Source organism: Mercenaria mercenaria, chromosome 1 (assembly GCF_021730395.1).
Source record: "Mercenaria mercenaria strain notata chromosome 1, MADL_Memer_1, whole genome shotgun sequence".
Classification (NCBI taxonomy): domain Eukaryota; kingdom Metazoa; phylum Mollusca; class Bivalvia; order Venerida; family Veneridae; genus Mercenaria; species Mercenaria mercenaria.
Window position 1 is genome coordinate 65,084,405 of NC_069361.1, and position 288,358 is coordinate 65,372,762.

At 35.8% G+C, this 288,358-nt stretch overlaps 5 protein-coding genes across 12 annotated transcripts in view; 2 read left to right on the forward strand and 3 right to left on the reverse strand.

Annotated features, from left to right (window-relative positions):
* Nucleotides 1–6,728: 6,728 nt before the first annotated feature.
* On the reverse strand, nucleotides 6,729–95,654 carry LOC123566034 (exportin-5-like). Its single transcript, XM_053549677.1, has 32 exons — nucleotides 95,496–95,654; nucleotides 91,352–91,473; nucleotides 88,017–88,089; nucleotides 86,161–86,298; nucleotides 85,040–85,222; nucleotides 83,107–83,325; nucleotides 80,697–80,773; nucleotides 77,354–77,453; nucleotides 75,481–75,570; nucleotides 48,166–48,291; nucleotides 47,124–47,214; nucleotides 36,184–36,306; nucleotides 34,287–34,456; nucleotides 33,491–33,586; nucleotides 32,879–33,010; nucleotides 31,720–31,826; nucleotides 30,453–30,545; nucleotides 29,079–29,178; nucleotides 27,842–27,907; nucleotides 26,279–26,394; nucleotides 25,864–25,964; nucleotides 24,699–24,795; nucleotides 23,612–23,748; nucleotides 22,762–22,859; nucleotides 21,372–21,418; nucleotides 20,549–20,640; nucleotides 16,986–17,110; nucleotides 16,210–16,314; nucleotides 13,451–13,591; nucleotides 12,092–12,160; nucleotides 8,915–9,013; nucleotides 6,729–8,649 (listed from the first exon to the last, which is right to left on the reverse strand). The coding sequence occupies exons 1-32, from the start codon at nucleotides 95,586–95,588 to the stop codon at nucleotides 8,491–8,493; spliced, it is 3,585 nt and encodes a 1,194-aa protein (XP_053405652.1). The 5' UTR covers nucleotides 95,589–95,654; the 3' UTR covers nucleotides 6,729–8,490.
* Nucleotides 95,655–95,661: 7 nt separating this feature from the next.
* Nucleotides 95,662–132,426, forward strand: LOC123535587 (uncharacterized). Of its 3 annotated transcripts, XM_053549680.1 has the most exons (3): nucleotides 95,675–95,707; nucleotides 115,540–115,878; nucleotides 118,470–122,998. In XM_053549680.1, exon 3 carries the CDS (start codon nucleotides 118,482–118,484, stop codon nucleotides 121,011–121,013), a length of 2,532 nt encoding a protein of 843 aa, XP_053405655.1. In that variant the 5' UTR covers nucleotides 95,675–95,707; nucleotides 115,540–115,878; nucleotides 118,470–118,481; the 3' UTR covers nucleotides 121,014–122,998. The 3 variants fall into 3 exon arrangements, with proteins under 3 accessions (XP_053405663.1, XP_045174239.2, XP_053405655.1); XM_053549688.1 differs by lacking the exons at nucleotides 115,540–115,878; nucleotides 118,470–122,998 and adding an exon at nucleotides 129,705–132,426 and having other exon boundaries at nucleotides 95,662–95,707; XM_045318304.2 differs by lacking the exon at nucleotides 115,540–115,878 and having other exon boundaries at nucleotides 95,663–95,707.
* Nucleotides 132,427–152,595: 20,169 nt separating this feature from the next.
* LOC123535581 (uncharacterized) lies at nucleotides 152,596–177,656 on the forward strand. Its single transcript, XM_045318281.2, has 2 exons — nucleotides 152,596–152,744; nucleotides 174,622–177,656. The coding sequence occupies exon 2, from the start codon at nucleotides 174,673–174,675 to the stop codon at nucleotides 176,974–176,976; it is 2,304 nt and encodes a 767-aa protein (XP_045174216.2). The 5' UTR covers nucleotides 152,596–152,744; nucleotides 174,622–174,672; the 3' UTR covers nucleotides 176,977–177,656.
* Nucleotides 177,657–179,402: 1,746 nt separating this feature from the next.
* LOC123535560 (inositol-trisphosphate 3-kinase A-like) lies at nucleotides 179,403–267,482 on the reverse strand. 5 transcript variants are annotated; one of them, XM_045318252.2, is made up of 12 exons: nucleotides 267,415–267,482; nucleotides 245,697–245,763; nucleotides 232,659–232,709; nucleotides 231,044–231,187; nucleotides 227,574–228,818; nucleotides 193,293–193,392; nucleotides 188,388–188,528; nucleotides 186,739–186,866; nucleotides 186,371–186,520; nucleotides 185,407–185,508; nucleotides 184,523–184,594; nucleotides 179,403–184,288 (listed from the first exon to the last, which is right to left on the reverse strand). In XM_045318252.2, the coding sequence occupies exons 4-12, from the start codon at nucleotides 231,173–231,175 to the stop codon at nucleotides 183,923–183,925; spliced, it is 2,436 nt and encodes an 811-aa protein (XP_045174187.2). In that variant the 5' UTR covers nucleotides 231,176–231,187; nucleotides 232,659–232,709; nucleotides 245,697–245,763; nucleotides 267,415–267,482; the 3' UTR covers nucleotides 179,403–183,922. The 5 variants fall into 5 exon arrangements, with proteins under 5 accessions (XP_045174187.2, XP_045174168.2, XP_053405678.1 ...); XM_045318233.2 differs by having other exon boundaries at nucleotides 193,293–193,395; XM_053549703.1 differs by lacking the exons at nucleotides 245,697–245,763; nucleotides 267,415–267,482 and adding an exon at nucleotides 242,414–242,755 and having other exon boundaries at nucleotides 193,293–193,395.
* Nucleotides 267,483–271,578: 4,096 nt separating this feature from the next.
* LOC123535544 (serine/threonine-protein phosphatase PP1-beta catalytic subunit) overlaps nucleotides 271,579–288,358 on the reverse strand; it is a 32,614-nt gene continuing 15,834 nt past the window's right edge. For both annotated transcript variants that reach the window (XM_045318227.2, XM_053549719.1), the window contains exons 7-8: nucleotides 280,884–281,018; nucleotides 271,579–279,149 (exon numbers count right to left, since the gene is read on the reverse strand). In XM_045318227.2, coding sequence (XP_045174162.1) covers nucleotides 279,051–279,149; nucleotides 280,884–281,018 — 234 coding nt within the window. In that variant the 3' untranslated portion in view covers nucleotides 271,579–279,050. The remainder of the gene's footprint in view (nucleotides 279,150–280,883; nucleotides 281,019–288,358) is intronic.

Here is a 288,358-nt window from a genome sequence, read left to right on the forward strand (position 1 = left end):
TCAAGGTGGACAAAATCCCCCCTGTGAAATTATCAAGGTGGACAAAATCCCCCCTATGATAAATTTTTGAAGTGGACAAATCCCCTGTAAGACACCATTGACCCTCAAGACAACTGGGGTTCAAGATTTGAAATATTTTGAGGTGTTCCAAATGCAAAGATGAAGTTCTGTTATTTTTTTTTTCACGGATTTATTTACACTAATTTTTATCATTGCAAGTTTTTCATTATTAGTTAATTTTACCATTTAGCTTTGTCTGTTATTACTACTTCTAAATTTATTGTACTTAGATAACAATTTCTAGTAATGGATGGTTCACATTGAAATATTTCATTTGCATATCTGTATTGGAAAAGATTGTCTTAAACCACAGAATATTTAATTTGACAACTGTTGAAGTCATTATACTAAAACAATCAATAATTATAATAATTATCAATCAATGTGCTACTGGTTTGCCTTTAAGTAGTATATTCATTATCCATTTACCACTTGATGTTTGGTATGTCAGGATTCACTCAAATATTATTTTGGTAAAGTATATAAAATCACGGTGGGGAAACCAAGAATGCAACGTCATCAAAAAGCAGCGCAAATGAGCTGGCCACACACAAATTTACGTCGATTCAGGTAAGAAAATTCTTGTAACTTTTTTATTACTGCAGCTTTCGACTCGAGATAAAGAGCACCGTACCCGGCCTGGAGTATACTATTCTGCGGTAGTGTTCCATATTGTACGTATAGCTTGGTTTTTGCTCGAAAACGCGAACAGTTGGCAAAGAGGGTATGAGCTGTACCACACTTTTGTCTAGGAAAGTGAGTTTTGACCGTATTTTTGTGAAATGATAACAGATTTGACGCTCATTTAATATCAGTGACGAGCATAATAGTCAACCATTGTTTTATTTTGCTATTTACAAGGATTTCTGATGATATTTTATTCAAAACAAACAACATTATTAAAATGAGAACATCCACACTGACGACTTTGTTGGAGAACATCCACACTCTTAGGTTTTAGGCCCATAATAGAGTACCTTCTTTTTGAAGAGTATTCAATTCCTACCATAAACCAACTTTGACTGCAATTTTCAGGGGGGCGTAGGTTCAAGCCCCACTGGGACCAAATATTTTCCCCTTATTTTCCTTTTTTTCTAGTAAGTTTTCACTTCTTTCAAGACTTGTTATTAATTTATTTCATAAAAGTGGAAAAATATCATTTGATAAGCGATTTCTTGCAGTTCAAAGTGAATTTACCTCTGAAACAGAAGGGGTAGAGTTAGACATCTTTAAAAATACTGAGTTTAATACATACGGTAAAAGTTCTTTATTTTGCCTTCATTCTTTAGATTACATATTGTGGAAGAAATATAGGTAGGTTTTACTTCTACCCCAAGCTTATTTTGAGTGAAGTGAGCAAAATTCAAAACAGACCCACAGCATTCGACCTTAATTTTTCAATGTTGGAGTTAGAATTCTGTCTCATTAAATCCGTTTACTTGAGGCACCTTAGAAAAAATCATATTGATAGTTTTATTTAAAGTTTTATAATTGTTTACCAATAGTTTGATGTTTCTTTCATAAAAAAAAATGGTATAATGAATTCTCTGCAAACGTTTTAGATAAAGGCCATCACTTTGAAATTTGTCTCTACTTAATTTGAGGAAATACCTTAAATTACACAAAACTGATAAAAAAGGCACGGTAAAAGTTTTTAAAAATTTGCAACATAATGTAAAGCACGGTCAGCTGTAAGAATATACCAAGCAAATGCCATTTTTAAACATTATTGTTAGGGGCCTAATACCTTAATTACCATTATTGCAGTTATGCTTCCTAAAATCTATGTCTTAGGCAGCCAAGCTACGTTGTTCAACAACAAATGTCGTCTATACATACAATCAGCAGTTCTAACCATTTACCGCGAGGCTATAGACCAGTTAAAATAGATCTGCCAAATCATATAGCAATGGCTGAGCACATGTTAGGCTAACATTAATCTCTGTGTATAGTGTGGCATAAGGACACGGTGTTAAGATTGATTGCATTTTAGGAAAAACATTATTTTAAGATAACAAGACAAATTTGCATAAAAGTCCTGCAAACAAAGTTTAAAAGCAAATAGAGGATTGGAATAGTTATTGTATTGTTATTTTGTTTATAACTATATCCACCCCAAAGTGCATAAAACACGGATAGTTAGTACTCTAACTAAATATTATAACTGTAAGATATTTTAAATCTTATTTCAGCAAATGGAAGTCTCTTTCAAATATCAAATACAATCCAACCTTATAAATAAAAAGGGCATTATCATTTAAGGTGATTATGCACATTTGATAAACCGGCAGAAAGACATACAATGAATTATCATTACGTAGACTAAAGCCTGGGTTCTGCATACGGAACCGAAATTCATTTATTGAATGGCAATCCCATGACAACAATATTATATTTCTAAAGATAAAACGTGATAATAAAATTGTTCGAACATTAAATAGTTCTAAATAGTGTCTTTAAATCAGCTTGAAATGCGCTGATCTCTTAAAATAAAGGCAACGTCTATAGCCTAGTGGTAGAGCGTCCGCTTCGAGCGCACGAGGTCGTGGGTTCGATCCCCGGCCGCGTCATACCAAAAACGTGAAAAATGGTACCAGTAGCTCCCTTGCTTGGCGCTCAGCATTAAAAGGGAAACTGGCCTCTCCTCTCATACCCTCGTGGCGATTGATCCTATCAGGAATGAGGGGTCGAGAGTGAATAATATAAGTTGTAGAACTTCCTTCACAATCGACCTAAAATGAATTCTGTATAAATTAAAATAAAGTCACACGTAAGACCGTAGCTTATATTTTCGACTGAGAAGATTCATTAAAAGCTTCATTGGGGACAATTCACTTTTGAAAAGATAATTTCATATAGGCACATATTACAAAAAGTTACTTAAGGTCAAAACATTTTGTTAAGCAGAAAAATCACATGACACGATCAATTTACATTTGCCAAAAGTTGCAAGTTTATTCTATAACTTGGAAAAAAAATCGGAGTTTAATCAAATTTTAAATCAGTGAAGAAAAAAAATCGACCCGAACTTGTAGAACTACCTTAGGCATCATACGGGAAAGATTTTCATGTGACGCCTTAAACTTTCGTCAGTATTTATACATCTTTCCACACTCCTCACATCCTTGGTTTTCTCTCTCCGCTGTGACTGTCTTAAGTGTTCCCGCAGAGCAGGTTTTCCGGTTAGCCCCTAATATCGCACTTCAATCAAATGCTGATTTATTAAAATAAATTTCCCATAATTTGAAATGTATTGCAATGCCATTGGACAAAAAATAATTTCAGACACTAAATACTGTTACAACTGTATTAATAAATTTACTAGTTGCTTGACGTAGCTTGACTGCCTAAGACATAGATTTAGGACGCATAACTGCAATAATGGTAATTAAGAGTGTGGATGTTCTCATTTTAATAATGTTGTTTGTTTTGAATAAAATATCGTCAGATATCCTTGAAAATCGCAAAATAAAACAATGATTGACTATTATGCTCGTCACTGATATTAAATGAGCGTCAAATCCGTCCTCATTTTACGAAAATACGGTCAAAACTCACTTTCTTAGACAAAAGTGTGGTACAGCTCATACCCTCTTTGCCAACTGTTCGCGTTTTCGAGCAAAAACCAAGCTATACGTACAATATGGAACACTTCCGCAGAATAGTATACTCCAGGCCGGGTACGGTGCTCTTTATCTCGAGTCGAAAGCTGCAATAATAAAAAAGTTACAAGGCTTTTCTTACCTGAATCGACGTAAATTTGTGTGTGGTCAGCTCATTTGCGCTGGGTTTTGATGACGTTGCATTCTTGGTTTCCCCACCGTGAATAGGGAGAGCGCAGATCTACGGATCGCGGGGTCGTGAATTCGATTTGAGCCCTGGGCGAGCGTATGTTTTTCGTGACGATTTGATAAAAGACAGTGTGTCTGAAATCATTCGTCCTCCACCTCTGACTCTGTGGGGAAGTTGGCAGTTACTTGGAGAGAACAGGTTTGTACTGGTACAGAATCCAGGAACACTGGTTAGGTTAACTGCCCGCCGTTATATAACTGAACTACTGTTTAAACAGCGTTAAAACCCGAAACAACAAGAACAACCAAACTTAGAGAAAAATACTGAAACAGAATTGAAAATTTCAGCTTAAACATGGTTAACGTTCGTATTACCTAATCCGTTTTCTCATCAGACAGCTAATTTCAGCCTTGCATCTCTTTTACATCAAAATATAAACTTAACTTCTAGTGGGTAATACACTTGTGTTATTGGTCGAAAATCAGTTTCGGGGACTATATGATTGCGCTTTTCCGTCCATTCGTCATTCCGAGCAAACGAGCAAAAGTTGTTGGGTACTGAGGACAATAGGTAACGTTAAAATCTTTTCATGTCATACTTTCTTTCACTTGTTTGGTACTTTATATCAAAAGAAATACCAAATAAAGGTCCGTTCCTAAGAACTTCCGTCCGTCCACCATTTCGTGTTCGGTCCATTCATCAAGGGATTTTAATATTACTAGGCACAAATGTTCTACATAATGAGCCGACGTGTCTTGTGCAAAACCCGGAGCCCTACCTCAAAATCACACTTGAAGGTCAAAGGTCAACAGAGGGTTTTTTCCTGTCCAGTCAACAATCCTTTAAGAAATTTAATTTTACTTGGCACAAATGTATACCATTTTAAGGCGATGTGTCATGCACAATTTTTAGACCCCTAGCTATAAGGCCAATGTCACGCTTTGCGGTCAAATGTTAACATGGCAGGAACAGGGTCTATTTCGTGTTTGTTATCCATCAGGTGATTACAATATTGCTTGGCATAGATATGCAATGTAATCAGACGACGTTTCGTGCGCAACACCCATAATCCTAGCTGAAAGGTCAATATCACACTTGGAGATCAAATGTCAATTTTTTTCTCCTGTTCGGTCTGTAACTTTGTAATTCATCAAGGGATTTTCATATTATTTGGCACAAATAATGTCATGTATGAAACGAAGTGAAACGCGCTAAACATATACCCTTAGCTCGAAGGTCAAGGTCACACTTGGAGGTGAAATGTTCCTGTCCGTTCTATTACTCGAACAGTTAATGAAGGAATTTTAATATTACAAATGTACTTGGTACAAATGTACTCCAAAAGACAATGTGCCATGCACTATTTTCAGACCTGTAGCTAAAAGGTCTGTAACTCAGCAGTTCTTAAAGGGATTTCAATATTACTTGGCACAAATGTACCCAATAATAAGACATGTCATACACAACAGCCAGACAGCCAGAACCCTAGTTCAAAGGTCAAGGTCACACTTGGAGGTCAAAGGTCAAAAGAATTGTGTTCCAGTCTGGTCAACAACTCTGTCATCTGTTAAGGGATTTTAATATATTACTTGACACGAATGTTCCCAATGAGACAATATCACGACCCCTGGTTCAAAGGTCAAGGTCGCACTTGAAGGTCAAAGGTCTCCAGTCTGTAAAAGATTTTAATAAAAGCTTATGTGTCATATGGGCCCAATTCAAAAACTTTGTAATCCAAATGGTGTGTTATAATACATTGTATATAAAGTACAATATTGTTAATACATCATTGACAGATATCAGATCTTTGTATTGCATGGCAATACTTCATTCACTTATTCACATGTTCTTTTTAGAATACACTTGATAGTTAATAGCCATCAATGTAAGCCAAAGGTCAGAAGTCTCATGGGTAACCAGCAAGCCATTCAATGAATGCTTTATTACATAAGAAATACATTTCAAACTTTTGTAATTTCTGTTGAACTGCAGACTGGTCAATTGCACAAAGTAATATTTACTTTGTCAAGTAACAAAGTGTTTGTAAAATACAAATTCCCTTAGCATTCAGATACAACCAGGTACCATTTTGTTGGCTATGCTATGACCTAGTCCTTTGACCTTCGGACCTCAAGAAACAACTGGTGATCTTCTATTACAGACTCTTTTCATCCATCATCTATGAAGTTTGAGGGCCATAGGCCTAAAGTTTCTCTCCCGTGAATGATTAGAAAATGTTTTCAATCTGAAGGTCAGAGTTTGACACTTGAGGTACCAAAAACAATAAGGGTCATTTACTAAACACAGGCAATCACCTGAAATTAATTTGATATCTGTAAGCCCAATATAGCTCCAGAAACAGTTTTCAGTTTCAATATCACTGTGACTTTGACCCCATAAATATTATGGGCCATCTTTGAGGTTAAACAGCAGTAAGTGCAGGCATTCTTCAGCTGTTTGCAGAGTCAATGCCATTGCAATCTAAACCTATGACTCTTAGATCAAAAGGGTCATCTTCTCACCACTGGCAATTATCCTATAAAATTAGAAGAAAGTATACCAAAGGAATCTTTAGCTATTGAGTGGAAACTATTTTCAGTCTCAAGGTCATTGTATCACTGACCTTTAACCCACTGACCCATAAAACGAAAGAGGGTTTTCTACTAACCACAGGTAATCAACCTATGAAGTTAACTTCTGTAGGCAAACACATGCTCTCAGATTGACAATGGGTAAAACCATGTACTGCCTATTTTTCAAAGGACATAATAACATGTAGTATTCAGCAAGAATTCATTTTGTTAGGGTCATTTGTGAATCTATTGAGATGGTTGTAATCCAATGAAGTTAGGTGTAGAAAAATAAAAACAAGAAAATAAATTAATTACTTATTTAATTTTTTGGCATTTTATGCCCATTTTTTTGGTACAAAAATCAAAAACAAGGATCAAATTATAGATAAACGTATTTTACACTGGTGATGAATAGATAATATAGCTGAGTTGTGTATCTGTATTAGGCACAAATGCAGTTAAAGACCCAACACAATCTAGTGACCTACTCACCTCACCCTATCCACCATACAGTTCATAAAGATCAATCTAATTATACATAATATGTGAGTTATGCCATAACATGACAGGGGGTTACTGGAGGCTTTTCCTGAATTAATATGTTTAATGTCTTGCACTATAAAACACAATGTTGTCAAATCTTATTTGAATACATTAGGTACTGTGCATACTGCTATATAAATTCAATACAATGTTTAGACTTTAAACACATTGTTTTGATGAATATATGCCATTTTCAATGTGTGACTAGGTACTTGTATTTCTCAATTTTTCTTATGCAAATCGTGTATGATTACCATTATGGAAAAACAAAAGGATAGTTATTCTGTGGTGAGTCTTTACTGATTTGTTATTTTCCAGTTACTGACTTGTTATTTTCATTTCAGGTTACCGAAGTTAGCTGAATTGCAAAAAACAACAAGCAACATTTTTGTCAAGGTCTTTACACATACATGTACTTTAAGTTAATTTGTTAAAAGAAAACAAGCACTGCTAAAGATTACCTGACTAAATATATTCCAGTTTGCAATTACTAAGCATTTATACAGAATGAGCCATTCACCTATTAGTAAGCAAACCTGATAAGGATTTGTTGTATAATTTTATTTATTAACCATCTCCTTTGTGTTATAAATAACTGATCATGGCAATCAGCTAAGCTTTAAACAAGCTAGACAGTTCAATTTCACTGTGTTCTAAAATTAATTATTACAATCAGCTTCAGATTTAGACAGGCTAAACAGTACAATGTCACTGTGATCTAAATGATCAACCATCACCGTAACAATCAGCTCCAGATTTAGAGAGGCTTAACAGTACAATGTCACTGTGTTCTAAATGATCAACCATCACAATCAACTTAGATTTAGACAGGTTAAACAGTACAATGTCACTGTGTACTAAATATATAACCATCACAATCAGCTTCAGATTTAGACAGGCTAAACAGTACAATGTCACTGTGTTCTAAATGATTAACCATCACTGTAACAATCAGCTCCAGATTTAGAGAGGCTTAACAGTACAATGCCACTGTGTTCTAAGTGATTAACCATCACAATCAACTTCAGATTTAGAGAGGCTAAACAGCACAATGCCACTGTGTTCTAAATATTCAATCATCAAAATCAAATTCAGATTTAGACAGGCTAAACAGTACAATGTCACTGTGTTCTTAATACAATCAGCTTCAGATTTAGAGAGGCTAAACAGAACAAAATCACTGTGTTCTATTTAATCAACCATCACAATCAGCTCCAGATTTAGACTGGTTAAATGGTACGGATTTCCAATGGTACAATTTTATTGTATTCCACCTCTACAACTGCTGCCATCTTCTTCCAGATTGAACACATTACACAGTCTGATTTACATGTGATGTGTAAAATTAACTATAACCAATGACCTAATTTAAACAAGCCAAACAGTTCAATGTCATTGTGTTCTATCTCATCACCTAATGATGTTTACTTCAGTCTGAACATGTTACAACAGTCCAATGTACCTGTGATGTAAAATTAACCATTTCTAATGACTTCAGGTTTAAACATGGTGTTCTACAACATCAACTATCACCATTAGCTTCAGGTTTGAACAGGCTGCACAATCCAATGTCTTTGTGTTCTATATCATCCAAAGTAGGTTGACGGTGTCTGATCCGCCGGAACAAATTCGGTAAACTCTGATAATGTATTTCTCTTTTGAACTGTTGCCCAACATACTTCTGCAAATAAAGAAATATTTTTGTGAAAACAATACGAACAAGCCTTGATAAACCGATAAAGATGAAAATTAGGATGAAGTCTTAGAAACCATAAAAAAGATGATGTCGCCTTAAAGCCATACTAAGCATGCTATGAAAGTGAAACCACAAGTGCAGGATGCAGCTCTAATTTATGTTACATAAGAAAATGGTACTATTTTAGACCCCCCTATCTCATTTTAGGAGGGAGGGTATAAAGAGAAACAAATGATCATTGTTCATTTACCCCTATAGCTTCAGCAACAAGTTTCTTGTAAGCATCCTTCTTTTTCTTCTCGCCCATTTTCTGGGTAGGTGTTGCTCCTAAAATCTTCTCATCAAAAACCTACAAACAATACAATGAAGTAAAAACACCTATCAAAATGGACATGCTTGCATTATAAAGTGATCATACCTGATTTGCTCTGAAATTTCACCCGATGCAAACTGTTTGCAAATACTTAACAGGACAAAAATATCCTGGGGTGAAAGCAAAAGAAGTCTTATCACATTTTTGATGTTCTGGGAGTGAAATAAAGCCGTTACATATTTTTTAAATAACACTTGTGTAATATTTTTTTAAATCGTTTCATGTATAGAAGACAATGACTGAACTGACTGTGCCTAAACAAGATATGCCTAAACTTATCACCTGAAGAGGACCTTTTTTGATAAACATCCATTAAGTAGCTCATTAAAAAAATTAATTAAGGTGGGGTTTTTTCCCCTATTTTTCTGCAATGGCACCCACAAAATGGTGCCAAGTGCCCATATTTGAAAACAAAATTTGGGACAGGACCTTATAATGATGCTACAGACCAAGACTGAGATCCAGAAAGCGCCTGAAAGGGGCAAAGTGCCTCTATTTGAACAAATCTTGGATAGGACTGTACAATCGGGTTAAAAGCCAACATGATGAGGATCCATCATGTGGTTCATAAGAAAAAATTGTTTAAAGGTTTTTATATACATAACTTTATTGCCCCCTTAAGGGGTCAAGCCCATCCATTCAAATAAATTTTGAAGACCTCACTATGATGCTACAGGCCAAATCTGATGACCACTCATCAAGCTATTCATGAGAAGAAGTCATTTAAAGGTATTTTAATTTTAGCCCAAGTGGCCAATAAATGAGACTGACAGCTCCCATTTGAAAAAGGGAACTGGGAGAGGTCCTTATAATGATGCCACAAAACAAGTCTGATAAAGGACCATCAAGTGGTTCATGAGAAGAAGTTGTTTAAAGGTTTTTCTATTTTTAGCTCTGACTGAAATGTTTGAAAAAATTTAACAAAGGTCCATGTGACTGGGATGCTGCTGACCAAGTTTGGTGCAATTCTGAAGTTAAAATGGGGCATAACTCTGTCAAAATTCAAATCAGAGTTATGGGTTATTGTACTCCTGGTGTAGACTTTGATAGTAAAAAATTATGTTTAATTGCAAGTCAAAAGCTTTGATAGTAACAGAGATATTTGACTTTATAAAAAACTTTAACCAAAAAATTCTAAGTTAAAAAGAAGCATAACCCTGTCAAATTTCAAATCAGAGTTATGGGGATTGTTTCTCCTGGTGTAGACTTTGATACTACTAATAGTTTGAAGCCAAAAGCTTTGATAGATATCTGACTTTATCAAAGTTTTTAACCAAAAAATTCTAAGTTAACTAGAATGTGTCTGTAGGACACAGGGTGTGCCCCCCCCCCCTCCCCCCCTGGTACATTTGTCACAAATAAGAGGCAATAATTCAAATGCAGTCTTAAGGGGGTATAGCCTCAACAAACATTTTACGAAAAGGATTCATTATTCTAGGCCATATACCTTTTGAGCTATGAGCATCACAAACAAAAAAATTTTGGCTATTTCAAGGGCCATAACTCTGTAATAAGTGCTAAGATTCTCAAGTGTGCAAGATCACATCATGATAAAGACTCAAGCAATGTTTCATGAATTTACATCAAATAATTTTTGAGCTAGGCACATATTAGGTGAAAATGTGCATTTTTGACTATTTCAGGGGCCATAAGTTTAAAAATAAGGGGTGGAGCCAGCCAAAAAATAAGAGGTGCGCAAGTTTATATCATGATAAAGACTCATGCAAGGTTTCATGAATCTATATCATATACTTTTTGAGCTAGGTGCATCACAAGATGAAAATGTGCATTTTTGACTATTTCAGGGGCAATAACTCTGAAAATAGGGGGCAGAGGCAGATAAAAAATAGGAGGTGCTCAAGTTCATATCCTGATCAAGACTTGCAAGGTTTAATCAATTTATATGTAACACTTTTTGAGTTAGGCGCGTCACAAGGTGAAAATGTGTATTTTTGACTATTTCAGGGGCCATAACTCTGGAAGTTAAAAAGGGACATAACTCTGTCAAATTCAAATAAGAGTAATGGGGATTGTTTTTCTTGGTGTAGACTTTGATAGTAAATAACTATTTTAAGTTTCAAGTCAAAAGCTTTAATAGTAACAGAGATATTTGACTTTATAAAAAAAATTAACAAAAAATTCTAAGTTAAAGAGGGGCATAATTCTGTCAAAATTCAAATCAGAGTAATGGGAATTGTTTTTCCTGGTGTAAACTTTGACAGTAAATAACTGTTTTAAGTTTCAAGACAAAAGCTTTAATAGTAACGGAGATATTTGACTTTATCAAAAATTTTAACAAAAAAGTTAAAAAGGGGCATAATTCTGTCAAAAATCAAAATCAGAGTTATGGGGATCGTTTCTACTGATGTAGACTTTGATGGCAAATAACTATTTTAAGTTTCAAGTCAATAGCTTTGATAGTAACAGAGATATTTGACTTTATCAAAAACTTTAACCAACGGCGACACTGATGGCGATGGCGATGCCAGGGTGAGTGCAATAGCTCTACTTTTTCTTCGAAAAGTCAAGCTAAAAATTAAGGTTGATGCAAGACATCTATACTAACACCTAACCCCAAACAAAGTTCAGGTGAGCTAAAAAGCTAACATGTGATGAAGTGACTACTGCATTTGTATCTTTCTACACTAAATTCATTAAACTCATTGCAAAAAAAGATTGATAAAATTCTTGGCACAGCCCGCATTCATCAATTTTGTTCAACTTGTTAAACAATTTCAATATGAAAAAAACACTCTGTACATTGTATATATCCAACTTAAATTATTACTTTATTGTAAACCTCCTTGTTTATTACCTTAATTGTAACAAACTTTGTTTCTTACTTTATTTATTGTAAACCGTCTTGTTTCTTACTTTATTTATTGTAAACCGTCTTGTTTCTTACTTTATTTATTGTAAACCGTCTTGTTTCTTACTTTATTTATTGTAAACCGTCTTGTTTCTTACTTTATTTATTGTAAACCGTCTTGTTTCTTATTTTAATTATTTTTAAGCTCTTTAATTACATTAATTATCAACCTCTCTGTTTCTTACATTCAACGCTTCTTCTGTACATTTTGGAATTTCCAACATCAGTTTACGCACTTCAGGAAATAAAGGACGCTGAAAACATAAAACGTATAATTTTGTCATTCGAGTTTTACATCTCTTCATTATTATTCAAACTAAAGGTCTTTAACCTTAGCCTGCTGGTGGCCAGTGAATATGCCTTTGTGACCAGTGTAGACCAAGGTCATCATTGTCAGTAAATTTTCAGTGCACATCCCTTTAATAAGTGGTACTGCCCAAATTGATGGACCAGTCCATTTTAGAAATATAGCAAGGTAAAGGTTAATGGTAAAGAACATATTTCTATTGGTTTTTGTTGGAGCAAAAGTTTTTCTTCAAAACACTTCCTAAAGATAGAATCTATGTTCTATTTACTAGATTTTATTAACTGTCAGTCAATCAAACAATAATTTTTCATTTTAATAGCAGATTTAAACAGAAGGGCCATGACAACCCAAATTTGCTCGCCAGTTTCACATCTCTGACATGTGTAACAAGAAACATTTCTGCCAAATAACTTGGCCTGCAGATTCAGACACACAGCCCTAGCAGCCATTTTGATTTTCTGCCAAATCAACATGTCTTTTAATAATTTAAAGTAGAGGGTCACCCAAGGAACATGTCTGTTAAACTACTTCAAAACTGGATAAATGGTTTAGGAAATACTGTGTTTCAAAATGTTTTAGTTCTGGCAACCATGAGAAGATTTTATAATTTTTCATCTATATACATATGGAAAATTTACCATGCCCCCTAAGGTCCATGTTAGCAGACAAATCTGAAAAATTTGAACATCACTCAAGGAACATTTGTGTGAAATTATTATAAAATTGGACCAATGGTTTAGGAGATACTGTTTTAAGATTTTTCTGTTTTCAGCTCTGGCTGCAATGGTTCTTCAAGAATCAGAACAGTTTGACCATTCTTAGCAAAGCATCACCCATGATCAATGGTGTAAACTTATTTTAAAATAAGGCAAGCTGTTTCTAACACAAGAAGATTTTTTAAGTTTCCCTCTGTATACAGCTGCATTTTCTAAGTTTTTCTTTTCTGTCGCCATAGCAACATGAATTTGACACAGAATAGAATTACTCTGAATTACTCTTTGAATTACTCTGATAGAGCACCATCTAAGGAACATCAATGCCAAGCCTCATGACCTTCACCAAGTGACTTTAGAGGAGATGTCATTTACAGAAAATGTTGACAAACGGACAATGACAGATGGTGAGTAACCACAATGGCTCACCTGGAGCATGTGTTCTGGTAAGAAAAAAACATAAAGGCACAGGACTTCAGCATTAATTTCTAGTAACTAAAAAGCTTTAATTTTTCTTATCTTACCAGTAATTCATAGGTCTGCAGTCCCAGTCCCAGTAGCAAAGACTGCACACCTTCAAACTGACCCTGATGTTGTAACGACATCACAATGTTGCCATAGAAATGGTACGCTGCAGATCCTGACATCTTATTGTCTGCTATAAGCTGTATAATACAAGAAATAATACAGGTGTTATAAAATGTATATTTTAACATGGCCCAGTTTATTTCCCTATATTAACAAAGAAGACTTGAGTGTGCTGTTATGCAGCACATGCACTGTTTTTACATCACAATTATTATGTCATAGGTTCAAAGGTAATAGTTGGCACACTGGAAAAGAAATCTATACAAAGCAGGTAAATATTTGGTGAATAAAACTCCTTGATAACATGTTAGAACAAGAGCACCGCCTTGCGGGTGCTGACGCTCATCTGATTTTTTTTGTATAATAGAAATATTGTCCTACCCATGATTTTCTAAGTCTAAAAAGGGCCATCACGCTTGCAAAAAGCAGGATAGAGTTATGTTTCTTGATGTACAGTGTCCACTTATGATGGTGAAAAACTGTTGCAAGTTTTAAAGCAATAGCTTTGATAGTTTATGAGAAAAGTTGACTTAAACATAATATTCAACCAAGAAAATGATTTTTCTAAGTCCAAAAGGGGCAATAATTATTGCAAAAAGCAGGATGGAGTTATGTTGCTTGCTGTACAGGGTCAGCTTATGATGGTGAACAAGAGCTGCAAGTTTTAAAGCAATAGCTTTGATAGTTTAAGAGAAAAAGTTGACCTAAACATAAAACTTAACCAAGAAATCTGATATTTTCTAAGTCCAAAAGGGGCCATAAATCTTGCAAAAAGCAGGACGGAGTTATGTTTCTTGCTGTACAGGGTCAGCTTATGATGGTGAACAAGTGTTGCAAGTTTTAAAGGAATAGCTTTGATAGTTTAGGATAAAAGCTGACCTAAACATAAAACTTAACCAAGAAAACTGATTTTCTAAGTCCAAAAGGGGCAATAATTCTTGCAAAAAGCAAGATGGAGTTATGTTTCTTGATGTTCAGGGTCTGCTTATGATGGTGAACAAGTATTCCAAGTTTCAAAGCAATAGCTTTGATAGTTTAGGAGAAAAGTTGACCTAAACATAAAACTTAACCAAGAAATCTGATATTTTCTAAGTACAAAAGGGGCCATAAATCTTGCAAAAAGCAAGATGGAGTTATGTTTCTTGCTATACAGGGTCAGCTTATGATGGTGAACAAGTATTCCAAGTTTCAAAGCAATAGCTTTGATAGTTTAGGAGAAAAGCTGACCTAAACATAAAACTTAACCAGGCAACGCCAACGCCGACGCCGACAACCGCTCAAGTGATGACAATAACTCATCATTTTTTTTCAAAAAATCAGATGAGCTAATAAAAACAATTTATCTCAAATAGTGATTTGCTCTTGAATAAAATCATTGCCGCTCAGATGCATATTATTATATCACTTGGGTTGTGTTCTTTGCATCTGAACTCCAAACAATGATTTTTTTCAACGGTAATTTTTTTAAAAATGAGATATATCATTTCTTACTTAACAAGTAACTTTCTAACACCTAGTGGCAATAAGAATACTACATTTACTGCAGCTGATCCTTAGCTCTCGGATCAACATCCTCAGTTAGAGTTACAGATCTAGATATTTTTTATATTTACGCACATCTGAAAATGTGTACCTCTCTCAAATAGATTTAATCAAACCGATTCTGACTCTTATTTGCTTGGTTGCATTCTATGCTTGCAAAGGCTCTTTTTATAGATTTTATTAGTTTTCACAACAGCAGTCACACTACACTTAGACTCGGTGTTTGTTATCCTCTCTGGTCCTTTTAGATCACGAAGTCTCCTCAGTGTTTCTATTCATTTCGTTTAATCTAGTGCTAGGTATGTTACACATTTCAGTGCTAGGTATGTTACATATTTCAGTGCTAGGTATGTTACACATTTCAGTGCTAGGTATGTTACACATTTCAGTGCTAGGTATGTTACACATTTCAGTGCTAAGGTATGTTACACATTTCAGTGCTAGGTATGTTACACATTTCAGTGCTAAGGTATGTTACACATTTCAGTGCTAGGTATGTTACACATTTCAGTGCTAAGGTATGTTACACATTTCAGTGCTAGGTATGTTACACATTTCAGTGCTAAGGTATGTTACACATTTCAGTGCTAGGTATGTTACACATTTCAGTGCTAGGTATGTTACACATTTCAGTGCTAAGGTATGTTACACATTTCAGTGCTAGGAATGTTACACATTTCAGTGCTAAGGTATGTACACATTTTCGATGCTAGGTATTTACACATTTCAGTGCTAAGGTATGTTACACATTTCAGTGCTAGGTATGTACACTTTCAGTGCTAGGTATGTTACCACATTTTAGTGTAGGACGTTTCCATAAATCAATTGCTGTTACTTTAAAATGTTTAGTCTCAAAAAGTAACCAAAGATCTTTTATGTTTTGTTATAGTGTCTATGAATCAAATAATCCAACTGATGTAATAAACATAGTGTCAACATTTATTTCTTAGCTTCTTGGTAGAAAACCAAGTTGTATGCAGTGTATGTTTCTTGGAAGAATTATCCTTGGTAGAACCAATATCTGTAAGAGTGAATGATTTATTCCAAATAAAATTATCAGGGTTATACTGTAACGGTGATCAATGCACTATTGAGCCCACCCCACCCTACTTCCTTCTTTTAGTAAGACATAATATAAGAAGTATATACCTACCTGCTTTAGAATTGGGTTGGCTAGAGCCATACATTTGACACAAGTGGGCGTGTCCATCCAGCATAGACCACCAAACGCAGTAATTACTAATGGTTCACATACAGACTGAAATGAAAAAGTAAAGGCATGACAGTGGATGTGATTTGATTTTGTGTGTCTAATTAAATAACATTTTTCTATGATTTTGAACTCAGATAACCCATTTTTGAAATTGCTCTACATTTTAAAGTGACACCTATTTTGACAAACTGTTATGAAGATCAGGTAGATAATGTAGCCTCTTAGAGTGTAAACAAAGTTTTCCAATTCCTTGATGTAGTGACCTAGTTTCTGATCCTAGATAACCAAATCTCAAACTCATCTGAGAATTTTATAAGGGACGCATTCTGATCAAGTTTCATCAAGATTGAATAAAAAATTGTTACCTCTAGAGCAGCTACTGTATAACTGTCGACAATGAAGCATGACCACAGAAGGGGGATCACATCAGCTCATCTTGAACACTTTGTGTCAAGGTGAGCTAAAAATCTACATCAGTGTGTTGACAAAGAGCGAATTAGGAAATTAAGGTAGGATATTGTTTATGCAACAAATTGGCAAATATTAAGAACTGATAGTAGGACAACAGACACCCAATGCCAGGTCCAATAATGATCATAAAAACTATTAGGGCAAAGCCTTTTTTTTCTGTCAAATGTAATTGAAATCTACAAGTTAAGCAGATCGGGGAAGCATACAAACACACGATTCCTATGAGAAATCGTACAAATACGTACTTCAGTAAGCAGACATAATTTTCCAAGTTCACCAAGTTCTCGTGCTTGAGGTTGGGTCGGAGTTTCCTCTTCCTCTAACATTTTTTCTTCCACTGCAGCACTACTTTTCTTGAAAAATACTGTTCCTGTAAAATAAATCATGTACTGAAGGGCAATATGTGATGTAAGTTCAATGGTGAATGGGTAGAAGTGTTTAACTGACTGACAAATGTTCCTGTATTTCTAAAATGTAATAAATATATCCTTTAGAAACAATAAAACCACTTAAAGGAAGGTGCATTTATGTCTGTTGTCATAGGAACCACTTTTTTATACAATGAAACTAAATTAATGGACTTACAAATTCTCAATACCAGATTTATATAGCGCCCTTTTCATGATCAATTTCACGTTCAAAGGCGCTTTACATAGTTCAAATGCAGCCACAAAGGGCGCATAATTCATCCTCTACTAGTACAGACACAGAGCGATCTGACCAGAGGGACAGAGTGAGACAAAGCCCCCACGACAGAGAGATCAGAAATCAGATACAGGCTTGTCCGGCTAACTTAGCCTAGCTCGTTACGGATAGACAGCCTGGTTCTTTAATGTGCCCAGTGTATAGCACTGATACACGCAAGGATTGCCTGGGTTCCTGACCAGTACACCTCTAGTTGAGTGGGAAGCACTGAAAAGCGTTTCTGAAAATTTCCGAGTAGCTGCCGGGGATCAAACCCCCGACCTCAGGATTGGAAGGCAAGTGTGCAAACCACTGAGCTAACTGTCCACCCTGATTTCTGATCTCTCTGTCGTGGGGGCTTTGTCTCACTCTGTCCCTCTGGTCAGATCGCTCTGTGTCTGTACTAGTAGAGGATGAATTATGCGCCCTGTGTGGCTGCATTTGAACTATGTAAAGCGCCTTTGAACGTGAAATTGATCATGAAAAGGGCGCTATATAAATCTGGTATAATAATAATAATAATTGCACTTAAGGACAAGAAGGTCAAAAAATCATAATCAAAGTCCAAAGGACAGGAACAACAAAGGAAGAAATTTAACCAAAAAGAAAAGAAAAATTCTTACAAGGTACAGATATGTCAAAATACACCTAAAAATTGGAGGTACCATCCATGTTGTACCACAGAAAAGTGGTCTTGGTTTTTCCCTACGGCCAATAATATATAAAACTTGGGACCCCGGGGGCGGGCCTCTTTTCACCCCAGGGTAATAATTTGAACAATCTTGGTAGAGGACCACAAGGCAATGCTACATACCAAATATCAAAGGCCTAGGTCTTGTGGTTTAAGACAAGAAGATTTTTAAAGTTTCTTCCTATATAAGTCTATGTAAAACTTGGGACCCCCCGGGGCGGGGCCTCTTTTCACCCCCAGGGGCACAATTTGAACAATCTTCATAGAGGACCATTAGATAATGCCACATGCCAAATATCGAGGCTCTACGCCTTGCGGTTTTTGACAAGAAGATTTTTTAAGTTTTTCCTTTTGGTTGCCATGGCAGCCAGAGTTCAGAATGGAATTCAATTCTTTGAAAATTTTTTAAAGAGGACCATCCATGGAACATCCCTGTGAAGTTTCATCAAAATTGGCCTGGTGGTTTAGGAGGAGATGTTGTTTAAAGGAAAGTGTGGCCGGACGGACGGACGCCGGACGGTGAGCGATCACTATAGCTCTCCCTGAGGGTGAGCTAAAAACTGACCACGCCCTCTGGCTGCCATGTTTTTTGACAAATTGGAACACAAGAGCTGTCTGTGAGGCAGCCAGACTTATGGGACAGGATGCCATCATCTAGTTTTATAGCCCCGAAGACACATGTGAAGTTTCAATTCAATATCTGCATTAGTTTTGTAGATAGTAACTTGCATGTACAACTTTAACCAGGATTTTCTAAGTCCAAAAGGGGGCATAATTTTCTCAAATTACATGTGAGAGCTATAGGACTTGACCCAGTGAGGTTTGTTATTGGCCTAGAAAAAGAAACAAGAGCTCGCGCTCGACTATTCTCAGTGCTTGATAGTATAATATAAGCAATGAGTAAATCTTTAACATTACAATAAGCATATTCTAAGTCGAAAAGGGGCCATAATTCAGTCAAAATACTTGATAGAGTTGCCTCCTCCTTTTTACAGACTGGGGTCATGATGGTAAACAAGTATGCAAAATATGAAAGCAATACCTCAATGGACTTGGAAAATACTTGGGGTGGTACGCAAACTTTAACATTTATTCTAAGTCGAAAAGGGGCCATAATTCAGTCAAAAGGCTTGATAGAGTTGCCTCCTCCTTTTTACAGACTGAGGTCATGATGGTAAACAAGTCTGTAAAATATGAAAGCAATATCTCAATGGACTTTGAAAATATTTGGGGTGGTACGCAAACTTTAACATTTATTCCAAGTCGAAAAGGGGCCATAATTCAGTCAAAATGCTTGATAGAGTTGCCTCCTCCTTTTTACAGACTGGGGTCATGATGGTAAAAAAGTATGCAAAATATCAAAGCAATATCTCAATGGACTTTGAAAATATTTGGGGTGGTACACAAACTTTAACATTTGTGTGACGCTCACGCTCACGCCGACGCCGGGGCGAGTAGGATAGCTCCCCTATTCTTCGAATAGTCGAGCTAAAAATAAGTTTCAAAGCTACATGCCTTTAAATAATAGCCATATGTACTTGCATGCAAAACTTAAACCAAGGTGTGACATGGACGCAGGGTGACCAAAATATTCCCTAGTTAACTGGCGTGTAGATATATCTTACCTAAGAAATCTATATATTCCCTAGTTAACTGGCATGTGGTTATTTCTTACCTAAGAGTTCTACATATTCCCTAGTTAACTGGCGTGTAAATATATCTTACCTAAGAGTTCTACATATTCCCTAGTTAACTGGCATGTAAATATATCTTACCTAAGAGTTCTACATATTCTCTAGTTAACTGGCGTGTAAATATATCTTACCTAAGAGTTCTACATATTCCCTAGTTAACTGGCGTGTAAATATATCTTACCTAAGAGTTCTACATATTCCCTAGTTAATTGGCGTGTAAATATATCTTACCTAAGAGTTCTACATATTCTCTAGTTAACTGGTGTGCAGATATATCTTACCTAAGAGTTCTACATATTCTCTAGTTAACTGGCGTGTAAATATATCTTACCTAAGAGTTCTACATATTCCCTAGTTAACTGGCGTGTAAATATATCTTACCTAAGAGTTCTACATATTCCCTAGTTAACTGGCGTACAGATATATCTTATCTAAGAGTTCTACATATTCCCTAGTTAACTGGCGTGTAAATATATCTTACCTAAGAGTTCTACATATTCCCTAGTTAACTGGCGTGTAAATATGTAAATATATCTTACCTAAGAGTTCTACATATTCTCTAGTTAACTGGCGTGTAAATATATCTTACCTAAGAGTTCTACATATTCTCTAGTTAACTGGCGTGTAGATATATCTTACCTAACAGTTCTATATATTCCCTAGTTAACTGGCATGTAAATATATCTTACCTAAGAGTTCTACATATTCCCTAGTTAACTGGCATGTAAATATATCTTACCTAAGAGTTCTACATATTCTCTAGTTAACTGACGTGTCACTTGTTCCTCTACAACTTCCTGGCTTTCTTGGTTATCATCATCAGTATCTCTCCTGTAACAATACACATACATTACATGTAACTGGTAATTTATTTACTACACTGGAAGTTCTAGATATCCGCCTGTTAATTTCTGGAACTGTTTTCAATCTCAAGGTCACTGTGACCCAGGCAATTTGATTACTGTAGGATAAAGTATTCTCTAATTACCGACTGGAAAGCAAATTGTCTAGGGACAAACAGACACACTAGATAGACAAACATGAGCAAAATGATATACCCTTTTTGCTTTGATGGGGATCATATATGAAATTTGACCATTCTAGGCAATAGCATTTTCTAGTTATAATGTTCTTCTATTATCAATTCGGAACAAAATTGTGTACTGACTTAGGTAACAACAGACAAACAGGTGGAAACATTGTACTCTCTTCTCTTTGAAAGGGTGCATAAATGAAGTTTGACCACAAGTAACTGCCAACTTCCGCACGAGTCAAAGGTGGAGGATGAATGGTTTCAGACCCTATGTCTTTTATCAAATCATCGCAGACAGCCTGTGCCTTGCTCAAGGATCAAACTCACAACTCCACAATCTTTGCTCTCTCTATTCAGCTAGGCGGGCAGGCTCTACTTTGAATTAATGTTGAAACATAAATCATACAATTATCAAACACTTGTGAAAGCTTAAAGAAAATGCTGAATTAGGGAGGTGCTAAAGCACATTCCTTGAAGCCTCAACCTCTTCATATGCTTTTTATTTGTTTTCCTAGACAACTGTTCTTACCTTGTCTGACATCTCTCATTTATATCTTGCCATTTCTTCCCAAGCCTCTGAAAAACCAACAAGCACAAGAATTACACAGTCAAAGTTGTTAATAAAGGTCATGTTTGGTACAATTAGAATGAAATCTTTACCTGTTAATTTATGTTCAGGTTAAAGTTTACTACTTCTTTTTAACTAAAAATGATACAAGACTCATCAGGGTCAAGATCAATCATCACATACAGTAACATAATATGTTGTGACTTTGAAATGAGTCACGCCATGAGAAAACCAACATAGTGGGTTTGCGACCAGCATGGATCCAGACCAGCCTACGCATCCGTAACTATGTTGGTTTTCTCACGGCACGGCTCATTAATATTTTCAAGCTTTTCCAGCTGTTGCTTTGTGACATCTTCAATCTGACCAATCTGATTCGACCCTGACATGACAGAGAAACACTAGCCAATGCTACATAATGAGTAACAAAATTATCTTGCCCTGTTTCTTCAAAAATTTCTTTGTTTTATTGAGATTTAAGTCAAACCGACACAATTATAGGTCATATGGCAAATTTCCAGTTTTTCATGGTGGAGTAAGACCCCAGGGATTATTTCAGCACAGGCGGGCACATGGGTAGAACCACTGACCTTAAATAAGCCAGCTTCATGGCTTCCACACATTAATTTAAAGAATTCTGCAACCAAAGCGAGATTTCAAACTTGCAGCAGTATGGTGTTAGTGATTTTAAAGCTTTCCACTTTTAGAGAACATTTCTGTAATTAACATTTTCTTTGTATAACTCTTTGTGTAACTAGGTGTTAGCCCCAAATTAAGTTTCAGCGCCCTAACATACCAGTAAACAAACATTTGAGAGAACCAGAAAATCTAACAGTGGTATGACAATTGTTTCATAGTACACATTATGGAATGTGTCTACCAAATACATTTATGGACATACACTGTTTAACACAGGCATGACAGCAACTGTGTAATAAACACAATAACATATACTTACCAAGTACATAAATGGACACACATGGGCCAACACAGGTATGACAGCAGCTGTGTAATACACAAAATGATATATATACTTACCAAGTACATAAATGGACTCACATGAGCCAACACAGGTATGACAGCAGCTGTGTAATACACAAAATGATGTATACTTACCAAGTACATAAATGGACACACATGGGCCAACACAGGTATGACAGCAGCTGTGTAATACACAAAATGATATATACTTACCAAGTACATAAATGGACACACATGGGCCAACACAGGTATGACAGCAGCTGTGTAATACACAAAATGATATATACTTACCAAGTACATAAATGGACACACATGGGCCAACACAGGTATGACAGCAGCTTGTGTAATACACAAAATGATGTATACTTACCAAGTACATAAATGGACACACATGGGCCAATACAGGTATGACAGCCGCTGTGTAGTACTCACTTGGACAATGCTGTATGTATGGCTTAAGAAACACACTTAAGATGAAGTCAAGGTACATAATTCATACAATATAATTATAATTCACTGACGAACACAGCCATATTTTTTACTTATACTCTCACAGTCTCTTTGAAAAAATATGTTTTAAGGTAACTCTTTTGCATGTATACTTATTTTCTGAATATTTGGAACAATATAATTTTCTACAGCCTGACCAAGAGGAGATCTGAAATGATTCAAAAATGCAAAACTATTTAAAGCAACGAAAATGTGTTTATATAAGCATAAAAAAGCCTTTGATGGTAAATAAAGGTCCCAGGTGCTGTAAAAACAGAAATTTTTGCAAGGGTTTAATTATTGCTATATTCAGGAGGCCCTACATCTCATGAAAATTAATCTTCACGTAAATATTTGCCATTAGTATAACTCAAATTCAAGTACGATACCATTTTTACAATTTCGCGAATATTTAACCTCGCGTACATACTCAAAATTTCAAATTTGCGAAATTCTGACCCAGCAAAAAATATATGCTTTTACAGTATACATGTGGGCATTATTTTAGACATAGGCAGACATTGGGGTATTTGGATGGTGTCCGTGCGTGAAAGAATTCTACGTTCCTTAAGGGGTTTCCAAACGGCATCAGTGACAGGCAAGTGATTCAAAGCCAGCTACCTTAACCACACTGCCTTGGCAGCCCTATGTAGAAAATATATTTATCTGAAAGTTTCTATTTTTAGATCAAAAATAATTTCCGAGTGGTACAAGCAATTTTCAAAGGATATGAATGATAGGTCTCAGTCTGTAGTCTGGTACAACATCTAGGTTCGATAACACAGTCTGTATCATAGACTGTGCCAGGTTTGGTATGGCGTAGAATTCACTTCCAAGACACTGACCAGCATTGCCCAGAATATGAAAACTAAAATATAAGAAAGTTATTCTTTCCTGTACTGTTGAGAATATAAAAACTGAAATTCAAATAAGGCAAACTAATGGTTTAGCTAGGTGAAATCCAAAACAGAACACCAGGTGCACAACTTCATATGCTATTTAACAATCCTATAATGTTCTATAACTCTAAGTCAAGTACTTTTTGAGATAAATGTGACATGAACTTATATGCCCTTTATGCATATTTTTTACTTAATCAAGGGCCATAACTCTAGTCTGACTGAGAGAAATCCCAAACTAAAGTCCAGATGCACAACTTCACATGCTGAATTGTATAGCTATTGTGTTTCATGACCCTATGTCCAGTATGTTTTAAGATATATATGTGATATAAACTTTTATGCTCTTTTATGCTTATCTTTTAATACGTCAAGGGCCATAACTCTGGTCTGGCTGAGTGAAATCTCACATGCTGAATATTCCTGTAATGTTTCTTAATCCTGGGTCAAATACTGTTTGAGATACATGTGACACAAACTTTAAGGCCCTTCTTTGCATAGTTTTGACTAAGTCAATAGCCATATCTCTGGTCTGGCTGAGTGAGATCCCAATTAAAACACCCGGTGCAAAACTTCACATGCTGAATGACAATCGTGTCTGAATGAATACACTTCTCAATGTTCAAACAAACAGTACTTAAACTTGTTTATTGGTCCACCTGCACATTATTTCTTGCACAATGTGTAATTTACCTTTAGCCTACTAAACTTCTAAAATGGACTGGTCCATCATTCAAATTGGGCAATACTATTTATCATCTGAAGGGTGTTCACTGAAAATTTACAGACTGAATCTCGAATAGTGCAGACCATGACAAGCCTGCATGGATGTGCAGGCTGATCTTGGTCTGCACTTGTTGCAAAGGTAGAATCATTGTCACCAGCAGACTATAGGTTTTGAGAAAATACTGACAGTTACCATATTTCATAAGATATTGTGAGAAAATTCTGCATTCTTTCTATTGGCTGTCTACTCATTGTTAAACTGGTGTTGTCTACATGAGGTTGTGGTATACCTGAAACAAAGTTTAAAATTCATGACAATACGTGTTCTTATGATTCAATCTGATAATTAAAAATTATATTTCAACAACAGATGTTTAATACCGTATTTACCAAGATACTCAGCAACTTCATTTGAATTTGAAATTTTATCTTTTACTTTCACAGAAGGAATGTAAGAATTTTATTAACCTTACAATGGCATCCTCTTGATTCTCACTGAAATTTTGGTAATTTCCTTGTTAATCAACAAACTCTGTTTGGTAAAAAGCACCAAGCACCATGCAGTTAATACCGTAAAAATAAGCTTTTTAGCCAGGCTAAAAGTTTGCTGTATCAAGAAATGGACCTGGTTCACTTGGTAGAATATTTAGGAAATATGGCCAACTTGTGAGACATACAGTGCTACTTACAACAGTAACAACTCATTCATGAGTATTAAATTACATGAATACGGACAGTTAGCATACATCATGATCTTTTTTTACTTGACAGTACATGTATATTCATTATATTTGAAGCCAATTCATAATTCAGTACTATGCTTACATTGATCAGTAACTGATAAAACAAAATTGATAAAAAAAAAATTTAAAATTATCCTTTTTTAATCTGAATGAATTCGGTGCAAGGCCACTTAGGGAACATGAGTGAAGAATTATTTTGAAATCAGGCCATGGTTTCAGAGTAGATTTCAAGTTTTCCATATAGCCATATAATGAAAACAAGGAACATCCCTATGAAGTTTGGTTAAATCTGACTTCGTAGTTAAGGAGGAGATGTTATTTAAAGAAATTGTGGGAGGAAAGATGACAGAAGATGGATCCTCGATGCTAGCTATAAGTACTGTAAGCTCAGGTTCAGCATAAAATCATTCAACCAGAAAAAGTCCATGATATTACAAAACTAGCTGAAATGTAGTAAGTACATTGTAGTTTCAGAGAAGAGGTCCTGAAAAATATTTGAGACAGACAGACGGACAGTCACAGACAGACAGACAGTCAGACTCAATATAACATATATGAAGACATAATAAGCTATTAAGTACTAATTGACCTCATAAATCTTTTACAAAGTCCTACCTAAAAGGGAATGTATTTCATTATCTGGTAGATCATATGCCTTCGAGTAATCCGGATGACGCAGCCTCATAAACTCCTCACAGAACAGCATATTCATTGCCCTGAAACATACATCATACAACCCAGTTCTGTTTTTAGCATTCAGATTCTATCTTTTGGCATAATGATTAATGCTTGATATAAACTTGGCAGAAGACTATATAAATTATAATTCATTAAACCTGGAGAGGAAAGACATGTATACACAGTGTGTAATAATCTACAACCTCTACAAGTACAAATGCATGAATTTTGCCAGAAAACTTGCCCACAAAGTATTGAGACTTTAAGAACTAATAAAAATTACCTGTCAACAACAGCAAAAATATTCACCTTGCAGATAAACTTATCATGAATGGCAAAACTGGTGACTTACTTGAGTAGAGCAAGAACATTCTCCAGTAGACAAGTGATATGAACAGTTGCTGGATTCCTCATTATACTGTCTCCATTTTTTGCTGTTCCTATCACAAATCCTCCATCTTTTGCAATCTGCACAAATTTACAACGAAATACATACAAAGTTCAAATGTTACATATACAGGATGATAACTGGTAGTCAAAGGGACTATTCAACACAATTTTAGCAAAAAAATCATTTCTCTGAAAAATCCATAAAAGTGACTAGTGGTACAAACTTACTGACATACGATTTTTGTAAGATATTCCTATAAATAACCAAAAATATTGTGCAGAAGCCAGTAAACCATTGCAACACTTTTGAAATAATGCAGAAAGTTTACATTCTACTTGCATTTTTACCAATATCTAAACTTTATTTTCAGCAGCTTTATCATTTTCAGTGTCAAATATACATTCTATGCCAAACTTGGAGGAACTGTACATGCTGAAAACTTTCACCCAAACTGTGGGCAAGTATCTTTAACACCGACGATCTTAGATAGGAAATTATACCCCTGTATTAAGTATTTTCATAATTGTAATAAATCCAAGGTCTAACACCAGTGTCCATATTCCTAAAAACTTAGTTTATACCAATTTGTATTAGCTAGACTGAGCTTACTGGAATCACTCTCGAGTCTGCTTCCTGGAAAAACCAGTACTGGTGTCATAAGAAGCCATGTTCATGACCTCAATGGGGCTAGTACCCATGACCTCTGGATTTACCGGCCAACACATTATTGACTAGACCACCACTCCCCTGAAACTTAGACAGTGGGTTCTGTAATTTTGCTCAGGCAGTATAAAATATGCATAGATTACAAGGAAACTTGGCAGGAATCTTCAATGTGCAGCTACCGACAGCTCAATTAATTTCCACAGTATAAATATGCTATAGACAAAGTTAAAGCATTCTATTTGTCCTTTTTCAGACTAAGTTTCCGACTTCAAATGTTCTTGAATTTCAATTTAAAACTTGACCACTTCCGATAGTCTAAAATCATAATAATCCACCAACTGAAATGACTGGGGCCTTTTTCAAGGGCTTGGTGGAAAACTGGTGTATCTCCTTTATTTTAAATGAGTTAACACCAATTTGCAATATGGCACTGAAGTTTTTTTGCAAGCATGTAATAAATTATAACAGCAGTAAAACATTGAGCTACTGAACTCCAATTGGTCACAGAGCCAATATTTTACTGTTCAGTTCATGTAAATGAAACTATTAAGAAGAAAATCCTAAGTCTAGCCACGGATAGAAACGCAGTAATCCGTATCGATCCGTACCTGAAAGTAGTAATCCGTATCAATCCATACGGCTCGAGTACAAATCGATACAGATTACTAACTTTCTATCCGTGACTAGACGTAGCTATACATGCCATATGTGTGACTGAGGTATTAGGAATTAATATCCACTGTCGGAAAATATCTAAATATAGTAACTTGTTGAAAGCTTGCTTCTGTTAGTAAGCTAATGGGCAGAAACAGATCACATTTTGGCAGGGTTTAAGAACTTCTATAGACACCAACTCACCTGTACATCATCAGGCCATTTGCTACGTTTTATCACAGCCAGGATTGTATGAATACAGTAACTTATCTGAAATGAGATATATGTCACAAGCTATTAAAAATTAAACAGTTAGTTCTTATGAATGGAAGTTTCAATTTTTAAAACTCATTTACTTATGTAGTATATACTTTATCAAACAATAAACAACAATCAGCTCTTAAAATGAAGAGGGTTTTGGTCATTGCTGGAATTTACCAATGGAGCAAAAAAATTTATATTTACAGTCCAATTTATCTCCCTTTGATGAAAAACAATACTTGCTATTTTTTTCAAATGCTACTGATAACTGAAATAATTAATATATATTTGTGCGGGAATAATTTTTGCAGATTTCATGGTTGAGTCAAAATATGAAATTTTATTCTCAAAAATATGTAAAATTTCACATACATTTTACCTTCAAAAGTTGAAACCAACCAATGTTTATCCCCATGAAATAGCCTTTCTGGGCAAGACCATGTAATATTATGCCCACATAATTTAATGACTTCAAAATTTTATCCATTAGCCTGCTTAGTTTCTAAAAGAATATATCCATCATTCAATTTGGGCAATACCATTTATTAATCGAAGGGGTGTTCACTGAAAATTTACTGACTGAATAAAGAACAGTGCAGACCATGATCAGCCTGCTGATCTTGGTTTGCACTGGTTGCAAAGGCAGAATAACTTGCCGCAAGCAGGCTAAAGGTTAAAATGATCCCCAAGATGGAGCATTGCCCAGATTACTATACTGGACTGGCTCATTTTCGTATGAGATTTGTTTGTTTTACTGGACTGTGTCCATGACTAGTGTGCATTATGATACAATGTTATAATTTTTCTATTCCAATCTATAACTTCCAAAAATTTGTTATACATCATGAACTATGTGCAACATGTTATGAATTAATTAATGTAATTCAGAGAAAATACAAATTAGGAGATACAGAGATGACACGAAATGGCGGGCTCAAACCTTTGACCTCGAGTTGTGACCTCGACTTTGAGCCGACAGGTCTGACTCATGGGTTCTGCACATCCTCTTGATCAGGTGATCATTTGACCCAAGATTCATGAAAATCCTTCATAGGGTTTAGGAGATACAAAGCGGAAACTATCGTTATGGATGTTAATAAGTGGTACTGCCGAAATTGAATACAGACCAGTCCATTTTAATTTGTAGCAGGGTACAGGTTAGATAAATATCTTCACTTACATGTGATCGGTTAATACCACAAGTATCAGCTGAGCTTGGCTCCACAGGTGCCTGGTCTAACCCTACATATGACATAAGCTTATCTGTTGACCAAAATGCTCTGAAATACATAACAAATGAATAAATTTTATATGTAGTAACAACTACTGCCTACATGCCTCTAAAAGAATGTCAGTCATTTTAGGTCTTGGTGGATAGTGTGTAGTGGCCGCTCTGAGCAATCTGTGAAATAAATAAGTACTTAATTTCATAAACCACCTTAAGGAATATAGAACTAGAGCTATCACTAAAGGTGATGAATGTACCCCCCCCCCCCCCCCCCCCCCGCATGCACTGACACAGTACATTGCAATTTGACACACACAAGATTGCATAATTATGTGGACTGTATGTATATTGACTGTATGTATACAGTATAGTAACAAAAAACAAAGTCCCATAACTATGCAGAATATTTATCTAAAAGAATGTAACATGCACCATGCACAACTAGGGTTGCTACTGATCACTTGTGTGAAGTTTCATTAAATTGTGTGTAAGGGTTTGGTAGATTAGGCACGCACAAGATTGCATATGCAGACTGTATGTACATAGTATGTTAACAAGAAACAAAGTCCCATAACTCTGCAATTTTTGTCGCTGAAAGAACCTAACATGCCCCATGCACAACTACTGTTGTTACTGATCACTTGTGTGAAGTTTCATTAAATTGTGTCAAGGGGATGAGGAGAGATGGTGCGCACAAGATTGTGTCTATGTATATAGTATAGTAACAAAAAAACAAAGTCCCATAACTCTGCAAATTTTTTTTCTGAAAGAACCTAACATGCCCCATGCACAACTACTGTTGTTACTGATCACTTGTGTGAAGTTTCATTAAATTGTGTCAAGGGGATGAGGAGAGATGGTGCGCACAAGATTGTGTCTATGTATATAGTATAGTAACAAAAAAACAAAGTCCCATAACTCTGCAAATTTTTTTTCTAAAAGAACCTAACATGCCCCATGCACAACTACTGTTGGTACTGACCATTTGTGTGAAGTTTCATTAAATTGTGTCAAGGGGATGAGGAGAGATGGTGCGCACAACATTGTGTCTATGTATATAGTATAGTAACAAAAAAACAAAGTCCCATAACTCTGCAAATTTTTTTTCTAAAAGAACCTAACATGCCCCATGCACAACTACTGTTGGTACTGATCACTTGTGTGAAGTTTCATTAAATTCTGTCAAGGGGATAAGGAGAGATGGTGCGCACAAGATTGCGTCTACGGACAGACAGACAGACAGACAACCTGAAACCAGTATACCCCCCTTACAACTTTGTTGTCGGGGGGTACAAAAAGTTATTTAAAAATCATTTTAAAGCTTACATTTTGAATTCCTCTGAAGACCAGAATTCCTTGACTGGTTTTGTAACTTCCTCTATGAATGAAGACTGCTTCTCAAAATTGTTGAATTTGTTGCTGTAAAACAAAGAAAGAAGTATTTTAAATAGTTTCTAAATTATACAACAGATTTATGGTTGACATATGGATGCACACTTTTCTGTGATTACAAAATCTTGCAGCTTTGCAGCACATTGCAAATTTCCTATATAAAAATAGGTTCAATCAATTAATCAAATAAATTAATCAAAAGCTGTATCAAATCAGTGACTCAAAAGCTTTATCTGCCAACTGCGATTTCATCCATAACTACAGGTTTGATCAGTTAGTGAAACCAAATCAAATCGGAGAAAAACTTTACTTGACTTTGCATTTCAATAACAACAGGAGCTCGTAGAACACAAAATGCCCCAACTGATGCCTTAAGTAATTCCAGAGGGAAGAGAAATTATTTAGTCACTGTATCGTTCTGGTGACCTTGATCTTTGACCTACTGATCTCAAAATCAATAGAGGTCATCTGCTGATCATGATCAACCTCCCTATTAAGATTTGTGATCTTAGGCCTAAGCATTCTTCAGATGTCATCAGGAAACGGTTTAACTGTTCCTGGTCACTGTGACCTTGACCTCTACATCACGATCAACCTCCCTAATAAGTTTTGTGATCCTAGGCCCAAGCATTCTCAAGTTAACAACTGGAAACAGCTTAACTGTTCTGGGTAACTGTGACCTTGACCTTTGACCTACTGACCTAAAAATCAATATGGATCATCTGCTGGTCATGAACAATCTCCCTATCAATTTTCATGATCCCAGGCTAAAGCGTTCTTGAGTTATCATCCAGAAACCGTTTAATTGTTCCTGGTCACTGTGACCTTAACCTTTGACCTACTAACCTCAAAATCATTAAGGGTCATCTGCTGGTCATGACCAACCTCCCTATCAACTTTCATGAGCCTAGACACAAGCATTCTTGAGTTATCATCCAAAAACGAATTGCTCTACATACCGATCAACAGACCAACCGACCAACCTACAGACTGACTGACATCTGCAAAACAATATACTTCGAATGGGAGCATAAAAATATCAACTCACAGGCATACGGAAAAAAATGTAGTACAACATCATATACAAAACTTGTCATTTCACAGCAAATGTAGGATGATTTTCTTTGAGTCATGTGGAAACTTTCCTACTGATATACAGTGGAGACTGTCCAATATTGTTCAGCTGTAACTAAAAGTTCACCTGATAAGAATCATGGCTTCCATGAGTATACATCTCTCCATCTGTGACAGTTGATCCGGATCATTGCTGATAGACTGTATATGGTTAAACAGTTCATCAAATACCGGCTGAAATAATATAAATATTTCATAAACTATATACATGATCCAAACAACTGATAGGCTGTATATGCTTTCAAGAACAAATCACGAAATACTGGCTGCAGTAATACAAATACCTCATGAAAGATATATACACCCAAATTGCTGATAGACTTTATTTTGGTTGAACAATTCATCAAAAACTCGCCGATATCAAATTGTTTGTTTGCTTTGGTTTTAACGCCGTTTTTTAAGATATCAAATTGTACACATTTGATTGTCGTAATTTTTACTACATGATATGCATATATTTTCCATTTGCAATACTTGCGAACATTACCATGTCACGAACTAAGCCGCTTATACAGTAACCTAACAAGCTATAACACTGCACCCTAAAACAGCTACAACAAAATTTCAACAAGAGCTGTCTGTAAGACAGCGCGATCGTCTTTTCTCAGTGCTTGACTCTGAATCTGAGCTCTGCCAGTAAAAAAAAAAAAAAAAAAATCAAAGTTAAAAAGGGGCATAACTCTGTTAAAATTCAAATTATAGTTATGAGAATTGTGTCTCCTGGTGTAGACTTTGATAGTAAATAACTATTTCGAGTTTCAAGTCAAAACCTTTAATAGTAACAGAGATACTTGACTTTATCAAAAATTTTAACAAAAAAAATCTAAGTTAAAAGGGACATAATTCTGTCAAAATTCAAATCAGAGTTGTGGGGATTGTTTCTCCTGGTGTAGACTATGATGGTAAATAGGTATTTTAAGTTTCAAGTCAAAAGCTTTGATGGTAACAGAGATATTTGACTTTATCAAAAACTTTAACCAAAAATTCTAAGTTAAAAAGGGGCATAATTCTGTCAAAATTCAAATTCAAATCAGAGTTATGGGGATTGTTTCTCCTGGTGTAGACTTTGATAGTAAATAACTAATTTAAGTTTCAAGTCAATAGCTTTGATAGTAACAGAGATAATTGACTATCAAAAACTTTAACCAACGGCGACACCGACACCGGGGCGAGTGCAATAGCTCTACATTATCTTCGAAAAGTCGAGCTAAAAAGAGACAACTTACAAAGACGAGGTCCTGGTACTGTTTACAGATTTTAACTAGAATGGAGCATGCATGTTGTCGCACATTCTTCACAGCCTTGCTACGCGTAGATTTCGTTTGACCAGGTAAATTGAACACAACAGCAGAAAATATCTGAAGTGAATCACAAGTCAAACAATCTAAAATAGTTAAATTATTGATAAATATTTCAACAACTATCTCCAAACGGAAATCAGGAAAAGCCTACATTAAAACTTTGGAGATAAATAAATAAAATTACAAGAAATAACTGAACAAGAAACACTTTCATTTGAATATAGTGTGCTAAACCAATGAAGACAAATAAATGTCATTAAATTTTATAATAAATTTAAGTTTTTCATAATGCCACCATTTCAATTTTTGCAATGCCCCATCTATTTTATTCAAAATGCAAATATTTCAAATCTGAAATTACAGTACTGGCCTTAAAATCCAGGGAGTCACTGTTTTCTGGTTGTCATTTTAAACAGTTTTTTTCCCTCTTTTATAAGCAATTCATGATCACACACTTGCAAGAATGGCAATTTTTAGAGTGAGATGCTTATGACAAACTATATAAAGGAAACACGCATATTGTAGAACTTGACCTACCTTTCTCAGTACAGTCATCAAGGTATCTGGCGTGTACTTCAGGAAAATAAACAAAGCTGATATACAAGAGAGAAGACCTGATAAAATCAGCGGATCCTGCAACAAGAAAATGCATATTCTATATTTCTTAATTTTTACATAATAGGGCCGCACCATGAGAAAACCAACGTAGTGCATTTGTGACCAGCATGGATCCACACCAGCCTGCACATCCGTGCAGTCTGGTCAGGATCCATACTGTTTCCTAACCGTTTCTCTAACTGCAATACGGTTTGAAAGCAAATGGTATGGATCCTGACCAGACTGTACTATGTTAGTTTTCTCATGGTGTGGCTCATTAATTCATATTGTACCATCATCTTATTATTCTACAATAACTTGTAAAAATGACTGTCAAAAATTTTTGTTACATGACTCGAGATGGATTTCCAGATATGCAGATTATCATAAACATAATAAAACAGGTGTTTAGGTTAAATTTTTTTTTTTTTTTTTTTTTTTCTTTCTTTCTTTTTTTTGCAAATGGATGTTAAACAGATGAACCAGCTTCAGTGGTCACCTTTACTAAGAAACCACTTCCCTTAAGAAGCCAGTCAATAATTTTCCAAAATTACCATTTTACTCATAGCTCCACCTGCCTTAAGATGACAAATTATGACTTCTTAATACAGACTTGTATCTTTCATTGCTACCTCAGCTCAAAACTTTATCCATTTAATACAGATAAAAATGGCAACATTAATTCAAATGAAACAGATTAAAACTGCAATTTAGAAACTATTCTAAAGTGTTGTACCTGAGATTCGTAGTTTAGCACGGCTTTGAGAAGACTTATACCATCATCTATACAGGACTGTGGTTGATTGTCGAGTTTCATCCTGCACATCACACTCTCTAGGAACACCGTCAGACCATCCCATTCCAGGAACGATGGTGAACTCAGGTTACAGTTGGGAGTTTTCGAATCTAAAACGTTTTTTTTTTTAATTTGTTACATTTACTTGTAATGTTGGATTTTTAGTGACATTTACACGAATTAGATCATAATTCAAGATCTTGAAAGACCTACCCACTCCAAACATTATTTCAGACTCTGTCAGAAACCTGGATAGAATCAACAACCTTCCACAACCAACCGTGATGGCTTTCTCACCTGATGACCCGATTAGGGCTCAAACCCACAGAAGTGGGAGGCAAGTGATTCCAAGTCATCAACCACTCAGCCACATTTAGTACTATTTAGTAAAACATCTACCGCCTGGGTTTAAAAACAGTTGAGCAAACGTCTCTAGTTATCTGTGATTTACAGCGAACTAGAGGACAGCGCAAGTGAACCACTCACGGACTGCTTGTGCATTCAGCTGTCATAACTGTATACTAATTGTGTTAAATCATGATTTTTACTGTTTTTGTTGTGTTTAACATCACTCTGACACTATTAAGTGTCATATTTCAGGGTGGAGAAGAACCCAGGTGTCCCTCTAGGCAGTATTTTAGGCATGGGCAGGCACTCTGGCAGAACCACTGACGTTCTAGAAATCAAACGAAACTAGAAATGTGTCCATGGGAAACAGATGCCCCCACTACATGACAAAGGACACCTGCACATGTTGACCAACATTTCTGTCAACTTTGGTGACTCTAGGTAAAATATTTTTGGAGCTATGTGCCTCACAACATTAAAATGACCCATTTTTAACTAAGTCAGGGGCCATAACTCCTACACAACTGAATGAATCTGGATGCAAAACCACAGGTGCAAAACTGCACATGCTGACCAACATTCCTGTAAACTTTGGTGACTCTAGGTCAAATACTTTTGGAGCTACGCATGACACAACATTAAAATGACCAATTTTTAAACAAGTCAGGGGCAATAACTCCTACACAACTAAATGAATCCTGACATGAAACCCCAGGTCCACAACTACACATGCTGATTAATATTCCTGTAAAGTTCTGTGACTTTATGTCAAATACTTTTGGAGCTACACAACACTAAAATGACCAATTTTTACAAAGTAAGCGGCCATATCTCCTACATGACTGAATGAATCTGGACGCAAAACTGCAGGACTGGTGCACAACTAAACATCTTGACCAACATTCCTGTAAAGTTTTGTGACTCTACGTCAAATACTCTTGGAGCTAGCTAGGTGTGACACAACATTCTCGGAAGGACGGCCGGACGGAAGGACGACCAGCCGGACACAGGCAAATTTATATGCCCCCCACCCCCCACCCAAAGTGTGGACATAAAACTCCACACACCATGCCAGATTTTTAACCAACAGCAGTGAGTGGATTTAGTCAGTGACTTTTCACTACTCGAACATAAATGGCCTGTAAGTTTCATGAGGACTGCTGAAGAAATTTGGTCTCTAATGAATTAATGATGTGCTATACTACAGTTTTAATTAGCTGAATGGACATGCCTCTACTATTTTTTTTGTAGTAATCTGCCCAAGTTATAAACTTTGCTGCAGATCTTGCTGCCAAATATATTCTGAGTACATTTCATGGTGGGTTCTCAGAAAATGTGGCCTCTTACCAGTAAAAATGTGGCAATTTTGACCGAGAAATGTTTTGTGAACACCAGGCTAGGACCACATGAACTGATCGAGCAAGCGTGGGTACTCAAACTATCAATGCTAAACTGAGCACTATTTTACTATAATTCAAATGTATCACACCTTCTCCATTGTCTACTGGCTTGCTGAGAAGAAGTCTGACCCACTGCGACGCATATCCAAAAGTTGTTGTGGGAATCAGTAGAGTTGCCTGTCGTACTATCTCAGCAACCTCTGCTCGGTATTCTATAATAAATACATTTCTATTATTAAAAAAAAATACTTTCATTAAGCTACATCAATAGAAAAATAGCGTAATATCCCATTTTGGTATAGTTACTAAGATAACATCTTCAAAGTTTTTGCAAGAACAATGTGTTTCAGTACATGAACATTATCATTTGCAATGGTTTTACATAGTCATGAAAAAAATTAAGATGTGTTTACACGATGTGGATTCCTTTCACCTTTACCCTGCTAAATTTCTAAAATGGATTGTTCCATCATTCAATTTTGTCAGTACCACTTCTTATTCCAAGAGATGTTCACTGAAAATTTACTGACTGAATAGCGAACAGCGCAGTTTCGCAGACCATGATCAGCCTGCACAGACATGCAGACTGATCTTGGTCTGCAAGGGTCGCAAAGGCAAAATCACTTGCCGTCAGGCTAAAGGCTTACAATATGGTTACAGCCTGGTGCTCTGAAGGCTAAGTAGTCAAAAGACCCACCAGTTCAAAAATCAACTAGAAATGTGTCCATGGGACACAGATGCCCCCACTACATGCACTACTGGATGCACATACCATTAAACATGGTTTAAAACCCTGTAAAATACCCATTAAAATAGGAAAAACCGTTAATTAACCCCATTAATTCTTGCACCACTTTATTTAACAGGTTTCACAATATTAATGGGTTACATGTTAAAATACCATTAAAACATCCATTTTTTACCATGAATCCTGCCATTAAAAATTAAGTTTGGTAGCTAAAAAAGTTAATGGCTTTGAAAAAATAGTGAAATTCTGTATATTTTGAATTTAACAGGATTATTCATGGCCCTTAATGCCATTAAATGTTCAGGTTCTGTACGATTTCATTTAAGAGTAAACTTAATGGCCCTTAACAGCAATGTGATGCCCATTAAATCCTTCATTCTGTAAAATGCGATTCGTATATTTTCTTTTTTTGGTTTTTGGCTTGCACTCCCATTGAATGCTTATAATTCCAGTCCCATATTATTCTAAAATGGACTTTAATCACAATAAATACATACTATGCACACATTATCTATAATATATCATGATGTTATTTTAGTTGCATTAAAGTTATTTCCCTTTGATGCAGTTACGCCATTGTTTTTCAAATGTTTGCCAAATTGTGTTCCTACAAAAAATCGGATTTATTTCAGTGAAAGTGGGATGAAAACATATTAATTTATTTGATAACATCAATCTACATTATTTTGGTAAAGGTAAATATGTATTGATGCATGCCACTTTTCTGTTTTTTGTTTTTCCTGTCCAAATAATTAGCATTTGTATAAGAAAAAAGGTGGGGTAAGGAATTTACATTATAAAATGTGCTCAGACCAGTTTAGATTTTCAAATTAATTTTCCAATCCTTGAGTAGAAACTAAGGTTTATAGAGAAGTGAACAGTACACATGATTGTGAAGATTTACAGTCTGACTTAAATTCATTTGGGGCATGGGCAGATCAATCGCTTCTTCGTTCCGATGAATCAAAGAGTGTGGTACGCTTGATTGGGGAGGGGGGGGACTTGTGATGCAATCCCTCAAACATTTGCTCTTAGTTGTTTAAGTGCATGCACCTGAGCACAAAGTACTGAAGTAGAGCTAAGTTGTGATTGCCCATTGTGCGCTGACATTGTCATCAACAGTTGCTTTTTGAATACACCTGATGCCTAATGTCTGTACCAATAAAAACTTGGTCAGAATGTTGGTCAATATTATAATGTTGAATAGTTAAAACTACCCACATGGTCACTTGATTTATTAAACCGGTACCTGTAAACCTTTCTCAGTACAAAACAATACAATACAAAATCCATTTATTTTTTCATTTCATATGAACATATGACAGAATAAGGATACAATATGACAATATGTACGAGGCTGTTACATGTGTTTACATTACAAAATAATGAGAGAAAAAAGAAGAAACAAATATTCTTCTACCATTTTACAAAACAGTATATATGTACAGATACTATTATACGTGTAGAAATACGTAGTTTAAATTAAATACGGCAAAAATAAATATGAAGTTGATTATCTTAAGATGTTTAATTCTTATGGCAAATTTTCATGGCCCTTAATTTGATATAAAATAAAAATCCAATTAAAATATTACGAACCCATTGAAATTGAATCTGGCATATTTAATGAGACCATTAATCAATTTTTTAATAATTAATGGGCATTAACAGAGTATTAAGAGTATTAAAAGAATTAATGGCCCCATTAGTTCTTACTAATTAATGAGGAATTAAGGGGTATTTTTTTTAATGGCACATTAATTTCATGCCAATTAAAAATTTTCACGGAGTTTTAAGGAGCTGTTAACTTATTTTAATGGTTTATTTTAAGCAGCTTTTCATGGCCATCAAAATCATTTTAACAAGGTATATTTTACCAGGGTTTTAATATACATATTTCATAGTTTTTTAATGTATGGCATTAAAACTATGGTCATGAAAATCCCATTAAATAGTAAGAACTAATGGGTGAATTTTAATGGTGACCTATTAAAACAATTTCATGACCCTTTCATGACCCTTTTAATGGCATGTGCATGCAGTAGTGATGACAAAGGACACAAATTTTTTCCTAGGTCAGGGGCCATAACTCCTATAATACTGAATGAATCTGGACGTGAAACCCCAGGTGCACATCTGCACATGCTGACCAACATTCCTGTAAACTTTGGTGACTCTAGGTCAAATACTTTTGGAGCTAGGCGCGACACAACATCAACATGACCAATTTTTAACTAAGTCAGGGGCCATAACTCCTACACCACTGAATGAATCCGGACGCGAAACCCCAGGTGCACAACTACACATGCTAACCAACATTCCTGTAAAGTTTTGTGACTCTAGGTTAAATACTTTTGGAGCTAGGCGCGACAGAACACTAAAATGACCAATTTTTACAAAGTCAGGGGCCATAACTCCTAAATGACTGAATGAATCCGGACGCGAAACCCCAAGTGCACAACTACACATGCTGACCAACATTCCTGTAAAGTTTTGTGACTCTAGGTCAAATACTTTTGGAGCTAGGCGCGACACAACACTAAAATGACCAATTTTTACAAAGTCAGGGGCCATAACTCCTAAATGACTGAATGAATCCGGACGCGAAACCCCAAGTGCATAACTACACATGCTGACCAACATTCCTGTAAAGTTTTGTGACTCTAGGTCAAATACTTTTGGAGCTACGCGCGACACAACATTCTCGGAAGGAAGGACGGACGGACGGAGGACGGACGGACGGAAGGACGGACAGACTGACAAGGGCAAATCTATATGCCCCCCCCAAAAGTGGGGGCATAAACAATGAGGAATGAACTAACCTCTCTTTACTTACCCTAACCCTATGATGTCATATTTAAATATAAATGCTGACTTTCAGACCAGTGGGTCCACTGACTAACAGTCCTTCAAACTGACAGGAATTCAGACAACTCGACTGATCTATGAATGTTGTCCTTCAGACTTGCAGTCATTCAGACTAGCAGGCTTTTGGACTTCAGACAATCAAATAATCACCATTTGCAAAACAAAATGGGAGGTAACTCTGGCATGACAATCTTCATTCTTTTTTTCAGAGAAAATGATGCATGATTTGTAGACAAAGAAAATAGTTACCCTTTAAAAGATGATGTTTCATAAAATATTTCAAGCGTTGAAAATTGAAACCTTATTCCCTACTTTCAATTATGAGAAGTAATACTCTATTTTGAATATGGTAGATCCAGTAACTAACCAATATTGCTTTAGTAGTCCTTGAGAAGTCACTTAGAGCAAAACTCCGCATCTACAGGCAACATCTATTTCTTCTAACAAGAGTGGCAAACTATCACAATATTTGCCTGTCACAGGAAATTACTTTGGACTTCTAAAATACTCTACTTATTGAGCAGACAAGTTGTCAATTTTCCAAATTTCAACTTGTTCAAGGGCCATAACTCAAGATACAAACACTATCTAGATGCTCATCAAATTTGGCAAAAATGATATGTCAGTAAACATGGTGACTCAAGATAACACTAATCAGAGCTCAAGTTATTAAGTCCTTGTGCAATTACAATTGTAAGTGTCAGCATAATAATGGTGACTTAGATCTTAGTAATCAACTGTAAAGAACTGCTATAGCATGTAATAAGGTCTTGGTGCAATTTCACATGTAAGATTCAAGCAACTAAAAGTTAGTGACTGAGAACACTGTAGAATTATCAATCTTAAAGGACCATGTCACAAATTGTCGAAAAAAGTTTGGTGAACACTGGATAAGAACTACATAAGTTAGAGAGCAGAAACTGTAAATATTTGCAAATTTAGGTAATTCAATGGTCATAACTCTAGAGTGACTGAGTTTCCAGCTGGTTATAAAACTTGTATGAGATATTACTCCCATAAACATTATGACAAAGTTTGGAGAATATTGGATAGAACTGCTCAAGTTAGAAAGTGGACACTGTCAATTTTCATAATTTTGAGTAATTAAAAGGCCATAACTCCAGAAAGACTTGGAGGATCCAGCTGGTTATGAAACTTGGTCGAGATATTATGCCATGAAACACTGTTACAAAGTTTGGTGGAGAATGGGTAAGAACTGCTCGAGGTTTTCATAATTTTGAGTAATTCAAGGGCCTAAACTCCAGAGTCACTGTGTCAATCCAGCTTGTTATTAAAATTAGGCCAAGATATTACCTATTTATAATGTGACCAAATTTGGTGAACATTGTATAAGAACTGCTATTATTAGAGAGCGGATAACTTTAATGCACAGCACCCTCAAAGTAAGAGAACTGCCATAAAGGCCCTGTAACTTTTTATATAAAGGAGATCAAATATATAACTATTTTGAATGAAAGCTAGGCTTTACTTTTCCATGTCTTAATATATACAAAATATCTCATTAGTATGCCTTTTTCATTGATCTGAAGTAAACTGTACCCACTTTCCCAACACAATATCACACACTGAGCACAATGCCGGACTCAGTGGTACAATATGTAGTTCTACGTAATTTAAATTGCTCTATTTGACTTTTATATATATATATATACTTTTGTAACATTTTAAATTAATATTGTTTAGAATATATTTTTGAACTTTTTGTAGGCATAATGTACATCTATGTAATTTTGATTTCTAAAATAACAATCTCCCATTATATATAATTAAGTTTTATTTCAATTATGATTCTGTACGAGCCAGCCTATATTGCATTTCTCTACTTGAAACAGTGTAATGGGTTTATCACGTAACAGAATCTACTGATATCTACAGAAAAAAGCACCAAATAGCATACACACAAAACATGTGTTTCATATAACAGCCAAGAATGTTTATCTCAACAACATCCTGTTTCATGAACAAACAAGATGCCACGAAACCAGGTTTTCAACACTCAAGAGTGCCAGAATGTCACAATATATGCCCGTCACAGCAAATTTCTTTACTCTAGCACCTGTATTTGCAGATGTAACTTTAATTTTGTGGTTGTTTAGTAATCATTGTAATTCTTTTGTTTTTCTAAGTCCACAAAAAAACTCCTTACCAGGTAGAGATACCTTAAAATACACCTAAAATTAGACAGTAACAACTATGTTGTACCACAGAAAAGTGGTCTTGGTTTTTTCCTACGGTCAATTATAAAAAAGTTACAATATAAGTTATTTATAGTAACAACTATGGGAAGTTAATCTTTAAAAAAAAAAAAAAAAAAAAAAAAAAATACAAAAAAAAAAATTTGTAAGTCCACACAGAAATCCTTACCAGGTAGAGATTGGTCAAAATACACCTCAAAATTGGATGTAACATGCATGTTGTACTACAGAAAAGTGGTCTCGATTTTTCCCTACGTCTAGCAATGAAAAAGTTACAATATAAGCTATTTATAGTAACAACAAAGGGAAGTAATTCTAAAGAAGGGAACTGCGCAAGACACTTTGTCTCATGATGGTGTATAATTGTGCCAAGTTACATCAAAATCCCTCTATGCATGAAGAAGATATGCTCCGGACAAAGTTTTCATTCTTGTATCCTTTGAAGTGTGACCTTGACCTTAGACCTAGGGACCTGGGTCTTGCGCATGACACTCTGTCTCATGATAGTGAACAATTGTGCCAACTTTCATCAAAATCCCTCCATGCATGTAGAAGATATGCTAACCCTAACCCTAACCCTATTTTTAGTAACAATGACCTTGACCTTGATCCCAGAAACCCCAAAATCAATCCCAGCCTTTGTCTTGATATAAGCAACATACATACCAAGTTTCATCAGGATAGCTCATTCCTAAGTTAAGTTATTGACCGGAAACCCTTTTTCTATTTTAAGTAACAGTGACCTTGACCTTGACCCAAGAAACCCCAAAATCAATCCCAGCCTTTGTCTTGATATAAGCTACATACACACCAAGTTTGATTCAAATATCTTTACCGAAACAAAAGTTATTGACCGGAAACACCAGTTTGACGCCGCCCGCCCGCCCGCCCGACCAACGACATACCCCAATCTAATAACTCAGGTTTTCGTTGAAAACCTGGTTAAAAGAAAACCTGGTTAAACGAAAACCTGGTTAAAAACATACATTTTCTTGGAAAACCAGAAACGACCTTGAAAAACAATCTTGATGTTAGATTTTGTTTATGTATTTGAAAAATTAAAATCGAATCCTGTAGGTCTGTTTTGAATTTTGCTCACTTCATTCAAAAATAACCTTGGGGCATAAGTAAACCCTACTTGCATTTCTTCCACAATATGTAATCTAAAGAATGAAGGCAAAATAGAGAACTTTTACCATATGTAACTCAGTATTTTTAAAGATGTCTAACTCTACCCCTCCTGATTCAGAGGTAAATTCACTTTGAACAGCAAGAAATCGCTTATAAAATGAAAATTTTCAAATTTTGTACAAAACATCCATAATAAGTCTTGAAAGAAGTAAAAACTTACTAGAAAAAAGGGAAAATATGGGGAAAAAAATTTGGGTCCCAGTGGGGCTTGAACCTACGCACCCCTGAAAATTGCAGTCAAAGTAGGTTTATGGAAAGAATTGAATACTCTTCAAAAAGGAGGTACTCTATTACGGATCCAATACCTTAAATAAATTTTAGTTCTTGCAAAACCAGTTAAAATTTAAACACTCCTTTCACTTCAGAAGAACCCAACTGAAACATGCCACTTACATGGGAAGAAATCTAGAACAAGAGGGCCATGATGGCCCTATATCGCTCACATGAGTAATATTAGCCAATGTTTCAATTGTCAAACTGATGCTAAAATATTAGAAAGTAGGCTAGTAGATCACATTCATGGTCACTGAAAGTAAGTTTTAAGATTGTTATGCAAAACTGTACATGTCATCCAAATTTCAAGCCTGTATCTTAAAAAACAAGAAAGTAAGCCAGTAGGTCAAGGCCACAGTAATGTGACACGTAATCACTTGGGTACATCAGGTAAATATAATTAAACAGTCTAGGAATTTTTGAAGTATTTTTTCCTATATAACTCGTGTAACAAGTGACCACCAGGACGGGGCCTCTTTTCACCTCAGGCGCATAATTTGAACAATCCTGTTAAGAGGTCCACTAGGCAATGACACATACCAAATATCAAAGGCCTAGGCCTTGAACTTTCAGATGAGTAGCTTTTTATTTTTTCCCTATATGAGTCTATGTTAAACTTTGGACCCCCGGGGCAGGGCCTCTTTTCACCCCAGGGTAATAATTTGAACAATTTTGGTAGAGAACCACCAGGCAATGCAACACACCAAATATTAAAAGCCTAGGCCTTGCAGTTTCAGACAAGAAGATTTTTAAAGTTTTCTCCTATATAAGTCTATGTAAAACTTGGGACCCCTAATGCAGTGCCTCTTTTCACCCTAGGGTCACAATTTGAATAATCTTTACAGAGGACCACAAGGCAATGTTACATACAAAATATCAAAGGCCTAGGTCTTGTAGTTTCAGACAGTAAGATTTTTGAAGTTTTTTCCTATGTAAGTCTATGTAAAACTTGAAGCCCCCGGGGGCGGGGCCTCTTTTCACCCCAGGGTAATAATTTGAACAATAGAGGACCACAAGGCAATGCTACATACCAAACATCAAAGGTCTAGGTCTTGTGGTTAAAGACAAGAAGATTTTTAAAGTTTTTTCCTATATAAGTCTATGTAAAACTTGTGACCCCCAGGACGGGTCCTCTTTTCACCCAAGGGGCACAATCTTAACAATCTTGATAGAGGACCATAAGATGATATCACAAGCCAAATATCAAGGTTCTATGTCTTGCGGTTTTGGACAAGAAGATTCTTAAAGTTTTTTCCTTTCGGTTGCCATGGCAACCAGAGTTTTGCATGGAATTAAATTCTTTGAATAATTTTGAAAGGGGACCATCCAAGGATCATTCCTGTGAAGTTTGGTGTAATTCTGCCCAGTGGTTTTCAAGAAGAAGATTCTTTTAGAAAATGTTGACGGACACACGACAGACGACGGATGACTGACGACGGACATAGAGTGGACACAAAAGCTCACCATCAGCTTTTGGCTCAGATGAGCTCAAAACATTCCACTCAGTAAGAAAAAACTACCTAAATCATGCCACTCTTGAGAAGAAACAAACTTAAAAATACCACTTACAAGGGTTGGTCCAAAAGTAATGTCAATGTCAACTGTTACTTGGGCAATCTGACTGAAACCTGACAGGCTGCATTTCCCTATATTGGTGAACATGTATGTGAAGTTTTATTTAAATATTCCAAACCACTTCCCTAGATATGGCTCCGGGCGGACGGAAAGATGGACCGATGACGCCAAAACTATATCCCTCCGCCTTCAGCTGGGGATAACAACCCTAGACAAAAGTATTTACTTGTGCCATCAGGACTGAATATAAGCATACATCTTAATATAATGTTCATAATAATTCAACAATGAATACAAAGTATGCAGCATCTTTACTTTTGGATCAACCCCTGTTCTTGAGAGAAAACCAACTAAAACACAATGTACTTCCCAGGAAACCAACTAAAACATTACACTGCAGAAACAAGAGGGTCATGATGACCCTGGATCGCTCACCAGAGTAATATGAGCTACATGTTTCAAATGTCAAACTAATGATTTTTAGAAATTTTTTGGAAAATTTTCCGATGTACAATCAAGTAACCCCTGGGGCGGGGCCAATTTTACCCCGGGGGTCATGATTTGAACAAAGTTTGTAGAAGTCTAATAGGCAATGTTACAAATCGAATATCTAAGATCTAGGCCTTCTGGTTTATTTTAACAAATTTATGAAGATTTCCCTATGTACAATCAAGTAACCCCTGGGGCTGGGTCAATTTGGCCCTGGGAGGGTCAAGATTTGAACAAATTTTGTAGAGGTCTACTAGGCAATGCTACATGTCAAATATCTAAGCTCTAGGCCTTCTGGTTTATTTTTAGAAAATTTTGAAGATTTTTCTATGTACAATCAAGTAACCCCATGGGGCCGGGTCAGTTTGACCCCAGGGGTCATGATTTGAAGAAATTTTGTAGAAGTCTACTAGGCAATGCTACATGTCAAATATCTAAGATCTAGGCCTTTTGGTTTATTTTTAGAAAAATTTTGAAGATTTTCCTATGTAAAATCAAGTTACCCCTGGGGCGGGATCAATTTTGACCCCGGGGGTCATGATTTGAACAAATGTTGTAGAGGTCCACTAGGCAATGCTACATGTGAAATATCTAAGCTCTAGGCCTTCTGGTTTATTTTAAGAAAAATTTTGAAGATTTTCATATGTAAAATCAAGTGACCCCCAGGGCAGGGTAAATTTTGACCCCGGGATCATGATTAGAACAATTTTAGTAGAAATCCACTAGGCAATGCTACATGTCAAACATCTAGGGCTTCTGCTTTTTGAGAAGAAGATTTTTTAAGATTTTCCTATGTAAAATCAAGTGACCCCTGGGGCGGGGTCAATTTTGACCCCGGGGGTCATGATTTGAACAAATTTTGTAGAGGTCGACTAGGCAATGCTACATGTGAAATATCTAAGCTCTAGGCCTTCTGGTTTATTTTTAGAAATTTTTTGAAGATTTTCATATGTAAAATCAAGTGACCCCTGGGGCGGGGTCAATTTTGACCCCGGGGTCATGATTTGAACAACTTTAGTAGAGGTCCACTAGGCAATGCTACATGTCAAATATCTAAGGTCTAGGGCTTCTGGTTTTCGAGAAGAAGATTTTTTAAGATTTTTCTATGTAAAATCAAGTGGCCCCTGGGGCGGGGTCAATCTTGACCCCGGGGTCATGATTTGAACAAATTTGGTAGAGGTCCACTAGGCAATGCTTCACACCATATATCTAAGCTCTAGGGCTTCTGGTTTTTGAGAAGGAGATTTTTAAAGTTTTTCCTTTCGGTTGCCATGGCAACCAGAGTTCTGCATGGAATTCAATTCTTTGAACAATTTTTAAAGAAGACCATCCAAGGATCATCCCTGTGAAGTTTCATCAAAATTGGCCTGTTGGTTTAGGAGGAGATGTTGTTTAAAGGAAAGTGTGGACGGACAATGGACGGACGTACAACGGACGGACAGACGGATGGACGCCGGACGGTCAGCGATCACAATACCTCATCCTGAGCACTTTGTGCTCAGGTGAGCTAAAAAACAACAACTGAAACTCACTACCTACGTAAGAAGAAACTAACTGAAACAGGCCACTTTCTTCAGAAGAAACCGACTAAATCACCACTCAGCTGGGGAGAGACAAATTAAAACATGCCACCTAAGTAAGAAGAAACCAACTAAAGCACATCACTTACTTGAGAAGAAAATACTGAATTCCTCATCATTGTCAAAGTCTAACCTAGCATAATCACAGCTCGGTGAGTTACACTGACTAGGAAACCCAACCTGAAATTAAACAATACTTGCAAAATTTCCTTTTCACATTTTTGAAACAAATATACAAAAATTCTATCCTGCTGAATGAGATTCTGCTTTGCTGCCAGTAGTTCTGGGAGAACCTTTATACAAGTTTCCTTACATATTTTATTTATTCATCAATGGCTGAGCAAAAAGAAAATTTGGTACTTTCAAGTCAAACTTTAATAATACTTAGAATGCTGAAGGGCTTAAGTTTTTAGACAAGATTTCTAAAGATCTTCCTATATATGTTTGTAAAGTGCAATGCCAAATTTGAGGCCAGAGGCATGATATGATAAATCGTAGTAAGAGAACTAATACACAATGCTACATGACAAATATCTAAGCTTTAGGCCTTCAGGTTTTAGAAAAGAAGATTTTTAAATGATTTCTTATATAAAGGCTATGCAAAACAAGAGAATCCCAGGGTTACGTTCCAAATATCTAAACTCAGGGCCTTGCGATTTTGGAGAAGATTATGTTTTTTTCATTTTGACTGCCAAGGCAACCAGAATTCTGCATGGAATGGAATTCTTTGAACAACTTTGCTAGAGAACCATCCAACTTTCATCAATTATTGTTATGCAGCCTTTTCCTGCAGCCAAGAATCTGAACCAGTTTAACAAATGACATACTTTTCAATAATCCAGTGTACATAATGGCCTACTTCGATTGTCCAACCACTGCTACCATAGTTGCTGAATGAACAGATGAATTTGACAGTCCTCCAACATAAAATGATTCAATCAATCAAATCCAATGATATAAGTTACTGGTTCTTGTTCTGATATTGGCAGCAACAATAGAGCAGTGGTCTGGCAATGCCTCTGTCCAGCTGCAAACGTGCCTAAATCAACAAGTCAACACATGTACTTCAACTGGAACAACTTTCAGCCAGATAAACGATCGAATTAGACCTTTATATCTCAGAAAACCTACTTTGAGTAATGTTTTTGAGGCAGATTCTATAAGCTGAGGTAGGATAGCTTGGAACATGGGATCCTTCGATATCTTCTCATGGCGTATAAACTGAGCCCATAATGTCAGCGTGTAACTACTCAGCATCTGGAAAGCAAAGTAAATGCGATTAAGGTATCCGCAACAGTTATAATACTTATTGTTATATCAATTCTGAATATATTCAAAAACAAGAGCTCCGCCAAGCAGGGCATTATACGCCCGAAGGGTTATATCAGAGGAGGATGGGAGCAAAATTTAAAAAACTTGACTGTTGAAGCCCAATGGACAGGAAGAACAAAGGGAAGAAATAAAAAAAAATTCTAAGTAAACAGGAAAAAATTCTAACTCCACAAAAAAATCCTAACCAGGTACAGATATATCAAAATACACCTAAAAATTGGAGGTACAATCCATGTTGTACCACAGAAAAGCTGTCTCAGTTTTTTCCTCTGGCTAATAGGGGAAAGGGAAGTAATTCAATAAAAAAAATATTGTAAGTGAACAAAAAAGGGACCTGCCAAATAAAAACAAGAGCACCGAAATGCAGAGCAATATACACACAAAACAAAGTCATATGACCTTTGACCCCTAAGTGTGACCTTGACCTTGAAGCAAGTCATCTGAAACATGTGCTCTGCACGTCGTCTTGATGTGGTTAACATTTGTGCCATGTTTCTTTAAAATCCTTCAAGCAGTTCAAGAGTTACAGAGAGGACACGCAACAATGTCATATGACCTTTAACCCCTAAGTGTGACCTTGACCTTGAAGGGAGCCATCCGAAACTTGTGCTCTGCATGTCGTCTTGATGTGGTGAACATTTGTGCCAAGTGTCTTTGAAATCCTTCAAGGGGTTCAAGAGTTACAGAGCGGACACGAAATTGCTAACGGACTGACGGACAGACGGACACCAGCGTCATGAGTCTATGAGTCATGCCATTACCCTTCCTCTCTTATAGGCAGGATATTGGCAATGGTTTTCCAAGCAATATGAATGTTTAGAAGGCATTTTGCATGGTTCATATTCACAACCCCTCCAGTATATTTTGGCTACACCTATGATATTCATCAACATTTTAAGTCTGAAACTTAGACTTTGAAATCCTAAAATTGCTGTTAGCTCTGAATTTGAAAATCTTACATGTATTTCTATGAAACCTTGCGCAAGAATAGTAGATCTATACACTATAACAAACAGCTATGCACAATTCCAGTTAAAAAGGTATGTATTATGAAACTGAATTTTTTGTGATTTAAGATCAAAGAGTTTAAACTTCAGACTTGGTACATTTATAAATTCTGGCCCTGAACTTCAAGCAAAAACCAGCTGCATCTCAAATACACTTGCTAACAACTTCTTATTTGAGAACATGTGTTTTCAACTACTACTTAAACCTCGGATAACACCCAAATTTAACAGCCTTCATGCACTAAAAATAACACTACACAGAATTCTAAGATTGCACCTGGAAATTTTCATTTTTCGCTATTTTACAAGAACTTATTTACCTGGAAACTGATGAGGATAACAATATATTCTACAGATAAGCCGGATGAATTATTAGCAACGACTCTGATCAGACCTCTTCTACTGTTATATGGTACCATGGAGAATTTATTTTCCAACAAAAGTTTATTGTAGAACATTTGGATGAATTTATTTTTCCTTCCAAGGCAAGAAGATTTTATTTGTATAAAACAAACAAGTATTTGGAATTAATCACATGGATTGATGTATTATGTTTTTACTGATATCTTCAATAGTTTAATAATCTTTCTATCTGGTATCAATTAAATTAAGTCAGTTTTAGTATTCACTGATATCAGTGAAACTAACCATCGTTCTAACTGGTATAAGCAGGTTTAACAACAAGTGGAACAATGAGAATATATATGGATTTAGTGTTATTTCTGTATGTGCATTCAGTTTTGGGTTTCTCATCAAATCAATTTATGGAGAGATTTAATTATATTGAAGATAGGATTAATGCAGAGAGTAAATTCCGGAGAGATGACTTTAGTACTCTGTTCAATGAAATAGGTTCCGTGAAAACAATGTTACAACAATTGATGGAGAATAAACCTGAAGGTCAAGATAACACTGAAGTCCAGGCTACAGGAAAATCTCAATCGGAACTAGAAAAAAAAGTGCAGTTTTTGACAAATGGCTTTAAAGAAGAGAAAAATTTTAATATTCGGTTCCGACGAGAGATTCCTGAATTACAAAAGCATGTTCAAGATCTGAAAACAAAATCAGACCAAATTTCAGCAAGTTTGGAACACATACTGAAAGGAATAGAATTTCTGAAAGAGGAGAAGGTTGAAAGAAAAGAAACATTTGAATTATTTCAAAACAAAATACCTGATATTCAAAAGAATATTATTGACTTACATGAACAATTCGAACAGACGAAGGCTTCTGAATCAGAAAGTCTTGATACAATCAAAAATGATACAAAGAAATTGAAAGAAAACACTGATCATCTAAAACACAGTAATGAACAGTGTTTGGAAAGTATAGACATTCATAATAATATGACAAAAAGACTGGAAGAAAAACTTGTCAGTGGAAAAATGATCGGCAGTATGGATAAACATTCTTATGATGAACGAGAGTGCAACTGCTCAGTTTTATCTTGTCCTGTAACTAGCACAGTGTCACCTTCTCCGGACAACCTGATGACCACTTCTCCAAAAGTGACCACATACAAGTCTTGTTTGGATTTGTATGATAATGGATTTAAGTCTGATGCTATCTATCAGATAGATATTAGCCAAACACAAACAATTTCTGTCTATTGTGACATGACTACAGACAGCGGTGGGTGGACAGTTTTCCAACGGCGTAAAGATGGATCTGTGGACTTTTTCCTAGGCTGGAATGACTACAAAACTGGATTTGGAAACTTGGATGGAGAATTTTGGCTCGGGAATGAGTACTTGAATCTACTGACTGATAATGGTGAACCACATGAGCTGAGAATTGAACTAGGTGACCATGATGGAAACCAAGTCTTCGCCAAATACAGCAGTTTCAAGGTAGGGTTAGAGAGTACAAACTTCCGGCTGGAAGTGAGTGGTTATTCTGGGAATGCTGGAGACTCACTAGAAACATCAGCCAGAGGAACTACTTTTGGGCATAATGATATGGAATTCTCTACAAAAGACATGGATAATGACAAATATTCTGGCAATTGTGCTGCATTTTATAAAGGAGCATGGTGGTTCAACTGGTGTTTTGGCTCACATTTGAATGCTCCCTATCAGGACCAGCCAGATGGTACACGTAACTGGGTTGGCATTATCTGGTATACATGGAAAGGTTCAAAATACTCCTTGAAATTTACAGAAATGAAATTTAGATAAAACTTTGTGTGACCAGCTCAAAAGAAAGCTACACAGAGAGTTTGTTCCACACAGACAGTTTACTTGTTTATCCCATTATTTTGAAACTAGCATTGCAAAATATCATGTTGTAATTACAGAGACAAACAAGAGCTGTCTAATGACAGCTTGCTCAACTATTTGAAATATTTCTAAATAAAACTAGCTTACACAAATGCTTTACCAAAATTGTTTTAAGTTGAACAAGCAAATTCGATGAATTGGTATCCCCTGCCGAAAGGGTTTGTGGTGAGGAATGGCAAAACAGTATATCCGGCAAAAAGTTATGGATGTTACTAAGAGGCAAATAATTTCATTAGTCAAAATCAATTTAACAGACAATGAATGCTATTTTTTGGTGGGGGTGTGGGGGCAGCGGGGGTGACTGGGTGAGGGTACAAAACATCATATGTTGATTATAAATACTGATGGAAAATTAAAAATGAAAAAAACCAAAAAAAACAAGAGGGTCATGATGACCCTGGATCGCTCACCAGAGTAATATGAGCTACATGTTTCAAATGTCAAACTGATGATTTTTAGAATTTTTTTGGAAGATTTTCTGATGTACAATCAAGTAACCCCTGAGGCGGGGCCAAGTTTACCCTGGGGGTCATGAATGGAACAAATTTTGTAGAAGTCTACTAGGCAATGTAACATATCAAATATCTAAGATCTAGGCCTTCTGGTTTATTTTTAGCAAATTTATGAAGATTTCCCTATGTAAAATCAAGTGACCCCCATGGGGCGGGGTCAATTTGATCCCCGGGGTCATGATTAAATTTTTGTAGAAGTCTACTAGGCAATGCTAACGTAAATATCTAAGCTCTAGGCCTTTTGGTTTATTTTTAGAAATTTTTGAAGATTTCCCTATGTAAAATCAAGTGACCCCCTGGACGGGGGTCAATTTTGATCCCGGGGTCATGATTTGAAAGATTTTGTGAGAGTCATAGGCAATGCTACACGTGAAATATCTAAGCTGTAGGCCTTCTGGTTTATTTTTAAAAAATTTTTGAAGATTTTCCTATGTAAAATCAAGTGACCCCATGGGCGGGGTCAATTTTGATCCCGGGGTCATGATTTGAAAAATTTTGTAGAGTCTACTAGGCAATGCTACACGTGAAATATCTAAGCTGTAGGCCTTTTGGTTTATTTTTAAAAATTTTGAAGATTTTCCTATGTAAAATCAAGTGACCCCTGGGACGGGGTCAATTTTGATCCCGGGGTCATGATTTGAACAGATTTTGTAGAGGTCCATTAGGCAATGCTACACGTCAAATATCTAAGCTGTAGGCCTTCTGGTTTATTTTTAGAAAAATTTGAAGATTTTTCTATGTACAATCAAGTGACCCCTGAAGCGGGGTCAATTTGATCCCGGAGGTCATGATTTGAATAAATTTTGTAGAAGTCTACTAGGCAATGCTACACGTTAAATATCTAAGATCTAGGCCTTCTGGTTTATTTTTAGAAGATTTTCCTATGTAAAATCAAGTGACCTCTGGGTGGGGTCAATTTTGACCCTGGGGGTCATGATTTGAACAGATTTTGTAGAGGTCCACTAGGCAATGCTACACGTGAAATATCTAAGCTCTAGGCCTTCTGTTTATTTTTAGAAAATTTTTGAAGATTTTCCTATGTAAAATCAAGTGACCCCTGGGGCGGGGTCAATTTTGAGCCCGGGGTCATGATTTGAACAACTTTAGTAGAGGTCGTCTAGGCAATGCTACATGTCAAATATCTAAGCTCTAGGGCTTCTGGTTTTTGAGAAGAAGATTTTTTAAGATTTTCCCATGTATAATCAAGTGACCCCTAGGGCGGGGTCAATTTTGAGCCCGGGGTCATGATTTGAACACATTTCACACCAAATATCTAAGCTCTAGGGCTTCTGGTTTTTGAGAAGAAGATTTTTAAAGTTTTTCCTTTCTGTTGCCATGGCAACCAGAGTTCTGCATGGAATTCAATTCTTTGAACACTTTTTAAAGAAGACCATCCAAGGAACATCCCTGTGAAGTTTCATCAAAATTGGCCTGTTGGTTTAGGAGGAGATGTTGTTTAAAGGAAAGTGTGGACGGACGGACGGACGCCGGACGGTGAGCAATCACAATAGCTCACCCTGAGCACTTTGTGCTCTGGTGAGCTAAAAAAAATGTGGGGGGGGGGGGGGGGGGGGGGGGGGAAAGATGCAAGCCTGGGGTGGTGGGCATGACTGGGTGGAGGAGTGAGGTGGGGGAATGGTACAACTTTGCATGTTGATAAGATATTCATGGAAGGTTTGAAAAAAAAAATAAATGAAAAATTATCTTTTTTTGGGGGGGGGGGGGGGGGGGGGGGGGTGTGACCAAGGCAAGGTGGTGACCTGGTGTGGGTACACAACTTCACATGTTTATAATAAATGTTCATGGAAAAGAATGAAAGAAGTTTAATGAAATTCTACCAATGGGTTGGGGTGTGTGGGGGGGTGAGAAATTGCAATCCTTGGGAGACAATGGGCAAGGTAAACTGGTGTGGGAACAACTTCCATGTTTATAATAAATGTTCATGGAAAGAATGAAAAAGTTTAATGAAATTCTACCATGGGTTGTTTGTTATGTACAAATTCTGTAGATTTTTTAAACATTAAAGGGCAATAACTCTAAAGGAAATTGACCAATTAAAAAAAAAAAGGGGCATCATCAAGTTATGTTGGTTCATATTTATTTCAAGTTTCATGAAATTCTACCATCTTGTTACTGAGAAATTGCTGCAGACTTGGATTTTTCATTAAATCAAGGGCAATAACTCTAAAGGAAATTGACCAATCAAAAAAAAACTTGACGGGCATCATCACAGTTATGTTGGTGCATGTTTATTTCAAGTTTTATGAAATTCTACATGATAGTTACTGAGAAATGGCTGCGGACGGACATTTTTGGGCATTTTTCATTAAATCAAGGGCAATAACTCTAAGGAAAATTGACCAATAAAAAAAAAAACTTGACGGGCATCATCGCAGTATGTTGGTTCATGTTCATTTAAAGTTTCATGAAATTCTACCTGCCAGTTACTGAGATATGGCTATGGACGGATGCACGCACGGATGCACGGACGTGACGGACGGACAATGCCATTTCAATACCCGCCTCCCGATTTCATCGGCGGGGGATAAAAAGAGGTATTATTCTGGAAACCGTATGTAATGGAGTTCTGGAACCTGACTCAAAGCAATCATTTTATGTTCTCAAAGACTTAATGATAGGTTTGGAAGCATCCAGTCAAGCAGTTCCTGAGAAACCTTCTTACATGCAAACCTTTCACCAACATTTCTAAGATAACTAGAATGTGTCTGTAGGACACAGGGTGTGCCCCCCACTGGTACATTTGTCACAAATAAGGGGAAATCATTCAAATGTTTGCAGTCTTAATGGGATATAGCCTCAAAAAAAAAATGAAATGGATTCATTATTCTATACCATCTACTTTTTGAGCTATGAGCATCACAAACAAAAAATCCACTATTTTGGCTATTTCAAGGACCATAACTCTGTAATAAATGCTAAAATTCTCAAGAAGAATGCCAAGTGTGCAAGGTCACATTATGATAAAGACTCAAGCAAAGTTTCATGAATTTACATTAAATACTTTTTAGTGAGGCACATAATTAGGTGAAAATGTGCATTTTTTACTATTTCAGGGGAACTTTGGAAACAGGGGGGCAGACCCAGATGAAAAATAGGAGGTGCGCAAGTTCATATCATGATTAAGACTCATGCAAAGTTTCATGAATCTATATCAAATACTTTTTGAGCTAGGCATGTCACAAGGTGAAAATGAGCATTTTCGACCATTTCAAGGGCCATAACTCTAAAAATAGGGGGCAGACCCAGACGAAAAATAGGAGGTGCGCAAGTTCATACCATGATAAAGACTCATGCAAGGTTTCATCAATTTATATCAAATACTTTTTGAGTTAGGCGTGTCACAAGGTGAAAATGTGCATTTATGACTATTTCAGGGGCCATAACTCTGGAAATAAGGGGCAGACCCAAATGAAAAATAGGAGGTGCGCAAGTTCATATCATGATTAAGACTCATGCAAGATTTCATAAATCTATATCAAATACTTTTTTAGCTAGGCATGTCACAAGGTGAAAATGTGCATTTTTGACTGTTTCAGTGGCCATAACTCTAAAATTAGGGAGCGGAGCCAGACGAAAAGTAGAAGGTGTGCAAGTTCATATCATGATAAAGACTCATGCAAGGTTTCATTAATTTATATCAAATACTTTTTGAGCTAGGCATGTCACAAACTTCGGACAGACAGAAGGATGGACGGACGCATGCACGCACACACGGACAAGAGCAAATCTATATGCCCCCACCACTCATGGGGGGCACAAAAGGGACATAATTTTGACAAAATACAAACCAGAGTTATAAAACCTGCTCTGCCTGAAAATCTGCCTGAAAATCTTATGATGCAGAAGGCATGTGCGGAGTTAATTTTGACAAAATGCATGTAAGTGTTATAAAACCTGCTCTGTGAGATCACCTCATGATATACCGTAGAAAACTTGTAAAGACTTTGAGAGCAGTCAATCAAGTATTTCTGAGAAATCTGATTACAACCTTACCTCAGATGAAGACAAAAGAGCAAAAATTTAAAAAAAAAAAGCAAATTTTAAAGATTTTACTTGTGGGAGGTGTGTGTGTGTGTGTGTGTGTGGAGGGGGGTGGGGGGGGGGGGACAGAGTGTGTGTGTGTGAGGGGGGAACAGGGTGTGTGTGTGCAACACACCATAACAGTGTAAACATGTTTTACCTAGTGATTACAAGGAAACAAATATTCTGAACAATTTTTAGTAAGATTGGACCAAAAAACGTGGCATCTCGAGTGTAAACAAGCATTTTCTTTGATTTGACCTAGTGGCCTAGTTTTCTACCCCACATGACCCAGATACGAACTTGTTCAAGACTTCATGATAACAAACATTCTGACTAAAATTTATGAAGATAGAATAAACAAGCAAATTCGATGAATTGGTATCCCCCGCCGAAAGGGTTTGTGGTGAGGAATGGCAAAAAAATATATCCGGCAAAAAGTTAAGGATGTTAATAAGAAGCAAATAATTTCATTAGTCAAAATCAATTTAACAGAAAACAAATGTTTAATTAAAGAGTACATAATAAATGTATGATACTTTGATCCTGACTAAAGAATTTATTTTGAATGGGATATGCTTACTGTAATAAGCTTAGCTTTTAAAATTAAATGCAGTTAATTGAAATATGAGCTTGAAGTTTAACTGGAACGAAATATTGTCTTTGAGTGGTTTGGCACCAGGTGTTGTTGTTTAACAAGTACATTTGAACTTAAAACAAGAGGGCCAAGATGGCCCTAGGTCGCTCACCTGAGAAACACACCATAACACAACATATTAAACAGAGTAAACATGTTTGACCTAGTGATTTCATGGAAAAAAATATTCTGACCAATTATTATTAAAATTGGAGCAAAAATCTTGAGTATAAGTAAGTATTTTTTTTTATTTGACCTAGTGACCTAGTTTTTGACCCCAGATGACCCATATTCGAACTTGACCTAGATTTCATCAAGGCTATCATTCTGACCAAATTTCATGAAGATCAATTGAACAAGAGGGCCATGATGGCCCTATATCGCTCACCTGTTATCATTGCACTTGAGGACAAGAAGGTCCTCAGAAAATATATCTCAGTCCAAAGGACAGGAACAACAAAGGGAAGAAATTTAACCAAAAAGAAAACAAAATTCTTACAAGGCACAGATATGTCAAAATACACCTAAAAATTGGAGGTACCGTCCATGTTGTACCACAGAAAAGTGGTCTCGGTTTTTCCCTACAGCCAATAATAAAAAAGTTACTAAAAATAAGCTATTTATAGTAACGTAAAAGGGAAGTAATTAAAAGAAATAAATATTGTTAAGTGAACAAAAGAAGGATCTGCCAAGTAAATCTGTTGACATAAATGAAATTTCAGATCAGTATCTTCATTAGTTATGGAGATATACCCATTTTAATTTGAAATAAAGGGAGGTAATTTGACATAAAATCAGTTCATAGTTATCTACCCTGATTGTCTCAGTCCAACTAATAACAATAATGAAATTTCAAATAAGTCCTATAAGTACTTACTGATATAAATCCATTTTGATTACAATCAGGGGAGGTAATCAGATATAAAATAACTCTGGAACCTACGATTGGATCTGATTTGTCATGGAATCCAAGATTTATTGTTGCTGAAGATATTTTGGAAGTTTGTATCAAATAAAACCATAAATGAAGTCTCTATATGGCTGCAAAAGCCAAAATAGCCAATTTTGGACCTTTAAGGGGCCATAACTCTGGAACCATTGAGGAATCTGGCCAGTTCAAGAAAGGAAGCAAGATCTTGTGGTGATACAAGTTGTGTGCAACTTTGGTTAAAATCAAATCATAAATGAAGCTGCTATTGTGCAGACAAGTTCAAAATAGCTAATTTCGGCGCTTTCAGGGGCCATAACTCTGGAACCCATTATGGGATCTGGCCGATTCAAGAAAGGAACCAAGATCTTATGGTGACACAAGTTTTGTGCAAGTTTGATTAAATTCAAATCATAAATGAAGCTGCTATTGTGCAGACAAGGTCAAAATAGCTAATTCTGGCCCTTGCAGGGGCCATCACTCTGGAACCCATAATGGAATCCCCCCAGTTCAAGAAAGGAACCAAGATCTTATGGTGATACAAGTTGTGTGCAAGTTTGGTTAAAATAAAATCATAAATGAAGCTGCTATTGTGCAGACAAGGTCAAAATAGCTAATTCTGGCCTTTTCAGAGGCCATAACTCTGGAACCCATAATGGGATCTGACCAGTTCAAAAAAAGAACCAAGATCTTATTGTGATACAAGTTGTGTGCCAGTTTGGTAAAAATCAAATCATAAATAAAGCTGCTATTGTGCAGACAAGGTCAAAATAGCTAATTTTGGCCCTTTCAGGGGCCATAACTCTGGAACCCATAATGGGATCTGGCCAGTTCAAGAAAGGAACCGTGATCTTATGGTGATACAAGTTGTGTGCAAGTTTGGTTAAAATAAAATCATAAATGAAACCACTATTATGCAGACAAGAAATTGTTGACGGACGCACGCACGCACGGACTGACGACGGACGAAGGGTGATCACAAAAGCTCACCTTGTCAATATGTGACAGGTGAGCTAAAAAAAAACAAGAGGGCCATGATGGCCCTATATCGCTCACCTGTTATCATTGCACTTGAGGCAAGAAGGTCCTCAGAAAAAATATCTAAGTCCAAAGGACAAGAACAACAAAGGAAAGAAATTTAACCGAAAAGAAAAACAAAATTCTTAAATATGTCAAAATACACCTAAAAACTGGAGGTACCATCTATGTTGTACCACAGAAAAGTGGTCTCGGTTTTTCCCTAAGGCCAATAGTAAAAAAGTTACTAAAAATAAGCTATTTATAGTAACGTAAAAGGGAAGTAATTAAAAAAAAAATTATTGTAAGTGAACAAAAGAAGGATCTGCCAAATAAATCTGTTGACATAAATGAAATTTCAGATCAGTATCTTCATTAGTTACAGAGATATACCCATTTTAATTTGAAATAAAGGGAGGTAATTTGAAATAAAATCAGTCCATAGTTATCTACCCTGATTGGCTCAGTCCAACTAATGACAATAATGAAATTTCAAATAAGTCCTATAAGTACTTACTGATATAAATCCATTTTGACTACAATCAGGGGAGGTAATCGGATATAAAATAACTCTGGAAACTACGACCTGATTTGTCATGGAATCCAAGATTTATTGTTGTTGAAGATATTTTGGAAGTTTGTATCAAATAAAACCATAAATGAAGTCTCTATATGGCTGCAAAAGCCAAAATAGCCAATTTTGGACCTTTAAGAGGCCATAACTCTGGAACCCATGACGGAATTTGGCCAGTTGAAGAAAGGAACCAAGATCTTGTGGTGATACAAGTTGTGTGCAAGTTTGGTTAAAATAAAATCATAAATGAAGTTGCTATTGTGCAGACAAGGTCAAAATAGCTAATTTTGGCCCTTTCAGGGGCCATAACTCTGAAACCCATTAGGGGATCTGGCCGGTTCAACAAAGGAACTAAGATCTTATGGCAACACAAGTTTTGTGCAAGTTTGATTAAATTCTAATCAAAAATGAAGCTGCTATTGTGCAGACAAGGTCAAAATAGCTGATTTTGGCCCTTTTAGGGGCCATAACTCTGGAACCCATAACGGAATCTGGCCAGTTCAAGAAAGGAACCAAGATCTTATAGTGATACAAGTTGTGTGCAAGTTTGGTTAAAAGAAAATCATAAATGAAGCTGCTATTGTGCAGACAAGGTCAAAATAGCTGATTTTGGCCCTTTCAGGGGCCATAACTCTGGAACCCATAAAGGAATCTGGCCAGTTCAAGAAAGGAACCAAGATCTTATGGTGATACAAGTTGTGTGACAGTTTGGTAAAAATCAAATCATAAATAAAGCTGCTATTGGCCAGACAAGGTCAAAATAGCTGATTTTGTCCCTTTCCGGGGCCATAACTCTGGAACCCATAATGGGATCTGGCCAGTTCAAGAAGAGATCTTATGGTGATACAAGTTGTGTGCAAGTTTGGTTAAAATAAAATCATAAATGAAGCTGCTATTGTGCAGACAAGGTCAAAATAGCTGATTTTGGCCCTTCCAGGGGCCGTAACACTAGAACCCATAAAGGAATCTGGCCAGTTTAAGAAAGGAACCAATATCTTATGGTGGTACAAGTTGTGTGCCAGTTTGGTAAAAATCAAATCATAAATAAAGCTGCTATTGTGCAGACAAGGTCAAAATAGCTGATTTTGGCCCTTTCAGGGCCCATAACTCTGGAACCCATAATGGGATCTGGCCAGTTCAAGAAAGGAACCGAGATCTTACGATGATACAAGTTGTGTGCATGTTTGGTTAAAATAAAACCATAAATGAAACCACTATTATGCAGACAAGAAATTGTTGAAGGATGCACGGACGCACGCACGGACTGACGATGGACAAAGGGTGATCACAAAAGCTCACCTTGTCACTATGTGACAGGTGAGCTAAAAAAAAAAAAAAAAGGAATGGAAATATATATATGTATATATATTTATTTTATGACTAAGAGAAGCAAAAACCAAAACCTCGTAATAAACACAACAGTTTAATAATTATAACTGAATACGATATTTACTATAATGGCACCAAGTTAATAACATGATTATGCACGTACGAAATTATCATTATTAAATGGCAGTAATGGCCGCGATGGAAAAGATACACAGGAGATGTTTGGTAACCAGGTTGTACCAACACATGACCGGCTGCGGGACGTCGCAAGCAAGCGCATGTAGTTTGATTATTTGGCTTACTTAGGATTACCGAAGTTACTCGTGCATAGGTGTTACGCTCGTAGTTTGGGCAAATCTTAGTTCTCGTACGGCTAACTTGCCAGTAAATTAGTGCAAGCGACCTAGCAACAGACTTATAACCAAACGGAGCACGCGCACCATACCGACCTGGCGGTTCACCTACTAAACCGACCTAGCGGTTCACATAACTCATCAGACCTAGCGGTTCACAATAACTCAACCGACCTAGCGGTTAACACAGCATTTAGATAAAACGGACACACGAGCTCGTTGCACCTATTATTTTATATACCACTAACCGGTCAGGAGTTTACGTCACTACTAACATTACATCCGATGTATAATTATTAGGCACAAACTGATATTTTCATCAAAATTTTTATAATGGAAATGGCGGCTTTCAAACACCAATGGAGGTTGCGAACTTAGGTCGCCAAAGTGAAGTATCGATCCGCAATTTACCTTCCTTTAAGTTCATTAAGCTTAAGAGATTTATAAAAATTAACTTAAACAACTTGTAAATGAAAGTTACCACAAAGGAGCTGCGAACATAGATGCCAAAATTGAAGTAATAGGCCTCGATTACTGAAACAATTTATATTTAAAACACGCGCACTAGTGCTTACAAACTAAGTGTACCGTTACATCGCGAATTATAAGAGATCTTTAGTCCCCGGAACGTTTTTGTAAATGGAGGTTACTAACAACAAAGGAGTTTGCAAACATAGTCGCCAAAATGAAAGTATTGAGCCTCGATTTACAGGAACAATTTACGTGTATTATCAAACACACGTGTTAGCGCTTCCGAAGCAGAGATACATTTACATCGCGAATTATAAGATATATGTAACAGTAATACTGAATGAAACGCTTTTGTAAAATGTGAGGTTATAACGACAAAAGGAGTTGCAAACATAGGGCCCAAGATGAAGTTATCGAGCCTCGATTTACAGGCAAAATTTATATCATGCGTGCTAACCGCTTCGAAGCGGAGATGCCTTAACATCGCGAAATATTAGAGCTATTTACCGATAGAACTTGACGGAAACCCTTGTAAATGAAGGTCAGTAACAACAAAAGGAGGCTGCGAGCATAGTCGCCCAAAATGTAGTTGTGCCTTTGATCCATGAAGCAATTTATACCTATCATGCGTGCTCACCGCTCCGGAAAACCGGAGATATCTTTACATCGCGACTTATATAAAATTATTTAAGCAAATAATTCATAATAGAGAACGGAAACATTTGGCAGTTTTAACAGTGAATATATCCACAATACAAAATATATCATAAATATAGCAAAAATACTGTCTATTACTTTTCACTTATTCCAAAGGAACTGATGATTGCCTGAGGGCTTATTGTCAATTGTCACATATCTATATCCAAGGAATGCCTTATTTGTTTGTCTTCGTAATTTTAATAGAAATTATGTCCTATTACATAAATAATTAAATGAATACATCACCGGATTAAATATAACTACATCAGGTTTGTCTAACCTGTCGGAATACTGTCTTACTTCATACTCTTTTTTAGCAAAGCTCTGTTTTGGTATTGCCCAGCAAAAATCGATTGTGTGACATCGTATTCACAGTCAATATATCCATTTGGAAATTATTCTGTCCAACCAAGGACACAATGATTACTCACAAAAAACACTGTTCTGACATAGGTAACTGATAAATGCGTAAGCCTTGTTTTGTCGGCGACAAACTTGTACTGGCTGTTTGAGATAAAGTTCTATGCCGAATTATTACGTGCCCCAAAATGTTTACAGAGCCAAGCATATAGTATTTCTTTGTTGTATGGTTGGTTTCCACTAGTGCATGGTACGTGCATAATAGTTTCTACAGTATGGTGCCATTATGGCAAAAACAACAGCGTGAAATCTGTAAACATACGACATTCCTACGGCAGAATTCCTTGTCAAAATACATTATTGAAATTTAAACATTATAATACTATAATATCATAATTTTTACAATTACAAATGACCATACGTATTACAAAAGTGTGGCGTTAATAACGCTTACAGTATCTTTCCATGTTTGTATTTACTTAAATTGAGAAAGTATACCAGAAGAGAGTAAAGGGGTGTGGTGGGTGGGCTTTTTGTTTTTCGTTTAGTTTTTTTTATTGTTTTTTTTTTGTGTTTTTTTGTTTTTTATTTCTTATTTTTTTTTTTTATTCTTTTTTTTTTTTATTCTTTTATTATTTAAATTTCAAGCGATGTGTATTGAATGAAGTCTAACGCCAGAAAGGCCGAATACCTGCGGTTTACGGATATTTAACCTCACATGAATATGCCCGCGTGAAATCGTCACGTGATCGTGCCACCTACGGCCGATACCATGACTACACCACCGCTTCTATCGCAAAAATAAATTATATTATTTTGGTATAAAAAATAATATGTATTATTTTATGACTAGAGAAGCAAAAACCAAAACTCGTAATAAAACAACAGTTTTAATAATTATTAACTGGAATACGATATTTATCTATATTGGCACCAAGATAATAACATGATTATTGCACGTACGAAATTATCAATAATAAATGGCAGAAATGGCCGGATGGAAAAGATACTCCACTGGAGTGTTTGGTAACCCAGGTTGTACCAACACAGACCGGTGCGGGAGAGCAAGCAAGAGCTTGTAGTTTGATTTATTTGGCTACTTAGGATTAAGAAGTTACGTGCAACTAGGAGTTACGCTACGTAGTTATGGGCAAAACCTAGTTCACGTACGCTACCATGCCGTAAATTAGATGCAAGCGGACCTAGCAATTTGACTTATAAACCAACCGGAGCACGGCACAACCGACTGGCGGTTCACTACTAAACCGAGAGCGGTTCACATAACTCACAAACCGCCCTAGCGGATTCACATAAATCAACCGACTAGCGGTTCACACAGCATTTAGAAAAACGGACAACACGAAGACGTGCACACTATATATATATACCATAACGGTAGGCGTTACGTCACTTTAAACATTACATTCGATGTATAATATTACGGCACAAACTGATATTTCATCAAAATTTATATGTAAATGGCGGTTTCAACCAACCAAGGGAGGTGCGAACTTAGTCGCCCAAAGTGAAGTATCGATCCGATTTACCTCCTTTAACTCAGATTTGTAATAATATGGCATAAAGCACATGCGCAGGCTTGCTCGCCCCGTGAGCGCAGATTTCCGCCACAATAAATTTTGATGGAATTTATTTCCCCAAAATTCTACGTGAATGATTTGCAGCTTGATAGATGTTACCGCTTCATATACTGTGTTAACTATCGATAGCGGGGTACCTTAATGTTCTTTGCTATCGTATCTCGAACATAATCCAGATAAAGTTCAGGCCGTCGTCGACAGGTGTATTCCATCTTGAAGAAAAAACACCGGGGTTTTAAACATCAATAGCCATAGTTATATGTCACCCGACCGGGTATGCAATTTAAACCTGTTGTCTGCCCCAACGATTATACGTTTCCTTTTTTCTTCAATGTTTAGAATTTCAGATCAGGTAAACTCCCCCAAGATATACGCTTGTATCATATCAACACATTAATTGTACTGTCCGACGTGGCTTCCGATAGATATTTTCCTTCGCGTTGATTACATTCCGTAACTGTTAGTGAACATTGTTACTAGATCATGCACCAAGTGTATGATATAAATATCGGGCTCTTCATAAGCAAAACATTGCAACCGAATTGGAATGACGGAAAATCATTCCAAAAACACATACCCTTATTCCCCACCAACCAATGAGCTTTGATTTCTTTATTTAAATTCTGTTTCTTTGTTTCTTTGGTCGGACGGGCCCGGCCCTGAATGGAATTGGATCGCCCAGTATTCCAGAATCTGTGAAAATATATTTACACCGTACTAATTTTGATTCTCTTTCTGATATATATTTGTAAGCATTAGAAGACAACGCCCATAGCTTTAATATCTGAGGATGCTAGACCCATTACCGACAGATCAGTTGCCCTACCTATCCGAAAGCTTATGCGGATCTGAACTTATATGAGACCAACCCCCGCTTTGGAAATACATTTTGAGTTTGAGTGCTGAGAATTGATACCTATTAACAAATTTACCGTGGCATGACAAACCTAAAGGTCCGGCTGCATTTGGTCTTGACTTTAGAAACTTACGCAAATGTTTTGACCGGGAAGAGCATGGCACGCGTTCCTCAGGTATTTGCAGAATGGTAGGCGCATTACGCTGGTTAGTTTTGTTGGTTAAGTAACTAAACGACTATGAATGTCTTGTACAGTAACATCTTCAAGTTTAAGGCAATCAAACGGCCCGACAAAATGGCGGACATCACTAGTCGCTTACCTCAAAAGACCAAAGTAGGCGATACACACAATTGGCTGTAAATAGAAAATAATAAATAAAATAATAAAAATATAAAAAAAAAAAAAAAAAATTTCGTTTCATACAAACTAAGTGTTATGGTTTGGCCAATTGGCGAATTTAATAGACAGAATACGTTTTGTTACTAGGTGCCCTCAGATCTATGATTTCCTCAACGACTGTCTCCTTTAAAAGCTTCGAGATTATGAAATTGTCCGTTTGACCGCCCATCCATTAGCCCTATGAAAATAATTAACGCCAGCGACATTTGTTTAATAGTTTTTGATGCTAATCCTAACTCAAAAGCAGCGGGTTATGAATAAAATCACCTGTGAGGGTTCGGTGGCCAAATAAGTCTAATTGTAATCACACCTAAAAGTGTGGAATGCACTGAGGGCTGTATTATATGTCTGCAATGTATTCGAGATATGCTGCCTGCATTAACTACTTTGTGTGGCTCGAAGATGGTCCCAAAGATGTTGGGCACCCTTGCCGGATACTTGTCGGCTTCCGGAGCTAAATTCTTGAATCTGGCGTCCTGGAAACGAGACAGAGCTCACAGATAGAGTTGTGCACACCTGGCATGTGAGTATGCTCTTAATTAGATGTTAAGTTTCAAGCATATTAAAGTCTGAGCTCTGAGTATACACATTACTTATCCGACTTAGAAGTTCAGCGAATCAGAATGCATAGACTGCCTCGTTTTCACAATTAATTTGATCTTTTTGTTTTTAGTTTATGACCCAAATGACCACTGCTATAGGAAAGGGGGAATAACTCTAAGACTGTAATGTCATCGGTAAGATGTTCATTTCGGCCAAGTTCGGGCCATTTTGCTAGACACCAATGGCTTGAAAATAGGCACAAAGCCTAAACCCAGGGGGACCCCTGCACTGTCGGAAACAATTGCACATCATCGTTTGACAGCCAAAAATCTATCGTGAAAAAAACGATTACCATTATGCATTTTAAAAAATGACTGCACATTTCTAAATCTAATCTATCCTGTGTTTACTCTTAAATGATGGTATGGTTAGACAAACGCACGTAGCGTTTATCAGTCGTCGGCAAAAAAAGGCCGCCGGGGACAATAGCTCTGCAGAGGAAAATTAAGCGACCTAAAGTCGATTGCATTTTTTTATAGTGACCTTGTTTTGACTAAGAATTTCTTGAATTTTTTGTACCACATCTTAAACTTTCTGAGCGGGGGATACGCACCTGCATTTTTCAGATCCAACTCAAGACTAGAAAAACCAATTACTTCGGCGGACCCTCGTTTTTTTCATTGCTAACGAACACTTAAATCATTCATACATTCCGTAAAAGAGCCCATTAATGATCTGCATGATGAAAAATGTCCTATCCCCGCCAAAAAATCGTCATGGTTATGTATGAGCTGTCTGATGTCATTTTACCTTTGACAACAAAATTCCAAAAACGTTGAAAAAATTGTTCAAATGTGTAACAACTAACAGCGCGCCGAATGAGCAGAGCTTGTCACAAAATATCGACCTTGAAATTTTAAACCCACAATTTCAAACGTCTTCATTGCTTATAGGTAACAGTCTAACGCATTTTTTGTCCATTTTGAAGAGTTTGCAGTTCTGCCTAAATCCTGAATCATAATTTACGGCTGCGTCGATAATCTGTATTCTTGACCGAACAGAAATTTCCTATTATATAAATCATTTACAGATTCCCCTTTCAGGAAAGAATAAAAGGAGTATTAATATAAATCCACCGGCAATTTTTAGGTACCAGCCAGATGGTAAACTATAAGCTTTCGGAAGGGGTTTTTCAAACGAAGGGACCAGCCATTTACGGCTGAATTTCCTTGTTTGATTTTTTTCTTGAACAATACATGGATTTTTTAACCCGATCGAGATTTTTACATTACCGAGTTTCTTGGGCTGAATAATGATACTGAAACCTGACTGAAACCCGTTCAATAAAGACGATGAATTTTGTGTTTATACAAAGAAATGTATCTGCCTAATGCCGAAAATGTTATTAGGGTAAATGCCAAATTGTGACGTCAAGGTCTTTGTGAATATAAGGTGCTTTACTGCCGATGTTTGAGCTTCTCTGAGGTTTAACTCTTAAAGGCACCACGGCCTCGGCTCGTGCGTTAAAGTTGCCCTCTGAAGTTTTGAAAATTAATTTTTCTCGGATACGGGAAAGTACCACGTCGGAAGCATCGGTTTTTCAATGTGCGGACCTCATATACAAATTAACTGCTGAATGGGAGGCCCCACTCTCCGAAGCAAGAATGTGTAAAATTTATTTTTTATTCAGGCCACAAACATTTACCATTCATTAAATAGACGGCACAACTACGACTACGTGGCACGGGCATCTTTTCTGAATAATAGAAACGGGGGCAATTGGACACATCGCCACAACAATTCATTTTTAAATTGTGCCCATGACGATGGTGTTTGATTGCCTGAGACGAAAATGTTCGTCGTCTATTCCCGCCAGCAAAGCCACCATGCTTGGCGCGCATCTCCCGAATATCCACATATAATGTAAAATTTCATATATTTTGTTTGCATGTGACGACAGATAGATTAGATGTAAATATAAGAACGCGTCTGTTCAATTTCTCAATACATCCTGACTTTTTCTTTGCATTGTTTAGCTTGGTTTCGAGTTTACCGTTATCTGAAACAGATGAAAGCTTCCACCGTTAGGCCTACAATAATAGCTAATTCTTAGCGCCCTTTAATAAAAGTGCGAGGTTAACATATTCACCTCTGCTATTTGTTGTTTGATTGTTGAGGCACGTGCGCCGCTATGTCGTCATGCGACAAACGTGTCATTTTCGGAATAACGGGGAGCACGTGTTCGGCGTCGGATTCAATAAAAGGTTACCTATAAAGTGACAATATGGAGAATACTACGTCTCCTGAATGCTTGCACTATTTAATCAATTGCCTAAGGTTCGACAGAATGCGTGTTCGGCCGACTCGTTTGCTTGTGTTACTGCGCTACTGTGCGTTTCTTGTTCACCTACATTTATTTAACTGAGACTGCTCAACACCAGTATTGTCTACGATTCGATCTAGACTAGTATTTGGACGTGACGCATTTTTCATCTGCATTGCCACCACACCTGTCGGGCAATATGCCGCTGACTATTATATCATCAACTTTATAATGAACCAGAACGTAAATTACTGGTCTGGCTGTGTAAGCCTAGTGTCTGTTCGTCGTCGTCCCGACGTTGGTATTTGCCTGCTCATCATGTTCCGTCGCTGAGTACTGGCCTTTTCTCTTCACACCGTTACCTCTACAGGCATTGTAACTTATAACGTATACATGTCAATACAACTTATTAAAATTCAGCGATGTGTATCGAATGAAGTCTAACGCCAGAAAGACGAATACCTGCGGTTACGGTTATTTAAACCTCACATGAATTGCCCGGAGTGAACACGTCATGTGATCGTGCCACCTACCGGCGTAACCATGACTTACACACACCGCTTCTATCGCAAAAATAAATTATATATCTTTGTATAAAAAATTTATAGATAATATTTTTTAACGGGGTGTTGGGGTGCGGGGGAACGGGAGAGGAAACAAATTTCACCTGTTGATTTAAATATTGATGGAAAATTAAAAATGAAAAACAAGAGGGTCTGATGACCCTGGATCGCCTCACCAGAGTAATATGTGCTACATGTTTCTAATGTCAAACAGAGATTTTAGGACATTTTTGGAAGATTTTATGTATGACGATGTACAATCAAGTAACCCTGGGACGGGCCAATTTTAACCCGGGGGTGTGATTTGAACAAAGTTTGTAAAGGTTTCTAGGAAAGTTACCAATATCAAATATTAAGATCTAGGCCTTCTGGTTATATTTAGCAAATTTGAAGATTTCCCTATCGTACATCATGTAACCCTTGGGGTGGGTCCATTTGACCATGGGGGGTCAAGATCTGAACACTCGCCTTTGTAGAGGTCACTTGGCAATGCTACATGTCAATATCTAGTCTAGGCCTTCTTGGTTTATTTTTAGAAAATTTTGAAGATTTTCGATGTTCAATCAAGTAACCCCTGGGGCGGGGGGGAGGCCAATTTTACCCGGGCGTCATGCTTTTAACAAGTTTGTAAAAGTCTATTTAGAATGATACATATCAAATATTTAAGATCTAGGCCTTCTGGGTTTATTTTTAGCAAATTTATGAAGATTCCCTATGTACAATTAAGTAACTCCTGGGGCTGGGTCATTTTGACCTGGGGGGGGTCAGATTTTAAAACCAGTATTTGTATAGGTCCACTAGCAATGCTACTGTCAAAATTATCTAAGCTCTAGGCCTTCTGGTCTATTTTTAGAAAAATTTTGAAGATTTTCTATGTCAATTCAAGTAACCCCATGGGGATGGGTCAATTTGACCCGGGGGTCATTGATTGAACAATTTTTGTAGAAGTCACTAGGCAAATGCTACCAAGTCAAATATCTAAGATCTAGGCTTCTAGTTTATTTTTAGGAAATTTTTAGAAGTTTTTTCCTATGTAAATCAAGTGACCCCTGGAGCGGGGTCAATTTTGACCCAGGGGTCATGATTTGAACAAATTTTGTAGAGGTTCATTAGGCAATGCTACTTGTGAAATACCTAAGCTCTGGGCCCTTCTGGTTTATTTTAAGAAAATTTTTAATGATTTTCCTAAGTAAATCAAGTGACCCCTGGGGCGGGTCAATTTTGACCCCAGTGTCATGTTGAAAAAATTTTGTAGAGGTCCACTAGGCAATGCTACATGTGAAAATAACTAAGCTCTAGGCCTTCTGGTTTATTTTTAGAAAATTTTGAAGTTTTTCCTAGGTAAATCAAGTGACCCCTGAAGCGGGGTCAAAATTGACCCCGGGGGGGTCTGATTTGAACAAATTTTGTAGAGGTCCACTAGGAAATGCTACATGTGAAATATCTAAGCTCTAGGCCTTCTGGTTTATTTTTAGAAATTTTTTGAAGATTTTCCTATGTAAAATAAAGTGCCCCCGGGGGGTCAGGGATTTGAACAAATTTTGTAGAGGTCTATTAGGTAATGAACACGTGAAATATCTAAGCTCTAGGCCTTCTGGTTTATTTTTAGAAAAATTTTTGAAGATTTTCCTATGTAAAATCAAGTGACCCATGGGGCGGGGTCAATTTTGACCCCGGGGTCATGATTTGAACAATTTTAGTAGAGGTCCACTAGGCAATGCTACAAGTCAAATATCTAAGCTCTAGGGCTTTGGTTTTTGAGAAGAAGATTTTTAAAGTTTTTCCTATGTAAAATCAAGTGACCCCGGGGGCAGGGTCAATTCTGCCCGCGGGGTCACCCGGGTGACCAAGGCAAGTGGGCGACCAGGTGGGGGGTGCGCAACTTCACATGTTTATAATAAATGTTCCAGAAAAGAATGAAAAAATTTTAATGAAATTCTGCCAAATGGAAAGTTTGTTATGTACAAATATGTGGATTTTTAGACAATTTTAAAGGGCAATAACTCTGCAGTTACAAAAAAAATCCCATGAATTGTGTGTGCACAAACCACTTATAGTGCTCTAAATTCTGTTAAAGTTTCATAGCTCAAGGTCAATATATCAAAAGTTATGATGCAGAAATTGCCATATTTATAGTACCTATATAGTTAACGCTAGAATTTCTAAGGGCCATAACCCCTGGTGTTACTTGGGCAATCTGACTGAAACTTAAACGGGCCGCAAGAACTCATAGTGGTGAACAAGTATATTAAGTTTTAAATAAATATTCCCAACCATTTCCTAGATATGGCTCCGGACGGACGGATGGAAAGACGGACGGTAGGACGGACGGACGGACAACGCCAAAACTATATCCATCCGACTTTCGTCGGGGGATAAAAATGTGCCCCTAGGGTGTAACAAGCTTATTCTTTGATTTGACTTGGTGACCTGGTTTTTGACCCCACATGACCCAGATAAAAATTTATACGACATTCTGACCAAGTTTCATGCACATCAAATGAACAAGAGTGTTAACACACTTTTCCTTTGATCTGATTGGGTGACCTAGTTTCTGACCCCATATGACCCAGTTTCAAACTTGGCCTAGATATCATCAAGATAAATATTCTGACCAAGTTTCATGAAGATGAGTCATAAATGGGGCCTCTAGGTTGTTTACAAGCTTGTCCTTTTATTTGACCTGATGACCTAAGGTTTTGACCCGACATGACTTAGGTTCTATCCAGTTCTAGAGATCATCAAGATAATAGTTCTATGCAAGTCTGTATAAAATTAAAGCATAAATGAAACCTCTATATGGCTGAAAAGGCCAAAATAGATTTTTTTGCCATTTTTAGGGGCAGTAACTCTAGAACCCATGATGGAATCTATATGGCTCCAAAAGCCAAAATAGCAAGTTCTGGACCTTTAAGGGGCCATAACTCTGGAACCCAAGATGGGATCTGGCAAGTTTTCAAAAGGAACCGATATATTATGCCAATACAAGCTGCGTGCATTAAAGTTTGATTAAAGTTGATTGCAAAATGTGGTATCTATCGTATTCACAAGCCAAAAATAGCAAATTTTGGCCCTTTAAGGGGCCATAACTCTGGAACCCATGATGGGATCTGGCCAGTTTTCGACAGGAACCTAGATATTATGCCCATACAAGTTGTGTGCAAGTTTGATTAAAATCAAATACAAAATGTGGTCTCTTATCATGTTCACAACGAAATTGTTGACAGACAGACGGACGGATGACGGGCGATCACAAAAGCTTGGGTGTGTGTGTGTATGTGTGTGGCAGCAGGATACTTAAGATGAAGAAACTAAATTAATTTTTTTTTGTTGGGGGGTGGGGGGGGGGGGGGGGTAAATGGCTGGGAGAGCAGGTGTAATGTAGATTGCTGCAGTGTGCACATCATCTCATCACTACCTGCCTATATTCCAAATTTCAAGTCAACACCTTTAATACTTTTTAAGTTATGCTGTGGACACAAAATATCATGGGCAGATTCGACCATTCTGTAACCTTGACCTCTGACCTACTACCTGGTTCACGCACTGCACATCATCACATTGCCACCTACCTACATTTCAAGTCTGAAGTCAATACGTTAAATGGTTAATAAGTTATGCTACAGACACAAAATATGACGGACAAATTTGACATTTAAGCTCAATTTGTGACCTTGACCTTTGACCTACAGACCCGACTGATGTGCCCTGCATACTGTCTCATCGCCACCTACCTACATGCCAAGATTGAAGTCAATACCTTGCATGTTTATTTAGTTATGCTCCAGACACAAAACGCCACCTATACGCCAAGTTAAGTCAATACCTTTAATGGTTACAAAGTTGTGCTCCGGACATGAATTAGGATAGCGGACAGATGCATGTGCCATCACATAATGTCCATTTTTTCAAAACTGGTGTATAAAAAGGCGCACAATTTTCACAAAATGTCAGCTTAATGTACCTTGCCCTGTGAGGTAATCTGATGATGACAAAGACATCTGTGGAGTATAAAAGCATTACGAGGGCTTGGTGCAAAACTATTGTATCTTGTTCTTTATCTATATAAATATAAACTTACAATAGTTTTGCACCAAGCCCCCGAAATTTAGGCTTATTAGTTTTACATGTAAAACTTTCATCAAAATTTTTACATTTTAAAGGAGTGTAATTTTAACAAGAGATCACAGAGTGATCTTGGTGCCCACCAGTGAGTCATTTTTTAATGTTCCAAATTTCAAGACTAGCTCAAAATCCTAAAAGTAGGTAACTAATAATTATAACTAATAATTAAACCCATACCCTAAACAAGAGAGATAAAACCATTAATGAGTTATATGAAATTATTATTTTTTTCTTATTATGATACAAAGAATGCACATATAATTACTTATATTATAACTAATAATTAAAACCAGATTTGAGTAGTAAACAAATTAATCATCAATCAACTAGGGTAGTCCATTCAGTGCTGAGGTGTAATAGGAAAATAATGAACAACTTGAATCATTATCTCATTAGTGTCTGCAAACTTTATGACCCTTCTAGGCCATAAAAAAGCAATTAACTACTTGGAGGGCCACTGGACATACATGCCATAATTTTTCCGGACCTTTCCGGGATTCTGAGTTAAAATTTCCGGGATTTTTACCCTTTGTCCGGGACATACACCGTGACATTAGTATTCATCTGTTTCATGCATAAATATCATAAAATTATATGCAGTTTCCGGAGATAAACATTGTTCCCTCTCTTAGGAATAATTTGTTGCAAATGTCGTCTAGCTTTCTAAGGGAGGTAAATTGGGTAATTTACGTCTATAGTTCGGCACGTGAATTGGTTGCGTTCCCGAGGTGAACTGAATTGGGAGACTTGCTATATACGAAGAATTAACCTGGTCATCGTGATTTAGAACCCAGCTTATTTGGTATCTTTTTAAAGCTTAAAAGTTTACCTAACCCATTAATAAAATGGAATCCTCAAGGAATTGAAATAAAATCTTGTAGACAAAATCGATATAAAATATTTCGGGTTGGGTCAATTTCAAGGATCGGCCAGCAAAGGCATTCTATAGTCAAAAGTTTAATTTAGAATATGTATGACAATCAATCTACATTTTGAAAGATTACAACCTTTTAAAATAATTATCGTTTAATTGACCGTTATCGGCCATTTCTTCCAATCAAGGCTACATGTAGCTTCACCGCTACGTGCTAACAAAAAACAAGATTTTCCGCTATTGTTCCTAATTTTAAAAATTATCATAAAACTGTTACTGATTGCATAAATTTGTCAATTCATAATCGGGTCATCAAAATAGCGGGACTGTAAATAAATCTGGGTCATCAAAAGATCGCAGTGCGCAATATGAGTGGTGATCGGAGCTAGCTTAATGAACATGTGTCCCGTGTGGGCATGAAACTGATTATCGGATAATTAGGAATAAACAGTGTGACATCGGTGACTGTTTATTGTGTTTTATTCATGTAAAATTCAACAATTTATAGGCCAAAAAACTAGTTTTTTGGGGGGTTATTTTTGTTTTTCTGTATTTTTAATTTTCCGGGACATTTCAACATTGTTCGGGACATCGGGACAAGTATGTGATTTCCGGGACAATCCCAGACAATCTGGGACGTATGACATGTATGCCACTGGATATAAGATTATATCAGAAATCAAAATAAGCAAAAGGCCATAACTCAGTCAAAAATTGTTGAACCAATCTGATTTTCAGGGGGACACAACTAAGGTACTAATGCATCATTCTGACAAAGTTTGGTCAAAATCCCCCAAGTAGTTTCTGAGGAGATGCAATAACGAGAAATTGTTAATGGATGGACAGACAGACGGACGCAGAGTGATTTGAATAGCTCACCATCTCATGATGGTGGGCTAAAAATTGGCTAAGTACAAATAGGTCATAATTTCATCAAAATAACAGCAAAAGTTAAGGAACCTTTGTCATTCAGTTGCTATCATCATGGTCATGAGGCACGTGAAGTTCCAGTAAGTTGTGATGTATAGTTACTGAGATACTATTTCAATGACAAAAGGACTTTCCTTAAACAAATGGACGACTTCACATGTAGAGTTCTACAACCCAAGCAATTTTTCATATCAACTTTGATGCGGAGTAGGTGATTTGATGTTAGTGATCTTAATCAGTATGCCATAGAGGCATCACTCTGCCATAGAGGCCCCTGTCAACCATATCTATACTTCATGGTGATTATGTGTATGATATTCCACTGGAATCCCTTTGAAAAATGTGGAACTAGTTAGCTCCAAGAACATTTTGCAGGCACCCCTTCCTTTGTACATCTCAGAAAAAATATACATGTCACACATATCAACACTTCATGTTTTATTAAAATCCCTTTAAATATGTGAAAGTAGTTCACTTCTTAAACTTCTGCACATTAACACTTTTTCTAGGAGCCTTTACTGCAAAAAGTTAACAAAGTGAACTACTTTCACATTTTTAAAGAGATTTCACTGAAACTTTATATACATTGTTATCTGTCTAGGATGTTGTGTACATGCAAGCACCTACCTGACTAGGATGTTGTGTACATGCAAGCACCTACCTGACTAGGATGTTGTGTACATGCAAGCACCTACCTGACTAGGATGTTTTGTACATGCCAGTAAAGCTTCTAAATATTTCTGGAAATTTGGCGGTTGGCTGACCTCAGGACTGGCTTCAGCACCCTGAAATTTTTGAAGGAGTTATTACCATTATTCTGTCATGGATGATTGCTGTGGTAGTTAAACAACAAAGGAAATCAAGTATTTTTTCATATTCTGCAATAACCGTAGGGCTTTTTCTAGGGTTCTGAAAAAAAGGCCCCTAATCAAATTGGGAATTTTAATGCAGTAAATTGTCAAAATTGGGGGGAAAAAACTATACACAAATCAAATGAATTACTAGTTCAAAGTACTCCTAGTGAATTTTGAGAATTTATATTTAAGTATCTTTTTCTGATTCCTGAAACTGAATATCTCTTCATATATCATGTTTAAACTTCTGTTAACTCTTACTGGTAGTAAGTTTTAACCACAAATATAAATGAGTTGTCCAAAAAGTTGTGTGTGTGTGTGTCTGGGTGAAAAAACCAGGTCGCGAAAATATGTGACATTTAATATAAATGTTTTGGGTACTTTATTCAATAAATAATAATATATCTATTTACTCTGAAAGGTTTTTACAAAATTATTATTGCAGAATCATATATTCAGTTCTTGCTAGGATGCGTACACTCATGTTTCTGAAATAATAACAGGCTGGTTTTTCCAATAATTTTTGTAAATTCTTTAAAAAAACTTGCTATCCAAGAATTTTCTTTGAATAATCAAAACGGATTTATTGAAAGATAGCAGAAAATATGTGGTTGGAGTAATTTTCATTTGGAAGACATCTCTTGCGTGAAAGTGATAACTCATATTTGAAAGCTAGCACTTACAGATAAAGACAGCTCTTGTTTGTTGAAAGAGATAGCAGATGACTTAAAAGAGCTAGCAATGTTTTAAAGCTAGTTTTATAGGTTAAAGTGCTAGCACTTAATCTTAATTTGAAAAAGACAGCTTAAGATATTCACTTTTCCAAATACAGGGTCTTATGGTAAGGGAAGCTGTTGTTATTTTCCCCACCTTATCAATTAAAAAAGAGCTATCTCATAAGAGTTAAAAGCTAGCAATTTAAGACAAAGTGATATCCCATTCTATTTAAATGATAACTCTATAATAGTAATAGGCAGATAGCTCTTTTGGTTTAAGGGCTAGCAGTTTTGCATTACAAGGTATCTCCTATATTTTAATAAATATCTATTTAACTTAGAGACAGAACACTTTCGCTAAGACAGACATCTAAAATCAGTAGCTATCTGTGTATGTTAACCCTTAGCCTGCTAAATTTCTATTATGGACTGGTCCATCTTTCAATTTGGGCAGTACCATTTATCATTTGAAGGGGTGTTTACTAAAAATTTACTGACTGAATAGCGAACAGTGCAGACCATGATCAGACTGCACGGATGTGCAGGCTGATCTTGGTCTGCACTGGTCGCAAAGGCAGAATCACTTGCCGCCAGCAGGCTAAGGGTTAAAGAGGTATCTTTATAGTAAACTGAGATATCAGTCAAACTACATACTGAGATCTCTATTTCAAAGAATGATATCTCTCTAAAAAAAGAGATTTGTCACAGAACAGAGAAAGCTCTTTTCGAATTCAGTTATTTCACAAATTAAAATGATACCACTTGAAAATAAACTTTTCCTTTACTGAATAAGCATTAAAACAGCTTGCTAGTCTTTCAGAGCTATTATCCTGTATCAACCAGGATCATAAAATTATTTGCAGACCAATCTTTGAATGCAACCTTGCCATTGGTCCAATTCAAAACTGTGCTCAGACACAGCCAATCAAATGCTTGATTTTCTGACTGGTATCCAAACTCAGCTCTTTATAACCTAGTAAAAAGGACCTGGTACATACCCAAAGAGCACAAAGCTGTCTCCCAAGTTCCACCAAGATCTGACAACACTTTTGTAGCACCTTGTAAAAATGTTCATCTTTAGATCCCTTCTCAGCTGTACTATAATATAAAACACTTTGGGGGTAAATACTGCAGTAACTGGTTCTGGAATGCCTTTTTAATAGCACATGTACACATGTACTGAGAATCAGTCAAAATTTCCATGCCCATTTACAGGATTAAAATTCGATATATATGCCTGTTTCTCGTCGATTCGAGCTTTCTCATCGATTCGAGCCCTTTTGTTTTAGTAAAATTCATGCTCATGTAGCATGTTCTTCCATCAGAAACTTCTGTCATTTACATTTTAAAATGCCTTGGAAAATATAAGTCCTGAAACCACTGAAAAATTGAGTAAATACCTGTTTTAATATTTTGCCTCAAAAATTGCTTATTTCAAAAGGAAATTACACAGTGGGTAATATTGTGAGCCCAAATTTCAAATTAAAAGCATCCTGAGCATAATTCTACTGTTGTAACAAGTGAACAAGAATTCAATCTTGATAGAAATTTGCTTTATGGAAATAGACTGTGCAAACATTAACACTTATTGACCTACAAAACAAAGGGCTCGAATCGATTTGAAAGTTTTAAACTGATGTGGAGTTCGACCTCCTTCAGTCTCGTGCAAAAAAGTACATATAAAAGATGATAACATTGTAATTCTTAGTGTCCATTGTTAAATGCAAATATTTTTGTAACAACAAACAAAAATTATTTAACTGAACAGGTTTACAAAAATATGCACACCCCTAAAAGATTTAAGAGGCTCGTATCAAGGAGAAAGCAGCATATATACAAAATGTAACACCAGATAAAGCTAGAAATGGAAGAGCACTGCTGCTCTAATGGTCATCGTACAGATGGATACTATTTAGTGACCTTTAACCTAATAGTTGCCTTCCATGTAGCAGACATGGCATCTTCATGTAAAATAGTAGGATACCATTTAGTGACCCTTAACCTAAAACCTAAAAGACATATATAAACCATCTCTCAGATGGCAGACAAGGCACCTTCAAGTAATATAGTAGGATATTATTTAGTGACCCTAAACTTAAAAACAAATACAGAGCTTCCCCCTGGTCATAGACATAGCACATTCATATAACATAGTAGGATATTATTTAGTGGCCCTAACCCTAAAAGACCTTTGAAAGTACATGGCACCTTCATACAAGAGGGCCATGATGGCCCTATATCGCTCACCTGTTATCACTGCACTTGAAGCCAAGAAGGTCCTCAGAAAAAATATCTAAGTCCAAAGGACAGTAACAACAAAGGGAAGAAATTTAATCGAAAAGAAAAAAAAATTCTTACAAGGTACAGATATGTCAAAATACACCTAAAAATTGGAGGTACCATCCATATTGTACCACAGAAAAGTGGTCTCGGTTTTTCCCTGCAGCCAATAATAAAAAAGTTACTAAAAATAAGCTATTTATAGTAACGTAAAAGGGAAGTAATTAAAAAAAAATATTGTAAGTGAACAAAAGAAAGAAGGATCTGCCAAATAAATCTGTTGACATAAATGAAATTTCTGATCAGTATCTTCATTAGGTACGGAGATATACCCATTTTAATTTGAAATAAAGGGAGGTAATTTGACATAAAATCAGTCCATAGTTATCTACCCTGATTGGCACAGTCCAACTAATGACAATAATGAAATTTCAAATAAGTCCTATAAGTACTAACTGATATAAATCCATTTTGATTACAATCAGGGGAGGTAATCAGATATAAAAATAACTCTAGAACCTACAATTGGATCTAATTTGTTATGGAATCCAAGATTTATTGTTGTTGAAGATATTTTGGAAGTTTGTATCAAATAAAACCATAAATGAAGTCTCTATATGGCTGCAAAAACCAAAATAGCCAATTTTGAACCTTTAAGGGGCCATAACTCTGGAACCAATGATGGAATCTGGCCAGTTCAAGAAAGGAACCAAGATCCTGTGGTGATACAAGTTGTGTGCAAGTTTGGTTAAAATCAAATCATAAATGAAATTGCTATTGTGCAGACAAGGTAAAAATAGCTAAATCTGGCCCTTTCAGGGGCCATAACTCTGGAACCCATTATAGGATCTGGCCGGTTCGACAAAAGAACCAAGATCTTATGGTGACACAAGTTTTATGCAAGTTTGATTCAATTCAAATCATAAATGAAGCTGCTATTGTGCAGACAAGGTCAAAATAGCTAATTCTGGCCCTTTCAGGGGCCATCACTCTGTAACCCATAACGGAATCTCGCCAGTTCAAGAAAGGAACCAAGATCTTATGGTGATACAAGTTATGTGCAAGTTTGGTTAAAATAAAATCATAAATGAAGCTGCTATTGTGCAGACAAGGTCAAAATAGCTAATTTTGGCCCTTTCAGGGGCCATAACTCTGGAACCCATAAAGGAATCTGGCCAGTTCAAGAAAGGAACCAAGATCTTATGGTGATACAAGTTGTGTGCCAGTTTGGTAAACATCAAATCATAAATAAAGCTGCTATTGTGCAGACAAGGTCAAAATAGCTAATTTTGGCCCTTTCAAGGGCCATAACTCTGGAACCCATCATGGCATTTCGCCAGTTCAAGAAAGGAACCAAGATCTTATGGTAATACAAGTTGTGTGCCAGTTTGGTAAACATCAAATCATAAATAAAGCTGCTATTATGCAGACAAGATCAAAATAGTTAATTTTGACCCTTTCAGGGGCCATAACTCTGGAACCCATAATGGGATCTGGCCAGTTCAAGAAAGGAACTGAGATCTTATGGTGATACAAGTTGTGTGCAAGTTTGGTTAAAATAAAATCATAAATGAAACCACTATCGTGCAGACAAGAAATTGTTGATGGACGGACGGACTGACAACGGACGACGGACAAAGGGTGATCACAAAAGCTCACCTTGTCACTATGTGACAGGTGAGCTAATAAAACAGTAGGATATTTAGTAACCCTTAACATAAAAGACTTAGAGCTGCACCCAGACACTAGGAATGGCACCTTCTTATAAACTAGTAGGATATCATTTAGTAACCCTTAACCTAAAAGACTTACAGAGCTGCCTCAGAGACAGCAGACATGGCACTTTCATATAAAATAGTAAGATATCATTTAGTAACCCGTAACCTAAAAGACTTACATAGCTGCCTCCCAGATAGAAGACATGGCACCTTCATGAAATATACGGAATTTATAGGTTATTTTAACCTAGAAGACTTGCATAGCAGCATCAAAGCTAACATACATGACAGCTTCACGAAATATAAGGAGACTATATAAGTTACTTTAACCAAGAAAACTTACATAGCTGCCTCCCAGATTGTTGACATGGCACCTTCATGAAATAATATCAGCAGTGGCTTTCTATCTTCTATCTTGCCCTTCAATAAAAAAGAATAAAACATTTCGACAGGCTTATAAAAATTTACTTTACATCAACAGAGACTAATACATATATAAAGGAATTACATCCTTGATTAATAAAAAATGACTGCCAATTAAATTTTGCAATATGTAAATTTCATTGAAAATTCACTTGGAAAAGATTTTGGTTATTTTTTAAATGCCAATCACATCGCATTTTTGGGGTGCGTATGTAAAGTTTTGATATTCAGTAAGAGCCGTAGAGAAAATGTTTCAAATATCCATAATTAAATCTGTTAAGAACTGGTGATTTACACATGTACTATTGTACATCACTCAGACCTCGTGATATTTCAGTACACTGACAACTTATATTGTATACCACTAAGAAATGGTAACTTCTCTGTACAACACCCAGAACTGGTTATTAAAACTGTACAATACTCAGAACTGGTTATTAAAACTGTACAACACTCAGACCTGGTGAACTGAACCATACATTGCTTAGAACTGGTGATTTACACTGCACAAAACTCAGAACTGGCAATTTAAACTTTAAACCACTCAGAACTGGTGATTCAGAACTGTACACCACTCAGAACTGGTGATTTAAACTTTATACCACCCAGAACAGGTAATTTATACTGTGCAATGTTCAGATTTGGTAATTCATATGGAACTGGTGATTTACACTGCACACCACTCAGAACTTGCGACTTCAACTTTATACCACTCAGAACTGGTGATTTAGAACTGGCAATTGAAATTGTATCATGTTCAGAACTGGTAATTTACACTATACAATGCTCAGAACCGGTAATTTACACTGTACAATGCTCAGAACCGGTAATTTACACTGTACAATGCTCAGAACCGGTAATTTACACTGTACAATGCTCAGAACCAGTAATTTACACTGTACAATGCTCAGAACTGGTAATTTACACTGTACAATGCTCAGAACCGGTAATTTACACTCTACAATGCTCAGAACTGGTAATTTACACTCTACAATGCTCAGAACTGGTAATTTACAATACACAATGCTCAGAACTGGTAATTTACAATATACAATGCTCAGAACTGGTAAATTATACTTTACAGAGCTCAGAACTGGTAATTTAAACGGTACCCACTCGGAACTGGTGACTTACACAGCACACCACTCAGAACTGGTGATTAATGTTATAAACCCCTCAGGATTTGGTAATGTACACTACTTAAAACTAATAATATTTCTGTGCATGATTTATGTGGTAGACTCAGATTTGCAGAATGATACCACACATACTAAGATATGAGGATCTGTCTGGTTTTGGTTTCACACCAAGGAAGCAAAGTAATGTTGAGATAGTCTGATGGTGCAATTCCAAATGACACTCAAATAAATGTAAATATAATTTTCTTATGTTAGTACAATATTTGACCCCAGCGACCTTTGGTGTACCTGACCATTAACCACAGGATGCATACCCATCATCAAAACCAATCCTTATGTTACATATGATAATAACAGGAGGCTGTAGTTAAGAAGATTTAGTGAAATGGAGAAGCTTGCCATGAAAGTTTAACCTGAAAGCAATAGTGACTGACACTTGTTCAAGGATGTACAATATTCCATCTTCTTTTTCAAATAGTCAAGCTTTAAATTTAGCACCACCTCGGTAGTCTAGTGGTAGAGCCTTCACTTTGTTTGTTTGTTTGTTTTGGGTTTTAACGCCGTTTTTCAACAGTATTTCAGTCATGTAACAGCGGGCAGTTAACCTAACCAGTGTTCTTGGATTCTGTACCAGTACAAACCTGTTCTCCGCAAGTAACTGCCAACTTCCCCACATGAACCAGAGGTGGAGGACTAATGATTTCAGACACAATGTCGTTTATCAAATAGTCACGGAGAACATACGCCCCGCCCGAGGATCGAACTCACGACCCCGCGATCCGTAGACCAACGCTCTTACCTACTGAGCTAAGCGGGCGGGGCCTTCACTTTGAGTGCAGGAGGTCATGGGTTTGCGTCATACCAAAGGCATGAGAAATGACACTAGAAGCTTCCTCACTTGGCGCTCAGCATAAAGAGGACAGCGCTAACACTGGTCAGCCCAGTGTCAGTATAATGTGACTGGATAGGGTATCATGCCATATATGTACAGGATCATATTCCAGTGAAGCTAGTCATTGTGCTCACTGCTACAAGAAATAACCATCCTCTATGAGACTGTAAAATTGTTGGAAAAGACACCCAAACAGGTACAAAATGTTTACATTTAACAAAATCTTTAAACAAGAAGCTGGTAAAATCATTATATATCATCTTAAGTATTTATAAATATTTTAAATATTGAAATCATACCCTTCTGCTAACTATAGTATAGAGGCATTCTGCTGCAGGAAGTTGAAGGGTTGTATGACTCAGCAGTAGACACAACATCTGTAGAAGCAGACTGTCTTTAATGATCACATGACTCATTGGGACCCAGTCTACGTAACCATTCAAGGTCATCAAGGTCTCCTCACTGACCTTCAAGTGGCACTGAGCAATTTTCCGGCTTTCTTCAGACCCAGAGTTCATCTGCCATTTGAAAGAATGAAAAATATATTAGAAATGTAACGAAATATAGTGTGAAAATTACAGATTTGTGGTCATTTCATTATTTTTTTCAAAATACTTCTGCCCATCAACCCCTTCAAGAAAGTACATCTATTTCACATTATCAACCTACTTTCAACAGCTTCTGTCTTTCAGCAACATCTTGTATCAATGGACTATGAAAATACTATGAATGCTTTGGCTAAGCTGAATAACAAGAGCTGTCATAGGAGACAGTGTGCTCAACTATTTTGATGCTGGATAGTAAAACTGGCACATCTGAGGAAGCTGGAGCTGTCACTAGAGTTAATGACTCCAATAAGAATCAAGGTATTGGACAATAGCTTGAGTCTGTGTCGAAAGTATTAAGAGTGATAAAGAACATTAAATAAGTATAATTCTAAGCAAAAACGGGGGTAATTCATGAAGTATTGGTACAAGAGTGATTTTTGCACCATGTGCCATATGATGTGGGTGATGATGTGGAAAAACAACTTCAAATTTGAATGAAATCCATGTAGTGATAAATGAGATATAGTGAAAGTGCATCAAAATTAACCCGAAAGTCTAAGTAAAGTGGGGGGGGGGCATAATTCATAAAATATTGGTACCAGAGTTATGGACCTAGTGTCATATGATGTGGGTGATAAGGTGGAACAACTATTTTTTAAGTTTGAAGCAAATCCATTTAGTAATAACTGAAATAGAGTAAAAGTGCATCAAAACTTTAACCTGAAATTCTAAGTAAAAAGGGGAGATAATTCATGAAATATTGGTACCAGAGTTATGGACCTTGTGTCATATGATGTGGGTGATAAGGTGGAACAATTGTTTTAAGTTTGAATCAAATCCATTAATTCTGGTAATAACTGAGATAGAGTGAAAGTGCATCAAAACTTTAACCTGAAATTCCAAGTAAAAAGGGCAAAAAAATCATAAAATATTGGTGCAAGAGTCATGGCCCTTGTGCCATATGATGTGGGTGATGATGAGGAATAACTATTTTAAGCTTGAAACAAATCCATCAAGTAATTACAGAGATAAAGTGAACGATATCTCACCTTCAAACATTGCTATGTGTGCAACTGTATAAGGGCAAATAAACAAGTTTATACAAGTATAAGCTTTTTCAAATACAGCCAGCCAAGCATTTATATTTAAATATCATTTTTTGTTTTTGACAATAAATGCGAACAATGCTAACTTGATTAAAGAATATATTTTGTTTGTTTTTGGGTTAATGCCTTTTTTCAACAGTATTTCAGTTACGTTATGGCAAGTTATTAACCAAACTAGTGTTTCTGGATTCTGTACCAGTACAAACCTGTTTTCCGCAAGTAACTGCATACTTCCCCATATGAAACAGAGGTGGAGGACAAATGACTTCAGACACAATGTATATTATCAAATTGTCACAGAGAACATACATCTCGCCCAGTGGTCAAACTCATGACCTGGCAATCCATAGATCCACGCTTTCCATATTGAGCTAAAAAGCAGGCTTTGATTACAGAATATATAATGAATATAGTTTCTGGTTTGAATTGTGAAAGTTGACTGTAAAGTTCAGCAACAGTAAAGGGAGGACCCTTAAGGTTTTATTTCCTGCATTGGCAAAGTACTTACTTTCCATAATCTGGAAGGAACTAGGTAAACATATTCTAAAATTTTCCGCCGAGTATGCATAATAACTTACCAAAGTGTCCCCTTTCTTCGTATGTTCTTCCAGCAGGTTCAGAAACAACTCTATCAGTTCCCCAGCATTCACATTCAAAGCATTGACAAGTTCTCGCCGTCTCTGGTGCTGCATGTTTTGGAAGATGATAATGTCCTCCACAAGCCTCAGAAATACTTTCAGTACCAGCTCTGTCTGGGTAGGCTACAAAAAACATAATACTGTATGACTCATTTCCAACAACACTTGCAGGAAACAACACTTGCAGGAAACAATATTTGCAGGAAACAACACTTGCTTTAACCCAACATATCACACAGAGTCCTGCATTATCATTATATGAGCCATGCCATGGGAAAACCAACATAGTGGGTATGCAACCAGCATGGATCCAGACCAGCCTGTGCATCCACGCAGTCTGGTCAGGATCCATGCTGTTCGCTATTAGTTTCTCGAATTCCATTAGGTTTGAAAGCAAACAGCATGGATCCTGACCAGACTGCGCAGATGTGCAGGCTGGTCTGGATCCATGCTGGTCGCAAACCAACTATGTTGGTTTTCCCATGGCGCAGCTCATTTATGACAGTTATACAAACATTTAGTAATGTTCTAAAAAAACATTTACAAAAACTGTGAAGCAAGATTTATCAGAATAGCGGGTCAGAGGATTACGTGAAAACAGGCATTTATATGCAGGATTTACCACTGTTTTCTTTGGACACTCTGACAGTTATCTGAGACATTTACACAATAAACTATTTAATGACATGTCTAAAATTATATTAAAAGGAAAACAAAGTTAGCTTTGTGTAAAAGCTAGTCAGCCGCCCGTAAAAAGGAACCAACTTGCATTTTGAGAGAGTCTCCTTAGGTTTATATATTGCAATAGCTGGTTCTCAGCTTGACATTGCATTTGCAATTGCGCGCACAGAAAGCAAGGTGAAAACAGCCTCCATGGGATCTGAAGGCTTCAGTCTTTTTGTTGCTTTTAAAGAAAAAACTTCTACTGTAATACCAACCTGTTGAGAATGGCCGGAATTATTTACAAACTGAGAGATGAGAGCAAACGAGGTCTAAGTACATATAAATAAAGAAACCAATAGACTTTTTTTTTCACTTTCATCCTTCAAAAAGATATTTACCCCTTGTAAACATAGCCTATACAGATCTGGCATCAGTGAAGGCCACAGGTTTGGCCAGTCGTGTTTTAATATTTCCACGACAATTCGAGAAACTGCATCTTTGATATGAGGTTGCTCTTCCAGTATTCCAGACGTTCCCTAGACAAAAAAATTCAAACACATATGTTAACTATCATTAAAATATAATTTAAAACGTAAAAAAAATTGAAACAAGAGGGCCATGATGGCCCTGTATCACTCACCTGACCTATTGACCTAAAGATCATCTAGATTAACATTCTGACCAAGTTTCCTTAAAATATGGTCATAAATGTGGTCTCTAAAGTGTTAACTAGCTTTTCCTTCGATTTGACCCGTTGACCTAGTTTTTGACCCAACATGACCCAGACTTGACTTTGGCCTAAAGATCATCAAGATTAACATTCTGACAAAGTTTCATGAAGATACAGTCATAAATGTGGCCTCTAGAGTGTTAACAAGCTTTTCCTTTGATTTGACCTAGTGACCTAGTTTTGAATCCCACCTGATCCAGATTTGAACTTGACCTATCAATCATTAAGATCAACATTCTGACCAAGTTTCATTTAGATATGGTCATAAATGTGGCCTCTACAGTGTTAACAAGCTTTTCCTCTGATTTGACCTGGTGACCTAGTTTTTGATCCTACATGACCCAGATTTAAACTGGACCTTGACACCATCAAGATTAACATTCTGACCAAGATTCATGAAGATACAGTCATAAATGTGGCCTCTACAATGTTAACAAGCTTTTCCTTTGATTTGACCTGGTGACCTAGTTTTTGACCCCAGATGATCCAATATTGAACTCGTCCAAGATTTTAATGAGGGTAACATTCTGACCAAGTTTCATTAATATTGGGTCAAAATTGTGACCTCTAGAGTGTTAACAAGCTTTTCCTTTGATTTGACCTGGTGACCTAGTTTTTGACCCCAAATGACCCAATATCGAACTTGTCCAATATTTTATTAAGAGTAACATTCTGAACAAGTTTCATTAAAACTGGGCCAAAGTTGTGACCTCTAGAGTGTTAACAAGCTTTTCCTTTGATTTGACCTGGTGACCTAGTTTTTGACCCAGATGACCCAATATTGAACTCGTCCAAGATTTTATTGAGGGTAACATTCTGACCAAGTTACAATAAGATTGGGCCAAAATTGTGACCTCTAGAGTGTTAACAGTCAAATTGTTGACGACGGACGACTGACGACGGACGACGACGGACACAGGGTGATCACAAAAGCTCACCTTTGAGCACTTCGTGCTCAGGTGAGCTAAAAAGTGAGAAAAACAATTACTATATATGTAATTGATAAAACAGATTTCACACAGGGATGTTTTCCTCTCATCTTTGACAATGAATACAGACTGTATAAAGTCATAATAATTTATGGCAGTAAGTCCCAAAATGCAAAATTATTTAAAAATGCCAAAAATCACACTGACATTTCTCGAAGCTTTTACACTACTTTAGCTATTATAGGGACTTGTTAATAGCATGTTTCTGGTGTCAGTTCATTTTGACAAGGTACATGTTTCAGATCATTTACTCACAGTCATGCACATTGCCATTATAAGAAAGCCTAAATTATTGCAAAATTCCTAATAATCAATATATACTGACAAAATATTTCCATCAATTACTAAGGATTTTGTAACAATTTGTCAGAGGGCAGGTAGGAAATTATGTTGCTCATGTGGAATGTGTTGAAACTGCAGCAATTTCAAAGTCTCAAATACATGTACAACTGACTTGCAGTTACATTTGCCACTGCATAATATCCATGCTTTCTTTTATTAGAATACCACTTCAAAATAATATGAAAAACTATACTTTTTCTATCAGAGTCAAAGAACTGGCTTTCAACAAATCTTTTTCTTCTACCGTCAATTTTGTCCATCTGTACCTACAAAACATAACATAAATATCTTTTATGAAATCTTGAAAAAAGAAAAAATATTCAGCATAAACACCATTTTTCTACAGTATTTCAGTTATGTAATGACAGGTAGTGTTCCTGGATTCTGTACCAGCACAAACCTGTTCTCTCCAAGGATCTGCCAACTTCCCCACATGAATCAGAGGTGGAGGATGAATGATTTCACACAAAATGTCTTTTATCAAACCATCACAGAGAACATACACCCCGCCCGGAAAACTGGTCTTACAGTTATATGTGATTTTACAAATCCATAGGGCTGAAAAATATTGGTATTATACATTTCGATAATGGCATTTTCTTCCTCCTTTAACAGGGGCAATAATTCAACAACACAATTCAAAAGTACCATATTTTCCCCCAGATTTTAGTATGCAACAAGAGCTGTCAGTGGACAGCGCGCTCGACTATTCTCAATGCTTGATAGTATAATATAAGCAATGAGTAAAACTTAAACATTACAATAAGCATATTCTAAGTCGAAAAGGGGCCATAATTCAGTCAAATGCTTGATAGAGTTGCCTCCTCCTTTTTACAGACTGGGGTCATGATGGTAAACAAGTATGCAAAATATGAAAGCAATATCTCAATGGACTTTGAAAATATTTGGGGTGGTACGCAAACTTTACATTTATTCTAAGTTGAAAAGGGGCCATAATTCAGTCAAAATGCTTGATAGAGTTGCCTCCTCCTTTTTACAGACCGGGGTCATGATGGTAAACAAGTATGCAAAATATAAAATCACTATCTCAATGGACTTTGAAAATTTTTGGGGTGGTACGCAAACTCTAACATTTGTGTGACGCTCACGCCGACGCCGGGCGAATAGGATAGCTCCCCTATTCTTCGAATAGTCGAGCTAAAAATGTACAGTCTTAAAACAAAACAAAAGAAGCAAACTCATCGCCTGTGTAAAATGGCAGGCTAAAAATGGGCTCAAGTAAATGCAAGTTATTACTGAGCCAATGTTTTGTGAATTTTTACAGAACTAAATTCTTGTGTATCATTTTTATAAACTAGAATGTGTCCGTAGGACACAGGGTGTGCCCCCCACTGGTACATTTGTTACTAATAATTCAAATGTTTGCAGTCTTAAGGGGGTAATATAGCCTAAACTAACATTTTATGAAAAGGATTCAGTATTCTAGGCCATATACTTATTGAGCTATGAGTATCACAAACAAAAAATCCACTACTTTGCTATTTCAAGGGCCGTAACTCTGTTATAAGCACTAAAATTCTCAAGAAGAATTCCAAGTATGCAAGGTCACATCATGATAAAGACTCAAGCAAAGTTTCATGAATTTACATTAAATGCTTTTTGAGCTAGGCACATTATTAGGTGAAAATGTGCATTTTTGACTATTTCAGGGGCCATAACTTAAAAATTAGGGGGTGGAGCCTGCCAAAAAATAAGAGGTGTGCAAGTTTATATCATGATAAAGACTCATGCAAGTTTTCATCCATTTATATCATATAATTTTTTAGCTTATCGCATCACAATGTGAAAATGTGCATTTTTGAGTCGGCTAAAGGCTGAAGCCTTTTGACGAGTCCTTGCTATCCAACGATTCTCTAAATGGACCGAATAACATGTGAAGGGATGTAGTTCCATTAGATTTCTCAAATTTCAAACAGTTCACTGCATGAATGAAGTTAAGTTGTGTCAATTCCCTTTGCTATGACCAATATACGATGTAATCTGTCATATTTATGACTTGTAATTGTGCAATTCTCGAATGTAACTCATTAAGCATAAATGTGCATTTTAAGAATTGCGCAGGCTTACAAAGCTTGGGTAACATCCAGCGAAAGACAAAAAATAGTTCCAGCAGGGCTCCAGATAAGATGCGTATTAGCGTAAATTACGTATAGAAATAATGCAAATACGCATGTCGAATAATTTCTAAGCGTATAAAAACGTATATAAAATTACAGAAACGCACACAATGCTTTTTTAAAAACAAAATCTGGATCGTCTGGATGCGTTAGGTAACATAGCCGATCAGCCTTAATTATCCCACATTGAACGTAAACACGCATCGTATGATTTCTATAAACTTTGCGTGGGTTGAATTTTGCAGTCAGTAAACGGATAAATTATCGGAAGAAGAAGCTGTTACTGGTTTGTTTAGTTACTACTGATATTAAAAATGATTTTAATTCTTATTTTTCGAGAAATAAACAAATCGGCGAAACATTAAATTGTATTTTCTTGTAGTTTTTGAAATCGAAAGTAGATCATCTATGTTTGGCGAAACAAAACAACTTTTTTATGAAAAGATTTAAATAAGAGGTAATTTAACCGTAAACTTCAATGTCAGATACTGCCAATTGCTGCTAAATGTCTTCTATCATCACAATTTGTAAAATATATTGTTCAAACTGGAGAAAAGTGTAATCGTATCCGGATATAATATTTTGGGTAAATATCGAGCTGTGTTATGACATTTTAAGAAAAAAAACTAAAAACAAACTGAAACTGGTAGACTATACTGTCAGTACATCAATCATTAGCCGACTCAGGCCATTCAGGCCTTTGATTAACTATTTTTGGGGCAATAAATCTGGAAATGGGGGGCGGAGGCAGACAAAAAATAGGAGGTGCGCAAGTTCATATTATGATAAAGACTCATGCAAGGTTTCATCGGTTTATATGACATACTTTTTGAGTTAGACGCGTCACAAGGTGAAAATGTGCATTTTTAACTATTTAAGGGGCCATAACTCTGGAAATAGGGGGCGGCCCCAGATGAAAAATAGGACGTGCACAAGTTCATATCATGATAAACACTCATTAATAACTCAAAGCATTCCAAAAATTACAAAATACACTGCTAGGACTGATTTTGTCAGAGGAATAACAGTGACAGCACTGACAGGTCACTGATTTAAAATGTAGATCATCCAGCCTAAAACTTTCACTCACCAAAAAAAATTGTAAGGTTTGATATCTCATTTTGCAATTATCTAATGGTTACGGTGTATGCCACTCAACCTGGGGATAATTAGTTAAAGCCCCACTAGGGTCACAAACATGCCTCTTCATCTGACACCAGTACTGGTTTTTCCAGGAAGTGGACTCTTGACAGGTTCTTATAAGCACAACCAGCTAAAATTTATTTAGTATAAGCAAAGTTGCAGTTTCAAATTTTCCCCTGCAAGTTCACATGTAATCAAGCTCACGATTGTAAACTGTTCTGATACAAAATTTGTTCCATTCACAAACCTGATGACATGTTGCAGTAATTGCAAGCCAAAGTGACGTATGATATGGGGATGTACTCTCTCAGATAATGTTAATCCACATGGTATACAATATGGGGAATTCTCCTTGAATTCTTCACATATCTGAAAAATAACAAGATTAACAACAATTTATTATAACTTTTGCTCATTAAGAAAAAAAATTCCAACCACAGCCTATTTATATTTTTCCTTTTTCCACCCACATATTTACAGTAAATATCTACAAATCAAGAAGTTTTGCGATTGTTTACAGGTGAGATGAACCGTGATGTTTTTCTGTCAAACCACTGTGTAACTACGTCATCGGAAACACCAATTAATTGAAAATGAGGTCAAAACAAAAATGGCGTCAAAATAGGTGTGCGTAAAATTACAGGGTACGACAATACTTGAAAATGATGACAGACATCTTATAAAATCCTGTAACAGACAAACTTCCAACTAAACCCGACACTATTCCAAAATATGATTAGCAAGGTGCAACTACATTGTGCGACATTAACCCTCGGGCTATGAAAAATTCTGAGGAATTAATTTACTGAAAACGATCATTGCAAAGATCCACATTTTGCTAAGTTTCCTCATCAGCAGACCATGTTTACATTTACACCGGTTCTGTGCATTTCACACTTTTGTAAAATCTACCTCAGCTGCAAGGGAGTTAACTGGGGTACCCGAGAGATGACAACGACTTTTGCGCGCTGAGAATGAATCAGTTGAAATATTTCGCTGTGGCACAGCCAGGAAAGGCATTCAAAAGGCCTACAGCAACGTCAGCAACAGCAGAAAAAAAAGAAAAAAAAATATGAGAAAGAGGTCCATTTTTTGGGAATAGTTCTTCTTTCTGTCACCATTGCCCTATTTATCGAAAACAATAGTACTCGAACTGAATTTAAATTCGGATAAATTTGTTTCTGCAAATTCGCACAGTTTGAATCCATTTTATTTCCAGGTCTACTGTGTATAAAAAAATCTAATCCAATATATATTTTTGCCAAGCTATTTCTAGTCTACAAACATGACAAAGCTGCTTTTGATCTTGTTTCATGAGTCTGTGTCCTTCACTTTCTGCACAATTTTATGAACACTTTTTCAAATTAAAATATGAAAACGACGACAACTTGTTGAATCTGTAAAGATGTACCCAGTATTGATCATGAACAGTATGCTATATATTGACTAGTATATATATATAAATATATATATAAAGATATACAGTATGTTCCACTTAATTTCATATCGGTTAATCGCATATCCCGGATATTCGCATAGGAACTTGAAGCACCGATCGATCCCTACATAATTACCTTTAAAGATTTTCGTATAATTGCATTGAATTTTTAATCCGTCCCGCTTAATTGCATAAAACATTTGGCTAAAAGTCCACTAATTTGGTCGCAAACAGCGATAAAAATGATCAAAAGATGCCGAAAATTTACTGTGAATTGTGAATTACTCTAGCCGATCAGCTGTTTCACGTCGCCTAGGTGACAATCGGTGTGTGACATTAGAAGTGGAGATCAAAGCTGTATAGTTCCCCCCCCCCCCCCCCCCCCCCCCCGAGATTTTCGTGGCATTACGACATGTTTTCATGCCATGTTGCACATCACTGTTTGATCGTACCGCCTCGGTTCTTAAGTGCTTAGAAGTAGATATAGTGTTGTAACAATCAATAAAAAAGCTTCTTTTTAATTTGTTAAAGCGAATGTGCAATATCCCGTACAAACTGACAGGTAAACGTGTCAAACTATAATAGCGGATTTCTTACCCCTGTGACCTATTTGCCCTCAAGGAAATTACAAAATGGTTTGAGAAGAATATCTTATTATAAAGTGTTGTGCCAAAAAATACATGTACAAAGATTCATTCAAAAGTTATTAAAAATACGCAACAACATTATTTTTGTTTTTTAACCGCATTTTCTATGTACGTTCACAAGGACGCGTAACAGAAATCTGTGCAAAAATCGTTTTACTTCATATTTTTAAATTGCTGCTGCCTTTTCATTATTTAAGATTTTTCTATTCTGTTTTTTGAACTTTCTGGTCAAAAGTCTGAATTTTCACCCATAGTTTGTATCATCTATTTACTTTTAGAAAGTAATAAGTATTTAGGATTGCACTGTTTGAAATTTTGCAAGTAATTTTCAGGGGTCACACTGGGAATTTTTTTCTCTGAGCCACTGCTTTTTCCAAAGATAAAATTATGAGGCCAACAACAGCGAAGCGCATAGCATTGACGTTCTTGTAGGATTACATTATATGTACCAAAGTATACTCATACTACTCAAGAAATTAATGTAGTTATAACATATTTCTTAGTAACCCTTTAAAAAGCTATTTAGAAAAATCAATTTGTGTTAATTTCTAAAATTATCATTTTTATAAACATCTCCCATTTAATAAAAAAATTCTGAAAATCACATTTAAAATAAAGATGTCAAAAAAGAAAAAAAAATGTTTTAAAAAAAACAATGTCTTATTTTGCACATAATTTGCCTTCAAGTGGGTGGGGTCCGATGCCTTCGCATGTTTTATTCTTGAAAAACACTTCAAAATAAGAGCTCCTTTTGCAACAGTTGTCATATTTCTCTTAAATGTAGACTTTTTATTAAAATTGCACTAAAAAATCTCGTCAGAAATGACAGAAATATCCGAAAATCACGGTCGCGAAAACGGGTGACAAATTCGGAAAACGTAAGTTGGAATTAAATATTTGATAAAATACCTATGTTTTATTGCTTTTCTATCATCATAGCTATTCAATACTTACAATTTCTGCTTGTCTAAAGCATTTTTATTTGTTTTTGCCCAAACTAACCCTCGGCAATCATAGAAAATTTGTCTAACGGCCGACTGCTCATAAAATCGTATCAGGTGCACAAAATGGTGATTATAATTATCCAGTTTGTTATTCAATAATCTAATTATCGCCAATTAACTGCCTGATCAAATAAAAAAAATTGCAAATTGGCTCCCTCCCTTTCAATAACGGATGTTGTGTCTACACAGATTATGGATTTTTCACACCTTTTGGTTCGTAAAACTGGCAATATTCGTAGTTTTGCAGACAGATAGCTTCGGGCCATTTTCGCCAATTAGAAAATTTCGGAGCCACATTTAATTTTTTGTCGCAAATGGCTCAAGTGGCGATCGACAGCGTGACCCCTGATTTTATGAAAAATCGACCGTTTTTATAGAATTTTGCCAACACTTCTGTTAAAACCTTTTTTAAATCATTATAGAATTCAAACTATATTACTTCTCAATCGGTGTTGAAAATCTGAAGCCATAAAATAAAAAAATGAATGCGTGACGCGCGTTTTTTGTATACATGTCGATGAACAAAAGTAACGGCGTTGTAAGTTAGGCATTACGATAGGTCACACGTGCTCGTGGAATGGAAAATTACCCGCATGGCGTTTTGATATCTATACGATTCGCGGGTAAATTCCAGTCAGTGGTAAATAAAAAATATTGTCGTTTACAGCTTTATTTGTTTAAAACAATTTACATACACAGGTATGATTAATCACTCCATTAGTGACACATTTTCTAATTAATGTTGCCGTATTGATTCAAAGTAATAACCATTGCTCCTAGAGCAGCCGAAGTATACCGAAACAGATGCCATATACGTATATTCGGATAAACGAATAGCCCGGTTATTCGCATATTTTGCTTTGACAAATTGGGTATGCAAATAAGCGGACTCCACTGTAATTATACTGGAATGAAAGACTTGTTCATTCTTGTGCAAAAATTGGTGGGGCTATGAAAAATTCTGTCGGGCTACAAAGAATTGGAAGTCCGTAGCCCCATTGGCTACGGTGTTAAAAATTTAATGTCACACACTGCAACTAACAGGCAACATCACGTTTAAAGGATACATCAATTATTCACAATATCACCTGCCCTGATTCTAACCAGTTTTTAACCATTCTCCTTCTTGCTTTTTACCACTACTTTTTACTCTTTTTAACATTTTTGCTAGTTGAAGTGCGAAGTCTAGGTCCCCAGCAGGGGTTTGTCTATATGGAAGATAGATAGACAGATAGATATCCGAAAAATACTATCCGAATTTAACATTTTACCTACAAAAAGAAATATGCTATTTCTGCATACCTGATGAGCTGTTTGTCGATCTGCTGGCGTAGCATTAGGACTCATAATAACCTGGACAGAAGAAACCAATGTATTAACATCATCTTGGTTCATTTTCACGGGAATTTCGGTGGCCCGGTAAATTACTGTACAATTCTAGAGAGTAACTTCCCTTTAATCTGTGTGACCTGACGCTTGCACGAAAACCTTGCCCGTCGCGAGGATTCTGAAAGGTATTAAATATATTGGAATTTCCTACGTTATACGAGACAAATTTACATTCATTTCGTGTCAGATATCATAATTAAGCAATGTGTTTGAGAATTATGACAATAAATTTGTTCCACATGGTCAGAGATTTACAAATCTAACATTTCTTTTTAGGTCATTAGGTGGGCAGATGCGTCGTTACTCCTATCAGCAGGCTGGTAACATTGCCCGATCGGGCTTATGACACAAAAAGTAATATTTCTTGAAAAATAATGAAGATATTTTTTTCAAACTTTGTCCATTTGTTAAGCATAACAAATGATACAAATTAGAATAAAAATAAGGAAGTGTCTAGGGGTACGGATCCGTACCTCTAGAATCTGATTCTAGAGGTACGGATCCGTACCTCTAGACAAGCCTGTAAGGGGTTTTCTAGGGGTACGGACCTCCGATTTTCAAGAGATTAAGGGTCATTTACATTTCAAATTTTGTTGAAAATGAAATAACAAATAAGACTTCATCATAATTCACCTTAAACTTAAACCTAAATGGTTTACAGACAACACCGTTCACCCGATTTGTTACATTTTCTTTCGAAACATAAATAACCGAGGAACACCAAATAAATCATAAGGATTCGAACTGGCAGAAAAAAATACAAAGATTAAACAAAATAATGTTAAATATGTTGGGGAAAAAACTATTTTTAATGATAATTAACCCTTAGGGTATTTATGTTTTCCACTCATTTGGTAGCCGTTACGAGATACAAGGGACGTTTTCACAAACAGTTTTCTTTACTTAATGTCGGTTAATTGATTATTAAACAATCAGTTCCGTGCCGATTATCATAATATCTTGTTAAATAACAAAATAAATAGGTGCATATTATTATGCTTAATTTATTTTTTTTTCTGCTGAATTTCAAATAGAAATCATTTAAGGGTTACATGCACTCACTTATATGTTATCAACAGTTTATTTTACAACAAACTGATCGGCACGGAACATTTTATTCATTTGGAGTTCCTCGGTTATTTTGGTTTTGAAATAGAAGGTAAACAATCGGGTGAACGCTGGTATCTGTAAACCATTTAGATCCAAGTTTTAAGTGAACACTGGTTAAGTCTTACTTTTTTATTTCATTTTCAACAAAATTTAAGATATATATAACCCTAAATCTCTAGAAAAAGGAGGTCCGTACCCCTAGAAAACCCCTAACAGGATTGTCTAGAGGTACGGATCCGTACCTCTAGAATCAGATTCTAGAGGTACGGATCCGTACCCCTAGACACTTCCTAAAAATAACTGGTTGCCTTCAGTTTTGGTAGAATTATTTCCCCTTTTCATAGTCCAAAAACACAATGTTCTAATGCTAAGTTTAAAACAAAAAAGGGTTAAATGGCTTTCTAATGCTCTAAATTATTGCGTTGGTACATGAATGTAAGCATTTTACTCTGCTTTCACTTACAACATTATAGAGAAATGTTAGTCCTAAAAAAATTGCTCATACATCTGCACTACACGGCTACTAAACGCTAGCGCCACCACCAAATTGTGGTGATAAGGAAAAGAGCTATCGACATTTCCGTGGTGCAGCTATCGCCCGTTTGAAAATGTAAACACGTGAGTAAAATTTATATTTTATCTTACATTTTTATTGATAGAACTTTTTTCAAAAATCGGAGAATGAAGTTCCATGAAACAACACTTTAACTAGTGGTTGGCTGTAATTTCATTAAAATCATATGCAAATTGTGGTGTCAGGAGCTTTTCTCCCGAATCTGACAGTGGCACATTTTCATATCGGCCAGTATTCGAACGCCATTCCGATTAATGGACAAACTGTAAGAACATACCTGCGCATGCAAATGGTGTAGAAATGATAAATAACTATATAGGCACACACCATGAATAATAGAATCTCGGGTTAGAAGAAATATTCCAGGATTTTTAAAAGTGGTGGCGCTAAAACTCTAGTGATGGCGCTATACAGTAGTGGTGGCGCTGTTACGGCATTCAGTAATACGAACTGCTGACGCATCCGGAACAAAACAAACAACAACATTCTCTAACTGATAATATTCCTGCAAGGAATCATGTTATTAAAGAAAGAAAAACACGATCATAGTTTATTTACCTTTATGAAACATTCTCTATCCAAGAAAAAAAAGAACAAAATACTCACAGACCCTTGGGACTCTTATAGTCAAGGTAAATTTCCTTTGTTTAAAATGTTAATGTAGAATTATTTCTAACCTTTAAATATTCTACCTAAATACAAACGTAAGTGTACTTTAAATTCAGGTCATGAAAAATAGTAGCAATACTTATATTTCAAACAAAGATTTGTGTAGAATTTATTTGTTATATTAAGATTCTGAAAGTTACTTGCCTTTGTATTTTTACGTGGTTTGCATGCATTGTAAACAAAAGACCCTACTTTCACAATTCTTTCTGAAAAGTACAGTACATTTTCAATTCCAATCGATTAAATATGATTAATCAATACAGCTTAGATGCACAATCTGAATCCATATACATGTAGATTATTTTGCGATCATGTACAGGTTACTACATATATTTTGTTGAGTAACATAATTTAGGTGTAGTGTGGGATATGTTGATAACATCAATTATTATAGAAATTTTCATATTTTAAAATTGAATATATCAGCCACTAATCATATACAACAGCGCCACCACTACTGTTTAGCGCCACCACTTGGATGATAGCGCCATCATTTTCAAAAATAGTCGTGTTGTAACTTTTTACTGTATTTTTCGTAATTCTTTGGTGTATGGGAATACGTGTTATTCAGTTCTACACGATTTACCTGCGCAGGTATATTTTTACAGTGTGTCTTATCATCGGAATGGAGTTCGAATACTAGCCGATATGAAAATATGCCACTGTCAAATTCGGGAGAAAAGCTCCTGGCACCACAATTTGCATAATATTTTAATGAAATTACAGCCAACCACTAGTAAAAGTGTTGTTACACGGAACTACATTCTCCGATTTTCGAAAAAAGTTTTATCAATAAAAATATAAGATAAAATATAAATTTTACTCACGTGTTTACAAGTAGAAACGGGCGATAGCTGCACCACGGAAATGTCAATAGCTCTTTTCCTTATCACCACAATTTGGTGGTGGCGCTAGCGTTTAGTAGCCGTGCACTAGAAACAAAGTATTTACCCTAAATATATAGAATAAAGGTATTGGCGCACAAGTTTGCAGCACTAGAAAGCCATTGAACCCTTTTCTGTTTTAAACATTGCATTAAAACCACAGGCACCAGTATCGGACCTGGGACAAAAATATGTTTGTTTTCATCCTAAATGAGTTAAAAATGAAAAATATGTAGTGAAATATGAGCCCCCTTCAAAATATACATATGTCTACTGAAGGCCAGAATCTCGAGAATCGAGCCTGCGAGCAATGGGTTCACTTCCAGGGCCATTGTGAAATAAATTCTCTAGACAATTAAACAAACTACCTATCAATATTTCACGTGTACATTTAGCTACAAAATGAGACCAACCCCAAGTCTCTAGCCCTTCCCATTCATGAAATATCTATCAGAAAACGAGTGCCTATCTGTTGAAAGTTCCAGGTAGATAGAAATGTGGCACAATGGAGCGGTACGAAATCACGGACTAAAAGATGTTTGTCAGCCTAGCAAGGATCAAATTCATTTGACATTAATAACAAGTATTACTAAATATGCAAATTATGGCCACTCACCACCGTCAGTATCATCTGCTACACGCGATATTTACTATATTATTTTTCCGTCGGTCTTTCAATTGTATTATCCGCCATTGAAACCGATACGATAATATCAGAGTAATTTTGTGCGAAACGATACGGTTCTGTCGCTATTGGCCAATCAGAAATTGCGTTTAAAAATACCTTACGAATTCTGTTCAATGGCGTAGCATTCAATTGAAAGACTGCGGAAAAATTTGAAACGCCAATATCGCGTGTTTGAGATGCTACTGACGATTGTGAGTGGCCCTAGTTTATGTATTTATTTATACTATTTAGTATTTTTAGCTCACCTGTCACAAAGTGACAAGGTGAGCTTTTGTGATCACGCAGCGTCCGTCGTCCGTCCGTGCGTGCGTGCGTAAACTTTTGCTTGTGACCACTCTAGAGGTCACATTTTTCATGGGATCTTTATGAATATTGGTCAGAATGTTCATCTTGATGATATCTAGGTCAACTTCGAAACTGGGTCATGTGCAGTCCAAAACTAGGTCAGTAGGTCTAAAAATAGAAAATCCTTGTGACCTCCCTAGAGGCCATATTTTTCAATGGATCTTCATAAAAATTGGTCAGAATGTTCATCTTGATGATATCTAGGTCAAGTTCGAAACTGGGTTACGTACCATCAAAAACTAGGTCAGTAGGTCAAATAATAGAAAATCCTTGTGACCTCTCTGGTGGTCATATTTTTCATGGGATCTGCATGAAAATTGGTCAGAATGTTCATCTTGATGAAATCTAGGTCAAGTTCGAAACTGGGTCACGTCCGGTCCAAAACTAGGTCAGTAGGTCAAATAATAGAAAAACCTTGTGACCTCTGTGGAGGCCGTATTTTTCATTGGATCTGCATGAAAATTGATCAGAATGTTCATCTTCATGATATGTAGGTCAAGTTTGAAACTGGGTCACGTGCAGTCAAAAACTAGGTCAGTAAGTCAAATAATAGAAAAACCCTGTGACCTCTGTAGAGGCCATATTTTTCACGGGATCTGCATGAAAATTGGTCAGAATGTTCATCTTGATGATATCTAGGTCAGGTTTGAAACTGGGTCACATGCAGACAAAAATTAGGTCAGTAGGTCAAATAATAGAAAAAACCTTGTGACCACTCTAGAGGCCATAGTTTTCATGGGATCTGTATGAAAGTTGGTCTGAATGTTCATCTTGATGTTGTCTAGGTCAAGTTTGAAACTGGGTTACATGCGGTCAAAACTAGGTCAGTACGTCTAAAAATAGAAAAACCTTGCGACCTTTCTAAAGGCCATATATTTCACAAGATCTATATAAAAATTGGTGAGAATGTTCACCTTGATGATATCTAGGTCAAATACAAAACTGGGTCACATGCCTTCAAAAACTGGGTTATTATGTCAAATAATAAAAAAAACCTTGTGACCTCTCTAGAGGCCATATTTTTCAATGGATCTTCATGAAAATTGGTCAGAATTTTTATCTTGATGATATCTAGGTCAAGTTCAGAAGTAGGTCACATGAGCTCAAAAACTAGGTCACTGTGTCAAATAATAGAAAAAACGACGTCATACTCAGTTCATGTGGGGGCAGGTGAGCGATTCAGGACCATCATGGTCCTCTTGTTTATTGAATTTGACCCTTGCTTGGCTGACAAACATATTTTAGTCCGTGATTTCGTACCGTTTCGTTGTGCCACATTTCTATCTACCTGGAACTTTCAGCAGAAAGGCACTCGTTTTCTGATAGATATTTCATGAATGGGTAGTGCTACAGACTTGGGGTCGGTCTCATTTTGTAGCTAAATGTACACGTGAAATGGTGATAGGTAGTTTGTTTAATTGTCTAGATAATTTATTTCACAACGGCCCGGGAAGTGAACCCATTGCTCGCAGGCTCGATTCTCGAGATTCTGGCCTTCAGTAAACATATGTATATTTTGAAGGGGGCTCATATTTCACTACATATTTTTCATTTTTAACTCATTTAGGATGAAAACAAACATATTTTTGTCCCAGGTCCGATACTGGTGCCTGTGATTAAAACATAATATTTTTGGACTTCAAAAATTATGCATCATAAAAATCTGAAAAAGGGAAGTAATTCTAACTAAACTGAAGGCAACAAAGTTATTTCTATCTTGATAAGCATTATATGTAATGCTTAATAAATGGACCAAGTTTGAAAGAAATATCTTCATTATTTGTCAAGAAATATTACTTTTTGTGTCATAAGCCCGATCGGGCAATGTTACCAGCCTGATCAGGCTTCAGACAGACAGACTTCAGTGGCTGTCTTCTTTTACTCACAGTTTCTCACCACAACTAACTCTGTAGCACCCTTTGTTGAGAACTCTGCTTGTCTTGTGTTGCATGTTGGGCTAATCTCTATCAAAACTTTTCTTTTGACATAATTTCCTGTTGCATTTATATATTGAGTAGTAGATCATTATGCAAATTACCTTGGAGGTGAAAGCAGGACCTCGCAATTCGTAGCGAATTAACTAGCGGTGTGGGTTGTGATGTTTTAATTCTCAAATAAAACAAATCAAGAGTCATCTTTTTTATCATCTGTAGTCCTTACGCTATGGTACAATCTATATATTTTACAAAAAAAGTAGGGTTTTTGTGATAATTAATTTTGTGGCATTTTAAAACGGTCTGGAAAAAGTGACAGATTATGTATTGTCTGCTCTTTGGCGCTACGGATCAGATATAAGTCTTGTCTTGTCTATAATTAAAACAAGTTCCCAAGCTTATTCAACATTTTCTCAGTTTGCTATATACATAAACTAAATATTTGAGAACATAACATTTTTTTTTATTCAACTTCTTTGCTTGAAATCATAGCAGTTGTTTCTTTCATCTCTTCAAGTGTCTTGAAAAAGAATTTTTGTTTGTTTTGTTTTTCTTTTTAAGAAAGAACAGATCAAATAAATAGTAAATTAATTTTCTGATATTTTTATGTCTTTTTTAAATAAGCTGATTTTCTAAATGTTTTAATGCTCTGAAATAATTATATTGTTGCCATTTTCTGAAATGTACTTTGTGCGATATATTTTATTTAGTTAATGTAAAATGCTATAATGTCAAAGTACATTAAGTATGAAAGTCATTTAAATAAAGTTGAAAACTTATACTTTATTCTATATGAAATCTTATTACAAACATTTTTAGCTCGACTATTCGAAGAATAGTCTAGCTATAGTATTCTACTCACCCTGGCGTCGGCGTCACACCTTGGTTAAGTTTTTGCATGCAAGTACATACAGCCATCAATTAAAGGCATATAGCTTTGAAACTTATTTTTTCTTTTTCTAGGTCAATTACCAACCTCTCTGGGTCAAGTCCCATAACTCTGACATGTATTTTGAGCAAATTATGCCCCCTTTTGGACTTAGAAAATTTTGGTTAAAGTTTTACATGCAAATTACTATCTCCAAAACTAATGCAGATATTGATTTGAAACTTCACATGTGTCTTCGGGGTTATAAAACTAGTTGATAGCAGCAAGTCCCATAACTCTGACATTCATTTTGGCCAAATTATGCCCCCTTTTGGACTTAGAAAGTTCTGGTTAAAGTTTTGCGTGCAAGTACATACAGCTATTTCTAAAAGGCATATAGATTTGAAACTTATTTTTTCTTTTTCTAGATCAATTACCAACCTCACTGGGTCAAGACCCATAACTCTGACATGTATTTTGAGCAAATTATGCCCCCTTTTAGACTTTGAAAATTCTGGTTAAAGTTTTACATGCAAGTTTCTATCTCCAAAACTAATGCAGATATTGATTTGAAACTTCACATGTGTCTTCGGGGTTATAAAACTAGTTGATAGCAGCAAGTCCCATAACTCTGACCTTCATTTTGGCCAAATTATGCCCCCTTTTGGACTTAGCAAATTCTGGTTAAAGTTTTGCGTGCAAGTACATACAGCTATTTCTAAAAGGCATATAGATTTGAAACTTATTTTTACTTTTTCTAGATCAACTACTAACCTCACTGGATCAAGTCCCATAACTATGGCATGTATTTTGGGCAAATTATGCCCCCGTTTGGACTTTGAAAATTCTGGTTAAAGTTTTACATGCAAGTTTCTATCTCCAAAACTAATGCAGATATTGAACTGAAATTTCACATGTGCCTTCGAGGTTATAAAACTAGTTAAGAGCAGCAAGTCCCATAACTGATATGCATTTTGGTCAAATTATTCCCCCTTTTGAACTTAAAACTCTTTTGATATTTAACCTTTTTGGGTAATATTTTCCTGCTTCTGGGACAATATTTCGAATAGTCGAGCTTGGCTGTCTTACGGACAGCTCTTGTTTTTTTTGAAGAAGAAGAAATGTCCTTCCAGCCAAAATTTAGTTTGGTGAATTAATTTTAAAGTTAAAAATGAACTAAATGTTCGGGCATAAGTATTGGTTAAAGTTTTTTATGTAGTAGCTCTATTAATCCCTTTGTCAACTGACACGCAAATAACAATAATGTGCATCTTCCAAATATCATAAAACCCTGAAGGCATACATCAAACGGATAAGACAGGAAATTACCGAGTGTATATCAAAATCCCCTTGATCAAAATCCCCTCCACTGAAAAATGACTGGGTGTTACAAAATCCCCTTCATACTTTTGCAGGGGGTATCATAATCCCCTCTGTAATTTTCATTACAGATATAGAGATATCAGTGCTCCAAATTAAATTATGTTTGCTAAAGGCATTGTATTTACGTGCTTTATGCAATAGACTTTTAAATTGTGTATAGTTGTATTTGAACTTGATGAAATAAGTAAAAATCACAGAGGGGATTATGATACCCCCTGCAAAAGTATGAAGGGGATTTTGTAACACCCTGTCAGTTTTCAGTGAAGGGAATTTTGATCAAGGGGATTTTGATTGTCTCCCGAAATTACCATAAGGCCCCGAAGGGGTACAACAGAGGGATAAAACAAACAGGAAATCAATCCATTAATAGGTGATAGTCATTAGGAACTGTTCAAAACTGATTTTCGTCAATATACCACATACTGATTGGTTTCCATAGTGATTTATGATTTATGACTGGAATGAATGCTTTAATTTTGTGGTATGTGGAAGCAGTCAATTGACCTTACGCCAGTGTTGATTGACAGGTTCCAACTGACCAATCAGATAACAGAACTGATAAGCCTTGTTGTTAGCCGCCATTTTGTCCGTCAAACTTAGTGCCGGACTCGCCAGTCAAAGAATATAAATACCACCGAAAAATCGTCCAAAATGGTAAAAAGGTGACGTTACGACACCTTTACACCAGACACAAGGAAGAGAGTGTAATACTAGAGCGCTTCCCTTTTCCAAATCCACTCTCAGACCTCGCATATTGTCAACGATGTATCAGGCTCTGTGGACGTCCTCAAGAATAGTTGATCTTAAAATTTTATTTTATTTATTTTGTTGGGTTTAACGTCGCACCGACACAATTTTAGGTCATATGGCGACTTTCCAGCTTTTAATGGTGGAGGAAGACCCCAGGTGCCCCTCCGTGCACAATTTCATCACGAGCGGGCACCTGGGTAGAACCACCGACCGTCCGTGAGCCAGTTGGATGGCTTCCTCACGTGAAGAATTCTACGCCCCAAATGATGTTTCGAACCCACATCGATGAGGGGCAAATGGTTTGAAGTCAACGACTCTAGCCACGGAGGCCCCTGATCTAAAAAATCCTATAAGAGTGTTTAAAAGCAAAGCAATTCGACTTAGCACTCATTGTGTTATAACGTTTTAATTATTTCATTTAAATCAGTGTAAAATTCTATGAAAATTAACTTTCTTATTTAACAAAAGTGCCAAGTATTCTTTATTCAATAGTAAAAATATTCCATCAGTTACCAGAGTAACTGGTATGTACTGATAAATCACAAGTATTTGATGTTCTATATTATTTGAATGGTAACATGTAAATATTATGCCTTAATGTACTGGAAACATGATTTATGCATTTTTAGCTCACCTGAGCAATGCTCAGGTGAGTTTTTCTGATCGCTCAATGTCCGGCGTCCGTCGTCTGTCGTCCGTCGTCTGTCAACATTTAGCTTGTGTATGCGATAGAGGCTGTATTTTTCAATTAATCTTCATGAATATTGGTCAGAATGATAACCTTGAAGAAATCTAGGCCGAGTTCGAAAATGGGTCATCTCGGGTCAAAAACTAGGTCACTAGGTCAAATCAAAGAAAAACCTTGTGTATGCGATAGAGGCTGTATTTTTCATTTAATCTTCATGAATATTGGTCAGAATGATAACTTTGATGAAATCTAGGCCGAGTTCGAAAATGGGTCATCTGGGGTCAAAAACTAGGTCACTAGGTCAAATCAAAGAAAAACCTTGTGTATGCGATAGAGGCGGTATTTTTCAATTAATCTTCATGAATATTGGTCAGAATGATAACCTTGATGAAATCTAAGCCGAGTTCGAAAATGGGTCATCTCGGGTCAAAAACTAGGTCACTAGGTCAAATCAAAGAAAAACCTTGTGTATGCGATAGAGGCTGTATTTTTCAATTTTTCTTCATGAATATTGGTCAGAATGATAACCTTGATGAAATCTAGGCCGAGTTCGAAAATGGGTCATCTGGGGTCAAAAACTAGGTCACTAGGTCAAATCAAAGAAAAACCTTGTGTATGCGATAGAGGCGGTATTTTTCAATTGATCTTCATGAATTTTGGTCAGAATGATTACCTTGGTGAAATCTAGGCCGAGTTCGAAAATGGGTCATCTTGGGTCAAAAACTAGGTCACTAGGTCATATCACGTAAAAACCTTGTGTATGCGATAGAGGCTGTATTTTTCAATTGATCTTCATGAATTTTGGTCAGAATGATTATCTTGATGAAATTTAGACCAAGTTCGAAAATAGGTCATCTCGGGTCAAAAACTAGGTCACTAGGTCAAATCAAAGAAAAACCTTGTGTATGCAGTAGAGGCTGTATTTTTCAACTGATCTTCATGAAATTTAGCCGGAATGATTACCTTGATAAAATCTAGGCCGTGTTCGAAAATGGGTCATCTCGGGTCAAAAACTAGGTCACTAGGTCAAATCGAAGAAAAACATTGTGTATGCAATAGAGGATGTATTTTTCAATTGATCTGTATGAAATTTGGTCAGAATGATTGTCTTGATGAAATCTAGGTCGATTTTGAATATGGGTTATCTGAGGTCAAAAACTAGGTCACTAGGTCAAATTAAAGAAAAATCTTGTGTATGCGATAGAGACTGTTTTTTTCAATTGATTTTTATGAAATTTGGTCAGGTTGATTGCCTTAATGAAATCTAGGTCGAATTTGAATATGGGTCATCTGAGGTCAAAAACTAGGTCACTTGGTCAAATCAAAGAAAAAACTTCTGTATGTGAAAGAGGCTGTATTTTTCAGTTGATCTTCATGAATTTTGGTCAGAATGATTGCCTTGATAAAATCTAGGTCGAGTTTGAACATGGGTGATCTAGGGTCAAAAACTAAGTCATATCTAAGAAAATGCTTGTTTTATCGCAAGAGACCAATTTTTTGGTCCAATTTTAATGAAAATTGGTCAGAATATTTGTTTCCTTGAAATCACTAGGTCAAACATGTTTTACACTGTTATGGAGTGTTTCTTAGGTGAGCGACCTAGGGCCATCTTGGCCCTCTTGTTTAAGGTTTACATCAATCTCCCACTGGTGTATGTTAAGTCATACCTGGGTGATAATACAACAAATAATAAACATGATAAAAAACTATGATTAATATAAGATTATTTTTAATGAGTCTAATCAACAATGTTCCAGGTGCTCAAAGTTTTGACTTAGCACTCGGTGTGTGCTTTCGTCCTAAATTTCATTTTAATAGACAGCGTAAACTTCGTCTAAAATTCCAGAAAAAATAGTATATTTCGTATAAAGAAGATATGTTCTTAAACAAAAAATTATACATTCATTCTGTATACTTTATAAAGAAATTTGGTAGGCTCAAACATTGTTTTAAGCTGCGATGTGCCGGTATATGTCTTGAAATATGAGTATGGACTATATCATCGCCTTGGACTATATCTTATTTATTTATCATTTACACGTTTTAATTCTAATAACAGAACTTTCTTTACTTATACTTAAAACACATCATGTCTAAGTATTAGACATTAAATGCTATGTATCTGAATAATGTTGAACAATGATATGAGCATCTTAAATGAGTTCCGGTATTTCGAAATCCAACGTTTCTTAAATGACACAAGTGACAATTTTTACATGTAAATTACCTTATTTAATTTATCTAATTATTTTGAAATAGGATTCAGAATCCACAGTCTGATTTCAACCTTAATTAATAAAAATCAATGTTCTAGTCTGCTTAATATAGTCATACCCTACATTATTTCCGGGAGATCGAAATTTGACGTTTCTATAATGAAAAAGAAACGGACAATAAAAAAACCCCCACAAAATCAGCTATTATAGTATAATGGTTTCAGAGATTTCCGTCTTTTTTACGTGTTTTCCGCTCGGCCCCCTGCCTTGTTTAGTTTTCCGCATACTCGGGTGCAGTTCCCGGCTTTTAACAACAACGTATCGTTGTTTTTTGTAGAATTTATGTTTCTCTACAGAACATCCACTTATTAACGATTGTGTTTTGTCTTTTCACTTTAGAAATACGTGTGAATTGAGGTAGCGTACGCCGAAATCAACTAGAATGTCCGGCAAAATATTTCTGCCGCTGCCATTTGATTCTTTTGTTTGTCGGGCCTAGCATGAATTGTTCCCCCTGAAAACTGGTAGGCGTGGCTACAGGCTATCCGGCGTAAGGTCAATTGTGACAGTCTAACAATTAACAACAAAAAATGGATATTGAAAACTACAAGATATGACTAACATTATTCTAGACAAAACGTACAAATTATCGTTCTCAGTTTTAAATAATTGACAGAACAGAGATCAGTATTTTTTTTAGTATTTTCGTAATTGGAAGTCATCAATTTATTGATACATCCTGGCTGTTCGTAAAAAAGAAACTAGCATGCAGTTATTATATATATATCATTTTATCTCCGCTTGTAACACAGTAGCTCTAGATGTCATATTACATTAAAACAATTGTAACATATAAAAAACTGCTTTGTGTTATAAATGCTATTGTGATCCTGATACGCTCCGAGGGAGAAAAAAATCCCTTCTCCAGTATTCACGCATAATGTGCTATTAAGCTTTAAATTATGACACCACTCATTAAATTTCATACGAATCAGAATTTAGGTAAGAGGTGTTGATTTGATTAAATTTGGAGTGACTGAATCACTTTTGACACCACAGTATAAGCTATCTGGCTTTCAGAGCTATTTTAATGGCAGGCTACTAAATAGAACGAAAAAAGTGAAACGAATGGAGAAACCTAATTAAATGAACTAGATTTTCAGTTTTATTTACTTTAAAAAGACCTCCGATTTTTTAAATTATAATTTTCATCCAGTCCGTCACAAATATGAGAACTTGCAGCTTACACGGATCAATGATGAATATCACGTCTCCAACCTAAAAAAGAAAGGTTTCTTTCAAGGGAGTGATTTCTGGAACACCATGCTACATTATAAATTCACTACCTTATTAATATTGCCCAAAATTTTACTTTAAAGGCCTAGATTCGCTACTATATAAGTGTCCCCCCCCCCCCCCCCCCCCCCCCCCCCCCCCAAATCCAATATACAACTCCCATCTTATCTGCTGCTTATCAGCGATTATGTAACAGTTACTGATTAGGGCAATTAGCACAGCAGGGACCCCAACTAGACCATGAAGATGTGTGCAGTGGAGTTGAAAGAAATTAATTTTTCTTCTGTGAATGTGGAATGATAATAATAATAATTATTATTTTGATATTATATCGATGATAATAACTATTACTTTAATGTTATAATAATAATAATAATAATAATAATTATTATTATTATTATTATTATTATTATTATTATTATTACATATAGGATGATAAAAGATACAGTAATAATATTGAAAATAACAATGATAATAAAACACAAGTATAGTGAAAACTTCATGAGTTCTTTGTGCTGACAAAAAAATAATATAAAATTATTGTGTTCCATCTATACTCAATTTTCATTTTTAGTTTGTTGCAAAAAGTGACTTTTTTCATGCTTTGCTTTGTAACTTTGAAATGCACATACTGTTTTCAATTTTAGACAAATGTTTTCTAAAGTATTCTGCCAGCTTTAGATGAGTGAAAGTCACTTTTTTCTGAAATATCACAATTCTACAGGCAGAATTTGAAAAAAATAAAAACTTGCATATTTCTTTATGAAAGTTTCTCATTATTTATTATTGTGAAAATAAGTTTCTGGTTATTTTATTATTGTGTTTGATCAACAACATTTTTCTTTACATAGAAATGCCTAAAAAAAACTAGTATAACTTTAAATGTTATTAATTATTCATTAATTTAAAATGAATTACATTGTTTCCCCTTCTCACTAACTGATACACTTGAAAGGTAGACTGACTCTCCAATAAACAATGACCCTTGTTTATTGGAACCATACTGTGATGGTCATTAGCCCCCAACTGTGCTGGTGAAGACAGAAATCCCTTGGCCCACTGCCAAAATCTAGGCCTTTAAGCAAAGAAAAACAACCAGCACTAGTGAAACATGAAACGCTTTTCAATTACAATTTAGCGTTTGCTGTCACCTCCGCTTGTTGCTACGCAACGCAATACACTTAAGTGCCCGGATATCCGACCTGATCAATAAAATGTTGTTTCTTTCGGCTGCGACCAGTGATATGCATTGTATTTTAAGATGTTTAGCCATGCAATATGGTGACATCGCCAGATGCATATTTTAAGTTTTTGATATTGCAGTTTTTCTTGTTTCTAGCAATTTCCTTTTCAATCCTCGATCATTAAGTGATAAGTATTTAGATCTAAGATTTTCAACGTGACTCAATTAAAGTTTAAAGTCTGCCATTGCTTGTACAATGATCTGCAGCTTTATACGTATGTAACAACTATGGCAAAACAAGCAAGGTCACTAAAACGCTTAAAGATCTCAAGTTCTCATCTGGCAATCCCTTAAACAACGCTGTATCAAAAATTCCCTCATTATATTTTTAAAATAAAGTACAGTCCTATTGCAGTTGACCGTAACCATCTCATACCTACAAGGAACCTGAACTACTTACTTGATCCCACAATCATATACGCAGTACCATTCCAACTCCTTTTTTTTAGCTCACCTGTCACAAAGTGACAAGGTGAGCTTTTGTGATCGCGCGGTGTCCGTCGTCCGTGCGTGCGTGCGTGCGTCCGTAAACTTTTGCTTGTGACCACTCTAGAGGTCACATTTTTCATGGGATTTTTATGAAAGTTGGTCAGAATGTTCATCTTGATGATATCTAGGTCAAGTTCGAAACTGGGTCACGTGCCGTCAAAATCTAGGTCAGTAGGTCTAAAAATAGAAAAACCTTGTGACCTCTCTAGAGGCCATATTTTTCATAAGATCTTCATGAAAATTGGTTAGAATGTTCACCTTGATGATATCTAGGTCAAGTTCGAAACTGGGTCACATGGGTTCAAAAACTAGGTCAGTAGGTCTAAAAATAGAAAAACCTTGTGACCTCTCTAGAGGCCATATTTCTCAATGGATTTTCATGAAAATTGGTCAGAATGTTCATCTTGATGATATCTAGGTCAAGTTCGAAACTGGGTCACGTGGGGTTAAAAACTAGGTCAGTAGATCTAAAAATAGAAAAACCTTGTGACCTCTCTAGAGGCCATATTTTTCATAAGATCTTCATGAATATTGGTCAGAATGTTTATCTTGATGATATTTAGGTCAAGTTTGAAACTGGGTCACGTAGGGTCAAAAACTAGGTCATTAGGTCTAAAAATAGAAAAACCTTGTGACCTCTCTAGAGGCCATATTTCTCAATGGATCTTCATGAAAATTGGTCAGAATGTTTATCTTGATGATATCTAGGTCAAGTTTGAAACTGGGTCACATGGGGTTAAAAACTAGGTCAGTAGATCTAAAAATAGAAAAACCTTGTGACCTCTCTAGAGGCCATATTTTTCATGAGATCTTCATGAATATTGGTCAGAATTTTCACCTTGATGTTATCTAGGTCAAGTTCGAAACTGGGTCATGTGGGGTCAAAATCTAGGTCAGTAGATCTAAAAATAGAAAAACCTTGTGACCTCTCTAGAGGCCATATTTCTCAATGGATCTTCATGAAAATTGGTGAGAATGTTCACCTTGATGATATCTAGGTCAAGTTCGAAACTGGGTCACATGCAGTCAAAAACTAGGTCAGTAGGTCTAAAAATAGGAAAACCTTGTGACCTCTCTAGAGGCGATATTTTTCAATGGATCTTCATGAAAATTGGTCAGTATGTTTACCTTGAAGATATCTAGGTCAAGTTCGAAACTGGGTCACGTGGGGTTAAAAACTAGGTCAGTAGATCTAAAAATAGAAAAACCTTGTGACCTCTCTAGAGGCCAAATTTTTCATGAGATCTTCATGAATATTGGTCAGAATGTTCATCTTGATGATATCTAAGTCAAATTCGAAACTGGGTCATGTGGGGTCCAAAACTAGGTCAGTAGGTCTAAAAATAGAAAAAACCTTGTGACCTCTCTAGAGGCCATATTTCTAAATGGATCTTCATGAAAATTAGTGAGAATGTTCAACTTGATGATATCTAGGTCAGGTTCGTAACTGGGTCATGTGCGGTCAAAAACTAGGTCAGTAGGTCGAAAAATAGAAAAACCTTGTGACCTCTCTAGAGGCCATATTTTTCACGAGATCTTCATGAAAATTGGTGAGAATGTTCACCTTGATGATATCTAGGTCAAGTTTAAAAGTGGGTCACGTGCCTTCAAAAACTAGGTCATTAGGTCAAATAATAGAAAAACCTTGCGACCTCTCTAGAGGCCATATTTTTCAATGGATCTTCATGAAAATTGGTCAGAGTTTTTTATCTTGATGATATCTAGGTCACATGTGCTCAAAAACTAGGTCACTATGTCAAATAATAGAAATAACGACGTCATACTCAGTTGAACACTGGGTCATGTGGGGATAGGTGAGCGATTCAGGACCATCATGGTCCTCTTGTTCTAAGAACAATTCTTTCCTGGAATGGTCTCCCCCTATACATACAGTCCAGCCCCAGCTTGTTCACTGAGAGGCTGGCAACTGCAACTTTCTAATCTATATTTATGTTTTTAATCTTAGTAATTGTAGTTCTTTTTTTTAAAACTTTGCACCTAATGTGAGCTTGCTCATCTATTAACAGCCTTCCCTGACAAGCGCCTCCCAGTTATAATCAGTCAGGGGTTCCATTTGACCCGGGTCCGGACCCGGGAGATTTTCAAAAGACGCTCAAAGGACCCGGCATGATACTTACCTGTGTGTCACTCAGGACCCGGGGGCATTTTCCTTTGATAACCCTTTCTCTTATCATTCAGTTTGCTACAATAAAACTGTCTCGTGTATTCTAAATAAACACTCTTGGTTACTGAAAGGACGCATACATTAAACTAATGATATGCGTGACGTGAGTAGTAAGGTACGGAAGGCGGAGTTAAACCACCATTGACAGGCGATTGCTAGGCGGGACTTGTCAGATGACAGCAGTAAATTTCCAATTTCTAATTGGCGAAAATGGCTGGAAGCTATATCTGTTACACGGTATTTGTGGACGAAAATATCTGAAAATTTGATAATCTGTGTAATACACATCATCTGTTATTGAAAGGAGGGGAGCCAATTTGCAACAATTTTATTTGATTAGGCAGTCAATTACATGTATTAACTTTTGTTTTCCGTATTTGTCACCTGTTTTCGCGACATATCTGTCCTTTCTGACGAGATTTTCTGGTGCAATCTTAATAATTAGTCAATAAAAACAGTCCTGTGATTTTTCAGGACTGGCCCTGATTTCAGGCTTTCGGCTACCAGAATTTCCCTATATAACTCTATAGAAAAAGGACATTTCAGGCTTTAGAATCTAGCTTTTCAGCTTTAATCCCAGGCTTGTAAAAAGTCTGCATTTAAGAAAAATATGACAACTCTTGCAAAGGCAGCTAATATTTTGAAGTATTTTTGGTAATATAACATGCAAAGGCATCAAAGCCCACCAACCATTCTTGTAATAGTTTATTACTTAAAACTGAATAAGCCCTGTAATGTTTATTATGAAATAAATACTAATAAAACAACTTTTGGTTAATATAATTGTGTAACCAGCTGCGTATTACTATATAAGAAAATTTAGTCCATAATATTGACTTGTTGTGACAGGACTCCTGTATTTTGGAAAAGGACCCTTCAAAATTTGGGACTCTTTGGTTTTCAGATCTAGTGGAACCTCTGAATCAGAATTGATTGTTGGGCAGTACACCATAGATGTAGATGTTGATCAAGGAAATAGAGACAAACACTGTCACATTTAAAACAAAAAGTATCTATCATATGGGTGGACTGGGGTCCAGATATTCAAAAGAACAGTCTTCCTAGTACTATCTGGGTACAGTAATTTTACTAAATCTCAGGAGGTTCTGAAGCCCAACTGGCCCCCTACAGAGGTGTTGCCCTCGACCTGACCTGCAGCCCTCTTAAGGCGTAAAAAAAAAATTTTTTGTTTCCGGTATCCCGACCTACCCTAAATTTTTTGCCCGACCCTAAATGTTTTTATGGCCTTGGAGAATATTTTTTTTGAACTTTTTAACAAAAAGATGCAAAACTGCACTTTTTATGCTTTAAACATGGCCAGTGATGTTAGAATTCAACTTACTGATGCTCTAAAGACATAACCCCCTTATTTGTAATCATTTTTTGACAAAAAAATAATTTCCGAAAAGTCTCCCTTAATAAAAAAAAATTCCAAAAAAAAATAATTTTCCGACCTACCTACCCTAATTTTTTTGAGCATGTTACCGGAAACAAAGAATTTTTTTTTTAGGCCTAATTGCAGTCGTTTTTTTTCAGCTTTTATCAAGTTTTGGTGTTCAAAGCTTTGGCCTTTTTTTCTGACTAGCAATTGTTCAAAAGAAAACAAAGGGTTTCCCTGGTACAGGCATGTGTTTTGTATTCTGTTTTTGTAGGCAAAAAATACACTTTGCAGAATGTCTGCCCAGACCTTCTGGGACTTCAGATATGGAAACATACTTTTGACTAAATGTAACCTAGAGTTAAGTGAGTTGCATTTTAGTGTGTAAGGTCGTTTCATGATACCGAGCACTTTAGTAGAATTCAAAAGCATTCAGCCTTGTAGTTTTTTAGCTTGACTGTACGAAGTATATGGAGAGCTATCCTACTTGACCTGGCGTCGGCATCATTCCGCGTCCCCACCTTGGTTAAAGTTTTTTTTACACTTTCTCTTTTTTCATCATATCTCTGTAATTACATGATGGATTTGATTCAAACTTTAAATAGTTGTTCAACATCATCACCCACATCATATAACACAAGGTGCATAACTCTGGCACAAATTTTTAATGAATTATTACCCCTTTTTACTTAGAATTTCAGGTTAAAGTTTTGATGTACTTCCACTCTATCTCTGTTATTACTGAATGGATTTGATTCATACTTAAAATAATCGTTCAGCATCATCACCCTCATCATATGACACAATGTTCATAACTCTGGCACAAATTTTTCATGAATTATTCCCCCTTTTTACTTAGAATTTCAGGTTAAAGTTTTGATGCACTTTCACTCTATCTCTGTTATTACTGAATGGATTTGATTCATACTTGAAGTAGTTGTTCAAAATCATCACCCACATCATATGACACAAGGTGCATAACTCTGGTACCAATGTTTCAGGAATTATGCCCCCTTTTACTTAGAATTTATGGTTAATTTTGATGCATTTTCACTATATCTCAGTTATTACGAAATGCATTTGATTCAAACTTGAAGTAGTTGTTCCACATCATCACCCTCTTCATATGACACAAGGTGCATAACTCCTGTACCAATATTTTATGAATTATGCCCCCTTTTTGCTTAGAATTATAGTTATGTAGTGTTTTGATATACTTCAATTTACCTCTCTTATTTCTTAATATTTTTTACACAGACTCAAGCTATTGTGCAATATCTTCGTCCACCATTGGAGTCATTAAACTCTCCAATGACAGCTCCAGTTCCCTCAGATGTCCACAGTTCCACTATCCAGCATCAAAATAGTCGAGCGTGACAGCTCTTGTTTAGGGACCTACTTTGTGCTGGACTGCCAGTGCTCGGGCATGCCAATCAGCTGATTTATGGAAAAATGAGCGATTACAGCTGCATGTTCGCATTGAGACAGATCTATTTTTTCGAAGTTTTATACGGCTTCTCAGTGTAGACACGGTTCTGATTGAACAGCCCCAGAATATTACAACTTTTTGAAGGAACTATTTTCTTCAGATCAAAGGTAATAATTGTTTAAAGATAATAAATATCAATATTGTTTAGCAGTTACCAGCTTCCTTTCAATTTAAATGTTTAGAGATTACTTATTTTTAATACAAAAAAAAAAAGACTGTAATAACTGTACTAGTAGCTTAAATATTTAAAGGTGCAAAAACTGAAACAAAATCTAATGCTGCAAAAAAGAGGGACATTGTATGGCACATGCCCCCTGAAAATTCATATGATAATGTCCAAAAAAAATGGGGCATAACTAAATCACACCCTGACATGAAACTACAATATGCTGTATGCCACAGGTGCATTACATTTTGCAAAAGGGGGTGTTTATCAAGGCCCTAAAAATATTAGTGGGAGGAGAGATGGGGGGGGGTATGATTTTTATCGACATTTTTAGCTTGACTATTCAAAGATTAGTCTAGCTATTCTAATCACCCTGGTGTCGGCGTCACACATTGGTTAAAGTTTTGCATGCAAGTACATATGGCTATTACTTAAAGGCATATAGCTTTGAAACCTATTTTTCTTTTTCTAGGTCAATTACCAACCTGATTAAACTTCAAGTTTTGCATGCAAGTTACTGTCTCCAAACTAATGCTGATACTGAATTGAAACTTCACATGTGTCTTTAGGGTTACAAAACTAGTCAACAGCATCAAGTCCCATAATTCTGACTTGCATTATGGCCAAATTAAGCCCCTTTTTGAACTTTGCAAATCCTGGTTAAATTTTTGTGTTTTTAGCTATTACTTAAGGCATATAGCTTTGAAACTTTTTTTCTTTTTCTAGGTCAATTACCAACCACACTTGGTCAAGTCCCATAACTCTGACATGTATTTTGGTCAAATTATGCCCCCTTTTGGACTAAGAAAATTCTGGTCAAAGTTTTGCAAGCAAGTTACTATCTCCAAATAAATGCAGATATTCAATTGGAACTTAATATGTATCTTCGGTGTTGTAAAACTAGGTGATAGCATCAAGAGCCATAACTCTGGCATGCGCCATATTATGTCCCCTTTTGAACTTAAAACTTCTGGTTAAAGTTTTGCATGCATGCCTTCAAAGCTAATGTAGAAACTGGATTGAAAATCTTTACATATTGTAACATTTAGGGTAATATTCCTGTTTCTGGGACAGCAATTCGAAAAGTCGAGCATAATATGGCTGTCTTACAGACAGCTTTTGTTTTAGTAAAAGTAAACAATAAATCAAAATTCTAACGAATGAATTTTAACAATTTTATTAACATGTTTTTCAGTGAATCAAGTGAAATATATTTGTTGTTTCTGCAGTGAAAAATATCAAATATATTTTTCACTAGTTAGAAACTATAAAATGGGAAAATTTAGTCAAAACATGAAATAAAAAGAAAATTTGTTTGTTTTACATGATGATAAAAATATCGTTCACTCATGAACACCATATCTTACATTTTCACTGGTGGCTATGCCACTTGTGAAAATATTGCATATGGTGTTCACTTGTGAAAGTTATTTCAATCTTACACTGAAACAAACAAATACCCTCTATGTATCACTTTTATAGTGCTGGTATTCATTTATGACCTAAATTAATAAAAGAAATAATATTTATATATAGAATATAAGGGGTGGTGCTTTTATTAGGGGGAGGCTGTTAATTTGTTAATTAGGGAATATATGGTATGCATTTTCACTTAATGTTGAGGATTTAAACTTCACTAAAATGTCAGTTGAAATGGATGAAACATTGCAGGAGTGAAGTACAGAAGATTCAGATGTAGTTATAATATGTGCCATGCCATGAGAAAACCAACATAGTGCATTTGCGACCAGCATGGATCCAGACCAGCCTGCGCAACGCGCAGTCTGGTCAGGATCCATGCTGTTCGCTAATGGTTTCTCTAATTGCTATAGGCTTTGAAAGCAAACAGCGTGGATCCTGTCTGGATCCATGCTGGTCGCAAACGCACTATGTTGGTTTTCTCATGGCGTGGCTCATATTATAAATGTCCACAAAATTACCATAACTGGTGAGGAATATAATTGCACATGAATCAGACAATTTTGGTATGCACATGTATACCAAGTTGTATTTGAATTGGATGAAAAATCTGTATGAGGAGTTGTGTACACAACATACAGATGGAATTGTAATATTGTAAAGTTTTAAAAAGGGCTGTAACTCAGGGATAAAAATACAAGACTTTAAATCTCTGACAATATGGGCATGTCCGCTTCGTATTGACGATGTATTCCAAGTGATGGGCTGAGTGCACAATATAATGTGATGACTGGCAGACACTAATAGTTCCCAGGGTCTTTTCGATGCTGAGGGGGAGAAACTAAAACAGAATATTTTTGATGTGCTGTTGCTTTATACAGTTAAATAACATATGATTTTTTAAGAAAAATGAAAAAAAAAAGTAGATTTATTAGGCTTATTGCATTGTGTTTTAATAGCAGCGATGACCTGCAATCAACCATTCACTCCATTTAGCTTGGATTTGTGCTACTAATTACATGTATTAATTTTTAGTTCAGTTCACTTGACACTGCAATCTGATTCTAGTAAAGTAAATCAATCTTAACTGATTTTATCCCATGTGTTTTTCAGGCAAATTTCAGTATGGCTTATAATTGGGATGGTGATGAATATGGTTACCATGGTTATTCAATCCAACCTTCTGTGCGATTACGACTGCGAAATTATGAGGGCCCCTACGACCCAGCCACTCTGATGAGAGCTCGTGATGAGCTTTTGTATCACGTTGAACGTACGCAGAACACAGCAGCATGGAGCAGAATTCAGAGGAAAACTCCAGTAAATGTAAATGGTATAAGAGACGACGATGATGGATTTGGAGAAGCTTCAGATAAGTTTTCTCATGCCAAACTTCCTGAAAGTAAAGAATTTGAAGTACCTTATCAAGGTTGTCAAATAGATACTGATAACTTTATATCACAACAAGAACCAACATGTACTGTAGCTGCAGAAGGAGACAAAGGGGAAGTTATTGAAATTGAGGATGATGATATTGATGACGTTCACGAATCCAATGAGGTAGTAAACAGTAGTGAAATGGAAACCGTTACTATTGAAATTGATCTTCCAGTCACGTTGAACACCAGTGAGAATGCTGATAGTGATGATTCTGATTGTGTTTTAGTGGAGGACAATAAGGATTTGATAACAGATGAACAGATTGAAATAGAAAATGAAACTGTGAAACCAGCTGATGCAAGGGATGGATTAGATAAGCAAGAAACAGATGAGGAAGACATTGAAAATGATACAAAGTTTCAGAGAAGAAGTTATGAATCTGAAGAGAAGATGGCTAATACAAAAGTGGAAACTGTAGAAACAAATGCACATGAAAACATAGTTTTAGAGGAACAGAATACAGAAAGTAACACTGAAGATAAAGTTGTTCATAATGAGGATGAAAATGTCAAACAAGGAACTTTAACAATGCCATGCTCAGAAAGCATTTTAAAGTGTGATCACTGTGAAGTTAGATGCAGTGATGGAAAAAGTATGAGTGAACATTTGGATACTGCTGTACACTATTCTGCTAGTAAATACAATGTTGATAATGTTGGGGCATTAATTCTAATGAAGAAAGTAGTTAAAACAAATTGGAATGCAAAATATAAAACAACAGTAATGAAATGTCCTATTGCATCATGTCCATCCATTTTTCCACAGATGGATTTATGTGTGAATCATTATAATGAAAAACACTGGAAAAGGGGGATGCAAAAAGGTCAGTATGGGTTAATTGATCTTGTAAAAGAAGAGAAATGCAGTATTACTTTGAACCCACCGAAGTGTTGTCAGTGTGCGGTGTTTTGTGGGACTGTAGACAAACTGAAAAGGCACATGAAAGATAAAGGACACTACCCTTTTACTTTGATAGAAAACTGTAACATAACTTTCTTATGTCAGTATTGTGAGAGAAGTTTTAAACACTTCGATGGTTTGATTTGTCACCAACGTGCCCATAGAAATGTCACCAAACACATTTTCAATTTTAGAGTTTTCCAGTATGAGAGCGTTAGAAAATTTATTATACCTGAAAAAGGTAGGTTATCTCAACGAAGTGGATCTGTTGCAAAGAGAAAGCACGATCAGTCGTATTCTGATAGTGAGCCAAATACTAAAGTCAAGAGAACAATGGTAGGAACTGAAGTTTGTGTGCAAATTTGCAGTGAAACTGTTGATGATGAGGCAGATAGTGGACATGATGTTAGTGAAAGTGTTACAGATGGAACAGAAGATAACACAGAGATTTATGATGCAATGAGAGAGGCAATGAATCATGCAAAATCAGTGTTGTCAGCGGTACGGTCAGATTCCGATTCACAAGCAGAAAAAGTTGATGGAGCAGATACACTACAAAATACTTTCAAATGTGACTTCTGCATGGAGATCAACAGTTCTAAAGAGCAAATGATCTTGCATCTAAATGAGACGTGTCACAGATCCGCAAGCTCTGTTTTGACTGATGGTGATAAGAACGTACGATACATGAAAAGTCTCGGCTCAGTTGTTTGCACTGAAGGATTGCGCCAGAAGGCCTATGCTGCCTGTCCGGGAAATTGTCAAAACCTCTTCAGTTCTGTAAAACAGAGCGTAGAACATTATGTTCTCTGCCATAATAATGAAATTGAATTGAAACCTTGCTATGGTGTAATTGAAGTCAGAGATGAAGTAACTATTCAAGTGTCTCCAAACAAGTGCTTAATTTGTGGAGAAACCTTTAAGAAATTAAAGACATTATCAATGCATTTTAAAGCAAAACATTACCCATTTAGTCTTAAACATGGATGTGAAACATTCTTTAAATGCATGTACTGCCCAAGAATTTTTCACACATTTAAATCTGCATTAGTGCATGTTGTGTTCCACAAGAACTTAGCGAAGAATGGGATGCTTGATATATCTGTGTTGTATATAAATTGTAGTGTAAAAAGAATTGAGCTCCCACCAAAGCATTCTAGCAGTGTAGATAAATGGGAAGCAGAGATACGAAGTATACAATATTGTATACGCAATTTAGAAGCAACTTCTAAAAGCATCGCTGATAACAGTGCAAAAAGGAAAATGAAGAAAAAAATTCGAACAATGAAAGAAGGTCTTGTTGAGAAATTTTGCTAGAGGTTTGTAGCCACACTTGTTTACTTATGTGAAGTGACTTGTTCTGAGAGGGATGACAAAGCCTGTAAAAAATTTATATACATTTACAGTACATATATGTAAAAAAAATAAATTTTGAATGATACATGTATGTTTCTTCTAAGTAGAAACACAAGAACTAGCAAAAATCTCTGTTTAATTAAGGAATAATTTATTTCAAAAGAGTGTTTTAACATTATTTATTCACGATGTGCAGTTGTACGTCGGGCGTAATAAGTTCATGAGGGCGCAGCCAGAGTGAAATTATTTGTGCAACGTATTACCGCCAGAGTGTAAAACACGGGTTGCTATAAATTATTCGATTCTAATATGCCCTTAATCTAAAACAGTAGATAAAATATAATAGCGCACTTTCTTTGTCACAACAAAAGCTTTGACGTCACAGCATGTTAACGTGACATCATTCTAGCTTAAGAGTGTTTTAACAGAGAAAAGCATATTAGAATTCTTTTTATGTTGACTTTTCAAAACTAATTTTGTAATTTTTGTTATAGATGAAATTAAGTTAAATTCTCAAAAAACTGCCAAACTGAATGCATTCTGACTCCACACAAATCTTTGGCATCATGATATGATGTCACGCGGATGGTTTTATAACTCATGCCTACATTTTATCAAAACAATGGTCCTTTTTGACAAAGACATTTTGCAGTAGTCTTGCACAAACTTTTCAGTTGAACTGCAAGTTTGAGAGGCACACTATAGTAAGTGAAATTTTTATAAAAATCATTTTACTGAATATAATACTGTCAATGTGAAGTATACAGTTTTAAGACAGTTTGTTTATTTCACACATTTACTTAAATGAAACTTCTATTACTTTGATATTTAGAAGAAAAATCTCCTGTGAAAAACTGAAAAAAGATTTGTGGAGGATTTTTTCAGAAATTAAAGCTGTTACATGAGCACTATAAGACAACACATTACCCGTTCTGTTCAAAATATGAACAGGAAATATTCTTCGGGTGCACTTACTGCTCAAGATTATCTTACAAATTTAAACATACATTATGCCATGTTGTAGATCATGAGAATAGAATGTTGGACTTATCAGTGTTGTACATAGAATGTCATATAAAACGAATTGAGCTGCCAACCAAGCATTCTGGAATGCAGATACATGTAGACTGTAATAATCTGCCACTGGTTTTAGATCCAGAATGGAATAACCTGTTCAAGGGTAATTGTTTTTAACAGTAACGAGGCTCTGCCGAGCTTCCGCCAATTTGAAACAGTTACCCAAAGCCGGATATTCCCATCTGCATCTATAACCAGTGACAGATTATTTTTCTTGCATACCATTTTTTGCAAATAATAAGATAAATAAAGCAACAAAAAATAATGTCTTTGTAGCACTCTTTCTTACAGTAGCTAGTATATACACAAAGCGCAGGAAATTAACGCCCATTAGCAGACGTGAAGTTTCGGTGACGCACAGTAACAAAGTTCCACTTTAGTTTTATTGTTTGTAGCATGTTATATTTTAACAGTAAAATAACACATTTTGAATTGAGAAATATTCTGTAAGGAATGGAGATAAACTATCAAGGTATCCGATTTTTTTCATATTTTACATAAACAATATAAAATCAGTGCATGGATCGTTAGTTGTCAGTAACAACATGAGGGTCATCTGGCATGAGGGGTACCAGATGAGTTTTGCCAGCATGGGTAAAAGCGCCGGAAATGAAAGTGTGAAAAGAAAGGAGAGGAAATAAGAGATATAAAACAGCCCTCCCACTCATCTGGGGTACTTTGAAAACGTTTTATTTCGCAGAAAAACCTTTAACATCCTTTAATTCACACCTTGAACCTTTATTTTCCCAATCAGCAGGTGTAGCAATTACAGTTGTTTTGAAAATTGAAGGAGAATTGAATTAACCAACATTTCAACAGTGGACTGGAGGATTAAAAGAAATACATTTGTATAATGTTTTCTCAGTCTCGAGTTTTTCAGTCTTCCTATACTAATGCCCATGACATCTATGTGGTGTGATAGCCAATAGAGATCTACAGTGGTGTAGATTCCTTTGACTTGAGATGATGGGAGTACTATTTAGGCATTGGAACTAAAAATATATACTCAGAAGTTATTACTATAGAAGCCACTAGAGCTAAAAATAGAGATACTTTTTAAAGACTTTTCGTGATTCTCCTGAACCTCTTGATGGATCTTCATCAAACTTTGCCTGTAGCATCGTTATAAGGTCCTCTTCCAATTTTGCTAATTTGGGGGCTGCAAGAGCTGAAATAAGAAATATCTTTAAACAACTTTTCATAAACAGCTAGATGGATATTCTTCAAACTTGGTCAGTAGGATCATTATCAAGTCCTCTTTCAAATTTATTTTTCCCTCACTGTGAATGGTGGGGGATTATAGGAATGGTGTCCATCTGTCCTTCCGTCCATAACATTTCATGTCCACTCTGTATCTCTTAAACCCCTAGAAGGATTTTCATGAAACTTGGGTCAAATGATCACCTCATCAAGACGATGTGCAGAAATCGTGAGTCAGCCATGTTAGCTCAAGGTCACAGGTCAAGGTCATTTCGTGTCCACTCTGTTTCTCCTTAACCCCTTGAAGGATTTTAATATGACTTGGCTGTAATATTTCCCTTACCAAGCCAATGTGCAGAATTCAAAATTCACCCCTGCCAGCTTAAGGTCAAGGTCACAACTCAAATGTTTAATGGATCCACCCAGTACCATCAACCCTTTCACTATCCATAACAGTAGCGGGGGATATAGCTGTCTTTCAGACTGCCTTGTTCAAATGGGGTCAGTAGACTCCTTTCAGAGGCCGCTAGGGCTAAAAAAAACTTTAAAAAAAACAACTTTTTAACGACTACTTCTCATGAACTGCTCAATTGATCTTCATCAACTTTGCCTGTAGCATCATTATAAGGGTCTCTCCAAAATCTGTTCAGTTGATGGGTGCTTGCCGCTAGAGTTAAAAGTAGAAATGCCTTTGAATGACTACTTGATGGATCTTCATCAAACTTGATTTGTAGTATGTTTATAATGTCCTTTAACAAATTTGTTCAGTGAGAGACACTTGACCACTTGGGGGCTCGTAGAGTTAAAAATAGAAATACCTTTGAATAACTTCTTCTCATTGACTGCTTGATTGGTCTTCATCAAACCTTGTCTGGAGCAATATTATAAGGTTCTTTACTATGTTTGTTCAGTTTTTGGCACTTGGCCCCTTTTAAGAGCCAGTAGAGCTTAAAATAGAAATACCTTTATATTACATTTTAGCTTGTCTGTTCAAAGAATATAATAAGTGGAGCTATCCTACTCACCATGGCGCCAGCGTCACACCTTTTCGTACTAGTCCACGTTTTGACAAAATTTTTTGAGATAAAGCTTTGAAACTTTCAGCACATGTGTACCATGTCAAGCCTTAGGGAAAAGGACATAACTCCATCGAGGAATTTGTCTTAATTTCCGCTTATAAATCTTGGTTAAGTTTTTCGTACCAGTTCATATTTTGTGTAAACTGTTTGACATATGGCTTTGAAACTTTTATCACTTGTTTGTTATAACAATATCTATCTGTAGGCAAGAGTACATAACTCTGTAGACTATTTTGGCTGAATTATGGCCCTTTTTGGACTTGGAAATTGGTACAATTTTCGTACAAGTCCAGATTTTGTCAAAACTATTGGACATGTGGCTTTGAAACTTTGAACACTTGTTTATCATCATGATTTCCATCTGTAGGCAAGATTACATAACTCTGTTAACTATTTTGGCTGAATTATGGCCCTTTTTGGACTTGAAAATTGGCTCAGTTTTCGTACAAGTCAGCGTTTTGTTAAAACTATTTGACATGGGTCTTTGAAACTTTAAACACTTGTTTATCGTCATGGTCTCCATCTGTCAATTATTTTGGCTGAATTATGGCCCTTTTTGCACTTTGAAATCAGTTAATTTTTTCATTCCAGTCCATATTTTGTCTAACCTGTTTGTTGAAACTTTGACCACTTGTTTACAATCATAGTCTACATACTTAGGCAACACTAAGTAACTAAGACAAGGACTTTGACATAGAAATTAGTTAAGTTTCGCTTACAGTTCCATACTTTGTCTAAACTGTTTGATACCATATTTTGGTGTGTATTGGTTGCGATGATTATATAGTTCGCACCTAATTGCTGCTCAGGAAATGGTCAGAAAAATTAAGTTCCAGTGTATAAGTCACTGCTAAATTTCGTATTTTTCCCAGAAATATTAAATTTTAACGGCAGTTATGGCGGCGGCCATGTTGATGCCACAGACTGAATTATTAACAGAAAATACGGTTTATAATGGCTTTGAACTTTGAACACTTGCTTGGTCACACATTGCCATATAATGCAAGATTTATCCATTTCCACAAATACAGGTACATATTGTTTGTCTTATAGATCTACATTAAATTTTGTACTTCTCTTCTTTGTCTGAAAGTCTCTGGTAGTATTTTGATACAGTATTCTCTTACTTCAATTCTTGGAAGAGTCGAGCGTGTTGTCAACAGACAGCTCTTGTTCTCATGAACCACTGTATTGGTCTTCATCAAACTTACATCATTATATTTAGGTTTTGTGCCAAATTTGTTCGAATAGGGGCTCTTGGGCCATTTTAGAGTTAAAATAGAAATACCTTTAACTGATTTGTTTCATGAAAAAGATCCATGATTTATTTATATTATTTACTCAGTCAGTTAAAGGAAACAGAAAGAGATTGTTTTATTGCATTCAATCTTTTTTCATGAGAATTTCTGTATCAATACATGTATTTATGAATGTGGGAGAAAATGTGACCAAGCTGCCCATCAAAATCTAATTATTGTATTTTGGCTGGCATAACAGGTGGAGTTGAAAAAGAAAACATTGTTCAGAATGTTTGTCTTGATCTCTAGGTCAAGTTTGAAACTGAGTCATGTGGGGTCAAAATTTAGATCAAAGGAAAATCTTGTTAACACTTCGAGTCCACAGTTTAAGTTTGAAATGCATGAGAATTGGTCAGAATATTTGTCTTGATGACCTCTAGGTCAGGTTCGAATCTGGGTCATGTGGGATCAAAAACTAGGTCACCTGGTCAGATCAAATGAAAAGCTTGTTTCCGCTCAAATCAAAAGAAAAGGTTGTTAACACCCTAGAGGCCACACTTTTGACCCTGTCTTCATGAAACTTGGTCAGAACATTTATCTTGATGATCTTTAGGCCAAGCTTCAAGCTTGGCGGTTTGAGGTCAAAAAGTAGGTCATTGGTCAGAATGTTTGTCTTGATGACTTCCAGGTCAAGTTCAAATCTGTGTCATGTGGGGTCAAAAACTAGGTCACCTCTTCAAATCAAAGGAAAAGCTTATTAACACTTCAAAGACCACATTTTTTACCCTATCTGTATGAAACTTGGTCAGAACATTTATCTTGATAATCTTTAGGCCAAGTTCTAAACTTGGTGGTATGGAGTCAAAAAGTAGTTCACTAGGCCAGATAAAAGGAAGATCTTGTTAACACTCTAGAGACCACATTTTAAGTTTGAAACTCCTGAGAATTAGTCAGAATGTTTGTCTTGATGACCTCTAGGTCAAGTTCATATCTTGATAATGTGGGGTCAAAAGCTAGATCACCTATCAAATCAAAGGAAAAGCTTGTTAGCACTCTATAGGCCACATTTATAATCCTTACTTCATGAAACTCGGTCAGAATGTTTATTTTGATGATCCCTAGCTTGTCAATCTTGGTTTGCGCACAATAACTTTAGTTTGGAACAAGCTATAGACACCAAACTTGGCCTGTGTATAGATGGTAAGGAGACAAAGGTTTTGCTTGCATTTTTGTCAAGGTCAAGGTCACTGTTGCTAAAAATAGAAAAAATGGTTTGCCCTCAATAACTTTAGTTTGCATTGGTGTATTGAAATGAAACTTGGCCTATAGGCAGCTTAAAGAAAAACTAGGTTGTGATTTTATATGGGGTAATTTGGCCATGATTTGGGTCAAGTTCAAGTTCAGGATAACTTATTTAATCTTCACACTTAGTAAATTCCACGGTGGTACAGTGGTCTAGAGCGTTGGATCAATAAAATTTGAAAACTTGAAGCCAAAAGCTACTTTTTTGTAGGGATAACGCATGTCTTTTCGTGTTATAACATCTGCAGAATCCTGAGGGATTGGTTGGTACCCGAGCCCGTTAGGGCGAGGGTACCAACGATTCCCGAGGGATTCTGAAGATGTTATAACACGAAAAGAACATGCGCTAATGCTATTCTAGCATAAAACACATAAAAACCAGGTAAATAAATATATTGTCCCTCAACGTCATTTAATTTTCATGAAATGCACGGTAATGTCTACGTTGTTTTTTCACGTTGACGTCATTTCCTTTTTAATTATCCGTTTTGGGGCCGTAATACGTTTACGCTTTGCCACGGAATGTGCATATATAAAAAGGTGTTATAACAGCACGTGAGCGCGAGAATCTCTCTGTTAACACACATTTTCTCTCCTGTTAAAACATCCCCAAAAAGTGACAAGAACAGCATTTTTATGCTAGAAAGTCAGTTCGACGGAAGGGCATCGTTTCAAATCCTGCTGAGATAAAAAAAAATTAAATTTTAAATTTTTTTTGTGATAAAAAAGGTAATTTTTATGCCATTTGGTCAATGTCAAGGTCACTGTTACTAAAATTAGATTATTTTTTTTTCAATGTGATCATCGAAAAGGTGCTTTATAAATTAAGTTTGGACTAACTTACTGCCACCAAAATTTGTGTACAGCAAGCTTATCTGAAAAATTAGCTTTGAATGATCATGGTGACTGTCAGTGTAACTAAAAATAGAAAAATGGGGTCATATTTAAAATAAAAATAGATTTTGTGCTGTGGAATGGAAGGGTGTAGGTTCAAATCTCACTGAAATCCAATTTTTTATGCTCCCACTTTGGGGGGAGCATATAGATTTGCCCTTGTCCATCCGTCCTTCTGAGAATGTTGTGTTGCGCCTAGCTCCAAAAGTATTTGAGGTAGAGTCACAAAACTTTACAGGAGTGTTGGTCAGTATGTGTAGTTGTGCACCTTGGGTTTCGCGTCCGGATTCATTCAGTCTTGTAGGAGTTATGGCCCCTGACTTTGTAAAAATTGGTCAATTCAGTGTTGTGTCGCGCCTAGCTCCAAAAGTATTTGACGTAGAGTCTCAAAACTTTACAGGAATGTTGGTCAGCATGTGTAGTTGTGCACCTGGGTTTTTCGCGTCTGGATTCATTCAGTCGTGTAGGAGTTATGGCCCCTGACTTAGTAAAAAATTGGTCATTTTAATGTTGTGTCGCGCGTAGCTCCAAAAGTATTTGACCTAGAGTCACCAAAGTTTACAGGAATGTTGATCAGCATGTGCAGTCGAGCACCTAGGGTTTTGCGTCCAGATTCATTCTGTCATGTAGGAGTTATGGCCCCTGACTTAGTAAAAAAATTGGTCATTTTAATGTTATGTCGCGTGTAGCTCCAAAAGTATTAGACCTAGAGTCACCAAAGTTTACAGGAATGTATCTAAAAATCTCAAGAAAGCATATATGTTTATATGTACATTATCTTTGGTTATTTTTTGCATTTTTTTATGCCCTCGGCATCTAATGATGCAGGAGGCATATAGTGATTGTCCTGTCTGTCCGTACGAGGTTAACCAAATGGGACCGTTTCCTCTAGCATCAATACCCCTTACTAGAATGACTCGATACTAATGCAGATGTAACCTGTGACCATTCCCCATCTTCAAACATCACCTTACCTGAGTTTGACCTTGACCTTGACCTCGTTTTGGACTTAGGTTGCTTTGTATGGGCCATCTCTTGGTTAACCAAATGGGTCCGTTTCCTCTAGCATCAATACCCCTTACTAGAATGACTTGATACTAATGCAGATGTAACATGTGACCATTCCTCATCTTCAGACATCACCTGACCTCAGTTTGACCTTGACCTTGACCTCGTTTTGGACTTAGGTTGCTTTGTATCGACAAGGATGCCACAGGGGGCATCAAGCTATTACTGAACGCAGCTTCTTGTTTTAAATAGCAACATATTGTTTTCACAAAGTTGATCTGTGTCCTTTGTCATGTAGTGGGGGCATCTGTGCCCCATGGACACATTTCTAGGGTTTTTTTTAGTTTTTTGTGTGTTTGTATGGTGACAATGTGACAAAAAGGTCATTTTAATGCCATAGGGTTACTAAAAAAAGAAAAATATGGTTATAGTTACAATAAAATTTTTTCATTTGATCAACAAAAAGCTGGTTCCGAGTTTATAACTTAAAATATAAATTAACTGGCTTTGGTTTTGGTATTTGGTCACTGTTAGGGCTAAAATAGAAAAATGGTTTTTGCTCAATATCTTTAGTTTGGGTGCACCTGTTGTCAGCAAACTTTGTGTTTACATAGGGAAATGACACATGTACTTTTCTTTTATCTGTACTTCTGAATGGCATGATTGGATGTAGTCAGATATGTATAATAGAGTATGACCAATTCTTTTTTAGAACCTGTTGCCGCGATGCAGTTTCTTCTTTGACTCTTTTTATGACTAAACATGTTGACTCCAATGTTTTCAATTTATTTGAAGAGAGTCAGGATTGTATGATGTTGTATCTATAAATAATCACATTTTTGTGTATATTTCAGGTGATTTAGAATTTACATCATGGCCAATGACTGGGGTGGTGGTGTATACAGTCATTACGGTAGACGTAACATCCCAAATAATAGTTTTAGTCAATACAGCTCAAGTAGTAGTATTCCAAGTTTATGCCTTCAAAGTTACCAGGGCCAGTTTGACAAAGTGGCGCTTGGAAATGCCAGTGAAGAACTGCGTTATTGTATCCAACGAATGCATGGTTCTGCTGTTTGGAACAGAATTCAGAGAAAAACGGATGTTAGTATTTATGGAACCACTGGTTCAGTTGATGGATTTGGAGAAGCCTCCACTTTGTTTTCTCACGCAGGACTACCAGAATACTGTGATGACCAAGACATAGATGAAGCTGAAGGAGCCTTTACTTTGGATTCAGGCAACAATTTTCAAGAAAATTCGAGAATACCTAAACAATCTGCGACGGCAACAGCTTCGTATGAAAATTTTCATGTCCAAGATTTGGTTAGGGATGATACTGGAGACAGTATAGGGAATAGCATCGGCTCAGACTGCCACAATGTTGATAGAACATATAGTCTTGAATCAGATGGGATTGAATTCGTACAGAATGAAGCAGAGCCTGAAGTTTTTGTCACTGAGGAGGACACAAGTGACAGTATCCCAACTGATAACCCACTCAGTATAAATGAGCTTGACGGCAACAATCCTGAGGAATCAAGATATTTCGGGTCAAATGTTAAAACTGAGCAGACACGAAACAAAAATACTTCAACATTCAGATGTGACTTTTGCGCTTTTGTAAATGAGGATAGATCACTTACACAGCAACATTTAAACAAAGCCATTCACTTTGCAGCTAGTGAATATATATCGGACAATGCAGGGAATATGAAGTTGAAGAATCCGATGGTTTTAATGAATTTTAAAGCCAAATTCAAGACTGTTTTGGTTGTTTGTCCGGATCCTTCTTGTCATAATATTTTTCCTGATATTCATGTATGTGCTAAACATTACAATTCAGAGCATCTGAAGAGTGACAACAGAAAAGGTCGCTATGGTTTGATACCTGTTGCTAAGGAAGAGGTTTGTGTAAATGTGATAGATCCTATGCAATGCTATATTTGCAAGGAACAGTTTGATTGTAGATCGTATCTGAATAACCACATTAGAGATTCTGGCCATTACCCACTGTCCGATTTGAAAGATTGTGTGAAAATTTTCTTCTGTATTTACTGTAAAACTAAATTTGATACGTTTGAAAAAATCACTTTTCACCAGGGACAAGCTCATCGTAAGTCAGCCAGTAATGGTGCTCTCAACTTTACTGTATTTCACTACAAAAGTATGGAATATCATACACTCGTTGATGGTGAAACATCAACTTCAGATGAACCCCATGCATCTTTAGGAACCAGCAAAAGGAAGCATGATGGGGTCACTACAGAGATGGAGCCGAAAACGAAAATTTCCGTAAATAATCAATACACAAGCAGAACTTGTGATGAGAATCGGAATGATACTGCAGTCGAACAGTCCAATATGAACCATCATGGTTATGTTGAAAGCATGGATAGTTTATGGCAACATGATTCCTCATTGCCTGGAACTTCTCAAGAGGGTGTTGATTGTAAGAATAAGAGCAAACTGACAGAAATGTTCAAATGTGACTATTGTATGAAAGTTACGCAAGATGAAAATTCTATGTATTTGCATCTCGTACATGATGTTCATAGCTCTGCAAGCACCCTTCTGACTGACCATGAAGGAAACTTTGTCTACTTAAAAAAAACAAAAACCGTTTCCTTTGACGGTGCTAATTTTAAGAAAAAAGTCGCCATATGTTCGGAAGGTACGTGCCATTTGCTCTTTGATACGGTATTCATGTGTGATGATCATAATATCCGTTGCCATCATAGTAAAGGTGGGTATTACCATTTGGCAGATATTGTAGATAGAATTCCGAATAAGGTATCGGTCTCTGAAAACGTTTGTTCCGTTTGCAAGCAAGAGTTCCGTAAGAGTAAGCAACTCAATGCGCACTATAGCCAGTCGGATCATTTTCCGTTCAAAGGCAGGAATGACTGTATTGTTTACACATTGTGCTGTTACTGCAATAAAACTTTCTCATCGTACAAAGTGGCTTCCGGGCACGTCAAGAGTCATCAAGCCATGGCAAGAAACGGAATGCTTGACATGGTAATCCTCTATGTCAGTAAATATTCAAAGAAGTACACTGTTCCGCCGTACCAGCCGACCAAACAAGGAGAAATTACAAGTATTCGGTCAAAAATTGCCAATCTTCAACAAATGAAGAAAATTTGTGGCAAGAGCGGAAGATCTGAGTTAACAAAGGAGATAAGAGAAATGAAACATTTGTTATAAAAATGAATTGAATCTAGGATAAATGTATAATTATCAAAAAATCTTTGCTCTGAGATTAACATTGAGATGTTAAAGCCTCTCGCTCACATTGAGGATGACAAAATTGAATAACGTTAAGATTTTGCAGAAGCCAGTATAAATTGCTTTTTCACATTGATTGATGACAAAAGAATGATACCAGGAAATGATGTAAAATGTTGTATTTGTTTATCATATTCAAATGTATCTCAGACACTTTGGTCCAATCAATTTTTTGTTCTTTTTGAAAATTTTACACATCACTTTGTTTATACTTAAAAGGCTCCTTGTACCCTAAAATACATTTGAGCCATGCCATGAGAAAACCAACATAGTGGGTTTGCGACCAGCATGGATCCAGACCAGCCTGCGCATCCGCGCAGTCTGGTCAGGATCCATGCTGTTCGCTAGCAGTTTCTCTAATTCCAATACGCTTTGTAAGCGAACAGCATGGATCCTTACCAGACTGCGTGGATGCGCAGGCTGGTCTGGATCCATGCTGGTCGCAAACCCACTATGTTGGTTTTCTCATGGCACGGCTCATTTCAACTTTAAAAGGACTTTGGTATTACACTTTAGTTGCTTTAATGGAATCAAACCAGTAGAAATATGTAACATTACAGGGTTGTCACTTCTCTTGAAAAGTCAGGGAAATTTATCTTTTTTCAAGGTCAGTGAATTGTCAGGGAAATTTTGGTAATGGTCAGAGAAAAATGAAATTTTAGAAATGTCAGGGAAAAGTCAAGGAAAAATGAAATTCTGAGCCGATGTTTAAAATGTTCAGCGGCTATGTCAGTATTCAAGCAGTATTTGTAAGTATTTCCAAACACATTTTGGTGTAATTGTGTATAAACATAATTTAAATGTGTTGGAATCTTGTTAATGAAAGTTTGTTATATCTGAAACAATATAAATATAAGAAGAGTGGATTGGATGGCTGTAGGGGAGGAGAAGGCCGAAAAAATATGGTGGTATTGGACAGTGAAAAGTATGGTTTAGTCTGGGAAAAGTCAGGGAATTTCATTTTACAACTAAGTGACAACCCTGAACAAGGAGTACTGAATTTGATCTAGTTTATCTTGCCAAAACAGAGAAAGAAAGGAAACTTGTTCTTGGACAATTCCGGTATATCATATGTTAAAAACAATTTTTGCAATATTGTTTTTTGAACATTGAGGTGTACATATATTTTTAATTTTTTCTCACGGCATTGTACTGTAAGTTGGCAGATATAAGAATCTTGCATGAACTTTTTCAAACCACGACAAGATTTGCAAGTTAAACATATGAAAGGCATAAAAAAAGTCATTGCCTTTTACAAATGATATTTAACAAAAAGTGATTATACATTTAAATGAATATATCAACTGAATGTGAAAAAAGTTTGAAGTCATTTCTCCTAAAAATAGGTATTCATGCCCTAAGTTACTAAGTTTCGGGGATCATGTAATAAACCACAAAAGGGAAGTAACAGTTTTTAACACACCAGACCACATTAAGATGATCTTGTGTGATCACTCTCCATCCATCTGTTGGTGTCAACAATTTCTTCAAACTGCAGTCAGTACTCTATTGGAAACTTTGAAATTCTTCTCTGAACCTGCAGGCCAGTGTGCAGAAATGTTTCTGGTTTGAGCTGTGAATTTAAGGTGAGCAATGCAGGGCGATCATGGTCATTTTGTTTCATAAATCTGGGTTTTTATTCACCACACATTGTCATGCTATAGAATAGTAGAATTTTAGTTTTACATTACATCTTCTTGCATTACATTACCTATGTATATCGGCAGAAGAAGAGATGGTATACTGTTTTCCTCATGACAGTCAATCTGGCAGTACTCCCTCTGTTGGTCAGTAGACCATCATTAGGAGGATTTAGTTATCTATTGTATTTTTGAAATTTCAGATTGATGCCATCTTTGTTTACTGTAAAGTGAGATAAAATGTATATGTGTAATATATAACAATATTTCTTTTTATTTCAGCTGTATTAAAAATGGGTTATGAAAACAGTTCAAAATCTGTTAATGATTTCGTGTTCGGAATATTTGTAAAAAATTTGTAAATCTTATTATGGTTCACCCAGAATATTTAAATTAGAAATACTTATACAGCCATTTTATCATTTTTAGCTCGACTTTTCAAAGAAAAAGTAGAGCTATTGCACTCGCCCAAGTTGGGTTTTTGATAAAGTCAAATATCTCTGTTACTATGAAAGCTTTTGACTTGAAACTTGGAATAGTTATATACTATTTCAGATTGATGCCATCTGTCCCTTGTTTACTGTAAATTGAGATAAAATGTATATGTGTAAGATATGTATATTTTCACCAGGAGAAACAATCTCCATTTGAATTTTGACAGAGCTATGCCCCTTTTTAACTTAGAAGTTTTGGGTTAAAGGAGAAAATCAATCAACGGTTATTTTACGATAACCCATACAGGTGCAAAGTAGAGACGTCATCCTCTATGTATAGAATGATCTGGGTAGCACGAAGTGTAGTTCATGTTGTAAAAAGTAGTTATCATTTTTGAGTCGGCTAAAGGCTGAAAGCCTTTTGACGAGTCCTTGCTATCCAAGGATTCTCTAAATGGACCAAATAACACAATGAAGGGATGTAGTTCCATTAGATTTCTCAAACTTCAAACAGTTCACTGCATGAATGAAGTTAAGTTGTGTCAATTCCCTTTGCTATGACCAATATACGATGTAATCTGTCATATTTATGACTTGTAATTGTGCAATACTCGAATGTAACTCATTAAGCATAAATGTGCATTTTAAGAATTGCGCAGGCTTACAAAGCTTGGGTAACATCCAGCGAAAGACAAAAAATAGTTCCACAGGGCTCCAGATAAGATGCGTATTAGCGTAAATTACGTATAGAAATAATGCAAATACGCATGTCTAATAATTTCTAAGCGTATAAAAACGTATATAAAATTACAGAAACGCACACAATGCTTTTTTAAAAACAAAATCTGAATCGTCTGGATGCGTTAGGTAACATAGCCGATCAGCCTTAATTCTCCCACATTGAACGTAAACACGCATCGTATGATTTCTACAGACTTTGCGTGGGTTGAATTTTGCAGTCAGTAAACGGATAAATTATCGGAAGAAGAGGCTCTTACTGGTTTGTTTAGTTACTACTGATATTAAAAATGATTTTAATTCTTATTTTTCGAGAAATAAACAAATCGGCGAAACATTAAATTGCATTTTCTTGTAGTTTTTGAAATCGAAAGTAGATCGTCTATGTTTGGCTGCTTTCACGAAACTAAACAACTTTTTTATGAAAAGATTCAAATAAGAGGTAATTAACTTCAAAACTTCAATGTCAGATACTGCCAATTGCTGCTAAATGTCTTCGTATCATCACAATTTGTAAAATGTATTGTTCAAACTGGAGAAAAGTGTAATCGTATCCGGATATAATATTTTGGGTAAATATCGAGCTGTGTTATGAAATTTTAAGAAAAAAACTAAAAACAAACTGAAACTGGTAGACTATACTGTCAGTACATCAATCATTAGCCGACTCGGGCCATTCAGGCCTTTGATTTGCTCACCTTGTCACTATTTATCATTTTTAGCTTACCTGTCACATAGTGACAAGGTGAGCTTTTGTGTGTGTTTTTTTTTTAAGATATCCATTCCCGTTGCTTGAAGGTCAAGGTCACACATTGAGGTCAAAATTAGCACTTATCTATAAAGTGGTTATATCTCTGCACCTATTGATGGTATTGGTTTTGAAACTTAATGTATGTCATCAGGTTGATTTAGACACTGTGCACTTATTTTATATCTGATTACCTCCCCTGGGTTTAATCAAAATGGATTTATATCAGTAAGTATTTATAGGACTCATTTGAAATTTCATTATTGTCATCAGTTGTACTGAGACAAACGGGATAGATAATTATGGACTGATTTTATGTAAAATTACTAGGGCTGGGACGATTTCAAAATTTTGAAACCGGTTAATCATTTGTATGAAATCGAACTGAACCGGTGAATTGGCCGCCATATTAAAAATGATCTTTGCCTTCCTGATGACCGAATCAAGGTAATTCCAGCAGCTGACTTCATTAGGAACTTACGGACTTCACCGTGTGCAAGCAGTTTGAAAATTAATAAGTCATATTTTGGTGTGTTTCATTTTAAGGGGACGCATACTTTGAAATTAGAAAAAAGTGGGTGGGGTATTATAAAATTTACCTGCAAAAAAGTACAAGGTTTTGGTAAATGAAATGAATACTGTTTCAACTGTTATAAGTACACAAAGGATTGCTCACTAAAATAAAAATGAGAAAAACTGAAACAAGAAAGTTATTGTTGAATTACATAAGACTTCTTGTGTACATTCAAAGTAAACAATTAAGACTTTTTGGTGCGAAAATAATAGTGCTTCACTTTGTCCAAACATTTATCAATGTCCTACAGATTCTAATTTAAAGAAAGAATGTGAAATAAGTTCACTGTCTTGCTTTTCATTTGGCATATGTGAGCTAAAACACATTATTTAGTTTGTTTACAAAGTAGTGCATAAGAAAAGATACGGTGGTCAAGGAATGCCACATTACAAAACTAAAAGAGTATATTCCCCTTAATACATTAAACATTTATCATTACAGAAGTCTAGTGGCTTACAATAAAGGGCTAGAAATGTTGCCATTATTAATTTTTAACTTGGTATTCATGAATTGCAATGCACTTAAATATCAAAACACATTCAACAAACTTTTGAAAATGTACTGTCTTAAAAATCCCTAAAATAAGGTATGAAATTTGGTTGAGAGGTCCAATCAATGTGTATATGTGCAAAAGCAACATTCTAATCTTGTTCACAAAAGTTACTAATACACAGCAGGAATGTCAATTATCAAAACTGGACGAATATACAGTTATCCTCATTTTAATGTCATTTATAATTTGTCCTTGAATTCTCCACCATACTTTTCATAACTCTGTTTGCACGAGTTGCACGAGAATACTGTCATTCACGTAAAAAATGGGGTCAAATAAGTTGTAAATGCAATATCATGTAAACGTAGTTAATGGATTATGCAGTTCAAGATAAACTTTATCTCATAACGTAACGAACATGTATAATGTTGTAACAACAACTTTACTCGCACTGATTTAAGTAGCAGTCGGTTTATAAGTGACTTTATTGATTCATTTTGTGTTTTGTTATTGTTGTCAAAAGTATAACGGAAGTGCCTCACAACTGAAGCAGAAACCAGTTTGATGCGCAAAGTAGTCCACTGTAGGTAATATTTTTTGACAAATGTCCACAGAAATTAATAATTTTCTAACATTAAAGACGAATATCTGAATAGGATTCATTATTTGATAAGAAATTATAGTCATCGACATGTTTTTTTTTTAAATCGTACACGTGCTGACACCTAAGTTGTCTCCCGTTGTTTATTAGAGTTACCTTTCGTCCGGCGCAGTAATACATTTGCAGTGAATCACCGAGAAGTCGTGGCAAAATTAAAAACCATGTAAACAAACTAAAATTAACCACCTTTTCAAGATGAATTTCAAGTGATCGACATTATGCATTTAACCCGCCTGACCTGTGTAGCATCTTAGATATCTGTTCTAAGGTATTCATTGTGTAGAATGTCATGTTATGCCCTTGCAATGCTAATCCCACTCTGATTTTTTTTGTTTACATTTTTTATCAATGAGAAATATGGCGTCCATCCCGAGATGAACTGACGTGGCGTTAAATTTTTACATGTTTAAGCAAACCTGGTGTCTTAGAAAGAAAATCTCATCCCTTCAACATTATTTGGAACACTGTTATTGTAAAAAACCTGTTTTTTCCTTATACAAAAGCTTAATATTTTGTGTTGAATGTACTTTCACAAACACCTCTGTTTTCCTATTACATTCATAGTACCACATCCTTATCCACAAAATACTGAATATTACAGGTGTCCATCAGTATTATATCAGTTTAGGAATATGTTTTTTATTTTCCCACCATCGATTTCTTGAATATGCACCCCTTCCGCATTGCTGTATGAACTGTGAATGTAGCAATATGCGTCCCCTTAAATATATCATGGCAGGCGAATCCGAGACTATTGATTATGTTGATTGATGTGTTTTAGTGGAAATATACTGCGGGTCAATGTGCTGCAAAGAATATTATATAAAGATCAAGTACGATTCGTGATGTTTCTTGTTTAAGAGCGATTAGCGGTTTTGCAAAATTGAAACCGATTTCACCTAGTAATCGAATCAGATCCGATTAACCAAGTAATCGTTCCTGTCTTAAAAATTACCTCCCTTTATTTCAAATTAAAATGTGTATATCTCCGTAACTAATGAAGATACTGATCTGAAATTTAATTTATGCCATCAGATGGACTTAGGACAATCAGTGTAGATGCATATTGACTGAATTTATGACAAATTTCCTGCCTTTATTTTTAGCTCACCTGTCACAAAGTGACAAGGTGAGCTTTTGTGATCGCGCGGCATCCGGCGTGCGTCCGTAAACTTTTGCTTGTGACCACTCTAGAGGTTACATTTTTCGTGGAATCTTGATGAAAGTTGGTCAGAATGTTTATCTTGATGATATCTAGGTCAAGTTCGAAACTGGGTCACGTGCTGTCAAAAACTAGGTCAGTAGGTCTAAAAATAGAAAAACCTTGTGACCTCTCTAGAGGCCATAATTTTCAATGGATCTTCATGAAAATTGGTCAGAATGTTCACCTTGATGATATCTAGGTCAAGTTCGAAACTGGATCACGTGCCTTCAAAAACTAGGTCAGTAGGTCTAAAAATAGAAAAACCTTGTGACCTCTCTAGAGGCCATATATTTCACAAGATCTTCATGAATATTGGTCAGAACGTTCACCTTGATGATATCTAGGTCAAGTTCGAAACCGGGTCACGTGCCATCAAAAACTAGGTCAGTAGGTCAAATAATAGAAAAACCTTGTGACCTCTCTAAAGGCCATATTTTTCATGGGATCTGTATGAAAGTTGGTCTGAATGTTCATCTTGATGATATCTAGGTCAAGTTCGAAACTGGGTCACGTGCAGTCAAAAACTAGGTCAGTAGGTCTAAAAATAGAAAAACCTTGTGACCTTTCTAAAGGCCATATATTTCACAAGATCTTCATGAAAATTGGTCAGAACGTTCACCTTGATGATATCTAGGTCAAGTTCGAAACTGGGTCACTTGCCTTAAAAAACTAGGTCAGTAGGTCAAATAATAGAAAAACCTTGTGACCTCTCTAAAGGCCATATTTTTCATGAGATCTGTATGAAAGTTTGTCTGAATGTTCATCTTGATAATATCTAGGTCAAGCTCGAAACTGGGTCACGTGCGATCAAAAACTAGGTCAGTAGGTCTAAAAATAGAAAAACCTTGTGACCTCTCTAGAGGCCATATATTTCATGAAATCTTCATGAAAATTGGTCAGAATGTTCACCTTGATGATATCTAGGTGAAGTTTGAAAGTGGGTCACGTGCCTTCAAAAACTAGGTCAGTAGGTCAAATAATTGAAAAACCTTGTGACCTCTGTAGAGGCCATATATTTCACAAGATCTTCATGAAAGTTTGTCAGAACGTTCGTCTTGATGATATCTAGGTCAAGTTCGGAACTAGGTCACATGCCGTCAAAAACTAGGTCAGTAGGTCAAATAATAGAAAAACCTTGTGACCTCTCTAAAGGCCATATTTTTCATGGGATCTGTATGAAAGTTGGTCTGAATGTTCATCTTGATAATATCTAGGTCAAGTTCGAAACTGGGTCACGTGCGGTCAAAAACTAGGTCAGTAGGTCTAAAAATAGAAAAACCTTGTGACCTTTCTAGAGGCCATATATTTCACAAGATCTTCATGAAAATTGGTCAGAACGTTCACCTTGATGATATCTAGGTCAAGTTTGAAACTGGGTCACGTGCCTTAAAAAACTAGGTCAATAGGTCAAATAATAGAAAAACCTTGTGACCTCTCTAGAGACCATATTTTTCAATGGATCTTCATGAAACTTTGTCAGAATTTTTATCTTGATAATATCTAGGTCAAGTTCAAAACTGGGTCACATGAGCTCAAAAACTAGGTCACTATGTCAAATAAGAGAAAAAACGACGTCATACTCAAAACTGGGTCGTGTGGGAAGAGGTGAGCGATTCAGGACCATCATGGTCCTCTTGTTTATGTAAATGAATATACCTTAGCAGCTTCTAATGAGATTGGTTTGAAACATTATTTTTATCTTCCATGGTAAGAAATAGTCATGTTAGATAACTCTTGATTGAATGTGAATCAGTATGAATATTTTTCTTGTATATTGTTTCTAAAGGCTTGTACTCTGTACCTTCTACATGCATATACCAATACATGATTACCTCCCCTGATTTTAATAAAAAGATGGATTCATCTCAGTAAGTATTTATAGGACGCATTTGAAATTTCATTATTGTCATTAGTTGGAATGAGACAATCGGGGTAGATAACTATGGACTGATTTTATGTCAAATTACCTCCCGTTGTTTCAAAATAAGATGGATGTATCTCAGTAACCAATGAAGATACCGACTGGAAATTTCATTTATACCATCAGATGGACTCAGACAATCAGGGTAGATAACTTTTGAATTTATGACAAATTACCTCCCTTTATTTTATGTAAATGAATATACTTCAGCAGCATCTAATGAGATTGGTTTTAAATGTTATTTATGCCTTCCAGGGTAAGGAATAGTTTTGCTAGTACAAAAATGCAGCATTTGAGACTAGGACCCTCAAACTTGATATGGAGATTGGCCCTGACTAGTACATGACCCATAGGTCAGAAGGGACCGTTACAAGAAAATATTTATCCTGATGATATTTAATGTGTATGCCTATGTGATCTATGTCAAAACTTGATCTTTTCATTAAGAGCAATGGTACTCCGGTGAGCGATATAGGGCCATCATGGCCCTCTTGTTTCTCACACTGTTGATACTAGTATGTCGTGTTAGAATCGAAATAACATGTTCCCAAGTGTTATTTATCGTAGAATAACCAGAGTTTTTCGTTCTTATGCGAAACAATATATCACTCAGGCCTACGGCCTTCGTGATATATTCTTACACATAAGAACTCAAAACAAGGGTTATTCTACGATAAACCAGGCTTTGGAACTTAATATTTCTTAATCAAAGTCTACACCAGGGGAAACAGTACCCATAACTCTGATTTTAATTTTGACTTAGTTATGCCCCTTTTTAACTTAGAATTTTTTGGTTAAAGTTTTATAAAGTTTTACTGGCAAAGCTCTAATTCAGAGTTAAGCACTGAGAAAAGTCGAGCCTGCTGTGGTATGGACAGCTTTTGTTCTAATAACCAGTATTTGGAATATAATTTATGTTTATGTAATTATGTTCAATTAATGTCACCATTTAAGCCTGTTTATTCTTTTAGTGAATGTAAATCGAACTCTTCTGAATGAGCTTCAATAATCATTCTAGCATAAAACTGCTGTTCTTGTCACATTTGTGTGTGTGTGGGGGGGGGGGGGGGGGGGGTTAACAGGAGAGTAGGGGATTCTCGTGCTTACATGCTGTTAAAACACCATTTTATATATGCACATTCCAGAACAGATAACAGCAACAAGACTGATAAATCAAAAAGAAATTACATCAACATGAAAAAACAATGCAGACATTCCCGCAAATTTCATAGAAATATAGTGACATTGTGGGCAATATAGTCATTTATTAGTTTTTACACATTTTATGATAGAATAGTGTTACATATACTCATTTCATGTTATAACATCTTCAGAATCCCTCGGGGATGTATTGGTATCTTCATTCTACTGAGCACCAGCACCAACCAGTCCTTTGCGATTCTGCAGAAGTTATAACATGAAAAAACATGCCTTATCCCTACATTACACATACCATAGTGCTGGTATTCACTGAATGTCATTTCCTTAGTTGTTTTTTTTTTTGTGGGATGTAAATTTTGGAGGTTCAGTTTTTATTAGTGGCAGGTTGTTATATATAGTATATTCTGTATATTATATAAAAATTTGTGGATCCAATATTTTTATACGCCCAAAGGGACGTATGTATGTTATGACGCCGGTGTCCGTGCTTTAGCAATTTTATGTCCACTCTGTAACTTCAACCCCTTGAAGCATTTCGAAGAAACTTGACACAAATGTTCACCATATCGATACAACGTGCAGAGCCATGTTTTGGATGGCTCACTTTAAGGTCAAGGGCACTCTTAGGGTCAAAGGTCATATGACTTTGTTTCGTGTCCGCTCTGTTACTCTTTAAAGGCCTAGATTCACTACTATATAAGTGTACCCCCCCAAATCCAATATACAACTCCCATCTTATCTGCTGCTTATCAGCGATTATGTAACAGTAACTGATTAGAGGGCAATTAGCACAGCAGGGACCCCAACTAGACCATGAAAATGTGTGCAGTGGAGTTGAAAGAAATTAATTTTTCTTCAGTGAATGTGGAATGATAATAATAATAATTATTATTTTGATATTATATAGATGATAATAACTATTACTTTAATGGTTATAGTAATGATTATAATAATAATAAAAAATAATCATAATCATAATCATTATTATTATTATTATTATTATTATTAATATATTACATATAGGATGATGAAAGATACATTATTTGAATATAAAATTATTGTGTTCCATCTACACTCAATTTGCCTTTTCAGTATGTTGCCAAAAGTGACTTTTTTCATGCTTTGCTTTGTAACTTTGAAATGCACATTCTGTTTTCAATTCTAGACAAATGTTATTTATAGTATTCTGCAAGCTTTAGATGAGTAAAAGTCACATTTTTCTAAAATATCACAATTCTCCAGACAGAATTTGAAAAAAAAACGCTTGCATATTTCTTTAAGTAAGTTTCTCATTATTTCATTATTATGAAAATAACTTTATGATTATTTTATTATTGTGTTTGATCAACAAATATCATTTATTCATTAATTTAAAATAAATTACATTGTTTCTCCTTCTTACTAATTGATACACTTGTAAGGTAGACTGACTCTCCAATAAACAATGACCCTTGTTTATTGGAACCATACTGTGTTGGTCATTAGCCCCCAACTGTGCTGGTGAAGACAGAAATCCCTTGGCCCACTGCCAAAATCTAGGCCTTTAACTGCTTGAAGGATTTTAAAGAAACTTGGCACAAATGTTCAACACATCAAGTTGACATGCACATTGCATGTTTCGGATGGCTCACTTCAAGGTCAAAGTCACACTTAGGGGTCAAAGGTCATACCTTTGGGCATATATTGCTCTGCATTGCAGTGTTCTTGTTTCTTAAATATTATTAAATTCATTCCTTTCATAGTTTCCTTACTTTTAATAAAAACAGAGATCTTACTGACATAAGTTATATAATCACAATGCTTTATAAATCATGCTGACTAGTTAAATTTACTGTGATTGGTGTGTTTGTATGTGTAACATTTGCTGTAAATAAAAAGAGGTTCAGTTTATTTTGTATTTTATTTAATTCTTTTAATTATCTGGTTGTTTGTTTTATTCAGTATACAGAATTATAGTTTTGCAGCCAATGGAGTAATTTAAGCAGCTTTTCAACCCTTCCATTTCACAATGTTCAAAGCTTGTTTATATTGATCAGAGGAGACTTAACCCACTGGTAGTTATTTTGCTAGTTTTGGGGAAAGACATGAAACAATGTTTTGTTTATGGCAAAAATTAACAGCCCAGAATGGCGTGTAATCAGATCAGTTTAAAGCAGAATTGGATACATTTGTGAGGTATCAATATAAGAACCTATTTCAACAGATTTCCATTATGTAACTCATTTAGTTACCAAAGCCAGTGTTATAAGATTGTGGAATCAGATGGCTTGTTCTTTGCATGTATTATTGAAGTTATTGTGGGTTAGATTCACTCTTCAACTTAGCTCCTGTTTAATTTTAGTCCATGATTCCCAAATGCTAATAAGTCCCATATTTTAAAAAATAAATTGGTCGAGGTACTTAGATTTGCCTTTGCATGTCCATCAGTCAGACTAAATGTTGTGCTTATCTAAAAAAGTGTTTGGCATAGAGTCAACAAATACAGGATTGTTACCCAGTCTTCGAAGTTCTGCACTTGGGATTTGTCTATGTAAGACCTGCATAATTATGGCCATTCACATGGTCCAAAATATGCATAAAAGACATAAAAGTTTGTGTTGCACAGATCACAAAAATTATTTGACCAGGAGTCCTGCAACTTAATAGAAATGGGAAACTGTTCAGAAAGATCTAGCAAGAGTTAACAATGTGTTAACTGTTCAGAAAGGTCTTGCATGAGATAACTGTTCCGAAAGATCTTGCATGTTCCAAAAGCTCTTGTATGAGATAACTGTTCCAAAAGATCTTGCATGAGTTAACTGTTCAGAAAGAGCGTGTATGAGATAACTGTTCAGAAAGATCTTGCAACTTGTGCACATATTAAAACACATATGATAGGCTCCTGGCAAAGTGGATAGAAAATGGATCTTGGGCAGAAAATCTAATAAAACAAGAGCTTGTAGAACATCGAATGCCCTCCTTGATGCAATCAGAAACTGCAAAAGAAACAAAAATTATTTGGACACTATGAACTTGACGTTTGACAAACTGACCTCAATAATAAAGGGTCATTTACCAATCACAAGTGACCTCGGTATCAAATGTGATCTTAGATCAAAGCATTCTCTAGTTATTTGGCAAAAAAGTTCTGCTCTTGGTCAATGCGACCTTGGCCTTTGACCTACTGACCTCAAAATCAGTAGGGGTCATCTGGACATGATCAACCCCTCCCCCCTCCCCCCACATTAAGCTTTGTGATCTTAGACCCAAGAGTTCTCACATTATCATCCGGAAATGGTTTAACAATGTGACCTTGAACTTTGACCTACTGACCTGTATCAATCGGGGGTCATTTGCTGGTCATGATCATCCTTCCTATTAAGGTTTGTGATCCAGGGCCCAAGCCTTTTCAAATTATCATCCAGAAACTGTTTAACTGTCACGATCACTGTGACCTTTACCTTTGACCTTCTGATCTCAAAATCTATAGGGGTCATTTGCTGGTCATGATAACCTCCCAATCAAGTTTTGTGATCCTTGGCCAAAGAATTCTCAAGTTATTAGTCCAGAAACGGTTTAACTGTTCCGGGTCACTGTAACCTTCGACATAATGATCTCAAAATCATTAGGCTTTATCTGCTGGTCAAGACCAACCTCCCTATCAACTTCCATGTCCCTAGGCCCAAGCTTTCTTGAGTTATCATCCACAAACCGTAGACCTGTTCTGGGTCAATGTGACCTTGTCAAATGCATGTCAAAATCATGGCTTAAGATCTTATATGACCTTTGACCTCTAATTGTGACCTTGACTTTTGAGATAGGGGCCTGGAGTTTTCACGTGACATTTCACCTCATTTTTGCCAAATAAAAATAAGATTGTTCAATGCATGTCAAAGTTATGGCACATACAAGCTTAAAAATTACCTCCGACCCAAAAGTGTGACTTTGGCCTTTGTGGTAGGGGTCTGGAAATTGTGTGCGACACTCCATCTAATTGATGCACATATTCATGCTGAATAAAAAAAAGATTGGTATGTGCATGGCAAAATTACAGCCTCGGCAAGCTCTAAAATGACTTTACCCCTAAGTATGATCTTGAACTTTGAGATGGGGACCTGGTGTTTGCGCGCGACACTCTGTCTCATGGAGGTGAACATTTATGCCAAATAAAAAAAAGATTGCTCCATACCAAAGTCAGGTACAGACAAGCTGTAGAACGACTTTTGACCCCTAAATGTGACACTGACCTTTGAGATAGGAACTTAGTGTTTGAGTACGACACTCCGTCTCATAGAGGGTAAAATTCATGCCAAATATAAACAAGATTCCTTTATGCATGTCAAAGTTATGGCCCGTACAAGATCTAACATTACCTTTGACCTCCAAGTGTGACGTTGACCTTTGATATAGGAACACGACACTCCGTCTCATTGTTCCATATAAGTCCCATAAAATTATGACCCATTTGCCAGAAAGGCAGTGCCCAGCACTATGACCTATTTGTCAAACCGAGCAGGTTCCAGAAAAAAAAATCATTTTCCAGGGATATTGGAAACAGAAAGGTAAAAAAAACTTGTTTGCCAGATCGGCAGTTTCCAGAACTACTGCTCATTTACTAGATAAGCGGGTTCCAAAGGAATTTTCACTTGCCTGACAAAATATGTCCCAAAATGGCGACCCTTTTAAAGTTTGGCCAAGGCTCTTCCCCAACAAAATATGACTTACTTGCAAGAGAAGCAGGTTTTGGAACTATAATGAGGAGCCTCCATGCCAGAGTGGGTCTGAAACTTTGCTTGGGTTTAGAATTATTTTACGAGATGAAACCATTTAAGATCAGTGGTTCTACTCAGGTGCTACCCATTCCTAAAATAATGCACAGAGGAACACCCAAGTTTTTCTCCACCCATTAAAGCTGAAAAATCAACATCTGACCTAATTAAAATTGTGCAGTTTGACTTAAAAACCAGCAAACAAAAAAGAGCTATAATATTACACATTTCCAAGAGAAGTAGGTACCAGAATTATATGATTTTCATTTTAGAGAGAGGACCAATTTGCACACCGGATTCATTCAGAACAGGTATAAGTATTAGATGCAGCTTCAGGAATTAATTTAGTGTATACTCTACAACAATGACTTTCAAAATAAGCAGCCTGATATAGTTTGATTTTGGCATTGTAGAGTTCAATATATAGACTCATCTGTCGATATGATTTACATTGCTCTTTGAGGTAAGAATCGCATCCATACTGAATAGCAGACCGTTCCGTTACAAAAACATCGCTGACCTCGAAATCGAACTATGCTTTCTCTGCATCCAAACTAAAAGCCAAAATATTTTACTACCTCCTCAAATATTCCAAACAATATTCATCATTTTACTATCTTTAAAATTATATGCTTTAAAGTACCAAAAACAAACTCCAATGTATGGGCGGCGGTTACCGCCAAAATTAGTAAATATGCAATCCATTCATAAACAAGTCAGTCAGTGCAGTGCAATTCAACGCCTTCTAGTCTAAAACTCCAACCCGTCCAATAAATCTGCATTCAACCCATGCATTGTATTTTGAAACCATTTAATACAAAACTTCATTCCATCCATCTAAACATGAAACGATGCATTGAAAAACTTGTTGCGATGCACCGTAATATGAAATCATCCAACAAAATATGATACCATGCAGCTCAATGTGAAGCCGTTTAACACAACATGAGTACGTGCAGTGTAAAATGAAATGATTTATTACAACTTGACGCCGTCTAATGCATATTGAAACCGCTTTGTGTAATTAAGAGCGGTGTATAATAACTTGATGCCATGCAGTCCAATGTGAAGACGTTTAACGCAACATGAGTTCGTGCAGTGTAAAATGAAACGATTCGTTAAAGCTTAGCGCCGTCTAATGCATACTGAAACCGTGTTGTATGATTTGGAGCGGCGCATCAAAATTTGATGCCATGCAGCCAAATGTGAAGCCGTTTTACGAAACACGAGTACGTGCATTGTAAAAGGTTGATAAGACTATTAGTTCATAAGTTTGTCCTGTTATAAATATAGATTCTGGATAAGTTTTACATATGAATATCTTAAAATTTGTCCTTAAACCGACCTTGTGGTAAAATTCTAACATTTATTTTTACACTGTTCCTGCGATTTATCTGAATATCAAAAAGGGACCTCATTTTCGTAAAACATCTTTCTTCTTAGTTTAAACTTTGTCAGAAGTCTACTTCGTGAAACAGACTCAGTAATAGAAATAATATGACAAAATCAACAAACACTAAAAATTTCTCGAGTTAAGTATTAATCATGTAAAATAAATGTTAACACGTTTATGTTTTAGACAATATGTCAAAATTACATGTACTTCACTGTACAGTGCAATGTTTTTTGGGGTTTTTTTTCGGGGGCGGGGGGGGGGGGGGGGGTGGGAAGATCTTGTGCCATTTTTAAACAGTATTTCATTTAAGTTAGACAGTCAGTTTCCTGGACTTCATACGACCTATAAGGGGATTTGTGAACCGAGCGAGCGTAGCAGATACTTGTGGAGATAAAGGTAATACTTGTATGAAATCCAGGAAACTGACTGTCCAACTTAAATGAAATACTGTTTAAAAATGGCATAAGATCTGCTATTTACCTGTTCTGGCTTGTTTATTTTTTTACCAGAATCTAGCAGAAAAGATACAGGCGTGTAAGCTTTAGAACCTTCTGACAGAGGTAATGAGATTTAAAACAAAATTGTACAAAGATATTGACATTTACCCTTTTGATAAAATGTTTCAGAAACATCTGGTACTGACCATGTGTATAAAACATTACTTTGGGCATGCTACAGTCATTAGTTACCACATTTTATGAGTATACTTCTTCAATATACAACAATTGGTACCTTTAGAACAACATGTGCAAAATTTCAAACTACAATATTGGCTATTATCTCCATAGCATTTCGGGCTTTATCTTCGAAATTTCTATGAACACTTGGGTCAGTATCCACCGACTACTACATATGCTTATATATTTGTCAATGTGGGTTATTTGATCTAAAATAAAAACTTTTGATCATGTTCGTATCATTGTTTATATAATAACTGAATAATACAAAGTAATATTAATTACAAAATGTACACATTGTTTGGGGCTCTCCATACTGGATAATATGTCACATATGCAAATTGTTTAGTGAAAATGGTACAGCTTCTAAACCATGTTGAATCAGTAATAATACTTTTAACAATCAGAATGAGTAATTAGAAAATATGGACAAAAACAATGTCCGTACCACGTTTGACATTTCCTCCAGTTTGAAGCATTTTGGAATTATCACAGCATTTCGTATTATCCGGATAACAAGGGTGTTTACCGCATTTAATAACATTTGCTGTATGATTATTCTTAGTTTAGTTTGATAATATTTTATTGTATTTGTTATTAGGCATATGTACAATAATATGAACACAAAAGTAACATATACAAATGGATTGGGCCACGAGTTATATCAACATCAGCAAACGGCCCGTTCCACATGAAGTCAAATTAACAGCTCTATAAACAAAGTGATAGATTATACGTCTATGATAATTTTTTAACTATGGATGAAAAAAAAATGATATGCTTTAAAACTTACTAAATTCTGATCAAAGAAGTGAGCAAACGGAGGAAAAAATGACTGTAAAGAAGATGAGAAAAATAACCTTGAACTGAGATTATATAGATCTACACATCATTGTTTCACACAAAAAAATAAAAATATTTTAATGATTGAAAATAATCAGATATCCAGTAAGAGAAAAAAAGAACAGACTATTCCTCTGAATTGTTCGACAGTCGGCACCCGCACCAACCCAACCACCCCGTGGGCCCATCATGATTTTTCAATACTGACCATTTTACGCACGTTTTCTCATTATGCACGATTGCGCTTTTCTCGTGTGTCTCGCCCTATCATTAGCTCGGGAATTCCGTGTTGCTTTGTGTTAAAGACCCACCACGACCTAGTGACCTACTTTTTTCACTCACAAAAACGTTATGAAAATCATTTTAATAATACAGGTAATATACAACTATACTTCAAGTTTTCAGGTGGACAATTTAGGCCGTTCCTGAATAAATGTGTTTTTAAACTTCATCTACAAACTTATTCAGTCAAAATCCTTCCAGCATAGTTTTAAGAATATAGAGGAATAACTATCTTACACTGTAGAAACAAAATATGATTTGAAATTTTAACTAAATACACTGATTCATGTACATATTGCTACACTGATTCAATAACATGTGAAGACATTAAACACATTATCGTGGCCTTATATTGTCACTGTCAATTTGTTGCTAGATACTTGTTATTGCCCATTTTCTTCATGCAAAGCATGTATAATTACCATCATGGAAACACAAAAGAATACAGTTATTTTGTGGTGCCTCTTTAACTCAAGTACGAAATAAGGAATTTTATTTCATCTAGAGTGCTATCACGACTGGCGGAGTTTTTAACTTGTCGGAAACAAACACTGGATTTATTTTAAATCATGGCAATTGCAGATTGCTTATTCTTATTAAAGCGTGTGCAAGGAAACGCTGTTCTGTTCTATTTAAGCAAGGGCATGCGGGTTATGTTTTCATCGAAAGCGTGTTTGGAATGGGACAGCCGTGGAAAATTTACTGCTACGGACATATGCACTGAAAGAGAAAATGGATTTACTATGGTTTGGGGTGTACATGAATATGCCGGTATATTTGAAAAATTTGTGGAAGACTTACAGAACAGTCTCTTTCTTTTTTATCGGATACTGAGTAACTGTGCTAAACAGCTAAATGTTAGCTTAGGCCTACTATTTTTGTTTCTGTTAACACACGGCGCATAGCGAGACGGAACCTTAAGATTAAGGAAACATGATTTCGGCATGAATTTGATCTGCACACCCGAAAATCATGTTGAAGCTATTTTCGCAATAAGCTAATGTGTGACATTATATGAGGTATCCTAGAGGGAAATAGTCCCAACTGCGTTACTGCAAAAATGTATTTGAAAGTATTCACTTTGATTTATCAGATACATTTGTTATTTACATCTCAGTATTTCACCCGAAACATTGTGACAAAACTATGTGTAGGGGCCTATGTGTTTCAAACTGGGACACCATATTTGCAGGTGTTTTTTTTTTTTTCTCTTTTTTTTTCCCCTTTTCTTTTCAAATAGGCAGTAACAGCAAATGTGAGCAAACGCTTCAGGCACAAGACTTCTTTGTATAGGCCTAGGGTGCTATAAACGTTTATATTTTGAAAGGAATACAGAATTTCCCATTTCAAGGAAGGAATTTGAAGAACCTCTGTTGTTCTACTACAAACCGATAAATTCGGAAATATTATCAATTTTTATCAGTCAAGGTAGAAAAAAAAGTTAGAAATTGTCAGACAGGATTCCCAGGCTAGACAATCATAGCTACCATGGCAATTAACTTAAGCGCAGAACCTCGGTAAGTCTTCCACCCAAACAAATAGCACTCGAACTAGATAGTCTCGTCTACATGTACAACCAGTGATAGTATCAGGTATTTCCATGAAGTGAAATGTTTCCATACAAATAGCATGATTAACAATATTATGGCGTACCGTTAGGGTCGAAAATGCCGATTTAGCTTTAAGACAATTCGATTTAGTATGACCCAGGGTCGGACATATTCCAATTAGGCCTAAAAAAAATTCTTTGTTTCCGGTAACATGCTCAAAAAAATTAGGTAAGGTAGGTCGGAATTTTTTTTTTTTTTTTGGAATTTTTTTTGTATTAAGGGAGACTTTTCGGAAATTATTTTTTTGTCAAAAAATGATTACAAATAAGGGGGTTATGCCTTTAGAGCATCAGTAAGTTGATTTCAAACATCACTGGCCATGTTTAAAGCATAAAAAGTGCAGTTTTGCATCTTTTTGTTAAAAAGTTGAAAAAAATATTCTCCAAGGCCATAAAAACATTTAGGGTCGGGCCAATAATTTAGGGTAGGTCGGGATACCGGAAACAAACAGTTTTTTTACGCCTTAGTATGACCCTGGTTAATTGAGAATTAGCTTAAAGCTAAATCGGCATTTTCGACCCTCACGGTACGTCATACAATATTGAAATTGTCTTGTAGGCCTAAATTAACCCTGATCACACTTGAGATGAATACGAAAAGTGTCATTTGAATTTGAGTTCCTTAAACCGGACTGATGTTCGCTAAGTAAAATATTTCTCAGTTCTAACTGTTTACAGCTTTTTCAAAACTTAAACTTAAAGGCGTACGCTAGAATTCCCTGTATATGAGATGGGCGAAAATTTTCCCAATAACAGAATTTCTTTAAACTTTAGATATTGAAGGACAATCATCTAAGAAACAAAAAAATGCAATAAAAATCATAGGTCACCGGATTCGAAAAAGAGTTATCTGCCCTTGAAAACGTCATTTTTGGGGGAAATACCGTTTTCAAGGACAGATAACTCTTTTTCGATACTGGTGACCTATGATTTTTATTGCATTTTTTTGTTTCTTAGATGATTGTCCTTCAGTATCCAAAGTTTGAAGAAATTCTGTTATTGGGAAAATTTTCGCACCAAATTCTAACATACGTCCTTAAAATATTGCATTTCGACAAAAAACGGGTGACTGATAGTTCGACAGTACAGTGAATGATTACTGCCCTTTGAATAGGTCGTCCTTTTGCAGCACACCTTCACCGCCTTAGGTAATTCTAATTTCGGAATCGACATAATCGACGAGTTACTGTTGAACAATCGTAAATGATTAAGGAACTAATTGTTAAGATAGAACTTATTTTTCTGAAAGATATAATGACAGGTCGGCTTCTCCAGATCGAACACCTGAAAACGTCTTTCAAGGCATACAGACACTAAATGAATGGCGCGAAAAAAATAATGTAACACTGAAATTCTTTCCAGTCGACATCAATCATCATGAAATATAAGGTCAACATAACTTCACAGTATATTATAAACGAACTGAACCCCAAACGGATCTCGCGAGCAGATTTTTGGATCCGATTGACGAAAATAGGTGGGACTATCAAATAATTACGAAACAACTTGTTGCAGTTATGCTGAGGCGGTATTAGTGCCCTAAATATAAGACCGGACATATAAACTCATAACTTTAAAAGTTCATTTTAATTGATATTTCACATTTTTTATTTTTCATGTTTAATATGTCGGGTCTGGGGACATGTACCAACACTAGCAAGACATTTCGACCCCAAGACATTTCAACCCCAAGAGACAATTCGACCCCAAGACATTTCAACCCCAACTCCTTGGACATTTCGACCCCATTCCATGATATGCCTGAAAACATCTAAGAATGTCGTCTTTATTATAATTAAGCTTTAATCTAGTGATAATTGAGCAATTTCAAAATGTAATAATGCTTAATTACCAATTACAATGTTAAAATGCTGTTATTTTCGCGAAAATAAAATTTTTTTTTACGAAAATGAGCCATATTTGTCTAAATTTCTTTTTTTTTTTAAATTCCTTTTTTAATTTCTTAAAGACTATATTAGTACATGCCTTCATATGAAAAATAAGTGATTTTTATCTCACAATAACGAAAATAATCATCATTTATAAAAAAAAAAAATATTAACGAAAATAAGGGGATTTATGTATCAGCCGCGTTTATTACGTAAATAATTTATGAACAAATCATTCTGAGTGTCTATCTTAAAATAACCTTCATATAACATATTTTCATACTTGGTGTTTATTTATATTTTCAAATCAGCTTAAAGACTATTTTAGTACACGGCTATATTTAAAAAAAAGAAAAAGTTTTTTAAATCATGATATGCCGATTTCACTGATTTGAATTATGAAAATAACTTTAATAAAGTCACATCTTTAATACCTCTTTATTTATTTCTTTATTTTTATTTGTTTATTTTTCTTTTTTTATTAAAGATATATGCATCTCATTTCTATGGGATTCAGCCAAAAATAAATAATTATAATGTAACTCAAAGAAGTTTAAGATGTCACCATCTTCATTATCTTGATATTTAAAATCATAATCAGAAAAACGTGATCTTTTGATTGGATTATCACACCTTGATTAATTGTTTGTTGATATACAGCACGTGTATATTTATCTGCAGTGCGCATTGCAATTAACAATTAATTAAGCCATTGTGATGACATCGGATATTTATAAATATATGTCAACATTATCTTTATTTTGGGCGAAAATGTAAAGAAAACAATAGGAAATTAAACAACATATTGCTTATTTTCGCAATTAATGTTATTTTCGTAAGCGATTTTGATGCACACAAAGTATTTGCTTTACAAAATACAAAAAATGATTTTTGTTATTTACAAACTGCTCTTTTCTTTTCTATGAACGACATTCCTTCCAGTTGTAAAATATCAAACATGAAATCCCCGTTACTGCAAAATATAAGAATATGTGAGTACTGTTCTGTTAAAAACGGGGGAAAATGATTATCATATTTAATATCTATAATTCATTTTTTTCTATATTAAATATTTTAGCAAATACACGTGATTTAAAGTATGATTTTAACAACTTCAAGCGATTTCGGTCACACATTAAACCGGAATCCACCTAAAAAACCGGGTATTTTTGAAGTTTTTTTTTTAAATAATTCAATCATATATATCATAAATGAATAAAATCCGAAAGGAAAATAAAATACGTTCACGCAAAATGACTTTATACGAGACTGAAATTCGGCGACTGCGCGGGAAATTTCTATTACCGAAATACACCCTTATTTTATTAATAAATGATATAATCAGTAGGTGTGATAATCCAATCAAACTCTATCAGGACTAATCAGAGGCACGTGTTTGTTACGCCGCATATATTCATTCAAAGGACATTAATTGTGCTTTGGCAATAAATGCAGTAAACACTTTTATATTCATATATAAACATGATATAATTCTTTTAAAAACTGATTTTTTCACAATATATGTTATATTCTTAAATTTTAAAATTAAACATGAAGAAATAATTCTATTAGTTCCAATAATAAATATGCGGCCGGTCAGCGCTGTTTATTCACTGACATGTATTTTGTGTACGATTCATATATATATTCATATTTTCTAAAAAATGCAAAATGGAAGAAATATAAATGAAAACATACAACTATTTCTGAGGGGTCGAAATGTCTTGGGGTCGAAATGTCTTTGGAGTTGAATTGTCAAAGGAAATTAAATTTTGGGGTTGAAATGTCTTGGAGTCGAAATGTCCAAGATTCTATACCAACCAGGACATGTTCGTTTTGTAGAAAATTATGGAAAGTAAACAAGGTGACCAAGGGTGTGGAATTCCTATGTCCGACTTGTCTGACTGGGGACTTTTTGACGGCGGACATAAGTGCGTTTTCGCATTCCGTTTGTCCATGGACAAGCACAAATTTCCTGGTTTGAAATGAAAAAAGAAAGAATAATTTAGAAATACTGAACATGCTTCGGAGTTTATAAACGAATTTGACGTATGAAACGGATGTTTTACCTGCCGAGGGCCTCTCGATTTCTGCAGTTTTGGGAAAACCATACTGCGTCTAAATTTAGCATCTCTTTCTGCGTTCTGATTGGTTCCCTGTCACTGTCTCGTGTGATTTTGCACACAATAACCCGGCGAATAGAAACTAGAAACGTAAACAGTTGTTACTTTTGGACAAATTCGTTGTTACAACTTTGTTTTCCAACAAAACTGGAAGTCAACTGTCAAAGCACAAAGCGCTTGCTAGTACGAGTCAGAAAGTTTCATGTTTTCTAACAGTCAGAAAGTTTCATGTTTCCTCACATGGCTTCGCATGGCACGATGGGCAGTCTTTTAGGCATTTCTGTTAAATGTTTGACTGCCTCTCGGACGAACACAAGCAAAAATGTCAAAAGCTTAATTTTTGAAACAGCTACAGTATTACACTTTATTGTACCCCCCCGACAACAAAGTTGTAAGGGGGGGTATACTGGTTTCAGGTTGTCTGTCTGTCTGTCTGTCCTTAGACGCAAACTTGTGCACACCATCTCTCCTTATCCCCTTGACAGAATTTAATGAAACTTCACACAAGTGATCAGTACCAACAGTAGTTCTGCATGGGGCATGTTAGGTTCTTTTAGAAAAATTTTTTGCAGAGTTATGGGACTTTGTTTTTTTTTTGTTACTATACTTTATACATAGACACAATCTTGTGCGCACCATCTCTCCTCATCCCCTTGACACAATTTAATGAAACTTCACACAAGTGATCAGTAACAACAGTAGTTGTGCATGGGGCATGTTAGGTTCTTTTAGAAAAAAAATTGCAAAGTTATGGGACTTTGTGTTTTTGTTACTATACTATATACATAGACACAATCTTGTGCGCACCATCTCTCCTCATCCCCTTGACACAATTTAATGAAACTTCACACAAGTGATCAGTACCAACAGTAGTTGTGCATGGGGCATGTTAGGTTCTTTTAGAAAAAAAAATTGCAGAGTTATGGGACTTTGTTTTTTTGTTACTATACTATATACATAGACACAATCTTGTGCGCACCATCTCTCCTCATCACCTTGACACAATTTAATGAAACTTCACACAAGTGATCAGTAACAACAGTAGTTGTGCATGGGGCATGTTAGGTTCTTTCAGAAAATAAATTTGCAGAGTTATGGGACTTTGTTTTTTTGTTTCTATACTATATACATAGACACACTCTTGTGCGCACCATCTCTCCTCATCCCCTTGACACAATTTAATGAAACTTCACACAAGTGATCAGTAACAACAGTAGTTGTGCATGGGGCATGTTAGGTTCTTCCAGCGACAAAAATTGCAGAGTTATGGGACTTTGTTTCTTGTTAGCATACTATGTACATACAGTCTGCATATGCAATCTTGTGCGTGCCTAATCTACCAAACCCTTGCACACAATTTAATGAAACTTAACACAGGTGATCAGTACCAACCCTAGTTGTGCGTGGTCCATGTTAAATTCTTTTAGATAAATATTCTGCATAGTCATGGGACTTTCTTTTTTGTTACTATACTGTATACATACAGTCTATATACATACAGTCCATATGCAGTCTTGTGTGCGTCAAATTGCAATGTACTGTGTCAGTGCATGCGGGGGGTACATTCATCACCTTTAGTGATAGCTCTAGTTTTCCAACGCATAGCACAAATCATTAGGCAACCTTGATCATCAGACTTTAGTTTTACACCCCATTCTCTCTTTCTAAAGATTGATAATTACCATTTCGTCGACCGATTCCTTGTTTTGTCATACAGATATCAGAAGACTGTTGTAACGTTTTCCAGGAACTCCGTAACAGTTATCAGAAGAAAACATGACAGGTTATCAGAAGAACTCCATCCTTCATGTAACACTTCCTCCCCCGTGAGACGTGTCTGGCTAACTTAGCCTAGCTCTTTGCGAATAGACATTCTGGTTCTTTTAACGTGCCCAGTGTATAGCACCGATACATGCGAAGCAGTCTTTCCTGGGAAGAACCAGTACAGGCCTCTAGTTAGGTGGGAGACACTCAAGAGCATCTCAGAAATTTCCAGTGCCTAGACAGGGATTCGAACCCCGGACCTCTGGATTGACAGTCAAGCGTGTTACCACTAGACCACCGGCCCACCTTATTATTTCAATTCTAACACGACATACTAGTATCAACAGTGTAAGAGAAAATGGTAACTACTTTTTACGACTGTGCTACGCACCTGGATCGAATGACGTCATTGCACGCGAGTGGTTTATTGCAGAATTACCCGAGATAGGTTTTGCTCTACATGTATGTAGGTTATTTGCTGGTTGTGTTAGAATAAGTGTTATGTTTATAATTATTCTTTTACAGATAAAGTTATTTATCCTGTTCTTATGAATTATATGAATTTTCAAAGACAGAAAATAATTGACCTGTTTATTCAAATAATTAAGAAATGAATATGTAAATACTCACCATCTACAAATTGTGTTGAATAATAATCCATACAGTTGCACTTAATATCTGCAAAACTCTTGCAAATGCACATTGGCCATAGCTTTATCAGATCAAGTGGTTCCAACGTTGTTTGAACAGTGAATTTACGTAGATCTGATGGCGACATATGGCCGATATTATAAATTTCTGGTCTTGTAAGTATGGTTTAAAGGAATTTCTACCCCTTAAATAACAAATCAGATGAAAACGATGGGTGCACCTGAAGCTCAAATGTGTCCATTTTTTACCACGTGTCCTTTTAGCTGAGATTTGTGCCGTTTATTCAAACACCTCTGTACAGTCCGGCGGGGGAAGGAAATTTTTTGCAGTTTTTGACAATATTGCATCAAATATAGTGTTTATCAGAAAATTAAGTGATCAAAACACTTTTTAGCTCACCTGAGCACGAAGTGCTCAAGGTGAGCTTTTGTGATCGCCCTATGTCGGTCGTCATCAGTCGTCCGTCGCGTAGAGGTCACAATTTTGACCCAATCTTAATGAAACTTGGTCAGAATGTTACCCTCAATAAAATCTTGGACAAGTTCGATATTGGGTCATCAGGGATTAAAAACTAGGTCACCAGGTCAAATCAAAGGAAAAGCTTGTTAACACTCTAGAGGTCACAATTTTGTCCCAGTCTTAATGAAACTTGGCCAGAATGTTGCCCTCAATTAAATCTTGAATGAGTTCAATATTGGGTCATCTGAGATCAAAAACTAGGTCACTGGGTCAAATCAAAGGGAAAGCTTGTTAACATTCTAGAGGTCACAATTTTGGCCCAATCTTAATGAAACTTTGTCAGAATGTTACCCTCAATAAAGTCTTGGACAAATTCGATATTGGGTCATCTGGGGTTAAAAACTAGGTCACCAGGTCAAATCAAAGGAAAAGCTTGTTAACACTCTAGAGGTCACAATTTTGGCCTAATCTTAACTTGGTCAGAATGTTACCCTAAATAAAATCTTGGATGAGGTTGATATTGGGTCATCTGAGGTCAAAAACTAGGTCACCAGGTCAAATCAAAGGTAAAGCTTGTAAACACTGTAGAGGCCACATTTATGACTGTATCTTCATGAAACTTAGAATGTTAATCATGATGATTTCAAAGTCCACTTTGAATCTGGGTCATGTAGGGTCAAAAACTAGGTCACCAGGTCAATTCAAAGGAAAAGCTAGTTAACACTAGAGGCCACATTTATGACCATATCTTAATGAAACTTGGTCAGAATGTTAATCTTGATGATCTATAGAGGTCAAGTTCAAATCTGGGTAAGGTGGAGTCAAAAACTAGGTCACCAGGTCAAATCAAAGGAAAAGCTTGTTAACACTCTAGAGGCCACATTTATGACTGTATCTGAATGAAACTTAGTCAGAATGTTAATCTTGATGATCTTTTGGTCAAGTTAGAATCTGGGTCATATGGGGTCAACAACTAGGTCACCGGGTCAAATCAAAGAAAAAGTTAGTTAACACTTTAGAGGCCACATTTATGACCATATCTTAATGAAACTGTCAGAATGTTAATCTTGATGATCTTTAGGTCAATAGGTCAGGTGAGCGATACAGGGCCTTCATGGCCCGCTTGTTGTGTAAAGGGTTGCCACTTAAAATTAAACGTGTGTATTGTCAAGGAATTATTAGGGTTTGGTTCTGAAAAATCGGCCGAAAACATAATGCAACGCAGTTTCAATCGGGTCGCTATGCCATGCAATCAAATGGATACCGTTCTGTGGCGATGTCTTATCTGTCTTAGAAAGTCAATAGGGCCTCATAATAATAAATTTAGAGTCTTCTATATCATTATAATGATCCTGCCATTTCTAATATATTGTACTTTTTCGCTGTTATGGTCGCTAACATTTAACATATTTTTGCGGACAACAACGTGACAACATAAAGGGAGGATGCAGTTCTTTGTCTTACTTGCAGGTCTATTTCTCATACAAAAAGTTGTCCATGATGTACTTTAACACCATCTTTACGATTAATACACACTTAGTTTCATGTAAATGTAATAATAGTTGTTTTTAGCTCACCTGTCACATAGTGACAAGGTGAGCTTTTGTGATCACGCAGCGTCCATCGTCCGTCCGTCCGTCCGTCCGTAAACTTTTGCTTGTGACCACTCTTGAGGTCACATTCTTTGTGGGATCTTTATGAAAGTTGGTCAGAATGTTCATCTTGATGATATCTAGGTCAAGTTCGAAACTGGGTAACGTGCCATCAAAAACTAGGTCAGTAGGTCTAAAAATAGAAAAACCTTGTGACCTCTCTGGAGGCCATATATTTCAAAGATCTTCATGAAAATTGGTCAGAATGTTCACCTTGATGATATCTAGGTCAAGTTCGAAACTGGGTCACGTGCCATCAAAAACTAGGTCAGTAGGTCTAAAAATAGAAAAACCTTGTGACCTCTCTAGAGGCCATATATTTCAATGGATCTTCATGAAAATTGGTCAGAACGTTCATCTTGATGATATCTAGGTCAAGTTCCAAACTGGGTCACGTGCCTTCAAAAACTAGGTCAGTAGGTCAAATAATAGAAAAACCTTGTGACCTCTCTAAAGGCCATATTTTTCAAGGGATCTGTATGAAAGTTGGTCTGAATGTTCATCTTGATGATATCTAGGTCAAGTTTGAAACTAAGTCAACTGCGGTCAATAACTAGGTCAGTAGGTCTAAAATTATTAAAATCTTTTGACCTCTCTAGAGGCCATATTTTTCAATGGATCTTCATGAAAATTGATCTGAATGTTCACCTTGATGATATCTAGGTCAGTTTCGAAACTGGGTCACGTGCGGTCAAAAACTAGGCCAGTAGGTATAAAAATAGAAAAACCTTGTGACCTCTCTAGAGGCCATATTTTTCATGAGATCTTCATGAAAATTAGTGAGAATGTTCATCTTGATGATATCTAGGTAAAGTTCAAAACAGGGTCACGTACCTTCGAAAACTAGGTCAATAGGTCAAATAATAGAAAAACCTTGTGACCTCTCTAGAGACCATATTTTTCAATGGATCTTCATGAAAATTGGTCAGAATTTTTATCTTGATAATATCTAGGTCAAGTTCAAAACTGGGTCACATGAGCTCAAAAACTAGGTCACTATGTCTAATAATAGAAAAAATGACGTCATACTCAAAACTGGGTCATGTGGGAAGAGATGAGCGATTCAGGACCATCATGGTCCTCTTGTTTCCTTCTAAAATCAAGTTTTCTTTTCAACTGGCATCATGAGCATCGAGTATCACATTATCTGGAACATTTTCTGGCTGTTCCTTATTTCTGATGTAAACCCTCTGTGTTTCCCAAAAGTGAGAAAATTTAGCCCAGGACACGATGAGGATTGTTCGATTGATATTTACCAAGTTGAGCTATCAAAGAAATGTGAAACATATACTAGCCATCTGCAAAAACAATGTATGTATTGAACACATATTAATTTCATATTTATCTTTTTAGTTCGACTATTCGAAGAATAGGGGAGTTATCCTACTCGCCCCGGCATCAGCGTGAGCGTCGCACAAATGTTAAAGTTTGCGTACCACCCCAAATATTTTCAAAGTCCATTGAGAAATTGCTTTGATATTTTGCATACTTGTTTACCATCATGATCCCAGTCTGTAAAAAGCAGGAGGCAACTCTATCAAGCATTTTGATTGAATTTTGGCCCCTTTTCGACTTAGAATAAATGTTAAAGTTTGCATACCACCACAAATATTTTCAAAGTCCATTGAGATATTGCTTTTATATTTTGCATACTTGTTTACCATCATGACCCCAGTCTGTAAAAAGGAGGAGGCAACTCTATCAAGCATTTTGACTGAATTATGGCCCCTTTTCGACTTAGAATAAATGTTAAAGTTTGCATACCACCCTAAATATTTTCAAAGTCCATTGAGATATTGCTTTCATATTATGCATACTTGTTTACTATCATGACCCAAGTCTGTATAAAGGAGGAGGCAACTCTATCAAGCATTTTGACTGAATTATGGCCCCTTTTCGACTTAGAATATGCTTATTGTAATGTTAAAGTTTTACTCCTAGCTTATATTATACTATCAAGCACTGAGAATAGTCCACTGACAGATCTTGTTGTTCTTAGCCTGAGGGAAATATTGATTAAACAATGGAATATCTGCAGTGATTGCTGTTTCATATGAATGGTAAATGCTTTACGGAAGACAATGATAAAGTGACAGGTTTGAATAATAAAACAAAACTTTACCAACTAAATAAAGGTCGGCAGTAAATCTCCCGCATTCAATGTATGCACAATTGAATATACACTAGCAAACCCGTGTTATACCTAACCATAACCTTTACGTCCGATAGGGACGATTTATTGTTGGCACTAAATAACACGGCTGACAATGTAAGTGCGAAGTACTCTGAATGCCTAACAGTGGTTTCTAACACATAGAAGCTTAAGGAGGCCTCAAATCGCCTCCGGCCTCCAGGACCTTTGGGCCCACCGGGGAAGACCCCAGCAGGCCCTAGGCCTCCTGCCTGAAAAGTTTTTTTATAGGCCTTTGCTGTTCGCTTTACCTATAATGATGTTGCAAATTTTCTATATAATATGATGTAATTATTTCAGCCTATTCATTCTGAAATCATTTCTTTATGAAATAATACTCAAGATTATATTTCCTGTCAGAATGCAGTCATGGCTGCGTCACATTTCCTAAAGCAAATTTCACATGGAGACTTAATGTCATCAACTCTGAGGAAATATTCCCAAGTTCGTTAAGAGAAAAAGCGCGAGAAATGTTCCAAAAGATAAAAGGTAAGGGTGAATTTCTCGGAAGCATAGTGCCCCAAAAACACAACCTCAGAGCTACGTATTTGCAAAGTAGGCCCACAAAAAAAAAACTGTAATGGAAAAATATTACAGACGGGTTGCTTCAAGAATCTAACAAGTACATATAATTTTGTGCCACCTAAAGATAGAGGAGGGAGTGGTACGGGGTACATGTGGTTGGGGTGGGGGGAAAGTAGGACAAGGATGAATATACAAAGGGTATTCACTGCATGTATCTTTAGAAACGAAAACATCAAATCATGCAGACTGAACATGTGCTATGAAAGTGAAGTTTGTGGGGAAAATTCAATCAGTAACAATATCTAAATGAACAAATGCCGTGTGTGCACAACTTGAACATTATGAGTGCCAAAAAAAAAAAAAAAAAAATGGAAATAAATATAACCACGGAGCATCACTTCATTATCACAAAAAAACTGTTCTTGAGCAAGTCATCCCCATTAGGAAGGAAACCGCCTCGGTAGCCTAGTGGTAGAGCGTCCGCTTCGAGTGCGGGAGGTTGTGGGTTCGATCCCCGGCCGCGTCATACCAAAGACGTAAAAAATGGTTCTAGCAGCTTCCTCGCTTGGCGCTCAGCATTAAGGGGATAGTGCTAGGACTGGTCAGCCCGGTGTCAATATAATGTGACTGGGTGGGGTATCACGCCACGTGTCTACGGCGTGATATTCCAGTGAGGCAGCACTATAAAGTTGGGCATTGTGCTCACTGCTACAAGTAGACACCGTCGTTTATATGACTGAAAAATTGTTGAAAAAGACGTTAAACCCGAACACACACACAACATTAGGAAGGTATCTACGTTTCCAATCTTGTTCATTCTGAATGATTTTAAAACTAGATACTAATTCTTTAATCAGTGTTACGAAGATAAGCTACAGTGCACATGATAATGCATAACTTTTTACTGCTATTTAAAATGCTATACATCAATAGTTTAAGTATAGAGTTAAAGGAACATTATGGATAAATAAATGGTGTGGTTTATATGCAGATAAGGTAATACAGGCATTAGCTTTTCATGTTCAGTCTCTGATGACTTTTAAAACAGATAAGACTTCGCAAGTAAGACACAGAACGGTGTCGACTTGATTGCGTTACGTAGTGACCCACTCGGAACTGCGTTGCATTAGGGTTTCGGCCGTTTATTCATAAACAATTCCAAATAATTCTGTAAAATTACACACACTTTGTTTTGAGAGGTAGCCCTTTACATAAAAAGTGTTTTAATAACTTATTGTTCCCGATAAACACTGTATTTGAAGCGATATTTTCAAAAAGTGCAAAAAAAAAATCCTTCCCCCACCAGACTGTACAGAAGTGTTTGAATAAACGGCACAAATCTCAGCTAAATGGACATGTGCTAAAAACTGGACACATTGGCGCTTCAGGTGCACCAATCGTTTTCATTTAATATGTTAGTTAACGGGTAGAAATTCCTTTAAATTATACAAATAAGACCAGATATTTTTAGTATCGGCCATATTTCGCCATCTGATCTGCGTAAAATTCACCATTCAAACAACATTGGAACCACTTGATCTGATAAAGCTATGGCCACCCTTACAGAAGAAAAAGGCCTGCTGCGTACTCTTGCTGTGTACATACAGCGTATATGATGCGTACATGATGTGTACTGAAATCAAGGGCTTTAAATAGTACGCAGGATATACACCGCACATACACCGATAGTACGTTTGTAGTACACTTTTGACATGCAAATGAGCTCTGCCGCGTACTACTTGCTGCGTACATGCTGTGGACTACATAGTACACAGGATGTATGCTGGAGGAATTTAGTATGCGGGAAATAGTACGCAGCATATACGCGGCACATACACTTTTCACATGCAAATGAGCCTGCGGTGTACTACCCCTGCGGCGTACATGCTGTGTACTTCTGTGGCGTACATGCTGTGTACTCCTGCAGCGTACATGCTGTGTACTCCTGCGGCGTACATTCTGTGTACTCCTGGCCTGAGTCCTGCGGCGTACATGCTGTGTACTCCTGCTGCATACATGCTGTGTACTCTTGTGGCGAAACTGCTGTGATAATGTAAATTCCTTACCCCACCAACTTTCTTATGCAAATGCTGATCATTTGGACAGAAAAAAACAGAAAAAAGATAAGTGACATGCATCAATAAGTATTTACCATTACCAAAATAATGTAGACTGATGTTATCAAATAAATTAGTATGCTTTTCTTCATCCACTTTTCAATGAAATAAATCAATTTTTGTAGCATGTAATTTGGTAAACATCTGAACAAAATGGCGTAACTGCATCAAGGGGAAACAACTTTAATGCAACTAAATATAAGTGTTATAAATTTCGAAGTATCTGCGGTGTACATGCAGTGTACTATTTTCTTGTACAAGTCCCTCCTGCGTACATGCAGTGTACTCCTTAAATTTTCAGAGTCTGTGCTGCGTACTTGAAGTGTACTAGTGACCTCCTGCGTACATGCTGTGTACTCGTCGAAATAGTACGCGGCATGTACGCGGCATGCGGTGTATGTAAAATGTACTCCTCTGGCGTACTACTGTGTTTGCGGCATATACACAGCAAATACACAGCATGTACGCCACAGAGGCTTGCTTCTGTAAGGGCAGTGTGAAATGTATCAGATTACAATTGAGAATGTGTAAAAATCTCTACGAGTTGCGTGTGTCTAACTGAGCTACATGTGTAAAATTTAACGCTGGGTCAGATTTCGTAACTAAAGTAATGTTCTGTTTTTATCCAAGTGTATCATCTGAAATCATAGTTTAAAACTAAGCCAAAATAAAAATTCTCGCGCCAGACCAATTTAACTTGATAAATGCTTACGGATAAACACTACTTTACAGTTACATTGTGTAAAAATGAAATTAAATTATGATATTGACCGCCTCGATAGCCTTGTGGTAGAGTGTCCACTTAGAGAGCGGGAGGTCGTGGGTTCGATCCCCGGCCGCGTCATACCAAAGACGTTAACAATGGTACCAGTAGCTCCCTTGCTTGGCACTCAGCATTAAAAGGGAAACTTGGCTCTTCTCATACCCTCGTGGCGATGGATTCCATCAGGGATGAGGTGTCGAGAGTGATTAATATAAGTTGTATAACTTCCTTCACAATCAACCTAAAATGTATTATGTATAAACTAAGTAATTAGGGGTCACTTGACTTTTACCTTGAATTTTGGATGACATGTACAGTTTTGCACATCAATCTTATCAGCTTAGAAATTTTGACCATGTCGATAACTTTCTATAAATATTTCAATACTCACCTTTCAGGTTCTTAACCCTGACCTTACGACCAACTTTCTTGTTTTTAAGCTACAGCAAAAAAGATTTGGACCACATGTATCATGTTTGATACAGATTTCAATACTTATTTTGAATAGTCGTATTCATGACTTCTAACCTTCTTTTTCGTTTTTGAAGTTACAGTATAGAAATCTAGACCACCTGTATAATATTTTTATACAGATTTCAATACTCATCTTGAATAGTCGTAATCGTGACCTTCAGGCCTACTTTCTTGGTTTTGAAGATACAATATGGAAATTTTGACTACATGTAGAACTTTTAATACAGATTTTGAAATATTATTAACCAAGACCTACTGACCTACACCCTTGTTTTTAGCTCACCTGAGCACAAAGTGCTCAAAGGTGAGCTTTTGTGATCGCCCTGTGTCCGTCGTCTGTTGTTGTCCGTCGGTTGTCGTCAACAATTTGACTGTTAACACTCTAGAGGTTACAATTTTGGCCCAATCTTAATGAAACTTGGTCAGAATGTAAATGTCAATAAAATCTTGGATGAGTTCGATATTGGGTCATCTTGGGTCAAAAACTAGGTCAATAGGTCAAATCAAAGGAAAACCTTGTTAACACTCTAGAGGTGGCCCAATCTTATGAAACTTGGTCAGAATGTTACCCTTAATAAAATCTTGGTCAAGTTCAATATTGGGTCAGCTGGGGTCAGAAACTAGGTCACCAGGTCAAATCAAAGGAAAAGCTAGTAAACACTGTAGAGGCCACATTTATCATTTTATCTTCATGAAACTTGGTCAGAATCTTAATCTTGATGAGTTCAAAGTCCAATTTGAATCTGGGTCATGTAGGATCAGAAACTAGGTCACCAGGTCAAATCAAAGGAAAAGGTAATTAACACTGTAGAGGCCACATTTATGACCATATCTTAATGAAACTTGGTCAGAATGTTAATCTTGATGATCTATAGGTCCGGTGCAAATCTGGGTCATGTGGATAAAAAAACTAGGTCACTAGATCAAATCAAAGAAAAAGCTTGTTAACACTAGAAACCACATTTATGACTATCTTTATGAAACTTGGTCAGAATTTTAATCTTGATGATCTTTAGGTCAAGTTTGAATCTGGGTCATGTTGGGTCAAAAACTATTTCACCAGTCAAATAATCAGAAAAGCTTGTTAACACTCTAGAGGCCACATTTATGACTGTATCTTGATGAAACTTAGAATGTTAATCTTGGTGATCTTTAAGTTAAGTTTGAATCTAGGTCATGTGGGGTCAGAAACTAGGTCACCGGGTCAAAACAAAGGAAAAGCTAGTTAACAACTTAGAGGCCACATTTATGACCTTATCTTAATGAAACTTGGTCAGAATGTTAATCTTAATGATCTTTAGGTCAGACGGTCAGGTGAGCGATACAGGGCCTTCATGGCCCTCTTGTTTAAGCTACAGCAAAGAGATTTGGACCACCTGTATGATTTTTTAAGATTTTAATACTTATCTTGAAGAAGCTATACCATGACTAGTTAATCCTCCGCCACAAGTGGTGGGGGGTTATAGGAATGGTCTCCGTCTGTCCATAACACTTTCGTGTCCGCTCCATATCTCCTAAACCCCTTGAAGGATTTTCATGAAACTTGGGTCCAATGATCACGTCATCAAGACGATGTGCAGAACCTATGAGTCAGCCTTGTCGGCTCAAGGTCAAGGTCACAACTCGAGGTCAAAGGTTTGAGCCTTCCATTTTGTGTCCGCTCTATATCTCCTAAACCCCTTGAAGGAATTGTATAAAACTTTGGTCAAATGATCACTTCATCAAGACAATGTGCAGAACCCATGAGTCAGCAATGCTGGCTCAAGGTCAAGGTCACAACTTAGGGTCAAAGGTTTGAGCCTTCCATTTTGTGTCCGCTCTATATCTCCTAAACCCCTTGAAAGATTTTCATCAAACTTGGGTCAAACGATGACCTCATCAAGGCGATGTGCAGAACTTATGTGTCAGCCATGTCGGCTCAAGGTCAAGGTCACAACTGAAGGTCAAAGGTTTGAGCCTACCATTTCGTGTCAGCTCTAAATCTCTAAACCCCTTGAAGGAATTTTATAAAACTTGGGTCAAATGATAACCTCATCAAAACGTTTGCAGAAATTGTGAGTCAGCCATGCCAGCTCAAGGTCAAGGTCACAACAAAGGCCTACTTTTCCATTTTGTGTCCACTCTGTATCTCTTAAACCCCTTGAAGGATTTTCATCAAACTTTGGTCAAATGATCACCTCATCAAGGTCTCATGAGTCAGCCATGTCAACTCAAGGTCAAGGTCACAACTGAAGGTCAAAGGTTTGAGCTCTGTATCACCTAAACCCATTGAAGGATTTTCATGAAACTTGGGACAAATTATCACCTCATCAAGACGTTGTGCAGAATTCATGAGTCAGCCATGTCAGTTCAAGGTCAAGGTCACAGCTAAAGGTCAAAGGTTTACCCTTTCACTATTCATAGCAGTGGCGGGCCTGGATTTAGCTGTCTTTCAGACTGTCTTGTTCTTTTTGTTTTTGAAGCTTAAACAAAGAAAATTTTTGTCATGCAAGCAATTAAACTCGGATGAGCAATATAGGGCCATCTTGCCATCTTGTTAATATTTCATGTCGTTTCAACACTAAAGCTAAATGCAGTCTTTCGATAATTATTATTGAAAGACTGTGTTTAGATCAACTTGTTGAGACAGCAATTTTTTACTTACTACCTGGAATATCTAAAAGAATTCAGCTTTAGAGAAGTTATATGCTCCTTTGGATCTAATGGATGTGATCATCAGTAGATGAAAATAGCACAAGTTAAGTTATGGTAGCCAGAACTATATGTGGAACAACTTATTAGACCCTCTTGATACTACCATCACTCAGACATATCTGACTAACATTAACAATAATATATATATACAGTCAAACCTGTGAACAAAGACCACTCTTCGGAACAGGCAAAAGTGGTCTTTGTTCACAGGTGGTCTTTATTCGCGGGGTTGGGGGAGGGGGGGTCCAATACTAATACAGCTGAGAATTTTGAAGTTGTTGGCCTGCTGGAAAATTTTAACTAGGGTTTCTAGTGGCGTGCTCCTCCATAATTATTTTCAAAATTTTTTGTTAATCCCCCGCCAGAAGTGGTGGGGGGTTATAGGAATGGTCTCCATCCGTCCTTCCATAACATTTTGTGTCCGCTCTGTATCTCCTAAACCCCTTGAAGGATTTTCATGAAACTTGGGTCAAATGATCACCTCATCAAGACATTGATGTGCAGAACCCATGAGTCAGCCATGTCAGCTCAAGGTCAAAGGTTTGAGCCTACCATTTCGTGTCCACTCTGTATCTCTTAAACCTCTTGAAGGATGATTATGAAACTTGGATTAAATGATCACCTCATCAAGACGATGTGCAGAACTCATGAGTCAGCCATGTCGGCTCAAGGTCAAGGTCACAACTCGAGGTCAAAGGTTTGAGCCTTCCATTTTGTGTCCACTCTGTATCTCCTAAACTCCTTGAAAGATTTTCATCAAACTTGGGTCAAATGATCACCTCATCAAGACGATGTGCAGAACTGAAGAGTCAGCCATGCCGGCTCAAGGTCAAGTCACAACTTAGAGTCAAAGGTTTGAGCCTTCCATTTTGTGTTCATTCTGTATCTCCTAAACCCCTTGAAGGATTTACATTAAACTTGGGTCAAATGATCACCTCATCAAGAACTCATGAGTCAGCCATGTCAACTCAAGGTCAAGGTCACAACTCAAGGTCAAAGGTATGAGCTCTGTATCTCCTTAACCCCTTTTAGGATTTTCATGAAACTAGGGTTAAATGATCACCTCATCTAGATGATGTGCAAAATTCATGGGTCAGCCATGTCAGTTTAAGGTCAAGGTCACAGCTCAAGGTCAAAGGTTTACCCTTTCACTATCCATACCAGTGGCGGGGGATTTAGCTGTCTTTCAGACTGCCTTGTTGAATGGTGCAGTCTAGCTGATTTCAGAGGTGTGTATTTTTAGCTCACCTGAGCACAAAGTGCTCAAAGGTGAGCTTTAGTGATCGCCCTGTGTCCGTCGTCCGTCCATCCGTCATCAACAATTTGACTGTTAACACTCTATAGGTCAAATTTTTGGCCCAATCTTAATGAAACTTGGTCAGAATGTTACCCTCAATAAAATCTTGGACAAGTTCGATATTGGGTCACCTGGGATCAAAAACTAGGTCATCAGGTCAAGTCAAAGGAAAAGCTTGTTAACACTCTAGAGGTCACATTTTTGGCCCAATCTTAATGAAACTTGGTCAGAATGTTACCCTCAATAAAATCTTGGACGAGTTCGATATTGGGTCATCTGGGATCAAAAACTAGGTCATCAGGTCAAATCAAAGGAAAAGCTTGTTAACACTCTAGAGGTCACATTTTTGGCCCAATTTTAATGAAACTTGGTCAGAATGTTACCCTCAATATAATCTTGGACGAGTTCGATATTGGGTCATCTGGGGTCAAAAACTAGGTCACCAGGTCAAATCAACGGAAAAGCTTGTTAACACTCTAGAGGTCACAATTTTGGCCCAATCTTAATGAAACTTGGTCAGAATGTTAATCTTGATGATTTTAGGGTCAAATGTAAATCTGGGTCAGGTGGGGTCAAAAACTAGGTCACTAGGTCAGATCAAAGGAAAAGCTTGTTAACACTGTAGAGGCCATATTTATGACTGTATCTTCATGAAACTTAGTCAGAATGTTAAACTTGATGATCTTTAGGGCAAGTTTAAATCTGGATCATGTCGGGTCAAAAACTAGGTCACCAGGTCAAATCAAAGGAAAAGCTAGTTAACACTTTAGAGGCCACATTTATGACCATATCTTAATGAAACTGTGTCAGAATGTTAATCTTGATGAGCTTTAGGTCAAGTTTAAATCTGGGTCAGTTGGGGTCAAAAACTAGGTCACTAGGTCATATCAAAGGAAAGCCTTGTTAACACTCTACAGGCCACATTTATGACTGTATATTCATGAAACTTAGTCAGAATGTTAAACTTGATGATCTTTAGATCAAGTTCGAATGTGGGTCATATCGGGTCAGAAACTAGGTCACAGGGTCAAATCAAAGGAATGGCTAGTTAACACTTTAGAGGCCACATTTATGACCATATCTTAATGAAACTTGGTCAAAATGTTAATCTTAATGATCTTTAGGTCTGTAGGTCAGGTGAGCGATACAGGGCCTTCATGGCCCTCTTGTTTTAGCTTACCTGTTACCTTGTGAACATGATAGAGACCACATTTTGCAATCAACTTTAATAAAATTCGCACACAACTTGTATTGGCATAATATCTCGGTTTCTTTTGAAAACTGGCCTGATCCCATCATGGTTTGCAGAGTTGTGGCCCCTTAAAGGGCCAAAATTTGCTATTTTTGGCTTGTGAACATGATAGAGACAACATTTAGCAATCAGGGTAGAGATCTTATGCCAATACAAGTTGTGTGCAAGTTTTATTAAAGTTGATTGCAAAATGTTGTCACAATTTTGGCCCAATCTTAATGAAACTTGGTCAGAATGTTATCTTCAATAAAATCTTGGACAAATTCGATATTGGGTCATCTGGGTTCAAAAACTAGGTCACCAGGTCAAATCAAATGAAAAGCTTGTTAACTCTCTAGAGGTCACAATTTTGGCCCAATCTTAATGAAACTTGTTCAGTATGTTATCCTCAATAAAATCTTGGATGAGTTCAATATTGGGTTATCTGGGGTCAAAAACTAGGCCACCAGGTCAAATCAAAGGAAAAGCTTTTTAACACTGTAGAGGCCACATTTATGACTGTATCTTCATGAATCTTGGTCAGAATGTTAACCGTGGTGGTCTCAAGGTCCAGTTTGAATCTGGGTCCTGTAGGATTAAAAACTAGGCCACCAGGTCAAATCAAAGGAAAAGCTAGTTAACACTGTAGAGGCCACATTTATGACCATATCTTAATGAAACTTGATCAGAATGTTGATCTTGATGATCTATAGGTCAAGTTCAAATCTGGGTCAGGTGGGGTCAAAAACTAGGTCACTAGGTCAAATCAAAGGAAAAGCTTGTTAACACAGTAGAGGCAACATTTATGACTGTATCTTCATGAAACTTAGTCAGAATGTTAATCTTGATGATCTTTAGGTAAAGTTCAAATCTGGGTCATGTGGGGTCAAAAACTAGAGCACCGGGTCAAGTCAAAGGAAAAGCTAGTTAACACTTTAGAGATCACATTTATGACCATATCTTTATGAAACTTTGTCAGAATGTTAGAGTGGGCAGACCAATGCTCGGCGTAAAAACTACATATTTTAAATCTGAAAACTGACTTAATATTAATTTACCGTACTTCTTTATCGTCAGTTTGTAGAACAATCTGCGAGTATTCAACCATACTGTTTACATATTTCTAGTCACATTGTGATGTTATAGGCGGGAGCTAAAAATAGTACCAGTAAAACTGGTCCGGTTCATGTGGAAGTATACCAACACTCCACTCCACTCCATTTCTCCAAAATTCCGCCCGCAAGTTCTTTTTAGTACCTGTTTTACCAGAAAATCGGTTTTAATGAGAGTAGAACACAAAACTGAACGGCTTTTAGCATTGCATCGTCTGCTCTACTGTGACCACGTGACCATACCGGAAGTAAACCGCACTTGGATAAAATCAGGCGTGATATAAACAAACGAAATGGGACTCGTTAGAGATGATATTTTAAATACATATTAAGAAATTCCCAGAGAAACGTGATATACGCCGAGCGTTGGTATGCGCCGAGCATTGGTCTGCCCACTCTAATCTTGATGATCTTTAGGTCAATAGGTCAGGTAAGTGATACAGGGCATTCATGGCCCTCTTGTTTACAGATTTCAAAAGTAATCTTGCATAATCTTTACCTTGACCCACTCTTCAAATTTTCTTGTTTTTAAAGCTCTAGCTAAGAAATTTGTTCAAGCAAACAATTCTACTCAGGCGAGCAATATAGGGCCATCATGGCCCTCTTGTTTGTAACATTCTTGACTTTTTGCCGGATATTTTTTTTTTGCCATTCCTCACCACAGACCCTTTCGGTGGGGGATACCAATTCATTGGATTTGCTTGTTCTTGAAATAAAAAGCTATCATAAAAATGTCAATTTAAGAATAAAATTCTATTTGCTATTGCCATTCATGCATTTGAAAGAAGTCCCAGTGAGGTTTATACCCATCTCTAGATGCACAAAAGTGGCATTTAATTTTTAACTGTTAGCCTGCTGGTGGCAAGTGATTCTGCCTTTGCAGGGTGATCATGGTCTGCACTATTCACTTTTTTAGTCAGTAAATTTTTAGTGAATACCCCTTCAAATGATGTGATATTGCCCAAATTGAATGATGGACCAGTCCATTTTCAAAATTTGTCAGGCTAAATAAAATATCAAGCGAGTATTAGAATATTTGCATGCAAGTTACAAGAATGGAAGTAGTCATTTCTTAAGTCATTGAGTGAAGGTGTTTCATGGGGATGTGATGTTTTGACAAGGCCAAAAGTTAATTGTCTTTTGGGTACAAGATAAAGTTTAGTGAGAGCTACAAAGTGTCTTGTTGAATTTAGATATATAAATAACAAGGCAGTCTGAAAGACAGCTAAATCCCCCGTCACTGGTATGGATAGTGAAGGGGTAAACCTTTGACCTTGGGCTGTGACCTTGACCCTGAACTGACATGGCTGACCCATGAATTCTGCACATCATCTACATGAGGTGATCATTTGACCTAAGTTCATGAAAATCCTAAAATGGGTTTAGGAGATACAGAGCTAAAACCTTTGACCTTGAGTTGTGACCTTGACCTTGAGTTGACATTGCTGACCCATGAGTTCTTGATGAGGTGATCATTTGACCCAAGTTTAATGTAAATCCTTCAAGGGGTTTAGGAGATACAGAATGAACACAAAATGGAAGGTTCAAACCTTTGACTCTAAGTTGTGACCTTGACCTTGAGCCGGCATGGCTGACTCTTCAGTTCTACACATCGTCTTGATGAGGTGATCATTTGACTAAAGTTTGATGAAAATCCTTCAAGGGGTTTAGGAAATACAGAGCGGACACAAAATGGAAGGCTCAAACCTTTGACCTTGAGTTGTGACCTTGACCTTGAGCCGACATGGCTGACACTTGAGTTCTGCATATCGTCTTGATGAGGTGATCATTTAATCCTAGTTTCATAATTATCCTTCAAAAGGTTTAAGAGATACTGAGCGGACACGAAATGGTAGCCTCAAACCTTTGACCTTGAGTTGTGACCTTGCCCTTGAGCCGACATGGCTGACTCATGGGTTCTGCACATCGTCTTGATGAGGTGATCATTTGATTCAAGTTTCATGATTATCCTTCAAGGAGTTTAGGAGATACAGAGCGGACACGAAATGGAAGGCTCAAACCTTTGACCTTGAGTTGTGACCTTGACTTTGAACCAACATGGCTGGCTCATGGGTTCTGCACATCGTCTTGATGAGGTGATCATTTGACTCAAGTTTCATGAAAATCCTTCAAGGGGTTTAGGAGATACAGAGCAGACACGAAATGTTATGGAAGGACAGACAGAGACCATTCCTATAACCCCCCACCACTTTTGGAGGGGGATTAAAAAGAGTATTTTCTATCTCTGAATGCAGGTAGATACAAGAGCAAATTCAACAATATTACCTTTATGACAAAACAAGATTTATATAAAAGACACCTTATTACTAAGCCTTTACTTGAACAGGGATGAAAGCAAAATTGTCACAAACTGGTGCAGAAATGTTTTATCTAAGTTTGTTTCACTTTCAGGGCACAGCAAGACAAATTATAGACTGCTGAATTTCTGCTCAGAAGACAATCATGAAAAGGCATGGACGTAAAAGAAAAACCTCGAAGAATATATCTGGAGAAAGAATTAAAAGAAAGAGAAATGAATTTGGTCATAGACCAGTAGTTAGTGATTCAGAAGATTCTGATATAAAAGAAAGGGACCAAATAATAGATGAAGACAAATGGAAAAATGAGGATGATATGACTAATGGTAATTCTGAAGAGTCTATTGATGCTGCAGATGTAAGAGACAAAACAAGTACTGACAAAGATAAAGATGAAACAGAACGTAACACAAATCCAAATTGTGTTATTAAACAAAAAGCTATGGATAATTACTTTAGGAAAAGGACAATGGCACCTTCTGGTGAACATATGTATTCCCCAATAGTTATCACTGAAAATGATATTTCTCTAGACATTGATCAAGATGGTATTGAAATGGTGCATGTCCCATATCAACCTCCTGAAGTAGTTAACCTAGAATCTGGTGATGAAAGTGACCATGAAAGTGAAGGCATTTCTGTTAAACCAGAGCCTTTAGATGGGTCAGCTGATCAAGCAACTGACATACAAGATGACAACAGTTGTCGTACAGCAGTTGATTTAAGGGAAGAAGCTGTTCCTATTGCTACACATATACTAAATACTGGCAGTGATAATATACAGCAAGAACAAACAGCTGCTATTACAACAGAAAAAGATGATGATAAAATACCGGTAACTGAAGTTGAGACTGATAATAACAATGACTGCAATGATTCAAGTAAGGAAATAGACATTAATGAAATGGGTGCAGTCAACATAGAAAATAGTGGCACAGTCGCAGGTGTTGATAGTGATAATGATTTGGACTGTGTTTTGATAAAGGAAAATGAAGAATTGATGAAAGGTGCACAGACTGAAGCAGGACATGAAACTGTAAAACCAACTGATGCCAGGGTTGATTTAGACTTCAGGAAGAGGACAATGGCAGCTTCTGGTGAACACATGTATTCCCCAATAGTTATCACTGAAAATGATACTTCTCTAGACATTGATCAAGATGGTATTGAAATGATGCATTTCCCATATCAACCTCCTGAAGTAGTTAACCTAGAATCTGGTGATGAAAATGACCATGAAAGTGAAGGCAATTCTGTTAAACCAGAGCCTTTAGATGGGTCAGCTGATCAAGCAACTAACATACAAGATGACAAAAGTTGTAACAATGCACTTGATTTAAGGGAAGAAGCTGTTCCTAATGCTACACATACACTTAATACTAGCAGTGATGTACAGCAAGAACCAACAGCTGCTATTACCAGAAAAAAAGATGATGATAAAACACCAGTAACTGAAGTTGAGACTGATAATAACAATGACAGCAATGGTTCAAGTAAAGAAATAGACATTAATGAAATGGAGTCAGTCAACACAGAAATCAGTGGAACAGTTGCAGATGTCGATAGTGATAATGATTTGGACTGTGTTATAATAGAGGAAAATGAAGAATTGAAGAAAGGTGCACAGCTTAAAGCTGGACATGAAATTGTAAAACAAACTGATGTCAGGGGTGGTTTAGAACTTAATAAAATCGACAAGAAATTTGTTGAAAATGGCACAGAGTTTGAGAGAAGTAACGAAAATGAAAACATAGGTTCAGAGGAGCAGGGGAGAGATGAAGTTGTTAGTAAAGACAAGGAAGGAATGGTTAAAAGACCAACGTCATGCACGGAAAGTATTTTCAAGTGTGATCATTGTGAAGTTAGATGCAATGATGAAAAAAGTATGAGAGAACACTTGGATACTGCAGTGCATTATGCAGCTAGCAAATATATTGTTGATAATACTGGGGGATTAAAACTAATGAAGAATGTGGTTATAACAAATATGAAAGCAAAATTTAAAACAACAGTAATGAAATGTCCTGTAGCAGCATGTCCAGCCATTTTTCCTCAAATGAATCAATGTGTTGATCATTATAATAAAAAGCACTGGAAAAAGGGGAGACCAAAAAGCCTGTATGGATTGATTGACATTGTGAAAGAAGAGGAATACAGTATATCCTTAAAGCATTCAATGTTGTGTCAAAATGCTGAGTCCTTTTGGACTCTAGACAAACTGAAAAGGCACAAGAAGAATGAAGGACACTTCCCCTTTGATTTAACAGAGCAAAGAATTATTTTCTTATGTCTCTATTGTGGAAAACATTTCAAACTCCTCGACCGTCTTATTGAACACCTGCGTGTCCATATTGATGTCATTGATGACATTTTCAATATTCGAATTTTTAAGTATGACAAATTGTACAATATGAGAACATTGTGTTTTCCAACAACTTCTAGGTCCTAACTGGATGGATTTCTACAAGATCCGTCTAGAAACAGTGACCACAATCAGGCAGTCTCTGATAATGGATCGATTATAAAACCTACAAGAGCAAATGCTGGGATTAAAGCTTGCTTGCAAAGTTACAGTGAAACTGTTTATGATGAAGCAGATAGGGAACGCAGTGTCAGTGTTAAAGATGATACATTATTGATTGATGTAGAGATTTATGATACAATGTGAAATACTAAATGTGTCTACTGCGTAAGATTGTTTCGTGAATTTATCAATGCATTAAGCCATGTGGTGATACACAAAAAGTTTAAGAGGAATGAAATATTAGATATGATATTATTTTACATTTCAGTGCAGAAAGAACAAATATTGAACTCCCACAGTAGCAGTCTAGCACTATAGATCATCGCGAGGAGGAGATAAAAAAAGTTACAAAATGGAATACACGAGTTGGAAGCAATTTCTAGAAAATTACCTGATAAGGGAGCAAAGGAGAAATAAATCAGTTAAAGATGTGAAGGAGTGTCTTATTTAGATATTCTGCTAGTTGTATGTTACCACTGTTATTTGTTTATGTGAGGTTGTTCAAAGGATATAGACCAAAATTACAATAGAAACATACATTTCTGAAGAAAGTGATGCTGAATGATATATGATTTTTCCAATAATAAAGCAAGTACAAATCTCTATGTAAGACTGCTTTGTTTCCTGTGACTCACTGGCCTATCCATATATTACTTAGATTGTTTTTTTGTTTTTTTTTCAGATTTAAAGGCACTGACCTCCAGATTTTGGCTAAAGATGATCTCTATAAAATTGAAGTTTGTTATACTATGAACGTTAGAACTATCTTTAAAATGCCAAATCAAGAGAAAAAAAAGATGTCTGCATTGGGAATCGAACCCAAATCGCCACAGCAGTAAAGAACTTTTCTGCCATCGTTACCAATTCGGCTATTGAGGATTTTGTGTTTCATGCGTTTTAAATATAGATATTTATAATCCAGGAAGTTTACCTCAAGTAAAGCATTTCAAACACTTTTCGGCTCTGGCCTTTGATCTAACCGCACAACTTTGGTCATAACAGGCAGGGCTTTAGTCTTTGATCTTACATAACCCTTGGCATAGAACAGACATAGCTTTTGCCTTTGACCTTAACATACAACCTTGGTCTAGGATAGGCACAGCTTTGGCCTTTGATCTCAACAAACACCTATAGTCCAGAACAGGCATGGCTTGGCCTGTGGTCTTACCGCACAACCTTGGCCTAGAACAGGCAAGGCTTTAGCTTTTGATCTTACATACAACCTTGGCCTAGAACAGGCAGGGCTTTAGCTTTTGATCTTACATACAACCTTGGCCTAGAACAGGCAGGGCTTTAGCTTTTGATCTTACATACAACCTTGGCCTAGAACAGGCATGGATTTGATCTTACCGTAAAACCTTTGCTATAACAGGCAGGGCTTTAGTCTTTGATCTTACATAAGCCTTGGCATGTCTTATCATACAACCTTGGTCTAGAACAGAGAACAGGCACGACTTATGCCTTTGATCTCAACAAACAGCCTTGGTCCAGAACAGGCAGGGCTTTTGCCCGTGATCTTACCACACAACTTTGGCCTGTAACAGGCAGGGGTTTAGGCTTTGATCTTACATACAGCCTTGGCCTAGAACAGGCATGGCTTTGGCCTTTGATCTTACATACAACCTTGGTCTAGAACAGGCATCTTTATGGCCTTTGATCTAATCACACAACCTTGGCATAGTACGCTTTGGCCTTTGATCTTACTAAACAATCTTTGTCTAGAGCATTTATTTATTTTATTTTGTTGGGTTTAACGTCGCACCGACACAATTTTAGGTCATATGGCGACTTTCCAGCTTTTTAATGGTGGAGGAAGACCCCAGGTGCCCCTCCGTGCACTATTTCATCACGAGCGGGCACCTGGGTAGAACCACCGACCTTCCGTAAGCCAGCTGGATGGCTTCCTCACGTGAAGAATTCTACGTTGTCTAGAGCAGGCACGGCTTTGGCCTTTGATCTTACTGCACAAACTGGTCTAGAACATGCATGACTTTGGCCTTTGATCTTGCCACACAACCTTGATCTATAACAGGCACTGCTTTTACCTTTGATCTTTCCACTTAACCTTGGTCTAGAACAAGTTGTTCTAGGCACAACTTTGACCTTTGATCTCAACAAACAGCCTTGGTGTAACAGAGGCATGACTTTGGCCTTTGATCTTACCACACGGTCTTGGTCTGACATAGTTGACAACTGCACTCTACGAGACACCTTGTCTTGACAAATATGTGTACAACTGTCTTTGAAAATTCCAGGCGGGGCAAAATTTTAAGACAAATGGACAATAACAGTATGTCTTCCAAGAATTTTAGGGAGACATCATAACTGCAAATGAAGTATGAAACAAAATATGAATATTAATCGAAAATTTATTTTTGGTAATTTTTTATATATTAACAATAAAATAGCAATCAAAATATACATAACATTTACAAGAAATGCATTATGGTATAACAAAGATAATCATCAGCATAACATACAAAGATACATGGACCTTTTGAATAGCCAAGAGTAAACAAATTGGTATATCAAAACAATACAAAATTTGAAAATGCAGACATGCACATTTCATTAGACAAATTGTACAAGGTTGGAGAGAAAAAATGAGTAAAATTTAGGTAGATGATAAAACAGCAGTTAATCTTTGTAAAACCAAGGCTTACGTCTGGAATGATTTTAACAGCAATTCTGAATGAACTAGTTGATATAGATGATGAATATTTTGCCCTTTCGTAATATTAAATCATGGTCCCAATGAAATGGCTGCCAAATTTGGAGGTATATACTTGAAAAAGCAACATGTCAACGTTTCTTTTAGTTCAAAACCTGATTTACATTACAATGTGAAATGAAAGCTTCATAGTTACAAGGACTGAAAAAGCAAGCTTAAAAGCTTATTCAAAAACTGATTTACAAAACCAATGTGAAATGAAAGCTTCATACAAGGACTGGAAAGGCAAGCATATTTATGCTTACTCAAAAACTGATTTACATTACAATGTGAAATGAAAGTGTGGAAGGACTAAAAAGCAAGCTTTTATGTTTATTCAAATACTAATTTACATTACAATGTGAAATGAAAGCATACAAGGACTGAAAAAAACAAGCTTGTATGCTTTTTTCAAAAACTGATTTACATTACAATGTGAAATGAAAGTGTGGAAGGACTAAAAAGCAAGCTTATATGTGTATTCAAATACTAATTTACATTACAATGTGAAATGAAAGCATACAAGGACTGAAAAAACAAGCTTGTATGCTTTTTTCAAAAACTGATTTACATTACAATGTGAAATGAAAGCGTGGAAGGACTAAAAAGCAAGCTTATATGCTTATTAAAAAACTAATTTACATTACAATGTGAAACGAAAGGACTAAAAAGCAAGTTTATATGCTTATTCAAAAACTGATTTACATTTCAATGTAAAGCAGAAGGACTAAAAAGCAAGCTTATATGCTTATTCAAACAATTATATCACAATAATTATGAACTTGTTTCATGCAAGGACTAAACAGCAAGCTTGTATGCATATTTAAACAAGGTAGTAAATTAGTAATCCTAAAATAAGCAAGTATTTAACTAATAGTCAGTTCATATACTCTTTTCAACTGTTCAGTTTTTGCAGAATCAAACATTTTACATGTCTGAAGACGCCTCTAAAAACTGTTTTGGGAGCATCTGAATTTATGGCAAAGTGGGTATCTAATTAGAATTCTTTATTTTGAGAATATATTTCATTTAAAATTCAAATTTGCATTAATTGAGATTCTAGATGATTTATGAATGTCAAATGACTAAACATCATTACATGTGTATTTTTCCATGTTTAAATGTATGAACCTAATGGAAATAAATCCATCAATGTTTGCAATATAAACTAAAAAGCTTGTTTTTCTATTTGCTTGAATGTCATAGGTTTTGATTAAACTTTCCCCTGAATATAACATTTCAGCAGTATACTGATATACAAATTCAGTCTATTGTCTGATCCACCTTTTCTGTAACAAGGTTTTCCCTTGATTTCTAAAACGGACTGGTCTATCACTCAATGTTGGCAATACCATTTATTATTTGAAGGGGTGTTCACTAAAAATTTACTGACTGAACAGCGAACAGTGTAGACCAAGATCAGCCTGCACAAATGTGCAGGCTGATCTTGGTCTGCACTGGTCGCAAAGGCAGAATCACTTTCCGACAGCAGGCTAAAGGTTAAGTATTGAACAATACCATTCATATTCTACTTTAATCTAACAAACTTCAAACCTTTTAAAGTTTCAAATTACCTAGATAAGTTTTGAAATTTTGTTTTAGTAGGGTATTTTCACTCAAAGTTTCAGTCTTTTTAACATTTCAATTACGACATTTTGTTGATGAACTATTATGTTTCAGGGTATCATAGTAAGCATAAAAAAAATTATATAAAAGGTTCTATAATGTTTCCAAAAATTTCATAGGCCAGGAAAAAATTCCTTTTTTTTTGGCCATAAAACTGGTATTATTTATAATATCTTAGAACTCAAATAGTTCTTACAGCCTCTCCAAAAGAACATTAAGAATGATGTATAACTTTTACCAGTATCTAAACTTAAATCTGGAATTCTGGAATCCTGTCCAATCCAAAATTTTGAAATAAACAGTAATATTGTGTAACATTTTGCATTGATATTTTTAATCCAGCTATCTACAAAGCTTTTTTGAAAAAAATTAATGTCAAATAATACATAGCATTTATTCTAATAAACACCCATAACAGCTTGAAATTTCCAAAAATATTCTTATTATAACTTAGGTACTGCTGAAAGTATTTAACTGAATTTCTTCCTTTTACATTCAAAATATGGTTTTGCAATGTGTTCTTCTGCTATATGTTATCGATTTTCTCTTAAATGTTTCCCTTTTTTTTTCAAGCAGGATTTTATTAGAATAAATATATTAATGTACATGTAGCATTAATAAATGTAACATATATCACAACACATATGAATGCTTCCCTTTCCTAGGAAGTCAAAATAACAGTTTCAATACAAATGCAAAATGCATCTGTGGCTTCAAACATAAAATTAAATAAATACCAAACATGTCAATTCTATAATGTTAACAAACACTGCAATTTTATAAATACATATATCCAAATGAAGCATATCTCTGTTTTTATTGTCTACTTTTTTTGTATCACCTTTGGAAACTGTAGATTTATAGGACTGATAAAAATGCGCTACCATATGAAGGCGTATGTTGTTGCGTTACATTAATTTGACATATGCAGTTATGCCAACATTAAAGGCATATGCAACCTACAAGTGGCATATGTAACCATAAAATGACATGTTCACAATTGTATGTTATCGTAAAATGGCCTATGTACATGTAAATACATTTCCATTAGTCTGTATATGTAAGTTTATTACCATGAAATGACATAAGTAAGTACATAAACATGTAATGGCATATGTACATGTAGAAATTTATTGCAAACTGAAAAATATGAGACAAATTCCTCAAAACATGACGTAAGTCATACTGGTACCACATGAAAACTAGTTTTGCACTAAATTTCAATTTGGAGTCAGTTTTTTTTAAAAGACAGCAGGTATTTAGCATAATTTTTATACTTTCCCTAGATGCTATAGCTATTTCAGAAATAAAAGAACGCAGAAGGGGTATAGCATTTCTACATTTTGTGTCAGCAGATAAATTTCACTCAATTTTATGTCTTGATTCTCACTAAAGCTTTAAGGTAATGGACCCATAAAGACAACTGGCATTTTCTGCTCGATTACATATTCTCCTTAACCCTTACTCTGCTGAATTTCTAAAATGGACTGGTCCATCATTCAATTTGGGCAATACCATTTATTATTCAAAGGGATGCTCACTGAAAATTTACTGACTGAATAGCGAACAGTGCAGACCATGATGAGCTTGCACAAATGTACAGATTAGCCTGTACAGCTGTACAGATTAGCCTGCACAGACATACAGATTAGCCTGCATGGATGTACAGATTAGCCTGCATGGTCTGCATTGTTCGCAATAGCATAATCACTCGCCACCAGCAGGCTACAGGTTAAGCAGTTTCAACATTCTCTGTTCATTATGAAAAAAGAATTTTCTGTTATGGCGGAATGATGCCGAAATCATGTACTGAAAATACATAATTGTATGGAAATTGCTGATTGTCACTGCGGGTCCATTACCTTAATAGCATCAATCTAAATATGGATTTATGACTTGTGACCACTTATTAAATGTTAACTGTCTAATCTATGTTAACACTGCATAACAAAACACACAAGATGAGAACATCTATACATTAATGTCAGCTGTTATCAATTTCGCACACCTTATCAAATATAGTAAAATACAAAATAATACAAAAATTTAATGGAAATGCTATTTAAATTGGACTAGCAGTAATTTCAAAGTAATGTTTAATCGAAACAGATGAAAAATCAAAATAATTATGATGTAATTTATATATAAAAAAAATATTTTTGTGGATATTGGTTTGAGATTACTTAGGCATATATTTCTGGTGGGTAAGTACCCCTATAAGCTTTCAGGAGTTGAAAGAAATCTGGAATGGCAGTCATAAAAAGAAGTAATTCTTTTCAAATATTGCCAATGTGTCAAAAAGGGAAGTAAATCTTGTAATACAAGCCTTTCAGTTATGAAGGGAGGTAACATGTGTCATATACTATTTTAGACTAATAGAAATTTCTCAGAACCAAGAACAAAATTTAGTTTTGACATGATTTGCTTCTAAAAAACAAATATGTTTATACAGAAATCACAATTTTATCTATTTGAAAAGATAATACTTCCTACAAAAATACGACTCCGAAACTGAAGCACCTATAATACGAAGAGTTATACTGTAGATTCGTTCTTGCCGCTATTTTTTGACGCCTCTTCAAGCTGGATGTCCTTATTTTCTACTGAGGTATGTCTCGTATCAGTTACCACTGTTATACTGTCACTTTTTGTGTTTTCCGTTTCCGCTACAAGTTCCGTGTCTGAACCAGAGCATTTGTATTCAGAATTTAGTTCTTCAAATATAACGATGAGACTTTCAATTCCAATCAAGTAGCCATCTTCATGGTTCCCCTCTACCCAGCGATCTCTATGGGTACATTTCACTGATTCTGGAAGGGGAACGGTCTTACCAAAGTCTATCATCCATATTTTTGCTTGTCCAGTTTTATCATGAACAAATAACAGAGAGCTGCCAATTATCTGAAAAAGAATTAAAAGAATCATATATGACAATAATAGAAAGTTTCATATTGATATATACAACAAATAATTTCTAACATTTTTAAAAATTAGTTTGAGACAATTACTTCTCCTGTGTTTTTTTTTTTTAACCTGTAGATTTTTCTGAAACTTTGTAGAGCCGAAAAATATAGAATGAATTGTATTTCTACCAAATTTCAGAATACCTGCTAAATGACAAGGAAAGTTACCTACCTCATGTGAGTTAAAGAATGGTGAGACTTCTTGCGTGGCCTTGATAGCTTTTAATCTTTTCAGGTACTTATTCTGCAATGGAAAAATACCCATCACTTTATGTGGCACAAAACAAACTACAGCAGAAATTCTGTAATTCAAAATTCATTTACAGTAAGGTCTGATCACTCAAATCAGAATATCTATCCCTTCGTTTCAACTTATTTTAAACATACTCTTTAAAAATCAGAATACTACTAAGTTGATTTGTCAAACACCTGACTTTGCAGATTACTGCATACAGACTCCTGATTAAAAGTCCAGATTTTATATTTTCAACCAAATAAACATTTAGGTACTGAGTGGCACCTAGGTAAAGTTACTATAGAATCCGGAACAACTGGGTGACCCCTGGTGCCCCACCTACATTATTTTAGGGACTAGCTAGCACCTGTGTAGAAAATTACTATAGAATCATTGACCTTCCAAATTATACATCTCTAGCAGGCTTCGAACCCTCAGCAGTGACGAGCAAGTGATCCAGTCAGCCACTTTAATCACTTAGCCACAGAGACCTTGTTATTTAGTATATTGTGCAGAGGGAAGGGACTATATTGTGTGCATACAATATATGCAATGCAGTAGGTAAACATTATTTTTTCTGACCTATTCCCATATACAGAGATATTTCCATGTTAATAGCATGCTATGTCTGAAATAATTGAATGCAAAACTTGGAGTTCATATTACATAAAGAGAATAACTTTTTTAGTGTATTGAAATTGATATAAAATTCAATAGTACTATTGTCTGTTTGCACAAAACTTGCTGATTCATTGTGTATAAAAATAAATGACAGGTATACACAGCTAGTTTTCCAAACACAAGTTTCTTGCTATACTTACAATAATGATTGGATTTTCTTCTACAAACTGCTTAAGGCACTGTTTAACACTCGCTTTGTTTTTGGTTGTTTTAAAATTCTTCACCTGAGCACCATCACTCTTCTGCAATAAAAATAATCCTCCTATTTATAAATGGACAAATAAGTTGCTAAGTCGCTTTTTCAATTGAATTATTAAAGTACAGTACCCATTTTTATCATCTGATATTTCCTTTGTGAAAATGTTTTAATTCAATTATCACGGGAAATGGTTATTGTTCTAATTAATCATTACATCTTTTATCTGAGATTTCCATTGGGAAACTGCCAATGTTTTGTTTCAACAATAAATCTATTATCTGAGATTTCCATTGGGAAACTGTCATTGTTTTAATTAAACATCAAATCTATTATCTGAGATTTTCATTGGGAAACTGCCAAGGTTAAATTAAACATTCAATCTATTATCTCACATTTCCATTGGGAAACTGCCAATGTTTTGATTTAACAGTAAATCTATTATCCGAGATTTCCATTGGGAAACTGCCAATGTTTTGATTTAACAGTAAATCTATTATCCGAGATTTCCATTGGGAAACTGCCAAGGTTTAATTAAACATTCAATCTATTATCTCACATTTCCATTGGAAAACTGCCAATGTTTTGATTTAACAGTAAATCTGTTATCCGAGATTTCCATTGGGAAACTGCCAAGATTTAATTAAACATTCAATCTATTATCTCACATTTCCATTGGGAAACTGCCAATGTTTCCAAATAACATTTCATCTATTATCCGAGATTTCCATTTCAATGGAGACTGCCCGTTTTAAATAAAAATTACGTCTATTATCCAAGATTTCCAGTGGGAAATACACTTTATAATCAACTTTTAACTTTACAGTACAATACAAATCTCTGTTAAGTAAAATGTTCAAGTTATCTAGGGTTTCCAGCAATCCAAACATAGAAAGGTTATTCCTTACCCTAATACCCTCAATTCTGAAACCTAGTTCAGTTGTTGAGCTCATATCATCTCGCCACTGCATGTATCGTGGTTTCGTTATTCCTTTTTGGTTGTGTTCTTCGGCTGTCGGCGCACTTGGATCAACATCAACCATCTTCTGGTACATGTCCTAAAATTACAAACATTACCTTGAATCTAGCTTCTACTAAAGAAACTTCTAAATCAAAATCCGCAAAAATGTGATATTTACTCCGAAACGTGTATCAACTTTGTTTAAAAATATTAACCTCATTTTTACGAAATTAGGATGGACAACGTAAAATGGCAAAATCTTGCCATGTAGTCCAGGATAACATTTTCACTGACTGTCTATCATAACTGTAATACCTTTCTCAATGTAGGTTTTTCCCGTGCTTTCGATAGTTCTTCCTCTAGGTATGTCCGACAGCCCATTTTGATGTCCATCACACACGGAGCCTCAAATTCACACAGTAAGTCTTGCTGTTGTACGTAACCTTTATACCAGGGTTAAGGTCAAATTACACTGATGCAGTAACTTTGAGGAATACCAACAAAACGTTTTAAAGAGTTTCCTTTGTTCTTAGGTATGAGGTAAGAATATTGTATAAACTGGTGAGTTCAGTTATGAAAGTTTTGACATATCCAATATTTGAGCAAATAAATTAAACAAGAGCTGTCGGAGGACAGCAACGCTCGACTATTTAACAGCCTTGTCGCTTGAATGAATAAGAAAGTCGAAAAAGGGGCATAATTTAGTAAAAAAGTAAAATAGGGTTATGGAACCTGCATAGTGCTTATCAGCTCATGACAGTGGACAAGTGTATGAAGTTTCAATCCATTCCCATTAGTGGGTACTGAGATACCAGCTTACATATAAGAATTTAACCCAAAAACTCCTAAGTTGAAAAAGGGGCATAATTTTGTAAAATGCAAAGTTGAGTTATTGACCCTTTGCACTGCATGTCATATCATGACAGTGAACAAGTGTGTGAAGTTTCAATCCTTTCCCATTAGTGGATACTGAGATACCAGCTTACATACAAAAACTTAACCAAAAATTTCTATGTTGAAAAAGGGGCATAATTTTGTAAAAAAGCAAAGTTATGGGACCTGCTTTGTGCATGTCAGATCATGACAGTGAACAAGTGTGTGAAGTTTCAATCCATTCCCATTAGTGAGTACTGAGATACCAGCTTACATACAAAACCCTAACCAAAAAATTCTAAGTCGAAAAAAGGGGCATAATTTTGTGAAAAAGCAAAATAGAGTTATGGAACCTGTGCAATGTAAGTCAGTTTATCACAGTAAATAAGTGTGTGAAGTTTCAATCCATTCCCACAAGTGGTTACTGAGATACCAGCTTACATACAAAACCTTAACCAAAAATTTCTTAGTCAAAAAAGGGGCATAATTTTGTAAAAAAGCAAAACAGAGGTATGGAACCTGTGCAATGTAAGTCAGTTTATCACAGTGAATAAGTGTGTGAAGTTTCAATCCATTCCCACAAGTGGTTGCTGAGATACCAGCTTACATACAAAAACTTAACCAAATCGGGACGCGGACGCCGACGCATGGGCGAGTCCAATAGCTCTACTATTCTATGAATAGTCGAGCTAAAAACATGGTTTGACCTCGTTGATGATCAAATGAATAAATATGTCGTACTAAAATTAATATGTTTTGTTTCTGTTAGGTTTAACAATACACCAACACAATTATATGTCACACTGGGACTTGCCAGCTTTTGATGATGGAAGAAACCCGAAGTACCCATCCGGGCCTTATTTCATACACGAGGCTGGTACCTATGTAGAATCACTGACCTGTAAGCCAGCCTATTAGCTTACTAGCAAGAAAAATCATATGTATGAAGTGAGCTTTCAAACCAACCGTAATAAGGAACAAGTGATTTGGAGTTGATGACCTTGACCCAGAATCTGAATATCTCAATATTCAGATCTTTTCAAGACTAGTGAAAACAATATATAACAATGTAAATAGCTATGAAAGGATACATTCTCCGTCTTTCTCCACTTCTCCTCTATACTCTGGCACGAAGGATCTAAGAACATCTTTCATCAGTATATTGAAGGAGCGATGCTCTTTCTTGTCAAATTTCTTCAGAATTGCTCCGGGATCACCCGCCTGGAAGTTTCCTGAAGATAAAATCAGAAGTTGTCAGATATATTGAGGCTGAACTTCACTGAAAAAGTGCACACTAGCAAATCATTATTATTTATCAAAACTACCTATTGTTTACTATGGTCTTTGTGATATATTCTTTTGCATAAGAACTCGAAACACAGGTTATTCTACGATAAACCATACTTGGGAACTTATTATTTCTTAATTAACCTCTTCAGAGCATCAACCTCCATACAACATACAAATTGCAGTGTTCTCACCAGTATTGCACTTCTGATTGTAATTTGATAGTCATTTACTTGAACAATTGATGAGAGCAACATTTTTCAACATAAGCATGACCTGTCATTAAAACTTTTTTTTATTTATTATAAGAAATACAGCTTTTATTCCTTATGCACTGACTCAGATGTATGTTCATGTACTGATTTTAAAGAGGAAATTTTCCTCTTTTTTTTGAATTGCTCAAAACTCACTGTCATGGTTAATGGACATGTTTGATGCTATATTAGGCAACCAAAATAGATGAATATATCAAACTTTTTCTTTTATAACAACCTTGTCGGGGTGTATCAATAAAACCTGTATTATAACCATTAAAGGCGTAACAGAATTTTAGCTTTTAACCGATTTTTCACATTGATACGTCAATGTGGTGACTTGTATCAAAAATCTGTCTGGTAGGTCAATAAACCCTGACTCTGTCACCCATACAATATAATCTACATTCATGACTTCATACACGAATGGTTATAACTGCATAATTTACGTATCTTATTATGAATGCAGCAAATCTCTTTTATGAGTATATCCACGCCTTTTACGGCTGATGAATTCAAAAAATGTAATTTACAAGTTTTATTGAAACACACTCGAATGTGAAATTAACGACACCTTGATAATTATGCATGACAATGAAGCATTCCATTTTCTGAAAGAGTATTTCAAAAGTTTATTATTCATTATTTTCATAACCTGTTTGCGGCTCACAACAGATGACAATCTAAGTTCCCCAATCGTGATAATTTTCAAAAAAGTGCCAGTCCCTTAAGCGAAATACGTGACTTTCATCCTTGATACACTGGTAGGGAAAATAACATTAAGTTTTCCATCACACTTTATAAATATAAATATCTTTTAAAATAAACACGACACAACTGAATTATTGACTATTTTTAGAAGAAAAAACAAAATGAGCCATAAAAAGATCAGGTGTACACGCAAAGATTCTTGTTCAATTAACTTAGCAGACACAAAACATCAAACTAATTTTTCATGACCTTATTGTGAAGTACAGAGTCAGATGAGCATTTTAATTATCTCCATACTAAATCTAAATGGGAAAATTTTGTTAAAGTATTTTGGGTTACTGCCTGGTAAAATCATGTCCTGTAAAAAATTGTTAAAATTTGTCGTGTGTAAAGGTGGGAAAGGCTATATTATGAACCATATCAAAGTCTTTGTATAAACGACATGTGCAATGTGTGAAAAAAAAACAGTAAAACATCCAACATCCAAGATGTTTTTAGTTGAACAAAGTCAATATTCTATGTATTCTAACACTGGTTATCTGTTTTTTTCTAAACGCCAGACAAACTTTTTATGTCAAACTCTGTATAGAGGAAGATATTCAAATTTTTCAACACATGAACAACACAGTCATAGTTTTAAAATAAAACCCAAACTGTAAGAAGGCCTTGTTGAAGATTTTTAAGGCAGAAAGTACATTGGTTGAGAATTAATCGGAGGTCTAATATGATGTAAGAAACCAGTGTTTCCGGAAAGACTGTACCAGTTGAGACATTTGAATCTTATTTTAAGATAGAAATCAAGACTTTGTGGCTTTTTATAGCAATAAGCAATATAAAAACCAAAATTGTACTATATATCGAGTGGTTTAAGGAATAAATAACAAAGGCAATTTTCCGGTTACACTTGATATGTTTTATTCAAGGCTGCACCTCTCAGTCATGTGCTTTATTATTTACAAAAGTTTCTCATTCACAAAACACTGTTGACTACTGTATAAGTACTTCACGAACCAACAAAAGGAAGGTTTCATTATTCTCACTCTTAGTCAGGACAAAAAATATAATATTATGTTCTGCAAACATGCACTTTAAATAAATATGAAAGAAATATCAAAATATTATGTATGAACTATTTTATTGTTACGAAGATAGGAATGGGTGGGGCTTATTTACCCGAGTATATTTTATTTGTCCGCCCTATGAAAAATCTTACTTCTTTAAAATCATAAATCTTGAGGCTTTGCAAATCAGCTGGATCAGTGATCAGAAAGTTCAACTTTGAATTATTTCTCAATAAAATTCAAAAATCGGTTTAAGTTTTCCATACCCAAAAGGATAGAAAAAGTAGAAATGACTTGACAATTTATTTTCCAGCAAAATTATTTAGAATTTTTCTCCCTGACTTAATTATTTAAGTTATTAGTATAAAATACTGCTTAACATCTGCAGCAAAAAAAACAAAACTTTTTTGTTTGTTAGTTTGGTGCCAATTTTCAGCAGTATTACAGTTACGTAAAATGGTGTGGTAACTGACATGTTCTCTGCAGGTGAATTACAACTTCCCCACATGAATCAGTGCCTCCCCACATGAATCAGTGACTGCAGACAATTTCAAGAAATACTGTCTTCCAGAAGAGGATCCAACTCCTGACCTCTTAACTGACATTTCTGTGCTGTGCCCAGTGCTGACTTAGCTAACATCTGGTAAAATGAGACCAAAACTCGCACAATCCCTGTATAACTATATAACAATGGATCTAATTAACACCCTTGAAGAGTTACATAACATACTCAGATGATACTAGTATATAGTGACAGTATCAATTTGTGTGTTAGGGGGCTTGTTTTCTCCACCTTCAACAAATATTCATCATAATATCCGCCTTCACAAATGATCATATACCTGCGAAAATTTAATAGTACACTTACAAGTTCAGTGTCATGGGGCAGAAATATTATTTTAACTATTACATGGGCAATCCTAACTTGGTCTGTTATGCACTTTTTCTGATGGTAGCACAGTTCTTGTTCTAAAAATAGCAATGTCACTTCCAGTGGGAAGGAGGAGGAGAAATTGTGTCAGGTTTGCAATTTGGCCAGTTTGTATGTGTGATGTCACTTCCACTCTGCCTCCCAAGGAACTAAGGTAGAATTGTGGTCAAGTTCACTTTCAATGTATGCCAATGGTCAAGTTCACTTTTAATGTATGCCAGTTGGAGGGCATGTCTTTTTGCACATGGATAAAGCAAACATTGAAAAAAAAGGAAGTGATGGAAAAATTGATGTTCTGTATTAAAAAAGAGGTGTATTTGTTTTGGGTTTAACGCCGTTTTTCAACAGGTGTAACGGAAAAAAATCTTGCTGAGCCAAGGCCAGAACAGAGGTTACTCAAATAATGGTGATATGTATGATCTTCAGTACACCAAGCCGGTCATAATACCGATTTCAACAGTTCAAAACTGCCTACAAGTAAGAAAGTTAAAACTAGCTAAAAGTTACTGGAAAAGCTGTCTGACACAACTTTTAGATAAAGCCCTTTCTTTCACAATGTTTTTAAGTATACATGGAAAATAGATATCCCATTTCAAACATGGACTTACTAAAAACAGTCTGATCTGATGTTTTATGACCGTCAAACCTTTCCTGTGGAAGATGGTAACCTTGCTTGGCTTCTAAACTAGCAACAGTGCAAGTATTTTGGATTTTTGAAAATACAGATCGGTTTTCCTAATTGTTAATAGTTTGACAAGAAGTTTAATATCAAAGTGTACTTGATCAACTGTGAGTTGTCTTCAGGCAATTTATGCAGCCTTAAATGCTGAATTAACAAAATTATAAATTGAAATTTTCTGCATTTATTCAAATGCCTCCCCCCCCCCCACCCCTTACACTTCCCTATAAAAATACTGCCTTTAACTAAATGCTTTCAAGTTACTGTAGATCACTTGTTATATGCATGCATCTATTTTTTTGCTAAATTTCATGGATATAAATTACATGTGCAAAATTCAGAACTCTTGTGAATTATAAACTGCAAGGTGGCAATCGAAATACCTGCCATAGCCAAATATATTTCAGTTTGGATGATTTTTTTTTAAGTTAAGATAATGAATGAATTTACTCAAATTAAATCAGCCTGACGTTCAGAGCTTTAATCATAGATCTGGATTTATGGAATCAGTCTATAATGTTATTTTCAAATTTTACAAACAGTACTTAAGAATTATAACGTAAGAAATTTCTACACTGTCTTCCACAAATCTCCAGCAGGTTTTCTATGAATGCTTCTTTAATTAATACTAATTTATTTGAAAAACTTTATTGTGAAGAAAGCTTGAAGCTAAATATTTTCTGCTTCCTCCGAAAAAAAATCAGTTTGTATTTCTTTTAGTTTGGTTCTTTTCTGTTCCTACTTATGCTTAAACTTTCCCAATCAGAGTTATATGAAAACTTTCATTTATGCAGCAAACAGCTTTAGAAAAGTCAACAAACAACTCTACAAACGTCGATAAACTGCTCTGGGGAAGTTGACAAACAGCTTTAGAAAAGCTGACAAACAACTTTAGAAAAGTTGACTTACAGCCGTAGAAAAGTTGACAAACAACTCTAGAAACATCAATAAACAGCTCTAGAGAAGTCAGCAAAACAACTCTAGAAAATTTGATAAAACTACTCCAGAACAGTTGCCTGACATCCGTTTAATCAAAAGTTCAAAACCACTACACAGCAGTTACTGTTTCTTACCTTGATGTCCTGCAAGCTGTATCCATGGATACTTTCGTCTCTTGAACTGTTGGATGAACGGAGACCAGTGCACTATATTGCGTATCTTTTTCCATGAGCTCTGCTGAAAATATACAAAGAAAATCAAAACTGACATTTTATTGCTACAGATCATCACTCTTTAACCTTTAGCATGCTAGATAAATTGTCGTCTGCTGGAAATGTCGTCTGCTAAAATTGTAAAGTCCATTCAATTTGCTCCAAAATTGGAAGAAATATTGTCAGAGTAGCAAACAGCTTGGAACCTGATCAGACGCCGATTTAATCGGCGTCTGATCTGGTTCCAAGCTGTTTGCAAAGGCTGTTAAATTCGCCTGCAGCAGGCTAAGGGTTAAACAACTTTCTGTCTCTCAGCATAAGAGATCTTTCCCTTTAGCTTCACAAGAGTCTAAGACTACCCTGGTACTTGCCATTTTTTCTTCTCTATCAACACGTACAACAATCTTAACTTGCCATCAAGCTAACATATGAGCCGCGCCATGAGAAAACCAACATAGTGGCTTTGCGACCAGCATGGATCCATGCTGTTCGCTTTCAGAGCCTATAGCAGTTAGAGAAACTGTTAGCGAACAGCATGGATCCTGACCAGGCTGGTCTGGATCCATGCTGGTCGCAAATGCACTATGTTGGTTTTCTCATGGCGCGGCCCAATTATATCAAATAAAATAGATAAGAACATAAGGCAAGTCTCAAAAACACTTGTGAGAACCACATGAGATCTTGTGTCTCAATACAGATTTTATTTATTCACACTTTACTTATAAGACATCCAAGCATTTGATAAATTGATCAGGGTGATGTTGTTTAATACGATTTCCTTACAATGTTTTTGTGAATACACATTTGAAACAAAGCCATGAATCAATTTATTAATATCATACCTATTCATTTACATAAAATCTACTTTAATTATTCATTTATTCATGTATATATTTCCTCCATTTATTCATTCATTTAATCATAAATTTTACCTTTCCTTTCCTTGATAGTATACTTGGTAATTTATACATTTAATTACATTTTTACCATTGTATTCATTCATTTATTTTATTTATTTCATAATCATTCTTTTTGTAAACGAAACCATTAATCTTCTCTTCGATAAAAACTGAAACAAAACACACAATACACATACCATATCAATACTCCTGTCCTCGCCAATTTCTCCCATTTCCCTCAGATTAAAGAAAAATTTTCTAATCCCTAATTCCAACATTATGTCACTCACAGTCTCAGTACAATGTCCAAAATGATATATTCTTTTAATCAAAACACTAACTTCAGTGAATACAAACGTGACAATAAATCAAGCATATCCCAATTCACAATTATACCATATAACCAATATGTTGCTGCAGTAAGCGATCAGTCACCACTCGTAGTTTAAATAATAACATCAGTCATATATATAATGGATGGTTATCATCCGCAGCTCTCGTGTGACGCAATAGTGTTATCTACGTAACTGTTAGTACAGTACATCTAATCTCGCTATTTTTTTGTTACTCATATAGGATAATTGTAAATAAGATACTAAATCAAAATACAATTTTTAGTCAACCTTTGTCAAATACATAAATGATATCGTGACAAAAAGGTTTTATTACACTTTTATTCAGAAAAAAACTGCAGTGATGTGGCGTGGTTGTTTACCCAGTCACGCATCAATATACTTCAGTCAAATCATTTACCCGAGACACCATTTACCGTGCCGATTAGCAATAGTTCACCTTTTACACAATAGTTCAAACTTTTATTATATTTTTATCGCAATATTATCAGACTAATGTACTTGATACCCCAAAACAGTAATACTTTTATCATTATTATCTGTAGGGATTGTTCAAATGATCATTTTTAAGTAAACAAAATACACATGTTGTTTAACTCCACTGTACCAAGGTACTTTTACTTTCCCTCGATCTTAAACTCCCCATTGTCTTTTTTCTTTTCTTTTGGTGATTACCTTAGCAATTATGTTTCCACAACTGTTTATTTTAAAGATATTGCAATACCATTAGGAAGAAAATAGAAGAAAAAAAATCCTATCAATTTTTTGTTTCAAATGGTTGACTTCAAGTGTCAATGACTAGCCTAGATGTTGTTACCAAGAAGCACCTCAAAATCATTTTTTACAACAAACAGTCTTTTAGATTATCTACCTTTTTTGTTTCATTAGTCTCAGCAGGAGGTCAAACAACAAAGTATAGAACTTGACAAAGATTATCCAATCTTTTCAAAGCAAACAAGATACAAGCAAATTTTATTTAATGTCAGATATATATATAAACAAGAATCCATTTTAAAATCAGATGCTATTGGCAAAACATTTTTTCTTTCATTTCAGACAATTTTTTAATGACATAAATTCATAGATTTCAAATATCAAAGATGATCTAGATGGAGTTTTCAACTACATGGACCAATGTGACCATGACACGCACATGAAAATTGATGCGCTGTGATTTCACAGCAAGGCTGCTACCAATTCCTACCTCGTATTCTTCATCGAAACCTGTCTCTGGAAGAATAATAAACTCTCCGTGCACCTGGAAACACTGTGGTGATGGCAAAAACGTCTCTGGAACTACGTTCATGCCAACTGACAATGACATCACTTCTACTAAAGCAAATGTGGCGCAAAAAAGACGGATTTTTAAAGAGCTAACTCTTTACAGAAATGCAAGATAAAACTGTTCTGTACTCTTATTTACATATATAAAAGCAGTCTATAACTAAGATAGTCGAACTAATCCGACATATACAGTTTGTTTTATATTGGTCAAACGGTAGCTGCAAAGTCAGAAATTAAAAAGCAGCCACTCCGCGACAGTAAGCTTGTCTATAACTAAGATATCTCTCACAGTCATTCACATGTGGTACAAAGGTTCCCTACAAAAGTTATTTTGTTAATTGTTTCAATAAATTTATATTTATGAACATACGGACAATAATAGATAATGTCACACTTTGAAGCAGATGATCCAAGAACTGCTTTAATTAATTTCACCTGCACATATCAATTCAACACATGCTCTTAAAGCAATAAACTAAACATCTTCACAAGAATGCGACTTGAAATAAAACTCTCTTATTGTACACCTGAATATCACACTGAAAACCATTTCATGTGTTAGCAAACCAAGTCCATCACTTCTATATAAACAACTACACACAATGATAGAAAATGTCACAAAAACATTTACTCCTCCTCAACCGACTTTCATCCAACTCAACTGATTTTTTTGCCGCTATCAACAAACAGCAGTAAGAGCACACCACCACCTACACATAATAAACTTGGCTGTCCTTGTCATCAATCTGACACAGACCCATCTCAAAATGTCAACTTTTACACACCAAATTGATCTAAATTAATCTATTGTCTACCTCTTTGTACCAACAAGGGGAAAAAAAACTCTTCTGACAAGAAGAGAAAATACTCTTCAGACTGGAGAAATAAACTCTTCAAAACTGAGGAGAACTCAGCCAGAGCAAACACCCTCACAGAAGAAAAGAATGGCCTTTTTGTTTTAGTTGGTACATAATTTTATGTCATATGGCCAATTTTCCAGCTTTCGATGATTGAGGAAGATCCCAGGTGTCTCTCCTAGCATTATCTCAGGCACAGACACTAAGTCTTGACACCTGGGAAGAACCAACAAACTTATGTAAGCCAGCTGATAAAAGAATCCTACAACCTATGCAAGCCAGAAAGGGGCAAGTGACTCAAAGTCAGTGGCTTAAACCATACGGCAGCCCAAAAAGACAGGCCTTCATAACTGTTGAGAAATGTTTTCATTATTTCATTTCTGGTAATAAAACCTCCACTAATTTATCATTTGACTGAAAAAATAACAATTATGCCCTTTGCTTTACCATGCAAACAGAAATCAGTTTTCTTCAGGAGGAGCCCTATCAAGTTTGAAACCCAGAGTCTGTAGAGATCTGAGCTCTGATAATGATTTTTTTTACATTAATACAATTACATTTAAATTTAGACAACTATAAACTCTCGAGGTTCTAACCAACAAAGTCTAGACCGCTGACTTCTGGCTTGGAACTGTACCGTGTCTTTGCAAAGCAAAGGGAGACTATTTGAATTGTGAAGCACAGGAAAAGCTTTTGAGCAAAGTAAAAAAGCAATACGCCCAATAACAAAGCATTGGTAGAAGAGTTTCAGGATGCACAGATGCCCTTGTCCCCCTTTATTTTTCAAGCTACTCACTAAATTTGGTATGAAATCAAGAAGTAGATACAGTACTTTTGCATTAAGGCAACAAACTGTCAACATGACAAACAGCTATGGCTGACAAACTGACTCTGAGCATGATGATGTGGTTTGACAAACTGATCAAAAATGACAAAACATCTGTCAATATAAATCATGTTTCATGCACAAATCACAGTTAATGACACACAATGATCACCATGATCTTAATATAATGAAATATAAATTGTCCTTGGTATGTCACTTAGAATTAACAATGATGTATAGAGTGATGTCCCCTGAATTATTTAAGAGTATAGTAACATTTGACCAGTTAGCATGGGGAAAAATAGTAGTTTTAACACTGATTTTTTGACTGAGCAGTCCATGAACTGTATAAGATGATTATGGGTATTATAACCTGGCAGCATTGATGTACTTAACATTTGATTTGAACGTTTTGAAAAACTAAAAAAAATCTTGTATCTTTTTCAATATAACATACTTAATTTGGGATAAAAGTATTTAAATAGGATATATAAACACAGTTGAAGGAGAGTTTTTAGAAGATTTATAACTCCTATGACACTGTATGGAGGAAATACATAAATATTTCTTAAACAATCACATCAACGTCAAAGTTGGAACGAATGATATGTAAAAACAGTGCTATATACAATGAAGCATTAATTAACATCTCATTTCACCCACATATCTCCTGTTAATTAATACAGAACATTTGTTATGATATTTACAACTTCTAAACAATGGTAGTTAGAATGTTTAGTGCCTTAATTTAAACAAAATTTGGATGATTTATATTAGAAGTCAGTCACCTTTTTCCATTCCCAACATTCAAAAAGGAAGACAACCACAAGTAATGACATAAAGTCTACTGAATGTGTTCAAGTGGTTGATTTTGGTTTCATTTTGGTTAAAGCCTGTTTTTAAACAGTATTTCAGTTAGGTCACAATGGTCAGTTAAATGACTTGTTCTCCTCCATCTAACCAACAAGGTGACAACTTCCCCACATGAATCAAAAGTGGAGAATGTAAAAAAATTTTTAAGAAGGTTGGGCGCAAAACTATTGTATCTTGTTCTTTATTTATATACAGTTACAACAGTTTCGCGCTCTGACCACGCCACCGGCCCACTCATACTATGACTTCTGACATATTCTCTTCTGTCAAATCGTTATGGGAAATGTAATTATACTATTGCTTACTAGCATAACAACAAAAATATCAAGTTCTTCACACTTACAATTTCTAACTTTTTCAAGATCATCTTAACAAAGAATCAAGGTTGAAACATCAAAACAAAAAAATAATCAATATTTCTACAAATAAATTTTGTGCAAATCAACAAGTGTACCTACTGCAAATGAGCGCCTCCGCCTGAAGTGCCGAGTTCTCATCGGCAGACTTGACATGTTAAACACCCTCCACCCTAGTGTAAGACCTTGTAAACAGAAATCTCAAAGTTCCGCAGCAACCAAGTTGAGAATTCTTACAGCAATATTAACTCTCTTGACATCTAGCTGTACTGGGTGATCATGTCACAAAACATAGCGAAAACGTAAAATATATACTGTATCCAGCAAAATTAGAATTACGTTTCCGTGGCAACGATGACATTACAAATACGATATCATAGGTATAATCAATATAGTCCGCTATCACTTTTCAGCCAGGTAAACCGATAAAACAGTTTCTCGCAACAAAATCAAATGTACAATATTTAGCAATAAATTATCACTTCTTATCTAATTCACAAATTATTCATTACCCGTTTTTTTTTCCTGCGACACATTATTCATGTTTTTTTCCTGTCTGGTAAAAAAAACTCTTTCTTTCATATTTTGAACAGATCACTTTAATATTCCCTTAAAATGTAGTTTTCTATGTAAACAAAAAAGAACTCGGTAATTGTCTTCATAGAAAAAAATAATAACATTATGTTCAAAATCGAAATCGAGCTTTCTCAATCTCAGGAAACTTTCTGTCAGTAAAACGACAACAAAAATCCACAATCTTTTCGCAGCACAATAAACTATTTATAAGTATACAATCATAACTATAACCTTTGTTTCAATGGTCATCTTTTTGTTTTCAAATGAAATTTAAGCTACAAAATCTCCGCCACAGCTGAATTTGTAATAAATGGACAAAAAACGACAGTATATTGGACACCAATCTGACCATCAAGGCTTTGTAACTGACATTTAACTTAAGCCAATTATTTGAAACTAAATTACAGAAGGTGCACATGTAATTATACATACATCATGACAAATGAACTGGACAATGGCCAATACAAGGTTGCTTTAGGTCAGTTGCAGTCATTTGTAATTTTTGTTGCTAAACTGCTTCAAACAAATTTTCTAGAATGCTTCAAATAGCAAATGTTTTTTATTTATTTATTTTATTTTTTTCAGGATTTTGAATTCTCCATATTAATATCTGTAAGAAGATCCTTTGGAAGACTATCAATTCGCTTTCAACATGAGAACTATAAAATATTATACGAAAGGGCCATGAGGTCTTTGGTCGCCCACCTGATCTTTTGACCTTGTTCTGACCAAGTTCGGTAAACAGTCATTAATCAATTGATGAGAAGAAATTGAATGTTTTCTATATTTGAGCCGTGCCATGGGAAAACCAACATAGTGGGTATGTGACCAGCATGGATCCAGACCAGCCTGCGCATCCGCGCAGTCTGGTCAGGCTCCATGCTGTTCGCTAATAGTTTCTCCAATTCCAATAGGCTTTAAAAGTGAACAGCATGGAGCCTGACCAGACTGCGCGGATGCGCAGGCTGGTCTGGATTCATGCTGGTCGCATACCCACTATGTTGGTTTTCTCATGGCACGGCTCATTTGTATCCAGGGAGTCTTAAAAAATTAAACTGAACCACTTAAACAAAGAGGTCAATACAAGGATGCTACAGTCCAAGTTTGGTGAAGTTCTGAGAATCAGTTCATGAGAAGTTGTTTCTTTTTCATTTTGACTATGGTGGCCCTTCGGGGTTAAGCAGAACTATGACCATGTGAAACACTTGAGAAATAGCAATACATCTCATGATAATAGGATTCATGGAATTTGTTTTACTTTTCTTTTCTTTTTTTGTCTCTTGTAGCCCTTAACAGGTTCAAAATAAGTTAGGTTCAAAATAAACCATCTGAACAAATATGAGAGAGGTCATTACACAGACAAACTTTGGTAAAGACCCATCAAGCCTTCCAGGTATATGAAAAGAAGTTGTTCGGAAGTTTTTCTATTTTAAGCTGTGAGGATGCTACAGACCAAGTTCGGTGTAATTCTGACCAATAGTTTCTGACGAGAAGCTGTTCAAGTAAAAATGTTGACAGCGGATCATGGACTATTGACGCCATTCTATCCGCCTACACTAGTAATTATAACCTTTGATTCAAAATGAGCTGAAAATACTGACTGAATTTAAAAGGATATTCCAGAAATTTCATTTTCAGAACCTGAATTATTTTTGCTATTCAGTCAGTATACCACATGAAGCAGAATCACCTCATCTAGCGATTCAAGTTTAACTTGTTCAACAACAAAATTAATCAAGATTATTCAGAGATAAAAATGCAAGTTAATTCTCTTTATGTATAAAAATAGATAAAATGATGTGGTAAACACCAGAAGGAAATGAAACAATACTATAGTAACTGCAACATTTCCTGTGCATACATCCACCCACATCTACTTGTAACAGTACATAAAAGGTTTTACTTTACATATGTTAAGTTAAGCCCTTATCATGCTGGACATGTTTGATTCTGCCTTTGCGACCAGTGCAGATCAAGATCTGCCTGCACATCCTTGCAGTCTGATCATGATCTGCACTGATCGCCATTCAGTCAGTATAGTTTTGGTACGCACCCCTTTAAACAGTTAATGGTACTGTCCAAATTAAAAGATGGACAAGTCCATTACAGAAATTTAGTGGGCCATTAGGGATTACATATGGTATGTTAAAACCTCCAAAACACAAACACCCCACAATGACTGACATTTTCTTTCCTTTTAAATGAAATTTTCACAACAACCTTTGAACAACAAATATAGTAGTGTTCTTTTTCCCATACAAAGACTGTCAAATCAAGTGACCTAAGCAACATCTTTATGAAATATTCAGTCAAAATTCAGTCTCGTAACTATAAGTTTTTCAAAACAACAGGCAAGAATTTGTCTTTTGTTTTGTTTTTTATTTGGATTAAGCACCTTTTTACAACATAATTTGAGCCGTGTCATGGGAAAACCAACATAGTGGGTTTGTGACCAGCATGGATCCAGACCAGCCTGAACATCTGTGCAGTCTGGTCAGGATCCATGCTGTTCGCCTTCAAAGCCTACTGCAATTAGAGAAGCTGTTAGCGGCAGTTTGGATCCTGACCAGACTGCGCATCCGACTGCGCAGTTGCGCAGGCTGGTCTGGATCCTTGCTGGTCGCAAAGCCACTATGTTGGTTTTCCCATGGCACGGCTCATTTATATTATTTTAGTAAGTTTACTTATAACCAGAGTTCCTGTATTCTGTACCTATTCTGTACAACTTCCCCACATGAACCGGACAACAGATCACTTCACACTTTGCTTTCTGTCATATCATTATAGAGAAGACTGCCTTGCCAGGAATCAAACATGTGACCTCTTGTTTAGAAGTCTTATATGACTTACCTACTGTGTGACCTGACCAGGCAGGCTAACCAGTATTTCCAGTTTTATAACACTTGCTTAAACTGGATTGTTATCTTCAGCTTGAATGGATTTTGCCAGGCTGGCACAAGTTTGTGATCCATCCTGGTAAAATATATTCCATCAGAACTGAATACTTCCCAGATCAAGTTACTGAACATTATAATCATCACTTTTTTATTAGGCGCAAAAAAAATTGTTTGTTTCCAGTATCCCGACCTACCCTTAATTTTTGGCCCGACCCTAAAATGTTTTTATGGCCTTGGAGAATATTTTTTTCAACTTATTAACAAAAAATTGCAAAACTGCACTTTCTATTCTTAAACATGATCAGAGAAAATTTAGAAATCAACTTACTGATGCTCTAATAGCATAACGCCCTTATTTGTATTCATTTTTTTTTTACACAAAAATAATTTCCGAAAAGTCTCACTTAAAAAAACAAGAGGGACCTGAAGGCCCTGTATCGCTCACCTGACCTATAGACCTAAAGATCATCAAGATCAACATTCTGACCAAGTTTTATTAAGATATGGTCATAAATGTAGCCTCTGAAGTGTTAACTAGCTTTTCCTCTGATTTGACCCGGTGATCTAGTTTTTGCCCCCACCTGACCCAGATTCAAACTTGACCTAAATATCAACAAAATTAACATTCTGATTAAGTTTCATGAAGATACAGTCATAAATGTGGCCTCTAGAGTGTTAACTAGCTTTTCCTTTGATTTGACCTATTGACCTAGTTTTTAAACCCACCTGACACAGATTTAAACTTGACCTATAGATCATCAAGATCAACATTCTGACAAAGTTTCAATAAGATATGGTAATAAATGTGGCCACTACAGTGTTAACAGGCTTTTCCTTTGATTTGACCTATTGACCTAGTTTTTAAACCCACCTGACACAGATTTAAACTTGACCTATAGATCATCAAGATTAACATTCTGACCAAGTTTCAATAAGATATGGTAATAAATGTGGCCACTACAGCGTTAACAAGCTTTTCCTTTTATTTGACCTAGTGACCTAGTTTTTGACCCCAGATGACCCAATATAAATCTCATCCAAGATTTTATTGAGGGTAACATTCTGATCAAGTTTCATTAAGATTGGGCCAAAATTGTGACTGCTAGTGTTAACAAGCTTTTCCTTTGATTTGACCTGGTGACCTAGTTTTTGACCCCAGATGACCCAATATCAAACTCATTCAAGATTTTATTTAGGATAACATTCTGACCAAGTTTCATTAAGATTGGGCCAAAATTGTGACCACTAGAGTGTTAACAAGCTTTTCCTTTGATCTGACCTGGTGACCTAGCTTTTGACCCCAGATAAACCAATATCGAACATGTCCAAGATTTTATTAAGGGTAACATTCTGACCTAGTTTCATCAAGACTGGGCCCAAATTGTGACCTCAAGAGTGTTAACAAGCTTTCCCTTTGATTTGACCTGGTGACCTAGTTTTTGACCCCAGATGACCCAATATTGAACTTGTCCAAGATTTTATTGAGGTTAACATTCTGGCCTAGTTTCATCAAGATTGGGCCAAAATTGTGACCTCTAGAGTGTTAACAGTCAAATTGTTGACGACAGACAACAATGGACACAGGGCGATCACAAAAAAATTTTTTCGACCTACCTACCCTAATTTTTTTTTTAAGTTACCGGAAATAAAGAATTTTTCTTAGGCCTTATATACCTTCACCTACTTCTTGCTTAAAGATATATACCTAACAGGTCATTACACCTAGTTATTTCTGCTAGTTTGTATCTATATTTGTGAGAAACAAGTTATATTTTTAGTTATATGATTAAAAGAAGATGGGTATATGGTCACATATGGTGTCTTCTTTTAATCAGCTGGTTAAAAAAACGTGACCTATTTAATGAAAACAGATTTAGATTTTAATAACCAAACTATTCCATCTTTTCACATTAAATTTTATAGACATGTTAGTGTTTCTTAAAATAAACAATGGTTTCCTTAAATAACATTTTCCTCATTTCGCTCTTATTATGGATCTAAATATAACCTGTCCAGCATAGGCAATAAAATATTTTCTGAATACTCTGAGATTAATAACCAAACGTGATTGATCTTTCCTCGAAAGAGTTCTTATATAAATGGAAATAGCTCTTCATTTCCAATATAAGACTAATTATCAGTCCAATATGCCTGCAATAGATATTTTTTCTTGAAATATGAAAGTATGAAAGTAGGAATTTCCAAATTTAGAATCAATACCACAAAATGATTTTAAGGAAATAGGAAGAGATGACGTAAATAACTGGTAGCACTTTTAATGGGAATTTTAGATATACATGAAATAAAAAATGCACTTTTATACATCAAAGAAAAAAGAGGGATGGGAAGAGTGTATTTATATATCAATAAATATGTAATAATTAAGTGTTGGTTGAATAAAATAATTTGGTGTTTTTTATTCACTGAAAGTAACTGGTTTGTTGACTGGTACTTTTTAGTTATGTACTTTTAGTTCTATTGTACAATATACCGAAGCTTGGAACATTTTTAGTTAGTACTTTTTTTTAAATTTCCTATAACAAGCAAATTCGATGAATTGGTATCCCCCGCCGAAAGGGTCTGTGGTGAGGAACGGCATGGAAAAGAATGAAAGAAGTTTAATGAAATTCTTCCAATTGGTTGGTTTGTTACGTACAAGTCTGTGGATTTTTAAACAATTAAAGGGCAATAACTGTATGGAAAATTGATCAATAAAAAAAAGAAAATGACGGGCATTATCAAAGTATGTTGGTTCATATTTATTTCAAGTTTCATGAAATTCTACAAACTTATCACTGAGAAATGGCTGCAGACGTGTATTTTTCATTAAATCAAGGGCAATAACTCTAAGGGAAATTGACCAATCAAAAAAAAACTTAACGGGCATCATTGCAGTATGTTGGCTCAAGTTTATTTCAAGTTTGATGAAATTCTACCAGCTAGTTACTGAGAAATGACTGCGGACGGACATTTTTCATTAAATCAAGGGCTATAACTCTAAGGAAAATTGACCAATCAAAAAAAAAAACTTGACGGACATCATCGCAGTATGTTGGTTCATGTTTATTTCAAGTTTCATGAAATTCTACCAGGTAGTTACTGCGAAATGGCTGCGGATGGATGGACTGACAGACGGACAATGCCATTTCAATACCCCACTCCCGATTTCATCGGCGGGGGACAACAAATTACTTACCTGTTACATCAAATTATCAGTCTGAATTAATTAAGTACCAAATGTGCCACTCTGATATTACAAATTACTAATCTGTTATTACAAATTATCTATTTGGATTAACAAATTGCAAATATCGTTGGCCTCATCCGAAAAGGATGAACCTGCAATTTTGCCAAAAAAATTTCAAGTCATTTTCAAAAAGGTAAAGTGTTCCCACGTCTTTTGTGAAGAAATACAATTGCCAACTAGAAAATGCTTTTGTAAAAAAGCGCATGTCTCCCCCAATGCAAAGTCCTATAAGCAAGAAGTCAATAGGGGTCAGGAGCGAAAGTCAAAGAAACACTGATGGTTGGCTGCACTAGGGATCATCTACTTGGCATGTCCAGTCATCCCGCTAAATTTCGACACTCTTGGCCTAGTGGTTCTCAAGTCACTGTTCAGGCTCCTGTGACCTTGACCTTTGATCAAGTGACCTCAAAATAAATAGGGGTCATCTACTCTGCATGTCCAATCATCCTATTAAGTTCCAACATTGTAGGTCAAGTGGTTCTCAAGTTATTTCCAAAAAATGATTTTACATGAACAGGCCACTGTGACCTTGACTTTTAATAGACTGACCCCAAAATCAATAGAGGTCATCTACTCTGCATGTTCAATCATCCTATGAAGTTTCAACATTCTGGGTCAAGTGGTTCTCAAGTTACTGATCAGAACTGGTTATCAATGTTCAGGCCCCTGTGACCTTGACCTTTAACGGAGTGACCCCAAAAACAATAGGGGTCATTCACTCTGCATAAACAATCATCCTATGAAGTTTCAACATTCTGGGTCGAGAGGTTCTCAAGTTATTGATTGGAAATGGTTTTCCATGTTCAGGTCCCTGTGGCCTTGACCTTTAACAGAGTGACCCTAAAATTGTTAGGGGTCATCTACCCTGCATGACCAATCATCCTATGAAGTTTCATCATTCTGGGTCAAGTGGTTCTCAAGTTACTGACCGGAAATGGTTTTCAATGTTCAGGCCTCTGTGACCTTGACCTTCCACAGAGTGACCCCAAAATTGTTAGGGGTCATCTACTCTGCATGACCAATCATCCTATTAAGTTTCAACATTCTGGGTCAAGTGGTTTCTCAAGTTACTGACTGGAAATGGTTTTCAATGTTCAGGCCCCTGTGACCTTGACCTTTAATGAGTGACCCCAAAATCGATAGGGTCATCTACTTTGCATGTGCAATCATCCTATGAAGTTTTAACATTCTGGGTCAAGTGGTTCTCTAGTTATTGATCGGAAATGGTTTTCCATGTTCAGGCCCCTGTGACCTTGACCTTTGATGGAGTGACCCCAAAATCAATATGGGTCATCTACTCTTTATGACCAATCATCCTATGAAGTTTCAACATTCTGGGTCAAGTGGTTCTCTAGTTATTGATCGGAAATGATTTTCAATGTTCAGGCCCCTGTGACCTTGACCTTTGACAGAGTGACCCCAAAATCAATAGGGGTCATCTACTCTTCATGACCAATCATCGTATGAAGTTTCAACATTCTGGGTCAAGTGGTTCTCTAGTTATTGATCGGAAATGGTTTTCAATGTTCAGGCCCCTGTGACCTTGACCTTTGACGGAGTGACCCCAAAATCAATAGGGTCATCTACTCTTCATGACCAATCATCGTATGAAGTTTCAACATTCTGGGTCAAGTGGTTCTCTAGTTATTGATCGGAAATGGTTTTCAATGTTCAGGCCCCTGTGACCTTTGACGGAATGACCCCAAAAACAATAGGGGTCGTCTACTCCAGAAGCCCAACAACCCTATGAAGTTTGAAGGTTCTAGGTCAAATGGTTCTCCAGTTATTGCTCGGAAATGAAGTGTGACGTACGGACGGACGGACAGGGCAAAAACAATATGTCTCCTGGGGGAGACATAATTATAAATATTGATATATTATATTATTATATTATAAATAAAAAAGCCAATTGCAAAGGTCAAAAATTGTCACATGAGGGAAGGACGCATAATAAATTTCATTGATGTGCAAAACAAGAAGTATTTGCAATGAAAATGCCATTTTGCACAAATTACATAGTTCAGAGTGTGTGTTAAAATAAAATACTTTTGGAATTCTTTTACATTATATTCATGCAGTGAAATGGTGTGGTTTTAAGATAGTTTTTGCATGTACGTTTTTTTTTACGCTGATTTTTTTCCAAACTGCATCCTTTATTTGCATATATGCCATTTCTGAATTTTCGTTTTTTGTTTCTCCTGAAAAATTGGCATTTTGCAGGTAGGTCCTTTTCGACTGAGGCTGAAGATATGTTACTAACTACTACAAAATACTAATCTGTTATAACAAGTGGTGTTTGTCATCACGCCCTTGTCACCTGTCTGAGGATACACAAAAACAGCAGAAGTCTTCTATTGAAAACAAGATATCATCTGTATGGACCAACATTCGCAGTCATTGTGGACTTGACTCCACCCCCCCTACCCCCCCCCCCCCCCCCCCCCCCCAAAAAAAAAAAATAGGAGTCATCAGCTAACCAGTGCAATCATCCCATGTAGACTGAGGCAGTTCAATGTTGACCTTTGACATACTGACACTTAAAACATGAAACCCTGTGAAGTCTGACAGCTAATAATAGGTCCATGAACTCTACAGTTATTGCTGGGAAACAGTTTTCAGTGTCAAGGTCTCTGTATCTTTGACCTACTGACTTCTAAAACAAGCACTTTTGAACTTGTAACAACAGTTATATGATTCATTGACTCAAATTTATAATTTGTTATAACATATTAGTAACTTTTCACTAATTAATTATTTTGTCATTTCAAATTGGTAATTTGTAATAAGAGATAAATAATGTATCCAATTCAAAATAACTTAATTCAACAGATTAGTATTGTTTAAACAAATAAGAATGAAACCTTTAAGTCCAAGGGACTAAACTCTGCAATGCTTGGTCTGAATGTATGATCAATCATAGTACAATTACCTCCCTTTAAACTTAGCTTTGATGTAAATACTGACACGGCTCTGCTAAGCTTCCATAGTTTCAACATAATTATGTCTCAGGCCATCAAAATAATGTGAAAATACCTTGACATAGTGACCTATTATGGGGGAGTGGGTGTCATGACAATGCAGAAGTTACCATTAAATGTCACAGTGACAATAAAATGTGACACAGGCCACTTATTATGTACTGGCTCATCTGTCACCTGTGCTGACAATTAAATTAGGCCAAGGAAAATAGCAGCTGGTTAACTTATTTTTCGTTTTCTTTTATTTAACAAGAAGCAGTAGATAAAAGTTTTTGTGAGAAATAAAATATGTTCTGTTCTGTTCTGAAAAAAATACTCAAGAAACTTTAATAACTAATGCCCGGAAGAGAAAAAGCAGTTTTTGCTTATTTGTTTTCTTCCTGTGAAATTGAGACATGGATTAATGGTCTTTAATGCTCAAGACCTCGACATGCTCGAGTGTGCAAAAATGCTCTTTGATGGCTATTAAGTGTGCACATTTGGGTCTTTGGTTATTCAAATGAGCACAAAATTTATGGTCTTTGATGATTAAATGTGCACAAGTAGTCTAAGTTGTTCTTTGATGATTCAAGTGTGCACAATTTTTTCTTTTGTAATCTCTAAGTAAACAAAACTGGTATCCGGTATTTGATAATTAAATATGCACTCTAGTGTTTGTCTATTCAGGACTTTTTGACAATTTTGATATTTGGACCTCTCCAGGGCCTGGTCATTTTATGAAATACAGTGCAGCGGCTATTCTTAAACTCTATTACTGTAAGGCTCAGTGCCCAGTGTCAGTATGACAGATCTCATCCTCGTAAAGCTTTAAAGCGGTATGCCTCCAGATCATTCGACAACAAAAAATATTTTTTTTTTAGATATCTTGAAATAAATGCTATATTTCTTAAGAAGGCTTTAAAACTTAATTACTGACAAAATTTATGTTACAGAAACACCTGAGAATTTGCTGTTTTTACTACTTTTTTACGATTAAAATCTTAAAGCGTTTGTCATGCTTTTACTCCAGGTAAACTGTCTCGATTATAAATATCTATATTTTGAAGTCATTATTCACTACTTCAGCTGAAGACCTATTGGTTACGACGATGGGAAAATGTCTTTATTGCCAGGAGGTCCTGGGTTCGATTCCCGACGCGGTCATCTTTTTTTCTTGATTTGGAATTTTTAAAATATTTTAGAAACAAAAATTCATATTTTAATGTTCATAATATGACCAAACTTCCAGGGGTCTAGCTAGGTCCAATTTTTTGGGAGAAGTCACTTCTCCCTCAAGCTGATTTAGGGAGAAGTGGGGAGACTTTAGGGAGAAGTGGGAAGACTTTTCCTACCGCAATGATGTTGAGTGCTTAGAAAGGTGGCTGTAATGTTCTTGATAAAAAGTATTGATGTGACCATTCATTTTCTTGGTTAGATCATTTCCCATACAGTGGTTATTGTTTCGTTAAAAAATTCTGAAAAAAGTCGTTTTCAAAATTCTAGCCGTTTCTGTAAATGTAACCTGCCAAATTTTGGTTATATCTTGTATGAAGTGTTTATTATTAACACCGAGTCATTCACCGAGGAATGTCAGTATCTCACTCGAATAAAACTGAAAGTAAACTGTGTAATCTAGAAATACATAATTATTCAAATAAGTTCATCGGTGGAAGTCAATTTAAACATAGTTTATACATTACATGTTGTTCTTTTATCATAGATTACAAATAATTGTGTACCAGATTCCAATTAATCGCATGGTTAATCAGCAGTTTCTTTTAAAAAAACTTTGCTTTTTGCACTCAAACATGTTGACAATTAAAAACGAAGTGTCAAAGACGTAAACGCGACGCTAATTGGCTGAACACAATCAACGAGGTGTATCTGATAATTTGATTCGCTTTCACACTTCTCGGGAAAATCTCGCAAGTACCTGAAGTAGGCAGAGCTTAAATAATGCTACCGGCGTGTTTGTGTATTCGGCACTCGATATGACACCGTGCAAATTGTCAACAGTCCGGGTAGCACTAATTAGCGAGTGCGGAAATCAAAGAAAATCGGGCGACTTGCATTTCGCTTTGAGGTTAGATCTGAGCGAAGTTTGAAGTTCTAGAGCGCCTATCTCGCTCAAGTCGCCCACTCGCGAGAGCCCTGACTTCAATTTGAAAGAAAGATTATTTTTTAGCCAAATCTGGAGGTCAGTGCCTTTAATATCAAGAGCACAACTAAAAGGAGACAAACAATTAGTACCCTGTTTAAAATGTGTAAATCTTTATGCACAATCGTAATATACTGGATTGTACTTGTAAAGATTTTGTAATACACAGGCAGATCAAGGGGGACAGGTCAGAAAATTTTAAGCAAATGCACATCAACTGATGTTCTCTGGTTAATGTATCTGAGCATAAATGATTTTAGTGTCTCAGCCCTTTCAATATCAGTTCTTTATTTAAAGAAACTACATTTGTTGCCTGCTCTGGCATCATCACAGTTCCATCTTAAAAAGTTATCTCACTAGCACATAACTGTATAATACAGAATGCAAGCAAAAATCTTCCAAAGTCCATTCAGAATCTACATGATATTTAACTATTTAGTATCAGTATGCAACTTCATCTTCTTCAAGTAGCAGATCATGTCAGGTAAACACGCATTTATTTGTCAGAAGGATTACCAACACATAATAATCATCTTCAAACTTCCTTTCTACTGAGCTATTGAACTGCTTGACTTTAATAATAATTGTGAAAATTCGATAATTTGGTTTTATTGACAAACTATATCTGGCAATACCAGGAAAATGAAAATGAAAAGTTATCTGACCTTTATATTTATATGAAATACTTATAAAAAAGGTAAAAAATCATAAATCTGCAAGCATTATTATTAAAATATAACAAAACAAAATAAACTCAAAATGTTTTGTTTCCTCTATACATGTATGTCACATATAATTACCTTTTTAAATGGCGGAGGTGGTTTCGGTTGGGTATCTGGGTCGGCGTCAAGCAAACACTCATCACACTCGCACGGTTCCTGTGATTGTCCAACAATCAAGCCCTCGTCTTCAATACCCGATGTATCAGACATGCTACTAATATCCGAGCCCGAACTAAAATGACGTCTTAGAGCATCATTCAACTGAATATCTCTGGAATACGGTATCTTCTGTGGAAGTTCGAACATTCCTGATCCGGCGTTAGAATCAATATCTATTTTCCTGGCTTTCGCTGCTTTTACTTCAGAATCACTAGAATTACATATTGTCGTTTCTTCAAGGTAAAATCCTTCTTGTTCTTTCTCAAACACTTCATTCTCTTGACCACCATTTTTTTGTGAATGTTCTTCTATTCCTGCCATATGTTTATCAATGCTTTTGTCCGCAACTATTCCAACAACCTCTCTTTGCTGACCAGCCGGATTTATACCTAAATGCTTATCACGATCACAGTCCACATTTGACATATTTACACCTGAAATGGTATTTCCTTCACTGAAATGAACATCTTTTTCATCAACACCATATTCATCCTCCAGCCTATCTACTTCACAATCATTCTGTTCCAACAGGTGCAGATCTGGCGGATTACACTGATTTTTCTGATCCTCTATATTTAGCTCACTGACACCTTCGATACACAGGTCGTGTGTAATGTATGCATTGTTAATATTATATTGTTGTGGGCTATAAGTATTGATCGAATCATCAAAAGGTTTACCTTGATTGTTATTACCTAAGCCTTTATGCACCATTTCCTCCTCTATTTGCTCCATTGCTTTCTCATCCATATTTGTTTACATTCCAAATTAGCACATTATTAATCCAACTAATACTTTACAACGCAATTTTAATGATATGAAGATAAAACAAATTCAAACATCCTTTATACATTTGTTCCTTTACAATGTAATATGGGAAATTTAGTTAAAGCTGTCAATAGTTAAACCGAACAAAGTGTAAATTTAATTTTTTACATTTTAAAGAATTCAGAGCGTCTATATCGAGTTTCCCCTTTTGACGCATTTTTCTATGTTTGCATGCCGATTTCTGTACATTAAACTGGTGTTATTTCCACACTTTCTAGTACTATAATCGGTGGCTTTTATATCACAGTTGTCGTCAAATTCCAACAGGTTAATGCATTTGCCTTATTTAGATAACCCGTAATAAAATATTAGAAAATAAACATCCATAAAGATCGAGAGCCACACCTATGTGTAATAAGCTTTTAAATCTTTCTTTTCAAACAAAGAAGTAAAGAGATGTATCTGCTGAAGATAGATTTGCCTGTCTCGGAGTTATTGAAATACCATGTTTCTCTTAACAGCCCTCTCCGCTCACCACTTCATCTTGCATAAGCAATTAATTTGATCGCACAGATATAATAATTTTTTTTCTTTTCTCCAAGAACTGCTTTCGATTACTTCCGTAACTATGACAGCATTTGCAAATTTTTCCAAGTTTCATCACTGACACAATATCTAAGTTAATATTATATATACAGGTAAAGAAAAATCTGGAAAACAGCAGCCACGATTTACCCCGCACAATAATTATTGTGAAATTTGAAACTGACTTCCTACAGATACTACTTAAAACTATTCAAATGAGGACTTATTAAAATGAACACTACAATATTCTTCTTTAACCATCATCTGCATTATTTAACCTATTTCTTACGCCTTCCAAAGATGGTTCAAACATCCACTTACAACACAATTTTATGTAACTGCCCTTGTAAAAATTCTAAATGGCAAAAACTATTCCACTTGATGGATTCATCCTGATCAAACTACAATCTTACAAAATTACAACCGCCTACAACTACATGCAAAGTGTCAAATGTAACGACCATATATAATGTCAATATCTGACGACGCATTTTCATGCAACTTAACTCAGATCCAGACTAGTGAATTTTGACTGAGGACAAGTGGATTTTTAAGTCTGACTTGTCCCTGGACAAGTGAAAAATATTGGGATTTCCACACCCCTGCTGTGTTTGCTGCTTAACCTTTTGCACCCCAAATATGGAACATTGCTTTCTAGCTAGAGTTATGAAAATTAAGGAGACAACCTCAAAAATGAAAGTTTGCCTTAAAAATTAATGACATCAACATGTCTGCAGCTAAGACTCAGATTGCATCCTAAAATGGAATGTTGCCTTCTTATTAGACTCAGCTAAGAAATGACATCTAAAGCTAATGCAACCCAAAATGAAACAAGGAGCTGCGTTCAATAAACGCTTGATGCCCCCGGTGGCATCCTTGACGATACAAAGCAACCTAAGTCCAAAACAAGGTCAAGTTCAAGGTCAAGGTCAAACTGAGGTCAGGTGATGTCTGAAGATGAGGAATGGTCACAGGTTACATCTGCATTAGTATCAAGTCATTCTAGTTAGGGGTATTGATGCTAGACGAAACGGTCCCATTTGGTTAACCTAGTACAGACGGACGAATGAACGGACAAACGGACGGACAGGACAATCACTATATGCCTCCCGCATCAGTAGATGCCGGGGGCATAAAAATACTCTCTACTTAAAACAGTATGAAACGTCATCATGTAAAATTCTGACAGCTAGAACTATTGCATCTCTTTATGAACAAGAGGACCAAGATGGTCCTGAATCGCTCACCTATCCCCACATGACTCAGTGTTGAACTGAGTATGACGTCGTTATTTCTATTATTTGACATAGTGACCTAGTTTTTGAGCACGTGACCTAGATATCATCAAGATAAAAAATTCTGACCAATTTTCATGAAAATCCATTGAAAAATATGGCCTCTAGAGAGGTCACAAGGTTTTTCTATTATTTGACCTAATGACCTAGTTTTTGAAGGCAAGTGACCCACTTTTAAACTTGACCTAGATATCATCAAGATGCACATTCTCACAAATTTTCATGAAGATCTTGTAAAAAATATGGCCTCTAGAGAGGTCACAAGGTTTTTCTATTTTTCGATCTACTGACCTAGTTTTTGACCGCACATGACCCAGTTACGAACCTGACCTAGATATCATCAAACTGAACATTCTCAACAATTTTCATGAAGATCCATTGAGAAATATGGCCTCTAGAGAGGTCACAAGGTTTTTCTATTTTTTGACCTACTGACCTAGTTTTTGACCCCACGTGACCCAGTTTCGAACCTGACCTAGATATCATCAAGGTGAACATTCTGACCAATATTAATGAAGATCTCATGAAAAATATGGCCTCTAGAGAGGTCACAAGGTTTTTCTATTTTTAGATCTACTGACCTAGTTTTTGGTCCCACGTGACCCAGTATCGAACCTGATCTAGATATCATCAAGGTGAACATTCTGACCAACATTCATGAAGATCTCATGAAAAATATGGCCTCTAGAGAAGTCACAAGGTTTTTCTATTTTTAGATCTACTGACCTAGTTTTTGACCCCACGTGACCCAGTTTCGAAATCAACCTAGATATCATCAAGGTAAACATTCTGACCAATTTTCATGAAGATCCATTGAAAAATATGATCTCTAGAGAGGTCACAAGGTTTTTCTATTTTTAGACCTACTGACCTAGTTTTTGACCGCACGTGACCCAGTTTCGAACTTGACCTAGATATCATCAAGGTGAACATTCTGACCAATTTTCATGTAGATCCATTGAGAAATATGGCCTCTAGAGAGGTCACAAGGTTTTTCTATTTTTAGACCTACTGACCTAGTTTTTGATCCCACATGACCCCGTTTCAAACTTGACCTAGATATCATCAAGGTGAACATTCTGACCAATATTCATGAAGATCTCATGAAAAATATGGCCTCTAGAGAGGTCACAAGGTTTTTCTATTTTTAGATCTACTGACCTAGTTTTTAACCCCACGTGACCCAGTTTCGAACTTGACCTAGATATCATCGAGGTGAACATTCTGAACAATTTTCATGAAGATCCATTGAGAAATATGGCCTCTAGAGAGGTCACAAGGTTTTACTATTTTTAGACCTAATGACCTAGTTTTTGACCCCACGTGACCCAGTTTCGAACTTGACCTAGATATCATCAAGGTGAACATTCTGACCAATATTCATGAAGATCTCATGAAAAATTTGGCCTCTAGAGAGGTCACAAGGTTTTTCTATTTTTAGACCTACTGACCTAGTTTTTGACCCCACGTGACCCAGTTTCGAACTTGACCTAGATATCATCAAGATGAACATTCTGACCAATTTTCATGAAGATCTTGTGATATATATGGCCTCTAGAGAGGTCACAAGGTTTTTCTATTTTTAGACCTACTGACCTAGTTTTTGAAGGCACGTGACCCAGTTTCGAACTTGACCTAGATATCATCAAGATGAACATTCTGACCAACTTTCATAAAGATCCCATGAAAAATGTGACCTCTAGAGTGGTCACAAGCAAAAGTTTACGGACGCACGGACGCACGGACGGACGACGGACACCGCGCGATCACAAAAGCTCACCTTATCACTTTGTGACAGGTGAGCTAAAAATTGCAGTCTAACTAAAACTATGAAATGACATAGCTTTATATCTACAACCATATCTCAGGCCAAAGTTAACATGACTGACCATCCTATTATGTAACACATCTATGAAATGATTTTAAATATAGAGCTGTGAAGCATTTAGATTCAGACTCATTCCTAGAACTATGTAAAGTGTCCAACTCTCTTTTAACGTTTTTTGTTGCATCATTAAAATGAAGCTATAATTTAACTATTTCACAAACAAAATACAACAATAACCGTTGCTACTTTTCCCAAGAAATTTGACACACTAACGAAATTAATATCCTCTTTTTAAAATTGACTTAAAAACACAAAATCACTTTAAACTCCCACTGAAATTTCAGAAATAAACACTCCAGTTTATGTAAATTAGTATGCAATATATCCTACTCCGTAAACAAGCGTTTAAACCTTCATTCGGAATGCGGATTCAAACTCTTTCAATAGGATATAACAGAAATTGTAAGGCAATTCAACACTGAACAAATTTTTTCCATCTAGTTTTTTTTTTATTCCAATGAGCAGGTAATACTTTTCTTTGTAATTCATGCAAAATATACTTATATAGACCCAGAATTTTTGTGCAAAATGCACTCTGATTGTTATGTAAGCGTATCTTATTTCAATATTTGAACAAAATTTTATGCACCATGCACGAATAGTTATAATATTATCATTTCAAAAGCATGCCGAAGGTTATTTTGTTAAAAACAAACAAGATAACAGACTGACTGCACTTGAAATTAATGATCCTCCCCCGACAGAGAACTGATAAAACTTTGTCCGTATTTGAACAAAACCGAAAAATCCTTTTATTCATGTATCTTCACCTCTGTTTTTATTGACATTTACTTTCCGTTTACTGCGTTTCATAAATTTATGAGATAAATTTTCTTCTCCGTTGACCTAAATGCAGAAGCAGATGGTTGACAAAGTCACGGTCAATATATTAAAGATGACCACTCCGATATGAATCAAATCTCCCATGGAAATTGGATATAATTGATATATTGTAACAACGTAGAAATTATGAAGAAAATTTGTCCTTAAAGTGCAGTCTATGCATCAACATATTTCCATTAAAATGATTTTCCATAAAAGTAATTCCCAATGGGCATGCATTTATGTAACACAAATATCACAACAGATTATGCACAGTATACAGCATATTTTATTAACCATTGATATATCAATTTTTCGGCACCTTTTTTAACAAACACTTAAAACAATATTTTGAAGCTAAAATACTTGCTCTGCAGAACGTTTGCCCTTAAAACCCAGATTTTCCAAAGTTGTTGTTCATTAAGGCCTCTTTTATGACAAGTCATATTTGATGTAAAGGGAACACCCGATTAACTCAACATCTTTGTCAATTCATATTGTGATGGTTATTAAAGGCAACTGTTTCAATGGATCATATGTTGACCACCCAACAAGATGGTTACAAGTCTGAACCAAACTGAGGTCACAACCTAGGAAGCAAACTTCAAATAATAAGCTTAGCTAGAAGTTTGGTATCAATGTACAACATCATATCTACAGTAATTGTTTCTGTTGTTGTTGTTTTTGGGTTGGGTGGGGGAGTCTGAAAGTCTCACTGAATATTCATAAGATGAGATATGCATAATAATTAAGCTGAAAAGCTTTACATCTTGGATGCAGGGTCATTTTCCACTGTTTTCTGACTGGTACTTCTTAACAAGAGCACCGCCTTGCGGGTGCTGACGCTCATCTGATTTTTTTTGTGTAATAGAAATATTGTCCTACCCATGATTTTCTAAGTCTAAAAAGGGCCATCATTCTTGCAAAAAGCAGGATAGAGTTATGTTTCTTGATGTTCAGTGTCCACTTATGATGGTGAAAAACTGTTGCAAGTTTTAAAGCAATAGCTTTGATAGTTTATGAGAAAAGTTGACTTAAACATAATACTCAACCAAGAAAATGATTTTCTAAGTCCAAAAGGGGCAATAATTATTGCAAAAAGCAGGATGGAGTTATGTTTCTTGCTGTACAGGGTCAACTTATGATGGTGAACAAGTGTTGCAAGTTTTAAAGCAATAGCTTTGATAGTTTAGGATAAAAGCTGACCTAAACATAAAACTTAACCAAGAAAACTGATTTTCTAAGTCCAAAAGGGGCAATAAATCTTGGAAAAAGCAAGATGGAGTTATGTTTCTTGATGTACAGGGTCTGCTTATGATGGTGAACAAGTATTCCAAGTTTCAAAGCAATAGCTTTAATAGTTTAGGAGAAAAGTTGACCTAAACATAAAACTTAACCAAGAAATCTGATATTTTTTAAGTACAAAAGGGGCCATAAATCTTGCAAAAAGCAAGATGGAGTTATGTTTCTTGCTATACAGGGTCAGCTTATGATGGTGAACAAGTATTCCAAGTTTCAAAGCAATAGCTTTGATAGTTTAGGAGAAAAGCTGACCTAAACATAAAACTTAACCAGGCAACGCCGACGCAGACGCCGACGCCGACAACCGCTCAAGTGATGACAATAACTCATCATTTTTTTTCAAAAAATCAGATGAGCTAAAAAAGTAGGGGATGCTTACAGGAATTATATACTCTATACAGTGTTTTTATGCAATGTTTCTGCATACGATAACCAGGTAAGTTTCGCGAAAATGTAACAAGTTTTCACGAAAAACAGAAAAGTTTTCACAAAAACTTAAAAGCTTTTCATGAAAAGAACTACAAATATGAAGTGGAAACAAATTGCATTAGTGCCCACATCCGCATAAGAAAACCAGATAAGTTTCGTGAAAATGGACCAAACCTTCATGAAAAATAGTAAAGTTTTTGTGAAAATAAAATGTTTTTGCAAAAAATAACAGTTTTCACGAAAACTGTAAAATCTTTGAGATGGCTATACAACATACTACATTCGGTATCAGTCGGCGTCTTTCATTTCAAGTGTATGTGCAACAGGCTAACACAATTATGTGTACTATCGTTGTTCAAAGTGATCTGAATGTTTCTATTTTTAGATCAGTAACAAATTTTAACAACTTTTCATGAAAAGATTGATTTTCAAGATCTTGTATCTTAACTGCAGAAGTGGGCACTAACGCGAAATTTTCCACTTAATATATATCTGCATTTGTTTTCACGAAAAGTTCTTATTTTTTCGCAAAAACTCGATATACATTTTCGCAAAACTTTTCTGGTTATCGTTCGCAGAAATATGCCACCATACACATGCAATATACATTGTCCGTAACATATATTTCTGAAAAGTCTGAACAGTCTATTTCAAAGAAAAACAGTCTTTTCTCTTATACTGAACGAAAACACTTAAGTTGTCAAGTCAGAGTAATGAACAGGCACATTTAATGTAGTAAATACTGTATCACCAATGGTGGAATAATTGTCTGCCACAAGTCAACAGTTTCAAATATAGAAACAGTCTCATGTTACCAGGAATTTAAGTCAGAATTTTCAATAAAACATTTTCTTTCCACCTATCTGAGTAATACAGTCACTGCCAATACTTGAGACATTGAGATTTGGTACTTGTTTAAGCATATTGTGTGAAGAATGACTGTCATTCCATAATCACGGGTGGTAAATGCGCAACTCAATTCCCACTGGGCATTATAAATAATGCTTAAAATGGGTCGCACAACGTCCAGTGCTGGCGTTGTGCATAAGAAAAGATGAAAGTGACTTAGGTGAACTTGAGTTTTTGCTCAGTAAGACTCAATTACAAATGTTCTCGAAAACGCAAGCATCAGACTTCACGCAACCCATTTTAAAGCATATTACCAGCAGGAATTGGATCGCGCCTTTACCTGCCACAATATTTACCCAAGCAAATTTTATGAATAACAACCTGATTTCAGTCCTGTTGTCTTTTTCAGTGAAGTTTTATAGAATGCTCTATGAATGATTTAAAGTTAATGATGTTAAACTCAGTGGCGTATTTCAAAATGTTTCATGCTGAACATGACATATAAAACATAATATATACCAGCACTTGAGAAGAAATATTGAATTGTGGCCTTCAGTGAAATTGGCAAAAAAGTATATTCCCTGATGGGGAAATGGGGCTGAAAGCAGGGCCCATTAAGATAAGAGGCCCAGCGGCCTTGTTGATCGAAAAACAGTCAGGCAACAGTAAAACTATTATACTTATGTCTCAGGTATAGGATTATATAATGAAGGGAAACATTCTGAAGAGTGCAGACAAGTAAATGTTAAAACAAGAGCTGTCACAGCAGACAGCGCTTGACTATTTTGGTGCTGGATAAAACAAGAGCTGTCCGTAAGACAGCCAAGCTCGGCTATTCGAAATATTGTCACAGAAGCAGGAAATTATTACCAAAAATGTTAAATATCAAAAGACTTTTAAGTTCGAAAGGGGACATAATTTGACCAAAATACATATCAGAGTTATGGGACTTGATGCTATCAACTAGTTTTATAACCCCGAAGAAACATGTTAGGTTTCAATTCAATATCTGCATTAGTTTTGGAGATAGTAACTTGCATGTAAACTTTAACCAGAATTTTCTAAGTCCAAAAGGGGGCATAATTTGTTCAAAATACATGTTAAGAGTTATGGAACTTGACCTAGTGAGGCTGGTAATTGACCTAGAAAAGGAATAAATAAGATTCAAAGCTATATGCCTTTTGGTAATAGCTGTATGTACTTGCACGCAAAACTTTAACCAGAATTTTCTAAGTCCAAAAGGGGAAATAATTTGCCCAAAATACATGTCAGAGTTATGGGACTTGATTCTATCAACTAGTTTTATAACCCCGAAGACACATGTGAAGTTTCAATTTAATATCTATATTAGTTTTGGAGATAGTAACTTGAATGTAAAACTTTAACCAGGATTTTCTAAGTCCAAAAGGGGGCATAATTTGCCCGAAATACATGTCAGAGTTATGGGACTTGACCCAGTGAGGTAGGTAATTGATCTAGAAAAAGAAAAAATAAGTTTCAAATCTATATGCCTTTTAGTAATAGCTGTATGTACTTGCACGCAAAACTTTAACCAGAATTTTCTAAGTCCAAAAGGGGGCATAATTTGGCCAAAATGAAGGTCAGAGTTATGGGACTTGGTGCTATAAACTAGTTTTATAACCCTGAAGACACATGTGAAGTTTCAGTTCAATATCTGCATTAGTTTTGGAGATAGTAACTTGCATGTAAAACTTTAATCAGGATTTTCTAAGTCCAAAAGGGGGCATAATTTGCCCAAAATACATGTTAGAGTTATGGAGCTTGACCCAGTGAGGTAGGTAATTGATCTAGAAAAAGAAAAAATAATTTTCAAATCTATATGCCTTTAAGTAATAGCTGTATGTACTTGCACGCAAAACTTTAACCAGAATTTTCTAAGTCCAAAATGGGGCATAATTTGGCCAAAATGAAGGTCAGAGTTATGGGACTTGGTGCTATCAACTAGTTTTATAACCCCGAAGACACATGTGAAGTTTCAATTCAATATCTGCATTAGTTTTGGAGATAGTAACTTGCATGTAAAACTTTAACCAAAATTTTCTAAGTCCAAAAGGGGGCATAATTTGCTCAAAATACATGTTAGAGTTATGGAACTTGACCCAGTGAGGTTGGTAATTGACCTAGAAAAAGAATAAATAAGTTTCAAAGCTATATGCCTTTAAATGATAGCTGTATGTACTTGCATGCAAAAACTTAACCAAGGTGTGACGCCGACGCCGATGCCAGGGTGAGTAGAATAGCTAGACTATTCTTCGAATAGTCGAGCTAAAAACAAGAGCACTAACTGAGGAAGCTGGAGCTTAATGACTCCAATGTGTATGACACATTTGACAGTTTCCTTATGTATATAGGCAAACATTTTCATAATTTCTTTAAACTTTGTGTACTGACCGAGAATCAAGTTTAAAACAGAAATATGTATCAAAACTCATAGGTACCGGTGTACTAAAAAATCCAATTTTCAAGGGCAGATAATTCAACAGATTAAGGCAAGGAAAATGTACATTTTAATTTATATTTCTGTTTTAGTCATCATTTGCATTCAGTATACAAAGTTTAAAGAAATTCGGTCCATGGGAACAACCAGGACTTTGAGGTATCATTTTGTCATGTTCATAGTCAAGGACATTTGCCACAGTGTCTATATTGGCATGTGGCAAAATTTTCTTATGGACAGAATTTCTTCTTTAAACTGTGTTTACTAACAGAGAATCAAATCAAAAACAGCAATATGAAATAAAGCAAGTTATAGGTGCCCAGCCTTGGTCATGATTTGTCTGCCCTTGAAAGTCGGAAAATACTGAAAAATCTATTTTCAAGGGCAGGTAATTCAAGATCAAGCACCGGAACCTATTATTTTTAATACATATTTCCGTTTTAAACTTGATTCTCAGTCAGTACACAAAGTTTAAAGAAATTCTGTCTGTAGGAAAATTTTTGCCTATATACAAATAGGAAACTGTGTCTTTAAGTCTGAATCAAAATGTATTTAGTAATAACAGAGATAAGCTGATAAGCATTAACTAAGTATAAAAGGAACCTAATTCACTGAATATTTCTGCATGAGAAAGGCATAGTGTCGTATCATGCATGCGGCTGATAATGTCAAACAACTATTTCAAGCTGAATAAAATCCATTTAGTAATAACTGAGATACAGAAAAGGAGCACCGAAACTATAACCTGAAATTTTAAGTAAAAAGGGGGCATAATTCATGAAATACTGGTGCAAAAGTGAAGGCCCTTAAGTCATATAATGTGGGTGGTGATGTTGAACTACTACTTTAAGTTTGAATAAAATCCATTTAGTAAAAACAGAGACAGAGTCACATTGTATGGAAATATTGTGTCAGAATGATAGACCATGTATCATATGATGTGGGTGATGATGTAGGACAACTATTTTAAGTCTGAATCAAATCCATTCAGAAACAACAGAGGTAGAGAACACCAATTAAACTTTAACCCGAAATTCTAAGTAAAAATAGGGGTATAAATTCATGAAATATTGGTGCGACAGTTACGGTCCTTGTGTCATGAGATGTGGGTGAAGTTAAGAAAAGACTACTTTATGTCTGAAGCATATCCATCAAGCAATGACAGAAATAAAGTGAAATTGCATCCAAACTTTAAACAAGGTGTGGACACAGAACAGACACTTACCTGGACACCGACACCTGATCATATAGGATGTTCTCCATATACTTTTCATAGTCAAACTAAAAATCTTTTTTAGCAGTCAACTTTGTCATAAATTTGTAGCCTCCACTCAAGTTATTTTATCAGGAAAATTTCATCTTCTACATATATACATACTTCTAGTCACAAACATGTAATATTAACCTCTCTATTTTGCGGAAACATTCATCTAGCCACAATTTCTTGCTGTTGAAAACTGAATAGGTTACATCCTTCTAAAATTAATGTGTATGTGTATGTGTGTGTGTGTGGTCGGGTTTAACTTCTTTTTCAACAATCTTTCAGTAATACAAACAACTGTGTCTACTTGTAGCAGTGAGCACAATGCCCAACTTTATAGTGCTGCCTCACTGGAACATCACGCTGTAGACATGTGACATGATATCACACCCAGTCACATTATACTGACACCGGGCTGACCAGTCCTAGCACTATCCCCTTAATGTTGAGCGCCAAGTTAGGAAGCAGCACTAGTAACATATTTTACGTCTTTTGGTATAACGCTATCAGGGGTTGAACCCACGACCTCCTGCACTCAAAACGGACACTCTACCACTAGGCTACCAATGAATTGTTTTGGTGTTTATAATTTCAAAGGGAAATGTTTCATGAAGTGTATAACTATTGCCAGTGATATTAAAGATGCAAGCTCAGCTCAGCACAGACAACAAAACCATCTTTTTCAAGAACAGAATTTTTTTCAAGAACAGATTTTTTTTCAACAGTCATAAGATCATTTTTAGACATAAATGCTCTTATTTTAAGAGAATCAAATCAAACAAAAGCCTTACAAAAACCTGACCTCCTCCCCACATCTCACTCTTGAGCCCATAATTGTTTATCTAACCTTAAAAAGTTTAAGTAATAAGGCATTTTACTACACTGGTTTTATCTTCATTAAACACCAAAATGAAATCATAAATCAACAGGACACTTAATAGTTTCTAAACAAAGTAGGTTAGGTTCAACAAATCTCTAGAGGAGCATGCTTCCAGATGTACATCACAAAAATCACATACCCATGTCTGTTTGTCGGGTTTTAAGGTACACCAACTACATAGCCACTCTCAAGCTTGAAATGGTGAAGGAAGACCTGGAGTGCACCTCAAAGTATTATATAAATGGGCATGGGTAGGTACCTAGTTAGAACTTAGATTCATTCACACCACATAGATCGCTTTCTCACATGACAACTTAAGCAGGGCCCAAACTCAACAGGTGAGTGGCAAGTGATTTGACACAAGTGACATTAACATAAACCATCGAGGTCCCTCATTCAGATATGAATTATAAGTCAGTACTACCTGATATGAAATCTTAACACTAATATATATAATTTTAACTATAATTTTACATGAAATTATACAGTGTGATTAACACAGTAGAGACATTCCCTATACATTGTATTTACAGACTTTTTATAAATCAAGGCTGCTGGAGAGCCACTTTGTACAATTACTAACTAATGAAACTGCTGCCTGAATTTAGAAAAGTAACATAACTCTGGAGGCCAGACCCTTTAAAGGTGGTCAATCTGATTTTGATCAAGCAATGGATTATACACTTACAACTGAAGTGAACTGCGCTTTTATGTATGTTACATTTTCACAGGAGGTATTAAAGTGTGATTTTTATAGCCTGGTAGCGCATATCCTGGTTGCTTAACAAAGACAGAGGTTTTTTTTTTTTAACAAAAGTCTACATTTTATAAACATACTTTGCATAATGAATGATATGACTGTAAGAAGAATATTGTATTACATATTTAAAAAAAAATCTGCTTTGTCAAATATACCCGGTATATTACGCGGAAATTCATTACAAATGCAACTTTGTCATTATCTCCCTTTTGCCAATATTGTAAATAAATCAATCCTGAAGGTGTACTGTGTTTTAAAACTTGCTTTTTCGGGTTCAGATTGTTGAATATCCTGATATCTCTCAAACAGAAATGTACAACTAGAGAGCACCGCCTGCGGGTGCCATCGCTTGTCTACAAGTGTTGGACAATATAATTGTAAGAAAAAAGTTACAGTTCAGACTTTCTAAGTATAAAAATAGCCATAATTCTGACAAAATGCAGAAAAGAGTTATGGTTCTTGGCCTACACAATCACCTAATGATTATAAACAAGTATGCAACATTTCAAAGCTGTAGCTCTTATAGTTTTTGAGAAAAGGTAGACCTAAACAAAAGTTTTAACCAACGCCGATGATCAAGACGACAATACATCGTAGATTTTTTTTTCAAAAAAAAGACAAGCTTATAAAAACAAGAACTGCCACAGAAAATAGCGCACTAGACTATTTTGATGCTGAATAACAAAATAGGGCACATCTGAGGAAGCTGGAGCTATCACTTGAATGTTTAGTGACTCCAATGTGAATGACGATATTGGATAATAGTTTTAAGTCCAAGTCAAATTTCTTTATTATTAACGGAGATAGAGTGAGAGTGTATCAAAACATTAACTAAGTATAAAAGGAACATAATTCATTTAAGAAGACAGAATATAAGAGTAATGTATTCTGAAAACAAAAAAACTTGTTTCCTGCAGAAAAAATTCTGCTGTATCAACAAATTTCAAATTCTGCAACATCCTCTACTATAAATATCTTGATGCATTACTTTGTAATACCTGTTTCCTCCTCCCTCAAGAAAAATATTTTGCAACTCTCAATTAACTTCAAACTAAGCAACTTTGCAATACCTGTTTCCTGTAGCAAAAATCTTTAATATCAACAACACTTTGAAGTAGTTAACATAAATAATCTTTTTGTAGTTTCATTTTTTTGTCTTTTAGCTACTAATCCAAACAAGTAGCAAGTTTAAATGGATAACTAGAGCTAAAACAACAGATGATTAATACCCCCAGATGCTGCTTTGTCCAGGGAAAGTAAAATGCTGTGATCATGACCTTTGACATTAGAGTGTGACATTGACCTTGAACCTAGCCAGAGCAGTGCACTCTGCATGTTGTCTTGATGAGGTCAACAACTGATGCCAGTTTTGTGAAAATTCTTCCAGTAGTCAAGAAGATACAGAGCTGACATAAATTTGAGCTATTTGAGCCGCGCCATGAGAAAACCAACATAGTGGCTTTGCGACCAGCATGGATCCAGACCAGCTGCGCATCCTCGCAGTCTGGTCAGGATCCATGCTGTTCGCTAACGTTTTTTCTAATTGCAGTAGGCTTTGAAAGCAAACAGCCTGGATCCTGACCAGACTGCACGGATGTGCAGTTGCAAATGCACTATGTTGGTTTTCTCATGGTATGGCTCATTTGATCTTTGTAACATTGACCTTCAAACTGACCTAGTTACCTGAGTCGTGCACTCAGCATGTCTTCTGGATGAAGTTAACAATGAATGCTAGTTTCATGTAATTCACTGAGTGGTTACAAATTTGAGCTATTTGATCTTAAACCTCTAAGTATGACCTTGACCTTGGACCTAGTGACCTGGGTTGTGCTCTCTGCTTGTCTTCTTGATGAGATTAACAATTGATGCTAAACTTATGAAAATCCTTCACCTGATTAAGAAGATACAGAAGGGACACACGTTTTAGCTATCTGATTTTTTACCTCTTAGTGTGACCTTGACCTTGGACATAGTGACCTGGGTTGTGCAATCAATACATTTTCTTGATAAGCTAAATACGTTTGATGCTAGCTTTATGAAAATCTTCCGGCAGTTTAAAAGATATGCAGCGGACAGAGTTCGGCTATTTGACCTCAAAGAGTGAAACTTGTCATTGTACAGAGTGACCTAGGTTGTACCCTACGCAAATCCTCTTAATGTGGTAAATATTTGATGCTAGTTTCATGAAAATCTTTCTGATTACTCACACAAACCTTACGCATTTCAAACATTTTCAGCTCAGTTAATATAATGATATATATTTTTCGCTGTCTTCAAGGTGTAACGATTTTAAGCAATTTAATGAAGTGTAAAAATATTTTTTATAGAAATTAATAACCGCAACAGTAGTGCACCAGCTTGACCCGGAAGAAAGTAACAAAAACTGACAAAACTTTCAAACACTTGTTTTATATAGTAATGATTTGAAATTCGTGATTGCTTTTATGCAGTTTTTGGTCTGAAAATAAGACCAAACAAACAAGAAGCACTAAACCCCACTTAATAACAGAATAAACTGCTGCCCGAACAAGTTTCATGTCACTCATGTAAAGCAGTAATGTTGGAAAAGTTATTTTTCATCTAAAAACAAAACAAAATTTGCAATGTTTTGCAATACGACGTCAGTAACAGTCCCTTGTTGCTATGAAACCATGAATAATAATAACATAAGCTTACACTTCTTCCATCATTTCTTAACAAAATGTTTCGAATCTAAACTAAAATCTTTCATTTCAGACTCACCTTTCTTGCAAGTTTGATGGGAAAATCTGTTTGATCATCTACATCCTGTGAAGAGTCGGACTGTATAGACCAACTTGATTCATTTGAGCTGATGGAACTGTTGGAAAAACTGCGCTGGAAGAACAAATATCGATCGTCGAGAAAATCGCCCTGAGCTGATGGAGTGATATCTGATGACAATGTTTGTGAACTTTTAGTCTCTAATGAAATTTGACTGCTAAAGTCACTAATGACAACTGAGGGTGGTCGTCCTAGAACTTCTGTCCCTTTATTACTCTCTACAGGTGAAGGTAGAATTGTTTCATCTGATGAAATATGCTGACTCATTGCGTAAAAAATTGGGGGTGGAGGACTAGGATTGACATCTGTTTTAGATGAATATGAATGTAATGAACTCTCTTCAGCAGTTGGAGATGAATGAATCATCTGTACATCATAATTAGCACCTTCATTTGAATCAATGAACAATTCATGAATTTCTGTTCTCTTAGACTTCAGTTTATGTTCCCAAAGTCTTGATTCTGAGGCTTCCGATAAAGAATGTTCATGTATTTCTTCATCAGGCGTTAGCATTTCTATTGCTGAATCTGCATTGCTTGAACGATAACTACAAATACTGCCGTTGCTACTTCGTGGACTTAACAGTGTATGTGTCTGAGGATCTAGATTAATCCACAAGTTTGAATTTCTAGAAACTAAATTATCACCTTCGTAATTCGTTTCACTTTCAGTTTCCGCAAAAAATTCAGGCTGTTGAATACCTTCGTTACATTCTATATTGTCAATTACTACATCTATACTGCTGAATTCTATTTTCGGTAAAGCAACAGTAGGATCTTTTTGATTATGGCTTTTTGAACGGAAATGTTTTCGAGATTGATTCGATTCCACTTTTGTGAGATCAAGATAAAGTTTCTCAGTGTCTAATCTTCTACTAATTGGCGAAGCTGACCTAGCAGTCAATCGCTGAGGTAAATCTAGAAACTCTGAGGTCATATTTGGTAAACTAACTGAAGTTTTTTCTAACTCCGAATCTGACAAACTTCTACTATTGCTTATGTAAAGATCTAAAGTGTTCCTGGGAATATCAAAACTACGACGTAATAATGCTGGCCTGGTTCGTTCTGTGCAAGACAGACTGGTCATGTCTGTGGAAGATATACTGATCCCTGAGGGTCTGAGATTGCTCCCTGTATTTCGTACCATTGTCAAATTCGTTCTCCTATCATCTGACAATGTTTCAAACTGAAACAACAGAAAACGTAACTTTATATTTATATATTATAGTACAACAGTATAAGGTTGTTTCAAGCTTTAAAAGAAGGAAATGACACATAGAAATATATATCTAGGTAAAATCATATCATTGCACACATGCTATCAACTAATGAATGCAAGTCTTGATAAGCAGAACTCCTGAATCTAGACTAGAACTAGAAGGTGTTTTTTGTCACAAAAATATATGTCTCCACCCTATGTATACCTTTAGCTCTGGCAGCCATTTTGTGCAGTGAAGCGGAACGTGCTGGCGAAACGCACAACTAAGCTTGGTACTGATCACTACTGCGAAGTTTTATTGAAATCCAGCAAGCAGTTTGACCTGTGAAAGCCGGACAAGCTTAATGCGGACAGATGTACAGATAGACGGCAAAGGCACCTATGAGGGAGACATAAATATTAAACCTATGAGACTGACACTCCCAACTGCACTTGCTGTAGATTAAAAGGACTGGCCTCCTGAATAACATCAGAATATCGCAATTTTTAAAATCTTTAAAAAAAAGACTGATGTCAGCATTGCATGACACGTGCCTCCTGAAAGTACTCCACAGAATAATATCATAAATTCCAAAAAATGGGCAGACCTAAAACAGAAACTGGACATGAAACTCAAGACAAAATGCAAGTACTTGATGCTGATGATGTGTACCAAGTTTCAGTGGAATAGGAAGGAAATGAGTGCACAAGCTAGAGGTAGTTGTTAAATTTCAAGGTCCAAAAAAGGCCATAACTCAGGAAACAGTTCAGTACACAAGATACATACTGTAATTGTAATACTGTTAAGTCCACAAAAGGGGCATAAAAACTCCAAAAACAATAATCAAACAAATTATACTTCATGCTGATGACATATACCAAGATTCATTTGAATTGGATGGAAACTGTAGCAGTTTAGTACACAAGAAAGTGTGAAAGCAAACTGATGGACAGACAGGCAGACAGTTCAAACACTACTGTAAAAACATATATTTCTTTGACACTGGGGGCATGAAAAATCTCGTCACAAAAATCACTGTTTTTAATTGATACAAAATATCTTATGTGTATAATTTAGGCTAAATTTCTATTATAATGCAAAAAATTTCAAAAGCTCAATTAACACCACACCGACAAAATTTTATGTCATACGGTGACTTTCCAGCTTTTGATGGAGGGGGAAGACCCCAGGTGCTCCAGCTTGCATTATAGCGTGTATGAGCAGGTACCTAGATAGAACCACTAATCTTCCCATTGGCCAGCTTGATGGCTCCCCTGACATGAACATGAAGGAATTATAAATCCCAAGAAAGGTTCTGAAACAGCAGCGAGGGGCAAGTGATTTGAATCAGCGGCATTAACCACTTGGCTACATAGGCCTCAAATACTGGTGGGATTTGAGATCAGATTATAAGGATCTTACATGTATGCCTGTGAAAGAAGTCTTCCAATCAAAGTGACAGCATGGAATGAGAAAACATACTGTGCCACGAGTTGGGAAAATAGTTGTCATCCACAAGAAGACATGTATGATCATTTTTCTCGCCTATCGTGTTCAAAACAAATTGATGACAAATACTGTGAAATCATTTTTATTCGTGTAGTACGAATTTTCGTGTATTTCGCGCTAGGACCGATGCGTGAATTTAAGACCGCGCTATTATTATTTTTTTTATTTTATTTTTTCATTTCTGAAATTGAAAATGTGCGAATTAAAGCCTGCGCGAAACAGTCCTTTTTCACGTTTGCGCGAAATTTCATGCCAGCGAATTTAAATGATTTCACAGTAGATTATGGTGTTCATTACATAACTAGCACTACAATGACGTCACTAAAAGCGCAACCTATTTAAAGGCTTTTCCTTAGGTAAAGACAGGAATATTTATCCCTGGCACATGATTGGACAAATGTATACTTTCTCTGCTAGGAAGGCAAGAAATATGAATCTCCACTGAATTTCAAAATACCACTCAAAGGGAACTAATTTTCACTAATTTCCAGACGGTGTTTGTGTCAATTCCACAAAATTAAATATCAACAAACACTCTTTACTTTTTTCATCTTCAAACTTGGAATCAACGAACATAAGCCACCTTGAAATAGCCGTTACATATCGTTAAATTTTATGCAAATGTAATTTTTCATAAAAATTCCACTTTAGTTAGTAAAGAGTTTAAACTAATCAAACTAAATAAAAATATTGATTTCCATACCTTATTTGTTGATGTATCTGGTAGCAGACCAGTTCTAACTGGACTGGAGTCACGTATATTTTCACGTCTAATGTTGCAATTTTCATCATTCCAGGTTTCTAACGGTGTTCTTCTGTATCGGTCCATCTTCATATAGCTCCATTTCTGAAAGAACGATACATTCTGTTTATTTCAGATAAAAACGTAAAAACAACTAGCATTTTTTTGTCTCCAGTTCATTAAGTTCATGACTGTAAAAACACACCTGTATTAATGCTTGGAATATTGATCATTAAGAGCTGATATAATCAAATGAATTAGGTCCCTGGGGAGGTCAACTGATGATGTTGTTCATAATCCTTGTCAAGTGCAATTTGAATCATACAACAAACTCTAAAGAGCAACAAACCTGGCAAGACTGGATTCATGAGATTAGTCATTTAATCCACGTTTTTCTATTTTTAGCTCTGGCCATTCATTAATCCAATAAAGTGGAACCCTTTGAAAAATCTGAGAAAGGTCCGTCCAAAAAAGCTTCAGATCAAGTTTTGTGAAGATCCATCAAGCTGTTTTATGAGAAGAAGTTGGTTAAAGGCTTTTACATTTTTAGCTGAGACAGCCAGCAGAACCATCTGAACCAGCTCAAGAGACATCAATGCCAGAGTGTTACAGACTAAGTTTGATGTAATTCCAGCCTGCTGTTTGTTTAGTAAACTTTCAATGGATGACAATGTGACACCAGACCATCCACCAACACTACTGCTGTAAGTCTGTTATTCAAAACTGTAAAAAAAACCTGCACTGATCCTCCTAATATTGATTAAAAAAATAATTATAATCAATCTAAACATTCCTTAGGGAGGTCAACTGGTGTTTGTTTATATTATTTAAAGTACAATTCATTGTCCTTTGGGATCTTGATAATCCCTCTAGTGAAAGATTTCAAATAAGCCAATGCTAGGGGACCTGAGGAGTGTTGCAAACTTCATTACAAGTCATGAACAGCATCAATCAAACTGAGTGTCTGCTAACCTTTACCCTGCTAAATTTCTAAAATGGACTGGTCCATCATTCAATTTGTGCAATACCACTTATTAATCAAAAGGGTGTTCACAGAAAATTAACTGACTGAATAGCGAACAGTGCAGACCATGATTAGCTTGCACGGATGCGCAGGCTGATCTTGGTCTGTGCTGGTCGCAAAGGCAGAATCACTTAATGCTGCCAGCAGGCTAAAGGTTAAGCCATTGAAAACTGATCTAAATGCGTTTGAACACTTTGTTCGACTTCAAACAGGATAGAAATATCAACTTGTAACCTCCAGTGAAAAACGTTAAAATTTCGAACAACTTTTGACCAAATTTCAAACAACTTTTGCCCCTTTTCAGAAATGTTCCTAGCCTGCTAAATACAAATCCAGTAGTTTTCATCATCATATATATATATATAAACACACATTTCTAAATATCATAATGTATTCTTATTTTGATGCCATTAAGTTCACAGAATAAGGAACTAATGAATTTATTTAAGTACATTAATTCACACTTAACAACTGGAAAAAAAGCTTAAACATTGTTAAAACGTGTTTTTTTATTTTTGAAAAATTTTAATAACAATTTCATTATAAACTTACCTATCTCCCTATTCCAAAATTACTAAGCTGCCTCCAGTCAAGATAGACTACCTGTAAAGATAAAAAGAGAAGACCGTGCTTATCAATTACGAAGATTAACTTACAATTACGTGCCAAACTAGGCCAGTGTCCACTTTTCACAGTTACTACCATTATGAATGGCCACTTTTTCCATAAATGGAATAACCTTTCTAAAATAAGTTCTCCCGCTATTTTTTTTCCAAATGTCAACAACCACGTCAAACAATATCAGTTGACAATTTTTGTCCGTTACTATCATCACATTATAGTCCAGATCTAAATATAGATGACATGTGAAACATCATGCTAGAAACAATCACAATCGTCAGACATTTCTCCTTAATTGTAATTTTATCATTTATTTACTAAGAACGAGGAATATTCATAAAAGAAATCATTTATATTCTTGGGGGGAGTAATTTTCTTAGATTTTATGGTTGCATTAATCCATGGAATAAAAGCAAGCCAAAGTCCCTTTCTATAATCCAGAAATTCATATCCAAATGATTAATAGCCTTTTTAGGCAAATACTTACAAAATTATATTATTCCACAGTTGAAACTTGCTGTTTAACATAATTTAATTTACCTTAAATTTGAGGCAAGTTTATCAATCAATTATAACTGATGTGTATTCACCAAAAAATCATGAGTTGTTAATGAACAAAATCTGTTCAATACCAAATTAATAGACTGGTCAAAACCAATACATCACATTAATTGAGGTTCTACAGGGGTTCAAAGGTTTCTTATTAAAGACTCATTGTTCCCAGATTTTAAAGAATTGTAGAGCTCCTACCTACCACAGTGTTAGTAGCTGAATAACGTAGGACATAATAAATTCATTTCTGTATTTATCGTTCGACCCTCTCAAACTAACTTTTAATGACTCTCCAACCTTGTTTATTTTCAACAAAAAAAATCAGTGTAAAAAAAATCTTTATGGAAGATAATTTTTGCCATTTATTAGACATGGCTTATTTAATTCTTCTGCATACCATAACAATTTTGCTATTCAATTTAAGCTTGTCATCATTGTATAATTACCCAGCAATATACTCTTAATGGCCTTATTCTGGATAAACAGTCTGTCTCCAGGACTGAGAGAACAAATGTTGGATGTATGTAAAAGAATGAGGCAAAACTGAGACGTGCTGCTTTTAGTTGAGGGACTTTGGCGAGTTTCAAATTTGTCTCCCTTATTGGATTATGTCCAAGATAATAAAATTGTAAGTAGGTCCCATCATTTGGAATCCTCTGACTTTATCGCTGTGTTGCCTATGAGATATCTCAGTTTTAAGGTACGAGATATCTTGCATTTTTGTTAAATAAAACGTCTTGAATGTCAAAATTAGACACTTGAGTGTTTATAGAAGATGTAGTTAAAGGCACTTTTAAATCAACAGTCATTATGATCAATAACTTAGCTTCATTTACATCATATTGTTACAAATAACATAGCAATAACAACAGAGTAATCCAAATGAAAGGACCTACTTACTTTAATGGAGTATGAAAGGGAGATAACAGACCAATTTAAGTCTCCCATTGGCAGTTTTAACATATAATAAATGAAAGGTGAATGTTCATGATTTTACATATATATTCAAGGGTGAAATAGTATGCAACATATTTGCATTATCCTAGATTTTCTTTTGTGAGTCGATGTAAAACAAATGACCAAATAGGCGGGCCCAATTTTGACCCTAGGGCCGTCATTTGAACAAACTTAGTAAACTAAAGGATTGCTACAAAGAGCTACATGCCAAATATTTAAGCTCAGGGCATTACTGTTTAAACTAGGAGTTTTTGTCACAAAAATATATGTCTCCCCACTATGTATACCTTTAACTCTTGTGGCCATTTTGTGCAGTGAAGCGGAAAGTGTCGGCAATATGCACAACTAGGCTTGGTACTGATCACTCCTGTGAAGTTTTGTCGAAATCTGTCCAGCAGTTTGACCTGTGAAAGCCGGACAAGATTGTTCTATTTTTAGCTCTGGTGGCCATTTTGTGCAGCGAAGCTGAACTTGCCAGCAACATGCACAACAAGGGTTGGTGCTGATCACTCCTGTGAAGTTTCATCGAAATCTAGCCAGCAGTTTGACCTGTGAAAGCCGGACAAGATTTTTCTATTTTTAGCTTTAGTGGCCATTTTGTGCAGTGAAGCGGAATGTGACAGCTATATGCACAACTACGATTGATACTGAATATTCCTGTGAAGTTTCTTCGAAATCCAGCTAGCAGTTTGACCTGTGAAAGCCGGACAAGATTTTTTATTTTTAGCTTTGGTAGCCATTTTGTGCAGTGAAGCGGAACGTGACAGCTATATGCACAACTAGGATTGATACTGAATATTCCTGTGAAGTTTCTTCAAAATCCAGCTAGCAGTTTGACCTGTGAAAGCTGGACAAGATTTTTCTGTTTTCAGCTCTGGCGGCCATTTTGTGCAACGAAGTGGAGCGTGCTGGCGATATGCACAACTAGGCTTAGTACTGATCACTCCTGTGAAGTTTGACCTGTGAAAGCCAGACAAACTTAATGCGGATGGACAGATGGATGGCGAAGGCAAATATAATATGTCTATGGGAAAGACATAAATCTGGCAAAATCTAATGAAGATCAAAAAGCAAATATTTTGGTAGAGTAAATACGTAAGGTGTTCTAATAGTGTCAGTGCCTACTCTCTATGAATGCAAAGCAAGACATCAGTATAATGGCAAAGCAAGACAGTACAATGGCAGTAACATGACAATATGACTGCGATAACATGATAGTACCAATGCAAAGTGAGACAGTAATATGGTGACAGTCCATTGTACTGTCGTGCTTTGCCATTTTTCTATGGTGCTCCCCATCCCACTGTAGTACTTTGCCATCATACTGTCAAACTTCACCATAGAAGTGTCACCACTATACTGTCGCGCTTTGCCATCATACAGTCACGCTTTGCCATCATACTGTTGCGCTTTGCCATCATACTGTCGCGCTTTGCAATCATACTGTCGTGCTTTATACTGTTACGCTTTGCCATCATACTGTTGCGCTTTGCCAACATACTGTCGTGCTTTGCCAACATACTGTCACGCTTTGCCATCGTACTGTCGCGCTTTGCAATCATACTGTTGCGCTTTGCCATCATACTGTCAAACTTCACCATAGAAGTGTCACTTTTGTACTGTTGCGCTTTGCCATCATACTGTCACACTTCACCATAGTAGTGTCACCACTACACAGTAGCACTTTACCATCGTACTGTCATGCTTTGCCATCGTACTGCCAACATATGAATAGTTAGCTGATCTACATCTAGCATTAGGAATAAATAAATGCAGCCATGTGACATATTTATATAAACAATATTCTTAGTAAATAAATCCAAAGCACGCACCTTCATCTGACGCTATGCTGACTAAGTGAAAATCCAAAGCACGCACCTTCATCTGATGCTATGCTGACTTAGTGAAATGTTCGCACATCTATGACAGAAAGGCGACAGTATGATGATAAAACCCAAAGATGCTATGGCAAAGCACGACAGCATGATGGCAAAGTGTGACAGTGCGAAGGCGAAGTGCGACAGAACAATAGCGAAGTAGGACAGTACAATGTGTTGTAACCATCATACTATTGCGCTTCACTAACATACTGTCATGTTAATGCCATTGTACTGTTGTGCTTTGACATCCTACTGCCACGTTTCACCATCTTACCTTTGCCCTTAACGTCTGAAGGGAGCAGGTGCTCGCCCAAACAGAACACCCTACTAGACTAAGAGTGTTAACAAGGTTTTTCTGCGATTTAATTCTGACCAAGTTTCAATAAAATTAGACCAAACTGTGACCTAAGTTGAGTGTTAAAACAGTCAAACTGTCGACAAGGGACTGTCATAACAGCTCACACTGGGCTGCCCTCGTGCTCAGTTGAGCTCAAAATTTGGTCCTACGAAGGTTTTCATAATGGGCACATTACAATTCTGACAACATTTTCATAAAAAACAATTCTTCTTCTACAACGTAGACTTTAATGAAACTTTTCATGATTTTAAATCAATGAATTGCCTATTATACTGTTAAATAAAATGTGGTCTGTGTGCTAAATTTTCAGATATGTGCCCATGATTTAAGACATCTGCAAATTTCAAGTGGATTTGAAGGCATTATCTGGAATTATTTCACACATCAACATTTTTGTTATCATTTTTTTATCTTTATAATGAAAAAAATGTCGTTTTGGTAAAATTTATTGTATACATGGAATGACATTTACAGGGATTTTTGTTTCTATATGCCGGTCTAGATTTTTTTCTATGTAATCCAGATAAGTTACGCCATGACTTCTGGTTTATCAAACATGCAGAGGTAACTTCAGGGGATGCAAATTATGGCAAAACATGCCATTTGCATGTCCAAATAAGGAAAGAAAATGAAAACTTAAATAGATTATGTGACAAAGTCTAATCTCTCTAGTAGCAACACAATATTTTAATACCATGATAAGAATTTGTATCATTCATTTTTAATAGCTGCATCTGGTGAGGATTTATTTTCTTTCTGTTGCATTTTAAGATACACCACCACAACTTTTGGTCTTATGGCGACTTTCCATCTTCTGAAAGTGGTAACTGACATTTATTCGAAGCACAGACAAGCACCTTTGTAGAACCACTGACCTTCCATAAGTCATCTGGATGGCTTCCTCACATGAAAGAGAGAGGTTTCGAACCCACAGCGGTAGGGCAAATGACACCAAGTCAACAAACTAAACCATTCAGCCACGGAGGCCCTAAATGGTGAAGATTCAACTTAATATGAAAGTGTACTCTGATAAAGGGAGAAGTGGTGTCAATCAGGAAGCATGGCCATGACCCCAACTTGTAACAAACCCACGATTTCTGGGCTAAGTGTCTGACAACAGTGCTACCCTTTCATGACTAATTTAACCCTTATCATGCTGGACATGATTGAATCTGCCTTTGCAACCAGTGTAGATCATGATCAGCCTGCACTTTTGTGCAGTCTGATCAAAATCGGCACTGTTTGCCATTCAGTCAGTATCTTTTTGGAAAACACCCCTTTTATCAGTTAATGGTACTGTCCAAATTGAAAGATGGTCAAGTTCATTATAGAAATTTAGCAGGATAGCTTAACAGCATGAGAGAAACATTTACATAGGGTTCAAATTTAGACATTAGTCTTGGAATGTACTCATAAGCTATAGGTCAAGCAAATGTCTTTACCACTTTAATAATGTTTGTTCTACACGTACACATTTTTCATCATGAAAGCAACAGTTACTTATTATTATATGTTTGTAAATTATTTCTAATTGTCAACAACTCTCATACATGATGTTTACACAAGAATGACAACAGAAAACTACTACAACAACTCAAGTTTCAACATTGTAGGTTTTCACTTAAACTGGTAAGTGGACAAAAAGTAGGTAGCTATTTTAAGCTAGTACACAATATTTTTGTTTGTGACTGGTCACTTACAACTCGTTTAAATGGGTCAACCTTGTTGTTGTACTTATAAAATAGACTGGCCCAGTTTATAGGTTGGTCAGGGCTACGGATATGTAATGTAGTTTGCCATCAAAATATTACTATAAAATGCTTCTTCCCCTTCTGTTTGGATCCGTCCATGTTTACAAACACGTTTGTTTATTTTATGGACTGTACAGAGATTAAATCATTTACCATAATTTATATACCCATGTATAATAGTGTGCATCAGTGTATAACATGCACCCCTTATTTTAGCCCAAAATCTGAGAAAAAACACATTTTGGTCAATTCTGAGGTAGACTAAATTTGGAGGTAGAGATTATGTTGACACCAGTAACAAATTTTACCTCTGCAGTGGAGGACTGAAATGGTCACTCCCTCTCCATACTATCCGTTTTTTTGTTTTCTTGAAAAAAAAAACCCAATGAAATTTGTTTTTGTTGCTTCTTCTTTTTTAATTTGAATTATTTTTATAAATTAATAGAAAGCAATTGTTTTTAATATCTAAGACTGGCATCTACTTTTAAAATGACACCAGCTGCTCAATTCAAAACCAATAACAAAACATGTGATTGTGACTTTTGTTATGATCTTGTAAAGGTCAAATGGCTTGTTGTTCACAGTATGATCTTGATTAGAGATAATATCTGATCTTTTATTAGTATCATAACATTCATGATTTTTTTATATTTCTTTCCTCAAGTACTATTTAACTTATATAAGGTTAATTTTGTTTAAAAATTTTACTACTCTTATGTAGAGACCGTACCATAGCTCTTCGCATACTTTGATTTTTCAAAATGAAGTGATTTTTTACAAAAGCACCGGTTACTATAAAAAATGTTAACAAAAGACTCTGTCTATAATCTTTGAAATGTATGATTGACACTCGATCTTAGTCATAATACCGATTGACAGTGAATGCTAATGACTTTATGTGTTGCAGAAAGGTATTTAGTTTGTAACTGTAATTTCTTATCAATTGAAATCCTCTCAAAACTGGTAAAATAATTACTTATATTTGGACAAAGCTCAGGGTCTTTTCCGTTCGACAGCTGCTAAAAGGGCAAATATAAAAGATTCAGTGTAAGTTATATTTCACTGGTAATACCAGTTAGTAAGTTCATACTCTGAACAACATGTCAGAGAAATTTGGGCAGATTTGACCGATTATGATGTTGGCAGACTTAGATTATATTTTTTCTTTACACGGAAATTGCCGTTAGGTAACAAAGCGAATATGCTGATAATCCGGAGTTCACAGATTATAGTTTCAGTTCACACAATGTAATCCAGGCAATTAAACTGCATAGCTATTAGCTGAAGTGTTATAGGGAAGTGGTAGAGTGTCTGCCTTAGGTGTGAGAGGTCCTGGGTTCGAGTCCCAGTTAGAGCTTAACTATTTGCATTCTGCTAAAGCATAGTTTTGTTGTTATTAGACTGTTCCAGATGTTCTAAGTTTTTAGCACACAGTATCATGGATCATTATTTAGCAATCCAGATCAAAGTTGAATGTTAAATCAAATGCACCTAATTAGAAAATATTCACTATATTATGCTCTCCATGTTCAAGAAGAGTTACATTTTCTTGATCACAAAATTTTCTTCAACATGGAAATATTAAATGCTCATAACTCCACACTTCTAGTTAAAATATTTTCTATATTTCTGTTTTTGAGAAATGTATGGACATTTGTCTTCATTTCAAAGCTTTTTAACTTCAAACCTATGATTTGAAAAACTTAGGTACTATCTCTATCTTATGTATTACGGAACATACAGCAAGCAGCTTAGATTTTAGCTTTAAGTAATACTAAACTAGAAGATGCCTTTGTAGAAAAGCGCATTCCCCCAATGCCTAGTCGTATAGGCCAGAAGTCAATAGGGGACAGGAGAAAAAGTTAAAGAGACAATGATGGTTGGCTGCAACAGGGATCATCTACTTGGCATGTCCAATCAGCCCACTAAGTTTCAACATTCTTGGCCTAGTCACAAGTTAGAAATTGGAAACAGTTTTCCATGTTCAGGCCCCTGTGACCTTGACCTTTGACAGAGCGACTCCAAAATCAGTAAGGGACATCTACTCTGCATGTCCAATCATCCTATTAAGTTTCAACATTCTGGGTCAAGTAGTTCTCAAGTTATTGATTAAAAAGAGTTTTCTATGTTCAGCCCCCTGTGACCTTGACCTTTGATGGAGTGACCCCAAAAACAGTAGGGGTCATCTACTCTGTAAGTCCTATCACCCTATGAAATTTGAAGGTTCTAGGTCAACTGGTTCTCAAATTATTGACTGGAAATGGATTTTCATGTTCTGTTCGCTGCATCCTTGACCTATAATAGTGACCCCAAAATCAATAGGGTTCATCTATTCTGCATGTCCAATCATCCTATGAAGTTTCAACATTCTGGGTAAAGTGGTTCTCAAGTTACTGACCGGAAATGGTTTTCCATGTTCAGGCATCTGTTAACTTGACCTTTAAAAGAATGACCCCAACATCAATAGGGGTCATCTACTCTGCATGTCCAATCATCCTAAGAAGTTTCAACATTCTGGGTCAAGTGATTCTCAATTTATTGATCAGAAATGGTTTTCCATGTTCAGGCCCTTGTCACTCTGTGACCTTGACCTTTAATAGAGTGATCCCAAAATCTATAGGCGTCATCTACTCTGCATGACCAATCAGGGTTCATACAGATCTTGGATACAAGAATTCCATGACTTTTCCATGAAATTGCCTGGTTTTCCATGGTGCAATCCAAACATACGAAACTCGAAATAAATGCAATGATACACTCATTTTATTGGCATACAAAGACTTTTATTTCAAACTATTTGCAAAATAAGACTTCAGTTTTTTTTTCTTTTTCAAGAGTAAAGTTCAAGTTCCAACAGCTGTTTACTCTTTTTGTTTAAGTGAGTCAAGTTTATGGTCAAGTTTAAGGTCCAACTGCTCTAATTCCTGTTGCTTTTCTTTAGCAGTCCTTCTCAAAGAGTTAGCTTGGGTCACAAATGCTATCTTTCCTGTGGTTTCTGACATTGTTCTTGAGTGGGTGGGGGAATACACATATTAGACACGACAGTTTCCTCGTGTTTTGTTTCCACAGGTTTGAAAAAAGATTTTAATGTGTCACATGTTTTTGTTGTTTTATCACGGAGTTAAATGCTTGCAATGTGTTTTCCACCTTTCATGTGCGCTTTTATTGCAGTTTTGCCCATATTTGACAAATCGATAAGTTTGTCACAGACGGTGCATAAATCTTTCCTGTTATCCGACTTGAAAGGCTTTAACCATGCTTTGTACTGTTCATTCCTTTCCCAGTTAGTGTTGTATCGGCAACTTCTTTTCTGACTAATATTTTACTACTTTTAGCTATTTCACGCTTAGTTTCGTTTTTTTAAAAGTACAACGAAAATAAACCGGAAACGGTGCAATAATAAACTTAACGGTCATTTCGTATCCAACCAGATTTGACCCCAATATTGACGTAAATTACTGATTGTTCGATTACGCGTTTAAATCTGGATTTTTCTGATATTAAATTAAAACAGATGTAATCGTTTTATGCACATACAGACTTATTCCAGATCACTTTCCTACTTTCCATGACGATTTTTATATTATCCCTGACTTTTCCAGACAAATCTCGTTTTCCATGACTTTTCCAGACCTGTGCGAACCCTGCCAATCATCCTATGAAGTTTCAACATTCTGGGTCAAGTGGTTCTCAATTTATTGATCAGAAATGGTTTTCCATGTTCAGGCCCCTGTAACCTTGACCTCTGACAGAGTGACCCCAAAAGCAATCTATGAAGTTTGAAGGTTCTAGGTCAAATGGTTCTCCAGTTATTGATTGGAAATGAAGTATGACGGACGGACGTACAGATGGATGACCGAAATGATATAGGGGGCCATTTCTTTTTATTTTCTTTTGTTGTATAGGGTCCCTTGCCCTATAATCTATTGTTAACTGATTGAAGCTATTGTTCTCTTTTGTTCTCTTTACAGATAGATGGGCCTCTCTATCTTTTAAGTTGCTCAGACGGACAGGGCAAAAACAATATGTCTCCCCCATAAATATTTATGGGAAAATTCCTATGAAAAAGTCTATTTTTGCAAATAAAATCAACATTCAAAATTATGCTACTTCCCAAAGAGTCTCCCAACCTAGAAATGAATGAATCAAGTTTGAACTGAAGTTGAAAGAAAGGCATTTGCTACTTACAGATCTTGATCTTTTCATATAATCCCATTCAATGCCATTGTTAATAGTTTGCTGAGAAATGCCAAATCCGTCTGAATATTAAACAGTTTTATGAAATAACGTATTCTGTTTACCACCCTTTATGTATTTTTCCCATCAAAATTCTTATTATTTTCAAATACAAGCTAGCAGATATGTGAGAAAATCTTCATTCAGTAGTAAACAATGGAGATATGTTCAAATCACAGTCCTTCAATGCATGATAATTGACACAGTACTCATATTAAGATTTTATCAAATTTCCTCATTATAAAGTCCCATCCTGTTGAACATCCTGCTGGTGCAAATTGCCACTCAACTTAAATCTACCATATCAAACTTTTCCAATTTTAAATGAAGTTTGAACTAAATTTCATGACTTCAAACTTGAGAAAGTCCGCTTGCCTGATGTGAATTTATTAAAACAATTGTCGGTTTTTATGAAGTGAAACAAAACAACACAAATTACGTACTTAAAGTTCACTGTCTGCTCTCGCGCTTTCATGATTAAATTTTCTTAAAATATCTCCAGAAACTTTGTTTCGCAGTTTCTTTCTCGAACTCATTATTTTCTCTAAATAAATTTATCACCAAAAAAAACTACAAACATTATGGCTGAAATTAGAAATTAAAAAAAAACACTTTTTTCCTGATAATATATAGGAAATCTGGTTATGTAATAGATATTAAAATATCATTAGCTTGTACAATGAAAGCTGGCAGTCTGTTTTATCAAAAAAGATTTTACTTTGCATGCAAGTATTTATAAGGAGCAAAAAAAGATTTTAAAGTATGTGCAGAGAAATTTATTAATATTCAATGCTATTAAAAGACGTGTTCAATGTCTGCTAAAATGTTTGCCAATTTTTTTTTATTTATTTATTCGTCGTTCACTGTTAAGTTTTTTTTACTGAACAGCGAGTTATGGGGATTAATTGTTTCTCCTGATGTAAACTTTGATAGTAAATAACTAGTTTAAGTTTCAAGTCAAAAGCTTTGATAGTAACGGAGATATTTTACTTTATCAAAAACTTTAACCAACGGCGACGCAGAAGCCGGGGCAAGTGCAATAGCTCTACTTTTTTCTTCCAAAAGTCAAGCTAAAAATAAAGAAATTACTGGCCTTAATGAATAGTCCGACAGAAACATTTTTATGGCCACAGGCCGGCAGTGATTTCACCTTTACTTCCTGTAAATATCTGGAGTGAAGGTCATTTAACAGCTGATCAAAACTGAGCATTTTGATTGGTGGATGAAATGCAAGACTCCTGTGGAAATAGCTTACGCCACATCTGTAGTGAAACTGCGGCAGAGTTCGACTACAAACCTACCAACTCTAGCTGCCACTCTGATACGGAGTGATCTCCAATAAACGATTTACAGTCAAATTGTCCCCATTTTGGTCATTTCGAATCTCTTGACGATTTCAAAAATGGTTATTTCGTACCCCATTTTTTCGGCCCCTCCTTTTTTTAGTCTTATTTTTTTGTCACAGTTTCCTAGATTATGATTAATATAATTATGATGTAAAATATGTGTTCTGTAAAATATGTTCTACATAAAAAACATGAAAATTTTACTTTAAAACTATATTTTGTTTTGCTTTATAATTACCCAATCGTATGTAAGTAAGTAAGTAACAACTTTATTTATAGTGGATGACATAATTATAAAAGGGCAGAGTGCATGCACCTTTCGTAGCTTAAAGTGTGCATCGACTAATGCAGCCGTGTATCTTTTTTAAAGATACTTCTTCAATTTGAAACCACTGTCTTACTGCACAAATTTGAATCTCCTGTACTTCAAAACAAACAGTAACAAAATTCTGTTGATTTTAAGGGAAAAGGTTTTCCCCATTTTGTATTTTTGTATTTGGCATTTAAGAAATTTTGCATAAATGATGATTCACTAGAAGGAAACAATGAGATAAAAACCAAAATTGTTTCCGTTAATTTTACAATATTATAGTTATCAAAAGTAGTTTGGTGATGTGACACATACACCACTTCATTCTTATGAAATCTGTAAGATTTGTTGATACTGGTATATGGGACTCAGGTTATATTTCACATCGAAATAAGAATACGAGTTATTGAATCAAAACTTTTATCCTTGCTGGAATCACAGTGGTACAGCAAAACCAAGACTGTTCAGGTCCTATTAGCAAGGGTGTACCCAGGGCGATATAAATTATACGCACGGAAAAGGGGGTGGGGGTGGTCGGGGGTGACCCCTCCCGCTGGTGGGGGTACAGAAATTTCCCCCAGAAATTTTTTGAAATACTGACTTCATTTGGGGCAGTCTGGCTGCTTTTTAGGGTGGTTCATTGACAGAAAATTATACGCATGTGCGTATTGTGCGCAATGGTAGTTACGCCTTTGATAAGTAACTCTTACAATCATGAAAAGGGGAATACAGTGGTTCCAATTCTTAAATTCATTTGGATAAAGTGGAAGCAAAGACTTCGAAGCAAAACAATAGAAGATTTGGTTTTACTGAATAATTGTTCATGACCTCTCACCAGTTAGAACTGAAATCTTTAATAAATGAACAATGATACACGGACTGGCCTGAAATAATAACTTCACTGAATCCAACTGTACAGAGAAACTTTTTAGGTTAATGGCCATAAGAAATTGGTACAAGAACTGCCCACTCTCCCTGCTCAAAGCTTGGGTGGAAAATTTAAATATCTTCATTTACAGATATTTTTATACGAAATGCACATTGAGACAAGACAAGAAGTAAAACCCTAAGATGCTTTACTCCTTCCAAAACTGTGATTTTGTACTTAGCAAAGGCAAATTATCATCTGTCTAGCAACTTTCACAATAACTTTTGAACAAGAATGATGTAAACATTCTAGAATAATATTTTAAAGTAAAAAAAAAAGGGGGGCATAACTGAAACAAAATCAGACAAAAATTGGGCATGTCTACTTGATGCTGATAGTGTTACGCCAAATTTCATTTTAGTTAAATGGGAAATGTAGGCAGAATTGAGTACATAAGGTAGCTGTTAGGTAAAGGACCAAAACTACAGCAAAAATAGTAATTATCTCATGTAGTTACACAATGTTCTAATGTTCAAAATCCCAAAAATAGTCATTACTCCAGAAAAAATTATTTGAGATGGAAATCCTGACAAAATGTGCATGTCCACACTATTTTTATGATATTTCAACTTGATGGTAACTGTAAGAGCAAAGTACACAATGAATCTAAAGTAAGTATCCTGCAGACCCCAAAACACATTAAGCACTCACCTCTGAATTCTTTAAAACTTGGAATATCAATTCTATTTTCTATCCTGATAGTCTGTAATGTATATTCCTGCAAATAGAATATCGAAAGTCATCTTTGAGCATCCCTTAACATGTCTTAATTTTTGACATTATAACAAATGGAATTTCAACAATAATGTAAGAAATCCAACACACACAACTGTACAATAAAACAACAACCTAGACAAAATGTAATTGATAAATGGATGAAGTGGGCGTAGATTAAGTATATTTTTTCTGCAGCAGCCTTCTCAAGTCAATGTAACGGTCAAGAGGTTATCATATATCAATCTGTATGGATACTTGACACATGCCCTTAAGGTATATTTTTATTAAGTCATCAACATTCAAGTATGTTTGTAAATTTGTTGCTTAATTTAATGTTCATTAAGCCGCCATTAAATTTCTATTAAGTACATCTTGTATATTAGAATAAACACTGAAGGGTATTGTTTAATATTTACAACTATAGATATGGTATAAACATAATTTATGTAAGATGAGACTCAATGAGCAGTTAATGGTTGTAACCTCCTTCAATTTAATCATGGTTTGCATGCCTATGAGACCATCAATGACATCACTGGCATAATCATGGGCAGGCCTTTGCCTGAAATAAAGCCTAGCAGTCTTTCCTTCAACATCATGGGCTCCGTCATCATGGGCAGGCCTGGGCCTGAAATAAAGTCTGTAGTCTTCCTCCGTCATCATGGGTAGACCTAACACCTTCCTCCAACATCATGGGCAGGCCTGTGCATGAAATAAAGCTTAGCACCTTCCTCCAACATCATGGGCAGGCCTGTGCATGAAATAAAGTCTGTAGTTTTCCTCCATCATCATGGGCAGGCCTGGGCCTGAAATAAAGTCTGTAGTCTTCCTCCGTCATCATGGGCAGGCATGGGCCTGAAATAAAGTCTGTAGTCTTCCTCCGTCATCATGGGCAGCCCTGGGCCTGAAATAAAGTCTGTAGTCTTCCTCCGTCATCATGGGTAGGCCTGGGCCTGATATAAAGTCTGTAGTCTTTCCCATCATCATGGGCAAGCCTGAGCCTAATATAAAGCCTAACACCTTCCTCCAACATCATAGGCAGGCCTGTGCATGAAATAAAGCTTAGCACCTTCCTGCAACTTCATGGGCAGGCCTGTGCATGAAATAAAGTCTGTAGTCTTCCTCCATCATCATGGGCAGGTATGTGCCTAAAATAAAGCTTAGCATCTTCTTCCATCATCATGGCAGGCCTGTGCCTGAAATAAAACTGGAAGTCTTCTTACATCATCATGTGCAGGGCCGCAGGCCTGCGTCTGAAATAAAGCCTAGCATCTTCCTCCATCATCACCAGGGCAGGCCTGTGCATGAAATAAAGCTTAGCACCTTCCTCCAACATCATGGGCAGGCCTGTGCATGAAATAAAGTATGTAGTTAATAAATCACCACATTCGACCATGGTGATTATTGACTATCAAAAACTGTGGTGTCATTAACAAAACGTGGTCGACCACGGTCAACCATGGTCATATGACCATGAACTACCGCGGCAGACCATGGTCATATGACCTTCATTTCGCCTGGGTGGGCAGGCCTGTGCATGAAATAAAACTTAGCACCTTCCTCCAACATCATGGGCAGGCCTGTGCATGAAATAAAGTCTGTAGTCTTCCTCGATCATCGTGGGTAGGCCTGTGCCTAAAATAAAGCTTAGCATCTTTTTCCATCATCATGGCAGACCTGTGCATGAATAACACCTGAAGTCTTTTTCCATCATCATGTACAGGCCTGTGTCTGAAATAAAGCCTAGCATCTTCCTTCTTCATCATGGGCAGGCATGTGCCTAAAATAAAGCCTGGCATCTTCCTCCATCATCATGGGCAGGGCTGTGTCTGAAATAAAGCCTAGCATCTTCCTTTATCATCATGAGAAGGCCTGAGCCTAAAATAAAGCCTGGCATCTTCCTCCATCATCATGGGCAGGGCTGTGCATGAAATAAAACCTGAAGTCTTCTTCCATCATCATGGGCAGGTCTGTGTCTGAAATAAAGCCTAGCATCTTCCTTCTTCATCATGGGCAGGCATGTGCCTAAAATAAAGCCTGGCATCTTCCTCCATCATCATGGGCAGGGCTGTGTCTGAAATAAAGCCTAGCATCTTCCTTTATCATCATGAGAAGGCCTGAGCCTAAAATAAAGCCTAGCATCTTCCTTCATCATCATGGGCAGGCCTGTGTCTGAAATAAAGCCTAGCATCTTCCTTTATCATCATGAGAAGGCCTTAGCCTAAATAAAGCCTGGCGTCTTCCTCCATCATCGTGGGAAGGCTTGTGCACACAAAAATCCTTACCAGGTGGAGACATGTCAAAATACACACAAAATTGGATGTAACATGCATTTTGTACTACAGAAAAGGTCTCGATTTTTCCCTACTACCAGTAATAAAAAATTTACAATATAAGCTATTTATAGTAACAACAAAGGGAAGTTATTCTAAACTTGGGATCTGGTTCTTGTGCATGACACTCCGTCTCATGGTAGTGAACATTTGTGCTAAGTTACATCAAAATCCCTTCAAGCATGAAGAAGAAATGCTCCGGACAAAGTCATTCTTGTATCATTTGACCTCTAAGTGTGACCTTGACCTTAGACCTAGGAACCTGGTTCTTGAGCATGACACTGCAACTTATATAAGAATAACAGAGTTGGTGTTAACAATTGTTGCTGTACATGCATAATGCAGTTTTATTGTAATTGTTTGAACTGTATAAATGAAAATATATCTCCCTATTTAAAAGTGCCAATGATATTCATCTGTGAGAGAGGATTAGAAAGACTTTGAATGAGTTTAATAATTCATTTGATGAAGAGAAATTTCATTTATTATTCTGTGATATAAATATTATACAATAAAGGCTAAATTGTAAATGCTGTTTATCATAAAACTTGAATATTGCCAATTTTGTCTAAGAGAAATATTATGAAGGAACAGCGAATCAATATGTATCACAAAATTGATTTGGTATAACGTACTTATCTCAAGAGATTTATTAATCCTTTTAGGTGTAAATCTCAGGTATATGTTTTATTATTTTTTTTTTTATTAACAGCTTTATGTCTTGAAACACTATATGTAACCAGTGACAGGTAGATTGACAGAAGATTGTTTTCATACATGGAACCCTTTTAAACGTATAGTTTTAAATGATAATTTAAGTGATCTTCATGCATGAAGAAGATACAAATGTATGCTCCAGACAAAGTTTGTGGACGCTGCCTGCCCTTCCACCCGCCTGCCCACCAGGGGCGTTCCCATAATACATTTCCGTTTTTCAAACGGGCATATGTAAAAGGGCCAAAACAGTCCTTGTCCTGCCTACAAATGTAAACTATCATGGTAAATAAGTAGTCAAAGTTTCAAAGCCATATGACAAACGGGCTTGGCAAAATACTTAACAAAGAGACTGTTATAATAAACATGTGTTCAAAGCCACTTGTCAAATAGTTTACACAAAACTTGGACTTGTACGAAATCTGAACCAATTTCCAAGTCCAAAAACGGCAATAATTCAGCCAAAATACTTGACAGAGTTGACATATGTACTCCTGCCTACAGGTAGAGACTGTTATAATAAACAAGTGCTCCAAGTTTGGAAGTATACAAGATATTACCATATCATAAAATCTTTGACCAACGCCAACACCAGGTGAGTGGTAAAGCTCTCCATATTCTTCGAATAGTCGAGCTAAAAGCAACAGATATGAAGGTGTTAAAATTCTAATGATATTGTTCACACCACATACTTATACCACCTTAGGATAACACTTCAATAACTCATTCTTATAACTGGATAATAAGAGTTTGATGGTAGAGTTATGACTGGAGGATTTGTGGCATGTTCTTGATCAACTTCAAAATATAGCCATACAGTGACAAGTGTTGCAAGATTTCTGACTAGTTTTGTTTTATTAACTCACAGAGTAAAAATATCACATGAAACTATTTGGATAATACCTTAACAGCCCTTTAATTGTGCAGAAAGATTTCAGAAACCCCATTTTACATTAGTTAGGAAAAACAACCTCTTAAGGACAGAATAAATTGTGTTTCTATGTCCATATCAAACAACAAGGACATTGTTTAAACAAATGGTAGGAGTACTTAAAACAAGAGCTGTCGGAGGACAGCAACGCTCGACTATTCAACAGCCTTGTCAATTGAATGAATACAAAAGTTGAAAAAGGGGCATAATTTTGTAAAATGCAAAGTAGAGGTATTGAACCTCTGTACTGCATGTCATATCATGACAGTGAACAAGTGTGTGAAGTTTCAATCCTTTCCGATTTGTAGATACTGAGATACCAGCTTACATACAAAAACTTAACAAAAAACTGCTAAGTCAAAGGGGCATAATTTTGTAAAAATGCCAAGTAGAGTTATGGGACCTTCACAGTGCATGTTAGATCATGACAGTGAACAAGTGTGTGAAGTTTCAATCCATTCCAATTAGTGGATACTGAGATATCAGATTACATACAAAAATTTAACCAAAAACTGCTAAGTCAAAAAAGGGGCATAATTTTGAAAAAAAAAGAGAGTAGAGTTATGGGACTTGCTTAGTGCATGTCAGATCATGATAGTGAACAAGTATGTGAAGTTTCAATCCATTCCCATTAGTAAGTACTGAGATACCAGCTTACATACAAAACCTTAACCAAAAATTTCTAAGTCGAAAAAGGGGCATAATTTTGTAAAAAAGCAAAATAGAGTTATGGAACCTGTGCAGTGTAGATCAGTTCATCACAGTGAATAAGTGTGTGAAGTTTCAATCCATTCCCACAAGTGGTTACTGAGTTACCAGCTTACATACAAAACCTTAACCAAAAATGTCTAAGTCGAAAAAGGGGCATAATTTTGTAAAAAAGCAAAATAGAGTTATGGAACCTGTGCAATGTAAGTCAGTTTGTCACAGTGAATAAGTGTGTGAAGTTTCAATCCATTCCCACAAGTGGTTACTGAGATACCAGCTTACATACAAAACCTTAACCAAAATCGGGACGCGGACGCGGACGCCGACGCATGGGCGAGTGCAATAGCTCACTATTCTATGAATAGTCGAGCTAAAAATGAAACTGCACTTTCAACATATGCCAAAAGTAACATCAAAATAAAACGTGACTTGATTTTTTCGTCAAAGTTTTCTGTCTGATCAGGACAGCAGCTGTTGGCCTTCAAAAATCTGGCAATTGCACAAGGTGCATTCTGTTCTTTATTACATAATACAGTTGGGTGAAAACAACCCACAATATTATTAAGTATGTCAAAATAACAGTACCATCATTCATGGCTTAGCACTAGTCAGGACGTATCAATTTACTAATCAAACTGATGCGCCAATTTACACATTGCTTCAGACTGAAATTCAACTTAAATGATATTTTGTGCATGTGTTTTCTGGTCGGGACTAGACAGCCGGAAATTTGAGATATCAAGTTTCAACTTTGAATGTAATAAAAGTTCCTTGTGCAGTAAATTATATATAATTATATATAAAATCTAATTTCTAGGAAATAATAATGCTACAAACTCCAATTTTTTCTGGTTTACTGGGAAACGCTTTCAAAAGTTATACATATATCTTTCTTTATTTCAGGCTGAAGATATTTATATTAACATTCAAAGCGCTAACTAGTAAAATTAGAAAAACAAGAGTCATGATGACCCTAAATTGCTCATCTCTTAAAACTTGGCCTTGGAATCATCAAGATAAACATTCTGACCAAGTTTCATGAAGATAGGGTCATAAATGTCGTCTCTACAGTATTAACAAGCTTTTCCTTTGATTGAAGAGGGTGACCTAGTTTTTGACCCCATATGACCCACTAGGAATCATCAAGATGAACATTCTGACCAAGTTTCAGGAAGATTGGGTCATAAATGTGGCCTAAAGAGTGTTTACAAGCTTTTTCCTTTCATTTGACCAGGTGACCTAGTTTTTGACCCTATAAGACCCAGTTTTGAATCTGACATAGGAATCATCAAGATAAACATTCTGACCAAGTTTCAAGAAAATAGGGTCATAAATGTGCCCTTTAGGGTGTTAACAAGCTTTTCCTTTGATTTGATCTGGTGACCTAGTTTTTGAACCCACATGACCCAGTTTCGAACCTGGCCTAGAGATCATCAAGATAAACATTCTGTGCATGTCTGTATCAAATCAAAGCATAAATGAAACCTCTATATGGTTGAATGGGCCAAAATAGAAGCTTTCGAAAAAATTTAACAAGAAAATAATTCCAAGTATAACAACTTGGTGACCTTGACCTCAAAAATAATGGGCCCAGCCCCTGCATATACTTTGTTTGTATGCTGGACAATGTTTATGTGAAGTTACAGTAAGATATAAGCAATAGTAACAAAGATATGACAGAAAAACAAAGGTTACCCAAAAACATTAACCTTAAAAATAACCAAAGTATAACACCTTGGTGGCCTTGACCTTGGGTATAATGGGCCCAGCCCCTGCATATACTTTGTTTGTATGTTGGACAATGTTTATGTGAACTTTCAGTACGATATAAGCAATAGTAACAAAGGTATGACAGAAAAACAAAGGTTGCCGAAAAACTTTAACCTTAAAAATAACCTAAGTATAACACCTTGGTAACCTTGACCTTCTGTATAGTGGGCCCAGCCCCTGCACATACTTTGTTTGTATGCCAGGGCGAGTAGAATAGCACCCCTATTCTCTGAATTGTGGAGCTAAAAATGGAGTTTGTAGGGTTACTATTGCATATAACAACTAACTTTTAAACTACTGGTAATATATATTATAAATTCAATAGAGGATATTTATTTGTTTCAGTTTTAATAAGATTGAAAAACCTTTCACAAGTGAACACCATGCATATGCAATATTCACGAGTGGCATTATAGCCACCAGTGAAAATGTAAGATATGGTGTTCATGAGTGAAAGATATTTTTATCTTACATATAAAACAAACAAATTGTCTTTTACTGCATATTTTGACTCAATTTACCCACTTCAAAGTTTCTTACCAGTGAAAAATGTTTTTAATATTTTTCACTGTGAAAATACCAGATATATTTCACTCTAATACTTCGATAACTCGCTGAAATAAATAGCAATCTGCTATTGCATACTGCAGCTAAATAAGACAAATAAAAGACAGATTTTATAAATGATGCAAGACTTTCAAAGCTTGAAAAAAACTTTGCTCAAATTGGGCTAAAAATATATTAGGCTCCAAAGACTGTTTGAGTAAAAAGAACAGAATCCTGGTAAGGCCAATAAGCAGTTTATTTTCAGTAATTTCTTGGCAGTAATGTTCATTTATAAAACACTTGAAAATACTACATTTCTAGTTCAAAACAAAGAATGTAATAAACCACGCATGGCCCATTATGACGTCAAATACATCTATAGTTTATACACTTTTGATGTAACAATTTACTACAAGAATTTTCTTTTCAAACATGAATGAAACAAGAGGGCCATGAAGGCCCTGTATCGCTCACCTGACCTACAGACCTAAAGATCATTAAGATTAACATTCTGACCAAGTTTCATTAAGATATGGTCATAAATGTGGCCTCTAAAGTGTTAACTAGCCATTCCTTTGATTTAACCCCGTGACCTAGTTTTTGACCCGACATGACCCAGATTCAAACTTGACCTAAAGATCATCAAGTTTAACATTCTGACTAAGTTTCATGAATATACAGTCATAAATGTGGCCTCTAGAGTGTTAACAAGGTTTTCCTTTGATATGACCTAGTGACCTAGTTTTTCACCCCAACTGACCCAGATTTAAACTTGACCTAAAGATCATCAAGATTAACATTCTGACAAAGTTTCATTAAGATACGGTCATAAATGTGGCCTCTAAAGTGTTAACTAGCTTTTCCTTTGATTTGACCCGGTGACCTAGTTTTTGACCCGACATGACCAAGATTCAAACCTGCCCTAAAGATCATCAAGTTTAACATTCTGACTAAGTTTCATGAAGATACAGTCATAAATATGGCCTCTACAGTGTTAACAAGCTTTTCCTTTGATCTGACCTAGTGACCTAGTTTTTGACCCCACCTGACCCAGATTTACACTTGACCTTAAGATCATCAAGATTAACATTCTGACCAAGTTTCATTATGATATGGTCATAAATGTGGCCACTACAGTGTAAACTAGCTTTTCCTTTGATTTGACCTGGTGACCTAGTTTTTGATCCTACATGACCCAGATTCAAACTGGACCTTAAGATCATCAAGATTAACATTCTGGTGAAGTTTCATTAAGATTGAGCTAAAATTGTGACCTCTAGAGTGTTAACAAGCTTTTCCTTTGATTTGACCTGGTGACCTAATTTTTGACCCCAGATGACCCAATATCGAATTCGTCCAAGATTTTATTGAGGGTAACATTTTGACCAAGTTTCATTAAGATTGGGCCAAAAATGTGACCTCTAGAGTGTTAACAAGCTTTTCCTTTGATTTGATCTGATGACCTAGTTTTTGACCCCAGATAACACAATATCAAACTCGTCCAAGATTTTATTGAGGGTAACATTCTGACCAAGTTTCATTAAGATTGGGCCAAAAATGTGACCTCTAGAGTGTTAACAAGCTTTTCCTTTGATTTGACCTGGTGACCTAGTTTTTGACCCCAGATGACCCAATATCGAACTCGTCCAAGATTTTATGGAGGGTAACATTCTGACTAAGTTTCATTAAGATTGGGCCAAAAATGTGACCTCTAGAGTGTTAACAGTCAAATTGTTGACGACGGACGGACGGACGACGGACGACGACGGACGCTGGACACAGGGTGATCACTAAAGCTCACCTTTGAGCACTTCGTGCTCAGGTGAGCTAAAAAACTAGTAACAATGAACATGAAATATTTTATGTCAAACATTGTACGCCCCTGCGAAAATGGGTTCTTAAGGCTTTGAACTGTTCATAAACTGTTCTAGAACCACTGGGGCCAGATCAGAAAGAAAATGCTTCTGTTCATGTTATATATCCTACCCCTAGGTATTCTATAAGAACCATGGTCGTGAACGGGAAAATATACTAACCCGTTTCAATCGCACATTTCATACCTAAAACACGCAGTGGGGTAAATGTGTACTATGGATATCAAACAAGTGGTATTTTATGTTCCATTGTGTACCGGTCACATTTTTCAATACATCTTATCTTAGAAAAACAACGCGTAGTTTATAGTAATTTCAACATTACACAAAAAACTTGCTTGAACTTCCCTGGTGAAGTTCCATTCTAGATTACAAAACCATTCTGATTGGTTGTTGTAAAAATTTATGTCAATCGTCTTTTTACTACACGTGTTCGCTAAAATGTGAAAATACAGCAAAATGTGCAAAATGAATAAAATATACAGAACAGATGCAGGCCAATGTACGATTTCAAATTAAAGATCATATAAAAGATGAATTTCATTCATCATTTCGAGTTTGAGTGTAAAATTGTGATTTTTTAAAAATCTGTTTTTGTTTGTTTACGTTTCGCCAAACATGTGCGCACTGCCGTGACCTCTAGACCGGATGTTCATTAGGGAAGTTCAAGCAAGTTTTTTCTGTAACGTTGACGAAAGCATAAAATATGTTGATAATCTCAGTAATATGGAATATTGAGACAATGTGACTGGTGCACGATGGAAGATAAATTATCGCTTGTTCAATATACTAGGTACCCATTCACCGAACTGCGCGTTTAAGTTGAGAAATGTACGATTGAAACAGGTTAGTGCACTTTTCCGTTCATGACCATGGTTCTTACAGAATACCTAGGGGTAGGGTATAACATGTACAGAGGCATTTTCTTTCTGATCTGGCGCCAGTGTCTAGAACATTAAGAACAGTTCTTGATCTGTTCACGATGCCTGTCCTTGACCATGTATACTTGAACTGTGCAAGAACACTGTTTAAGAGGAGTTCAAGAAACTTTTAAGAATTTATCAAATTCATAAATTGTTCTTAAAACTGTTCTTGAACATTTTAAGGACTATTCTTGTACAGTGTGTTCTTAAAATGTTCAACTGTCATTCTTAACAGCTTGCGTATATTTTAAGAACTACCATGTTCTTAGCATGTTCTTGAAGCAATTTCTAGAACAATTTCAGAACAAATGTGGAACTTAAGTGTTCTTAAAATGTTCTTGAAATACACTTGAAGAAATCAATTATGGTCAAATTCATGATAGTTTAAGAAATTATGCATTTAACATTTCTTGAACTGATACTGAGAAAATCTTGAACGTAAGATGAACCAATGAAGAACAGTTGTTCTTAACCTGTCCCTGAAAGGTTCCTGAAAGTGTTCCAGGAACCTTTCAAGGACAGGTTAAGAACTTTATCTCATGAACAGTTCATCAATTGTTCTTGTACTGAATCCCATGAAGTGTTCGAGTACATTTCAAGAACTGAAGTTATTGAACCATTCAAGAACTTCTGTAAGGAACATTTTAAGAACAAATAGTTCTTGAAATTTTGTCTCATTAAACATTTCTTAAAATGTACCTGAACTGTTCTTGTAGTATTCAGGAACATTTCATGAACTTTGTACCTGAACAATCCAAGAATATTTCTTGAACTGCAAGGCAGTCTAAGAATGTTTTGGGTCTGAATAAAAGTTTTTGTTTAGTACTTTAGACATTGTATAGGTCCAATGACCAGCTCATGTAATGCCGGCAAAAGCTGTAAAATGAACTTATGTTCTCACAAGTACTGACTGATATGAAATTTTTTTCTTTTCGAGACTTTTTCCAAAGAAAGAAACAAGAACATTTATAACAGGTCCTCTTCAAGATCTGGGACAGGTTTTACAAAGCTACTCAAACTATTCGGCTAATTCAAGAACCAGAGACTAACATAATACATGAAAATGTAACACTTACGTCAATACACTGCATCATGGACACATTTTTGAGACAATGAACGTTATCATATACCGGTAGCCTATGAAAAAGACTAACTTAAATATAGAAATTTTCGCAAGGGTTTAAATTTCGCTATATTCGCAAGGCCCTACATATCACGAAAAATTAATCCTCGCATACATATTCACTATAACAAGTATAAGTATTATTCAAATTCAAGTAGGATACCATTTTTACAATTTCTCGAAAATTAAACCTCGCAAACATACTCAAAATTTCAAATTCACCAAATTTTGACCGAGCAAAAAAATGTGCTTTTACACTGTACCCAGTGAAAAAATGTGCTTTGACACTGTACCCAGTGAAAAAATGTGCTTTTACACTGTACCCAGTGAAAAAATATGAAAAAATGTGCTTTTACACTGTAAAAGCACATACTTTCTTGCCTACCTAGCGGGGAAAGTATACATTTATCCGAGCACGCGCCGGGAATAGATATTCCTGTCTTTCCCTAGGGAAAAACCTTGTCTAAAATAGCGTGCACTAAGGTGACGTCACATAGTACTGGTACCATTGTGACGTCATAAACTTTATAAATAATGTCAGGAAATACCCAAACCTATTTGTCTCCACGATCTATTTTGAACATGATAGGCAAGAAAAATGATCTAACATGTCTGCCTGTGTAAGACAGCTGTTTTCCCTACCCTCGGGACAGCATGGATAAAAAACCTCGCTAATGCTCGGTTTTCCATTCCACACTGTCCCTCGGGTAGGGAAAACCCCGTCTTACACAGGCAGGCATGTAAGATCCTTATATTCACTGGGTCAAAATTTGCAGTATTGCATGCATTCTGGATATTAGTTTTCCTGCCATAGGATCCACATCTTTTACATTGAAACTTAAATGAAGAACCTGCATATTCTCAACTATTAAACCTACCATCTGTAAGTCAGGTTTTCTGAAAACAGAATCTCGTACTTTGAATGTTAACAAAGAATCTATCAGATCTATCTGGACAGACAGACATTTCATGTACATTAAATCATATCTTTGGATATTTTTATCATTTCTGTCAATCCTAAATCTATAAACAGACATTGTCTTCTAGCTTAGTTTGAAAATATTGCAGAATCCACCTTTTTTGTCATAATTATGTTGTTGGACAAAAATTGCATTTCAAAAATCCATAATGGAGGAGAGAATATTATGCACTTTTGCAAAACAGGCTCATATCTCCTTTTGATGGACATAAAAGGCGCTCCTTTAAGCTGCTACTATTCATAAATATCAACGAAGGTCAAAACATACTGAAATAGCATTTTCTACCACATCTGCCTAATAACTGCATAAAAAAGCTGCTGCCTAAATATGTCAGCAAAGGGCGATAACTCAAAGACTTTCAATGGTTTGTTCCAAATTTTCTTTCTTTTTTCTTTCAAATTTTCTGCACATTAAATTATATTTTTGGTTATTTTTACCATTTCTGTCAATCCTTAATAAATCTATAATATGCAATCCATCACCCATTTTTGCAGTTCAAATTTTTTTTTTTCAGGCTAGTGACATATCTCGGATTCTCTAGTCAATTTTTTTCCTTTTTTCAAATTTATAAATATTAACCCTAGTACCCATCAAAGGCTTTTTTGCACCTAACAGTTGATATAAAATCTCTATAAAAAGTCAACTCCATAAATGTCACATATTGCCTGTAATTGGCTTATCATACAAGATGTCAAAAGACTTTTACATTTCAATAAATAAATTTGGACATTTACACATTCAAAATAAGATATATCACTGTCAACTTCACTCCTACATCTTCTATTAAACTTGTCATAACTTAATTGATTTGTGAAGCAACAAGCAAATATGACATTTAGTAAATTAGCATGTAAACTGGCACATCAGCCAAGAATAAGTATAACAGATTTAAGTAATATTCATACAAAAGTGAAACAACTGATGACTCTAATGGTCCCAGGTCATTTTCCTAATATTTTCAATGTTTGAATCATTCATAGCCTCAGAAAACACAAACATGTTGCTCTGACATCCCCTTGCAACCCCGAGTGACCAGTGTTCTCCTGTAAGCCATTCTGGGTATCACTGTTTTTAAAATTGTTTTAAAGTTCCAGATAAAGCCAATGTCCAAATAGAGAAAATATGCATAATTCAATACATGGTTACATATGTACTACTTTCAATGTTGCTGATCACTTTATAAAGGGAGGTAATAAAACAAGAGGGTCATGATGACCCTATATTGCTCACCTGTTAAACATGATAAACATTCTGACCAAGTTTCATGAAGATAGTCATAAATGTGGCTGGCCTCTATAGTATGAACAAGCTTTTCCTTTGATTTGAGTGGTGACCTAGTTTTTGACCCCACATGACCCAGTTTCGAACTTGGCATGGGAATCATCAAGAAAAACATTCTGATCAAGTTTCATGAAGATAGGATCATAAATGTGGCATCTATGGTGTTAACAAGCTTTTCCTTTGATTTGACCTGGTGACCTAGTTTTTGAACCGACATGACCCAGTTTCAAACCTGGCCTGAAGATCATCAAGATAAACATTCTGTGCAAGTCTGTATCAAATGCAAGCATAAATGAAACCTCTATATCGCTGAAAGGGCCAAAATTTTGCCCTATTCAGGGGTAGTAACTCTAGAACCCATGATGGAATCTAGCCAGTTTTCAAAAGGAACCGAGATCTTATTGTGACTTAAGTTGTGTGTAAGTGTGGTTAAAATTGAAGGTAAAATGTCACTTCTATCGTGTTCACAAGGTATAAATTAACAAATTTTGGCTCTTTCAGGGGTCAATTAGGGGCCGTAACTCCGGAACCTATCATTAGATCTGAAGGATTCATCATGGAATCCAAGATATATAGTTGCTAAAGATATTTTGCAAGTTTGTATCAAATCAAACCATAAATGAAGTCTTCATATTGCTGCAAAAGCCAAAATAGCATATTTTGGCCCTTTAAGGGGCCATAACTCTGAAACCCATGATGGGATCTGGCCAGTTTTCGAAAAGAACCAAGATATTATGCCAATACAAGTTGTGTACAAGTTTGATTAAAATCCATTGCAAAATGTGGTCTCTAACGTGTTCACAAGCCTAAATAGCAAATTTAGGCCCTTTAAGGGACCATAACTCAGGAATCCACGAAGGGATATGGCCAGTTTTCGAAAGGAACCGAGATATTACGCTAATACAAGTTGTGTGCAAGTTTGATTAAAATTGTTTGCAAAATGTGGTCTCTATCGTGTTCACAAGAATGCGATCACAAAAGCTCACCCTGTCATTACGAGACAGGTGAGCTAAAAACTGGAATCAATAATATTTCCTATCATGCCAATCATTCAAGCCTACTGCAAAAACCTGAGATAATAATTACAGAAAATAGTAAATAACATGAAACTTATATATTTCATATTCATAATTAAAAACAAAGTCATTATGACCCTTAAAAGACATTTTCTAAATGTAGTAGTGTTATTTCTAGCGCGACGCAGCGGGGCCTACAGTAGGGATAACGCAGGTTTCTTTTGTATAAGGACGAGAGTACCAACAATTTGAAGATGTTATCATTATTCTAGCATAAAATGCATAAAAACTAATAAATGAATATATTGCTCCTCAACGTCACTAAATTTCCATGAAATAGACGGGAATGTCTGCATTGTTTTTTTCACACTGATGTCATTTCCTTTTGAAATGTCTGTTTTGCAGCCGTAATTTGTTTACGCTTTGTCGCGGAATGCGTATGTATCAAAAGGTCTTTTAACAACAGCATGTGAGTACAAGAATCTCTCTGATAAAGCATGTTAACTCTCGTATTAGAACACCCCCCAAAAAGTGACAAGAACAGCAGTTTTTTGTTAGAATGCATGTTTTAATTCACTGTACATATTTTCAGGGTTTTATTTCCCCTATAAATCTACCTCTGGTAAAAGGAGGCATTCCCAAAGCAAAACAGTATGTTTTTTTCCTCAATTCTGAACTTAATTTATTTATTTATTTGGGTTTTACGGCGCACCAACACAGTATACATGCACAATGTAGGTTATATGGCGCCAAACAGGACTTAAAACTCCCAAATGAATGTCAACTTTTGGTGTTCTTGCTGTTTTACAATAGTTTTTAATAGTTTAATAGTTTAAACGATATTTATTTTGAAACAACATACATGTACACATAACATGTACAACAATTTTTTCAGTTCAAATACATGGATTGGAAAACAAGCTAGTAGCTTATGTAAATTCTTTTCCAAAATAGTTCCACAATAGTTTTGCTACTTTATCTATTTATTTTAAATTGCTTCTGTAAACAACACTTATGATATATTGTTGAACAATTATCAAAATGCAACCCCAAATTCGGAAATATTACACACAAAAAGCCCCTTTATATAGATTATGGTAATTTTCAATTTTTCCCAGTTTTCAAGAGCATTTTACCAATTCCATCGGCGTTGGTGGCATTCCCAAAATGACGGAAAAAAGGCCTGATTTTTTAACATTTGAATTAAGATTTAAAGGCATAATAGTCTATTGAAATCCTACTGTTGCTGCAATTACAGGTGTATTTTTCTTTCAGAGCTGAAGAGTATTCCCTGTTTGGCAACAAATCTGACACTGATTCTGTATAAATCATATCAATTCTGTCTTCAATATTTTGTGTCTGGTTTTCATATTTTTTTTGTGACTGTTAACATGGTTAATGTTTAAAACAATTCTCTCTGATAAAATTACTGGTATGTTTAAAAATGTAGAAAAATCCCCTTTAGTATCTGAATCTAGTGTATCTAATTTCCTATCTTTTTTTTCTTTCCTTTTTAGGTCATTCTTCAAGTGCCCTCTCAAGAAAATGTAGACCAAATATTGTCTAAATATGTTAGACAATGTATATCAATTGTAAATACTGGTCTTCTCCTTCTCCCAGAATGGCTCACAATCAAGGACTAATGAGCCATGTCATGAGAAAACCAACATAGTGGGTTTGCGACCAGCATGGAGCCAGACCAGCCTGCGCATCCACGCAGTCTGGTCAGGATCCTTGCTGTTTGCTTTCAAAGCCTATTGCAATTACAGAATCTGTTAGCGAACAGCACGGATCCTGACCAGACTGCGCGGATCCATGCTGGTCGCAAACACACTATGTTGGTTTTCCCATGGCGCGGCTCAAATTATAATTTTCCTTTCAAAAAACAAGGAATAGCAGTTTCTCACAAAATAATGCACCTTTTCGTATGCCCTAAATAACCAGGGATCTTTCCAAACACAAGCTTCACAAAGCCATTTTAGGCAAAACTTCCTTCATATAACTGAACAGCTATCATAGCCATAAAGTCTAAAAAGAGGAAATTATTTATGTATGATAAGTGATGAACAGAGTGTCAGATGAGGCAGGTTAAATTCATAATACATCAAGGACAATTTGTGTAGGAGGACAGCCACTTGCGGCGTGTCGATAACACTGATGAACGCTGGCATTTCACCCTTTTTTTTATCTCGGTCAAGAAAAAAATTGGTTAAAGCACTAGTATGAATAGTTCACCAGTACAAGTACAGGAAAACACTGAGCACTGCCAGATACTGAAAAAGGTATAAGTAAATGATAACTTCTCCACATTAATGAGAAGTGGAGAAGGACTGACAATAGACATAGAGTCAAGGAGAATTTTACACCGTCTTCCATGTACCATAAAAATAAAGACTCAACAAATGGTGCACAGATCACAATCTTTGACATTAATGGTAAATTTCAACAAATCATTCAATGTATTACCCATTTGGGATTACTAAACCTAAGTTTATATGACCAATCCACCTAATCACCATAAAAGTCAAATTGCTTCACAAAACAGATTAGTCGGTAGAACTTTCAGGAGAGACAATTCTATTTCTTTCATAACATTTAAAATGACCTAGTTACCTTTCTTCCAAATCAAAAGTACATTCACACAAAAAGGCCATGCATCATATAAAACATGAGGAATATAACTTGTCCATCCAGATATATTTCTGAGGCTTGACACAAGTATGAATTCTACGAAATCTCCTCCTTCAAATAATGCATTCCCCGAAACTGCTTGTCTGCATAAACAAAACCTGTATGAAACTACAACTTGTTGAAAATATTTATATCTTGCACACAATGCCAAAAATTACAAAAATCATTTCAACAAATTTATCATAAAAGACCTACCTTTTCTTCAAAGGAAGTTGATGTAATAGAATGTTGTGTAATGTTTCTTGGTACAGTGCCTTTAAATGCTTTAAGTTCCAAATAACAGAATTTGTATTAACAAATGATTAGGACAAAATTTCATGTTTGTATACCTTACAGATTTGAAGACTACATCTTCTGTAACGTTTAAGTTGTACCATAAGATATATATATATAGATATGTATACATCAAGACATTAAAACAAGTTGAAATCAGAAAAACATATTATTGACTTAAAAAACAACTTTTCACAAAGTTTGTCTGATGTTAAGCTTCAAACATTTCCCTCGACGTTAATCGCTTCCTGTCACTCGCAATCAGATAAAAGAAAGCCACATCCATTTAAGAGATAAATATTGTCATTTAACACCTAGTGTTTGTTTTCATTTTAAAACACAACATTATCTTTAAGGGAAAAAAACACACGACAAAAACACACTGTGCGGTTGTTTAAACAAGACCATGCCAGATCTACAAACAAAACTGCATCCTGTGCGTTTTATGAGACAGGAGTATATATAGTTTAGGCTATGACGATAACTCGGTTAATCAATTCAATTACGTATGCTAATTGATTTTTGAAACTTCGAATCTGTAAAACCTTTCATTAACCCATATAAAGAACATTTTGTGATTACGTACTTGTTTGATGAGTGAATTTCACCAAAACAGAATCAGGAAAACTCATCTGACGTGGGTAATTCTGACATATGACGTAAGTCGGAAATAGTGATGCAAACATTGCAAAGAAAACAATATTGTATTCTAATTTTCTGTTTCAATTTCAAAATGCAAATCTTTCTTTGAAGATGATGGATTTGTAGTAGTGATGTAGTTTGTGACCCAGATGACCCAGTTTCAAACTTGATCTAGATTTCAGAAAACTATTTAACAGTCAATAATTGAGGGATAACATATCTAACACCAGTATGGTTTATCAGTTTTTATTTAAGATCTATTTTAGATTTTAGAAAGGCAAATATTCTGACCAAGTTTCACATAGATCAAGAAGAAAATTGGGCCTCTAAAGAGTAAAAAAGCTTTTCTATGATTTGGCCTAGTTTTCAATCCAAGATGACCAAGTTTCAAACATGACCTACCATTTATAAAGACAGATATTCTGACCAGGTTTCATATAAATCAGGTAGAAAATTATGGTCTCTACACAAAGGTTTTTCTATGATCTGATCAAGTGATCTAGTTTTTGATCACAGATGACCCAGTTTAAATTATTTACCAGATTTTGTTGAGACAACCAGTTTGATTATCTTTCATGAAGATAAGGCCAAAATTTTGACCTCCATATAGTGTAAAATTGTTTGATGATGATCAGTTGTGACACAGAGGTATCACAAAAGAAAATTGTATTTTGTATAGTGATGATTGGAATCAATTTATTAACAAATGCTTTTTCACAAAAGCCCATGAAAAGTACTCAACAAGAGCGCCCCCTGCAGGTGCCAATGCTCGTCTGTAAGTGCTTGATGAAAGCTACAGTTTTCATAAAAAAATGCACCTAAACAGAAAACAAGGCCACCACATAGAAGTGTCTTGCCCACAGGAGCTTTGACTCATGAAATAGGTGCAAAATGAGTGGGACCGCCAGAACGCACCACTGGGGTATAAAATGAGCTTTTTGGAATGCGTAAATTCAGACTCATGTCTAAATAAATTTTAATATTAAAATGGATATTATAACTTAATTAAAGTTACAACTACTTTTATATAACAGAAGTATAAAGTACCGATGGATGAATATGTTTATAACAGTGACAGTAATCTTTATCTGCTTCTGTCGCTAACCCATTTATCGATAAACAGTTAAAATGCTGTTTTGTAACTCTTTTCTTTCATTCTTATTATAAATATGTAACATCGCATTAGCTATTTTCTAAAGTTTTAATTTACAAATTAATTTATCTTTATTTTAATACATTATCCCGCCTTTCATTAGTATAATACCCAAATTGTTTTACAGACTTTATTATATTTAGTTTATAGAAATGATTCCAATACCAATATTTCTAAAATAAAGATTTCAAAGTAAAAAGAGCGTGGACGAAACAGAAAAAATATGCAGGGGGAGACGAAATATTACAAGAGGGGGGATGAAATCACCAAATTTTGGGGACGAAATGACCAAAATGGGGACAAATTGACTAGGGGACAAGATGACTTGATACCCCAGAAATCTGCTGTGCTATAATTTCATGAAACCAAATGCCTCAGATTAATACATTTTTAATCCATTTTTTTTACCTGACATAAAATAAACCATGCAACACAACCTGGCACTATTTGGAATCAAGGGAGAAGCTTTACTACCTATGAGAGAGTCAGTAGCCGACTGTAATCTGATCATGTAAACACAGAATTGGTATACCTGATACTGAAAAGAATTTAATTCATGTTTTCAGTTTTGTTTTTTCTTGTACCAGAATGAAACACTTGATTTATGTGATAAATGTCTTTTTTCCAAATAATGTTTTCTACATGTATAATGTAGTTATTGCCTCATATTCTTTTCTTTCCATGCTGTCACAAGTCCCATCTACATCACCAAGTAAAAGCAAAAACGTTGCATTGTGTTCTTTACTCAAGTAAATGTTACTCTCTATCTACAGAACTAACTTGATACACAGCAGAAAAGAATGTTCCTTGATTTTGATATTTAAAATGCTATTCAACTGACAAATGTAAGGTAAACAAAACTGTGCAAAATTTCAAAAAGATCTGTGCTCTAATTTCTTTGAAATTTTGATATAAACCTCTGAAGTTGCTTGCTCATTGTATACAAAAAGAACAGACATTTCTCTACCTGAATCCTTTTTAAAGATCTTCCCCGGCCTTTAGATACACAGGTTTCAAATGGGTACCACTGTCTGCAATAATTTGTGCACCACTGCAAGTCATCCAGCTTCTCATCATTTTGAAAACATGCAGGTGGTATAGAATCATTATTTATAGTGATGATAATCGGACATCATAATGATAATTGATTAATCAGAAGGCCTTCCAAGCGATTAATCGAAAAATAACTGGACTTTAACACTGAACCTTCTGTAACTTATTAACCATTATTCATTAGCTCACTTGACTAACTGTATTAGCATATATTTAGCAGGAATAATGTAATTTGTGTTTGAAGTTTTAGCCCTCTTGTATGCAGATATCAATGTTGCTAATTAAAATGTATCTTTTATCTATTGAAGTATAATATGGCATATTTATATGATTTGCACCCAAACGTCTGTGGGACTATCAGGAGTCCCTGAGAAACTGACCATGCTGTCAGACCTAAAACACCTCAATAAAAATGCTATTTTTTCACTATTTGTACATTTTTATTATTGGTTCAAACTTCAATGCCCTCCGATTTTTTATTTCTAATTTTCTATTTATAACTAATTCTTGTTTATAAAATTACACATCTACAGCTGTATATTAAAAAATATCTAGAAGCACAATGCTGATTGAAATCGATTATTGGCGACAACTGGAACATCATTAATTATTTATGAACTGTTTTGTGAATTTAAACTTTCTAAGGTATGTTATTTTGTTAAAAATGCTTATATATGTAGGCTAGCAGTGTGTATATAATGTATATAAAATTTTGGTCTATAATATCGATTGTCCGATTAGCTCAATTGGTAAAGCATCTGACTTGCAAGCAGAAGGTCGCAGGTTCTAGTCCTGTATCAGGCTGCACATTTTTCCGCTCCTATTACATTGGTGCCGTGAGTGTGGTGACTAGCCTTGGCATCCTAGAGCTAGGGTGAAGCAATGGCTAGGTTAGTCAAAAGAATCTGAGTTTATCTTTGAAAAAAAGGAGAAAGGAATGTAGAAGTGTGTATATAATGTATATAATTAGTCTACGATCTTGATTGTCCGATTAGCTCAGTTGGTAGAGCATCTGACTTGCAAGCAGAAGGTCGCAGGTTGGAGTCCTGTATCGGGTTGCACATTTTTCTGCTCCTATTCCATATATGATTATATCTATATAGTAATATATACAGTACTATAAAAGAGATATCATTCAATTCACAAATTAAAAAATATTGATCTTGATATTCAAATATGATCATTTGAAACAAACTTTGCGACAATTTTGCGTGTCATCTGATGCTCAGTCAGTGCACAGATGTTGCAGTTCGACACTGGGTTAGGTAATCAAATGGGGTTATGTAATAACCTAATGGACTCGACCAACAGAAAATAGAAAATTGCTTTCACAGTTTAGTATGCAAGAAAATTACTAAAACAGCTTGTAGATTCAGATGGGAAATTCAGCTCTCAGGTAACTGTTTCGGTAGTCTCGTTTCTGCCAAAAAATGTATCTACAACCATCAACTGGTTATTTATTCGACTTCAAGACCAATAATTTCACTTTCAAGAACTTTCACATGCTAAATTTCCACTTATTCAAAAGCTAGGAATTGAATTTACACTGTTTAACAACACTGAAAGTTCTTGTAAACAACATAATCTTAATGACTTTGATACTGGTTGTCACAGTAATGAAATATTTACAAATTTACTTACCAACACAACAAGATCAACAAATTGTCAAAGTGTTAAATCCACTTCCTGTTATAGTTAGGACTATACACTGTATACTGTACTTCTATCCGTTCACTGCCGGATTCTATTTGCCGTACATTAATACCGTTCAGGTACTATGAATCGCCTGTGTATTCTGTGATATTAGGCAGAGGGATAATTAGGCCTACGCATGAAAAACTGTTGTTTTTCTCTCAGGGATTTCGAAGTCATGGATGTCCCAGTTACCATGAATTGTCCGTGTTTTGGATAGGCCCTACCATGAAATATTTGCCTATCACAATTATCAAGTGTGTCCCCTTGGCAGTAGGCGATAGATGATTATTGCATGCCGAGCACTAGCCTGGGAAGCCGTTGATGATATTCGTGCTTTGTCATAAGAAATCATACCTAATATCTATGCATTAAAGATCCCACTTAATTTGCGCTAATTAGTGTTAATTGGCATTCATCGAGTTTCTGGTATTATCAATTTGCAGGTAGAAAAAAAGTTAGAAATTGTCAGACTGGATTCCCAGTTCCTAGCCGAGCACGATTTTCCCGTGTTTTAGCCAAAGATGTTATACGACTCTCGCGCTGTAATTTAAGAATCATCGGAATGCGTAAAGCCACACGCTACTATGATAACAGATAACATAGTGCAAAAAACTTTGGTTTTATTACTTCTATAATTTGAAGAATACGACACGCAAGAAAACGAATCTATTACTGGTTGTAGGTATGGATGTAAATATCGGGCTCACTGGTAACAGTTTTTGCGGTAACTTAAAGGCCCTGTTACCGCCTGTAACCGTTTCACGAACATTATTTTAAGCAGATTCATCCTAACTATAGTATTTGGCTTTCTTAGAATCTGAGCCAAACAAAAATAAGATAGATCTGCCTAAAAATGAATTAACGGCATCTTTTTAAAAGGATACAAGTTATATCATATGAAATAAATGTGTTTTAAAAGGTCAGACTTAAGAGAGAACTTAGGATGAAATTGTTGTGAAACGGGCCTCAGATTCTTACAAATGCACGGAATATCTGCTTTTACTATACGTTACCAGTTATATCCTCTGTGATGTGCAGATAGACTGTCGTAAACGAAACATCCACATTGCCAAAAATGTTGAGTAAAGAATTTAAATTTTATACATCATATTTTTATCTTTCGAAATGTTTCGACCTTTTAAAACCACACTAAAGCACAAAAGGCATTGCATTCATTGGAAGACTGATAAACACACGATAGAATATGTGAAATTATTTCGCGCTTCGTATGTGCACATAAAATGTTACAAACCCAGTTCAAATTTCAAAAATATGCAGTGCAAATCCATAAGATTTTGTCGCATAGCATGTCACAAACCCATTATTTATATATCTTATAAATTTGACACTGCTCGTACATTACAAATAATCATGATATACAAATGGTTGGCAAGCCCTTTGAAGAATACATTTCAGCGATCCGTTTAAGATATTCATCTGAAAATTATCATTTCTGAAATGCATTTTGGTCGGTAAATGTTGGAAGCAAACTTTCCCCTTTAATGTTAGGACCATAAAAAGTAGCCTAGAAAAGTAGCCTAGAAAAACGTTTTAAAACCCTTGTTTTTACCTGTGTAGAACACGGATGAATCCGTTTAACTGAATGAAGAACAAATAAAAGGTTGACTAAGAAATATTATAATAAAGAAGGAGAAATGAAAGCAGCAGCAGGTTTGGACCAGGGCACGCTGGTATTGGTCAAGGCGATTTTGACTATAATGCTGATCGAAGCAACATGGACCCCGTGTTAGAGCTACTATAGTATCTGAATCGGAAAAACAGTATTGGTGCGGAAGAAACCGAGTGACAGTGGTAATCGAATTGATGGTGACGAAGTTAATTAAACTCTTGACGTAATTATCACTTCATTTCATTTCAGTCTGAAATTACCAGCTAACTCTAATGGAATCAATGGCAGTGGAAGAAGAAGTACGAAAGAAGGAGATGACTGCATTGTTGCTGACGACGGACATGATGACGTTACAACCTTCGGCAATGGAAAGAATGGCATTTTGGCAGGAGACGCGGGCGAAGCTGGCGATGATATTGTTAGTCATGAGGCAGTCAGCAACGGAAGCAACTTAGCGTCGGTGATTGATATGACATGGGGGGAAGATGGGAATAACATTGTTAGCAGAAACAATGCTAGATGAGAAGCGGCAAAAGACTGAGTAAAGTGTGAATGAGTTGACGGTGACACAGAGATGCTACTGCTATAATTAACGGGAACAGTAGTGGTGTTTGTGAAGGGGACGTGAGATCAAAGTTTCCAGGGAATCTGTAATGGAAAAGGACATGATGACGTTTCAGCTACCGGATATGATGGAAGAGATGCAGAAGAAAATGACATCGATGGTATTTTGATGATGAGGAACATGGGGACATCAAAGCAGCTATAGTGTTTAGATAAGGACACAAAAGAAGCAATATTGTTTGTAAGAGAGCTGAGAGATGGTGATATTTGTAGCGAAGAGGGACTAAGAAAGTAGTAACACTGTGTGGAAGAGACTGGGAGAAGACTGTGAGGATACTGATGGTGAATGTGGGTGTGGGGGATAAAGTGACGCTACAATAGTCAGCAATTAAGTATGAAAAAAAAACTGTGTAGAAGAGAACTAAGAGAAGATGGTGATGATATTGAAGGTGAAGAGGAACAATATGACGCTGCTGTAATCAGCAGTGAACATATAGATAATGTGTGGAGGAAATCTCGGAGAAGATGGCGAAGAGACTGATGGTGAAGAAGGACATGATGGTGCTTCTGTAATCACTAGTGAAAGTAGTGATACTATGATGTTAAGAAAGCTAACAGGTGATAGTTTTGTTGTTGGCCAGGGACATGGTGATGCAACAGCTATATCCAAAGAATAGCATATCATATTGTGTTTGAAGAGAAGCCAGAGTTTATGGTTGTATTGAGGGTAATAAGAGGCACGGTGGCGCTACAGCTATCAGAAATGGAAGAAGTACCTCAGAGACACAAGAGATGATGGTATTGTTTGTGGCAATGACCAGTGTGATATTACAAATGTCTAATGGCAGCGTTGGTGTTGCAGCAGATGAGGATAGAAGATGACGACATGGTTGGTGATAAAGGGCCTGGTAGTACTACAGGTATCATCAATGGCAGTAGTGGCTTTGGTGGAAGAAAAGGAAATGTTAAAAGTATCATGCAAGGTAAAGGGTGTTGTTACTCTACAGCTATCAGCAAGGTAGAAAATTCATAGGCACAATAAAAAAAAATTGTGATGCTTTTGTTAATGGCGAGGGAAATGTTGACATACTTTTGACAGTGAAAAGAGGCATTAATATTAGTAACTACGGTATATGGTGATATAGAGAACTACTAATAGCTATATACTGTAATAATGTAGTGGACAACACGAGAGCTTGCAGAAGCCATATACGCACACGATGGTGCTAGTTTTATGAATACCTTCAAAATTGTTTTGACAGTATTGAGTGGACATGTAACTAAGCTATTTGACCTTTGACCTAAAGTATGGCCTTGACCATGGACCTAGTGACCAGGATTCTGTGCTCTTTCGCATTGTCTTGATGCTAACAATTCATGCTAGTTTTGTGAAAATCTCCCAAAGAAGGTATGGAACAGAGATGACAGATGGACAGACATGCCTGAATCCAATGAAGTCCCATACTGTGAAATCATTAATATTTATGGGGGACTAATTTTCGTGGATTTCGTGGTTGAGTCAATCCACGAAATTTAATCCCAACAAACAAGTAAAATTTCTATTCATTTAATGTTCAAAAGTTGAAATCCACAAATTCATATCCCCACGAAACTGCCGTTTTGACCAAAACTACGAAATTTCATGCCCACGAAATTAAATGATTTTACAGTATACTTTTTGTCTGGAGGTTTAAAAATAACAATGAAGAATTTGAAGATGATGATAATAAATTATCACCCTTTTATCACCTGGCTCTTAAGACCACCAATTTCATTTCCAAATGGAACATTTTCTGCCTGTTTTTTAATCCGTGAATAAGACCACTTGCATATCAGGACCACTCTTTGGCTTTCTCAAACAAGATGGCTATAAACATGTTAGTCAGTACAATATAAATGAAAACAAAAACTCAACATATGCATATATAAATATTTTTATTGTTTAAATAGATGGAATATTAAATATACAAGAAGGACCTGTGATAGACATGTCAACGAAAAAGTAATGTACATTTCAGGTCCACAACACATTTCTATAGGCGTAGAATTAATATGTAATGTCCAATCAATGAAAAAAAACTTCTATTTGCAAGTCTCACAGACAAGGAAAACAAGGATTCTGATTTGCATAATTTTGTTTTCAAACTTGTATATTTAAACATACATTTTCCGCCATCATTCTTGCTGATCATTACTGAATCATGACAATATTATAACTGGATTTAACCCTTAACATTAACACTAATATACTTTGGGAAAAAAAATTGTTAGGAAAAATGGTTTCATGTCTCATCCTAATCAAAAAATATTTACTTCTAATTTACACAGTGAAGTCATGCCTTTGTTTCTTAAAATGTTGCAGGAAAGGGGAAAATCAAAACAGGAAAAAATGAATAACATATCGGCATGCTTTTTCTATCACTTTCAGCCAACATTCCTTATTTGAATTATTCAAATTCAAAACTAAAAATATCTGTACTTTTTATACAAACAAATACTGACCATATTTTTGGCTAACAGAGATAAAATCTGAACCAAGTCTTGATGATAGTTACCTTATGGTAATCTGACATTAAAGGAGCATGTGTACTAACGTCATATCAAAATTTTCAAAACTGATAGCAAAGCCCAAAAATAAATCAAAATTATCTTAAGTCATTATTTTTGCAGTTACATAGGAAGTACATTTAACTAAACTATTTTTCAGTACCTTTTTACTATAATTATGGCTCAAACTGTAAAGCATTTCTACCTATTTATCACATGTATGTGTGTGTGGTGCTTGTGTTTTATTTAATTCAATTAATAACAGCGATGAGAACTTGTTTTAAGTACTTCTTACTATATTTTTTAGCTGGAGCACCGAACTTCTGCAAATTAAAGTGGAACTATAATTTGAAATCGGGCCAAAATTTTAGAATTCCCGACATATGATGATATTAAACTAAACAGCTACAAAAACTAACAGCTCTGCTTGCCTCAATTAACCCAGAAACGGGAAAAGTACTTTAAGTCATGACACATTTTGTTAAATAAAGGCTTTAAAGCATTTAAAAGGATAATATTAGTAACACCATTGCTCAATTAAACCATGCAGCAGTATACTAACAGTATCATATAAAATTAACAGGATTTAACAAGGTAAGGGGAAATAACTCTAGAAACAGGATGAGTTACAGGAAAATATACAGAGACCGTAACATGCATAACAAATTCTGTAAATTCACGACGACGCTTAAACTCTTACTTTCATAGCCCCCTAAAAGGGACCCAACTCCTGTGAGATTAAATACAGACAATCATACTCACTTATCTGACATCAGTCTATATATGTACATATACAAAATATATAAGCTACTATCAGTTTAGATCAAATTCCTTAACAACATAGTGAATATATGATTATATGATACAACAAAACATAAGTCAGAGATAAAACATGTAATGTATAAAATATAAAATCATGGTTTTATTTTACATAAACAAGAAAAGAACAAAACACCAGGCTCCAAGGTTATAAATCTGAGTTTGGGAACCAGTCTCGCTACGCATCCATGCCATTGATCAATTTCAAATGTGAGTTCAGAATCAACCAATCACATGTTGGAATTTCAAGACTGGTTTTCAATCTCAGTACTATTACCTTGGAACCAGTCAGCATTTTTAAACAAACACAACAAAACAAAAATATTCTTTTATCTACAGACACTGGGTTTTGATATACAGAGAACAACTCATCTCTGGTAAATATAAACGTTATTGTACAAAGGATAATTTTCAAGGAGGATTCATTTCTTTGTAATTTAATCAAGCAGCGCTGCTTTGAAATTTAAACAAGAGGACCATGATGGTCCTGAATCGCTCACCTATCCCCACATGACCCAGTGTTGAACTGAGTATGAAGTCGTTATTTCTATTATTTGTCATAGTGACCTAGGTTTTGAGCATATGTGACCTAGATATCATCAAGATAAAAAATTCTGACCAATTTTCATGAACTCCATTGAAAAATATGACCTCTAGAGAGGTCACAAGGTTTTTCTATTATTTGACCTAATGACCTAGTTTTTGAAGGTACGTGACCCACTTTTAAACTTGACCTAGATATCATCAAGGTGAACAATCTCACCGATTTTCATGAAGATCTCGTGAAAAATATGGCCTCTAGAGAGGTCACAAGGTTTTTCTATTTTTCAACCTACTGACCTAGTTTTTGACCGCACATGACCCAGTTACGAACTTGACCTAGATATCATCAAGCTGAACATTCTCATTAATTTTCATGAAGATCCATTGAGAAATATGGCCTCTAGAAAGGTCACAAGGTTTTTCTATTTTTAGACCTACTGACCTAGTTTTTGACCGCACGTGACCCAGTTTCGAATTTGATCTAGATATCATCAAGGTGAACATTCTGACCTATTTCCATGAAGATCTCTTGAAAAATATGGCCTCTAAAGAGGTCACAAGGTTTTTCTATTTTTAGATCTACTGACCTAGTTATTGACCGCACATGACCCAGTTTCGAACCTGACCTAGATATCATCAAGGTGAACATTCTGACCAATTTTCATAAAGATCCCGCGAAAAATATGGCCTCTAGAGAGGTCACAAATTTTTTTCTATTTTCAGACCTACTGACCTAGTTTTTGACCGCACGTGACCCAGTTTCAAACTTGAGCTAGAGATCATCAAGGTGAACATTCTGACCAATTTCTATGAAGATCCATTGAGAAATATGGCCTCTAGAGAGGTCACAAGGTTTTTCTATTTTTAGACCTACTGACCTAGTTTTTGACCCCACGTGACCCAGTTTCGAACTTGACCTAGATATCATCTAGGTTAACATTCTGACCAATATTCATGAAGATCTCTTGAAAAATATGGCCTCTAGAGAGGTCACAAGGTTTTTCTATTTTTAGATCTACTGACCTAGTTTTCGACCCCACGTGACCCAGTTTCGAACTTGATCTAGATATCATCAAGATGAACAATCTGACTAATTTTCATGAAGATCCATTGAGAAATATGGCCTCTAGAGAGGTCACAAGGTTTTTCTATTTTTAGACCTACTGACCTAGTTTTTGACCCCACGTGACCCAGTTTCGAACTTGACCTAGATATCATCAAGGTGAACATTCTGACCAATATTCATGAAGATCTCTTGAAAAAAATAGCCTCTAGAGAGGTCACAAGGTTTTTTCTATTTTTAGACCTACTGACCTAGTTTTTGACCCCACGTGACCCAGTTTCGAACTTGACCTAGATATCATCAAGATGAACATTCTGACCAATTTTCATGAAGATCCATTGAGAAATATGGCCTCTAGAGAGGTCACAAGGTTTTTCTATTTTTAGACCTACTGACCTAGTTTTTGACCCCACGTGACCCAGTTTCGAACTTGACCTAGATATCATCAAGATGAACATTCTGACCAATTTTCATGAAGATCCCATGAAAAATATGGCCTCTAGAGAGGTCACAAGGTTTTTCTATTTTTAGATCTACTGACCTAGTTTTTGACCGCACGTGACCCAGTTTCGAACTTGACCTAGATATCATCAAGATGAACATTCTGACCAACTTTCATAAAGATCCCATGAAAAGTGTGACCTCTAGAGTGGTCACAAGCAAAAGTTTACGGACTGACGGACGGACGGACGGACGCACGGACGACGGACGCCACGCGATCACAAAAGCTCACCTTGTCACTTTGTGACAGGTGAGCTAAAAATCATTAATATAAACAAACCATGGGCTCAGCACAAAATTATTATATCTTATTCTTTATTTATACAAAGTTACAATAGTTTCATGCTGAGCCCACGAAATATATAATTTGAATGTTGTAAAAGAATTTCAACCAGCTAGAATCAGGCTTATACCAAATCTTAAAATAAAACCTCAGAAAAAATATCCAGTCTATTGTATGAATGTATTCCCTTTCCAATTAACAAGGGGTAGTTTCAAGTTTCTTCATGTTCCAATTCAGATTATTATAACTGCTAATGCTAGTATTCCAGAACACCAAACTTGTTCCTTTGACAATAAAAACACCCTGAACAAAAAAAGATCTTTCAACAAAAATTTTTCAAACATGATCATTTCTATATCAACATTTCAACAAATCATTCATAACTTTTCCACAACAGCGATATTACCTAAAACAAAACATTTCAACCCTCTCTCATCCATTTAAGATTAAGACTCAAGATTACAGAACAAGTTTGAAAACCAGTCTCAAAACTCCACCATCTGATTGGCTGTTCCTGAACAGAAATCTGAAACTGACCAATGGCAAGGCTGTATTCTGAGACTGGTATTCAAACTCTAGTTTTGTAAACTTAGAACTTGTGACTTTTTTCCTAAATCTTCCTCACATCAATTTTTCGTATAGTATCTCCATAAGATATGTCAAAAGTCACAAACAATATTTTCTTCCCCCTAAAAAAAGGGCCAAGAAGCAAATATCTTACCATCCACTGCTAAAAGTACATACATAATTTTTGCATAATGAATATCACAAGAAAATTAGCAAACAGGTTCCATTCTATCAACGAACCAGTTCCAGATAAAACTGATGTACGACAGATCTAGGTATCATAATAATACATGCCCTTTAATACTTTTGTCTTTATTTCTAGCTTAATAATAATAGTACCAGTAAGTCGTGGCCGTCTTTTGAATATACCAGTATGTTTTAACAAAATTCAAAAAAAAATATCAATAACATCTTCTAGACAACTGTTCTGACCTACGTTTTCGAAGAAAAAAATCTTTTCCAAATTGGCAGAGACAAGGTGTTTAAATTTTCTACTAACATAAATTCTGTCTCATTCAAACATTGAGCAAAAATATATTAAATTACACACAACTACTTCATCTTACATTGTAACAATAACTTTAAATTCCAGTACTAAACTGCACAAGAATATTGTCATTCTTGCTTGTTTACGACAATGTGTATAAGTATATAATTATAGTACATTAACTTTAACAGAATCTTTTTATGAAAACTACAATATCACTTCCTAATGCCATTGTTTTAAACAAGTTTATTAAGTCTATGAAGTACACTGTTATGAGTGCTGATCCTGAAGTAATGTGACTGCAAGCATGGAGCGTATTTATGTACACTGATTAAATTCTGATTACACACATAAATGTTATTTTCTAGGGTTGTTTAGTTTTAAATTAATAGAAGTGTACAATTGACACTATTTCACCGCATGCTAAAATAAGTGACAAAAATAACTATTTCTGATGTCAATAACATTTGGGACATGTGGCTTTCATCGTTACCATGTCCGTATCATGGTATGTTTATATTATAATAGCAGCTTGATCTGTGATGCTGTATTCGGCTTAAATAGATTTTGCCAGGTCGGAACGCACACGGCGTGCAAGTGCCTAGTATGATTAGTCCTGGCAAAATCCACAAAGGCCGAACCTAGCTCCTGTTATACTGACACTTCAACTATATACCTCTGCCTTTTTGTTTGTTGTTTTGTTATCGAACATAAGTCTTCAGTATTTATTGATGTAAAAATAGAACTGAATGTAGTATATCTGTGCACTATTTATAGAACTGTGTCAGGTCATGCATATTAAATAAAAGGAGCCCAGCAGCATTCAATACGAAAGGTACAATACAGAATTTTTTCTGCCTTTTCATATCTACTTGTGAAATACAAGCAGTAGTTTTAACAGAATTCATAAAGGTATATAATAAACCTTAATATTTTTAGAAAATATTGCAAATAGATCAAAATACCCTGGGTATAAATTTTTATTGTTTTCTGTTCAATATACAGGTTTTTATGGTTCAAGTGATATTACTTCTGGATCAACAAACGTATCTCAAACAATAGAAACGGCCGCACAGTAATCTTTAAATAAATATATCTGAAACTTGAATTTGGTACAAATGAAAGAGAATGTGCCATAGACTCCTCTTCACTTTTTGAATCAAGGCAACCAAACAAGTAACGAACATTCTAAAACTTCCTGCATATTATTTTACCCTAAATGCTGCAAACCGTGCCACAATATACAATACTTAAAGCACAATAATATGTGGTAAAAAAGCATACAATGGTACTGCTATGAAGAAAAGGTCAGCCATTTGTGTACTGACTACAATATAAAATCAGATATTTTCACAAGGCAAAAATTTTACTATTTCTAAAATAAGATTAAGTTAGCGTGGTAAAATATTTGTGATGTACGACCAACGTGTGACTATTATTAACAACAGGACTGTTGCATGCATTTTTGTGAATACAGTCATAGTGAAAATAAATCTCCCATAAAAATATCTGATTTTACAGCAGATACTGTAGATTGGGTCATATTCGTGATAACTGAAGTTTTACAAATTTTCGTGGCAAGTTCAAAACTCAATATCGTCATCATTACCTCCAAACGCAAAACTTAACTTAAAAACACGAATTCTTAGTATCACAAATATTTCTGCTTTTTGTCAGTAAGAGACCCGAACATTTTCCAGCCTTCAAAACTGGTACAACAATTTTGCATAAAGAGTGAATTATCGTATAAAAATGTCAAATTGTTCTTAGTAACAATCATTTAGCAGTCTATGCATAAATTAGCAACAAAGCTCTAAATAATAAACATATACTGTGTGAATAAGTTATTCAACTTTTATAGTACAAGGGTAAATGATACAATTAAAATAAAACTTCTCAATTTATTTCTATAAATAAAGTCCTTAAAGATATTTTGTAGAATTCGTAGTTTATTATAAATGTTAGCCTTGGCATGCTACATGCCATGCCAATAACTAGTTACTGTGCTGGCATGTGCTACAGAATTCTGTCCTATAAAATTCTTTTACTATTTATTGTAAGGTATAGAATAAAGCAGAATATTATCTGTTTACAATTCAGAAAACTGCTTTGCCATTTTTGTATGAACCTGCACTTTTTGAAACAATGGATTTCATTTCTCATTAATAGCAACTGGCTAGCCCGAACCATTTTTCTTGTATCAATTGACTAGCAGCTTATAACCACTGTGACTTTAAAAACTGAAAGAACAAAATATTTTGCCGAGTTGCACAAATAACTAGCCTGGCTAAGCTGCAAACTACGGGTAAATCATGCCAAAATATTTTTTCAGTACACACAGCTGAATTAACACGAACTATTTTCAGAAGTTCTCTACTGAAATGGTTTATATATGCGAGCAACATTTTCCCCATCTGGCTAGTGAAAATATAATCACAAAGTGTGCATCTTTTTTAACTAACACAGAATGTAGCTACACACAACCGCATGCAAGAACCTGCATAAATATCACACATGTGGCACCATAGTTTAATGTTATTGTCTATCGACAGTGCTGTCAACTGCACTGTCAACTGAATTACTTCTTTTTCTGTGGCCCTCTCGGTGGTGTTATAGGTCGGCCGGAGTTCATACCTCCGTATTGGTACTTTGCCTTCTTTTCTGAAGGTTTTAAGATCTGAAAAAAACCCATAGAAAATAGGAAATTAGAATACAAAAACGTTGCTTTCAATATTCTGGTTTTTACAAATGCTGACCAACAAGGAACAACATCTTCTGTCTCATATCTATTAAATTCTAAGAATAATCACCTACTGGAATATCAACATCTCTGCACTAAATGTGTACTGACATATATTTATTTATTTATTTTGATGGGTTTAACGTCGCACTGACACAATTGTAGATCAAATGGCGACTTTCTAGCTTTGATGGTGGAGGAAGACCCTAGGTGCCCCTCTGTGCATTAGTTCATCTTAAGAGGGCACCTGGGTAGAACCACGGACCTTCCGTAAGCCAGCTGGATGGCTTCCTCATACCCCCGAGTGAGGCTGGAACCCACATCAATGAATGACTGACAAGTAGATATCTACTTTTTGTGCTGAGGTTATGAATTATGAAACAAGCATCCCTGTATACTTTTAACACAAGTAATGTCATCACATCCCCAATGAGTCATTGTGGGCATATTCCATTTCTGTCAGTGTACTGTACCAGTATTTTAAATAAGTAATGTCATCACATCCCCAATGAGTCATTGTGGGCATATTCCATTTCTGTCAGTGTACTGTACCAGTATGTTTGTTCTGAACAGTAATCTCAAATACAAGAACAATTCTAGAACAATAATTATGTATTTCTAAATCAGAAACATTGTCAAGTAACAGTAGCTCATCAAACAGGCATATTTTTAGAAAGGTTCTCCCACTGTTGATTCCAGTGGATTCTTCTTTCATCAAAATCCATATCTTTAAAGATCAAAGCATTGAGATGTCTGGTGGTTGCGGGTTTTGCTAGATTTATTTTCATTTTAAATGCCAATCTTTAAATATACATGTATAAGAAACAAATACTAATGTGCCTCATATCTAAGATAACCTCTGCCTGACCTTACATGAGCAGCTGGAAGTCAGTGATGTAACCATAGGCTTGAATACCTAATCATTGACAGATCTTATATAATCTAAATGGCCAGTGTGAATGGATATAGAGGATGAATAAGAACTACTTGATCATTGATAATTCACCCGCATTGTTCATGAATGGAACTACTTTGTGTAGCACATGAACATATCCTTTGGATGTGATTTGGAATCAAATAAAGATGCTACATGATTGTCAGAAATACACTTAACTTTGGTTACGGGATAAACCCGCAACCAAAAATGAATATAACAATTATCTTTACACTCTGTTTAGCTGAACGCATCTGTATTGAACATCAGATCTGTTTTCTTACACATTATGTGTACTCCTTAAAAAAAGCATTTTATTTACAAAGTTTTGACCCAAACCAAAAGGTGTTTCAGAAAAATTATATAATGTAGATTTGTTTTAGCTTTTAGACAAGTCAATGGACCTGCTAACACTAGAATGTTAAAATTCCATCCCAAGGGCGGTTTCTGGACAAATTTTATATCAATATGGTTGCAAAAAATCCATATCAAAGATAGACCTTAGGGTTGGTTAAATAACTTTATCTCATTTTAAAAGCTCTGTTTTTTTAATGTGAGAAAACATTTCAATTTGCATACAGTGTCCGTTCAACTGAATAACAGTAACAATTGATCTTTCTTAAATGGCTGAGCTGGGCAAAATACTACAAAGGAATAATAAAGCCTAACATTGAATTAAATTATGGGATCTACATTCATGAAACCAACAATAAATCTTTCTTTTTCCAGAAACTTACCTGGAAAGAGCACATAAGAGTTTCATCAACCGACATCATTCCTCCTGCATTGTCAAATTCTCCGCAGTAATTTGGGGCAGAAAACAACGTTACTAACTGTCTCTTGGCAAAGAATTCATAACCATCTTCCACAACCTAAATGTAGAATATATCAAAATTTGAAAAACTTACTTAGTTTTAAACTGGAAAACTGATAGGTGAATTTATAATCTGACCACATTCTTGTTAAAAAACTCTGTGTTTGATGAAAAAGATAAAGAAGAATTATATGAAAATATTTTACTTGAATAAATTTATATGCTTTTAAGAAATGAAATATATTTTTTCGGTGTTCCTTTGAAATGAATGACAGAATAGGATCGGCAAATCCATGAATCGCGCAGCAGCCTATTATCACTAAGCAGCATTGACGTAACTTTCGCACCTTTTCTTATCATAATTTTCAATGGAAAAGAATAGGGCGAATGTAAATATTTGAGATTGAACCTCAATCTTCAAAGACAGTAACAGGTTAAAGTCTTGAAATTGTTTTCTAAGCCCTTCAAGGCCTAACCAAAATTATTTCACAAATGTGAACTTTATCAAAGTTTTATTTACATCAGTAACTGTAGTTTTGAGATTTTTTTATATATCTGTGCTTGTCTTGCGTCAAGTTGGTATTTATCAGATACTTGAGAGCGAAGATATGTATCGGTTTACTTCCTTTCAAGTGTTACAATTGTGTGGAAAACGAGTATGACCTTAAACAGGATATAATTTTTTTTACAAAAAAAAAAGATAAACAAGACCTATCATTAATGGTGATGAATACCCCAGACAGCAGCTTAATGTCAGAGGAACAAGGGTATTGAAAATATGATATATTGCATTTGTATATTGTATAGGGAAAAATGTACAAAGATGCAGAAAAATATTGTGCAAAACTGTATAAGATCTCCAAATTTCATAGCTGAATCTTAAAAAGAAGAAAGTAGGTCAGTAGGTCAAAATCAAGGTCACTGAAAGTCAGTTTTGAGATGTGTGTTCAAGTGGTCCAAATTTTATGGCAATACCTTAAACAAGAGGGCCAAGATGGCCCTAGGTCGCTCACCTGAGTAACACACCATAACAGTGTAAACATGTTTTACCTAGTGATTTCATGGAGACAAACATTCTGACCAATTTTCAAGCAATAAGATTGGACCAAAAAACGTAGTCTAGACTGTAAACAAGCATTTTCTTTGATTTGACCTAGTGACCTTTTTTACCTCACATGACCCAGATTTGAACTTGTCCAAAATTTCATGAAAACAAACATTCTGACAAAGTTTCAGGAAGATTGGAGCAAAAAAGTGGCCTCTAGTATATACAAGCTTTTCCTTTGATTTGACCTAGTGATCTAGATTTTGACACCACGTGACCCAGATTTGAAATCATCCAAGACTTCATGATAAGTATTCTGACCAAGTTCTATGAAGATAGAATAAAACAAGAGCACCGCCTTGCGGGTGCTGACGCTCATCTGATTTTTTTTGTATAATAGAAATATTGTCCTACTCATGATTTTCTAAGTCTAAAAAGGGCCATCTTTCTTGCAAAAAGCAGGATAGAGTTATGTTTCTTGATGTACAGTGTCCACTTATGATGGTGAAAAACTGTTGCAAGTTTTAAAGCAATAGCTTTGATAGTTTATGAGAAAAGTTGCCTTAAACATAATACTCAACCAAGAAAATGATTTTCTAAGTCCAAAAGGGGCAATAATTATTGCAAAAAGCAGGATGGAGTTATGTTGCTTGCTGTACAGGGTCAGCTTATGATGGTGAACAAGTGTTGCAAGTTTCAAAGCAATAGCTTTGATAGTTTAAGAGAAAAAGTTGACCTAAACATAAAACTTAACCAAAATATCTGATATTTTCTAAGTCCAAAAGGGGCCATAAATCTTGCAAAAAGCAGGATGGAGTTATGTTTCTTGCTGTACAGGGTCAGCTTATGATGGTGAACAAGTGTTGCAAGGTTTAAAGCAATAGCTTTGATAGTTTAGGATAAAAGCTGACCTAAACATAAAACTTAACCAAGAAAACTGATTTTCTAAGTCCAAAAGGGGCAATAATTCTTGCAAAAAGCAAGATGGAGTTATGTTTCTTGATGTACAGGGTCTGCTTATGATGGTGAACAAGTATTCCAAGTTTCAAAGCAATAGCTTTGATAGTTTAGGAGAAAAGTTGACTTAAACATAAAACTTAACCAAGAAATCTGATATTTTCTAAGTACAAAAGGGGCCATAAATCTTGCAAAAAGCAAGATGGAGTTATGTTTCTTGCTATACAGGGTCAGCTTATGATGGTGAACAAGTATTCCAAGTTTCAAAGCAATAGCTTTGATAGTTTAGGAGACAAGAGGGCCATGAAGGCCCTGTATCGCTCACCTGACCTATTAACCTAAAGATCATCAAGATCAACATTCTGACCAAGTTTCATTAAGATATGGTCATAAATGTAGCCTCTAAAGTGTTAACTAGCTTTTCCTTTGATTTGACCAGGTGACCTAGTTTTTGCCCCCACATGACCCAGATTTAAACTTGACCTAAAGATCACCAAGATTAACATTCTGATTAAGTTTCAAGAAGATACAGTCATAGATGTGGCCTCTAGAGTGTTAACAAGCTGTTCCTTTGATTTGACCTAGTGACCTAGTTTTTTAACACACCTGACCCAGATTTAAACTTGACCTATAGATCATCAAGATTAACATTCTGACCAAGTTTCATTAAGATATGGTCATAAATGTGGCCTCTAAAGTGTTAACTAGCTATTCCTTTTATTTGACCCCCGTGACCTAGTTTTTGACCCGACATGACCCAGATTCGAACTTGACCTAAAGACCATCAAGTTTAACATTCTGACTAAGTTTCATGAAGATACAGTCATAAATGTGGCCTCTAGAGTGTTAACAAGCTTTTCCTTTGATATGACCTAGTGACCTAGTTTTTGACTCCATCTGACCCAGATTTAAACTTGACCTAAAGATCATCAAGATTAACATTCTGACCAAGTTTCATTAAGATATGGTCATAAATGTGGCCTCTACAGTGTTAATTAGCTTTTCCTTTGATTTGACCTGGTGACCTAGTTTTTGACCCGACATGACCCAGATTCAAATTTGTCCTAAAGATCATCAAGTTTAACATTCTGACTAAGTTTCATGAAGATAGAGTCATAAACGTGGCCTCTAGAGTGTTAACAAGCTTTTCCTTTGATATGACCTAGTGACCTAGTTTTAGATTTGAAATTTAGCTATAGATCATCAAGATTAACATTTTGACCAAGTTTCATTATGATATGGTCATAAATGTGGCCTCTACAGTGTAAACTAGCTTTTCATTTGATTTGGCTTGGTGACCTAGTTTTTTATCCTACATGACCCAGATTCAAACTGGACTTTAAGATCATCAATATTAACAATCTGACCAAGTTTCATGAAGATACAGTCATAAATGCGGCTTCTACAGTGTTAACAAGCTTTTCCTTTGATTTGACCTGGTGACCTAGTTTATGAACCCAGATAACCAAATATCGAACTCGTCCAAGATTTTATTAAGGGTAACATTCTGACCAAGTTTCATTAAGACTGGGCCAAAAATGTGACCTCTAGAGTGTTAACAAGCTTTTCCTTTGATTTGACCTGGTGACCTAGTTTTTGACCCCAGATGACCCAATATCCAACTCGTCCAAAATTTTATTGAGGGTAACATCCTGACCAAGTTTCATTAAGATTGGGCCAAAATTGTGACCTCTAGAGTGTTAACAAGCTTTTCCGTTGATTTGACCTTATGACCTAGTTTTTGACCCCAGATGACCCAATATCGAACTCGTCCAAGATTTTATTGAGGGTAACATTCTGACCAAGTTTCATTAAGATTGGGCCAAAAATGTGACCTCTAGAGTGTTAACAAGCTTTTCCTTTGATCTGACCTGATGACCTAGTTTTTGATCCCAGATGATCCAATATCGAACTCGTCCAAGATTTTATTGAGGGTAACATTCTGACCAAGTTTCATTAAGATTGGGCCAAAAATGTGACCTCTAGAGTGTTAACAAGCTTTTCCTTTGATTTGACCTGATGACCTAGTTTTTGATCCCAGATGACCCAATATCGAACTCGTCCAAGATTTTATTGAGGGTAACATTCTGACCAAGTTTCATTAAGATTGGGTCAAAAATGTGACCTCTAGAGTGTTAACAGTCAAATTGTTGACGACGGACGGACGGACGGACGGACGGACGGACGGACGGACGACGGACGACGACGGACACAGGGTGATCACTAAAGCTCACCTTTGAGCACTTCGTGCTCAGGTGAGCTAAAAAGCTGACCTAAACATAAAACTTAACCAGGCAACGCCGACGCAGACGCCGACGCCGACAACCGCTCAAGTGATGACAATAACTCATCATTTTTTTTCAAAAAATCAGATGAGCTAAAAATGTGCCCCCTAGGGTGTAAACAAGCTTATTCTTTGATCTGACCTGGTGACCTAGTTTTTGACCCCACATGACCCATACAAAAAATCATAGATATTTCATGCAGTAAAATATTCTGACCAAGTTTCATGCACATCAAATGAACAAGATTGTTAACAAGCTTTTCCTTTGATTTGACCAGGTGACCTAGTTTTTGACCCCATGTGACCCAGTTTCGAACTTGGCCTAGGAATCATTAAGATAAACATCCACAACGCAGTACATACTATGACGTTCAATCTTTGAAAGAGTTATTTGAAAAAGTTTCAGTTGGAAATATTTTATCGTTTTTAAAGCAGATAGGATTTTATCAAAAAATCTGAGATTTCATATTTTTATTCACATCTTTTGCAATATCATTATGTATGCAGCTGATATTTTAACACATACGTATATACATTTTTACATAAATGATTTTAGATATGCTGTACATTTTTACATAATGTGCTTTACATTTTTACATAAATGATTTTAGATATGCTTTACATTTTTACATAAATGATTTAAGGTATGCTTTACAATTGGCGTTTTCAATATAACTTCTTCTTGACAATATATGACCATTTTGTGTCGATTCGCCGTAAAACCCAACTCACTCACTCACTGACCAAGATTCATGAAAATAGGGTCAGAAATGTGGTCCAATGGTATATCGTTACACTCTTAGCCATAACTAAGTGAACAAGAGCACTGCCTTGTGGGTGCAGATGCTTATCTGATTTTTTTGTCTCTGTATAATATAAACTTAACCAAGAAATCTGATATTTTTCTAAGTCCAAAAGGGGCCATAATTCTTGCAAAAAGCTGGATGGAGTTATGTTTCTTGCTGTACAGAGTCAGCTTTTGATGGTGAACAAGTGTTTCAAGTTTTAAAGCAAAAGCTTTGATAGTTTAGGAGAAAAGCTGACCTAACCACAAAACTTAACCAAGAAATCTGATTTTCTAAGTCCAAACGGGGCCATATTTTTTGCAAAAAGCAATGTAGAGTAACGTTACTTGCTGTGCAAAGTCAGTTTTTAATGGTGAATAACTGCTCCAAGTTTTAAAGCAATAGCTTTGACCGTTAAGGAGAAAAGTTGACCTAAATGCAAAAACTTAACCAAGAAAACTGATATTTTCTAAGTCCAAAAGGGGCCATAATTCTTGCAAAAAGCAGGATGGAGTTATGATTCTTGCTGTACAGAGTCAGCTATTTATGGTGAACATGTGTAGCAAGTTTTAAGGCAATAGCTTTGATAGTTTGTAGAAAAGCTGATCTAAACACAAAACTTAACCAGGCAATGTCGATGCCGATGAAGTGATAACAAGAGGGCCATGATGGCCCTGAGTTGCTCACCCGAGTACTATTGCTCAAAATGATATGATCGTTTCAAACCAATCTCATTAGAAGCTGCTAAGGTGTATTCATTTAGATAAATAATAAAGGAGATAATCTGTCATAAATTCAGTCAATATGTATCTTCACTGATTGTCCAAGTCCATCTGTTGACATAAATGAAATTTCAGATCAGTATCTTCATTAGTTACGGAGATATACCCATTTTAATTTGAAATAAAGGGAGGTAATTTGAAATAAAATCAGTCCATAGTTATCTACCCTGATTGTCTCAGTCCAACAAATGACAATAATGAAATTTCAAATAAGTCCTATAAGGACTTACTGATATAAATCCATTTTGATTACAATCAGGGGAGGCAATAAGATATAAAATAACTGGAACCTACGATTGAATCTGACAGATTCGTCATGGAATACAAGATTTATTGTTGTTGAAGATATTTTGGAAGTTTGTATCAAATCAAACCATAAATGAAGTCTCTATATGGCTGCAAAAGCCAAATTAGCCAATTTTGGACATTTAAGGGGCTATAATTCTGGAACCCATGATGAAATCTGGCCAGTTCAAGAAAGGAACAAAGATCTTGTGGTGACACAAGTTTTGTGCAAGTTTGATTAAATCATCTTTCAGGGGCCATAACTCTGGAACCCATAATGGAATTTGGCCAGTTCAAGAAAGGAACCAAGATCTTATTGTTATACAAGTTCTGTGCAAGTTTGGTTAAAATCAAATCAAAAATAAAGCTGCTATTATGCAGACAAGGTCAAAATAGCTAATTTTGGCCCTTTCAGGGCCCATAACTCTAGAACCCATAATGAGATCTGGCCAGTTCAAGAAAGGAACCAAGATCTTATTGTTATACAAGTTGTGTACAAGTTTGGTTAAAATAAAATTATAAATGAAGCTGCTATTGTGCAGACAAGGTCAAAATAGCTAATTTTGGCCCTTTCAGGGGCCATAACTCTGGAACCCATAATGGGATCTGGCCAATTCAAGAAAGTAACCAAGATCTTATGGTGACACAAGTTTTGTGCAAGTTTGATTAAATTCAAAACATAAATGAAGCTGCTATTGTGCAGACAAGGTCAAAATAGCTAATTCTGGCCCTTCCAGGGGCCATAACTCTGGAACCCATGATGGAATCTGGGCAGTTCAAGAAAGGAATCGAGATCTTATGGTGATACAAGTTGTGTGCAAGTTTGGTAAAAATCAAATCATAAATAAAGCTGCTATTGTGCAGACAAGGTCAAAATAGCTAATTTTGGCCCTTTCAGGGGCCATAACTCTGGAACCCATAATGGGATCTGGCCAGTTCAAGAAAGGAACCGAGATCTTATGGTGATATAAGTTGTGTGCAAGTTTGGTTAAAATAAAATCATAAATGAAACCACTATCGTGCAGACAAGAAATTGTTGACGGACGCACGCACAGACGACGGACGAAGGGTGATCACAAAAGCTCACCTTGTCACTATGTGACAAGTGAGCTAAAAAAAAGTCAGATGAGCTAAAAATCATTCAAATGGAACCTGCTTTGCACATGCACAACTAGGCTTGGTACTGATAATAATGACAAAGTTTGATGGAAATCTGGCAAACTAGAAAATGCTTTTGTAAAAAAGCGCATGTCTCCCCCA

What these genes read in the sequence shown, in the direction of transcription:
- LOC123535560 (XM_045318233.2), bottom strand. Translation starts at nt 231,175, where the DNA reads ATGAAGATGGACCGATACAGAAGAACACCGTTAGAAACCTGGAATGAT. An exon ending in AGTGGAGAAAGACGGAGAAT is followed by an intron (nt 186,867 to 188,387) that starts GTATCCTTTCAT and finishes CCTGGTATAAAG; the next exon opens with GTTACGTACAACAGCAAGAC. An exon ending in CATTCTTTAACTCACATGAG is followed by an intron (nt 184,289 to 184,522) that starts GTAGGTAACTTT and finishes ATTCTTTTTCAG; the next exon opens with ATAATTGGCAGCTCTCTGTT.
- LOC123535587 (XM_045318304.2), top strand. Translation starts at nt 118,482, where the DNA reads ATGGCTTATAATTGGGATGGTGATGAATATGGTTACCATGGTTATTCA.
- LOC123566034 (XM_053549677.1), bottom strand. Translation starts at nt 95,588, where the DNA reads ATGAACCAAGATGATGTTAATACATTGGTTTCTTCTGTCCAGGTTATT. An exon ending in GACAGCTTTGTGCTCTTTGG is followed by an intron (nt 75,571 to 77,353) that starts GTATGTACCAGG and finishes CAAAAATTTCAG; the next exon opens with GGTGCTGAAGCCAGTCCTGA. An exon ending in TGCTAAACTACGAATCTCAG is followed by an intron (nt 33,587 to 34,286) that starts GTACAACACTTT and finishes TTCTTGTTGCAG; the next exon opens with GATCCGCTGATTTTATCAGG.
- LOC123535581 (XM_045318281.2), top strand. Translation starts at nt 174,673, where the DNA reads ATGAAAAGGCATGGACGTAAAAGAAAAACCTCGAAGAATATATCTGGA.